Genomic DNA, 288,358 nt, shown 5'->3' on the forward strand with positions numbered 1-288,358 from the left:
TCTGTGGAACACCGATGGGCTGTTCCAGGATATACCATGTTGGCTGCGAGCTTTGGCTCACAGAGACCCTTCACCTTCAGATCTGTGAGAGGAGCAGGGTCCAGCGGGCAATGCAGGCACTGCTCACTGTCCCATCCTTGATCCTCCCGTCCAGAAGCACCTGGGTGGGTGTGTGATGGGTGAGGAGGGTGATGGGAGAGGTGCCTGTGAAGATCAATGATCTTTTCACAGCCCAATGTGTTAAGTCTGTGTGTTATAGTGAGAATTACTACACAGACCACAAGAGTAAATTCAACAGGTCTTTACTGGTTGGAGGTCGGACTATACTGAATACAATATTATTACACTGTGCTTATATACCGGTGTGGTCACCACCGGTATTATGTATACAGCAGCCAAAGAAAGTAGTACCTTTCTTAAGGTGGACCAGGCTTAAGTTCTCTTAAGGTGGAACAGGTTACATACACCACAATCCTCCCTTTTTAGCTTAACAGTCATATCCCCAAATAAACATAACATATATATAACTTCAGGTATAACAGTTCAAAGGTTCAGTCTCTCAGGAGGCTTTCTGATTCGGCTTGGATAACGCCTTTCAGTGGTCTCTGATTCTTGTTGTTGATGTGCCTCCTCTAGTTGGTTGCCAATGTATTGGGTGTCATCATCATCAAGTACATTCTCGGCCGAGGTAGATGCTTCAGGTTCATGAACGTCTTCCACAGCTGTCTCTGTCACAACCATGGGTTCGACCCTTGCTCTCGACTCTACCAGTTGATCCGCATGACGCCTTATCACATTATGACCAATATCTACGGTGTACATCAGAGGTCCTTGTCTGGCCCGGATTGTTCCGGACTGCCATTTTTCATTTCCATAGCCCCTTGCCATCACTGGTTGTCCTACGTCGAAAGTTCGAGTGGTCTTGCTGTTAATATGCCGAAACTGTTTGTTTTCCACTTCCCTCCGCACATTTGGTTTTAACAAGTCCAACTTGGACCGCAACCTCCTGTTATAAAACATCATAGCAGGACTTTGGTTAGTCACGGCATGATCGGCGTTTCTATATGACATCAGGAACTTATCGACCTTGTGTTGCAGCGGAATCTGATCATCATTCATGGCCTTAATAGCCTTTTTGAATGTCTGGACAAATCTTTCAGCCAACCCGTTTGTCGCCGGATGATATGGGGCAGAGGTATAATGTTTAACTCCATTCTTCTTTAAGAATTGTTGGAATTCTTCCGATACAAACTGTGGTCCGTTGTCCGAACAGATCTGTTCTGGCAATCCGTTCCTTGCGAATATTGTTCTTAACACCGCAATTGTCTTTTCTGAAGTAGTGGTATTCATCTTGATGACTTCTGGCCATTTGGAATGTGCGTCCACCGCGATTAGGAACATGGAGTCCATGAATGGACCAGCAAAGTCAATGTGTACGCGTTGCCATGGGGCTGAAGGCCATTCCCATGGGTGTAGCGGTGCTATCGGAGGTGCATTTTGCACTTTTTGACACCCAGCGCAGCTTTTCGTTAACTCCTCAATCTGTTGGTCAATACCCGGCCACCATACGTAAGCCCTAGCAAGACTTTTCATTTTAACTCCCCCCAGATGACCTTCATGTAGTTCTTTTAAAACTCTTTCCCTTAACTTGGGAGGAATAATCACTCTTGTCCCGTACATCAAAGTACCATGGCAGACGGACAGCTGGTCTCGCCTTGCCGAGAATGCCGGTAACAGAGGATCACCCCGTGTTGGCCATCCTTTCACTGTCACCTCGTAGACTCTGGACAGTGTCGGGTCGTTCCTGGTTTCTCTTTCAATACTTGCATTGATGACAGGTAAACACTCGATAATGGTCGAATGAAATAACTCAACAGGGTCAACTTTCGTCGTGTCTTCATCTTCAGGTAGTGGCAGGCGCGACAGGCCATCAGCATTGCCATGCTGTTTCGTACCTTTGAATTCTATCTGATATTGATGTGCCCCTAAGAAAAGAGACCATCTCTGGAGACGCTGTGCTGTCATCACCGAAACACCCTTCTTAGGGTTAAAAATGGACACCAACGGTTGATGGTCCGTCAGAAGTGTGAATTTTTGGCCCTGTAGGTAATGATTAAACTTCTTCACTCCCCATACAAGGCTAAGGGCCTCCCTATCGATCTGCGCATAGTTGCGCTCAGCGGAGGTCAATGATCTGGATGCAAACGCGACTGGCCTTTCCGTGCCATTTGGCAATTTATGTGAGAGTACTGCCCCAATACCATATGGAGAAGCATCACAAGCCAACCGAATAGGCAGTGTCGGGTTGAAGTGAGCCAACACTTCCTCTGAGGTGATCAATTCTTTGCTTGTGCGAAATGCCTTCTTACAGTTTTCGCCCCAGTCCCATGGTACCCCTTTCTGTAAAAGAGCGTTCAACGGATGCAGTACCGTGGATAGATTTGGCAGAAATTTATGGTAATAGTTAATTAATCCTAGAAACGACCTCAACTGAGAGACATTCTCCGGAGCGGGAGCCTTTACAACTGCCTCTATCTTGTCAGGAGACTTATGAAGCCCCTCCTGGTCAATGACATGACCACAGTACGAGATCCGCTTCTGGAAGAACTCACATTTCTGCCGATTTACTCTAAGTCCGTACTCTTTCAGTCTGTTGAGCACCAGTTCCAAGTTAGCGAGATGTTGTTCATCACCATCACCTGTGATCAGAATGTCGTCCAGGTAACATTGCGTGCCTGGAATTCCCTGTAATACCTGCTCCATGGCCCTCTGCCAAATTGCTGGAGCTGATGCCACTCCAAAAACCAGCCTATTGTACCGGTACAACCCTCGATGCGTGTTGATCGTGAGGTATTGGCGTGACTCTTCTTCAACCTCCATCTGCAAGTACGCCTGCGCCAGGTCTATCTTGGTGAAGTGTTTCCCGCCAGACAGTGAAGCGAAAATATCCTCAATCCATGGAAGCGGATACTGCACCGTGTGAAGCACCGGATTAACGGTGATTTTGAAATCTCCACAGATGCGAACCTTCCCTGGATCTCCTGGCTTATTGTTCGCAGGACGTTTCATAACGGGAACAATGGGCGTAGCCCACTCACTCCAATCTACTTTAGACAGTACACCTGAACGTTCTAGTGCTTCCAGCTCCGCTTCAACCGCAGGTCGTATTGCATAGGGTACCGGTCTGGCTTTAAAAAATGTTGGTTGTGCATGTTCATCAATCTTGATGTTTGCCATAATTCCTCTCAGTGTTCCCAGTCCCGGCTGGAACACCTCTTTAGCCTCATCCAATATTCTGGACAATCGTTTAGGTTTGACAGCTGTTTCCCCGGAATCTACCGTTAGTGCTTTCAAGGAGTGCCAGTCCATATTCATTTTCCTAATCCACTCCCGTCCTAGCAGTGGTGGACCTCCTTCAGGTAGCACATATAAGTCCATTACTTGGCTTCCTTCGCCCTTGTGGACCACTTCTACCTCTATTTTTCCGATGGGGTACACTCTTTGCCCCGTGTACGTTTTCAATATAATCTCCGTATCCTGTAAGGGAATATGTTGGAATAACCTTCTGTAATCTTTCTTATTCATGACCGTCAATGCCGATCCAGTGTCCAATTCCATTTTTACTTGGACTCCTGCTATCTTAAGAGTGACCCAAATTTTCTGGAGGTCTGTATCCTTACCAACGTTGTGTATTCTTAAGCTATCCAGTTCATTACTGCTAGCGTCTGAATTTGACTTCTGTTCGGTCAAACTGTTCTTTGTCACCTTGTGTACCTTTGCATATTTTCCTTGCGGTGACTTTTTGTTGCTGGTCTTCTTTCCTGACCGGCATACTTTAGCTATGTGGCCACGCCTGCCACACGTTCTGCATTCTTGGTTTTTAAACCAACACTGGTTCTGATCGTGCGTTGTCTTTCCACAACGATAACATTTGACAGAACTCAAACCCAATTTGTTTGTACCGAGTTCCGGTGGCCGTAGCTGCATTACTGCCGTGCCTCTCGCTGCGGCCTCGTGTGCTGCTGCCATAGTGACCGCCTTCTCGAGAGACAGCTCATTCTCCTCGAGCAGTCGTCTTTGTGTATTCTGTTTAAATAAACCACACACAAATCTATCTCGAAGTGCCTCTGTCAGTCCCGTTCCAAACTGACAATATTTTGCTAGCTTACGTAATTCCATCAAGTATTCAGCATTGCTTTCATTTTGCAGCTGTCTTCTATCGTAAAATTTAAATCGTTCCGCTAGCATCAGCGGCGTGGGGTTAAGATGATTTTTTAGGACAGTAACAATCTGTTCGAACGTCTTATCCGCCGGTTCATCTGGTGATAACAGGTGTTTCAATTGCCCGTATGTCTTCGCACCCATTAAGTTTAGTAATGTTAGTGCTTTATCTGCATCAGGAATTTTATTTGCCTTACAATAATTTTGTATGCGTTCTACATACATAGCCCAGTCTTCTATATCACTGTCGAAGGCATTAATGTTCCCATGTTTAGGCATCGTAGCAATTTATCGTATTTTTAATGTTATCCAAGATGGCGGCTTCCCGCTCTTGTCGTCGTCCTCCGCCCACAAAATGGCAGTTTTCCCGCGCTCGGCGGTCTTCACCCGTCCCCCGACGCTGTCTCCGCTTCACCGCGGCTCTCGCGCCTTCAGTTTCCCCAGACGCTGCGCCTTTAGCCCGAATGCGGCCCTTATCTCCGGTCGCGATCTATGTCCCGCGCTGCGCCCCTCGCTTGAAAGCGGCCCGGCCCTTATCTCTGGTCGCGATCGACCTCACCGCCCTTATTCCTCCGTCTTCCCAGCCCCGTCTGTACAGCCAACGCGGTTGACTTTCTGTCGCGTCGCTGCCCGGCTTACCCACCACGAGGTAGTAGAAGAAGCTGACAGTCGCTGATGGAGGCTTCGAGGTCAGGATGTCTTCTGCACTCCGGTTGCTCGATGCCTGCCGCTCGACGTGTCTTCCCGTAGGTGATGAGGGTGGAAACCTCTCTTCGACGTCCTGTCTGTGGACGAAGTCGCTGTGGAAATTACTGCAGCAGGGTAAGAATCGGACTCGTCGCCACTGTTAAGTCTGCGTGTTATAGTGAGAATTACTACACAGACCACAAGAGTAAATTCAACAGGTCTTTACTGGTTGGAGGTCGGACTATACTGAATACAATATTATTACACTGTGCTTATATACCGGTGTGGTCACCACCGGTATTACGTATACAGCAGCCAAAGAAAGTAGTACCTTTCTTAAGGTGGACCAGGCTTAAGTTCTCTTAAGGTGGAACAGGTTACATACACCACACAATGTGTGGCCAAAAGATGCCGCTCACAATTGGAATAGCTCCTTTCCACATCAGTGAGTATCCTGGAGGAGTAGACCACCGGCCGCAGCCGGCCGTGCCGCTCTTGGAGCAGCACAGCACTGAGGCTGTCCCCGCTGGCCACTACCTCCAGGAAGAACTCTTTCTCCCCATCTATAGCCCCTAAAGCTGGCGTGGTCTGCAAGTCCTTCTTGAGCCGGACAAATGCTGCCTGGCAACCCTCATCCCAAAGCCACTCCACTCCCTTGTGTAGGAGTCGGAGCAGAGGGGCTGCGGTGGCTGCATAATCCTCAATGAAGTCTACAGTACCCGGTCAGCCCTAGGAACGACCTCACACCCGTTACTGTGTTAGGGACCGGTAGTTCTTGTACCGCCTCCTAGCCTTATCTATGGCCCTTTCTCCAGCGCGTACGGTGAGACCGAGGAATTTCACCTCCAGCTGGCCGATCTGCGCTTTCTTGGGATTTACTTTGAAACCCTTCTGTCCTAACAGCTCCAGCAGTTCGGCCAATAGTAGGCCATGTTCCTCTTTCGAATCAGTGAACAGGAGCAGGTCATCCACATATTGAACCAACTGTCTGGGCTGGCTAAAATCCTTCAAACTGTCGGCCATGCACTGATGGAAAATGCTGGGGCTGTTGTGGAAGCCCTGTGGCAAACAGTTCCATGTGTACTGTTGCCCTTTAAACGTAAAGGCAAACTTGTACTGATCCTCCCTCTTTACAGGGATGGACCAAAACCCATTTGAAATATCCAGCACCGTGAAAGTGGTCGCGGATGCTGGAATACTCCCGATGAGGTCGGCAACTGCTGCTACTGTGGGTGCGCAGGCTGGGATGTTGCTATTGAGCACCCGATAGTCTACCGTGGCCCTCCAGGAATTGTCCGGCTTTCTGACCCGCCATAACGGAGAATTCACGTAGGTAGCTATTGGTCTCAGAACTCCCTGCTGCACTAACGAGGACATGGCTGCTTCCATGTCCGGCTCTGCTTCCCTGGGGAAGTTATACTGTTTCTGTGGTCGGGCCATGGGGTCCCCGTCTACGCTGACCTCAAACCCTGTGACCCTCCCACAGTCGTGTTTGTGAGTGGCAAATGTGGCCAGGTGGGCCTGCACAAATGCCTGGAACTCGAGTGGGGTGTTATAATCCTCTTTGGGCTTCATGGTGCAGAGGGTCCCCTTCCCTTCCTTACCCGGGATAACTACGATCTCACCGTTCTTTCCTTTTCCTGCCTCCCAAAGGCAGTGATTCCTCAAATCCACTAGGATCCCGTGACCTACGATAAAGTCGGCCCCCAGGACCCCTCTTCCATCCTCCATGTCCCATTTCATCAGGACACACGTCCACTTGGAGCAGAGCGGTCCTATCCGAATGGCGAGCGGGATGGAGACCGAGCCAGCCTGTTCCCTACCTGTGAACCCAGATAGACTGTATGGGACCCCGCTGGAGAGAGGTGAGGTGCTGGGATTAGCTGAGTAGATCACGGTGTGCGATGCCCCCATGTCCAACAGATAGGTCCCTGTCACCTTTTCCACCTCCATCTCCAAAAGGGGTCTCCACCACTCATCATATCGGAGCGAACACAGATACACAGGCTGCGCTGGCTCTAGTCACGGCTGTGGGTTGGATGGGGCTGACGGGGTGAGAACACCGGTGGCGGCTGCTACTCTCCCCTGGCCAGTCAGTAAGGACCTCACGGCGTCCAAAAGTGACTCGACCTCTGCGGAAGGGGTCCCTACCCCCGCCTTTTGGGCTGGGGCTGTGGGATGTTTTCCCTTGTTATCCTTCCGAGGGTTCTTACACTCCTCCCGCCAGTGACCATCCTTCCCACACCCGTAACAATTGGTCCTTGTGTTGGGGGGGTTACTCCCTTCCTGGTGCCATTCCTTTCTATTCTGCACTTCTGTTTTTATCTCATGCACCTTCCCCTTGGGTGGGTGTGCATCAGTTCCCCTGCCGTTTTTGTAGGCTAGGGTTAGCTGCCTAATTACTGTGAGTTATTTGGTCTGGGGATCTTTGGGGTCGAACCAGGCCTCTGCCTTGGCCCGGACCTGTGGCAAGCTGTTTGCAACCAGGCAACGGAGCCAATGCGTCAGGGAATCCCCATTCAGGAACGTCCGGCCTGGCGTCCCCGGGCAAGCTTTCCGGTACACCGGCCACAGCCGGTCCGCAAAAACCTGCGGGGTTTCCCCAGAAAGCTGGATCGTCTTCTCCACGCGGGAGAAGGGACTTCCCTCATCCATCCCCATGGCCTCCAGAACCGCATCGCTAAGCTCCTCGTACCCGCTCTGCCCCCTTTTACACTCGTCAGAGAGGGATTGGAGGAGATTACTCTCCAGGGAGAATAGCAGCATTTTGGCCTTCTCAGCGTCATCACAGTTGTTGATGCTGGCGGTCTGCTCTATTTCCCTGAAGTGGATCGAGGGGTCTCCCTTGGCGGAAAGCTTCGGGATATGGTTGACCATAACCCTGAGCTGTTTGGTGTCGAAGGGTAATATGAACTGGTTTTGGACGGGTCCCTCATTGTCGCCAATGGCGGGTGGGCCGAACCTCTGATGCCGCGCTGGGCACATCGGTCCTGGCTCCGGCCTCTGGGGCGGGGGTTGCTCTACCTCCGCCTCCACCTCTGGCTCCGCTTCGGGTTCCACCACCGGTTCCACCCCACCTTGCTGCCAAACCTCGCTGAAACTTGGCGCGATGGATGGTGGCTGTGAGGTCTCCTCCCTCTCAACCAGGTCGTCCCTAGGCACTACCGGTGACGTTGGAACTGTCCTCCCCTTGTTTCCCATAAAATCTGCCTGGCCTGCCTTTGGGCTTATGAGGCATACCATGTCTTTTGCCCTCTGGAGGGCCTGGCTCAGATTTTCTATCCTCTCTTTACAGGGGCCATGGTCTGCCTCCTCAAACCCCTGTTCATTTGCTAGCTTATAAGCGGCTTTTACCTCCTGTACTCTCTCTCTTCCTGTTCCCTGATCTGCCTTGCCAAGCGGGCGTTTTGCTCCCGCAACCTTAACTCATTTCCCTTGGCCTCGGTGACTTGGCACCGTAGGTATTCCAACTGGGCCTTGTGTTCTCCTACTAAATGTACTCTTTCTTGGTTCAAAGCCTGCAAAGCTACCAATAACTTTTCCCCTGTGAGAGCCTTATCCTGGATCTACAGGGCTGACTCCCTTAATTCGACTGCCTGTGCTGCAACGAGCCCGTCCAGGAGCTGGACCTGCTTTTTAAAGCACATCAGCCGAACTGCCTTCTCTAAGGACTTCTTGTGTTCCTTTCCCTCTGTTCACTTAGCTGCTGCATCTATCGGACGCCCAGCCCTTAACAGAGTGCTGCTTGGCATGTGCGTGCGCCCAGTCAGTTATGCCTCTGACTGTTTTGTGAGCGGTTCAAATCGTTCCCACGCCCCTGGGTTCTAGACACCGGACTTGGGTACAAGGCGGCGGTACAGAGAAGACTCGAGTAGACAGGTGGTTGGATGCAAACAGAACCAAGATTTTATTGAAGAGGAAAAACTTACTTAATACAATCTCATGGAAAAGAATTACTAGTGTAAACTTCTACAGGCAAAAATTACAAGAGAATCATAATAATACTTTTACTTATACAGGGAATGAGGAACACACGGCACATCGAGGGAAAACAAATATCTTAACAATCCCCTTATCCTTATCCCACCCCCTATACCTAACTAGATTAAGCTATGAGGGGTCAGAACTTCATGCTCACCAATCAAAAGGTTTGTTAGACTCAAAACAGCGGTTGGGTTCGGGGTTCGCTCTTGGTGCTCTCTGGAGCTTGTCGTCATCACGTGGTCTCCAGGCACTGCAAGGGCGTTGTCCGGGTTCGCCTACCCCAAAGTTAAAGTCTCTCTTTGGGTACTTTACCTTGCAGGGATGGTTCTTTGTCGACAGCGGCCAGTTTGAGTTGGTGTGCAGATATTCGAAGGTTTGCCGAGGCTGAAGGCCCGATGATTCGAAACCTCCCCTCGTTTAGTTTTCTCCAGCCGGTCTGCCCCTCGGTGGTTTTCCCTTCTCCCCTCGTCACGTCCCACCTCGCCTGGCCTGAATCTGTCCGTGTCCGCCCGACCCGGTGACGGGGCAGTTCCAGATGGAGTGGGAAAAGGGCACGGGAAAAGGCCAGGGGGTAAGCGCGGGACGGGGAAAGAGCGGCAGCCACGAGGGCGAGGGGCTGAGGAGCAGCACCAGCACACCAACCAACGAACGCACCTGACGATCTTAGACACCAACCCACCAACTTCTCTGCTACCCGAGGGGGCCTACAATTATACCTTCGTCGAAAACCCTTATCATCAGGTTAGTTCTTTGTCTTAATCTTGGCGGGCTATTTTAAATAATGGAAGCAATCCATATTAACTGGTTTTGGATGGCCGGTAATCGCATCTACCGGCCCGATAATTGACTTGTATTGTCCTGAAAGTTCCTTGATGGGCCTTGTCCGGCCTCGATGGCTCGGTTAATCTGTTTCCGATAATATATGCAGACTACTAGATGGCCTTAACTATAGGCCTAAACTGAATTTAGATTTGCCTCCAATTCGGTCTGATGCATAATTCAGAGTCCTGTCTGGTTCCAAAATACAAAGTTTCTCTTCACAGAAAGCCTGCAGCCTTAGTTTCGATTTCTCCCAAGCTGTCTGCGTTGCAGAATCCATTTTGGAATCCCACAGGCTTTCTGCCACGAGGCACGGACACCATCTTGGGTACCCCTTTTTAATTTAAAATATCCACGCAGGGTCCCGTTTATTAATAACAGCCTTCGGGGAAATGCAGAAATTTTGCGAATCTTACAAAAGGTGGTAAGGGATATGGGGCGGGTAGAGGGAGTTCAGTCACAGATCAGCCATGATCTCACTGAATGGCGGAACAGGCTTAAGGGGCGAAATGGCTTCCTCCTCTTCCTGTGTTCCGATGAACCAGAAGGGAGACGAGGAGAAATTTATGTTACTTTTCACCCACAGCTGAAATGATCATACAGAGGAGAGCATAGCCCGATAGATTAGATGTAGCAAGCCTTGCTATATTTACCATTCATTAAAATGCATGGATGATGGATCCCGATGCCTAAATTGCCAATAAGCACTCCTGGGACACAGTGCTCTCCGTGAGGAGCACAAAATAATAAAACCTTCCCTCGTGTGTTCTCCACTTGTACTCAAGAACTGAATGGACAGGCTTCTGTGAGTGCAGGACTACAGCAGAGTGTGTGGGCTATGTGCGTACCTGTGACTGTACATTGTGATGGCTCCTTTGTAAGATCGTGCGACGGAATTAATTAGTATACGGCAAGATTATATTTGACCTGCAGAGTCAGGTTTCCAACCTGTGTTTTACTTGAGAATGAAAATTGCATACAGGGTGGAGTATAAACTCCGGCATAGAGGGTGGAGTATAAACACCGGCATAGAGGGTGGAGTATAAACACCGGCATAGAGGGTGGAGTATAAACTCCGGCAGAGAGGGTGGAGTATAAACACCAGCATAGAGGGTGGAGTATAAACTCCGGCATAGAGGGTGGAGTATAAACTCCGGCATAGAGGGTGGAGTATAAACTCCAGCATAGAGGGTGGAATATAAACACTGGCATAGAGGGTGGAGTATAAACACCGGCATAGAGGGTGGAGTATAAACTCCGGCATAGAGGGTGGAGCATAAACTCCGGCATAGAGGGTGGAGTATAAACTCCGGCATAGAGGGTGGAATATAAACTCCGGCATAGAGGGTGGAATATAAACTCCGGCATAGAGGGTGGAGTATAAACACCGGCATAGAGGGTGGAATATAAACACCGGCATAGAGGGTGGAGTATAAACTCTGGCATAGAGGGTGGAGTATAAACTCTGGCATAGAGGGTGGAGTATAAACTCTGGCATAGAGGGTGGAGTGTAAACTCCAGCATAGAGGGTGGAGTATAAACTCTGGCACAGAGGGTGGAGTATAAACTCCGGCATAGAGGGTGGAGTATAAACTCCGGCATAGAGGGTGGAGTATAAACTCCGGCATAGAGGGTGGAATATAAACTCCTGCATAGAGGGTGGAGTACAAACTCCGGCATAGAGGGTGGAGTATAAACTCCGGCATAGAGGGTGGAGTATAAACTCCGGCATAGAGGGTGGAGCACAAACACCGGCATAGAGGGTGGAGTATAAACTCCGGCATAGAGGGTGGAGTATAAACTCCGGCATAGAGGGTGGAGTATAAACACCGACATAGAGGGTGGAGTATAAACACCGGCATAGAGGGTGGAGTATAAACACCGGCATAGAGGGTGGAGTATAAACTCGGGCATAGAGGGTGGAGTATAAACTCCGGCATAGAGAGTGGAGTATAAACACCGGCACAGAGGGTGGAGTATAAACACTGGCATAGAGGGTGGAGTATAAACTCCGGCATGGAGGTTCGAGTATAAACTCCGGCATAGAGGGTGGAGTATAAACACTGGCATAGAGGGTGAGTATAAACTCCAGCATAGAGGGTGGAGTATAAACACCGCCATAGAGGGTGGAGTATAAACTCCGGCATAGAGGGTGGAGTATAAACTCTGGCATAGAGGGTGGAGTATAAACACCGGCATAGAGGGTGGAGTATAAACTCCGGCATAGAGGGTGGAGTATAAACTCCGGCATAGAAGGTGGAATATAAACACCGGCATAGAGGGTGGAGTATAAACACCAGCATAGCGTGTGGAGTATAAACTCCAGCATAGAGGGTGGAGTATAAACACCGGCATAGAGGGTGGAGTATAAACTCCGGCATAGAGGGTGGAGTATAAACTCCGGCATAGAGGGTGGAGTATAAATACCGGCATAGAGGGTGGAGTATAAACTCCGGCATAGAGGGTGGAGTATAAACACCGGCATAGAGGGTGGAGTTTAAACTCCGGCATAGAGGGTGGAATATAAACTCCGGCATAGAGGGTGGAGTATAAATACCGGCATAAAGGGTGGAGTATAAACACCGGCATAGCGGGTGGAGTATAAACTCCGGCATAGAGGGTGGAGTATAAACACCGGCATAGAGGGTGGAGTATAAACACCGGCATAGAGTGTGGAGTATAAACACCGGCATAGAGGGTGGAGTATAAACTCCGGCATAGAGGGTGGAGTATAAACACCGGCATAGAGGGTGGAGTATAAACTCCGGCATAGAGGGTGGAGTATAAACTCTGGCATAGAGGGTGGAGTATAAACTCCGGCATAGAGGGTGGAGTATAAACACCGGCATAGAGGGTGGAATATAAACTCCGGCATAGAGGGTGGAATATAAACCCCGACATAGCGGGTGGAGTATAAACACTGGCATAGAGGGTGGAGTATAAACTCCGGCATAGAGCGTGGAGTATAAACACCGGCATAGAGGGTGGAGTATAAACTCCGGCATAGAGGGTGGAGTATAAACTCCGGCACAGAGGGTGGAGTATAAACTCCGGCATAGAGGGTGGAGTATAAACTCCGGCATAGAGGGTGGAGTATAAACTCTGGCATAGAGGGTGGAGTATAAATACCGGCATAGAGGGTGGAGTATAAAATCTGGCATAGAGGGTGGAGTATAAACACCGGCACAGAGGGTGGAGCATAAACTCCGGCATAGAGGGTCGAGTATAAACACCGGCATAGAGGGTGGAGTATAAACCCTGGCATAGAGGGTGGAGTATAAACTCCGGCATAGAGGGTGCAGTGTAAACTCCAGCATAGAAGGTGGAGTATAAACTCTGGCATAGAGGGTGGAGTCTAAACTCCGACATAGAGGGTGGAGTATAAACTCCGGCATAGAGGGTGGAGTATAAACTCCGGCATAGAGGGTGGAATATAAACTCCGGCATAGAGGGTGGAGTATAAACTCCGGCATAGAGGATGGAGTATAAACTCCGGCATAGAGGGTGGAGCATAAACACCGGCATAGAGGGTGGAGTATAAACTCCAGCATAGAGGGTAGAGTATAAACTCCGGCATAGAAGGTGGAGTATAAACACCGGCATAGAGGGTGGAGTATAAACTCCGGCATAGAGGGTAGAGTATAAACTCCGGCATAGAGGGTGGAGTATAAACACCGACATAGAGGGTGGAGTATAAACACCGGCATAGAGGGTGGAGTATAAACTGCGGCATAGAGGGTGGAGTATAAACTCCGGCATAGAGGGTGGAGTATAAACTCCAGCATAGAGGGTGGAGTATAAACACCGCCATAGAGGGTGGAGTATAAACTCCAGCATAGAGGGTGGAGTATAAACTCCGGCTTACAGGGTGGAGTATAAACTCCGGCATAGAGGTTGGAGTATAAACACCGGCATAGAGGGTGGAGTATAAACACCAGCATAGAGGGTGGAGTATAAACTCCGGCATAGAGGGTGGAGTATAAACTCTGGCATAGAGGGTGGAGTATAAACTCCGGCAAAGAGGGTGGAGTATAAACTCCGGCATAGAGGGTGGAGTATAAACACCGGCATATAGGGTGGAGTAGAAGCTCCGGCACAGAGGGTGGAATATAAACTCCAGCATAGAGGATGGAGTATAAACTCCGGCATAGAGGGTGGAGTATAAACACCAGCATAGAGGGTTGAGTATAAACTCCGGCATAGAGGGTGGAGTATAACCACTGGCATAGAGGGTGGAGTATAAACTCCAGCATAGAGGGTGGAGTATAAACACCGGCATAGAGGGTGGAGTATAAACTCCGGCATAGAGGGTGGAGTATAAACTCCGGCAAAGAGGGTGGAGTATAAATACCGGCATAGAGGGTGGAGTATAAACTCCGGCATAGAGGGTGGAGTATAAACACCGGCATATAGGGTGGAATAGAAACTCCGTCACAGAGGGTGGAATATAAACTCCAGCATAGAGGATGGAGTATAAGCACCGGCATAGAGGGTGGAGTATAAACACCGTCATAGCGGGTGGAATATAAACTCCGGCATAGTGGGTGGAGTATAAACTCCGGCATAGAGAATGGAATATAAACTCCGGCATAGAGGGTGGAATATAAACACCGACATAAAGGGTGGAGTATAAACTCCGGCATAGAGGGTGGAGTATAAATACCGGCATAGAGGGTGGAGTATAACCTCCGGCATAGAGGGTGGAGTATAACCTCCGGCATAGAGGGTGGAATATAAACTCCGGCATAGAGGGTGGAGTATAAACACCGGCATAGAGGGTGGATTATAAACACCGGCATAGAGGGTGGAGTATAAACGCAGGCATAGCGGGTGGAGTATAAACACTGGCATAGAGGGTGGAGTATAAACTCCGGCATAGAGGGTGGAATATAAACTCCGGCATAGAGGGTGGAATATAAACACCGACATAGAGGGTGGAGTATAAACTCCGGCATAGAGGGTGGAGTATAAACTCCGGCATAGAGGGTGGAGTATAAATACCGGCATAGAGGGTGGAGTATAAACTCCGGCATAGAGGGTGGAATATAAACACCGGCATAGAGGGTGGAGTATAAACACAGGCATAGCGGGTGGAGTATCAACTCCGGCATAGAGGGTGGAGTATAAACTCCGGCATAGAGGGTGGAGTATAAACTCTGGCATAGAGGGTGGAGTATAAACACCGGCATAGAGGGTGGAGTATAAACACCGGCATAGAGGGTGGAGTATAAACACTGGCATAGAGGGTGGAGTATAAACTCCGGCATAGAGGGGGGAGTATAAACTCCGGCATAGAGGGTGGAGTATAAACTCCGGCATAGAGGGTGGAGTATAAACACCGGCATAGAGGGTGGAGTATAAACTCCGGCATAGAGGGTGGAATATAAACTGCGGCATAGAGGGTGGAGTATAAACACTGGCATAGAGGGTGGAGTATAAACTCCGGCATAGAGGGTGGAGTATAATCACCGGCATAGAGGGTGGAGTATAAACACTGGCATAGAGGGTGGAGTATAAACTCCGGCATAGAGGGTGGAGTATAAACTCCGGCACAGAGGGTGGAGTATAAACACCGGCATAGAGGGTGGAGCATAATCACCGGCATACAGGGTGGAGTATAAACTCCGGCATAGAGGGTGGAGTATAAACTCCGGCATAGAGGGTGGAGTATAAACTCCGGAATAGAGGGTGGAGTATAAACTCCGGCATAGAGGGTGGAGTATAAACACCGGCATAGAGGGTGGAGTATAATCACCGGCATACAGGGTGGAGTATAAACTCCGGCATAGAGGGTGGAGTATAAACTCCGGCATAGAGGGTGGAGTATAAACTCCGGAATAGAGGGTGGAGTATAAACTCCGGCATAGAGGGTGGAATATAAACACCGACATAAAGGGTGGAGTATAAACTCCGGCATAGAGGGTGGAGTATAAACTCCGGCATAGAGGGTGGAGTATAAATACCGGCATAGAGGGTGGATAATAACCTCCGGCATAGAGGGTGGAGTATAAACACCGGCATAGAGGGTGGAGTATAACCTCCGGCGTAGAGGGTGGAATATAAACTCCGGCATAGAGGGTGGAGTATAAACACCGGCATAGAGGGTGGATTATAAACACCGGCATAGAGGGTGGAGTATAAACACAGGCATAGCGGGTGGAGTATAAACACCGGCATAGAGGGTGGAGTATAAACTCCGCCATAGAGGGTGGAATATAAACTCCGGCATAGAGGGTGGAATATAAACACCGACATAGAGCGTGGAGTATAAACTCCGGCATAGAGGGTGGAGTATAAACTCCGGCATAGAGGGTGGAGTATAAATACCGGCATAGAGGGTGGAGTATAAACTCCAGCATAGAGGGTGGAGTATAAACACCGGCATAGAGGATGGAGTATAACCTCCGGCATAGAGGGTGGAATATAAACACCGGCATAGAGGGTGGAGTATAAACACAGGCATAGCGGGTGGAGTATAAACTCCGGCATAGAGGGTGGAGTATAAACTCCGGCATAGAGGGTGGAGTATAAACTCTGGCATAGAGGGTGGAGTATAAACACCGGCATAGAGGGTGGAGTATAATCACCGGCATAGAGGGTGGAGTATAAACACTGGCATAGAGGGTGGAGTATAAACTCCGGCATAGAGGGTGGAGTATAAACTCCGGCATAGAGGGTGGAGTATAAACACCGGCATAGAGGGTGGAGTATAAACTCCGGCATAGAGGGTGGAATATAAACTGCGGCATAGAGGGTGGAGTATAAACACTGGCATAGAGGGTGGAGTATAAACTCCGGCATAGAGGGTGGAGTATAAACACCGGCATAGAGGATGGAGTATAAACACTGGCATAGAGGGTGGAGTATAAACTCCGGCATAGAGGGTGGAGTATAAACTCCGGCACAGAGGGTGGAGTATAAACACCGGCATAGAGGGTGGAGCATAATCACCGGCATACAGCGTGGAGTATAAACTCCGGCATAGAGGGTGGAGTATAAACTCCAGCATAGAGGGTGGAGTATAAACTCCGGAATAGAGGGTGGAGTATAAACTCCGGCATAGAGGGTGGAGTATAAACACCAGCATAGAGGGTGGAGTATAATCACCGGCATACAGGGTGGAGTATAAACTCCGGCATAGAGGGTGGAGTATAAACTCCGGCATAGAGGGTGGAGTATAAACTCCGGAATAGAGGGTGGAGTATAAACTCCGGCATAGAGGGTGGAGTATAAACACCGGCATATAGGGTGGAGTAGAAACTCCGGCACAGAGGGTGGAATATAAACTCCAGCATAGAGGATGGAGTATAAGCACCGGCATAGAGGGTGGAATATAAACACCGGCATAGAGGGTGGAGTATAAACACCGGCATAGCGGGTGGAGTATAAACTCCGGCATAGAGGGTGGAGTATAAACTCCGGCATAGAGGGTGGAATATAAACTCCGGCATAGAGTGTGGAGTATAAACTCCAGCATAGAGGGTGGAGTATAAACTCCGGCATAGAGGGTGGAATATAAACACCGACATAGAGGGTTGAGTATAAACACTGGCATAGAGGGTGGAGTATAAACTCCGGCATAGAGGGCGGAGTATAAACTCCGGCATAGAGTGTGGAGTATAAACTCCGGCATAGAGGGTGGAGTATAAACTCCGGCATAGAGGGTGGAATATAAACTCCGGCATAGAGGGTGGAGTATAAACTCCGGCATAGAGTGTGGAGTATAAACTCCGGCATAGAGTGTGGAGTATAAACTCCGGCATAGAGGGTGGAGTATAAACACCGGCATAGAGGGTGGAGTATAAACTCCGGCATAGAGGGTGGAATATAAACTCCGGCATAGAGTGTGGAGTATAAACTCCGGCATAGAGGGTGGAGTATAAACACCGGCATAGAGGGTGGAGTATAAACTCCGGCATAGAGGGTGGAATATAAACTCCGGCATAGAGGGTGGAATATAAACACCGACATAGAGGGTTGAGTATAAACTCCGGCATAGAGGGTGGAGTATAAACTCCGGCATAGAGGGTGGAGTATAAATACCGGTATAGAGGGTGTAGTATAACCTCCAGCATAGAGGGTGGAGTATAAACACCGGCATAGAGGATGGAGTATAACCTCCGGCATAGAGGGTGGAATATAAACTCCGGCATAGAGGGTGGAATATAAACACCGACATAGAGGGTTGAGTATAAACTCTGGCATAGAGGGTGGAGTATAAACACCGGCATAGAGGGTGGAGTATAACCTCCGGCATAGAGGGTGGAATATAAACTCCGGCATAGAGGGTGGAGTATAAACACCGGCATAGAGGGTGGAATATAAACACCGGCATAGAGGGTGGAGTATAAACACAGGCATAGCGGGTGGAGTATAAACACCGGCACAGAGGGTGGAGTATAAACTCCGGCATAGAGGGTGGAGTATAAACTCCGGCATAGAGGGTGGAGTATAAACACCGGCATAGAGGGTGGAGTATAAACTCCGGCATAGAGGGTGGAGTATAAACTTCGGCATAGAGGGTGGAGTATAAACTCCGGCATAGAGGGTGGAGTGTAAACTCCAGCATAGAAGGTGGAGTATAAACTCTGGCATAGAGGGTGGAGTCTAAACTCCGACATAGAGGGTGGAGTATAAACTCCGGCATAGAAGGTGGAGTATAAACTCCGGCATAGAGGGTGGAGTATAAACACCGACATAGAGGGTGGAGTATAAACACCGGCATAGAGGGTGGAGTATAAACACCGGCATAGAGGGTGGAGTATAAACTCCGGCATAGAGGGTGGAGTATAAACTCCGGCATAGGGAGTGGAGTATAAATACCGGCATAGAGGGTGGAGTATAAACTCCAGCATAGAGGGTGGAGTATAAACACCGCCATAGAGGGTGGAGTATAAACTCCAGCATAGAGGGTGGTAATAAACTCCGGCTTACAGGGTGGAGTATAAACTCCGGCATAGAGGTTGGAGTATAAACTCCAGCATAGAGGGTGGAGTATAAACTCCGGCATAGAGGGTGGAGTATAAACACTGGCATAGAGGGTGAGTATAAACTCCAGCATAGAGGGTGGAGTATAAACACCGCCATAGAGGGTGGAGTATAAACTCCGGCATAGAGGGTGGAGTATAAACTCTGGCATAGAGGGTGGAGTATAAACACCGGCATAGAGGGTGGAGTATAAACTCCGGCATAGAGGGTGGAGTATAAACTCCGGCATAGAAGGTGGAATATAAACACCGGCATAGAGGGTGGAGTATAAACACCAGCATAGCGTGTGGAGTATAAACTCCAGCATAGAGGGTGGAGTATAAACACCGGCATAGAGGGTGGAGTATAAACTCCGGCATAGAGGGTGGAGTATAAACTCCGGCATAGAGGGTGGAGTATAAATACCGGCATAGAGGGTGGAGTATAAACTCCGGCATAGAGGGTGGAGTATAAACACCGGCATAGAGGGTGGAGTTTAAACTCCGGCATAGAGGGTGGAATATAAACTCCGGCATAGAGGGTGGAGTATAAATACCGGCATAAAGGGTGGAGTATAAACACCGGCATAGCGGGTGGAGTATAAACTCCGGCATAGAGGGTGGAGTATAAACACCGGCATAGAGGGTGGAGTATAAACACCGGCATAGAGTGTGGAGTATAAACACCGGCATAGAGGGTGGAGTATAAACTCCGGCATAGAGGGTGGAGTATAAACACCGGCATAGAGGGTGGAGTATAAACTCCGGCATAGAGGGTGGAGTATAAACTCTGGCATAGAGGGTGGAGTATAAACTCCGGCATAGAGGGTGGAGTATAAACACCGGCATAGAGGGTGGAATATAAACTCCGGCATAGAGGGTGGAATATAAACCCCGACATAGCGGGTGGAGTATAAACACTGGCATAGAGGGTGGAGTATAAACTCCAGCATAGAGGGTGGAGTATAAACACCGGCATAGAGGGTGGAGTATAAACTCCGGCATAGAGGGTGGAGTATAAACTCCGGCATAGAGGGTGGAGTATAAACACTGGCATAGAGGGTGAGTATAAACTCCAGCATAGAGGGTGGAGTATAAACACCGCCATAGAGGGTGGAGTATAAACTCCGGCATAGAGGGTGGAGTATAAACTCTGGCATAGAGGGTGGAGTATAAACACCGGCATAGAGGGTGGAGTATAAACTCCGGCATAGAGGGTGGAGTATAAACTCCGGCATAGAAGGTGGAATATAAACACCGGCATAGAGGGTGGAGTATAAACACCAGCATAGCGTGTGGAGTATAAACTCCAGCATAGAGGGTGGAGTATAAACACCGGCATAGAGGGTGGAGTATAAACTCCGGCATAGAGGGTGGAGTATAAACTCCGGCATAGAGGGTGGAGTATAAATACCGGCATAGAGGGTGGAGTATAAACTCCGGCATAGAGGGTGGAGTATAAACACCGGCATAGAGGGTGGAGTTTAAACTCCGGCATAGAGGGTGGAATATAAACTCCGGCATAGAGGGTGGAGTATAAATACCGGCATAAAGGGTGGAGTATAAACACCGGCATAGCGGGTGGAGTATAAACTCCGGCATAGAGGGTGGAGTATAAACACCGGCATAGAGGGTGGAGTATAAACACCGGCATAGAGTGTGGAGTATAAACACCGGCATAGAGGGTGGAGTATAAACTCCGGCATAGAGGGTGGAGTATAAACACCGGCATAGAGGGTGGAGTATAAACTCCGGCATAGAGGGTGGAGTATAAACTCTGGCATAGAGGGTGGAGTATAAACTCCGGCATAGAGGGTGGAGTATAAACACCGGCATAGAGGGTGGAATATAAACTCCGGCATAGAGGGTGGAATATAAACCCCGACATAGCGGGTGGAGTATAAACACTGGCATAGAGGGTGGAGTATAAACTCCGGCATAGAGCGTGGAGTATAAACACCGGCATAGAGGGTGGAGTATAAACTCCGGCATAGAGGGTGGAGTATAAACTCCGGCACAGAGGGTGGAGTATAAACTCCGGCATAGAGGGTGGAGTATAAACTCCGGCATAGAGGGTGGAGTATAAACTCTGGCATAGAGGGTGGAGTATAAATACCGGCATAGAGGGTGGAGTATAAAATCTGGCATAGAGGGTGGAGTATAAACACCGGCACAGAGGGTGGAGCATAAACTCCGGCATAGAGGGTCGAGTATAAACACCGGCATAGAGGGTGGAGTATAAACCCTGGCATAGAGGGTGGAGTATAAACTCCGGCATAGAGGGTGCAGTGTAAACTCCAGCATAGAAGGTGGAGTATAAACTCTGGCATAGAGGGTGGAGTCTAAACTCCGACATAGAGGGTGGAGTATAAACTCCGGCATAGAGGGTGGAGTATAAACTCCGGCATAGAGGGTGGAATATAAACTCCGGCATAGAGGGTGGAGTATAAACTCCGGCATAGAGGATGGAGTATAAACTCCGGCATAGAGGGTGGAGCATAAACACCGGCATAGAGGGTGGAGTATAAACTCCAGCATAGAGGGTAGAGTATAAACTCCGGCATAGAAGGTGGAGTATAAACACCGGCATAGAGGGTGGAGTATAAACTCCGGCATAGAGGGTAGAGTATAAACTCCGGCATAGAGGGTGGAGTATAAACACCGACATAGAGGGTGGAGTATAAACACCGGCATAGAGGGTGGAGTATAAACTGCGGCATAGAGGGTGGAGTATAAACTCCGGCATAGAGGGTGGAGTATAAACTCCAGCATAGAGGGTGGAGTATAAACACCGCCATAGAGGGTGGAGTATAAACTCCAGCATAGAGGGTGGAGTATAAACTCCGGCTTACAGGGTGGAGTATAAACTCCGGCATAGAGGTTGGAGTATAAACACCGGCATAGAGGGTGGAGTATAAACACCAGCATAGAGGGTGGTGTATAAACTCCGGCATAGAGGGTGGAGTATAAACTCTGGCATAGAGGGTGGAGTATAAACTCCGGCAAAGAGGGTGGAGTATAAATACCGGCATAGAGGGTGGAGTATAAACTCCGGCATAGAGGGTGGAGTATAAACACCGGCATATAGGGTGGAGTAGAAGCTCCGGCACAGAGGGTGGAATATAAACTCCAGCATAGAGGATGGAGTATAAACTCCGGCATAGAGGGTGGAGTATAAACACCAGCATAGAGGGTTGAGTATAAACTCCGGCATAGAGGGTGGAGTATAACCACTGGCATAGAGGGTGGAGTATAAACTCCAGCATAGAGGGTGGAGTATAAACACCGGCATAGAGGGTGGAGTATAAACTCCGGCATAGAGGGTGGAGTATAAACTCCGGCAAAGAGGGTGGAGTATAAATACCGGCATAGAGGGTGGAGTATAAACTCCGGCATAGAGGGTGGAGTATAAACACCGGCATATAGGGTGGAATAGAAACTCCGTCACAGAGGGTGGAATATAAACTCCAGCATAGAGGATGGAGTATAAGCACCGGCATAGAGGGTGGAGTATAAACACCGTCATAGCGGGTGGAATATAAACTCCGGCATAGTGGGTGGAGTATAAACTCCGGCATAGAGAATGGAATATAAACTCCGGCATAGAGGGTGGAATATAAACACCGACATAAAGGGTGGAGTATAAACTCCGGCATAGAGGGTGGAGTATAAATACCGGCATAGAGGGTGGAGTATAACCTCCGGCATAGAGGGTGGAGTATAAACACCGGCATAGAGGGTGGAGTATAACCTCCGGCATAGAGGGTGGAATATAAACTCCGGCATAGAGGGTGGAGTATAAACACCGGCATAGAGGGTGGATTATAAACACCGGCATAGAGGGTGGAGTATAAACGCAGGCATAGCGGGTGGAGTATAAACACTGGCATAGAGGGTGGAGTATAAACTCCGGCATAGAGGGTGGAGTATAAACACCGGCATAGAGGGTGGAGTATAAACTCCGGCATAGAGGGTGGAGTATAAACTTCGGCATAGAGGGTGGAGTATAAACTCCGGCATAGAGGGTGGAGTGTAAACTCCAGCATAGAAGGTGGAGTATAAACTCTGGCATAGAGGGTGGAGTCTAAACTCCGACATAGAGGGTGGAGTATAAACTCCGGCATAGAAGGTGGAGTATAAACTCCGGCATAGAGGGTGGAGTATAAACACCGACATAGAGGGTGGAGTATAAACACCGGCATAGAGGGTGGAGTATAAACACCGGCATAGAGGGTGGAGTATAAACTCCGGCATAGAGGGTGGAGTATAAACTCCGGCATAGGGAGTGGAGTATAAATACCGGCATAGAGGGTGGAGTATAAACTCCAGCATAGAGGGTGGAGTATAAACACCGCCATAGAGGGTGGAGTATAAACTCCAGCATAGAGGGTGGTAATAAACTCCGGCTTACAGGGTGGAGTATAAACTCCGGCATAGAGGTTGGAGTATAAACTCCAGCATAGAGGGTGGAGTATAAACTCCGGCATAGAGGGTGGAGTATAAACACTGGCATAGAGGGTGAGTATAAACTCCAGCATAGAGGGTGGAGTATAAACACCGCCATAGAGGGTGGAGTATAAACTCCGGCATAGAGGGTGGAGTATAAACTCTGGCATAGAGGGTGGAGTATAAACACCGGCATAGAGGGTGGAGTATAAACTCCGGCATAGAGGGTGGAGTATAAACTCCGGCATAGAAGGTGGAATATAAACACCGGCATAGAGGGTGGAGTATAAACACCAGCATAGCGTGTGGAGTATAAACTCCAGCATAGAGGGTGGAGTATAAACACCGGCATAGAGGGTGGAGTATAAACTCCGGCATAGAGGGTGGAGTATAAACTCCGGCATAGAGGGTGGAGTATAAATACCGGCATAGAGGGTGGAGTATAAACTCCGGCATAGAGGGTGGAGTATAAACACCGGCATAGAGGGTGGAGTTTAAACTCCGGCATAGAGGGTGGAATATAAACTCCGGCATAGAGGGTGGAGTATAAATACCGGCATAAAGGGTGGAGTATAAACACCGGCATAGCGGGTGGAGTATAAACTCCGGCATAGAGGGTGGAGTATAAACACCGGCATAGAGGGTGGAGTATAAACACCGGCATAGAGTGTGGAGTATAAACACCGGCATAGAGGGTGGAGTATAAACTCCGGCATAGAGGGTGGAGTATAAACACCGGCATAGAGGGTGGAGTATAAACTCCGGCATAGAGGGTGGAGTATAAACTCTGGCATAGAGGGTGGAGTATAAACTCCGGCATAGAGGGTGGAGTATAAACACCGGCATAGAGGGTGGAATATAAACTCCGGCATAGAGGGTGGAATATAAACCCCGACATAGCGGGTGGAGTATAAACACTGGCATAGAGGGTGGAGTATAAACTCCAGCATAGAGGGTGGAGTATAAACACCGGCATAGAGGGTGGAGTATAAACTCCGGCATAGAGGGTGGAGTATAAACTCCGGCATAGAGGGTGGAGTATAAACACTGGCATAGAGGGTGAGTATAAACTCCAGCATAGAGGGTGGAGTATAAACACCGCCATAGAGGGTGGAGTATAAACTCCGGCATAGAGGGTGGAGTATAAACTCTGGCATAGAGGGTGGAGTATAAACACCGGCATAGAGGGTGGAGTATAAACTCCGGCATAGAGGGTGGAGTATAAACTCCGGCATAGAAGGTGGAATATAAACACCGGCATAGAGGGTGGAGTATAAACACCAGCATAGCGTGTGGAGTATAAACTCCAGCATAGAGGGTGGAGTATAAACACCGGCATAGAGGGTGGAGTATAAACTCCGGCATAGAGGGTGGAGTATAAACTCCGGCATAGAGGGTGGAGTATAAATACCGGCATAGAGGGTGGAGTATAAACTCCGGCATAGAGGGTGGAGTATAAACACCGGCATAGAGGGTGGAGTTTAAACTCCGGCATAGAGGGTGGAATATAAACTCCGGCATAGAGGGTGGAGTATAAATACCGGCATAAAGGGTGGAGTATAAACACCGGCATAGCGGGTGGAGTATAAACTCCGGCATAGAGGGTGGAGTATAAACACCGGCATAGAGGGTGGAGTATAAACACCGGCATAGAGTGTGGAGTATAAACACCGGCATAGAGGGTGGAGTATAAACTCCGGCATAGAGGGTGGAGTATAAACACCGGCATAGAGGGTGGAGTATAAACTCCGGCATAGAGGGTGGAGTATAAACTCTGGCATAGAGGGTGGAGTATAAACTCCGGCATAGAGGGTGGAGTATAAACACCGGCATAGAGGGTGGAATATAAACTCCGGCATAGAGGGTGGAATATAAACCCCGACATAGCGGGTGGAGTATAAACACTGGCATAGAGGGTGGAGTATAAACTCCGGCATAGAGCGTGGAGTATAAACACCGGCATAGAGGGTGGAGTATAAACTCCGGCATAGAGGGTGGAGTATAAACTCCGGCACAGAGGGTGGAGTATAAACTCCGGCATAGAGGGTGGAGTATAAACTCCGGCATAGAGGGTGGAGTATAAACTCTGGCATAGAGGGTGGAGTATAAATACCGGCATAGAGGGTGGAGTATAAAATCTGGCATAGAGGGTGGAGTATAAACACCGGCACAGAGGGTGGAGCATAAACTCCGGCATAGAGGGTCGAGTATAAACACCGGCATAGAGGGTGGAGTATAAACCCTGGCATAGAGGGTGGAGTATAAACTCCGGCATAGAGGGTGCAGTGTAAACTCCAGCATAGAAGGTGGAGTATAAACTCTGGCATAGAGGGTGGAGTCTAAACTCCGACATAGAGGGTGGAGTATAAACTCCGGCATAGAGGGTGGAGTATAAACTCCGGCATAGAGGGTGGAATATAAACTCCGGCATAGAGGGTGGAGTATAAACTCCGGCATAGAGGATGGAGTATAAACTCCGGCATAGAGGGTGGAGCATAAACACCGGCATAGAGGGTGGAGTATAAACTCCAGCATAGAGGGTAGAGTATAAACTCCGGCATAGAAGGTGGAGTATAAACACCGGCATAGAGGGTGGAGTATAAACTCCGGCATAGAGGGTAGAGTATAAACTCCGGCATAGAGGGTGGAGTATAAACACCGACATAGAGGGTGGAGTATAAACACCGGCATAGAGGGTGGAGTATAAACTGCGGCATAGAGGGTGGAGTATAAACTCCGGCATAGAGGGTGGAGTATAAACTCCAGCATAGAGGGTGGAGTATAAACACCGCCATAGAGGGTGGAGTATAAACTCCAGCATAGAGGGTGGAGTATAAACTCCGGCTTACAGGGTGGAGTATAAACTCCGGCATAGAGGTTGGAGTATAAACACCGGCATAGAGGGTGGAGTATAAACACCAGCATAGAGGGTGGTGTATAAACTCCGGCATAGAGGGTGGAGTATAAACTCTGGCATAGAGGGTGGAGTATAAACTCCGGCAAAGAGGGTGGAGTATAAATACCGGCATAGAGGGTGGAGTATAAACTCCGGCATAGAGGGTGGAGTATAAACACCGGCATATAGGGTGGAGTAGAAGCTCCGGCACAGAGGGTGGAATATAAACTCCAGCATAGAGGATGGAGTATAAACTCCGGCATAGAGGGTGGAGTATAAACACCAGCATAGAGGGTTGAGTATAAACTCCGGCATAGAGGGTGGAGTATAACCACTGGCATAGAGGGTGGAGTATAAACTCCAGCATAGAGGGTGGAGTATAAACACCGGCATAGAGGGTGGAGTATAAACTCCGGCATAGAGGGTGGAGTATAAACTCCGGCAAAGAGGGTGGAGTATAAATACCGGCATAGAGGGTGGAGTATAAACTCCGGCATAGAGGGTGGAGTATAAACACCGGCATATAGGGTGGAATAGAAACTCCGTCACAGAGGGTGGAATATAAACTCCAGCATAGAGGATGGAGTATAAGCACCGGCATAGAGGGTGGAGTATAAACACCGTCATAGCGGGTGGAATATAAACTCCGGCATAGTGGGTGGAGTATAAACTCCGGCATAGAGAATGGAATATAAACTCCGGCATAGAGGGTGGAATATAAACACCGACATAAAGGGTGGAGTATAAACTCCGGCATAGAGGGTGGAGTATAAATACCGGCATAGAGGGTGGAGTATAACCTCCGGCATAGAGGGTGGAGTATAAACACCGGCATAGAGGGTGGAGTATAACCTCCGGCATAGAGGGTGGAATATAAACTCCGGCATAGAGGGTGGAGTATAAACACCGGCATAGAGGGTGGATTATAAACACCGGCATAGAGGGTGGAGTATAAACGCAGGCATAGCGGGTGGAGTATAAACACTGGCATAGAGGGTGGAGTATAAACTCCGGCATGGAGGGTGGAATATAAACTCCGGCATAGAGGGTGGAATATAAACACCGACATAGAGGGTGGAGTATAAACTCCGGCATAGAGGGTGGAGTATAAACTCCGGCATAGAGGGTGGAGTATAAATACCGGCATAGAGGGTGGAGTATAAACTCCAGCATAGAGGGTGGAGTATAAACACCGGCATAGAGGATGGAGTATAACCTCCGGCATAGAGGGTGGAATATAAACACCGGCATAGAGGGTGGAGTATAAACACAGGCATAGCGGGTGGAGTATCAACTCCGGCATAGAGGGTGGAGTATAAACTCCGGCATAGAGGGTGGAGTATAAACTCTGGCATAGAGGGTGGAGTATAAACACCGGCATAGAGGGTGGAGTATAAACACCGGCATAGAGGGTGGAGTATAAACACTGGCATAGAGGGTGGAGTATAAACTCCGGCATAGAGGGGGGAGTATAAACTCCGGCATAGAGGGTGGAGTATAAACTCCGGCATAGAGGGTGGAGTATAAACACCGGCATAGAGGGTGGAGTATAAACTCCGGCATAGAGGGTGGAATATAAACTGCGGCATAGAGGGTGGAGTATAAACACTGGCATAGAGGGTGGAGTATAAACTCCGGCATAGAGGGTGGAGTATAATCACCGGCATAGAGGGTGGAGTATAAACACTGGCATAGAGGGTGGAGTATAAACTCCGGCATAGAGGGTGGAGTATAAACTCCGGCACAGAGGGTGGAGTATAAACACCGGCATAGAGGGTGGAGCATAATCACCGGCATACAGGGTGGAGTATAAACTCCGGCATAGAGGGTGGAGTATAAACTCCGGCATAGAGGGTGGAGTATAAACTCCGGAATAGAGGGTGGAGTATAAACTCCGGCATAGAGGGTGGAGTATAAACACCGGCATAGAGGGTGGAGTATAATCACCGGCATACAGGGTGGAGTATAAACTCCGGCATAGAGGGTGGAGTATAAACTCCGGCATAGAGGGTGGAGTATAAACTCCGGAATAGAGGGTTGAGTATAAACTCCGGCATAGAGGGTGGAATATAAACACCGACATAAAGGGTGGAGTATAAACTCCGGCATAGAGGGTGGAGTATAAACTCCGGCATAGAGGGTGGAGTATAAATACCGGCATAGAGGGTGGATAATAACCTCCGGCATAGAGGGTGGAGTATAAACACCGGCATAGAGGGTGGAGTATAACCTCCGGCGTAGAGGGTGGAATATAAACTCCGGCATAGAGGGTGGAGTATAAACACCGGCATAGAGGGTGGATTATAAACACCGGCATAGAGGGTGGAGTATAAACACAGGCATAGCGGGTGGAGTATAAACACCGGCATAGAGGGTGGAGTATAAACTCCGCCATAGAGGGTGGAATATAAACTCCGGCATAGAGGGTGGAATATAAACACCGACATAGAGCGTGGAGTATAAACTCCGGCATAGAGGGTGGAGTATAAACTCCGGCATAGAGGGTGGAGTATAAATACCGGCATAGAGGGTGGAGTATAAACTCCAGCATAGAGGGTGGAGTATAAACACCGGCATAGAGGATGGAGTATAACCTCCGGCATAGAGGGTGGAATATAAACACCGGCATAGAGGGTGGAGTATAAACACAGGCATAGCGGGTGGAGTATAAACTCCGGCATAGAGGGTGGAGTATAAACTCCGGCATAGAGGGTGGAGTATAAACTCTGGCATAGAGGGTGGAGTATAAACACCGGCATAGAGGGTGGAGTATAATCACCGGCATAGAGGGTGGAGTATAAACACTGGCATAGAGGGTGGAGTATAAACTCCGGCATAGAGGGTGGAGTATAAACTCCGGCATAGAGGGTGGAGTATAAACACCGGCATAGAGGGTGGAGTATAAACTCCGGCATAGAGGGTGGAATATAAACTGCGGCATAGAGGGTGGAGTATAAACACTGGCATAGAGGGTGGAGTATAAACTCCGGCATAGAGGGTGGAGTATAAACACCGGCATAGAGGATGGAGTATAAACACTGGCATAGAGGGTGGAGTATAAACTCCGGCATAGAGGGTGGAGTATAAACTCCGGCACAGAGGGTGGAGTATAAACACCGGCATAGAGGGTGGAGCATAATCACCGGCATACAGCGTGGAGTATAAACTCCGGCATAGAGGGTGGAGTATAAACTCCAGCATAGAGGGTGGAGTATAAACTCCGGAATAGAGGGTGGAGTATAAACTCCGGCATAGAGGGTGGAGTATAAACACCAGCATAGAGGGTGGAGTATAATCACCGGCATACAGGGTGGAGTATAAACTCCGGCATAGAGGGTGGAGTATAAACTCCGGCATAGAGGGTGGAGTATAAACTCCGGAATAGAGGGTGGAGTATAAACTCCGGCATAGAGGGTGGAGTATAAACACCGGCATATAGGGTGGAGTAGAAACTCCGGCACAGAGGGTGGAATATAAACTCCAGCATAGAGGATGGAGTATAAGCACCGGCATAGAGGGTGGAATATAAACACCGGCATAGAGGGTGGAGTATAAACACCGGCATAGCGGGTGGAGTATAAACTCCGGCATAGAGGGTGGAGTATAAACTCCGGCATAGAGGGTGGAATATAAACTCCGGCATAGAGTGTGGAGTATAAACTCCAGCATAGAGGGTGGAGTATAAACTCCGGCATAGAGGGTGGAATATAAACACCGACATAGAGGGTTGAGTATAAACACTGGCATAGAGGGTGGAGTATAAACTCCGGCATAGAGGGCGGAGTATAAACTCCGGCATAGAGTGTGGAGTATAAACTCCGGCATAGAGGGTGGAGTATAAACTCCGGCATAGAGGGTGGAATATAAACTCCGGCATAGAGGGTGGAGTATAAACTCCGGCATAGAGTGTGGAGTATAAACTCCGGCATAGAGTGTGGAGTATAAACTCCGGCATAGAGGGTGGAGTATAAACACCGGCATAGAGGGTGGAGTATAAACTCCGGCATAGAGGGTGGAATATAAACTCCGGCATAGAGTGTGGAGTATAAACTCCGGCATAGAGGGTGGAGTATAAACACCGGCATAGAGGGTGGAGTATAAACTCCGGCATAGAGGGTGGAATATAAACTCCGGCATAGAGGGTGGAATATAAACACCGACATAGAGGGTTGAGTATAAACTCCGGCATAGAGGGTGGAGTATAAACTCCGGCATAGAGGGTGGAGTATAAATACCGGTATAGAGGGTGTAGTATAACCTCCAGCATAGAGGGTGGAGTATAAACACCGGCATAGAGGATGGAGTATAACCTCCGGCATAGAGGGTGGAATATAAACTCCGGCATAGAGGGTGGAATATAAACACCGACATAGAGGGTTGAGTATAAACTCTGGCATAGAGGGTGGAGTATAAACACCGGCATAGAGGGTGGAGTATAACCTCCGGCATAGAGGGTGGAATATAAACTCCGGCATAGAGGGTGGAGTATAAACACCGGCATAGAGGGTGGAATATAAACACCGGCATAGAGGGTGGAGTATAAACACAGGCATAGCGGGTGGAGTATAACCACCGGCACAGAGGGTGGAGTATAAACTCCGGCATAGAGGGTGGAGTATAAACTCCGGCATAGAGGGTGGAGTATAAACACCGGCATAGAGGGTGGAGTATAAACTCCGGCATAGAGGGTGGAGTATAAACTTCGGCATAGAGGGTGGAGTATAAACTCCGGCATAGAGGGTGGAGTGTAAACTCCAGCATAGAAGGTGGAGTATAAACTCTGGCATAGAGGGTGGAGTCTAAACTCCGACATAGAGGGTGGAGTATAAACTCCGGCATAGAAGGTGGAGTATAAACTCCGGCATAGAGGGTGGAGTATAAACACCGACAGAGAGGGTGGAGTATAAACACCGGCATAGAGGGTGGAGTATAAACACCGGCATAGAGGGTGGAGTATAAACTCCGGCATAGAGGGTGGAGTATAAACTCCGGCATAGGGAGTGGAGTATAAATACCGGCATAGAGGGTGGAGTATAAACTCCAGCATAGAGGGTGGAGTATAAACACCGCCATAGAGGGTGGAGTATAAACTCCAGCATAGAGGGTGGTAATAAACTCCGGCTTACAGGGTGGAGTATAAACTCCGGCATAGAGGTTGGAGTATAAACTCCAGCATAGAGGGTGGAGTATAAACTCCGGCATAGAGGGTGGAGTATAAACTCTGGCATAGAGGGTGGAGTATAAACTCCGGCAAAGAGGGTGGAGTATAAATACCGGCATAGAGGGTGGAGTAGAAACTCTGGCATAGAGGGTGGAGTATAAACTCCGGCATTGAGGGTGGAGTATAAACACCGGCATATAGGGTGGAGTAGAAACTCCAGCACAGAGGGTGGAATATAAACTCCAGCATAGAGGATGGAGTATAAGCACCGGCATAGAGGGTGGAGTATAAACACCAGCATAGAGGGTGGAGTATAAACTCTGGCATAGAGGGTGGAGTATAACCACTGGCATAGAGGGTGGAGTATAAACACCGGCATAGAGGGTGGAGTATAAACTCCGGCATAGAGGGTGGAGTATAAACTCTGGCATAGAGGGTGGAGTATAAACTCCGGCAAAGAGGGTGGAGTATAAATACCGGCATAGAGGGTGGAGTATAAACTCCGGCATAGAGGGTGGAGTATAAACACCGGCATATAGGGTGGAGTAGAAACTCTGGCACAGAGGGTGGAATATAAACTCCAGCATAGAGGATGGAGTATAAGCACTGGCATAGAGGGTGGAATATAAACACCGGCATAGAGGGTGGAGTATAAACACCGGCATAGCGGGTGGAATATAAACTCCGGCATAGAGGGTGGAGTATAAACTCCGGCATAGAGAGTGGAATATAAACTCCGGCATAGAGGGTGGAATATAAACACCGACATAAAGGGTGGAGTATAAATTCCGGCATAGAGGGTGGAGTATAAACTCCGGCATAGAGGGTGGAGTATAAACACCGGCATAGAGGGTGGAGTATAACCTCCGGCATAGAGGGTGGAATATAAACTCCGGCATAGAGGGTGGAGTATAAACACCGGCATAGAGGGTGGATTATAAACACCGGCATAGAGGGTGGAGTATAAACACAGGCATAGCGGTGGAGTATAAACACAGGCATTGAGGGTGGAGTATAAACTCCGGCATAGAGGGTGGAATATAAACTCCGGCATAGAGGGCGGAATATAAACACCGACATAGAGGGTGGAGTATAAACTCCGGCATAGAGGGTGGAGTATAAACTCCGGGATAGAGGGTGGAGTATAAATACCGGCATAGAGGGTGGAGTATAAACTCTAGCATAGAGGGTGGAGTATAAACACTGGCGTAGAGGATGGAGTATAACCTCCGGCAGAGAGGGTGGAATATAAACTCCGGCATAGAGGGTGGAGTATAAACACCGGCATAGAGGGTGGAATATAAACACCGGCATAGAGGGTGGAGTTTAAACACAGGCATCGCGGGTGGAGTATAAACTCCGGCATAGAGGGTGGAGTATAAACTCCGGCATAGAGGGTGGAGTATAAACTCTGGCATAGAGGGTGGAGTATAAACACCGGCATAGAGGGCGGAGTATAAACACCGGCATAGAGGGTGGAGTATAAACACTGGCATAGAGGGTGGAGTATAAACTCCGGCATAGAGGGTGGAGTATAAACTCCGGCATAGAGGGTGGAGTATAAACTCTGGCATAGAGGGTGGAGTATAAACACCGGCATAGAGGGTGGAGTATAAACTCCGGCATAGAGGGTGGAATATAAACTGCGGCATAGAGGATGGAGTATAAACACTGGCATAGAGGGTGGAGTCTAAACTCCGGCATAGAGGGTGGAGTATAAACACCGGCATAGAGGGTGGAGTATAAACACTGGCATAGAGGGTGGAGTATAAACTCCGGCATAGAGGGTGGAGTATAAACTCCGGCATAGAGGGTGGAGTATAAACACCGGCATCGAGGGTGGAGTATAATCACCGGTATACAGGGTGGAGTATAAACTCCGGCATAGAGGGTGGAGTATAAACTCCGGCATAGAGGGTGGAGTATAAACTCCGGAATAGAGGGTGGAGTATAAACTCCGGCATAGAGGGTGGAGTATAAACACCGGCATAGAGGGTGGAGTATAATCACCGGCATACAGGGTGGAGTATAAACTCCGGCATAGAGGGTGGAGTATAAACACCGGCATATAGGGTGGAGTATAATCACCGGCATACAGGGTGGAGTATAAACTCCGGCATAGAGGGTGGAGTATAAACACCGGCATATAGGGTGGCGTAGAAACTCCGGCACAGAGGGTGGAATATAAACTCCAGCATAGGGGATGGAGTATAAGCACCGGCATAGAGGGTGGAATATAAACACCTGCATAGAGGGTGGAGTATAAACACCGGCATAGAGGGTGGAGCATAAACTCCGGCATAGAGGGTGGAGTATAAACTCCGGCATAGAGAGTGGAGTATAAACTCCGGCATAGAGGGTGGAGTATAAACTCCGGCATAGAGGGTGGAGCATAAACTCCGGCATAGAGGGTGGAGTATAAACTCCGGCATAGAGTGTGGAATATAAACACCGACATAAAGGGTGGAGTATAAACACTGGCATAGAGGGTGGAGTATAAACTCCGGCATAGAGGGTGGAGTATAAACTCCGGCATAAAGGGTGGAGTATAAACACTGGCATAGAGGGTGGAGTATAAACTCCAGCATAGAGTGTGGAGTATAAACTCTGGCATAGAGGGTGGAGTATAAACACCGGCATAGAGGGTGGAGTATAAACTCCGGCATAGAGGGTGGAATATAAACTCCGGCATAGAGGGTGGAATATAAACACCGACATAGAGGGTTGAGTATAAACTCCGGCATAGAGGGTGGAGTATAAACTCCGGCATAGAGGGTGGAGTATAAACACCGGCATAGAGGATGGAGTATAACCTCCGGCATAGAGGGTGGAATATAAACTCCGGCATCGAGGGTGGAATATAAACACCGACATAGAGGGTTGAGTATAAACTCCGGCATAGAGGGTGGAGTATAAACACCGGCATAGAGGGTGGAGTATAACCTCCGGCATAGAGGGTGGAATATAAACTCCGGCATAGAGGGTGGAGTATAAACACCGGCATAGAGGGTGGAATATAAACACCGGCATAGAGGGTGGAGTATAAACACAGGCATAGCGGGTGGAGTATAAACACCGGCATAGAGGGTGGAGTATAAACTCCGGCATAGAGGGTGGAATATAAACTCCGGCATAGAGGGTGGAATATAAACACCGACATAGAGGGTTGAGTATATATTCCGGCATAGAGGGTGGAGTATAAACTCCGGCATAGAGGGTGGAGTCTAAATACCGGCATAGAGGGTGGAGTATAACCTCCGGCATAGAGGGTGGAGTATAAACTCCGGCATAGAGGGTGGAGTATAAACACCGGCATAGAGGGTGGAGTATAAACTCCGGCATAGAGGGTGGAATATAAACTCCGGCATAGAGGGTGGAATATAAACACCGACATAGAGGGTTGAGTATAAACTCCGGCATAGAGGGTGGAGTATAAACTCCGGCATAGAGGGTGGAGTATAAACACCGGCATAGAGGGTGGAGTATAATCACCGGCATACAGGGTGGAGTATAAACTCCGGCATAGAGGGTGGAGTATAAACTCCGGCATAGAGGGTGGAGTATAAACTCCGGAATAGAGGGTGGAGTATAAACTCCAGCATAGAGGGTGGAGTATAAACACCGGCATATAGGGTGGCGTAGAAACTCCGGCACAGAGGGTGGAATATAAACTCCAGCATAGAGGATGGAGTATAAGCACCGGCATAGAGGGTGGAATATAAACACCTGCATAGAGGGTGGAGTATAAACACCGGCATAGAGGGTGGAGCATAAACTCCGGCATAGAGGGTGGAGTATAAACTCCGGCATAGAGAGTGGAGTATAAACTCCGGCATAGAGGGTGGAGTATAAACTCCGGCATAGAGGGTGGAGTATAAACTCCGGCATAGAGGGTGGAGTATAAACTCCGGCATAGAGGGTGGAATATAAACTCCGGCATAGAGTGTGGAATATAAACACCGACATAAAGGGTGGAGTATAAACACTGGCATAGAGGGTGGAGTATAAACTCCGGCATAGAGGGTGGAATATAAACTCCGGCATAGAGTGTGGAATATAAACACCGGCATAAAGGGTGGAGTATAAACACTGGCATAGAGGGTGGAGTATAAACTCCGGCATAGAGTGTGGAGTATAAACTCTGGCATAGAGGGTGGAGTATAAACACCGGCATAGAGGGTGGAGTATAAACTCTGGCATAGAGGGTGGAGTATAAACTCCGGCATAGAGGGTGGAGTATAAACACTGGCATAGAGGGTGGAGTATAAACACCGGCATAGAGGGTGGAGTATAAACTCTGGCATAGAGGGTGGAGTATAAACACCGGCATAGAGGGTGGAGTATAAACTCTGGCATAGAGGGTGGAGTATAAACTCCGGCATAGAGTGTGGAGTATAAACTCTGGCATAGAGGGTGGAGTATAAACTCCGGCATAGAGGGTGGAATATAAACTCCGGCATAGAGGGTGGAGTATAAATACCGGCATAGAGGATGGAGTATAACCTCCGGCATAGAGGGTGGAGTATAAACACCGGCATAGAGGATGGAGTATAACCTCCGGCATAGAGGGTGGAATATAAACTCCGGCATAGAGGGTGGAATATAAACACCGACATAGAGGGTTGAGTATAAACTCCGGCATAGAGGGTGGAGTATAAACACCGGCATAGAGGGTGGAGTATAACCTCCGGCATAGAGGGTGGAGTATAAACACCGGCATAGAGGGTGGAGTATAACCTCCGGCATAGAGGGTGGAATATAAACTCCGGCATAGAGGGTGGAGTATAAACACCGGCATAGAGGGTGGAATATAAACACCGGCATAGAGGGTGGAGTATAAACACAGGCATAGCGGGTGGAGTATAAACACCGGCATAGAGGGTGGAGTATAAACTCCGGCATAGAGGGTGGCATATAAACTCCGGCATAGAGGGTGGAATATAAACACCGACATAGAGGGTTGAGTATAAATTCCGGCATAGAGGGTGGAGTATAAACTCCGGCATAGAGGGTGGAGTCTAAATACCGGCATAGAGGGTGGAGTATAAACTCCGGCATAGAGGGTGGAGTATAAACACCGGCATAGAGGGTGGAGTATAAACTCCGGCATAGAGGGTGGAATATAAACTCCGGCATAGAGGGTGGAATATAAACACCGACATAGAGGGTTGAGTATAAACTCCGGCATAGAGGGTGGAGTATAAACTCCGGCATAGAGGGTGGAGTATAAATACCGGCATAGAGGGTGGAGTATAACCTCCGGCATAGAGGGTGCAATATAAACTCCGGCATAGAGGGTGGAGTATAAACACTGGCATAGAGGGTGGAGTATAAACTCCAGCATAGAGGGTGGAGTATAAACACCGGCATAGAGGATGGAGTATAACCTCCGGCATAGAGGGTGGAATATAAACACCGGCATAGAGGGTGGAGTATAAACACTGGCATAGAGGGTGGAGTATAAACACAGGCATCGCGGGTGGAGTATAAACTCTGGCATAGCGGGTGGAATATAAACTCCGGCATAGAGTGTGGAATATAAACACCGGCATAAAGGGTGGAGTATAAACACTGGCATAGAGGGTGGAGTATAAACTCCGGCATAGAGTGTGGAGTATAAACTCCGGCATAGAGGGTGGAGTATAAACACCGGCATAGAGGGTGGAGTATAAACTCCGGCATAGAGGGTGGAATATAAACTCCGGCATAGAGGGTGGAATATAAACACCGACATAGAGGGTTGAGTATAAACTCCGGCATAGAGAGTGGAGTATAAACTCCGGCATAGAGGGTGGAGTATAAACTCCGGCATGGAGGGTGGAGTATAAATACCGGCATAGAGGGTGGAGTATAACCTCCAGCATAGAGGGTGGAGTATAAACACCGGCATAGAGGATGGAGTATAACCTCCGGCATAGAGGATGGAATATAAACTCCGGCATAGAGGGTGGAATATAAACACCGACATAGAGGGTTGAGTATAAACTCCGGCATAGAGGGTGGAGTATAAACACCGGCATAGAGGGTGGAGTATAACCTCCGGCATAGAGGGTGGAATATAAACTCCGGCATAGAGGGTGGAGTATAAACACCGGCATAGAGGGTGGAATATAAACACCGGCATAGAGGGTGGAGTATAAACACAGGCATAGCGGGTGGAGTATAAACACCGGCATAGAGGGTGGAGTATAAACTCCGGCATAGAGGGTGGAATATAAACTCCGGCATAGAGGGTGGAATATAAACACCGACATAGAGGGTTGAGTATAAATTCCGGCATAGAGGGTGGAGTATAAACTCCGGCATAGAGGGTGGAGTATAAATACCGGCATAGAGGGTGGAGTATAACCTCCGGCATAGAGGGTGGAGTATAAACTCCGGCATAGAGGGTGGAGTATAAACACCGGCATAGAGGGTAGAGTATAAACACCGACATAGGGGGTTGAGTATAAACTCCGGCATAGAGGGTGGAGTATAAACTCCGGCATAGAGGGTGGAGTATAAATACCGGCATAGAGGGTGGAGTATAACCTCCGGCATAGAGGGTGCAATATAAACTCCGGCATAGAGGGTGGAGTATAAACACTGGCATAGAGGGTGGAGTATAAACTCTGGCATAGAGGGTGGAGTATAAACACCGGCATAGAGGGTGGAGTATAAACTCCGGCATAGAGGGTGGAATATAAACTCCGGCATAGAGGGTGGAATATAAACACCGACATAGAGGGTTGAGTATAAACTCCGGCATAGAGGGTGGAGTATAAACTCCGGCATAGAGGGTGGAGTATAAATACCGGCACAGAGGATGGAGTATAACCTCCGGCATAGAGGGTGGAGTATAAACACCGGCATAGAGGATGGAGTATAACCTCCGGCATAGAGGGTGGAATATAAACTCCGGCATAGAGGGTGGAATATAAACACCGACATAGAGGGTTGAGTATAAACTCCGGCATAGAGGGTGGAGTATAAACACCGGCATAGAGGGTGGAGTATAACCTCCGGCATAGAGGGTGGAATATAAGCTCCGGCATAGAGGGTGGAGTATAAACACCGGCATAGAGGGTGGAATATAAACACCGGCATAGAGGATGGAGTATAACCTCCGGCATAGAGGGTGGAATATAAACTCCGGCATAGAGGGTGGAATATAAACACCGACATAGAGGGTTGAGTATAAACTCCGGCATAGAGGGTGGAGTATAAACACCGGCATAGAGGGTGGAGTATAACCTCCGGCATAGAGGGTGGAATATAAACTCCGGCATAGAGGGTGGAGTATAAACACCGGCATAGAGGGTGGAATATAAACACCGGCATAGAGGGTGGAGTATAAACACAGGCATAGCGGGTGGAGTATAAACACCGGCATAGAGGGTGGAGTATAAACTCCGGCATAGAGGGTGGAATATAAACTCCGGCATAGAGGGTGGAATATAAACACCGACATAGAGGGTTGAGTATAAATTCCGGCATAGAGGGTGGAGTATAAACTCCGGCATAGAGGGTGGAGTATAAATACCGGCATAGAGGGTGGAGTATAACCTCCGGCATAGAGGGTGGAGTATAAACTCCGGCATAGAGGGTGGATTATAAACACCGGCATAGAGGGTAGAGTATAAACTCCGGCATAGAGGGTGGAATATAAACTCCGGCATAGAGGGTGGAATATAAACACCGACATAGGGGGTTGAGTATAAACTCCGGCATAGAGGGTGGAGTATAAACTCCGGCATAGAGGGTGGAGTATAAATACCGGCATAGAGGGTGGAGTATAACCTCCGGCATAGAGGGTGCAATATAAACTCCGGCATAGAGGGTGGAGTATAAACACTGGCATAGAGGGTGGAGTATAAACTCTGGCATAGAGGGTGGAGTATAAACACCGGCATAGAGGGTGGAGTATAAACTCCGGCATAGAGGGTGGAATATAAACTCCGGCATAGAGGGTGGAATATAAACACCGACATAGAGGGTTGAGTATAAACTCCGGCATAGAGGGTGGAGTATAAACTCCGGCATAGAGGGTGGAGTATAAATACCGGCATAGAGGATGGAGTATAACCTCCGGCATAGAGGGTGGAGTATAAACACCGGCATAGAGGATGGAGTATAACCTCCGGCATAGAGGGTGGAATATAAACTCCGGCATAGAGGGTGGAATATAAACACCGACATAGAGGGTTGAGTATAAACTCCGGCATAGAGGGTGGAGTATAAACACCGGCATAGAGGGTGGAGTATAACCTCCGGCATAGAGGGTGGAATATAAACTCCGGCATAGAGGGTGGAGTATAAACACCGGCATAGAGGGTGGAATATAAACACCGGCATAGAGGGTGGAGTATAAACACAGGCATAGCGGGTGGAGTATAAACACCGGCATAGAGGGTGGAGTATAAACTCCGGCATAGAGGGTGGAATATAAACTCCGGCATAGAGGGTGGAATATAAACACTGACATAGAGGGTTGAGTATAAATTCCGGCATAGAGGGTGGAGTATAAACTCCGGCATAGAGGGTGGAGTCTAAATACCGGCATAGAGGGTGGAGTATAACCTCCGGCATAGAGGGTGGAGTATAAACTCCGGCATAGAGGGTGGAGTATAAACACCGGCATAGAGGGTGGAGTATAAACTCCGGCATAGAGGGTGGAATATAAACTCCGGCATAGAGGGTGGAATATAAACACCGACATAGAGGGTTGAGTATAAACTCCGGCATAGAGGGTGGAGTATAAACTCCGGCATAGAGGGTGGAGTATAAATACCGGCATAGAGGGTGGAGTATAACCTCCGGCATAGAGGGTGCAATATAAACTCCGGCATAGAGGGTGGAGTATAAACACTGGCATAGAGGGTGGAGTATAAACTCCGGCATAGAGGGTGGAGTATAAACTCCAGCATAGAGGGTGGAGTATAAACACCGGCATAGAGGATGGAGTATAACCTCCGGCATAGAGGGTGGAATATAAACACCGGCATAGAGGGTGGAGTATAAACACCGGCATAGAGGGTGGAGTATAAACACAGGCATCGCGGGTGGAGTATAAACTCCGGCATAGAGGGTGGAATATAAACTCCGGCATAGAGTGTGGAATATAAACACCGGCATAAAGGGTGGAGTATAAACACTGGCATAGAGGGTGGAGTATAAACTCCGGCATAGAGTGTGGAGTATAAACTCCGGCATAGAGGGTGGAGTATAAACACCGGCATAGAGGGTGGAGTATAAACTCCGGCATAGAGGGTGGAATATAAACTCCGGCATAGAGGGTGGAATATAAACACCGACATAGAGGGTTGAGTATAAACTCCGGCATAGAGGGTGGAGTATAAACTCCGGCATAGAGGGTGGAGTATAAACTCCGGCATAGAGGGTGGAGTATAAATACCGGCATAGAGGGTGGAGTATAACCTCCAGCATAGAGGGTGGAGTATAAACACCGGCATAGAGGATGGAGTATAACCTCCGGCATAGAGGGTGGAATATAAACTCCGGCATAGAGGGTGGAATATAAACACCGACATAGAGGGTTGAGTATAAACTCCGGCATAGAGGGTGGAGTATAAACACCGGCATAGAGGGTGGAATATAAACACCGGCATAGAGGGTGGAGTATAAACACAGGGATAGCGGGTGGAGTATAAACACCGGCATAGAGGGTGGAGTATAAACTCCGGCATAGTGGGTGGATTATAAACTCCGGCATAGAGGGTGGAATATAAACACCGACATAGAGGGTTGAGTATAAATTCCGGCATAGAGGGTGGAGTATAAACTCCGGCATAGAGGGTGGAGTATAAATACCGGCATAGAGGGTGGAGTATAACCTCCGGCATAGAGGGTGGAGTATAAACTCCGGCATAGAGGGTGGAGTATAAACACCGGCATAGAGGGTAGAGTATAAACTCCGGCATAGAGGGTGGAATATAAACTCCGGCATAGAGGGTGGAATATAAACACCGACATAGGGGGTTGAGTATAAACTCCGGCATAGAGGGTGGAGTATAAACTCCGGCATAGAGGGTGGAGTATAAATACCGGCATAGAGGGTGGAGTATAACCTCCGGCATAGAGGGTGCAATATAAACTCCGGCATCGAGGGTGGAGTATAAACACTGGCATAGAGGGTGGAGTATAAACTCCAGCATAGAGGGTGGAGTATAAACACCGGCATAGAGGATGGAGTATAACCTCCGGCATAGAGGGTGGAATATAAACACCGGCATAGAGGGTGGAGTATAAACACTGGCATAGAGGGTGGAGTATAAACTCCGGCATAGAGGGTGGAGTATAAACTCCGGCATAGAGGGTGGAGTATAAACTCCGGCATAGAGGGTGGAGTATAAACTCCGGCATATAGGGTGGAGTATAAACACCGGCATAGAGGGTGGAGTATAAACTCCGGCATAGAGGGTGGAATATAAACTGCGGCATAGAGGGTGATATTAAACACCGACATAGAGGGTGGAGTATGAACACTGGCATAGAGGGTGGAGTATAAACTCCGGCATAGAGGGTGGAGTATAAACACCGGCATACAGGGTGGAGTATAAACTCCGGCATAGAGGGTGGAGTATAAACTCCGGCATAGAGGGTGGAGTATAAACTCCGGAATAGAGGATGGAGTATAAACTCCGGCATAGAGGGTGGAGTATAAACTCCGGCATAGAGGGTGGAGTATAAACTCCGGCATAGAGGGTGGAGTATAAACACTGGCATAGAGGGTGGAGTATAAACTCTGGCATAGAGGGTGGAGTATAAACTCCGGCATAGAGGGTGGAGTATAAACTCCGGCATAGAGGGTGGAGTATAAACACCGGCATAGAGGGTGGAGTATAAACACCGGCATAGAGGGTGGAATATAAACACCGACAAAGAGGGTGGAGTATAAACTCCGGCATAGAGGGTGGAGTATAAACTCCGGCATAGAGGGTGGAGTATAAACACCGGCATAGAGGGTGGAGTATAAACTCCGGCATAGAGGGTGGAGTATAAACTCCGGCATAGAGGGTGGAGTATAAACACCGGCATAGAGGGTGGAGTATAAACTCCGGCATAGAGGGTGGAGTATAAACACCGGCATAGAGGGTGGAGTATAAACTCTGGCATAGAGGGTGGAGTATAAACACCGTCATAGAGGGTGGAGTATAAACTCCGGCATAGAGGGTGGAGTGTAAACTCCGGCATAGAGGGTGGAGTATAAACACCGGCATAGAGGGTGGAGTATAAACTCCGGCATAGAGGGTGGAATATAAACTCCGGCATGGACCAATTGGGCTGAATGGCCTGTTTGTGTGCTGTACGTTCTATGTAGCCAGTAATTGTGGAAATACAACACGAAGGTCACTGCAGGAATCAACTTCAACAATGTTTACATTTCAAACACTGTCCAAAGGAAATAATTGTTCTACTTGAAGTGGCTTTTCCTTGACTTTTTTATGACTACTGCTTGTTTACTAACTTTGGTGGGCCTTCAGTATTTTTAAGCTCAGGCTCAGTGGGTAGCACTCTCGCCTCTGAGTCAGAAGGTTGTGGGATTCAAGCCACACTCCAGGGACTCGAGCACAAAAATCCAGGCTTACACTCCCAGTGCAGTGCTGAGGGAGTGCTGCACTGTCAGAGGTGCCATCTTTCAGATGAGACGTTAAACCGAGGTCCCATCTGCTCTCTCAGGTGGACATAAAAGATCCCATGGCACTATTTAGAAAGAGCAGGGGATTTCTCCCTGGTGATCTGGGCCAATATTTACCCCTCAACCTACATCACTAAAAAAACAGATGATCTGGTCCTTATCACGTTGCTGTTTGTGGGAGCTTGCTGTGCACAAATTGGCTGCCGCGTTTCCCACATTACAACAGTGACTGCATTTCAAAAAGTATTTCATTGGTTGTAAAGCATTTTGGGATGTCCTGTGAACACGAAAGGCGCTATATAAATGCAAGTCTTTCTTTAACATTACCTTTTATTAAAAGACGGTGTCATTCTGCATTCCAAAGATTTTTAAATTTAAATTACATTGGGAATAGCTTGCACCAGAGAAGCCAGACGGTACAAAGGCTATGCACACTTTCACCTCTGGGATTGGTTTAGACTTACGTGTTTCTGGAATCTCGGAAGGCTCTTTTATTTGGCAGTCAACATCTAGTCAATTCCAACAGTTAATTACAGTCATCTTACCAAGAGAGAATTCAAAGTACAATGGGCTCAGTTCAAGTCAGAGTGCAGCTGCTGCACGGGTTTATTTGCATCGAAATCAGCTAGTTTCCTCTCTCCACCCCCCACCCCACCATGAACCTTCATCAAATGTGTTTGGAAATAAATCGATTAGTGAGCACAGAAGCAATCTTGCATCAGACGTACAGTAAAACTTCACACTACTGAACTCATCCTGACCATGATCCAGTCAGTAGGGTGGAAACTCGATAGCTCAGGAGTAATGGCAGCACCTCACTGTACCAGCACTTTCACCTCTGAGTCAGAAGTGTTGAGTCTGTGTTTTCCAAATGTAGTTGTGCTGAATAACTGGACACAGACAACAGAATACTTAAACAGGTCTTTAGTAATTGAGGGTCAGGGCTGAACTGAAATACAAACTGCTCCACAGAGTTTATATACCGGTGTGGTCACCACCGGTACTACAATATACAGGAGCCATCAGAAAGTAGTTCATCACCTTAAGGTAGTCTCTTAAGGTGGTACATGTTACATACACTACAATTCCTCCCCTTTTAGTGTACACCCCAATTTAAACATAACATGGATAACATATATACAACTTTCATACAAAACTGTTCAAAGATTCAGTCTCTGAGGAGGCCTCCTGATCCGGGCTGGATAACGCCTTTCAGGGGTCTCTGGTTCTTGTTGCTGGGGTGACTCATCCATTTGATCTCTTATGGATTGAACATCATCATGTACGTTCGAGTCTGAGGTAGATGCTACAGGCTCAATAACTTCTTCAACTGGTGTCTCTGCCGTAGACATGGGGTCGACCCTTGTTCTCGATTCCACAAGTTGGTCAGCATGACGTCGTATTACGTTCTCACCAACGTCTACCGTGTACATCAAGGGTCCTTGTCGGGCACGAATTGTTCCGGATTGCCATTTATCATTCCTATAGTCCCTGGCCAACACTGGTTGTCCTATTTCGAAACTCCGAGTGCCCTTGTTATTTACGTGCTGGAATTGTTTGTTTTCGACTTCCCTACGCACATTGGGTTTTAACAAATCCAATCGGGACCGCAACCTCCTGTTATAGAACATTATGGCAGGGCTTTGATTTGTCACTGCATGCGTGGCATTTCGATATGCCATCAGGAAATTGTCCACCTTGTGTTGTAGTGGAATATGGTCTTCGCTCATGGCCTTTATCGCTTTTTTGAATGTTTGTACAAATCTCTCGGCCAACCCATTTGTAGCCGGATGATATGGGGCAGATGTATAGTGTTTCACCCCATTCTTCTTCATGAATTTCTGGAATTCTTCTGACACGAACTGTGGTCCGTTGTTTGAACATATTTGTTCCGGCAGCCCATTCCTTGCAAATATGGTTCTTAGAACTGCGATCGTCTTTTCAGAGGTAGTGGTCGACATCTTAATCACTTCTGGCCATTTAGAATGTGCGTCTACCGCTATCAAAAACATGGAATCCATGAATGGACCTGCAAAGTTGATATGCACACGTTGCCATGGGGTTGAAGGCCATTCCCACGGATGCAGCGGTGCAATTGGAGGTGCATTTTGAACTTTTTGGCACCCTGAACAGCTTTTAGTCAGATCCTCTATTTGTTTGTCGACACCTGGCCACCACACATAAGCCCTAGCAAGGCCTTTCATCTGGACTCCCCCCAGATGACCTTCATGCAGTTCCTTCAGAACTCTCTCCCTTAATTTAGGAGGAATAATCACCCTTGTTCCATACATCAATGTTCCTTGACAGACGGACAGCTGCTCTCGTCTGGCTGAGGATGCCGGTAACAGTGGTTTGCCATGTGTTGGCCATCCCTTCACCGTCAAATCGTAGACCCGAGACAGTGTCGGGTCGTTTCTGGTCTCTCTCTCAATACTCGCATTGGTGACTGGTAAGCATTCGATGATGGTCGAGTGAAATATCTCGACAGGGTCAACTGCCGGTGCCTCTTCCGCTGTAGGTAGTTGCAGGCGCGACTGCCCATCAGCATTACCATGTTGCTTTGTACCTTTGAATTCGATATCATATTGATGTGCCCCTAGGAAAAGGGACCATCTCTGAAGCCTCTGCGCCGTCATAACCGGAACACCCTTCTTAGGGTTAAAGATGGAAACCAACGGCTGGTGATCTGTCAGCAGCGTAAACCTTTGGCCTTGCAGGTAATGGTTAAATTTCTTAACTCCCCACACGAGGCTGAGAGCCTCCCTATCTATCTGAGCATAGTTGCGCTCAGCGGAGGTCAATGATCTGGATGCGAACGCGACTGGCCTTTCCAAGCCATTTGGCAACTTATGTGAGAGCACTGCCCCGATACCATATGGAGAAGCATCACAAGCTAAACAAATAGGCAGCGTTGGGTTAAAGTGAGCCAACACTTCCTTAGAGGTGATCAGTGCCTTGCTTTTTTGAAAAGCCCGCTTACAGTCCTCGCTCCACTTCCATGGTACTCCCATTTGCAAAAGAGTGTTCAGCGGGTGTAACACCGTGGATAAATTTGGAAGAAACTTGTGGTAATAGTTAATCAACCCAAGGAACGACCTCAACTGGGATACATTTTCCGGAGCAGGAGCTTTCACAACAGCTTCGATCTTGTCAGGTGACTTATGAAGCCCCTCCTGGTCAATGACGTGACCGCAGTACGAGATTCGCTTCTGAAAGAACTCACATTTCTGGCGATTAACTCTGAGTCCATATTCTTTCAATCTGGTGAGCACCTGCTCCAAATTCGCGAGGTGTTCCTTATCATCATCTCCTGTAATCAGAATGTCATCCAGGTAGCATTGTGTGCCTGGAATTCCCTGTAATACCTGCTCCATGGCCCTTTGCCAAATCGCTGGAGCCGATGCCACTCCAAAAACCAGTCTATTATACCGATATAAGCCCTTATGTGTGTTGATCGTGAGATACTGGCGTGACGCTTCATCAACTTCCATCTGTAAGTACGCCTGCGCCAGGTCTATCTTGGTGAAGTGTTTCCCGCCAGACAGCGAAGCGAAGATATCCTCAATCCGCGGAAGTGGATATTGCACCGTGTGAAGAACCGGATTAACAGTGATCTTGAAATCGCCACAGACGCGAACCTTCCCAGGTTCCCCCGGCTTGTTGCTCAACGAATGCTTCATGACGGGAACAATGGGCATGGCCCATTCGCTCCAGTCCACCTTTGACAGTACTCCTGAACGTTCTAGCCCTTCCAGCTCTGCTTCCACAGCAGGCCGTATCGCATAAGGTACCGGTCTGGCTTTGAAAAATTTTGGGTTTGCATGTTCTTCAACCTTGATGTTTGCTGTAATTCCTTTCAGTGTTCCCAGTCCCTGTTGGAACACCTCCTTAGCATCGTCCAATATTTTGGACAGTCGTTTAGGTTTGACATCGTCCTCTTTACAGGAATCTACAGTTAGTGCTTGTAAGGAATGCCAGTCCATATTTATTCTCCGGATCCATTCCCATCCCAATAGTGGTGGACCTCCCTCAGGTAACACATACAAGTCCATTCCCTGACTTTCTTTACCATTGTAGACCACCTTTACCTTTATCTTTCCGATGGGGTATACTCTTTGCCCCGTGTATGTTTTCAATACAATCTCCGTATCCCTCAGGGGAATGTGTGAGAATAACCTTTTGTACTCTTGCTTATTCATGACCGTCAATGCCGATCCAGTGTCCAATTCCATCTTCACTTGGACTCCTGCTATCTGAAGCATGACCCAGATAGTTTGGTGGTCTGCTGTGTTACCCACATTATGTATTTTTAGACAACCCAGTTCCTTACTGCTGGAGTCTGAATCCGTCTTTTGTTCATCCGAACTGTTCTCTGTCACCTTGTGTACTTTCTTGTACTTCTCCTGCGGCGACTTTTTGTTGCTGGTCTTCTTTCCTGACCGGCATACTTTCGCTATGTGACCAAGTCTGCCACATTTCCTGCATTCTTTATCTTTGAACCAGCACTGGTTCTGATCATGCGTTGTCCTTCCGCAACGATAACACTTTGCTGCACCCAATGCCATTTCATTGGTGCTGAATTCCGATGGCCTTTGCTGCATTTCCACAGTGCCTCGTGCTGCTGCCTCGTGCGATGCTGCAATGCTGAAAGCTTTGTCCAGCGTAAGATCCTTTTCCTCTAGCAGTCGCTTCTGGGTTCCTTCCTTTAGTAGCCCACACACGAACTTATCTCTCAGAGCGTCTGCTAGTCCTGTACCGAACTGACAGTACTTTGATAACTTGCGCAGTTCGATTAAGAATTCAGCGTTGCTTTCCTCTTTAAGCTGAATTCTTTTGTAAAATTTAAATCGTTCCGCTATCAGCAGCGGCGTGGGGTTTAAATGCTCTTGCAGGATAGTAACAATCTCAGCGAAACTCTTTCCTACCGGTTTATCTGGTGTTACAAGGTGCCTTAATAACCCGTACGTCTTCGCACCCATCGAGTTTAATATGGTTCGTGCTTTCTTATCCGCCGGTACCTCATTCGCTGTACAGTAAACTTCAACGCGCTCCACATAAGTGGCCCAATCTTCTACATCGCTATCAAAAGCAGTGATGTTACCCGTTTTTGGCATCTTGTTGAGTTTCCTTTATTTTATTTATTTTTCCAAAATGGCGGCTTCCCGCGCTTGGCGGCTTTTCCCGCGCTTATCTTCTTCCCCCGCCGACTAAAATGGCGATTACCGCGCTGTTGCCGTTCTCGCCTCCCAGCGGTCCTTATTTCCCCCGACGCTGCTGCTCTTGTTCCCCGTCGTTCCCGCGATCCTCGTGGACATTAACGCTTTTCTGGCTGCTGCGCATCTCTGCCCGATTGCAGTCCGGCCCTTTTCACCAGCTGCGGTCGTGTTCTCCGCCCTTTTCTTCGGTTTCCCTCCCCTTCTCCCACTGACAACTCGGCCGACTTTCTCTCCGTGTCGCTAGATCGGGCTTACCCGCCGCTGTCGTAGAAGGGATGATCACTGCCTGTTGCTGATGGTGGACTTCATGGCCAGCAAATCCAAACCGGGTTCTCGATGACTCCCGTGCGATGCGGTGCTCAGCAGGATGATGAGGGCGGATGCCCCTTTTCGACGCCCGTTCTGAGGACGAAGCTTCCTTGGATGCAAAACTGCCGCTAGGTACGATCAGACTCGTCGCCACTGTTGAGTCTGTGTTTTCCAAATGTAGTTATGCTGAATAACTGGACACAGACAACAGAATACTTAAACAGGTCTTTAGTAATTGAGGGTCAGGGCTGAACTGAAATACAAACTGCTCCACAGAGTTTATATACCGGTGTGGTCACCACCGGTACTACAATATACAGGAGCCATCAGAAAGTAGTTCACCACCTTAAGGTAGTCTCTTAAGGTGGTACAGGTTACATACACTACAAGAAGGTTGTGGGTTCACAGTCCCACTCCAGAGGCTGGAGCACAAATTCCAGGCTGACACTCCAGTGCAGTGCTGAGGGAGTGCTGCACTGTCAAAGGTGCCATCTTTTGGATGAGAGTGTGACCCACTGAGTTACAGCTGATTAAGTTTGTTCCCTCTCCTGATTAAAGCATAAAAGGCAATGTTAATACTGCACATCTCTGGAGTTTAGAAGAATGAGAGGTGATCTCATTGAAACAGGGGGGGATTGACAGGGTAGATGCTAAGAGATTATTTCCCCTGGCAGGAGAGTCTAGAGCCAGGGGGTCACAGTCTCAGGATAAGGGGTCGGCCATTTACGGCTGAGATGAGGAGGAATTTCTTCACTCAGAGGGTTGTAAATCTTTGGAATTCTCTGCCCCAAAGTGCTGTGGATGCTCAGTCGATGAGTATATTCAAGACTGAGATCGATAGATTTTTGGAATCCAGAGGACTTAAGGGATATGGGGATCAGGCAGGAAAGTGGAGTTGAGGTCGAAGATCAGCCATGATCTTATTGAATGGCGGAGCAGGCTCGAGGGGCTGTATGGCCTACTCCTGCTCCTAATTCTTATGTTCTTATGTTCTTATATCGTTCTGCATCAAGACCCATCAGACTGGCTCCTACTTTTCAAGATCCTCAAACGGTTGCATACAATTTGCAAGATTTGCAATTCTCCCTACATTTTCTCATCTTTTCTTCAATCTCGGTGGTTTCCTGCCCTTTGTTTAGGTTTGTCAATCAAAAAAAACCTAAATATATATTGTTATTGCGAAACTAATAGAATGTTGCCCATTGTACAGAACATGACCCCTTTAATTGTCAAACATTGAAAGACCCATGACTTACAAGTGATATATTTACAAGTGAGTTGTCAAAAACTTAACTCTGAAGTGAAAGGCCATTAGATAACTTTAAAATCAATATCAACACAGAGCATTCTCTGCTCGGACATTGATTTTGCAGTTTTTATTGTGTCCACTGAGAGCCTTTGCATAAATATTCAGCTCACGATCAACTGTCGGACTGTTTTAGCTTCATTTGAAAGCCAGTCGCCCTGTAGTTAGAGAGTTAGAAAGAACTTGCATTTATACAGCACCTTTCACCACCTCAGGATGTCCCAAAGTGCTCTACAGCCAATGAAGTACTTTTTTTGAAGTCATGTTATTGTTGTATTGTAGGGATACCTGACAGCCAACTTGCGCACAGCAAGCTCTCACAAACAGCACTGTGTTAATGACCAGATATTCTGGGTTTTTTAAAGTGATGTGGGTTGAGGGATAAACATTGGGCAGGATTCCCCTGCTCTTAAAAAATAGTTGATCCCCCCGAACACTCTTCAATCTGTCTTGGCATCACGCTGAGGTTATACCCCGTGCGTTGTCGGGGGTAAGTAGTGCAAGGCAGCTACTGGGAGGGAATTTCATAATGTCGGGTTCACAAGTGGAGTGTGATCTGTCTCCCAACTCAGATTGACACCCTTGCTTCAAATGGCCTGGGTTTTCATCTGGTTTCTCGCCTCGCTCAGGAGATCACGTGGTTTTAGGTGGGGTGGAGAGTGTATATATTGTGATGCACAAAGTATCAGAATTGTGTGTAACAGGCTGGATGAACCAGAGGGTCTCTACCTGTCTGTCATTGTTCGTATGAAAGTGGAAACCACTTTACAGTAACACAAAAGTGACAGTTCAACTGCAATCAACAACAACAACTTGCATTTATATAGCGCCTCTAACATAGTAAAACATGCCAAGGCGCTTCACGGGAGCGTTATCAGACAAAATTTGACACCGAGCCACATCAGGAGATACTAGGACAGGTGACCAAAAGTTTAGTCAAAGAGGTAGGTTTTAAGGATCGCCTTAAGGAAGGCCATAAACCTCTCTTCACCATTTCCCTGTGACGCTGGTACACCTTTAAACTAATTTCAACACCAACTGATCTTTACTCACAGATCACTGAATGAGGTCTAACCTCAATAATGAATAATTCAGCACATTGCTAAACGATGACACCAGCAGCATACTCCCACCTTCTTGTACGTTGCTGCTGGCATAAGTCACCAAATGTTTTGCTGGTGCGGTATTCCCTTGAATGGAAGATAATTGTGCAAGGCTATTCTGCTAATGTGGAAATCATATTGTGTTTTGCTGCAGTGAATTATTTGAAACACTTGAATGAGGTCTCACTGAGAAAAGTGGAATTAACAATATCCAGAGAATAAAAACACAAATTGGTCATATGTGCTCTCTTGCAATGACTTCAAGAATATCTGACCTTTACTCGATCCATTTTAATTGGAAACTTTGCACGTGGAAATACAATAGACTCTTTGTACTGTTCTCAGGATATCAGCAAAACAATGTGGCCCGATTGTGAACTGAATAACATTTGAATGATTGTCAGGGTACACAAAGAGTTGCTGCATAATAACATTTTAGGACTGAAAATCAATTACTCATAGAATCATACAGCACAGAAGGAGGCCATTCGGCCCATCGTGCCTGTGCCAACTCTTTGAAAGAGCTATCCAATTAGTCCCACTTCCCTGCAGTTTCCCCATAGCCCTGCAAAATGTTTCCTTTTTGAAGTTTTTATCCAATTCCCTTTTCAAAGTTATTATTGAATCTGCTTCCACCACCCTTTCAGGCAGTGCATTCCAGACCATAGCAACTTGCTGCATTAAAAAAAAGTTCTCATCTCCCCCCCCACCCCCCACCCCACTGCTTCTTTTGCAAAATAGTAAAATGTTCCACAGGAGCAATTATCAAACAAAATTTGACACCGAGCCAAATAAAGAGATATTAGGACAGATGACCTTGTGCCAAAGAGGTAGGTTTTAAGGAGCATCTTAAAGGAGGAGAGGTAGCGAGACGGAGTGGTACAGGGAGGGAATTCCAGAACTTAGGGCCTAGGCAGCTGAAGGCATGGCCGCCAATGGAGGGGCGAAGGAAATCGGAGGATGCTCAAGAGGCCAGAGTTGGAGGAACGCAGAGATCTCAGAGCGTTGTCAGGTTGTCAGGCTGGAAGGGAGGGGGTCAATGGAGGGAATTTGAAAACAAGGATGAGAATTGTTAAATCGAGGCATTGCCAGATCGGGAGCCACTGTAGGTCAGCAAGCACAGGGGGCGATGGGCGAACAGGACTTGGTGCAAGTCAGGACACAGGCAGCAGAGTTTTGGATGAGCTGAAGTTTACAGAGGGTGGAAGACGGGAGGCCAGCCAGGAGGGCGTTGGAATAGTTGAGTCTGGAGGTAACAAAAGCAGGGACGAGGTGCAATCTTGAGCTGGGTTCAGAGCACCTTTTGTCAGAAAAGAATAGAGAAGAGGTTTGCACTCAGAAATGTACATTTCTCCAGCACTGACATTCTGTATCTTGACTCCTAAACAATACATAAAATAAACTGGTAAGCAAAGAGGTAGATGGTATGTTTGAATTTCTAAGCAAATAGATGGTCCTTTAGGGATCATGTAGGAAAAGTAGAGAAACAAAAGACATTTGCACTTTGAAACAGCAGAATAAGGTGCAGAAAGTGCCCATGTTATTACTGTAATAATTGCAGTTTTAAACTAAAATAAATTCAACAGATCGTCAATGTTCCCTGTAAGCTGCACTTGGTTCTGCGCGGCCTGTTTCTTTTTACATTTCTGGGTATTTCCAATGTAAAAGCTTGTGAGCGGCCTGCGGGGGACCTGGCGGATTACCGCGCGGCCACGCAGGCACGGAGCTTAGAGGGAACATTGCAGATGGTAATAAAAAGCAATTGGTAATGCCTGATTCATGATTTGAACTCTCAACTTTCTGAATCAGTTATCTTGCTCGGTAGTTATCTCAAACAAAAACATTGAAACAGTACTACCATTGCAAAACAATGCCCTTCTTAATCAGAAGCCTGGGATGGTGGAAAAAAATGGAATATCTGAGAGTCAGTGACCATAATATGTCATAGATTCAGCCTTGGGGCATCAGCTGGCTCAAGGCATAAGAAACTGAATAAAAACTTGCATTTCTGTAGCATCTTTCACAACCTCAAGAGGTCCCAAAGCGCTTTCCAGCCAATTAAGCACTATTTGAAGTGTAGTTACTGTCGTAAGGAAGGAAACACGGCAGCCAATTTGACCACAGCAAGCTCCCACAAACACTTGACATTTTGGGTAGAGATCATTCATCAGCAATGGCAAAGCCTTTCTACCTTTAATGCTAACCAACCTTTCTGTCTCTAGATGTTTACAGACCTGCTTTGTATTTCTAGCATTTTCTTTTTTGATTCCTATGTTGTCTGATCATGGGGTCGCCCCTATCTGCTCTGTAAGGAGTGCAACCTCCACCAGCCCATGAACTGCCACACATTGCAGGAAGAGGTTTAATGACCTCACATGGTTGGCCAAGGTAAGTAAAGACAATGGGGCCTGAATTTGCTGAAAACTTGCGACACAGTAATGGCACATCTACGTCGCAAACCATTGTTGTGGTGCAGAAATTCCAGCAAATTATAGCGCAAGTGACTTATCCCATTCCCTACCCCATCATTTCCTGGGAATTTTGCACTGCTCCACAGAGAACCTCGGAGAGAAAGTTGAACAGCTAATTATCAAAGCTCCACCCCCCTCCCCCCATTAAAATCAGTGGCGGTATCGAGTTTGCTGAGTTAGGAAGAAAAAAGAAAAGACTTGCATTTATACAGCGCCTTTCATGACCTCAGGACATCCCAAAGCACTTTACAGCCAATGAAGTACTTTTTGAAGAGTAGTCAATGTTGTAATGTAGGAAACGCAGCAGCCAATTTGTGCAAAGCAAGATCCCACAAACAGCAATGAGATAAATGACCAGGTAATCTGTTTCAGTGATGTTGGTTGAGGGATAAATATTGGCCCAGGACACCAGGGAGAACTCCCCTGCTCTTTGAAATAGTGGCCATGAGATCTTTTGCGTCCACCTGAGAGAGTAGACGGGGCCTCGGTTTAATGTCTCACCCAAAAGACAGCACCTCTGACAGTGCAGCCTGAATTAAAGCCACTGTGATCGGCACAGCCACTTAGACCGTTACAGAAGAGTGCTCGGAATCAGTAAAGTATTCAATCGCTCAGCAGATTGCCTGAGGATAACATTTTTGCTGACTTGGTCTAGGAACTTAATTGAAATCTTAAACCTCAATTAAGTAATGAAGTAAGTGTTTTGACAGCCAGGCATGTTCTGATTTTCCCCGGCCTGATGTTATTTTTATATCAATATTTATTGAGCTTGCGCACTAAGCATGGATTGCAACCGGTAATGAAACATGACGAGAGATAACCAAACGCATTTGGGTCCTTCCTTAATGCCAGTTTATATATTTATACTCTTTCAGTACAAACTCATCAATCAAATTAAAGCTGACTTGGGCTCCTATTCTTGAACCTGTGGAAACAGTAAGCATCGTTAAATCTAAGCCACCATGAGAACTGCCTGTCACAGTGAATTATATTAGTCTTGAAGGCAAGGTGTTTAAATGCAGCCTTCAGTTGCAAGTCTGGTAAGAGTGGTATGCACGCAGGCATATGGGTGATAAGATGTATCCTTGCCCAGCACATTCCTTTAGCTCCGTATTCTCGTATTACAGAGGAAAAAGTAGCATGTAACTAATTACAACAAACTGCAACTGGAAGAGGGACACCAATCTTGAAAATTGCATAGAATTTACTTGTCTAGCTTGCCCTTAAATGCATCTATGCTATTCGCCTCAACCACTCCATGTGGATGAGGTTTAGGGTTGCCCATAAGCTTCATGAAAGATCGAAGCCAGGGATCGTCCGTGTCGGGTCTTTCACGGGGTGTTTGTTTGTGACTTCGTGTGAGCTCCATTCGGCTTTCCAAGCATCATCAGGTGAGCTGCTCAGACAAACAGCTAGGCTCATCGAGATTCCCAACTCTGATCCCGTCCACAACACTACCATCGTGGCCTCATGCCTGTCCCAGCGCCAGCCCGGACACATCGACCCAGGAGGAAGTAATTAGAGAGTTACTTGGGTTTTCATTGGGTGAAGCACTGAGCACTAGTGACCTGGAGAATGCCGTTCCTCCACAGAGAGTGGGGAAACAACTGCTCTCTGCATCCTGTGCTCGCTGACCTACATTGGCTTCCAGTCCAGCAACGCCTCAAATTTAATATTCTCATCCTTGTGTTCAAATCCCTCCGTGACCTCGGCTCCCCCCCCCCGCCCATCTCTGTCACCTCCTCCAGCCCTACAACCCTCCAAGAACTCTGCGCTTCTCCAACTCTGGCCTCTTGTGCGTCCCCGATTTCCTTCATCCCACCATTTGCGGCCGTGCCTACATTAGAACACAAATTTGAACATTTTAAATTTGGGGCGTTGCCGTACCAGGAGCCAATGTAGGTCAGCGAGCACAGGAAGGTGATGATTGAACGGGACTTGGTGCGAGTTGGAATACAAGCAGCCGAGTTTTGGATGAGCTGAAGATTCTGGAGGGTAGAAGATGGAAGGCCAGCCAGGAGAGCAATGGGATAGCTGGAGTCTGGCGGTAACAAAGGCAGGGATGATGGTTTCAGCTGCAAAGTAAGTGTGTTAAGTCAGTGCTTGTTTTGGGTAGGTCTACTTCAGGGGTATGCGTCTTGTTAGGACAAAATCATACATTTGCTATTCAGTCTGAAAGCAGGTTCATCGTAAGACAGCATTTGATCTTCGCCTACAGGGTACATTGTTATCAGTACATATTGAAGAACATGTGAAAAATAGTTTTCAAATTAGTCCAGTTAGCAATTAGGCAGATAAATGACATTTAATACTGAGAAATGCGAGATAGTGGCACTGAATTTCCGATCGGAGGCTTCCTGCAGGCGGATGCCTCTGATCAGGAAAAAATCTATGAACCTGCCTGCTGGTTCCGTAGATCCCGAGGCTTGCGATCCTGGGCCTCTCCTCTTCAAAATGTGCAGAGGCCCAGGTATCCCAAGAGCGCAGGCGGTTCGCAAGCGCCCCTGGGATCACATGGGCCAAGCGAACCAATCAAAGAAGAGAATCCCCCTTCACACTTTTGACAGGTCTGTAGGGACAGAACTGTCAAAAGTATGAATGGGGATCACATTTAAAAACACACTAAAACATTAACTAATTTTTTATTTAATTACTTAAATAAAATTAATTTAAATTCCATTTAAATAAATATTTAAAAAATAATTTTTTGAAAACATTTAATGTTTTTACAGGGCTAAAAATAAACTTACCTTTTTGAAGAGTATTTTTAATTTATAAATGAGTTATCAAATTTAATTTTTCTATTTTTCACACTCAAGATGGTAAAAGCAGGCCATACGCAGATCGTGACGTCAGTTGAGCGTGCAATGCCCCGGTAACGTCATGGACCGGATATTGAGTGGCGCCCCCTGCCTTTCCCCCTGCCGCTAGCAACAACAGGTTGAGGGGTGCATTTTGCAGTCGGGAAGGGACTGGGGGAGCGCTATTTAAAGGCAACCGGTTCCTGCCTTTTTTTGTCGGTGACATTTTTGCACAACGCATTCTGAGAGAGAGAGAGACTTGTAGTGTATGTGCCTTGAAGAAGGAACTATATTCTGCAGCCCCTGTATACTGCAGTACCAGTAGTGACCACCCCTGTATATAAGCCTGTATAGTAGTTCCAGTTTTGTCTCCATTCAGTAAACACCTGTTATAACCAACTTCTGCAGTCCGTGTCTCAATTACACACGGACATTACATTGGCGACGAACAGATCCGAACTTACCTACAGTTCTGCACCACCTCACGGGGATCCATCCCTGAAGCGAAGTTATTAGAGATCGAAGCCAGAAGGAAGAAATCCAAAAAGAAAAAAAAACAAACAGAAGAAACGGGCGTCGACCGTGGGCAACGGCCCTCTGATTCATCGAATTCGAAGATTTGCAGGAGAGGCTGTCGAGAGCTGGGCTTGGTTACCCAGTCTATGGTGTTCCAGCTAATCGGGCTGGTGGCAGGTAGTACACTGATCCTTCCTGGGCTGCGGCGGGCTAGAGCTCGATCGGGTGGCTTTTCAACGGGGCCGAGCAGCGTTGTCGGGAAGAGGAGAGAGAGAGAGAGGGTGGAGCATACAGGGCGCGGCCGGTGCTACGAAGCCGGGCAGCGTACAGACCCGAGAAGAGGGAGGGAAGTGTCCCATAGGGTCTGCTCTGACGACGGGAACAGTAATTAAAAGAAAAGAAAAAGAAATTAAAAGCACAGAAAGCCGCGAGGAGCTGCAGTTTGCCACGGGGTCCGCGGAGAGCGGCGTTGGCAGCAGCGCGGGGGGGAAGCGCGCGAAGACCATAAGGCGTCGCCATCAAGGCATAAAAACGCCAGCAACAGCGCTGGCAGCAGCGGAAAAGGCAGACAGCGCGGGAGGCGCCATCTTAATCCAGCGGGGAAGAAGGCAAAGCGCGGGAGGCGCCATTTTGTTCAATCGGGGAGGAAGGCAAAGCACGGGAGGCGCCATCTTAGATCTCCAAGATGCCAAAGACTGGCAATATCACTGCCTTCGATAATGCAATAGAAGACTGGACCACGTATGTGGAAAGAGTCGAAGTATATTGCAAGGCAAATGAAGTAGCCGATGAGAAAAAGGCATCGGTACTACTAAACTTAATGGGTGCAAGAACATACGGCCTATTGCGGAACCTGATCACTCCAGTCAAACCGATGGAGAAGAGTTTTAACGAAATTGTTGATATCCTACAGTGTTATGTTCATTAATAAATAGACATTCTTATTATGAACACAGCTAGCTTTTGCTAGTTACTTTTATTGAGCACATGTGGACTTGTATAGCTTCTTGTAGAGGCTTCCCTCTTGACTGCTGCCTTGTGGGTAGCCTAGCCTCATGGGTAATGTAGTCTTAATATATATACAGCTGGGTAGTGTAGTCTTAATACATACAGCTATATACAGCTCTACGGCTCCACCTAGTGTCCACTATAGAATGACATGCTATTGATCACTACATCCCCCTTTCTTTGAGGTTTAACAAAATCAATATCAATCAACTTTCAAGAAAACAATAAAGATAATATCAGTAACACTTTTGTTAGTGTTCTATAAACATAAACATTTTCAAAACAGTCAACACATTTTCAAAGCTTTACATTGTACTCAAAGATTAAGTCTATCAGGCTTTTTTACTTCACGTGTGGATCTTCTCAACACGGGTAAGTCTGATGTGTCTTCATGAGATTGTTCTGGCGGTGAATGACAAGATGCAGTTGCGGCATTGTCATCAGTCTGCTCTTGTATAGATCGAGGTCTCCTTGCGATCTTTGCTTGGAGAGGGTTTCAGTGTTTCCTTCACTGTTCATGCCATAACTCTCAATGTAGTCAATGCACTCTCGAAAAACTGCTGGCAGCTGGATCCCATCATACAGCATAGTCCTCTCAGCAGCCTCGGCTAATGGAACACCAAAGATTGGCTTGAGGGAAGAAGGAGTATCTACCGGAACTGCTTCCTGCTCTGGTGCAGGCTTCTTCTTTTTCTTTTTCTCTTTCCACTGCTTAACAACATCTGCTGCGGTTATATCTTTGGACTTTTTCTCCTTGTGTTTTTCCTCTTTGTGCTTTTCTTCCTTTGGCTTCTCTTTGATCTTGAAGTCTTTTTCTTTCTTCTTGGAGAAACTAGGCTTTTTGAAGACATGGATACCCTTTGGCCTTTTCATCCTTGATGGGCTCTCTGCTTCATCACCTGAGTCATCTGGTCTGCTTATGGCACAGTTTATACGGTAGACTCTCTTGACCAGTTCTAAGTCTTCACAAGCTTTGTCACCTAGTATCGAATCAAGTCTTTCAGCCACAACAGAAAACATGAGATGATGCACTTTGTCTTTGACTGTCACTTTAAGTCTGCATACACCTAGACTATCTATTTTCTGTCCATTATAGTCCTTCAGTAGTACTGACGTTTTCTGTATTTTGGGCTTTTCTTTCATATTGTTAATGTCACTCATACTGATTAAGTTTGCTTTTGCCCCAGTGTCCGGTTTCAATGTAACTAATGCTCCATTTATCTGCAGTGGGATCATCCCTTTGTCCTCTTTTACTGCATTAACTTTATGTTCAGCATTGTCTATTTCTGAGGGCTGCACATTTTCTGTATTTTTTTGATATCGTCACATGACACCATTCCTACAAAAAATGTCTCACTTAAATCAGTGTCCTCAATCACATTAACTCGTTGCCCTTTCGTCGTTTTTACTTTTGAAAAGCATTGTTTGGCGAAGTGATTCTTTCCATTACACTTTGTGCACATTTTTCCAAACGCTGGGCATTGTCTTAACTGGTGTTTGTAACCACAGCGTTTACAATTAAAAATGTCATCCTCCGATTGCTTTTCATTTCTGTTCTGCCCACGTTTCTTTATAGCATTATCACTCATTACAATCGCATCATTATTGATTTCACTGAAAGTCTGCGCGTGCTTTCGAGCTAGCTCGCTGGCTTGGCATATTTTCACCGCATTTTCCAAATTTAGTTCGGTTTCTCTCAACAGACGTTCCCTGACTTTTTTATCATGAATACCAAACACAATCTGGTCACGAATCATGGATGCTTTGAGCTCAGAGAAATTACATGTCTGTGCTTTCAGTTTCAGATCAGTTATAAAGCTATCAAAAGTCTCATTTTGTTGCTGTGTCCGAGAACGGAAGATGTATCTTTCATACGTCTCATTCTTTTTGGGAGAACAATGTGCATGAAATTTCTGTAGCACATCGTCTAATTTGTCTCTGTTCTCCGCTGGATTAAATACAAATGTATTAAATACCTCTATCGCCTGTGGGCCTGCAACTGTAAGCAGCAACGCTATCTTCCTTGCGTCTGGCTTCGTACCGAATCCGATGGCTGCAATGTAGAGTTCGAATTGCTGTTTAAAAGTCTGCTAATTGTAGTCGATTTTTTCTGTGAGATTCAAACACTCTGGTGGCTTCAAATTCTCCATGTCGCTTTTCACAATTTTCAGCAGATCTTCACCACCCTGGTACCATGTTATGTTCATTAATAACTAGACATTCTTATTATGAACACAGCTAGCTTTTGCTAGTTACTTTTATTGAGCACATGTGGACTTGTACAGCTTCTTGTAGAGGCTTCCATCTTGACTGCTGCCTTGTGGGTAGCCTAGCCTCATGGGTAATGTAGTCTTAATATATATACAGCTGGGTAGTGTAGTCTTAATACATACAGCTATATACAGCTCTACGGCTCCACCTAGTGTCCACTATAGAATGACATGCTATTGATCACTACACTACAGGAACACCTAAATCCTACACCGCTGCTGATAGCAGAAAGATTTAAATTCCACAAGAGAAATCAGCATAAAGATGAGAGCAATGCTGATTACCTTACGGAACTACGCAAGCTATCAAAGCACTGCCAGTTTGGAGCAGGACTGGCAGATACCCTACGGGACAAATTTGTCTGTGGACTCCTGAGTGAAGGAACCCAGAAGAGGTTACTCTCAGAGAAAGAGCTGACGCTAGATAAGGCTTTCAGCGTGGCAGTATCGTACGAAGCAGCAGCAAGGGGAGCTGCGGAAATACAGCAAAAGCCACAGGAATACGGCACCCATGAAATGACACGGGGATTTGAAAAATGTTATTGCTGCGGCAGAACAACCCATGACCAGAAGGACTGCTGGTCCAAGGACAAAACATGCAGGCAATGCGGAAAGATGGGACACATTGCATGAGTTTGCAGGTCCGGGAAGAAGACTAACGACAACAAAAAGACTACTAAGGAAAAGTACAGGAAAGTACAAAAGATGACGGACAGTAGTTCCGAAGACCAGAAGAGTGATAGTGAATCCGGGAACAAGAGACTAAGCTGTCTCAAACTACACAACATAATTGCAAAAGAGGATCACCGAACCATTTGGGTCACCTTCACGATAGCAGGGTCCCAAGTCAAAATGGAATTGGATACAGGATCAGCCCTGACCGTCATGAATTGACGAGACTACGAGCGGCTATTCTCACACATACCCTTGAAAGACACATCCATTGTCTTGAAGACATATACGGGGCAGAAAGTATACCCCAGAGGGAAAATAAGGGTGCCTGTCGAATACAACGGCAAGGAAATACAGAAATTGTATCTCTACATACTGCAAGATGGTGGACCACCGTTATTGGGACGTGAATGGATCAGAAAGGTAAGCTTAGACTGGCACTCCATTCAGGCACTGACTGTGGCTGGTAAAAAGGATGACAACGTCACACCTAGATGATTGTCAAAAATCTTAGCTAACGCTAAAGGGGTATTTCAACAAGGACTGGGAACTCTTAAAGGTGTAACCGCCTCGATAAAAATAGAAGAGAATGCAATTCCCAAGTTTTTCAAAGCAAGACCGGTACCGTATGCAATTCGCCCAGCCGTCGAGGCAGAGCTGGAGAATCTGGAGAATGCAGGCGTGTTATCTAAGGTAGACTGGAGTGAGTGGGCGACACCCATCGTTCCTGTCATGAAGAAAACGTTAAACAATAAGTCTGAGGAGCCAAGGAAGGTTCGCATCTGTGGGGACTTCAAGGTGACTGTGAACCCAGTCCTTCACACAGTACAGTATCCTCTTCCGAGGATAGAAGATATTTTCGCCTCACTATCTGGAGGGAAACGTTTTACAAAAATTGACCTAGCGCAAGCATATTTGCAGATGGAGGTTGAAGAATCCTCCAGGAAATATCTCACGATAAGCACTCACAAAGGTCTTTACCAGTATAATCGACTGGTATTCGGAGTAGCATCAGCTCCGGCTATATGGCAAAGAGTGATGGAACAAGTCCTGCAAGGGATTCCGGGGACTCAGTGTTACTTGGACGACATCCTAGTGACAGGTGAAAATGACAGTGAACACCTTGCCAACCTAGAGCAGGTGCTCACTAGACTAAGAGAACAGGGGCTACGAGCCAATCGCCCCAAGTGCGAGTTTTTTAAGAAACAAATATCGTATTGTGGCCACGTGATTGATGAAGAGGGGTTACATAAGTCCCCTGACAAAATTGAAGCGGTAGTTAAGGCTCCAGCGCCTGAAAATGTTTCGCAACAAGGTCATTCCTCGGATTGGTGAATTACTACCATAAGTTTTTGCCGAATTTGTCCACAATTCTGCACCCACTGAACGCCCTGCTACAAACTGGAGTAGCATGAAAATGGAGCGATGAATGTAAGCCGGCCTTTCAGAAGTGTAAAGGCCTGATCACTTCAAGAGAAGTATTGGCTCACTACAACCCATCACTACCGATAAGACTGGCGTGTGATGCGTCTCCCTACGGCGTTGGAGCGGTACTGTCACATAAATCCCTTGATGGTTCAGAGAGGCCGATAGCTTTTGCGTCACGCTCGTTAACTGCAGCCGAGCGTAACTACGCCCAGATTGACAGAGAGGCCCTCAGCCTGGTGTGGGGGGTGAAGAAGTTCAATCACTACCTGCACGGACAGAAATTTACTCTACTAACTGATCATCAACCTCTTGTCTCCATTTTCAACCCTAAGAAGGGCGTCCCGATAATGACAGCACAACGGCTACAGAGGTGGTCCCTTTTCCTAGGGGCACACCAATATGACATCGAGTACAAAGGAACTAAACAGCATGGGAATGCTGATGGATTGTCGCGCCTACCGTTGCCGATGGTGGAAGAAGCACCTGCAGTAGATCCTGTGGAGATATTCCACTCGACCATAGTCGAATGTCTAACTGTGACGAATGCAAACATAGAAAAGGAAACACGAAATGACCCGACACTCTCCAGGGTCTATGATTTAATGGTGAAGGGATGGCCAGCACATGGCGAACCACTGTTGCCAGTATTCTCGCCAAGAAGAGAACAGCTGTCAGTGTGCCGAGGAACCTTGATGTGTGGATCCAAAGTAGTAATTCCACCCAAATTGAAGGATAGAGTGCTCAATGAGCTTCATGAGGGTCATCTGGGAGGGGTAAAAATGAAGAACTTAGCCAGAGCGTTTGTGTGGTGGCCGGGAATCAATAGAGAAATCGAAGAGATGACCAAGAGCTGTACAGGATGCCAGAAGGTCCAAAACGCCCCACCACAAGCCCCTCTACATCCATGGGAGTGGCCCTCATCTCCATGGCAAAGGGTACACATTGATTTTGCTGGTCCATTTATGGACTCGATGTTTTTAATTGCGGTGGATGCACATTCAAAGTGGCCAGAGGTAATAAAAATGTCCTCAACCACCACAGAAAAAACTATCACAGTCTTACGAACCATATTCGCCAGAAATGGGCTGCCTGAACAGATTTGCTCCGACAATGGACCACAGTTTGTGTCTGAAGAGTTCCGGAGGTTCTTAAAGAACAATGGTGTTAAGCATTACACATCCGCCCCATATCATCCAGCCACCAATGGATTGGCTGAGAGGTTTGTTCAAACATTCAAGAAGGCTATCAAGGCAATGTGTAATGAAGACATACCCCTACAACACAAGGTGCATAACTTCTTGTTTGCCTACTGGAATGCGACACATGCGGTTACCAACCAAACTCCAGCCATGATGTTCTTCAATCGAAGACTAAGATGCCGCTTGGATTTGGTTAAGCCAAACATCAGAAGAGATGTGGAGAACAGGCAGTTTCAGAATATGAATGAAAGGCCAACCAGGAGTTTCAAGATTGGTCAACCAGTTTTGGCCCGGGACTACCGCACAGAGAAATGGCAGCCAGGAACGATCTGCACACGGCAAGGACCTCTAATGTATACCGTGGACGTTGGAGAGAGCATTGTAAGACGCCATGCTGACCAGATTCTAGAGTCACTGGAAAACGTCAAATCTACACCACGATCCTATACACCTGGTGATGAAACCGAAGTACCAATTGCATCTACCTCAGAATCGGTGATATTGGAAGCAGACGAACCAAACAACGACGTTGATCCCGAATCAACTTTGCCAGAAGAACCTGATACCCCAAAGAGGCGTTATCCGGACAGAATCAGGAAGCCTCCTCAAAGACTGAATTTATAATTGATTAACTTCAGCTAATGTATATAGCAACTGTAATTGTAAATATGTTATTTAATTATTAATCGAATGTTATGTACTGTTTAGCTAAAAGGGGAGGAATTGTAGTGTATGTACCTTGAAGAAGGAACTATATTCTGCAGCCCCTGTATACTGCAGTACCAGTAGTGACCACCCCTGTATATAAGCCTGTGCAGTAACTTTGTATAGTAGTTCCAGTTTTGTCTCCATTCAGTAAACACCTGTTATAACCAACTTCTGCAGTCCGTGTCTCAATTACACACGGACATTACAAGACTGCTGGAGAGATTCAACGCTATGTGAAGGAGTTTTAGGTACTGAGCAGCACTTTGCAGGTTCATTTTGATTTGACCTTCCTTGCATTGATTTAGAATGGACTATGGGGGCTGCACTCTGAGCTCTTTCCCTGGGTGTCTCCATTGTTCTTTCCAGCAGATTTGATGTACAGGTCTCTCCAGGCTGAGATTCAAGGCTGCAATGAGCAGGGTGTGGATGGAGAGCAAGATTGACCCTCCCCTATAAGAACTGGCCGGCATCAATGTGTCTGTGTTCCATTGCTGACTGACATCACATGAGCTTCGTCAGCGAGCGCTCTGAGGCTTCGCCTCGCTCCTCGGCATTAGCGTCTTAAGAGAGGTGTGTAGCGCCTGATTTAGCGCTCCAATCACCTCCAGGGGTGAGAGAAGCCAAGTTTGCAGTCGGAGACAATAATTAACAGCAGGTGCTAAACTTTGCCCCATACTGAATTTCTCCCCCTAGGTGTATTAGTGGGTCCCTAGGATTTACATCAAAGGAGGTCATGCTGACACTATTAAACATTGCTAAAATCACACTCTCAGGAGTTCATGACTTTGTGCAATAGTGTAAAACGAATGATAGCGAATCGGCAGCCTGTTTTACAGCTCTCCCAATTTTTATTTCCGTTGAGATCACTGAAGGGAGTGATGTAAGATGGGCTGCTGATTTGCCCGTTTTATACTAGCACACAAAGTCACTATATAGTCCTCTGGCTGTTAGGCCCCTCCTTAGTCACAGGACTTACCAAAAGGTATACAAACATTGGAAAGGATTCACAGAAGGCGAACAAGTGTTAAATCAGTGGCCTAGGAAGAGGTGCTAAAGGAGATAAATTTGTTCTCATTGGAAAAATATGACTAAATGGGACACAACCATCAGGAGAAACATCTTTACTCAGAGAGTGGTGAGAATGAGGAACTCGTTACCACAGGGAGTGGTTGAGGCGAATAGTATAGATGCATTTAAGGGGAAGCTAGGTAAACACATGAGGGAGAAAGGAATAGAAGGATATGTTGATAGGATGAGATGAAGTGGGGTGGGAGGAGGCTCGTGTGGAGCATAAACACTGGCATAGACCAGTTGGGCCGAATGGCCTGTTTCTGTGCTGTAAATTCTATGTAACAACTCATAGAAACCTGAAGAGATTCTGTAAGACACATGCAGAATCAGTGTGATAAACCAGATGAGAACTCGGCTACTAGATTATAAGACACAGAAACTATGAGCTGACCATAAATTAAATTAATGCATCAGTAGGTAGCACTCTTACCTCTGAGTCAGAAGGTAGAGGGTTCAAGTCCCAGTCCAGGCTAACACTTCCAGTGCAGTACCAAGGGTGTGTTGGAGGTGCCATCTTTCTGATGAGGCATTTAACTGAGGCCCCCTCTGCCTTCTCAGGTGGATGTCAAAGATTCTGCTGCACTATTTTGAAGAGGATGGGAGTTCTCCCCAGAGTCCTGGACAATATTTATCTTTCAACCAACATCACTAACAGATTATCTGGTCATTATCACATTGCTGTTTGTAGGAGCTTGCTGTGCCCAAATTGGCTGCTGCGTTCCCTACATTACAACCGTGACTACATTTCAAAAAGTCCTTCATTGGCTGTTAATGTGCAGATAACCTGCTTTTTTTTAGGGATGTTGGTTGAGGGATAACTTTTGTGCCAGGACACTGGGGAGAATTCCCCTGCTCTTCTTCAAGTAGTGGCATGGGAGCTTTTACGTTCACCTGAGAGGGCAGTTGGGGCCTCGGTTTAACGTCTCATCCACAAAAGAGTGCAGCACTCCCTCAGTACTGCTCCTCCTACAGTACAGCGCTCCCTCTGTATGTGATGAAATATGTCATTCATCAGACTCTGTAGTTAACTACATATATTGTATTGCCTGCTCCGGTGTCTTACCTTGTATTGTGTATAGTGCACCGCCCCCTTTGTGTGTCGGCTCCGCCCATACCTGGCCCTACTTAAGACAAGCCCAGGCTTGTCTTGCAGCAGAACAGCAGAATGCTAGGTGAAGCTAGGTGAAGACACAGGCATCTTTCTTTGCTAATAAAAGCCTTGTTTTATTCAGTTAACTTTGAGTCTTGAAGTTATTGAGGCGCATCAATTTTATTAGCAAACTTTTAACGATGGATCAACTTTTGAAACCGGAACGCTTGGATTTGGACCAACATGCTTCGGATGCATCGGCACGGTTTGGACACTGGTTCCAGTGCTTGGAATTCTTTATGGCCAACTCCGAAGCCGTCACAGCCTCTAAAGCCACCGGAGATGTGAAACTCGGGATCCTGCAGAATCGGGTAAGCCACCGGGTTTTTCCACTCATCCAAGACGCCGCCACCTACCTGGATGCCTGCAACATTCTAAAGGCCCACTATCAGCAGCCTACCAATGAGGTGTACGCCAGGCACCTGCTTGCTACCTGCACACAGCGACCCGGAGAGTCGCTAGAGGACTTTCTAGTCACCCTAAAAGTGCTTGGCAAAGACTGCAAATGCAAAGACGTGAAAGCCACGGTATACACAGACGAGCTTATTCGGGGTGCCTTTATCACAGGCCTTAGCTCTAATTACATCCGGCAGAGACTGCTAGAGAAAACGGGCCTAGATCTGACACACAGCGCGATCGCTGGATGTGGCTCAGAAGAACTCTGACTCCTACTCGTCAGGCCGCGCGGCCCACGCCGCCTCTGCTTCCCCGCCCGGTAGCCCAACACCGTCAGGGCCCTGCTCTCCCCCCAGAAGCCCTACAACTGCCGTGACGCATCGGGGCCCCAAATGCTACTTCTGCGGGCAGCCGAAGCACACCAGGAACCTGTGCCCGGCGAAAGGCACCACCTGCTGTAAGTGCGGTAAGAAGGGGCACTTTGGGAAGGTGTGCAGAGGGAACCCCGCAGGCAAAACCGCCACCACCGCGTGCGCGCCGTGGGAGCGGCCATCTTGGACGCCATCTTGTCCGACCTCGTGGGGTCCGCCATCTCGCGAGCAGACATCGTGGACGCCATCCTACCCGGCCTCGTGTGGCCCACCATCTTGTCCCGATCAGGGCCCTACAGTGGCGTCGATCACAGTGGACCAGTCCAGACCGCACCCACTATCCAAATCGATGGTGGACATCGAGGTAAATGGGTGCAAGGTTAAATGTTTAATTGACAGCGGGAGCACGGAGAGCTTCATTCACCCTGATCTGGTACAACGACTCTCTCTAACTATAGTCCCTACTCAGGGCACGATCTCTATGGCCGACAAAACCCAGATATCGACTATTGCGGGTTACTGCGCGGTACGATTGTCCGTTAAAGGCACTGTATATAATAATTTTAAACTGTTAATTATGAAGGATTTATGTGTGAGCGTGATCTTGGGCCTGGATTTTCAGTGCCATCATGCTCAATTTCGGTGGGACCCAGCTGCCCCTCACAGTGTGCAGTCTGGCTACCCTGAAGGTAAAGCCGCCTTCGCTATTCGCGAACCTTACCCCTAACTGCCGGCCAATAGCGACCAAAAGCAGGAGGTACAGCTGGGAGGATAGGCGGTTTATCACGACCGAGGTAGACAGGCTCCTGAGGGAGTGCATTATTGAACGCAGCAACAGCCCGTGGCGCGCCCAAGTGGTGGTGGTGAGGGGTAGCGAGAAGAAGCGGATGGTGATTGACTATAGTCAAACAGTCAACATCTATACCCAACTAGATGCCTACCCGCTACCCCGCATATCCGAGATGGTGAACCAAATCGCCCAATACCGGGTGTTCTCCACCATCGACCTCAAGTCAGCGTACCACCAGCTCCCTATCAGACCAGAGGACCGTTCGTACACCGCCTTCGAGGCAAACGGACGCCTCTACCAGTTCCTCAGAGTCCCCTTTGGGGTGACGAATGGGGTCTCGGTCTTTCAGAGGGAGATGGACCGCATGGTCGATGACCACCACTTGCAGGCAACCTTCCCCTATCTCGACACCGTCACCATCTGCGGCCACAACCAACAGGACCACGACTCAAACCTCGCGAGGTTTCTGAAAACCGCACAAAAACTCAACCTCACCTACAACGAGGACAAGTGCGTTTTCAACACCACGCGCCTCTGCATACTAGGCAGCGTGGTGGAGAATGGGGAAATCGGACCAGACCCCGACTGATTGCGCCCCCTACGGGAGCTGCCCCTGCCCAACACTCCCAAAGCCCTGAAAAGGTGCCTGGGGTTATTCTCGTATTATGCCCAATGGGTCCCCAACTACTCCGATAAAGCCCGCCCCCTCTTGAAAGCATCCTCTTTCCCGCTCTCTGCTGAGGCCCATGCTGCCTTCAAAAGCATTAAGCAGGATATTGAGCGGGCCACGCTACAGGCAGTGGACGAGAACACTCCCTTTCAAGTGGAAAGTGATGTGTCTGACTTTGCCTTGGCGGCCACCCTCAACCAGGCGGGGCGGCCCGTAGCTTTCTTCTCGAGGACCCTCCAGGGGCCCGAGATCAGACACTCCTCCGTGGAAAAGGAGGCCCAAGCCATCGTGGAGGCAGTGCGCCACTGGCGGCACTACCTAGCCAGCAAACACTTCACCCTACTTACCGACCAGCGGTCGGTAGCGTTTATGTTCAATAATAAACAGAGGGGGAAGATTAAAAATGATAAGATTCTTAGGTGGCGGATCGAGCTCTCCACCTTCGAGTACGACATCATATACCGGCCGGAGGCCCTTAACGAATCCCCCGACGCCCTCTCACGAGGGATGTGTGCCAACGCCACCGGGGATTGGCTACAGACCCTCCACAACGACCTCTGCCACCCAGGGGTCACACGGCTGTTCCACTTCATAAAGTCCCGCAACTTACCCTACTCGATTGAGGAAGTTCGGTCCCTGACCAGGAACTGCCGCACTTACGCTGAGTGCAAGCCTAGGTTAGACCGCCCTGATAGAGCCCACCTAATCAAAGCTACACGGCCCTTCGAGCGGCTTAGCTTAGATTTCAAGGGCCCCCTCCCGTCCGTCGACCGCAATGTTTACTTCCTGAACATTGTGGACGAATACTCCCGTTTCCCATTCGCCTTCCCCTGCCCAGACATGACCAGCGCCACGGTCATTAAATGCCTCAACAGCCTGTTCTGCCTGTTCGGTATGCCAAGCTATATCCACACGGATAGGGGGGCGTCCTTCATGAGTGAAGAGCTACGCCAGTACATGCTGTCCAAGGGGATTGCCACGAGCCGTACCACCAGCTACAACCCCCGGGGTAACGGTCAGGTGGAACGAGAGAACGGGACAGTATGGAGGGCAGTCACTCTAACTCTAAGGACCAAGGGCCTCCCTATCTCCTGCTGGCAGGAAGTCCTCCCAGATGTGCTCCACTCAATACGGTCACTATTGTGTACCGCCACTAATGCCACGCCTCATGAGCTAATGTTTGTGTTTCCCCGGAAATCCACCTCAGGCGTATCCATACTGTCATGGCTCTCCACCCCAGGTCCGGTACTTTTGCGGAAGCATGTGAGGGGCCACAAGACGGACCCTCTCGTGGAGCCAGTGCACCTGCTCCACGCCAACCCACAATATGCGTATGTCCGGCATGCCGACGGACGGGAGGACACTGTGTCCATAAAAGACCTCGCCCCAGCCGGTAACAACAGCAACAACGACAATGACTACAACAACAACAACAACAACCACAACAACTATTACCCACCCACTCCACCCACTATTCTTTCATCACCCCCGGAAGAACACCAGCCAACAGTACCCCCACCACCTACTCCTTCAACAACCCCGGTGGCGCCCCCGGCAGAGACCCAGGAGACCACCCGGGACACCCAGCCGGCACCCGCGGCACCGCAACCGTTACGTCGGTCACAGAGGACTATCACACCCCCGGACAGACTAAATCTGTAGAAGGGGTGAATGTGATGAAATATGTCATTCATCAGACTCTGTAGTTAACTACATATATTGTATTGCCTGCTCCGGTGTCTTACCTTGTATTGTGTATAGTGCACCGCCCCCTTTGTGTGTCAGCTCCGCCCATACCTGGCCCTACTTAAGACAAGCCCAGGCTTGTCTTGCAGCAGAACAGCAGCATGCTAGGTGAAGCTAGGTGAAGACACAGGCATCTTTTCTTTGCTAATAAAAGCCTTGTTTTATTCAGTTAACTTTGAGTCTTGAAGTTATTGAGGCGCATCACTGTACTGCCCCTCCGACAGTGCAGTGCTCCCTCAGTACTGCCCCATCAAAAGTGTAGCATTCCCTCCACACTGCCCCTCCAACAGTGCAGCACTCCCTCAGTACCGCCTCTCCTACAGTGCAGCATTCCCTCAGTAATGACCCTCCGACAGTGCAGCTTTCCCTCAGTACTGCCCCTCCGACAGTGCAGCGTTGCTTCAGTACTGCCCCTCCGACAGTGCAGCACTCACTCAGTACTGCCCCTCCAACAGTGCAGCCTTCCCTCAGTACTGTCCCTCTGACAGTGCAGCATTCCCTCAGTACTGCTCCTCCGACAGTGAAGCACTCCCTCAGTACTGCCCTTCTGACAGTGCAGCGCTCCCTCAGTACTGCCCCTCTGACAGTGCAGCGCTCCCTCAGTACTGCCCCTCTGACAGTGCAGCGCTCCCTCAGTACTGCCCCTCTGACAGTGCAGTGCTCCCTCAGTACTGCCCCTCTGACAGTGCAGCGCTCCCTCAGTACTGCCCCTCTGTCAGTGCAGCACTCCCTCAGCACTGCCCCTCTGACAGTGCAGCGCTCCCTCAGTACTGCCCCTCTGACAGTGCAGTGCTCCCTCAGTACTGCACTGGAGATAAACATATCTGTTCTGAACATTTTGCTGGTGCTTCCTGAAGGGGGACAATTGCAGAAGAAATTACTTACAGAAGTAGTGCCTTTATTTTAATTTTTGTCAATTACTTCTCACTAGCAGCCAGTTCAGAGCTGGTAGCTGAGAGAGTGTCAGCACTAGTGTTACACACTAATCTTCCCATTACTGAGATAGCAGCAGCACAGTTTTAGCTCTGCTTGGTGCACCAGCATCCTCTGGGCTTTTTATATAACCTCTGTGGGCATAACCCATTCTTGAAAGACAAGTGTTTGACCAAATGCCAATGTCTGTTACCTAAGACTAATAGTATGGGTAATGACTACCAGCAGGGTCATTTACTTGTGAAATTGACTTCAAAGGTTAGGTGTAGAGTTCACAGGAGGAATTGTTTAAGCCCCTCAGGGAGAGAAGTTGAGCTCCAAATGAGATCTGAGGCTGGGATGCAAATCCATAATTCTCTAATAACGCACTCACACTTGACAACCGTAGCGTCAGCCGGAAGCAGTACAGGCTTTACATTAATACGATAGCAAAATATTGCGGACACTGGAAATCTGAAATAACAACAGAAAACACTGGAAAAACTCAGCAGGCCAGGCAACATCCGTGGAGAGAGAAACAGAGTTAATGTTTCAGGTCGAAACCCTTCTTCAGAACTGAGAAAAAAACAGAAAATGAAACAGATTAAAAGGCCAGTTTGGGGGCTGGGAAATGGGGGAGGGGGTGAAAGAACAAAAGGGAAGGTCTGAGAGGTGAAGAGACATTAAGAGATATTCAAGATGAGACGAGATGGTAATAGGACAGGTAAAGAGACAAAAGATGGCTCTAGATGAAGTGTGAAATGCGCTGGCAGAATGAAAATCAGCTGCCATGTGGGAGAGAAAAAAAGGAAAAGGCACAATCCAAAGGTGTGGATAAAAAAATATATAAAAATATAATAGGGGCCGAGGTTATGATCTGAAATTGTTGAACTCGATATTGAGTCCGGAAGGCTGTAAAGTGCCTGACATGAATCTTGTCATTCATGTGGAAATGACTTATGAAATAATACTGGGCAGCCTGCTGGTGGCGCTGTCCAGGGAGAGTATAAATACTCGGGCACGGGTCCAGCTTGCTCAGGACATTCTTTAACAGGAACTAGTGAAGGACACAACTAGATCTCCATGTTGAAAAACAGTTGATTAAAGCCTTGTGTAATACTCAGACCAAGTGCCCAGTAGTTTTCTTATATCAATTTAATCAACTGCAACCCGCTCCATGCTCTGAGTGATTTGGGAACAGACAGCTACGATTCAAACTGTAGAAGGGAACTCGGACATAGTAATCAATCCATCATGGAGAAACTACTCAGACCCGTCCGTCTCGACCTGGACCCGAATTCACTTACAAACTGGCCTTTTAATCTGTTTCATTTCCTGCTTTTTTCTCAGTTCTGAAGAAGGGTTTCGACCTGAAACGTTAACTCTGTTTCTCTCTCCACGGATGTTGCCTGGCCTGCTGAGTTTTTCCAGTGTTTTCTGTTGTTATTTAGGCTTTGCATTAACACTGCAGTGATGATGTGAATACAGCCTGAATCCATCCACAGAGACACAGGAAGGAAGCTGGGCAAGACTTCCCAGAGGAACTAGTCACACTCCACTTCACTTTGGAGCTGGTTCAGAACTTGGCACTTGATTTACACTCCAAATTTAGGGCTGATGCTAAATCTGTGGGGAGCTGTTTTGCTGTGGGCAATTTCCATTATCCGTCATAATGGGGCATGATTAAAAACTGGAGAATGATTGAAAGTCCACCTGTATTTAAAGAAAGACTTGCATTTCTATCTCTCCTTTCATAACCTCAGGATGTCCCAAAGAGCCTTACAGCCAATGAAGTACTTTCGAAGTGTAATCACTGTTGTAATGTGGGAAATGTGGCAGCCAATTGGTGCACAGCCAACTCCCACAAACAGCAATGTGATAATTACCAGATCATCTGTTTTAGTAATGTTGGTTGAGGGATAAATGTTGGTCCAGGACACCAGGGAGAACTCCCCTGCTCTTCCTTGAGATAGTGACCTTGGAATCTATTACATCCACCTGAGAGGACAGACAGGCCTCAGCTTAACGTCTCATCCAAAAGGCAGCACCTCTGACAATACAGCACTTCCTCAGTACAGCACTGGAGTATCAGCCTAGATTTTGTGCTAAGTCTCGTGGAGGGGGGCTTGAACCCACAACCTTCTGACCCAGGGGCAAAAGTGCTGTTCACTGAGCCACAGCTGACATTTGGTCTAACACTGTGAGTTCTTAGCTTTAGATATAGGTTATCTTATCAAGTTGCCAGCATGTGCAGACAAACATACCATGTTCTATATTAAAAACATTTGCTGATCCCCCAGAAATATCTCCCATTGGTCTCCTGATGATACCAAAATGAACATCAGAGTTGCATGCTTAGGAAAGTCTCCCGGGTAATTGGCATCCAGATAATAAGTACTTATCCTGCTGGATCAAGAACCCAGAGTACGTGGATTGCTATTAAAATGCTCAATTGCATTTTAGTTGGTTTACGCAAGACTAGGAGCTAACACTTTTTGAAAATTCCTGTGGATAAACGAGATTGAAGGATAATGCGAGTGGGGATAATCGAGATTCCACTGCATGCAGTTGTATTGTTGTGAAAGTGGTTTTGCCTTTATAGGTACACAGCAATAAAGATTTGCTTCTGGTCTTGGGCACAAAGGGTTTTGGCATGCGTGGTACCTATAAATCTCTGAAGCTGTTCTGTAAAGAGAACTTCACCCATCATCAGATCATAAACAGCAAATCAAATTCTTCTGATCCTGGCAACTTGTTAATTTACTCATTACTCATTCACTACACTGAACAGAGACACACTCCACCAGTTTGGATGGTGTTGCAGAACTTTGATCTTCTGTTACCCCAGGGGTCAGTGTTGGGACAATTGCTCTTTTTGATATATATTCATGACCTGGACTTGGGTAAATGGGACATCATTTCAAAGTGTGCAGATGACACAGAACTCGGAAATGTAGTAAAAAGTGTGGAGACTGGTGAAATGGACAGACACATGGCAGATTAAATTTAACAAAAGAAATGTGAAGTGATGCGTTTTGGTAGGAAGAATGAGGCGAGTCAATATGAACTAAATGGTACTGTGGCGGATCGCCACCTAAACGGGCGCAATCCACTTTTCCGTCCGTGGACAATAAATCGGGCACCTTGCCTTTAAGAAGCATGCTGCCTTTAAGGCATGACAAAGGAGCGGGTGTCGCCCTCAGTGTGTACACAAAAGCGCGGGCGTCGCCCTCATTCTGTTTTCGGGTTTAGCAGAGAGAAGAGCTGGGGCAGCCATCTCTCAAGAGAATGTAATAAAAAGCCATGTGTTCCTCAGATCGGTTCGGCCTCCATTCGTGTTCCGCGGCAGCCTCAACATTGGTGACCCCGACGCTCAGAACGTATTCTGAGCACTGCAATGGCGGACACGAACGCAGTTTCCGTGAAACTGCCGGAGTTTTGGGAAAACCAGCCCGAAGCCTGGTTCCTCCAAGCTGAGTCCCGATTCCGGCTGCGACACATCACCACAGATGGGACGAAGTATGACTACCTCGTCGCATCACTCGGTAGCTCCACAGTCACGAAGGTCTGGATAGTGCTGCAGAACTCACCAGAGGAGGGCAAGTATGCACATCTTAAGGCCGCGCTCCTTAAAAAATTTACGACCTCGACATACCAGCGAAACTGCCGCCTCCTCGACCTTCCAGACCTCGGTGACGCCTCACCGTCAGACCTCCTCTCCCACATGCTCTCACTCACCGACGAGAGCCCACCCGAGTCCCTCTTCCGCATGCTGTTCATCCGCCAGCTACCTCCCAGCATCCGCCCAGCGATCGTGGCGTCCGGCCTCATGGACCTAGAAGCCCTGGCCGACGAGGCCGACAAGCTGCTGTCCACTCACTCCAGCCACGACGTCGCTCCGGACCTGGCAGCCACAGCCTGGGCGCGCCACTCACCGGCCACCACGCGGCCACAAGGCCCAGCCACGGGGCCCACGGGGCCTTCGCACCCCACAAACCCGGGCTACTGTTACTACCACGCATGGTTCGGTGCCAGGGCACAACGGTGCACACCTCCCTGCTCCTTCAAGTCCGCTCCCGTACCAGCCCCCGCGATGGCCGTGGGCCACGCGGGCTCCCTGCTGTACATCACGGATGACAAAACCAGCCGCCGGTTCCTGTGCGACACTGGAGCTCAGCACAGCATCATCCCGGCCTCCGCCCTCGACATCCAAAAGGGCGAACGAGGACAGGCGCTGGCTGCCGCTAACGGCTCGGACATCCGGACGTACGGCACCCGCACAGTCACCCTCGACCTCGCTGGTCGCCGCTACCGATGGGAGTTCATCACTGCCAAGGTACTCTCCCCTCTCATCGGTGCAGATTTCCTGTGCGCCCACGGCCTACTGGTAGACATCCCTTGACACTGCCTCGTGGACATGAACACCATGTCCCCCATCCTGGGCGCCATGGCCCCCCGTCAACCCGCCGACATGGCATCACAGTGCCACGCCCGGGCCACGGATGACTACTCGGCACTCCTGGCCGAATTCCCGGCCCTCACCAACCCGACCTTCTCCGCGGAGGTCGCCAAACACAGGGTGGAACACTTCATCCCCACCACAGGCCCCCCTGTGTACGCCCACGCCCGCAGGCTGGACCCGGCCAAACTGGAGATCGCGCGGACCGAGTTTGCCACTATGGAATAGCTCGGCATCATCCGCTGCTCCAAGAGTCCCTGGGCCTCCCCACTCCACATCGCCCCCAAACCAGGCGGGGGTTGGCGCCCCTGCGGGGATTACCGCCGCCTCAATGACGCCACCACCCCTGATCGGTACCCCGTGCCGCACATTCAGGGCTTCTCGGCTAGACTGGCCGGCCGCTCAGTCTTTTCCAAAGTCGACCTGGTGCGCGGCTACCACCAAGTCCCCATCCACCCCACGGACGTCCCCAAGACAGCCGTAATCACCCCCTTCGGGCTTTTCGAGTTCCTGCGGATGCCCTTCGGCCTCAAAAACGCAGCCCAGGCATTCCAACGGCTCATGGACTCGGTCCTTCGGGACCTGAAGTTCCTGTTCGTCTACCTGGACGACATCCTGGTAGCCAGTTCCTCCAAGCAGGAACACCTCGAACACCTTCGCATCCTGTTCGGGCGCCTCAGCGACCATGGGCTCATCCTCAGCCCAGCCAAGTGCCAGTTCGGCCTGGACAAGATCGACTTCCTCGGCCACCACATCACCCATGCTGGGGCCATTTCCCTGCCCACCAAGGTGCAGGCCGTCCAGCAATTTCCCCGCCCCACCACCATCAAAGGACTCCAGGAGTTCCTCGGGATGGTGAATTTCTACAACCGCTTCATCCCCAAAGCGGCGTCCCTCATGAGGCCCCTGTATGAAGCCCTCCGGGCAGGAGCGGCAAGATGGCGGTCGAATGGACGGCAGATGTATCGGCCGCCTTTAACTCCACCAAGACCGCGCTCGCCGACGCCACACTGCTCGCGCACCCACGGCCCAATGCCAGAGTAGCGCTCACCACGGACGCCTCCGACCACGCGGTCGGCGCCTTGTACGAGCAGTGGGTCGACGGCGCCTGGCAACCACTTGCCTTCTTCAGCCGCCAACTACGTTCCCCGGAGGTCAAGTACAGCACCTTCGACCGCGAGCTCCTCGCGCTGTACCTGGTGGTCCGCCATTTTTGGTTTTTGCTGGAGGGCCACCCCTTCACTGCGTTTGTCGACCACAAACCCCTGATATTTGCAATGGCAAAGACAACCGACCCCTGGTCCGCCAGGCAGCAGCGCCAGCTCGCGGCAGTGTCCGAGTTCACCACGGACATCCAACACGTCTCCGGCCGAGACAACGTGGTAGCCGACTGCCTCTCCCGCCCCGCCATCCATGCCGCACACCTGGCAGTCGACTACGCTCAACTCGCAGCAGACCAGCTCACGGACCCTGATCTGCTCTCCGCACCTACCAACCTACCAGGGCTACGCCTGGCCGACGTCGCCTGCAGCCTGACCGCAGTCACGGTCAAGTGCGACATATCCCTATCTCAACCTCGGCCCGTCGTCCCAGCGTCCTGGCGCTGCCGGGTATTCGAGATTCTCCACAACCTCTCCCCGCGCATCCATCAAATTGGTAGCCAGCCGCTTTGTCTGGCGCGGCCTTCGCAAGGATGTGCACACTTGGGCCAACTCCTGCCTAGCCTGCCAACAGGCCAAGGTGCAGCAACACACGAAAGCACCCCTCGAGGAGTTCACCGTCCCTTCACGTAGATTCGACCACATCCACGTGGATATCGTCGGGCCCCTGCCGCCGTCGCAAGGCCACACGCACTTGCTGACGATCGTCAACCGCACCACGCGCTGGCCCGAGGCAATTCCACTGACCTCTACCACCACCGCCGACATCGCCAGAGCCTTCGTCAGCACCTGGGTCGCACGGTTCGGCGTCCCCTCCGACATGACGTCGGACAAAGGTCCGCAATTTACCTCTGAACTCTGGACCGCCATCGCACGCAATCTCGGGGTGACTATTCACCGCACCACAGCGTACCACCCCCAAGCCAACGGACTGTGTGAGCGGTTCCACAGATCCTTGAAGGCATCTCTTCGAGCCAGCCTCCAGGACGGCGCCTGGACCGACCGACTCCCGTGGGTCCTCCTCGGCCTGCGCTCCGCGGTTAAAGAAGACCTCCACGCATCGGCAGCAGAGCTCGTGTACGGCCAGCTGCTGCGCGTACCCGGCGAGTTCCTGCCCACCGCCACGACACCCTGGTCAGCCGACCAGCAACACCACGACTTCGCCTCACCGGCGCTACAGTTCGCCCCGGTGCCCATTACCCGGCATGGCGAATCCACCTCACACGTCCCGCTAAGCCTGCACCAGGCACGGTTCGTTTTCGTCCGGCACGACGCCCACCGCGGACCCCTTCAACCCCCGTACGACGGGCCCTACAAAGTGCTACAGGCTGGGGACAAATTTTTCACCCTACAAGTGGGCGACAGGACTGAAAAAGTGTCGGTTGACCGACTCAAGCCAGCACACTTGGAGCCCGGTGAGCAGGTCCCAGTAGCTCATCCACCGCCACGCGGCTGACCTGCCCTCAAGCCAGTACACCCGGCTGCTCCACGCTCGGCCGTTCCACGTCCACCGGCGTCCTACAAGAGCCGCTCCGGCCGGCCCATCAGACCACCGCACCGTCTCGTCCACACCTCCTAAGCGGATTCTGGGGGGAGCTGTGTGGCGGATCGCCACCTAAACGGGCGCAATCCACTTTTCCGTCCGTGGACAATAAATCGGGCACCTTGCCTTTAAGAAGCATGCTGCCTTTAAGGCATGACAAAGGAGCGGGCGTCGCCCTCAGTGTGTACACAAAAGCGCGGGCGTCGCCCTCATTCTGTTTTCGGGTTTAGCAGAGAGAAGAGCTGGGGCAGCCATCTCTCAAGAGAATGTAATAAAAAGCCATGTGTTCCTCAGATCGGTTCGGCCTCCATTCGTGTTCCGCGGCAGCCTCAACAGTACAATTTTAAAGGGGGTGCAGGGACAGAGAGACCTAGGGATGTATGTACACAAATCTTTGAAGGTGGCATAACAAGTTGTGAAGGCTGTTAAAAAAGCATATGGGATCCTTGGCTTTATCAATAGAGGAATAGAGTAAAAATGCAAGGAAGTTTTGCTAAACCTTTATAAAATACTGGTTAGGCCTCAGCTGGAATATTAGGCTGGATTTTACCAACCTTGGTGGGTCCATGGCGGGCAACATCTGTGGTGGGTGCCGACCCCGCAGCTGTCTCGATCCCAGCCTCCGACATGATTTTCCATTAATAGGGCTTGTTAAACCTGCCCTGCGAGGTTCCCGGCCAATTAAAAGGAAGCGGGTCTGATGACGTCATTTGATGATGCAGTTAATCGGAGGCGGTATCAGCAGCGGGACATAAAGGAGAGAGCGGAGGAACAGCGCCGACCTAATCGGAGGCGGCATCAGCGGTGGGACATAAAGGAGAGAGCGGAGGAACAGCGCCGACCTAATCGGAGGTGGCATCAGCGGCGGGACATAAAGGAGAGAGCGGAGGAACAGCGCTGACCTAATCGGAGGCAGTATCAGCGGCGGGACATAAAGGAGAGAGCGGAGGAACAGCGCCGACCTAATCGGAGGCGGTATCAGCAACGGCCAAACCTTCCATGATTTCCAAAAAAAACAAGTTGCGACGTCACAGGACAGCAGGTAGGTGATTGGCTGGTGAGTATTAAGGTTCTTTTCTCTCCAAACTAAGGCAGTTGTTTAAACTAGGAGCGGGAAACTATAACATACTGTATTAAATTTATAGCTTAACTAGTTAAACTAATTAATATAACTATAAATAATCATTGATTGAAGACTTTAACTAATTAAATAAATAAAATAAGACTAGACTAAGATATGGCAGGGCAGGTCGTGTGTCTGGACTGCAGTATGTGGGAGTTTGTGGACGGCGAGACTGTCCCGAGCGAACACGTCTGCAGGAGATGTCTCCATCTCGAATCTCTCCGGCTCAGAGCCATTGAGCTGGAGTGCGGTTTGGAGACACTCCGACACATAAGGGAGGGGGAGGAATTTCTGGACAGTTTTATCCAGAATGCAGTCACAGCCCAGAGGAAAGCACAGGTTCAGGAAGGGGAGGGTGTGACTGTTAGGGAGCCGGGTAACGGGGATTTAGGAGAGGTTGAGAAGGAGGTCCCGCAAACACTGGTCCTGTCCAACAGGTACGATGTACTCGCTACCTGTGAGGACAAGAAGAAAGACTGTAGGGAGGACAGCCACAATGCAGACCAAGGCACCGTGGCTCAGAAGGCTGTCCAAGGGGGGGAAGAGCAGAATAGAAATGTGGTAGTGATAGGGGACTTTATAATTAGGGGATAGATATCATCCTCTGCAGCCAAGAATGAGAATCCCGAAGGGTGTGTTGCTTACCCGGTGCCAGGGTAAAGGATATTTCACGGCGGCTGGAGAGGAGCTTGGAAAGGGAGAGGGTAAGTCCAGTTGTCGTGGCCCATGTTGGAACAAACGACATAGGTAGGAACAGGGAGGAGGTACTGCTGAAAGAGTATCAGGAGTTAGGATCTAAATTAAAAAGCAGGACCTCGAGGGTAATAATCTCTGGATTATTGCCCGAGCCACGTACAAATTGGCATATCAGTGGCTAAAGAGCTGGTGTGGGAAAATAGGGTTCCTTTTCATGCAACACTGGCACCAGTTCTGGGACAGGAAGGAGCTGTACCGATGGGACGGGCTCCACCTGAACTGGGATGGGACCCATGTCCTAGCGGAAAGGATAAATAGGGAGGTAGCAAAGGTTTTAAACTAGTAAGATGGGGGGGGGGGATCTACAAGAAACATAACCAGCCTAAATATAAACAAAATAGGAAAAGAGAGCATAGGAAAGAATAAAGTAAGGGAGGACATTGATGACAAGGGAATAAATAGAGCTCTAGAACAGGAGTCTAAAAAGATGGTTAAACATAAAGTGAGAGAAAATCCTATTAAAAATGAGTTAAACTGTCCGTACAACAATGCACACAGTGTCTGTAATAAAACAGGGGAGCTGGAGGCAATCATGCGTTGTCAACTAGAGGAATGGAGAGCCATTGACAGTGTGACCTATTTACCTGACGTGATCCCTGAGCGCCGGGAACCTCATGAAAAAGCTGGTAAAATGGTAAGTACATGGTAAAATGGTGTTTAAGTACCTTTTAACAAGCTCTTAAGTATCTGAATTGGCTCACCCGTTGCTTGGTGTCGGGTCTGTAAAGCGCAGACAGACCCAACACTTGGGAAACTGACATGGAGGCAGGTTGACAGCAGGATTCTGACCCGCTGCCAATCATTTAGATTTTGACAGCGGATCCGCCTCTGAACCCGCCCTCTGAGTGCGGCAAAATTCCGGCCAATGTGTTCAATTCTGGGCTCCACACTTTAGGAAAGACATCAAGGGTGGGCGCTGAAGTGATTTACTAGAATGGTACCAAGGATGAGGGATTTCAGTTATGTGGAGAAACTAAAGAAGCTGGGGTTGTTCCCCTCAGAGCAGAGGTGGTTAAGAGGAGATTTGATAGGGGTGTTCAAAATCATGAACCGTTTTGATAGAGTAAATAAGGAGAAACTGTTTCTGTGGCAGGAGGGTCAACAACCAGAGGACACCAATTTATGGTAATTGGCAAAAGAACCAGAGGTGACATGAGAAAAAAAAATTACGCAGCAAGTTGTGATCTGGAACCACTGACTGAAAGGGCAATGGAAGCAGATTTAATAGTAACTTTGGATAAATAGTTGAAGGGAAAAAAATGTACAGGGCTACGAGGAAAAAGCAAGGGAGTGGAACTAAATGGATAGCTCTACCAAAGAGCCGGCACAGGCACAATAGGCCAAATGGCCTCCTTCTGTGCTGTATGATTCTATGAACAGGCTCAGAAATGTATCCACTCGATTGGCCCAATGTCAGCATGCATTGTTAAGGCACGATCTACCCAGAGTGAGCAGAGTCTTAGGTCATTTCCACAGCATTGCAAAGTTGCTTTCACAAATTAAGTGGCAACCGTGTTAAGGATAAGTCAGCATTTTCCTGAGGCACTTTCACTGCCGGAGGACGCAGGTCCCTCAGAACACTGGGTGCCTGTGCAGATTCTTCATACGACGGTGGGAGTTCTTCATTTGCGTGTGGTTCCCTGATGCTTTCCAAACTGTGTTCAGTGTATGAAGGTGGAGGGATGTCGAATCTTTGTCCATTCCAAATTGCTGCAAATTTCGGGTAGTTTGGCGCATCAATACTCTCCTCGTAGGATGGAGGATAAACGTCAGGTCTGTAATTCGAAAAAAAAAAGATGAAGGATTGTGGTAAACCACTGTTGTTAGTATTGTTGTACTTGTCTGTGCATGCCTCAGCTGACTCCGCCCCTGGCTCCACCCTCATGGCTGGGTATAAAGGTCGCTGCTCAGAAGCCTCCGGCCCTTTTGGATACCAGGCAACCCCAAGAGGCATGCTCTGTTCTTTGGTAATAAAAGCCTGTTTATTACTTACTCAATCTCCAGTCTTTTGTAGCAATTGATAGTGCATCAAGGATATCATTATAATTTATATGAGTCTGACTCAGAAGGGAAACAACAGTGACTCTGACAATGAGGATTCCAGCTGATGATTCAACATAGAAGGCGGACATAGAACTGGAGGGTCAGAATTACAGCAACAACTTGCATTTATATAGCACCTTTAACTTAGTAAAACATCCCAAGGCACTTCACAGGAGATTTATCAAACAAAATTTGACACAGAGTCACATAAGGAGATATTAGGACAGGAACCTGGTCAAAGAGGTAGGTTTTAAGGAGCATCTTAAAGGCGAGAGAGCTATAGAGGCGGAGAGCTTTAGGGTAGGAATTCCAGAGCTTAGGGCCTATTTGAAAGGGAGGGGGATAGTCCCTGAGGAGAGGGAACCATTAACAATATCAGCTAATATGTGGGCCAGGAAGGGAAGTTAGGTTGTCAGCAGTTTGGTGGGAATAGGGTCGAGGTTGCAGGAGGTGGGTCTCATGGACAAGATGAGCTTGGAGAGGGCATGAGGGAAGATAAGAGAGAAACTAGAGAAAGATGTGAGTTCAGGGCTAGGTGAGGGGGGTAACCTCGGGGGAGGTTTGGCACGGTGGGCTAGGGGAAGGAAGGGAAGCAGTAGAGGCAGCTAAATGGATGGTCTCAATCTTAGTGACAAAGAAGTCCATGAGCTCCTCGCACTTGTTGGAGGTGAGGGTGGAGGAGGCAAGGGAGAGGGGTTTAAGAAGACAGTTTGCAGTGGAGAAGAAAAGCCGGCTGTTACCTTTGCATTCCAGGATGATCCTGGAATAGTGAGCAGCTTTGGTTGAGGAGAGCAGGACCTGATAGTGCTTTATATGGTCCAGCCAGATCTGGCAGTGAATGGCTAAACCAGTTGTCCACGTTCAAGTCTGCATCCCTTAGACTTGAGGGAGCTGAGATGAGGGCAGTACCAGGGGTAATGACCAGGGTGAGAGAGAGCAGTAGTTTTAATGGGGACTAGGGCATCAAAGGTGGAGGTTAGGGTGTGATTGAGCAGATAGGTAGCTGTAAGTGACTTTGGAGAGAGTTTTTTCCAGGAGCAGACACCGAAGGAAGTAGGGGGGTGGTAGGGGAAGGGTGGAGAGGGATCTAAGGAAGTGATCAGAGATGGCTTTATCTGTAATTGACACGGTGGGAATAGCGAGGCCACGTGAGATAGCAAGGTCGAGTGAGTGGCCTGAATATGGGTAGGTGAGTTTATATGGAGGGAGAGATTAAAGTAGGATAGGAGGGCAGTGAACTCAGAGGATAGAAGGTAAAACATTAACAAGCCTCAAAGAAGACTTGAGAGAAGAGGAGAACTTTTATTTGACCACAGAGTGGCAAATATAAGCAATACGCTCCCAGCGAAAGCAGTCAGGACTATGTTGATTAACATGTTTAAAAAACAAATATCCAGTTCGGAATGGGATTAAGCATTAAAATGATAAATACAGCTAGATAATTCTGGAACTGCTTCAGAATGAACCTATGCAATACTGTCAATGCTTAATGTAGATACTGAATATTAAAAGTGTAAACAACTTCATTATTTAACATTAACACATGTAACGTAGATCAGCGCAATCCACAATAAATAAAAATAAATGTAAACTCACCTGCAATAAAGCGAGCTTTATAACTTGTAAAATAATTGCTAATAGAATATAAGAAACAAAGAAAAACTTGCATTTATATAGCGCTTTTCACGACGACCTGACATCCCAAAGCGCTTTACAACCAATGAAGTACTTTTTTGAAGTGTAGTTGTAGTGTATGTGCCTTTAAGTCAGAACTATTTTTTACAGCTCCTGTATACTGTAGTACCGGCAGTGACCACACCGGTATATAAGCTGTGCGCATGCCTCTGTACCCCAGGCTCGAGATTACCCTCCTCCAGTAAAGACCTGTTATTTGTTAATGTACAGCATCCGTGTGATTATTTATCCACTGAACCACGGATATAACAGTGGCGACGAGTGTCGATTCGAATCTACATGCAACATAATTTAAAAAAAAAAAATAGTCGAGTCCAGGAACACGTGCATCGACCGCGAGCAACCGCCCAGCAGTCAGGCAGAAATCCAACTTCGCTGGGGAGGCTGTGGAGAGCCGGGCTTGGTTCCCCAGTCACAACGAGCAGTAAGAGACCGACGACAGGTCCAGAGCAGACCCTTCCCGAGCAGCGGCGGCTGGAGCCGACCGACGGCAGAGAGAGAGCCGAGCAGCATCGATGGGGTAAGAAAGAGGGTGAAGAGAGCAGGGTGCAGCCGGGGGTTGATCACTGAGCGGCGTCGAGGAAAAATACTGCAAACCAGAGAGAGAGAGGGTAAGAAACAGCCGGGTTCTAGACTGAGCGGCGTCGACAAATATCAAGAGAAGAACGCGCAGAGCACAGCCAGGGATCACGGGCTGATCAGGGTCCACGGGGCGAAGCAAGGGGAGACGCCATTGAGCCGCGGAGAAGCAGGGAGAGCGCGGGAGACGCCATTGAGCCGCGGAGAAGCAGGGAGAGCGCGGGAGACGCCATTTTGCGAAGCCGCAGCGGAGAAGACGGGTGAGCGCGGGAAGGAAGGAAAGCGCGGGAGATGCCATTTTGTGCCAGCGGAGAAGAAGGGGAAGCGCGGGAGGCGCCATTGGTGATAGTTAACGCACAACCAAGGATGCCGAAGAGTGGCAGTATCTCTACGTTCGACAATGAAGTTGAAGATTGGGCGACATATGTGGAACGTATTGAGGTGTACTGCAGGGCGAATGAAGTGCCAGATGCTAATAAAGCACTGGTTCTGTTAAATTCCATGGGTGCAAAAACTTATGGGTTACTGCGAAATCTAATAACCCCAGAGAAGCCGGTAAACAAGAATTTTGAAAGCATAGTAGAAATCCTACAGGACCACTTAAACCCCACACCACTGCTGATAGCAGAACGATTTAAGTTCCATAAAAGGAACCAACACAAAGACGAAAGCAATGCTGAGTACCTAACGGAACTGCGCAAGCTATCGAAATACTGCCAGTTTGGAGCGGGACTAGCAGACACGTTAAGGGACAAGTTTGTGTGTGGGCTACAAAGTGAAGGAACCCAGAAACGGCTTCTATCAGAAAAGGACCTTACGCTGGACAAAGCTTTCAGTATGGCAGTATCACACGAAGCAGCCGCAAGGGGCGCTGCAGAGATACAACGGAGACCGCAAGAATATGGCACCAACGAAATGACCTATGGAACAGGGAAGTGCTATCGCTGCGGCAGAATAACACATGACCAGAAAGATTGTTGGTTCAAGGACCAAGTGTGCAGACAGTGTGGGAAAGCAGGACACATAGCAAGAGTCTGCAGGTCTGGGAAGAAAACCAACAGTAAGAAATCTCCACAGGAGAAGTACAAAAAGGTACACCAGGTGATGGACAGTGGTTCAGATGAACAGAAAAGTGACACAGACTCCGGAAGCAAGGAGCTGGGTTGTCTGAAATTACATAATGTAACCGAAATGGAGGATCACCAGACTATCTGGGTTACACTCAAGATAGACGGAGTCAAAGTGGAAATGGAATTGGACACAGGGTCAGCTCTAACAGTCATAAATCAAAGGGACTACAAGCGGCTATTTTCACACATACCCTTGAAAGCTACAGAGATTGTCTTGAAGACGTATATGGGGCAAAAAGTCCACCCCAAAGGGAAAATAAGGGTGAAAGTGACATATAAAGGTCAGGAAATACCTAAAATGGATATATATGTATTGCCAAATGGAGGACCACCACTGCTAGGACGTGAATGGATCCGAAAGATACAATTAGATTGGCATTCCATACAGGCACTGAAGGTTGAGGCCAAAAAGGATGACGACGTCACACCTGGGCGACTGTGAAAAATGCTAACTGACGCAAAAGAAGTGTTCCAGGAGGGACTAGGAACACTAAAAGGAATAACAGCAACAATTAAAATAGAGGAAAATGCAAGCCCAAAGTTTCTGAAGGCCAGACCAGTGCCTTATGCGATCAGACCAGCGGTTGAAGCAGAGCTGGAAGGGTTGGAACATTCAGGAGTACTGTCCAAAGTGGACTGGAGCGAGTGGGCTACACCCATCGTTCCTGTAATGAAGAGGTCGTTGAGTAATACGCCTGGGGAACCAAAGAAGGTCCACATCTGTGGGGATTTTAAGGTGACAGTGAACCCAGTCCTTCACACGGTGCAATATCCACTTCCACGAATTGAGGATATTTTCACCTCGCTATCTGGTGGTAAACGCTTCACCAAAATTGATCTAGCCCAGGCGTACTTGCAAATGGAGGTAGAAGAAGCTTCGAAACATTACCTTACGATCAACACCCATAAAGGTCTCTATCAATACAACCGGCTGGTGTTTGGAGTAGCCTCGGCTCCGGCTATCTGGCAAAGGGTGATGGATCAGGTCCTGCAAGGGATTCCAGGGACCCAGTGTTATTTGGACGACATCTTGGTCACGGGCGAAAATGACGGTGATCACCTCGCTAACTTGGAGAAGGTGCTCGCCAGATTAAAGGAATATGGGCTACGAGCTAATCGCCACAAGTGCGAGTTTTTCCAGAAACAGATCTCGTATTGCGGCCACGTCATCGATGAAGAGGGGTTACATAAATCCCCTGAAAAGATTGAGGCAGTAGTCAAGGCTCCAGCACCGGAAAATGTGTCACAACTGAGGTCGTTCCTCGGGCTGGTAAACTATTACCACAAGTTCTTACCAAATTTGTCTACGGTATTACACCCGCTGAACACCCTACTGCAAACAGGGGTACCATGGAAGTGGGATGACGAACGTAGACGAGCTTTCCAGAAGTGTAAAGAATTGATCACATCAAAAGAGATTTCAACCCAGCACTACCAATTCGTTTGGCATGTGATGCATCACCCTACGGCATTGGAGCGGTGCTGTCGCACAAATTCCCAGGCGGGTTGGAGAGGCCAGTAGCCTTTGCGTCTCGGTCACTAACCTCAGCTGAGCGCAACTACGCCCAGATTGACAGGGAGGCCCTCAGCCTAGTATGGGGAGTAAAAAAATTCAACCACTATCTGCATGGGCAGAAGTTCACCTTGCTGACTGACCACCAACCACTTGTCTCCATCTTTAATCCTAAGAAGGGCGTGCCAGTAATGACTGCACAGCGGTTACAAAGGTGGTCCCTGTTTCTAGGGGCGAATCAATATGAAATAGAATATAAAGGCACGAAACAGCATGGGAACGCTGATGGGCTATCGCGCCTGCCACCGCCTATGGTGGAGGAAGCACCAGCAGTGCACCCTATCGAGATATTTTATTCGTCGATAATTGAACGATTGCCAGTAACAAACGCGGATATAGAGAAGGAGACCCGCAATGATCCGACGCTGTCACGGGTATATGAATTGACGGTGAGGGGATGGCCAACACATGGCGACTCACTGTTGCCAGCATTCTCATCCAGAAGAGAACAGCTGTCAGTATGCCAGGGGACAGTGATGTGTGGATCCAGAGTGGTGATTCCACCCAAGTTAAGGGAGAGAGTGCTAAATGAGCTACATGAAGGTCATCTGGGGGGAGTGAAAATGAAAAGCCTTGCTAGGGCTTATGTGTGGTGGCCGGGAATCGATCAACAAATCGAAGACCTAACTAAGAGCTGCTTAGGATGCCAGAAGGTCCAAAATGCACCACCACATGCCCCTCTACACCCATGGGAGTGGCCCTCCTCTCCATGGCAACAGGTGCACATTGATTTCGCTGGTCCATTCATGGACTCAATGTTCTTAATAGCAGTGGATGCTCATTCAAAGTGGCCTGAGGTGATAAAGATGTCTTCAACCACTACAGAGAGAACGATTGCAGTCCTACGGACCATATTTGCCAGAAACGGTTTGCCAGAGCAGATCTGCTCTGATAATGGACCACAGTTTGTGTCCGACGAGTTCAAAAAATTCATGAAAAGGAATGGGGTAAGGCATTACACATCCGCCCCGTATCATCCAGCCACCAATGGATTGGCTGAGAGGTTCGTACAAACCTTTAAGAAGGCGATAAAGGCCATGTGCGACGAGGAAATTCCACTACAGCATAAGCTGGACAATTTCTTATTAGCCTACCGAAACGCGACACATGCAGTTACCAACCAGACTCCAGCCATGATGTTCTTTAACCGAAGGTTGCGATCTCATCTGGACTTGCTCAGACCAAATGTGCGAAGAAATGTTGAGGACAAACAATTCCAGCACATCAACGAGAAGCCGAGAAGGAGCTTCAATGTAGGGCAACCAATCTTGACCCGGGACTATCGAACAGAGAAGTGGCAACCCGGAACGATATGTACAAGGCAGGGGCCATTAATGTACACAGTGGATGTCGGGGAGAACATTGTGAGATGCCATGTCGATCAGATCTTAGCATCACAGGAATGTGTCAACCCCATGTCTCGAGTACCTGGGGATGAACCCGACATACCGGTAGCATCTACTTCAGACCCAGTAGCAGTGGAACCCGATGAATTACCCGATGAAAAGGGGTCAGAATCGCCTCTACACCAAGAACAAGAACCTCTGGAAAGGCGCTATCCCGAAAGGGTCAGGAAGCCGCCCCAAAGACTGAATCTATAAATGGACTTTTGCTATTGAATGTACATATAAAAATGTAATTGTTATTTGAATATTAAGGGGGTATTATTAATCTAAAAAGGGAGGAATTGTAGTGTATGTGCCTTTAAGTCAGAACTACTTTTTACAGCTCCTGTATACTGTAGTACCGGCAGTGGCCACACCGGTATATAAGCTGTGCGCATGCCTCTGTACCCCAGTCTAGAGATTACCCTCCTCCAGTAAAGACCTGTTATTTGTTAATGTACAGCATCCGTATGATTATTTATCCACTGAACCACGGATCTAACAGTAGTCACTGTTGTAATGTAGGAAACGCGGCAGCCAATTTGCACACAGCAAGATCCCACAAACAGCAATGTGTTAATGACCAGATAATGGGGGTGAAATTGGGTACCACCCCGTTTGGGGCGCTAACTTTTGAAATTTTTAAAATTTAGTGCTAGGCGCTAAGGATTCTGAACTTCTACTAAGTTGGGTGTTAGCGCCCCAGGAAGGAAGTGGGGCACCAAATCAAGCGCTAATAACTCAGTGGGGCACTACAGGGGTGTTACCAGCAGAGCGCTAATTAATTTCTGGAGCAATGCATTCAGCAATGATCCTCCACACTGGTTCCTTCCAGCTCTTAAAGGGGCGGTTGCATCATTGTGCAGATGCTCATTTTCAGCATTGCTGGCTTTGAGGTGACCTGCGAGCGAGTGCCTCCCCTGATGGCTGTTCCCACTCCCAGGGAGAGAGCTTGTCGGTTCACAGACGTGGCATTGGGGGCTGGAGTGGAGCAAAGGAGGGCAATGCTGTTCCCAGCCACTGGAAGGAGGCCATCGCCTCAGGTGTTCAGGGCAATGTGGAGGGAAGTGGCCCAGGAGGTCTGGGCCAGTAGTGTGGTGGAACGCAGCCTGACACAGTGCCACAAGAAATTCAACGGCCTCAGTCGTGTGGTCAAGGTGAGTACATGCTTCAACAGCTCCTACATACCAGCATCTGAACCTCAGTCTGTGCACAATACGCAAACAACCACACCACCACCACTCACCCACCAAACATCTTCACCTACTCAAACTCACATCCACATCTCACGCCTTGCCTACAATCACAGCTATTCAACAATGGCAGGCATATCTCCCAAACACAGCTGGACTCCAACTCAAACACATTTGTTTTTCTTGCAGGCCAAGATGGCCCACAATAGGAGAGAGCAGCAGAGAACAGGCAGGGGTGATGCGCAGCTCCAGCAGCTCTCAGACCTTGAGGAGCGAGCGCTGCGACTCATTGGGCGGTAGGTGGTGGGCGCCATGGCCGTCAGCGACATCGACCCCATTAGGGACAAAAACGGTATCTTCAGCCCCTCTCCTTCTCTCATCCCACTTTCCCCTCACACCACAAACCTTTCTCACTTTCCACCTCCTGAGAATGTCTGCATTACTTGCTCCATTCCTGCCCCTTGCCCTCACCTTAACGTGAGTGTTGTGCCTTTATACTTTCAGATAATCAGCAACCAGATGTACAGCCTGATGTGCCTCAATAATTCCGAGACTCGATGTTAGCGAAACAAAACAAGGCTTTTATTAACTTAGAAGGTAACACGCAGTGGAGAGAGGTATCTTCCATCTGGAGGTCTGCAGTACTGGATATGAGGCCAGACTGAGCTTGCTTACATAGGGGCCAGGTATGGGCGGAGCCCTACACACAATACATTACAATATACAATACAATGGTGAGGAGACGGAACTGAGGTAAGGGAACTGAAACCTGAAACCAACCACAGTCACAGGCAGTGATGAATGGAATATTTCATCACACAGCCTATCCCTGAGCCCCCCACTGAGAGTGAGGATGGAGAAGAGGAGGAGGAGCAAAGCACCGTGCCACTGCATCTTTCGCCCGTAGGCACCACCTCAGATACTGGCACTACGCGATCTTTAGAGGCAAGTTTAGTAGAGGGGTCTGCACTGGGTGATGTACCGGGGACGAGCGGGCTGCAGCAAGGCTGGAGGAAAAAGTAGCTCAGGAGCCAGCTCCCCGGAGGGCGAGTTCGCGCGCGAGTTCTGCTGATCAGGACTCAAATGAGGACCTTGATGGGGAGGCGTTCACAAGAAGGGTGATGGCCATGCACACTGAGATGATAAGTGCAATGACAAGGGTGCCCGAGAGACTCTTGGCAATGGTAAGGAGCGTGGAGGAGTCCACCTCCAACATTGTACAGAGCTCTGCGCACACTATGGAGCCCATCATTTCCACTGTGCAGAGGATAGTGGACTCCCAGAGGGACCGTGCGGATCCAGGCCTCATGCCGCATGTCATGGGCAATGTGGCAGCATCCATTGCATCACAGGCGGAAGCCATGCAACGTCTTAGTGCTGTAATGCAGTCAATGGTTGCTGCCATCGAGTTTCAGACTGCTCTCATGCAGTCTCAGCTTGTTGCCACAAAAGCTCTGACTGCTGCCATCGTCACTGGGTCCACCACAGTTCACCGGGGATCTCACGGTGTCGCAGCAGGCCAGCAATCTGTGCTCCAGCAGATTGGTAGGGACGCTGAGGTGCTGCCCCGGGGGAGTGGCAGTGGATCAGTGGAGCAGGAACCTGCTCTCCTCTCTCAGGATGACAACATTCCTGATCCCACCACTGCCACCCTGCCATTGCACTTGTCGCTGTCTGTCATCCAGCCAGGCCAGACTGCTGCCGCCCAGCTTGAGATGGCGCAGTCTACAGCCGGGTCTTCCAGGCCCAGAGCTGGTCGAGGGCGTCCTGCAAGGCCATCTGTAGTCTCCCGCACGGACACTCAGCAGCCTTCCACCTGCTGTGCTGCAGCCACTGGGGAGACACTATGTAGGAGCACTAGATTAGGAAAGGGGACTGTAAAGAGGGGAGGCAAGGGTTTGCACAAGGGTGATTAGTCAATATTGTTGTTGTATATATGTGGTTAATGGTTTTTGATAAATTTATTATTGGAATGTTGCAGATTTGGTGCTGTGTCTCACTTCAGTTCTGGGGTGTGATATGGATTCACAAAGTGATGGAATGATGGCGACGTGCTCAGCAACCGGAACGAGGACTCGAAGTCACTGGAAACAAAGTCTGATGAGGCGGTCACGGACCGACCTTGCAGAATGCCGATTGAGTGGCTGCCTCCTCCATCACTGCTGTTCATCCTCCTGTTCCTCCTGCTCCTCTTCTTCTTCCTCCTCCTTATCCTTGTCCTCCTCCTCCTCCTCCTGAGGTAGTGGAGTTATGCCTGGTGGCAATGGCTGCGCCCTCATAGTGGCCAAGTTATGCAGCATGCAGCACACCACAACGTAAAGGGACACCCGCTCAGCCAAGTACTGGAGCGCTCCTCCCGAGCGGTCAAGGCAGCGGAACCATTGCTTGAGCACTCCAATGGTCTGCTCAATGATGTCCCTGGTGGCCGCATGGCTCTCATTATATGAGAGCTGGGCAGGAGTGTAGAGGTTGCGGAGGGATGTCATGAGTCAGGTCTTGTCTCCCAGCAGCCAACCGCAAGCTTCATGTGGTGGCTGAAACAGATCTGGCACACCGGTCTGACGCAGGATGAAGGCATCGTGGCTCCTGGTCAGGATTCGCCGTGTGTGGTTGCACACCAACAGCACATTAAGTGAGTGGTAGCCTTTGTGGTTCCGGAATACCTCAGGATTGTTATGAGGTGGCCGCAAAGCGACATGGGTGCAGTCAATGGTGCCCTGCTCTATGGGGAAGCCTGCTATCCTGGCAAAGCCACATGCACACTCATGCTGCTTCTTTCTGGTCATGGGGAAGGAAATGTAGTCCCTTCTCCTTCTGTACAGAGCATCTGTGGCCTGGCAGATGGAGCAATGGACGGCAAACTGGGAGATGTTGGAGATGTCACCTGTCGCCTACTGGAATGATCCGCTGGCGTAGAAATTGAGGGCGACGGTGACCTTGACTACCACCGAGAGAGCCGTGGTGGTCCTGATCTCAGGCTCAAGATCTGGCTGCAGGAGGTAGCAGAGCTCTGTGACCACGACCTTGCTGAAGCGGCGCCTTCTAACACACTGGTCCTCTGTGATTTTAATGTAGGAGAACTGCTGCTGGAATACCCTGGGTGGGTAAGGCCTCCTGTTGAGAGCCCTGTTGGCCCTCCTACCTCTGGCCACATTTTGCACTTTCTCTGTGCCTCAGCTGCCTCCGATGTTGACGCTGGAGGGAGAGGTCCAGTGCCAGTACAGCCCCCATGAAAGGATACAAATAATGCACTTTCAAATCTCCCCTCAATGAAACTGTAGAATCTTTATGTACCAGAACACTCGTTAAAAGGCAAAATGCTCAAATCAGTCAAAAGGCCTCTTTGTCTGTGTGAAACTAACAACGCAGCATTGTTGGCCGACGGAAACTAAACCAGATGTGGTGCCTTTAAATATCGCTCCTCCAGTGGACATCCGACTGAAAGCCACCTCCTCTACCAGTTGTCGTTAACGGCAGGCACACAAGCAGGGAGCGAGAGGGAATTTTTCATCCGGGGCGCTGCGCACGGCAATAACTTCACGATCTCCGGGTGCAGGAGATCGGGGCGCAACATCTTACCGCCGCCACAAAACTCCCGGTGAATTTAGCGGGAGCTGTTGATATCGCTGCGTCCGGTCGCAAACCCATTTGCGCTTCGTTAGCACCCCCAGAGGCACTAACGGAAGGCGAACTGTTTTTTAGTGACACAATAGCAACATACTGCAGATGCTGGAAATCTGAAATAACAACAGAAAATGCTGGAAATACTCAGCAGGCCAGGCAGCATCCGTGGAGAGAGAAACAGAGTTAACGTTTCAGGTCTGGGACCCTTCATCAGAACTGGAAAAAGCTGGAGATGTAACAGGTATTAAGCAGGTGCAGAGACAGGGGTGGGGGGGTTAGGATGGGAGGAAGGAATTGAAAGAACATACTGTGCTTATGTAAGAGGCAGGAAAGATAAAATGTTGCAAATGGGAATGGCAAAATAATACAGCATGAAAAATGGGGGCAGGGGTTATTGTCTGAAATTGTTGAACTTGATGTTGAGCCCGGAAGGCTGTAAAGTACCGAATCAAAAGATGAGGTGCTGTTCCTCGAGCTTACGTTGAGCTTCATTGGAACAATGTAATAGGCCGAGGACAGAGAGATCAGAGTGGGAGTGAAGCGGAGAATTAAAGTGACAGGCGAGCGGAAGCTCAGGGTCACCCTTACGGACTGAAAGGAGGTGTTCCGCAAAGCGGTCGCCCAATCTGCGTTTGGTCTCCCCAATGTAGAGGAGACCGCATCGTGAGCAGCGAATACAGTATATTAAATTGCAAGAAGTACAAGTAAATCGCTGTTTCACCTGGAAGGGGTGTTTGGGGCCCTGGACAATGGGAAGGGTGGAGGTAAAAGGGCATTTGTTGCATCTCCTGCACTTGCACGGGAAGGTGCCAGGTGAAGGAGAAGGGCTGTTAGGGGTGATTGAGAAGTGGACCAGGGTGTCGCGGAGGGAGCGGTCCCTTCGGAATGCTGAAAGGGGAGGTGAGGGGAAGATGTGTTTGGTGGTGGGATCACGTTGGAGGTGGCAGAAATGGCGGAGGATGATCCGTTGAATGTGGAGGCTGTTGGGGTGAAAGGTGAGGGCAAGAGGAACCCTATCGTAGTTCTGGGAGGGAGGGGAAGGGGTGAGAGCAGAAGTGCGGGAAATGGAACGGGCACAATCAAGGGCCGTGTCAACCACAGCAGAGGGTAAGAGGCCAGAGGGAGGGGTCCAAGTAGAACGAGAATTTTGAAAGCGGGAGAAAGGGTCAGCTGTGCGGGGGGAAGACTCCTGGCCAAAGAAGTGGGCAGGGAGACAAAGGCGACGGAAAAAGAGCTCAGCATCGTGCCGAGCTCGAAATTCATTGAGATGGGGGCGTAAGGGGATGAAGCTCAGGCCTTTGCTGAGGACTGATCATTCGGGGTCAGAGAGAGGAAGGTTAGAGGGGATAGTGAAAACACGGCAGGGGGTGAGATTGGAAGAAGGGATGGGATCAGAGGAAAGTGACAGGGGAGGTTCCGGAGGGGCATTGGTGTCCAAGAGTTGATGAAGCTTGTGATCCTTGACATCAAAAAGGAAGAAAAAAAGTTTTTTGTTGAAGCGTTGGATGAGACGAAGGATGAAATGGAACTGTGGACCCGGCAACTCTGTTGGACGGAGTATCAATCAGGAAATAGTTGAGGCTTGTAATAAGGGAACATCTATAATTATGGGGGATTTTAACTATCATATTAATTGGACAAATCAAATTGGGCAGGGCTGCCTTGAGGATGAGTTCATTGAGTGTATTAGGGATGGGTTTCTTGAGCAGTATGTAACTGAACCGACCAGGGGGCAAGCAACCTTAGATCTGGTCCTGTGTAACGAGACAGGATTAATTAAAAATGTCCTGGTAAAGGATCCCCTTGGAATGAGTGACCATAACATGGTTGAATTCCATATTCAATTAGAGGGTGAGAAGGTTGGATCTCAAACAAGCGTGCTAAGCTTGAATAAAGGAGACTATGAAGGTATGAGCGCGGAATTGAGTAGAGTGGATTGGGAAAATAGATTAAAGGGTAAGACGATACGTGATCAGTGGTGTACATTTAAGGAGTTATTTTACAACTTCCAAAAAATATATATTCCACTGAGAAGAAAAGGGTGTAAAAGAAAAGACAGCCATCCGTGGCTAAGTAAAGAAATTAAGGATAGTATTCGACTAAAAACAAGGTAGCCAAATCTAGTGGGAGGATAGAGGATTGGGAAAAATTTAAAAGACAGCAAAATATAACTATAAGATTGATTAAGAAAGGGAAGATAGATTATGAAAGTAAATTAGCAAAAAATATAAAAACAGATAGTAAGAGTTTTTATAGTTATATAAAAAGAAAAAGGGTGGCTAAAGTAAATGTTGGTCCCTTAGAGGATGAGACCGGGAAATTAATGGTGGGAAATATGGAGATGGCAAAAACACTGAATGAATATTTTGTATCAGTCTTTACAGTAGAGGACACTAAGAATATCCCAACACTGGACAAACAGGGGGCTATAGGGGGGGAGGAGCTAAACATGATCAAAATCACTAAGGAAGTGGTACTCGGTAAAATAATGGGACTCAAGGCGGATAAATCACCTGGACCTGATGGCTTACATCCTAGGGACTTGAGGGAAGTGGCGGTAGGGATTGTGGATGCATTGGTAATCATTTTCCAAAACTCCCTGGACTCAGCAAAGGTCCCGGCAGACTGGGAAACTGCTAATGTAACACCCTTATTTAAAAAGGGCAGTAGACAGAAGGCTGGAAACTATAGACCGGTTAGCCTCACATCTGTGGTAGGTAAAATTTTGGAGTCCATTATTAAGGAGACAGTAACAGGACATTTGGATAATCATAATTTAATAGGACAAAGTCAGCATGGTTTTATGAAGGGGAAGTCATGTTTGACAAATTTGCTGGAGTTCTTTGAGGAAGTAACATATAGGGTGGATAAAGGGGAACCAGTGGACGTAGTGTATTTAGACTTCCAAAAGGCATTTGACAAGGTGCCACACAAAAGATTATTGCTTAAGATAAAAAATCACGGGATTGGGGGTAATATTCTGGCATGGATAGAGGATTGGCTATCTAACAGAAGGCAGAGAGTTGGGATAAATGGTTCATTCTCAGACTGGCAATCAGTAACTAGTGGTGTTCCGCAGGGGTCAGTGCTGGGTCCCCAACTCTTTACAATCTATATTAACGATTTGGAGGAGGGGACCGAGTGTAACATATCAAAGTTTGCAGATGATACTAAGATGGGAGGGAAGTAGTGAGTGAGGACATAAAAAACCTGCAAGGGGACATAGACAGGCTTAACAGGGGCTTAATTTCTCCCGATTTCAGGCGGTAAGAGGTCCTCTTTTCTTTTAGGTGCTGGCTGGTAGGCTTCACGACTAATCAGCATGGTCTGTGCCAGCAGTTAAACTAATGTAACGGCATGAATCCTTGAGCAATACCATGATCTTACGCAAGGATTCATGTCATCATTTACAACAAATAAATTAACCTCAATCTGATTATTTAGAAAAGTGTGACTACAAGGAAGCCCAAAATAAATGGCCACAAGATAAAGCGTCACATCAAATTTCCATATTTGAAAAGGAAATACTAACGGTGCCTAAACATCACTGACCCCCCGAACAAATTTAAATACATAGCAAGGTCCCTTTCATCCAACATTGGAAAATAGCAGAGATAACGACTGATTATTTCGCTGGGGGTCCAGAGCCAATGTTTATCCCTCAACCACCATCACTAAAATAAAACAGATGATCTGGTCATTATCATGTTGCTATTTGTGGGATCTCGCTGTGTGCAAATTGGCTGCCGCGTTTCCTACATTACAACAGTGACTACACTTCAAAAAGTACTTCATTGGCTGTGAAGCGCTTTGGGACGTCCTGAGGTCGTGAAAGGTGCTAAGGAAATGCAAGTCTTTTTCTCCCCAGAAGACATTTTAATTATGTAAACCAGCTGCTACCTGGGAAGCTTAGGTTGACGCCGATCTCCCGTCTTTGTCAAACCTGAAAACATTTGAACACATTCCTTTTTTTTAAAGATTCAATATAAATATTCTTCCCAGCTAGGTATTCTGAAAAAAATACATCATAAAATAATTTCCAATGTGATATTTTTAGTCTATTGCTCCCCCTCTGACACACATCACTGAAAGTCATACCAACTATAACCAAACTAACTTGGCTATAATTTTCCACTAAAAAAACAGGTGGGTTTTGTAAAGTCTGTGGGTTGTTTAGTTAATTAATACACAGACTCCAAGAGTAACTTAAAACAGGACTTTACTATTCGAAGGTCGGGGCGAATCTGCCCAATAACTCCTGACACAGCACTTATATACCGGTGTGGTCACCGTCAGTATTACAGTATACAGAAGCCAACAAAGTAGTGCAACACCTAAAGTAGTTCTCTTAAAGGTGGACGGTTACATACAATAATTCTCTTAAAGGTAGACGGGTACATACACTACAATCCTCCCTTTTTAGCTTACAACATACTGATTCCCCATTAAACATACATTATAACATATATACAATTTTATGCCAGACAGTTCACAGATTCAGTCTCTCTGGAGGTTTCCGGACTCTGTCCGGATAACGCCTCGGTGGTGTCGTAACTCCCGGCGGGGTAGCAGGTGCTTCTGGCAAGGTCGATTTGGCTTGAAGGACAGTGTCAGGTTCATCTGATTCCAGTATTACCAGATCGGAGGTAGGTGTTCTGGGTATCTCTGTCTCAACATTAACCGTGTAAGGTGGTGGAGTAGGTTGGCCATTTGTGGCTGACCCTATGATCTGGTCAACATGGCGCCTTATTATACTGTCCCCAATGTCCACCGTATACATCAACGGCCCTAGCCTTTTTCCAATAGTTCCAGGCTGCCATTTCTCGGTACGGTAGTCCCGGGCCAAAACTTGTTGACCTATCTGAAAAGATCTAGTTGGCCTTTCATTCATGCCCTGGAATTGCCGGTTCTCTACGTCCCTTCTGACGTTTGGCTTAAGCAAATCCAGCCGGCATCTTAGTCGTCTATTAAAAAACATCATGGCGGGAGTTTGATTTGTGACCGCATGTGTTGCATTCCTGTACGCCAACAAGAAGCTATCCACCTTATGTTGTAAGTTAATGGCTTCATTACCCATGGCCTTTATGGCCTTCTTGAAGGTCTGGACAAACCTTTCAGCCAATCCATTGGAGGCGGGATGGTATGGGGCTGACGTGTAGTGCTTAACCCCATTGCTCTTTAAGAATTTCTTGAATTCTTCGGACACAAATTGCGGTCCATTATCAGAACAGATCTGTTCCGGCAGCCCATTCCTAGCAAACATGGTCCTTAACACTGTGATGGTTTTTCCCATGGTGGTGGTGGACATCTTTATTACCTCCGGCCACTTGGAGTGTGCATCCACCGCTATTAGAAACATTGAGTCCATAAATGGACCAGCAAAGTCGATGTGTACCCTTTGCCAAGGAGATGAGGGCCACTCCCATGGATGCAGAGGAGCCTGTGGTGGCGCGTTTTGGACCTTCTGGCATCCTAGACAGCTCTTAGTGATTTCTTCGATGTCCCCATCAATGCCTGGCCACCACACGAACGCTCTTGCTAGGTCCTTCATTTTCACTCCACCCAGATGTCCCTCGTGCAGCTCCTTTAACACCTTCTGTTGAAGTTTGGGTGGAATCACCACTCTAGATCCACACATCAGGGTTCCTCGACACACTGACAGCTGTTCTTTTCTCTGCGAAAATGCTGGCAGCGTTGGTTCGCCCTGTGCTGGCCATCCCTCCACCGTTAAATCATAGACTCGTGAGAGAGTCGGGTCATTTCTGGTTTCGTTTTCGATCATCGAATTTGTTACTGGTAGACATTCCACTATGGATGAGTGGAACAGCTCTCCTGGGTCCACTGTAGCCGCTTCTTCTACTATCGGCAATGGCAAGCGCGATAACCCATCAGCATTTCCATGCTGTTTGGACCTTTTGTATTCGATGTCATATTGGTGTGCCCCAAGTAACACGGACCACCTCTGTAACCTTTGCGCTGTCATGGTGGAAACGGCCTTGTTAGGGTTGAATATGGACACCAACGGCTGGTGGTCTGTCAGTAATGTGAACTTCTTGCCCTGCAGGTAATGATTGAATTTTTTTACACCCCACACAAGGCTGAGGGCCTCCCTATCTATTTGAGCATAATTTCGCTCCGCGGAGGTCAATGATCGGGACGCGAATGCCACTGGCCTTTCCGAGCCATTTGGTAACTTGTGTAAAAGTACTGCTCCAATTCCATAGGGGGAAGCATCACAAGCTCGACGAAGAGGTAACGTTGGGTTGAAATGAGCCAACACTTCTTCAGAGGTAATCAACGCCTTGCTTCTGCGAAAGGCCTTTTTACATTCCTCACTCCACTTCCATGGTACTTCTTTCCGCAACAGAGCATTCAGCGGATGCAACACCGTGGATAGATTCGGCAGAAACTTGTGATAATAATTAATCAACCCCAAGAATGATCTTAACTGTGATACGTTTTCCGGAGCGGGGGCCTTCACGACAGCTTCTATCTTGTCAGGTGACTTGTGCAGCCCCTCTCGGTCAATGACATGACCGCAGTACGAGATCCGTTTTTGGAAGAACTCACATTTCTTGCGATTAACTCGAAGGCCATATTCCTTCAACCTAGTGAGCACCAGTTTCAAATTTGTGAGGTGTTCTTCCTCGTCCTCTCCCGTAATCAGGATATCGTCTAAGTAACACTGCGTGCTTGGAATTCCTTGTAATACCTGCTCCATGGCCCTCTGCCAAATTGCTGGAGCCGAAGCTACCCCAAAAACCAGTCTATTATAACGATACAAGCCTCTGTGTGTGTTGATGGTGAGGTACTGACGCGACTCTTCCTCGACTTCCATTTGTAAGTATGCCTGTGCCAGGTCTATCTTGGTGAAGTGTTTCCCTCCAGCCAACGAAGCAAAGATATCTTCAATCCGCGGGAGCGGGTATTGTACCATGTGAAGCACCGGATTCACTGTGATCTTGAAGTCTCCGCAGATGCGGACCTTCCCCGGTCCCCCTGGCTTGTTACTTGGTGAAGACTTCATGACGGGAACAATGGGCGTGGCCCACTCACTCCAGTCCACTTTTGACAGTACCCCTGATCGTTCAAGTTCTTCCAGTTCTGCCTCCACAGCAGGTCGTATCGCGTAAGGTACCGATCTGGCTTTGAAAAATTTTGGGCTTGCACGATCTGCAATCTTAACCTTTGCTTTAATTCCTCGCAGTGTTCCCAGTCCTTGCTGGAATACCTCTTTAGCTTCGTCTAATATTCTGGACAACCGTTCAGGTTTGACATCTTCCTTTCCGGAATCTACCGTCATGGTGTTTAGTGAATGCCAGTCTATCTTTATTTTCCTGATCCACTCCTGTCCCAGAAGTGGTGGACCTCCCTCAGGCAACACATACAGATCCATCCTTTGGTGCTCTTTGTCCTTGTATCTCACCTTGACTTCTATCTTTCCGATGGGGTATACTTTGTGCCCCGTGTAGGTCTTCAATACTAGTTCCGTATCCCGTAGGGGAATATGCTTGAATAACTTTTTATAATCATGCTTATTCATGACCGTCAATGCCGATCCGGTGTCCACTTCCATTTTCACTTGGACTTTTGCAATCTGTAGTGTGATCCAGATAGCTTGTTGGTCAGCTTCATTACTCACATTGTGAATTCTCAGACTGTCCAGTTCCTTGCAGTTGGAGTGTGAGTCCGAATTCTGTTCTTCCGGACTCTTCCTAGTCACCTCATGTACCTTTCTGTACCTCTTTTGTGGTGACTCATTATTGTTGGTCTTCTTTCCTGACCGGCATACCTTAGCTATGTGACCGAGCTTGCCACATTTCCTACATTCCTGGTTTTTAAACCAGCATTGGTTCTGGTCATGTGTTGTCTTCCCACAACGATAGCATTTCGTTGTACCCGAAGTAATTTGCTGCACCCTGAGTGCCGCTGCCTTTAGCTGCATTTCCGCCGTTCCTTTCGCTGCGGCTTCGTTCGATGCAGCAATAAGGACAGCCTTCTCAAGTGTAAGATCGTTCTCTTCGAGCAGTCGTTTTTGTGTTTCTTCCTTCGACATTCCGCACACGAATTTGTCTCGCAACGCCTCTGTCAGATTCCCTCCAAACTGGCAGTGTTTCGCTAGTCTACGCAGTTCGACCAAGTATTCTGCGTTGCTTTCGTCTTTCCTTTGCGTTCTCGCATAGAATTTGAATCGTTCCGCCAACATCAACGGTGTGGGGTTCAAGTGATCCTTCAGAACAGTCACAATATCATCGAAAGTCTGATCCGCCGGTTTAGCTGGTGCTAGTAGATGCTTCAAGAGCTCGTATGTCTTCGCGCCCATCGAGTTTAGCAAGGTTATAGCTTTGTCATCTTCTTCTATTTTATTGGCCTCACAATAGATCTCAATGCGTTCCACATACGTGGCCCAGTCTTCTACCTCGGAATTAAAATCATTGATGTTACCACGCTTAGGCATCTTCCTCTCTTCCTGATAACACCACGAATTATTTCTTTAAATTTTCTTTTTTTTTTCCAAGATGGCGGTTTCCCGCGCTTATCTTCTCTCCCCGCCCACTTCAATGGCGGTTTCCCGCTTCTGTCTTCTTCCCCTCCTAATGGCGGCTTCCCGCGTTTCTTCCCTGGCGGGAGGGGTACACTTTCCCCACGGGCGACGGCCGCTGGCTTTCAGGTTCACAGCCTGCGCGTCAGCTTCAGTGCTTTCCCTTTTCTCGGCAGGGCAACCGGCGCTGGGTACACCCCGTTGACGGCAAACAGTTTCAGCCGCTGGGCTGGCTCTCGCTCAGTTCCCCTTGCTCGGGCTCTGTCTCTCTCCCGCTCGCTCGGCTCTACCGGCGCTGGGTACACCCCGTTGACGGAGAACAGTTTCAGCCGCTGGACTGGCTCTCGCTCAGTCTCCCTTGGTCGGCTCTGCCTCTCCCGCTCGCTCGGCTCCCAATCGCGCCTCCCAGCCCTCTCGCAGTCCGGTGCTTCCCTCCCTGGCTGCGGCTGAGTTTATCTCTTCCCGCGCCTACGTTCCCGGTTGCAGCGCTTCGTGGCTTCGGTCGCTGCCCGGCCTTTTTCGCCGGTCGCGGTCTAGCTGTCTCACGACGCCGTTGCGTCCCCCAGCCTGTCTGTACCGTGGCTTCCTTGCTCCACGCTGCCCCAGTCTCAGCGCCTCTGGGCCCGACTTCTGTCCGGCTCCTTTCCCCCTCGACCGTGGTCGAGTGCACCGCCCTTATCCTCCGGTTATTCTTTTTACTTTCCCTTACTCACAGTCACCGTGGCCGCCTTGCTTCTCGTGCTGATCGGCTCACTCCTCACCGTGGCAGAAGGGACAGTCAGTGCCTGTTGCTGATGGAAGTCTTTGTCTCTAAATTCTTCCTCCTTTCTAGTTCTGCAGCCTCGAGTTTTTTTTTCCAGCAGAACGACGAGGGCGGTTGCCTCTTCTCGACGCTCGTTAACTGCTTCGGAAGTATTTGCCGCAGGGTACGATCGGACTCGTCGCCACTGTAAAGTCTGTGGGTTGTTTAGTTAATTAATACACAGACTCCAAGAGTAACTTAAAACAGGACTTTACTATTCGAAGGTCGGGGCGAATCTGCCCAATAACTCCTGACACAGCACTTATATACCGGTGTGGTCACTGTCGGTATTACAGTATACAGAAGCCAACAAAGTAGTGCAACACCTAAAGTAGTTCTCTTAAAGGTGGACGGTTACATACAATAATTCTCTTAAAGGTAGACGGGTACATACACTACAGGTTTGGAGCGTGGGGGTAGTTGAATTGTTAAAAATGGGATTTCCGGCCTGATCCCGCCTCCAACCCACCCACTTCTGGTTTTGACGGAGGTGGGACGGGGGGCAGACAACCAACCTTCCCACAGAGGGTGGAACGTCAATTTAAATATTAGAATGAGGCTGGCAGCCTCTTTTATCACCTCCATTTTGAATTTAACTGCCTGTGGATGAAGAATTCACATAATTCGTGAATCCCGGCAGTTAAACCGAGGCGGGGACTACTGGATCCAGGAGGTAAGTGGCTTTATACCAACCTCCTGGATCCAGGGTCCCTACCTAACCCACACCCTGTGATCAGAGACCCCACCACGAGGCCTCCAATCACCTTCCCAGAACTCCCACAACCCCAGGCCTCCGATCCCCACCATGAATCCTCCCCCGCACCAATCCCCACCGATGATGCTAAGGCCGGCCCCGATCCTCTCTCCCCCCCCCGCCGATCCCCCCACCTGTCAACCCCCGCGATCCCCAAACTCACCCCCGATCCCAGACCTAGCCCATGCTGATCCCCAACCCCCGCCCCCGGCCAATCCCCAATCCCTCCGATCCCCCGGTCGACCCCCCACCCACCGTCCGGATCCTCCAAGACCCTCCTGATCCCCGGTCCCCTGCTGATCCTCTAGAGGGGTAGAATTGAAAAACAGTGAAGTTTTACTAACCCTGTATCGAACCTTGGTTAGACCACACTTAGAGTACTGCGTACAGTTCTGGTCGCCATATTGTAAAAAGGATATAGAGGCTCTGGAGAGGGTGCAGAGAAGATTTACAAGAATGATACCAGAACTGTGAGAGTATACATATCAGGAAAGGATGAACAGGCTGGGTCTCTTTTCACTTGAAAACAGAAGGCTGAGGGGTGACCCAATAGAGATCTTTAAAATTATGAAAGGTTTTGATAGAGTGGATACAGAGAGAATGTTTCCACTTGTGGGGAAGAGAAAAACGAAAGGCCATCAATATAAGATAGTCACCAAGAAATCCAATAGGGAATTCAGATGAAACTTCTTTACCCAAAGAGTGGTGAGAATGTGGAACTCACTACCACAGGGAGTGGTTGAGGCGAATAGTATAGATGCATTTAAGGGGAGGCTGGACAAGCATATGAGGGAGAAGGGAATAGAGGGTTATGCTGATAGATTTAGATGAGGAAAGATGGGAGGAGGCTCGAATGGAGCATAAACGCCGGCATGGACTGGTTGGGCCGAATGGCCTGTTTCTGTGCTGCATATCCTATGTAATCCTATGTAAGCCTCCCGATCCCCGACCCCCTTCGGCCGGCCCACCCCTGGCAAGCACCCGACTCCCCGCCTGATCCCTGCCCCCCACAATCCCCGAGCCCCCGACCCCCAACCCCCCCAATCCCCGACCCCCCGACACCCGACCCCCCCGATCCCCGACCATGCCGACCCCTGACCCCCCCGATCCCCGACCCCCCGACACCCGACCCCCCCCGATCCCCGACCATGCCGAACCCCGACCCCCCGATCCCCGACCATGTCGACCCCCGAACCCCAACCATGCCGAACCCCGACCCCCGACCATGCCGACCCCCCGATCCCCAACCCCCATCCCCGACCATGCCGACCCCCAACCCCCCATCCCCGACCATGCCGACCACCAACCCCCCATCCCCGACTCCCCGACCATGCCGACCCCCCAATCCCCGACCATGCGACCCCCGATCCCCGACCATGCCGACCCCCGACCCCCCAATCCCCGACCATGCCGATCCCCGACCATGCCGACCCCTGACCCCCCAATCCCTGACCATGTCGACCCCCGACCCCCCGATCCCCAACCATGTCGACCCCCTGATCCCCGACCATGCCGACCCCCGCCCCCCGATCCCCGACCATGTCGACCCCCGACTCCCCGATCCCCGACCATGCCGACCCCTGACCCCCCGATCCCCGGCCATGCCGAGCCCTGACCCCACCGATCCCCGACTATGTCGACCCCCAACTCCCCGATCCCCGACCATGCCGACCCCTGACCCCCCGATCCCCGACCATGTCGACCCCCGACTCCCCGATTCCCGACCATGCCTACCCCACCCCGATCCCTGACCATGCCGAACCCTGACCCCCCCTGATCCCCGACCATGTCGAACCCTGACCCCCCCCGATCCCCGACCATGTCGACCCCCGACTCCCTGATCCCCGACCATGCCTAATCCACCCCGATCCCCGACCATGCCAAACCCTGACCCCCCCCGATCCCCGACCATGTCGACCCCCGACTCCCCGATCCCCGACCATGCCTACCCCACCCCGATCCCCGACCATGCCGAACCCTGACCGCCCCCCCCCCCCCCGCAATCCCCGACCATGCCGACCCCGCGATCCCTCCCCCGGACCAACCCCTCTCAATCTGGCTGGCTGCGGGCAGGAATCCGAGGCCTCACTTTCAAATCAGGCCCTGCTGTTAAAGTCGGCAGGGCCTGCGGGCAACCCGGCCTCCCAAGTTTCTTGCCCTCCTCAGAAGCCCCCCGCCCCCAACCCACTTCCCCAAAGAAATTTCAGGCCAAAATATCAGTAGATATTCAGGTAATTGGCAAAAGAACGAGGGGGAAGATGATAACTGTTTTTTACACAGCGAATTGTTATGATCTGGAATGCACTGCCTGAAAGGGAATTGGATGAATACTCGAAGGGGAGAAAATTGCAGGGCTATGGGGAAAGGGCAGGGGACAGTGGGACTAATTGGAAAGCTCTTTCAAAGAGCTGGTACAAACGCGATGGACCGAATGGCCTCCTTCTGTGCTGTAAGATTCTACGACTAGTACGGGACAATTATTGATTTATCAAATTAGGGCCAAATCATATATTTTTTTAAACTAATCACAATCAACTAATATCAACCAATTTGTATATCTTTTGATTCCGTGCTTAATGTATAACCAAATGAAAACTGCCAACTATAGTCATTTAAAAAGGCTCTTGCCTTTATCAACAAACCCAGTTGACATTATGTAAAGAATGTGCTCTAATTACCGTTCTGAATAAAATCAAGCTGGCGATAGAACCAGTCCAGTGAGATTACATAGAAACATAGAAGATAGGAGCAGGAGTAAGCCATTCGGCCCTTCGAGCCTGCTCCGCCATTCAATGAGATCATGGCTGATCATCCAAATTCAGTACCCGGTCCCTGCCTTCTCCCCATATCCCTTGATCCCTTTAGCCTTAAGAAATATATCTAACTCCTTCTTGAATATATTTAATGAACTGGCCTCCACCGCCCTCTGTGGCAGAGAATTCCACAGGTTCACCACTCTCTGGGTGAAGAAATTCCTCCTCATTTCAGTCCTAAATGGCTTACCCCTTATCCTTAGACTATGACCCCTGGTTCTGGACTCCCCGGCCATCATAAACATCCTTCCTGCATCTAGTCTGTCCAGGCCTGACAGAATTTTATAGGTTTCGATGAGATCCCCTCTCAATCTTCTAAACTCCTGTGAGTATAAGCCCAATCGACCCAATCTCTCCGCATACGTCATTCCTGCCATCCCAGGTATCAGCCTGGTGAATCTTCGCTGTACTCCTTCCATGGCAAGAACGTCTTTCCTCAGGTAAGGCGACCAAAACTGTACACAATACTCAAGGTGCGGTCTCACCAAGGCCCTGTACAGCTGTAGCAAGACATCCTTGTTCCTGTACTCGAACCCTCTTGCTGCGAAGGCCAACATACCATTTGCCTTCTTAACCGCCTGCTGCACCTGCATGCTTACCTTCAGCGACTGGTGCACAAGAACACCCAGGTCTCTTTGCACTTCCCCTTCTTCCAACCTATTGCCATTCAAATAATAATCTGCCTTCCTGTTTTTGCCACCAAAGTGGATAACCTCACATTTATCCACATTATAGTGCATTTGCCATGTTTCTGCCCAATCACCCAATCTGTCCAAATCGTACTGGAGTTTCTCGACATCCTCCTCACAGCTTTGTGTCGTCTGCAAATTTGGAGATATTACATCCAATTCCCTCGTCCAGATCATTAATATATATTGTGAACAGCTGGGGTCCTAGGACCGATCCTTGCGGTACCCCACTAGTCACTGCCTGCCACTCGGAAAACGACCCGTTTATTCCAACTCTCTGCCTTCTGTCCGCCAACCAGTTCTCTATCCAAGTCAATACCTTGCCCCCAATCCCATGTGCCTTAATTTTGCACGCTAATCTCTTATGTGGGACCTTATCGAAAGCCTTCTGAAAGTCCAAATACACCACATCCACTGGTTCTCCCTTATCTATTTTACCAGTTACATCCTCAAAAAATTCCAGTAGATTAGTCAAGCATGATTTACCTTTTGTAAATCCATGTTGACTTTGTCCGATCCTGTCACTGCTTACCAAGTGCTCTGCTATTACATCTTTTATAATAGATTCTAGCATTTTCCCCACTACCGATGTCAGGCTTACCGGTCTATAATTCCCCGCTTTTTCTCTACCACCTTTTTTGAATAGTGGGGTAACATTAGCTACCCTCCAATCCATGGGAACTGTTCCAGAGTCTATCGAGTTCTGGAAGATGACCAGCAATGCATCTACTATTTCTAGGGCCACTTCCTTAAGTACCCTAGGATGTAGATTATCAGGCCCTGGGGATTTATCGGCCTTCAGTCCCATCAATTTTCCTAACTCCATTTCCCTACAAATACTGATTTCTTTCAGTTCCTCCCTTTCATCAGGCCCTATGTTCCCCGGCATCTCTGGGAGGTTATTTGTGTCCTCCTTTGTGAAGACAGAACCAAAATATGTATTTAATTGGTCTGCCATTTCTTTGTTTCCCATTATAAATTCCCCTGATTCTGACTGCAAGGGACCTACGCTTGACTTCACCAATCTTTTTCTCTTCACATATCTATAAAAGCTTTTACAGTCAGTTTTTATGTTCCCTGTTAGCTTACTTTCATATTCTATTTTCCCTTTCTTAATTAATCCCTTTGTCCTCCTTTGTTGAATCCTAAACTGCTCCCAATCCTCAGGATTATTGCTTTTTCTGGCTAATTTATATGTCGTCTCCTTGGATCTTATGCTATCCCTAATTTCCCTTGTTAGCCACGGTTGAGTCACCTTTTTTGCTTTATTTTTATGCCAAACTGGGATGAACAAATTCTGTAGCTCATCCATTCGGTCTTTGAATGTTTGCCATTGCCTATCCACCGTCAACCCTTTGAGTGCCACTCCCCAATCAATCCTACCCAACTCGCTCCAGCCAACAACTTCACAAGAGATGGAACATGGACAATGAGATATATTGTGAGGTGCTGACAGGTGATATCAGATGGGTTTTACTGCATAAAATAATGAATCAGCAGGAGATTGCGAGTCGGCAGATAAGTGTAATGCTACTGCATGAGAAAGCTCCCTGCAATAATACTCAAATGCCCTGGTTGGCTTGTGGTGGGAGGAGAGGAGGTTACTTATTTTATGCTCCGTGTCAGTCGCGGCTCAGTGAGTAGTACTCTCACCTCTGAGTCAGAAGGTTCAAGTCCCACTCCAGAGACTTGAGCACAAAAACCTGGGCTGACACTCCAGGGAGGGACACTGTCAGAGGTGCTGTCTTTCGGACGAGACGTTAAACCAAGGTTTCAGGTGGACTTAAAAGATCCCACACCTAATATTTTGAAGAAAAGCAGGGAAGTTCACCCCGGTGTCCTGGCTAGTATTTATCCGAAATATGTAAGGTCACTGCAACCCAACTCTAAACCCTTGCGCACCCGTTTTGGGCGCACACAAATTTCTAGGCAAAAAATGTTAACAAAAGTATACTGACGTTATCAAGCATACTGATTCAAGTGATTGTTGGCAGGTGTAACCTTGGTGTCCTGGCACTTACTGGCATGTTGGCATCCAATGCAGTAAATGATTGCATGTCGGGTACAGGGAGCAGAACAAAGGTTTGTTCTAGTTACCATATATAGCAGCATCGTCCATTCGAAATTGCTGACTAGGCACAGGTGAGGCTGCGGTGACACCGTTTCAGCCACATGCACTCATTTTAGTAGAAAACGTCTCACACACAATACAGGTAAAAGTACTTCACACGTGTATATTTACTGAACAAACATTTACCAGCATTCAGTAACCATGGTGGTAAAGCCTTCACAACGATCGAAAAGACACTCGCACACTTATTGCTTTACAACTTAGCATTTTACCAACAAACACTCAAGGAGTTAAAGTTCACATGCAGGGAAACCAAGGGATATGGAGATCGGGTGGGAAAGTGGAGATGAGGTCGATGATCAGCCATGATGTTATTGAATGGCAGAGCAGGCTCGAGGCGCTGTATGGCCTACTCCGGTCCTATTTCTTATGTTCTTATATAGCGTGCGAATATGAGGGTTGAGGTCATGTGCTGAATGATCACGTCTATTAATCTGAAATGCAATTACAGTAAACTCTCTTTTAACCGGCACCTAAATTAATCGAAAATCTCTGTTAACCGGCAAAATTCAGGAGTAGGTTCAGGTAAGTTTTACTTCATATTAGTGGCAGTTCCTGGATCTGTGGCTGTGTAACTGGGGTTCGTGCACTTGTTGCTAAACAACAGGGATGCTTGGTCTGTGGCCAGATTTCCTGCACATGTTGCTAAGCAACAGGGAAGCCTGGATTTGTTGTTGTGAACGGAGCTCTCATACCTTTTAAACTATACCTCTCTGTAATCCGGACTTTTTGATAAACCGGCACCACGCCGGTCCCGTTGGTGCCGGATAATAAAGAGTTTCCTGTACCCACATTTGGATTCCCAATTAACCACATGTGGTGAGCAGTTAACCCATTGGACAATGCAGATATACATGGTCAGTAAACAGCTTACACATAAACTATGCAGTACATGATGTCCAGAAGTCCAAGATATTAATATTAACATAAGCATTTCTAATTTTATGAAGCTTATCGCATGCTGATATTGATGCTATCAGCCATGATCTCATTGAATGGCGGAACTGGGTTGAGGGGCTGAATGGCATACAATCTTTTGCTATGTCTCGGCCTTGCTTTTCGTGGCCCTTTCAATATTCTCATTTATATTGTATATGAAAGCAGTGAGAATTGATGGAAATTTAGCACAGTCAGTCTGGCAACTTGTTTTAATACTACCTCCACAATAAGCATGTGTATTTCAAATCTGGGGTATGTTAGTTACTCCCAAACTCGCACCAAGTCCTGTACACCCATCGCCCCCTGTGCTCGCTGACCTGCATTGGCTCCCGGTCTGGCAACAACTCGATTTTAAAATTCTCACCCTTGCTTTCACATCCTTCCATGGCCTCACCCCTCCCTATCTCTGTAGCCCCCTACAATCCCAGAGATCTCTGCACTCCTCCAATTCTGGCCTCTTGCGCATCCCGATTTTAACCGCTCCACCATTGGCGGCCGTGCCTTCAGCTGCCGAGGCCCTAAACTCTGGAATTCCCTCCCTAAACCTCTCCGCCTCTCTCTCCTCTTCTCTACCTCTCTCTTCTCCTTTAAGATGCTCCTTAAAAACCTATCTCTTTGACCAAGCTTTAGGTCACCTGTCCTAATATTTCCAATGTGGCTCGGTGTCAAATTTTGTTTGATAATCGCTCCTGTGAAGCACCTTGGGACAGTTTACTATGTTAAAGGTGCTATATAAATGCAAGTTGTTGTTGATGTTCAAAATCTGAGCAAATATATGAGAGTGTACCAGTAAATGAAAAAAATTCAAACACACTGTTTAATAGTAACCTCTTTACTTGATAGAAGGAGGTTTAGGCTCCAGTCTTTGGCACTCAAAGTGCGACACTAAAAATGCAATTGTAAAATTAATTTTATTTTCCTAAAATCAACACATTTACTCATTGTTGATATTTGTTTTCCAGTTAACAGTTTGTTGCAAGAATGAAGTTAACAACCATTTTAAACACATCTAGCAAATACTTTGTAATGATCACGTAACAAAATCAAAAAAACAAATTTATTGTTTAAAAAAACAGTTGGTGTCTATAGTGATACAGGCTTTAAGCAAATAGCCAATTATTTCTCACAGTGTGGCCTAATTGAGTAATCTAAGTATTTTGCACTGACTTCTCTTCATTGTCCAGGCTGGGAAGTTGGCTTAATAAGGGAATAATCCATGGCTTTCACCAGGCATTCCCGAGCCACATTGATAATATCTTGGCGTTTTATGTTATCTTCTAGCTTGCTAATGACCGTCAGGATTTCCAGCAATTCGCTCTCGATGAGCTTTTTGGCGATCTCCTTGTCCGTCTCTATCAAGTTCAAAGCGATGACCAGGCCTCTGTGTTGAACTTCCATGTTGTCATGGAGACAGAGTTGCTGCAGGATTTCCAGCCACTGAGTGGTCTGTGCTCAAAGAGAGGAAACAAAAGCCGATCAAGTTTCTTTGAAAAACCCACTCCAATCTATTCACTGCAAACTGCTGAGAGGACCATAATGGCTGGAACTGAGAGAATCCGGGTGAAACAAAATGGTGGCATGGCCATATATGAGCAATAGAGGTTCTAGTGGCACTGATTGGTTGAGGAGTGGATTATGTCATTGGATGCTGCATGGAGCTGGGTGTAAATAAAGAACGGCTTTAATGGGGATGGGATGAGGGAGAGGAGGACGGTTGAGATGGAGGGGGAGATAGTGAGGGATAGATGAGTAGGAGGGGAGGGATGAGGAGGAAGAGATAAGGAGAGGGGGGAGGGCCCAGGGGGGGGGGGGGGAGGCCCAGAGGGGGGGGGAGGCCCAGAGGGGGGGAGGCCAGAGGGGGAAGGATAAGGGGAAGGGGAGGAATGAGGGTAAGGGGTAGGGATGAATGAGGGAGAGGGGAGAGGTGAGAGGGAGGGGTGAGGGGGAAGGGCGAGAGGAGGGCTTTGGGACGTCCTGAGGTTGTGAAAGACACTATATAAATGCAAGTTAGAGAGGTCCCTCTGTCCTAGTGTATTAATCGAAGATGGAGTCTGCACCATCCACATCTTCCCTAAAAATGTGTCTTGGGATGTGAGTGATGTTGACAAGGCCACATTTATTGCCAAGGCCTAGTTGCCCACAGGCCATTAAGAGTCAATATTCTTTTCTTTGACCATTTTTTGTGCCTCCTGACCTTTCTCCATCTGCTCAGTGACCTCTCGCTATCCATCATCCTATAAATCACCCTCGAAGATATTTCTCTGTACATAATGAGCACTGTAGGAATGCAAGTTGTTAATACCACATACAAGAGTGGCTAGAGGATTCATCCACCATCCTACACTATTTAAAACTTTCCAATTCTCTTGTTGAATACTATTTAAAATATTCACTGCATTGTGCATTGATAAAATTATTGAACATGGGGGAAAAAATGCTGTTTGGCTGACAGTCAAAAATCATCCAATCGGGTGGCAAAGAGTCTGTTCACTCTCCAATTGGCTGTGAGAAGGCGGGTCACCCCGATGATGAACATGTTGGGCGACCAATGGCGGGAGTGTGGGGGTGGGGAAGTTGGAGGTAGTGGGTCATGTGATGAAACCTCCAGGAATGCGTCCAACCAGAATTGGTAACCCTAATAGCCAATCAGGATCCAACGATGTCAATAGGACCCCGAAGCAACTTTGTGCCCCCCCACGCCCCCCACAGTCTGTCCAATGGTACTTGGCGTTGAGCAGCCCTTGAAGGGACCGCTGCATTCCGCTGAAAAAAAATAATTTTTGACTGTTTTTGTGGGGTTAGGACAGCAGGGAGAACTCCCCTACTCTTGTTCAAAATAGTGCCGTGGGATCTTTTACATCCAATTATGTTCTGTAACTCTGAAATGGTTTTCAGTCTGTTTGCGTATTATACGTATTTACCGAGGGAATACGGCACTGTCTGAGGTGTTGTCTTTCAGATGAGGCATTAAACCAAGGCCCTGTCTGCCCTCCCCCCAAGTTCTCCCCGGTATCCTGGCCAACATTTATCCCTCTACCAACATCACAAAAACAGATGGTCATGATCACATTGATGTTTGTGGGATCTTGCTGTGCGCAAATTGGCTGCTACATTTCCTACATTGCAACAGTGACTACACTTCAGAAAGTACTTCATTGGCTGTAAAGCGCTTTGGGATGTCCTGAGGTCTTGAAAGGCGCTATAGAAATGCAAGTTCTTTCTTTTCTTATGAGGTGCAGGGTCGAGCTAATAGTGCAATGTTTCAATTGGTGACAACTCAATTCAATTCAATTCGCTTTATTGGCATGATAAGGTACATCTTATGTTGCCAAAGCATCAAAATACATTTATGGTTGAACACATAAACGCGGTTCTAGTCATACAGTGTATAAACAGGTATATCCCTGAGTTTATAAATATACATTCGCCTTGTTTATATATACTCTTGTCTTAGTTTACTGGTTGTCCCTCTGTTCATGGCAAGCTGTAACGTAGTGTGCCGCCAGTGTTACACAGCTTCTCTCCTCCCCCAGTAGGAATGGGAGTTTTTGGTTGTCATTCAGATTTCTGAATTCAGGGCATATTTGTGAGAATTTTTGGTAGAAATTCTCCCTGATGCCCTGATATTTTCCACAGGCTGTGAGGAAGTGCATCTCTGTCTCAACTACTCCCTGACTGCAATGAGAGCATATCCTGTCTTCTCTTGGCAGCCTGGTCTGCCTGTGTCTGCCTTTTTCGATCGCTAGGCTATGTTCGCTAAGTCTGTACCTTGTCAAGGTGCTTCTCAGTCTGTTATCCTTTACCATGGTCAGGTAATCAGCTATGTTGTATTGTCTGTTTAGGGCCAACTCACCACTGTGGTCATCTTGTGGCAGAGTTCCTTACGGCTAGCAGTAAGCATGGCAACGGCTCCTGCGGCCGCCCGCTGGACCTTCACGTCATCTTCACCACAGAGCAGCACCATTAGTTTCATTCTGTCATTGCCTTCAGCCACAAATCGTTCTTGAACCTTAGCAAAAAACAAAAAGATTTCCAGGCTCCAAGAATTGCTGCTGAAGTACTTTACTCGAAAGTAAGAGAGTCCCCTTGTTGTACACTAGTTATAATATTCATTACCTTGATAACATAGTGGACCAAAGCTTGCTGGAACAATAACGGTGCGCTAACGACGCATGCCACTATTAATGCGTAAGCTGGTCAGCTAGTTCAGGGGATGAAGAGATACGATGTGGGTTGCGAATCTTCAGAACTTACTCCATTTACACCGCTCCACTGTTTGCTTCACACAAATGGCATCTCGCCCTTAGCCTCCCTGTTATTTATAACAACTTGCTGGATTTGCACATTAATTGCCCATTAAACTCGCCGCAGAAAGTTAGGCATGGTAATTAACAGCACAAGTACACTTTTAACAATGTGATGATTGTTAATGCAATGCCAATCAAACTCTCCAGCCCAGAAAGGGAACAATTTAAACTGTGGCGTTTCATTCCTGCATGTAGTAAATTATTGGAAATTTAATAAACGTCAAATGTTATTTTTTGTTACTACTTTTCCTATCTGTCTCTTTTTTCCTCTCTCTTAATCCAACCTTTCTTGCCCCCTCTATTTCTCTTTCTGTACCTGATTTGACTCTCATTCACTCAATTTCCTTCTCCATCATTCCTGTTTCTTTAACAATCCTTATATCTCATTGGTCCCATCGTTAACCGAGATCCCAGATGCCCCGTTGCCCTCGCCACGCAGTCATCAGCTCGCACTCCCAGCAAGTTACGGCACACAACATTTTGAGCTGAGGGGTGCGGGAAAAAGTCTAACTAACGGGATTCGCCGCGAGATGCCCCACTCCAGCAAAATCTGGGCCATTGTTGCAAGAGGGACTTGCATTGCCTTGCGGCTGCGTGATAAGTAGTCCAGTTTGATTTTAAGTCCCGTATTCACCAGTCTCCATTGAACAGAGGAAGTTTAAAGTGCATCCCCACCCCCCTTATACTTCTATTTCTAAAATTGTTCACAGTTGAAAAAGATAATAATTCATTTCATCCCCAAATCTTTAATAAAAATTTTTTTTTTAATGTTTCTGTTGATTTTCACTTACTTCTTTGCAGATGACCATGTTGCACATACACTCAGTGGCTGCTTGTCGAATTTGGTCATGTTCCTCAAACATATAACATTCAATTTCAGGCAATGCCTTCTCCTTGATTATTTTTTGCCTAAAAATAGAAAGAAAGAACTTGCATTTATACAGCACCTTTCACAAACTCAGGATGTCCCAAAGCGCTTTACAGCCAATGAAGAACTTTTGAAGTGTGGTCACTGTTGTAATGTAGGAAACATGGCAGCCAATTTGCGCACAGCAAGCTCCCAAAAACAGCAATGTGATAATGACCAGATATTGGTTGAGGGATAAATGTTGGCCACAAGACACCAAGGAGAACTCCCCTGCTCTTCTTCGAAATAGTGCCATGGGATCTTTTACCTGGCCTGGGTTGAATGTCTCATGCGAAAGATGGTATCTCCGACAGTGCAGCACTCCCTCAGTACTGCACTGGGACTGTCAGCCTGGATTATGTGCTCAAGTCTCTGGAGTGGGGCTCGAACTCACAATATTCGGACTCAGAGGTGAGAGTGTTACCCACTGAGTCACAGGTGACACAAAAATATGCCATAAAAAGGGAAAGTATAATTAATTGGATGACAGAAAGAAACACAAAGATACAAACAGTTATATAGTTGGGGTGGGGATCCCCTATCGATACATGGCTGGTGGGGTGGCCCGTGTACCTGGGGTTTCCCCACCTTTCTCCACCACATTCCCGGGCCACGGTAGCATTCTTCTCTTTAACAGATTTGCCATGCTTACCTTCCTCTCTGCTATTCTGCTGTAACCATTTACATCTCCTCTGGACCCATCTTTTGTTTCTTTACTTGTCCCATTATCACTCCCTTTTGCCTTGCACCATCATCCCTTTTGTCATTTAATCACTCCTTCCTTCCACCCTATCACAGACCTTCCCTTTTGTTCTTTCCCTGCCCCCCTTTTCCCTGTATTTGCTTAAAATCTGTTAAAATCTCTAACATCTTCTAGTTCTGACGAAGGGTCATCGACCTGAAACATTAACTCTGTTTCTCTCTCCATGGATGCTGCCTGACCTGCTGAGTGTTTCCAGCATTTTCTGTTTTTATTTCAGATTTCCAGCATCTGCAGTATATTGCTTTTGTCGAACTTGGGTGGGAAATCTGACAAAAGCCAACCTATTTTTCTTTCAGTTTGCTCTCAACTATAAATGGAATTTTCTGCAACAGCATACCTTATTTTTCTTTCAGTATCCCTAATTGACCCATTAATACCAAACATTATGTTACTTGTACACAAATCAATCAATGTCTTGGAAGATACTCTTAACATGCCGAAACTCTATGGCTTACACATTCATCCTTGCCTTCTCTTGACAATCTCACTAAGTGCAAATAAATTTGGCATTTGAAAGCAGCTATATTCCTTTGCAATAAAAAATCCTATTTATTTGTTTATTAAAAACCTCTTTCTGCTTCATTCCATTAATTAGTTGTTCGAATAAAATCTAATCAAGAATTGAAACTGTGCACAGTTCTGGTCTCTCTGTTGTATAAAGGATATAGAGACACTGAGGAAGGTGCAAAAAGATTTACGAGGAATATACCAGAACTGAGAGGTTCTTCTTCTTATCGTGTCCACGGACAGTCTATACATAGCCCAGCCAGAACTGGACACATTTTTGCGCCTTGTTGTTGGATTCGGCAAGATCTGCAACAGTGCAGGGTTCCTCTAACGATGGGCATTGCAGGAGGTGTTGCATAGTCTGTGCCTCAGTTCCACATTCACAAGTTGTCGGGCTGGTTGAATATCCCCATTTGCTTAGTGACACCTTTGAACAACCTACACCGGTCCTAAGCCTGTTAAGGCACTTCCAGATTGCTCAGTTGCAATTAGCTCCTGGGGGAAGGCTTTCATCAGGTAAAATTTCCATCGCTGGGGGTTGTTCAAGACTGGCGAGCCGGTCTTTCCACAAGGCGATGCGGGCTTCAGATGAGGTTGATTGTAATGGAACAACACTGTTCGAGAAGCTCTTCCTTGACTTTAGGCGGCTGGGTGTAGGTGTATGACAATGCAGAGGGTGCCTCTCATCTGATGTTTGACGGAGTCGCTCTTTCTTGCTGGCTACCGTTCTTCTTATATCAGGGGGAGCGATACCCGCCAGGATATATAGGCTGTTCGTGTTTGTTGGTTTTAAGCAGTTTTAAGAGGTTATACCTATCAGGAAAGGCTGAACAAGCTGGGGCTCTTTTCTCTAGAAAAGAGAAGACTGAGGGGTGACCTGATAGAGGTCTTCAAAATTATGAACAGGTTCGATAGGGTAGACGTAGAGAAGATGTTTCCATTTGTGGAAGAGTCCAAAACTGAGGCCATCAATATAAGATAGTCACTAATAAATCCAATAGGGAATTCAGGAGAAACTTCTTTACTCAGAGTTGTGAGAATGTGGAACTCGCTACCACCGGGTGTGGTTGAGGCAAATATCATGCATTTAAGGGGAAGCTAAATAAACATATGAGGGAGAAAGGAATAGAAGGATATGTTGATGGGGTGAGATGAAGAGGGGTGGGAGGAGGCTCGTGTGGAGCATAAACACCGGCACGGACCAGTTGGGCTGAATGGCCTGTCTCTGTGCTGTAAATTCTGTGTCACTGAAACTGATCTTCCAGTCAGTTAACCTCCACTTAGCTCCGTCAGCGAACATGTGCAGCTGTCAGTTTCACGGGGAGATCTAGTAACACACTAACCCTTTGAGAAATGTAAGGGGAGCAGTGGGGGTGGGGGGTAATTTAATCCCCATATCAAAAGTATGACAATGGTTTTTAATAGTTCAGTCAAAACATTGAAAATGGGCATGCTCTTCCTTATATTTTTCTGGAGCTGCACTCGGATAATTCCGGTGAGAAAGAAATAAAAAATAGTTCTTGCAAATTTCATGTACAAGAACTGTCTACATTTTGAAAGCTAAAAAGGCATTTTAGACCTTAAAGGGTTGAAAATGTTCCACAGTTGGTGGCACTAAGCAGTCCAGTGTTACAATATATCAGAGCTTCAAATCAGGAATCAGTGAAAGATTAAAATTCAGGTGGATGTCTGCAAATTTCAGAGTTTCTTTCACACAAGAGCTGAAAACAAACACTAACTTGTACTTATACAGTGCCTTTCACGTAGTACAACGTCCCAAGGCGCTTCACAGGAGTGTTATCAAACAAAATTTGACACCGAGCCACATATTAGGGCAGGTGGCCTAAAGCTTGGTCAAAGAGGTAGGTTTTAAGGTGCATCTTAAAGGAGGAGAGAGGTGGAGAGGTTTAGGGAGGGAATTACAGAGCTTAGGGTCCAGGCAGCTGAAGGCACGGCCGCCACTGGTGGAGTGATTAAAATCGGGGATGCGCAAGAGGCCAGAATTGGAGGAGTGCAGAGATTTTGGAGGGTTGTAGGGCTGGAGGAGGTTACAGAGATAGGGAGGGGCTAGGCCATGGAGGGATTTGAACATGAGGATGGGAATTTTAAATTAGAAAAACACGAAATAGTGAACTGCTGCAGGTGCACCAGCATTGATCAATCTGGGAAAATAGGAGGAATTCAGTTCTTACTAGATCGCCAAAGTGGCTCCATAAATACTGGAGTTTTAGAGCAGTAGAATCTGAATAATTAATATGGATAATGGCCTTAGCAGTTCTACTTTTTTTGCAATTTTTTCCCCTTGAATCTGGCTGATGTACAGCTGCACAGGCTTCAACAGTCCTCTAGTACCTTGCCTAATTGGCAATTCTTCATATGCAAATACAGACAGTGCGTGTTCACAGGCTATTGATCATGAGGGAACTTGGGAGCTTCGCATCCAAAATGTACTTCAGTTATGTGGAGAGACCAAAGAAGCTGGGATTGATCTCCTTAGAGCAGAGAGGATTAAGGGGAGATTGAATAGAGGTGTGTTCAAAATCATGAAGGGTTTTGATCGAGTAAATAGGAAGAAACTGTTTCCACTGGTGGGTGGGTCGGTAACCAGAGGACACAATTTAAGATAATTGGCAAAAGAACCAGAGGGGAGATGAGAAGAATTTGTTTCTTTTACACAGCGAGTTTTTATGATCTGGAAAGCACTGCCTGAAAGGGCGGTGGAAGCAGATTCAATAGGAGCTTTCAAAAGGGAATCGGATAAATACTTGAAAAGGAAAAATTTGCAGGGCTATGGGAAAAGAGCTGGGGAGTGGGATTAATTGGATAGCTCTTTCAAAGAGCCGGCACAGGCACGATGGGCCAAACAGCCTCCTTCTGTGCTGTACGATTCTATGATACCCAGATACATACACACACTTCCAGAAAAGATTCCAAAACAGCAATCGGCAAAACACTGATGTGCTTAATTAAAAAAAATGAACTTGCCTTAGTTTCTCACTTTTTGCCGAAAGATTTGTGAGACTCAGCAGGGCTTCATAGTTTTGTAGACCATCTAGCTCTGTGTTTAACAGGCTGACAAGTGGCCTCACCACTTCGTAGATCTGAAAGGAAAGCACCAAAAAGATACATTTTTCTGAAACAAATTGACAGTCAAGAAATTTTTTTTTAAGACGGTTAAATTATATTTTTTAAATGACCTAATTTCACGGATATCTTTAAAATACCTGCACATACCATAGGAAATAAAACAAACATTTGGGACTGTACTCTTGCACCAAGATAATTTACTCAGAATGGCTCCTATTCATAACATTCTCCTTTCTGGGCATATCAGGCCAGATTTTGGAACAAATGACTCATTCTACTTGCAATTTGCCATAGACTTTCTATGGGGTTTTGCATGGCAAGTTGCTGTCAGCCAACTAAATGGCGTGGCGTCCTCTACAGGGCATCTGGGACATGTGTGAACAGAGCAAGCAACTGTGTATCTCCTTAACAACAACAACAACAACAACTTGTGTTTATAAAGCGCCTTTAACATAGTAAAATGTCCCATGGCACTGCACAGGAGTATTTTAAGACAAAAAAAATTGACACCGATCCACATAAGGATAAATTAGGGCAGGTGACCAAAAGCTTGGTCAAAGAGGTAGGTTTTAAGGAGGGTCTTAAAGGAGGAAAGAGAGGTAGCGAGGTGGACAGGTTTAGGCAGGGAATTCCAGAGCTTAGGGCCTAGGCAACAGAAGGCACGGCCACCAATGGTTGAGCAATTATAATCAGGGATCCTCAAGAGAATAGAATTAGAGGAGCGCAGATAGCTCAGGGTGTGTGGGGCTGAAGGAGATTATAGAGATAGGAAGGGCTGAGGCCATGAGGGATTTGAAAACAAGGATGAGAATTTTGAAATCAAGGCGCTGCTTAACCGGGAGCCGATGTAGGTCAGCGAGCACAGGGGTGAGGGGCAAATGGGACTTGGTGCGAGTTAGGACACGGGCAGCCTGGTTTTGGATGACCTCAAGTTTACGTAGGGTGGAATGTGGGAGGCCAGCCAGGAGTGCGTTGGAATAGTCAAGTCTAGAGGTAACAAAGGCATGGATGAGGGATTCAATCATATTGAAGAATCATTAATGAGCAGTGCAGTCTGAACCAGGAAGTGTCAGTTAGAATAATTAATTCAATGTTAAATCAGGTACAGAAAGCAAAATAGAGAGGGAAAGAAAGATGGGATTAAGAGAGTGAGAAAAAAGCGACAGAAAGAAAAGGTTAAAAAAATTCGCATTTTTTATTTTTTTAAATCTCCAACAATAATTAAAAGCTGAAGGAATGAGACTCCACACTTGTTAAAGTTAATTTTTAATGCCAGAGAGGTTGTTTGGTAGTAATTAAGACTTACCACACCGTTAAAGATTTACTTGCACTGGAATGGGCAAGCCCTAACATTTTCTGGCAAGTTTAATGGGAATCTATCACGTAAGTCCCACAACTTCATGCCATTTCCATGTGTTTCAATGAAGATTCATCCACGGTCTCTAAATTGTCAAACTGCTTGTCCTCTGAGCAGAAATTTTCTCCAATGAAATATTGGGAAGACCGAAGCCATTGTTTTCGGTCCCCGCTACAAACTCCATTCCCTAGCCAGTGACTCCATCTCTCTCCCTAATATCTGTCTGAGGCTGAACCACACAGTTCGCAACCTAGGTGTCATTTTTGACCCTGAAGTGATCTTCTGCCACATATCCGCGGCATTACTATTCCCACCTCCGTAACATCGCCCGTCTCCGCCCTTGCCTCGGCTCATCCGCTGCTGAAACCCTCATCCATGCCTTTGTTACCTCTAGACTTGACTATTCCAACGCACTCCTGGCTGGCCTCCCACATTCTACCCTACATAAACTTGAGGTCATCCAAAACTCGTCTGCCCGTGTCCTAACTCGCACCAAGTCCCGTTCGCCCATCACCCCTGTGTTCGCTGACCTACATTGGCTCCCAGTTAAGCAACGCCTCGATTTCAAAATTTTCATCTTTGTTTTCAAATCCCTCCATGGCCTCGGCCCTTCCTATCCCTACATCTGTAATCTCCTCCAGCCCCATAACCCCCCGCGATATCTGCGCTCCTCTAATTCTGCCCTCTTGAGCATCCCTGACTATAATCGCTCAACCATTGGTGGCCGTGCCTTTTGTTGACTCGGCCCCAAGCTCTGGAATTCCCTGCCTAAACCTGTCCACCTCGCCACCTCTCGTTCCTCCTTTAAGACGCTCCTTAAAACCTACCTCTTTGACCAAACGTTTGGTCACCTGCCCTAATTTCTCTTTATGTGGCTCACTGTCAAATTTTTTGTCTTATAATACTCCTGTGAAGTGCCTTGGGACGTTTTACTTCGTTAAAGGCACTATATAAATACAATTTTTTGTTGTTGTTGAGTCTCTCAGCAAGATACGGGTGGAGCAAAGCTTGTGGAGGAGCAGGGTAACTTGGACAGCAACTTCCTGATTTCAGCATTTGACTGCGCATGTGCGGATGCCAGAAGTTGCTGTCCGATTTATTCTTTAATAATGGTGAGTGCTGATAGCCTCACCTTAATCCTACTGCAAAATTGGGACCATTGTTTTGGTAATACAGTCTGCACCCTTTGTAGTGGCCAGGTTCGTGCAAGCGTGATTTGCCCACTATTCATGATGGTCAGTATAACATTGCCAGGTTACTATAGCGGGGCCTAAGGACAGTATCTTTCTATGCAGACTCAGAGTTACTGATTTGTTTATTTTAAGAGAATCAAATGGTTAAAGACTGCTATTTCAGAATATGTGTATTTTAGATCAAGCCAACACTGTCTGTACGGAGAGAACTTCATCCTCCATCTCAGCACTTCCTGCTCTGTCTAAATGCCATAGTAATGATCGAAACAGGAGAGCGAGAGAGAGAGAGAGAGAGATAGCAGTCTGCTCAGATTCACCTGTGCTGTTGCAGTGGCACTTTAACCAGATGCAAATAGCTGCTTGAGCTGCCCGAAATAGCCGGACCGCTTAATACGGTTTAAGCGTTGCCTTTGTAATTGACGCCTATGGTAATGGAAAATGGTCAGCGCCATTTATCAGATATAAGCAGCTGCCTGGGATAGGCAGGGATGGTGCACGTGGTGGATGCTGCATGTATTAAATTGATTACATGTTGGCCTAGTTTCTCTCCTGAAGTCCCCTATATTTTTGCCCCAACTAATATTTGTGCAGGCTACTTTCCAGAATGACACACTGGGACATTGAACTTACTTCAACTCATCCCTGATTTTATTTGAATGTGGAAACTAATCTTCTCAGAGTTACACAGCTGATTAAATGTGCCCCGAGCCTTGGTGGCAAATTAATCCTTTTGTGTTAATTGTGATCATCTCAGAAAGGAGCCCCTCTGTGCCGGGGAAGTTGAAGAAAGCAGAGGATTAATTTGTTAAAAACTAGCATCAAGCTGGGAACATATTGTGACAAAAGACTTTCAAAAGGACACATGTTAAAGCTTGTATTCTTTTCTAATTTTGTTCAGTTTAAAAATACTTCTATTAAGCCCAAATAATTTCTGGCACTACCAGGTTCTGGAGAATACCAATGAGAATATTTTTCCACAGAGCCTTTGCCAGGCACATAACGTGTAAAAAAAATTCTTTAAGATCAACTTAGTTGCATCTTTAAGAACATAAGAACATAAGAAATAGGAGTAGGAGTAGGCCAATCGGCCCCTCGAGCCTGCTCCGCCATTCAATAAGATCATGGCTGATCTGATCCTAACCACCAATCCACTATCACAGAACCATCTCCTGAATCTAACAGAATTAGACACACAAAATAGGAGCAGGATCAGGCTACACGGCCCCTGGGCCCGCTCCGCCACCCACAGGGCCATGACCGATCCGAACCTAGACTCATGTCCAAATTCCTGCCCGCTCCCCGTAACCCTTAATTCCCTTTGCTTCTAGGAAACTGTCTATTTCTATTTTAAATTTATGTAATTATGTAGCTTCTACAGCTTTTTGGGGCAGCATATTCCATGGACCTACCACCCTCTAAGTGAAGTAGTTCCTCCTCATCTCAGTTTTGAAAGAGCAGCCCCTTATTCTAAGACTATGCCCCCTAGTTCTAGTTTCACCCATCATCGGGAACATCCTCCCCGCATCCACCCGATCCAACCCCTTCACAATCTTATATGTTTCAATAAGATCGCCTCTCATTCTTCTGAACTCCAATGAGTAGAGTCCCAATCTACTCAACCTCTCCTCATATGTCCATCCCCTCATCCCCGGGATTAACCGAGTGAACCTTCTTTGTACTGACTCGAGAGCAAGTATGTCCTTTCTTAAGTATGGACACCAAAACTGTACACAGTATTCCAGGTGCGGTCTCACCAATACCTTGTACAACTGAAGCAATACCTCCCTATTTTTATATTCTATCCCCCTAGCAATGAAAGCCAACATTCGGGCTTTCAACTGACTAATAACCAGACCCATAGAGCCAGTTTGCAGCCAATGAACGTACAGTGGGTTGCCAGTAAGATGAAACAAGATAAGTAAAAAAGATTTAAAGTGAAGAAATTTCTCCTCATCTCAGTCCTAAATGTCCGACCCCTTATCCTCAGACTGTGACCCCTAGTTCTAGACTCTCCAACCAGAGGAAACAACTTCTCAGCATCTACCCTCTCAAGCCCTCTAAGAATTTTATACGTTTCAATGAGATCACCTCTCATTCTTCTAACCTCCGGAGAGTATAGGCCCATTCTACTCAATCTCTCCTCATAGGACCACCCTCTCATCCCAGGAATCAATCTCGTGAACCTTCATTGCAAGTAAATCCTTCCTTAGCTAAGGAGACAAAAACTGTACACAGTATTCCAGGTGTGGTCTCACCAAAACCCTGTACAATTGCAGCAAGACTTCCTTACTCTTGCACTCCAACCCTCTTGCAATAAAGGCTAACATACCATTTGCCTTCCTTTTGTCAAAAGTTAAGGGGTTAATATGGCTGGAAGAAAAATCACATTTTCTGCAGTTATATTTCATAAACATTTGTAAGGACAAAAGTAATGTCAACAACTGGCTGACTTCGCTCAAGATCTTCAGGATGCCTCAGTTTCTTGTTAATTAATTTTTCTTTTCAAAAAACTTATTTCGAATGTTTTTATACATCATTTACTATAAGACAGCAGAATGTAAGAATGGGGAGTGGTCACTCAGTCCATCCTATCACCTCATTATTTAGGTTCAAGTCAGTGCATTCCTTTATCTCATTCCTACCCAAATTCCTCTATTAGTTCTTCAAGGTGAAGAGTGCAAACGTGCTGTATTCTCCAGATTATTCATCTTAAAACTGAATGATCTATGAAAAGTGTTATTACCATTTAAAAATCTTGTATCATTATTAATAATGGAAAGGTCAATTCCAAATAATGATTGTTAAATATTCTTCATTAGGGTTCTGATAAAGGGTCACAGCTGAAATGTTAATCTCTTTCTCGAGCAGAGGCACCCTACCCTGCTGTGTATTCCCAGCACTATTTACTCATATTCAAAGTTCATTTTTTTCAGAAGAATGAACTGTATTTTGAATTATGTTAGGAACTGTCTGCTGATGACACAGGCAAAAACAAACAATCTTGCAGGACTCTGCTTATCTCAATGCCATGCGGTGATCTAAATAATCACTGCGGTTTGTGGGAAAATGAGAAGAGCAATCAAGGTTGTGTAAAATTCCCTTCGGGTGATCTATCTGAACCACAGCACGCCTCTAATCAAAATCATTATGGGATTATTCCCCTTCATGTATTATTGACTTTATTTTCCATGCAGTCAGTTATCTGACTGAGAAGCGAGAAGAACAACTAGCATTTATATAGCGCCTTTAACGTAGTAAAACATCCTATAACAATAATTACAAAGCTCATATGTTACTCAAAATTATGAAGTGACTGAATCAACTGCATAGTTCTGGGATCGAAGGTCAAATCCATACAGGCTTGTCCAATTTGTTTGGAAAGTAACCAGAATTCCTTTAAAGCGAGTCCTCTCTAAGTTCATCAAGAAATTTGAATCAAGGCTAGTGCACTCGTCCCTGACCATTTCCCATGAATCACTCACATCTGCTTCGCTCAGTTACTGTAAAGTAGAATTTCACTTACCCTTTCGCCAGGGAAGCCTATTTCTGGGTCAGAGACGGCAGCAATCTTAGCAAGAGCATGGGATGCCTTAACTTTGCCAATGTCAGTGCCGTGTAGGGCGAGAGGCAATAAAGTCTGAATAAGAGAGTGAACAAATGAGAGAACGAGGTATAAGAACATAAGAACATAAGAAATAGGAGCAGGAACAAGCCATTCAGCCCTTCGAGCCTGCTCCGCCATTCAATAAGATCATGGCTGATCTTCAACCTCAACTCCACCTTCCCGCCAAATCCCCATATCCCTTGATTCCCTTAGTATCCAAAAATCTATCGATCTCTGTCTTGAATATACTCAATGACTGAGCCTCCACAGCCCTCTGGGGTAGAGAATTCCAAAGATTCACCACCCTCTGAGTGAAGAAATTTCTCCTCATCCCAGTCCTAAATGGCCGACCTCTTATTCTGAGACTGTGACCCCTAGTTCTAGACTCCCCAGCCAGGGGAAACATCCTTTATGTAATTCTATGTAAATACCTTTCCACCGCCTTGTGCCACAATTTTGCCACGATCTCTAACATCCTCAACCAAAGCAAGGAACACCCTAAAGAACCAGAAAGAAATAGATTTAGAAGCGGTTTAGAAAAAAGTATAACATTGCGTTATTTTTTAACTGAAAATGGTATTCAGTTACACTATAATATCATGCAGTGCTTTGATGATGCACAGTACACAAGATACAGTGTGATAGGTAGTGTGTCTTTAAGATGTCACCCATGGCTTAGTGGGTAGCACTCACACCTCTGAGTCAGAAGGTTGTGAGTTCAAGTCTCTGGAGTGGGACTTCAATGCCAGGGACTGGAGCACAAAATCCAGGCCGGCACTCATAGAGTCATAGAGTTATACAGCACAGAAAGAGGCCCTTCGGCCCATCGTGTCCGCGCTGGCCATCAAGCCCTGTCTATTCTAATCCCATTTTCCAGCACTTGGTCCATAGCCTTGTATGCTATGGCATTTCAAGTGCTCATCTAAATGCTTCTTGAAAGTTGTGAGGGTTCCTGCCTCTACCACCCTTTCAGGCAATGAGTTCCAGATTCCAACCACCCTCTGGGTGAAAAGATTTTTCCTCAAATCCCCTCTAAACCTCCTGCCCCTTACCTTGAAACTATGGCCCCTGGTTATTGACCCCTCTACTAAGGGGAAAAGTTCCTTTCTATCTACCCTATCTATGCCCCTCATAATTTTGTACACCTCAATCAGGTCCCCCCTCAGCCTTCTCTGCTCTAAGGAAAACAACCCCAGCCCGTCCAGTTTCTCTTCATAGCTGAAGCGCTCCAGCCCAGGTAACATCCTGGTGAATCTCCTCTGCACCCTCTCTAATGCAATCACATCCTTCCTATAGTGTGGCGACCAGAACTGCACACAGTATTCCAGCTGTGGCCTAACTTGCATTTTGTACAGCTCCGTCATAACCTCCCTGCTCTTATATTCTATGTCTCGGTTAATGAAGGCAAGTATCCCATATGCCTTTTTAACCACCTTATCTACCTGTCCTGCTGCGTTCAGGGATCTATGTACATGCACACCAAGGTCCCTCTGATCCTCTGTCCTTCCTAGGGTCCTACCATTCATGTACTGAGTTCTGCACTGTCAGAGATACCGTCTTTTGGATGAGACATTAAACCGAGGCCCCATCTGCCTTCTCAGGTGTACGTAAAAGATCCCACGGCACTATTTCGAAGAAGAGCCCCAGTGTCCTGGCCAATATTTATCCCTCAACTAATATCTCTGAAGCACTTTGGGATGTCCTGAGGTCATGAAAGGCGCTGTATAAATGCAAGTCCTTCTTTAAGAGAATGACCCTGGTAGCTAGCTATGAGAAATGGTGGTTGTACCTGGGTGTAGTGCTACATTGGTTTATAGTATTGGTGTGCCAGCCTGGTTCAGTGACAGCACTCTTGCCCCTGTGTCAGGAGGTTGTGGGTTCATGCCTCACTGCAGTATTAGAGCACATAATCTAACCTGATGCTTCAGTGCTGTACTGAGGGAGTGCTGCACTGTCAGAGGTGCCATCTTTCGTTCGACAGGTTAAATTGTGGCTTAATCGGCCTGTTCAGGTGTAATTGTGTATCTGATTCCTTTTAAAAATTTGGCCAAATAGAGAAAGTATACCATACCTAGCCATAAGCTCCTTGGTCTGGTCTGTCAGAATAGCACTGTCTGCCTTCAGCATGACAGCAAGGGCTGAGACAATACCAACCTTGATCAACCGCTTCACACGCTGCAGCACAAAGTCTTTTTTATCCTGTAAAAGCACCAGAGATGATCAGTTTACATTTACAATGATCTCACATTTTCTTATTTCCTTCTTACTTTCAACCCATTATGTGTAAAAAAAAACAAAGTGTGTGTGTGAGTGTGGGGAGGTAGAATCAAAGCTGATTAGCTGTATATACCAGGGCTCAGTGGGCAGCACTCTGGTCTGAGTCAGAAGGTCGTGGGTTCAAGTCGCACTCCAGTGACTTGAGCTCCATAATCTAGGCTGAAAGTCCCAGCACCAGTACTGAGGGAGTGCTGCACTGACAGAGGTGCCGTCTTTCAGATGGGACGTTAAACCGAGGCCCCATCTGCCCTCTCAGGTGGACGTAAAAGATCCCATGGCCATTATTTCAAAGAGTTCTCCCTGGTGTCCAGGCCAATGTTTATCCATCAACCAACATCACTAAGAGAAATATTATCTGTTGCTGTTTGTGGGAGCTTGCTGTGTGCAAATAGGCTGCTGCGTTTCCTCCATTACAACAGTGACTACACTTCAAAATTGGCTGTAAAGCGCTTTGGGACGTCCTGATCATGAAAAGTGCGATAGAAATACAAGTCTTTCTTTTCTTTTACCTTTGGGTGGTCTTCAGGTACATGCTGTTTCGCTAACTTTGCCAACTCAACCAGCTCTGGTAATTTTTCTTTTACATCGTAACTGTTTGTGCAGTTCACCAGGATCGATGCTACGGCATAAAGGATTGTCTTGTCAGCAGACTGTCGGAAAGAAAGAACAGATGTAAGCAAAATGCTCCATAAATCATAACCCTATTTAAAGGCTGCATAATTCAATATGATTTTTTTTAAAGTGAGGAAGATATTTATTAAAATAAATATCATCCCCTAATGGTGGAAATCTATTAAGAATGTGAAGGAATTGCATCACGTATTGATTTTTTCTGGACAAATCAAATCGATAATTCAGTTACTTTAATCTCTTTTTAACCATATTTCAACAATGAATGTTGATGTCCCGTTGGACATGATCATTATTAGGAACAAGGATGTCTTGCTGCAGTTGTACAGGGCCTTGGTGAGACCACATCTTGAGTATTGTGTGCAATTTTAGTCGCCTTATCTGAGGAAAGATGTTCTTGCCATGGAAGGAGTGCAGCGAAGATTCACCAGGCTGATACCTGGGATGGCAGGAATGACGTATGAGGAGAGATTGGGTCGATTGGGCTTGTACTCGCTGGAGTTTAGAAGAATGAGAGGGGATCTCATTGAAACTTATAAAATTCTAACAGGACTAGACAGACTAGATGCAGGAAGGATGTTCCCGATGGTCGGGGAGCCCAGAACCAGGGGTCATAGTCTAAGGATAAGGGGTAAGCCATTTAGGACTGAGATAAGGAGGAATTTCTTCACCCAGAGAGTGGTGAACCTGTGGAATTCTCTACCACAGAAGGCAGTGGAGGCCAATTCATTAAATATATTCAAGAAGAAGTTGGATATATTTCTTAAGGCTAAAGGGATCAAGGGATATGGGGAGAAAGCAGGGACAGGGTACTGAGTTTGGATGATCAGCCATGATCGTATTGAATGGCGGAGCAGGCTCGAGGGGCCGAATGGCCTACTCCTGCTCCTATCTTCTATGTTTCTATGTTAGCGAGTAGCCCCACCCCATCCAAGAGAGGCAAACCCATTCTTAGAGGGCTTGACAGGGTAGATGTTGAGAGGCTGTTTCCCCTGGCTGGGGAGTCCAGAACCAGGGGTCACAGTCTCAGAATAAGGGGTCGGCCATTTCGGACTGAGATGAGGAGAAATTTCTTCACTCAGAGGGTTGTGAATCTTTGGAGTTCTCTACCCCAGAGGGCTGTGGATGCTCAGTTGTTGAGTATATTCAAGACAGAGATTGATAGATTTTTGGGCACTAAGAGAATCAAGGCATATGGGGATAGTGCGGGAATGTGAAGTTGAGGTCGAAGATCAGCCATGAACTTATTGAATGGTGGAGCAGGCTCGAGAGCCGTATGGCCTACTCCGGCTCCTAGTTATTATTATATTACATCAGTTCTGCTAGCTCAATAAATATTGTATCCAGTTGAACCCCAAGGAGTCGCCAGAATGAGATAAAAGAGAGATTCAAGATTATAAGTGAATATTTTAAAGTCTATTCTCTTGAATTTCGTGTATTTTGAAGAGATCGCAAAGTCTCTGTTTGAAAAATGGACTCAGTTGAGAATATTTTGTGGACTTTATGGGCTGAGGGTGTTTTACCTGTGGTGGGATCGCCCTTGTGCAAATGCGTGGGGGACTGGTTTGTTAAAACTCCAGAGAACGCATGGCAGTTGGCTGTGACAAAAGAACTGTCAGTCATCCGGAATGTACGGGTTCGCCCGACAGTCCTGGAAAAAGGAAGGGGGCCATTGAACTTGAACTTATTAAAAGGCCACTCTAATATTCAAAAGCACTTCTCACCTCCATCTCAGAAGAGAAGCAGAACAATGAACCCACAGGCCTCAGCCAGCCGAAGAGGAGCCAGTTTTTTTCCCAACACAAAGACCGAAAGATATGTCCCAGACTTAGGGCCATTAATCCAATCACGGAATACTCATGGGTCCGAGGACGACCCATCTCTGATTAAGCACTGGAGTGCTTAGAAACAAAAGGATTTTAAAGATTGGCGGGAAAGATAGGGGTAGCCAGACTCCTATTCTTTTCCACCATTCTTTCTCTCTCTCTCGCTCCCGCTCCAACAAGATCGACCTAACAAGAAGTACCAGAGAAGCCGCCGAGCGGAGCGATCGATACCGATCACGTGTGGGGGTAAGCACAGTCTCGAGTATCCCAAGCCAGTAACCCGTGAGCTCTAAGGGCTCACAGTTTTCTCAGAAATGAAGTTTTTGGGCTATTCCAAGGGTGGGAGCTTCGTTTGGTTCAGCCAGGCGAAGGGGTTTATGTGACTGGGTAATTCGTTGGTAGGGGTGGAATTAGAGTCCACCATAGCAACAAGGGAATTACTGCTTGTTATAGTCCCCAGTTTTGTACTGTATGTATATTGTTTGTAACTTGGATTTTATTCTCCACAGAGACAGTGATTTCGTTTAGTAGTGCATGTTTTAGCCAGTGTATGTTAGGCCAAATAAATACAAGTTTGATTTTTCACCGAAGCATTCCTGTCCGTGACTTATTTCATTTACACTCTGAATAATAATTCCCGGGTATAGAACTTTCGTAAGGCGGGGACGATTCGAACCGTCCATCTAGCAATTGGGCTAGGATCAAAAACCGCTTACATCTCTTGGCGACCAGCGGCAGAACCTAGGTTAAAGGTGTGTAAATCAGTCATGGACAGCGCTTCTGGCGAAAGATCCCAAATGGAGGAAAGGATTTCTTCATACGTGTTTAAGAGGGTTAACGTCGCTAAGAAGTGGGTGCTAGGCTTGTTGCGTGCTGAGCGTCCGGTGAACGCAGCGGCAGAATGGACGGAGGGCAAGGAGCATAGGCGCAGCATTGAAAAGGCGATATGGCTTGTCTGTCTACAAAGACAAGTGCAACTGCTAGATAAGCAGGTTGCGAAGTTAGAGGCAGAGCTCAGGGATTCCGAGGCACAGTCAGACACAAGGGCTGTAGTAGGGAGCAGATTATGCACGGAGCTAAGGGATGAGAAGTAGGGAAGAATAAGCCAGGAGGAAACCTTCCGTAACCATAAGGAGTTCTTGCAATGCCAGGTAACTGAGGCAAAGGGGAACGAGAGGGTGGTTGGGGAGGAGAACGCTCGCTTGACGAGTGAGGTAAAGTTGCTGGGAGAGCAGTTGAAGGATATTCAGGTGGCATACAGAGTCGCCAGCACTGGAGGGTTTGATATGGGTAATCATGGTCCTTGCCAGGAGCAGATCCGGAATTTGACCGATGCTCTATCTAAGGCCAAAGGGATGGTCTGCTTGGTAGCTCCGGGTGTGGCCCGGGTAGATGAGGAAGAGCAGGAGGGAGATAAGGAGGACTGTGAGGCAGAGGAGGACGCTCGAACACTGTCCGAAGTGTCGGGACCAGGACCCATGTGCCCTGTCCGGCAGCGGAAATATGGTGCGCCCGTAGACGGTCAAGAGCAAGGAGCACTGCAGAGTGACTTCCTGGTCCCGTATACGACACCCCAGCTGCAGGCAATGGTCTCTAACCTGACCAAACTGACCAGCACAGGGGACCCATCTGTCCATTTTACGGATGTGGAGCAGGTGGGGGGGATCAATAATTGTAACGAAGCTGAGACAGCCAAATTACTTTTATTTTCCCTGGATAGTAGGTTGTACCAGTCGCTCTCAGTGGGTAGCAAGAGGGGGCAGGGTACTTTAGAGGGGATGACATCGTAGAGGCTATGGGCCTCAATGATGGAAGTCCCTTCTCCCGAGTGGAAAGGACACTACAGTCAGCTGGGGAGGCACCGCAGGCTTTCGCGGACAGGCTTTGGCCCATCTACTGGAGTGCCTGTGCGGGGGTGCCCGACCGGGCGTAGCTGCAGGGGGAGCCTAGGGCTCATTGGCTGAGGACCCTGGTGGCGAACAGCCTGCCCAGGATCAAGGCCAAAGTAGAGGGATGGTTCAATTCCAGGGATCCCCAGACCACAGAAGAAAGTGTGATCCGGCAGTTAACTCTCTCTTTTAAGAATGGTAGGGGTGAGGATGACAAACCAAAGGGCAGAGTACACAAGTTAAAGCCTAGTGGAGGCAACGTTAGAAGAGAGTGGCACCAGGAAGGGGGTAGCTCAGAGAAGAAGCAGGGTTGTTATAGGTGTGGGAGTAAAGGGCACTGGAGGAAAGACTGCCCAGTCTCTGACAAAAGGAGCGGGAAAGAGGATCCTCCAGTGCCAGTGCAGAAAGCCGCAGCTGTGACAGGAAGCAGCACTGATCCGTTCACGGTATTAGTGGCTGCTCTCCGCGCAGTCTTTATGGCAGGGCAGGGTAGGGTGGACGTGGCAGCGGGCAGCGTACTCCCATCCGCCCCGAACAATCCCGACCATGACTAGGGGCTTCTCAGCCCGTTTACCTGTGCCCACTAACTTATGATGCTTGGAAGAGACAGTGCGTGAAGATGGGGGTGGGGAAGGTGCAAGGGACCTATCTGCTGGACATTGGAGCTTCAAGCACCATTGTTTATGCGGATAACCCGACCACATCACCTCTATTGAGCGGGGTTCCATATAACTTAGTAGGGTTCACCGGGAACGAACAGGCTGGGTCTTTCTCCATCCTGCTAGCCATCAATCTGGGCACACTCCATACGGAATGGAAATGTGTCCTGATGTGGTGGGAGTGGGAGGGAATAGGCATTTTGGGGGCAGATTTCATACTGGCCCACAAGGTATTGGTGGATTTCTGGAATCACTGTCTTTGGGGGGCAGTATGCACGGGAAAGGAGAAGGAGGTGGTAGATATACCAGGGAAGCAAGGCAAGGAAACCGTGTGTACGATGAAGCCCAAGGGTAGTTATGACCTTGAACTTTTGGTCACTTGTACCCCGGCGAAGTACATAGTGGATGTGCGAGCCAACTTCGCGGCATTCACTACACACAAGCACGACTGTGGGAGGGTAATATGGGTGGAGGTCAGAGTAGAAGGAGATCCCATGGCCCGACCACAGAAACAGTACAACTTCCCCAGAGAGGCAGAGACGGATTTAGAGATGGCAGTGGGATCACTGGTTGAGCAGGGTGTGTTGTGACCTATAGCGACCCATGTGAACTCTCCGATTTGGCCGGTTAGGAAACCGGACAATTCGTGGAGAGCCACTGTGGACTATCGGGTTCTTACCAAGAACATCTCAGCCTGTGCCCCCACCGTCTCAGCCGTAGCCGACCTAACCGGGAGTATCCCAGCATCCGCGAAAACATTCACGGCTATTATGTCCGTGTATAATTGAGACACGGACTGCAGGAGTTGGTTATAACAGGTCTTTACTGAATGGAGGCAACCTGGAACTACTATGCAAATGTTACTACACAGGCTTATATACAGGGGTGGTCACTACTGGTACTGCAGTATACAGGGGCTGCAGAATATAGTTCCTTCTGCAAAGTACATACACTACAACGGCGCTGGACATTTCGAATGGATTCTGGCCTATTCCTCTCAAAAGGGAGGACCAGTATAAGTTCACATTCACTTTCAAGGGTCAGCAGTACACATGGACCTGCCTTCCCCAGGGGTTTCATAACAGTCCTTCTATTTTCCACCAATGTATGGCCAACTGTTTAAAAAGGTTCAGCAGACCGCAGCAGCTTGTGCAGTACGTGGACTGTAGTGTATGTACCTTTAAGAGGAGAACTACTTTTACAGCTCCTGTATACTGTAGTACCGGCAGTGACCACACCTGTATATAAACCCTGAGTAGGGATCTGTACTGTTAGTTTTTAGAATACCCTCATCCAGTAAACACCTGTTGATTGTTCATCTGCAGTCTCCGTCTATTTATTGAAGAACACCATACCTTAAGATTCACGGATTTAACAGTGGCGACGAGACAGATTCGAACCTACCTGCAACTCTGCATTTCCTCCCAGGGATTCGCTCCTGGAGGACAGTGGAAGAAAGTCGAGGCCAGAAGCACGGGCGTCAACCACGAGCAACCGCCCAGTCATCCAGCAGATAGTGAGCATCGCAGGGGAGGCTGTTGAGAGCTGGGCTTGGTTCTCCAGTCACGACGACCCAGTGCAACAGGCTGGTAACAGGTACGGTGCAGACCCTTCCCGGACAGCGGCGGCTGGAGCCGACCGACAGCACAGAAAAGGCCGAGCAGCGTCGACGGGGTAAGAGAGAGGGTAAAGCGCACAGGGCGCAGCCGGGGGTTGAAGACCGAGCGGCGTCGACGGAGAACAAAAAGAGAGAGAGGGTAAAGCACAGCCGGGGTTCAGGACCGAGCGGTGGCAACGAGAGAGGCACGCAGGAAAACGCGCAGAGCGCAGCCAGTGCTCAAGGGCTGAGCAGCGTCCGCGGGGGAAGAAAGGAAGCGCGGGAGACGCCATTTGAGCCGCAGCGGAGAAGAAGGGAGAGCGCGGGAGACGCCATTTTTGAAGCCGCAGCGGAGAAGAAGGGCGAGCGTGGGAAGAAAGGGAAGTGCGGGAGACGCCATTTTGAGCCAGCGGAGAAGAAGGGAGAGCGCGGGAGATGCCATTTTAGCCAGTCTAACCACACCCAGGGATGCCGAAGAGTGGCAGTGTCACAGCGTTCGACAATGAAGTCGAAGATTGGGCGACATATGTGGAACGCATTGAAGTGTACTGCAAGGCAAATGAAGTGCCAGATGCCAGGAAAGCACTGGTATTGTTGAATTCCATGGGTGCAAAAATGTATGGCTTACTGCGAAACCTAGTAACCCCGGAGAAGCCAGTGGATAAGGATTTTGAAAGCATAGTGGCAATCCTACAGGACCACTTATACCCCACACCACTGCTGATAGCAGAAAGATTTAAGTTTCACAAAAGGAACCAGCATAAAGACGAAAGTTGTAGTGTATGTGCCTTTAAGAGAGAACTACTTTTACAGCTCCTGTATACTGTAGTACCGGCAGTGACCACACCTGTATATAAGCCTTGAGCATGTCTCTTTACTGCCAGCCTTGAGACTACCCTACTCCAGTAAACACCTGTTGATTGTTAAGTTACAGCCTCCGTGTAGTTATTGGAAAACATCATACTCTAAGAATCACGGATCCAACAGTGGCGATGAGGTCGATTCGAACCTACCTGCAACTCTGCATTTCCCTTCAAGGATTCGCTCTGGGAGGGCGGTGGAAGAAAGTCGAGGCCAGAAGCACGGGCGTCGACCACGAGCAACCGCCCAGTCATCCGGCAGAGAGTGAACATCGCAGGGGAGGCTGTTGAGAGCCGGGCTTGGTTCCCCAGCCACGATGATCCAGCAACAGACTGGCAACAGGTACAGCGCAGACCCTTCGCGGACAGCGGCGGCTGGAGCCGACCGACGGCAGAGAAAAAGCCGAGCAGCGTCGACGAGGTAGAGAGAGGGTGAAGCGCACAGGGCGCAGCCGGGGGTTGAAAACCGAGCGGCGTCGAGGAAAAACAAAACAGACAGAGAGAGGGTAAAGCAGCAGCCGGGTTCAGGACCGAGCGGCGGAAACGGGAAAGGTGCACAGGAAAACGCACAGAGCACAGCCAGGGCTCAAGGGCTGAACAGTGTCCACGGGGAGAAGAAGGGAGAGCGCGGGAGGCGCCATTTAGCCATGGAGAAGAAGGGAGAGCGCGGGAGACGCCATTTTTAGAAGCCGCAGCGGAGAAGAAGGGCGAGCGCGGGAAGAAAGGAAAGCGCGGGAGATGCCATTTTGTGCCAGCGGAGAAGAAGGGAGAGCGCGGGAGATGCCATTTTTGACAGTTAAATCACACCCAGGGATGCCGAAGAGTGGCAGTATCTCTACGTTCGACAATGAAGTCGAAGATTGGGCGACATACGTGGAACGCATTGAGGTGTACTGCAGGGCGAATAAAGTGCCAGATGCTAGGAAAGCACTGGTTTTGTTTAATTCCATGGGTGCAAAAACTTATGGCTTACTGCGAAACCTAATAAACCCAGAGAAGCCCGTGGATAAGAATTTCGAAAGCATAGTAGAAATCCTACAGGACCACTTAAACCTCACACCGCTGTTGATAGCAGAAAGATTTAAGTTCCACAAAAGGAACCAGCATAAAGACGAAAGTAATGCTGAGTACTTAACGGAACTGTGCAAGCTATCGAAACACTACCGGTTTGGAGTGGGACTAGCAGATACGTTAAGGGACAAGTTTGTATGTGGGCTTCAAAGTGAAGGAACCCAGAAACGGCTTCTATCAGAAAAGGATCTTATGCTGGACAAGGCTTTCAGCATGGCAGTATCACACGAAGCAGCCGCAAGGGGCACTGCAGAGATACAACGGAGACCACAAGAATATGGCACCAATGAAATGTCATATGGAGCAAGGAAGTGTTATCGCTGCGGCAGAACAACACACGACCAGAAGGATTGTTGGTTCAAGGACCGAGTGTGCAGACAGTGTGGAAAAGCAGGACACATAGCAAGAGTCTGCAGGTCAGGGAAGAAAACCAACAGCAAGAAATCTCCACAGGAGAAGTACAAAAAGGTACATAAGGTGATGGACAGTAGTTCAGACGAACAGAAAAGTGATACAGACTCCGGAAGCAAGGAGCTGTGTTGTCTGAAACTACATAAGGTAAACAAAATGGAGGATCACCAGACTATCTGGGTCACACTCAAGATAGACGGAGTCCAAGTGAAAATGGAATTGGACACAGGATCAGCCCTAACAGTCATAAACCAAAGGGACTACAAGCGGCTATTTTCACACATACCCTTGAAAGCTACAGAGATTGTCTTGAAGACGTTAACGGGGCAAAAAGTCTACCCCAAAGGAAAAATAAGGGTGAAAGTGATATACAAAGGCCAGGAAATACCTAAAATGGACCTATATGTATTGCCAGATGGAGGACCACCACTGCTAGGACGTGAATGGATCCGGAAGATACAATTAGATTGGCATTCCATACAGGCACTGACGGTAGAGGCCAAAAAGGATGACGACGTCACACCTGGACGACTGTCAAAAATGCTAACTGACGCACAAGAAGTGTTCCAGGAGGGACTCGGAACACTAAAAGGCATAACAGCAACGATTAAAATAGAGGAAAATGTTAAGCCTAAAGTTTCTTAAGGCCAGACCAGTGCCTTATGCGATCCGACCAGCCGTCGAAGCAGAGCTGGAAGGGTTGGAACATTCAGGAGTACTGTCCAAAGTGGACTGGAGCGAGTGGGCTACACCCATCGTTCCTGTAATGAAGAGGTCATTAAGTAATATGCCTGGGGAACCAAAGAAGATCCGCATCTGTGGGGATTTTAAGGTGACAGTGAACCCAGTCCTTCACACGGTACAATATCCGCTTCCACGGATTGAGGATATTTTCGCCTCGCTATCTGGAGGTAAATGCTTCACCAAAATTGATCTAGCCCAGGCATACTTGCAAATGGAGGTAGAAGAAGCCTCGAAACAATACCTCACGATCAACACTCATAAAGGTCTCTACCAATACAACTGGCTGGTGTTCGGGGTAGCATCGGCTCCGGCTATTTGGCAAATGGCGATGGATCAAGTCCTGCAAGGGATTCCAGGGAGCCAGTGTTATTTGGACGACATCCTGGTCACGGGCGAAAATGACAGTGATCACCTCGCCAGCCTGGAGAAGGTGCTTACTAGATTAAAGGAATATGGGCTACGAGCTAATCGCCACAAGTGCGAGTTTTTCCAGAAGCAGATCTCGTATTGTGGCCACGTTATTGATGAAGAGGGGTTACATAAGTCCCCTGAAAAGATTGAGGCAGTGGTCAAGGCTCCAGCACCGGAAAATGTGTCACAACTGAGGTCGTTCCTCGGGCTGGTGAACTACTACCATAAGTTCTTACCAAATTTGTCTACAGTATTACACCGACTCAGCACCCTGCTGCAAACGGGGGTACCATGGAAGTGGAATGACGAATGTTAACGAGCTTTCCAGAAGTGCAAAGAATTGATCACATCAAAAGAGGTGTTGGCCCATTTCAACGCAGCACTACCAATTCGGTTAGCATGTGATGCATCACCCTATGGTATTGGAGCGGTGCTGTCACACAAATTTCCAGACGGGTTGGAGAGGCCAGTAGCCTTTGCGTCTCGGTCACTAACCTCAGCCGAGCGCAACTACGCCCAGATTGACAGGGAGGCCCTCAGCCTAGTATGGGGAGTAAAAAAATTCAACCACTATCTGCATGGGCAGAAGTTCACCTTGCTGACTGACCACTAACCACTTGTCTCCATCTTTAATCCAAAGAAGGGCGTTCCGGTGATGACTGCACAACGGTTACAAAGATGGTCCCTTTTTCTAGGGGCGAACCAATATGAAATAGAATATAAAGGCACAAAACAGCATGGAAACGCTGATGGGCTATCACGCCTGCCACTGCCTACTGTGGAGGAAGCACCAGCAGTGGACCCGATCGAGATATTTTATTCGTCAATAATTGAACGATTGCCAGTAACTAACGCGGATATAGAGAAGGAGACCCAAAATGATCCGACACTGTCTCGGGTATATGATTTGACGGTGAAGGGATGGCCAACACATGGCGACTCACTGTTGCCAGCATTCTCATCCAGAAGAGAACAGCTGTCAGTATGCAAGGGGACAGTGATGTGTGGATCCCAAGTGGTAATTCCACCCAAGTTAAGGGAGAGAGTGCTCAATGAGCTTCACGAAGGTCATCTGGGAGGGGTGAAAATGAAAAGCCGTGCTAGGGCTTATGTGTGGTGGCCGGGAATCGATCAACAAATCGAGGACCTAACCAAGAGCTGCTCAGGATGCCAGAAGGTCCAAAATGCACCACCACATGCCCCTCTACACCCATGGGAGTGGCCCTCATCTCAATGGCAACGGGTGCATATTGATTTTGCTGGTCCATTTAAGGACTCAATGTTCTTAATAGCAGTGGATGCTCACTCGAAATGGCCTGAGGTGATCAAAATGTCCTCAACCACTGCAGAGAAAACGATTGCAGTCCTACGGACCATATTTGCCAGGAACGGCTTGCCAGAGCAGATTTGCCCTGATAATGGACCACAGTTTGTGTCCGAAGAGTTTCGGAAATTTATGAGAATGAATGGGGTAAGGCATTACACATCCGCCCCGTATCATCTAGCCACAAATGGATTGGCTGAGAGGTTCGTACAAACCTTTAAAAAGGCGATAAAGGCCATGTGCGATGATGAAATTCCACTACAGCATAAGGTGGACAATTTCCTGTTAGCCTACAGAAATGCGACACATGCAGTTACCAACCAGACCCCGGCCATGATGTTCTTTAACCGAAGGTTGAGATCTCGTCTGGATTTGCTCAGACCAAATGTGCGAAGAAATGTTGAGGATAAACAATTCCAGCACATCAATGAGAAGCCGACAAGGAGCTTCAATGTAGGACAACCAGTCTTGGCCCGTGACTACCGCACAGAGAAATGGCAACCCGGAACGATATGCACATGGCAGGGGCCATTAATGTACACAGTGGATGTCGGGGAGAACATTGTGAGACGCCACGTCGACCAGATCTTAGCGTCACAGGACCGAGTCAACCCCATGTCTCGCGTACCTGGGGATGAACCCGACATACCGGTAGCATCTACCTCAGAAACAGTAGCAGTGGAAACTGATGAACTAACCGACGAAAGGGGGCCAGAATCGCCTCCGCACCAAGAACAAGAACCTCAGGAAAGGCACTATCCAGAAAGGATCAGGAAGCTGCCCCAAAGACTGAATCTATAAATGGACTATTTCTGTTTAATGTGCATGTTAAAGTGTTAATTGTTATTTGAATATTATGGGTACTGCTAATCTAAAAGGGGAGGAATTGTAGTGTATGTACCTTTAAGAGAGAACTACTTTTACAGCTCCTGTATACTGTAGTACCGGCAGTGACCACACCTGTCTATAAGCCTTGAGCATGCCTCTGTACTGCCAGTCTTGAGACTACCCTACTCCAGTAAACACCTGTTGATTGTTAAGTTACAGTCTCCGTGTAGTTATTGGAAAACATCATACACTAAGAATCACGGATCCAATAAAAGTAATGCCGCGTATTTAACGGAACTGCGCAAGCTATCGAAACACTGCCAGTTTGGAGCGGGACTAGCAGATACGTTAAGGGACAAGTTTGTGTGTGGGCTTCAAAGTGAAGGAACCCAGAAACGGCTTCTATCAGAAAAGGATCTTACGCTGGATAAGGCTTTCAGCATGGCAGTATCACACGAAGCAGCTGCACGGGGCGCTGCAGAGATACAATGGAGACCGCAAGAATAAGGCACCAATGAAATGTCATACGGAGCAGTGAAGTGTTATCGCTGCGGCAGAACAACACACGACCAGAAGGATTGTTGGTTCAAGGACCGAGTGTGCAGACAGTGTGGAAAAGCAGGACACATAGCAAGAGTCTGCAGGTCGGGAAAGAAAACTAGCAGCAAGAAATCTCCACAGGAGAAGTACAAAAAGGTACATAAGGTGATGGAGAGTAGTTCAGACGAACAGAAAAGTGATACAGACTCCGGAAGCAAGGAGCTGGGTTGTCTGAAACTACATAATGTAATCAAAATGGAGGATCACCAAACTATCTGGGTCACGCTCAAGATAGACGGAGTCCAAGTGAAAATGGAATTGGACACAGGATCAGCCCTAACAGTTATAAACCGAAGGGACTACAAGCGGCTATTTTCACATATACCCTTGAGAGATACAGAGATTGTCTTGAAGACGTACACGGGGCAAGAAGTCTACCCCAAAGGAAAAATAAGGGTGATCGTGACATACAACAGCAAGGAAACACCAAAAATGGACCTATATGTATTGCCAGATGGAGGACCACCACTACTAGGACGTGAATGGATCCGGAAGATACAGTTAGATTGGCATTCCATACAGGCACTGACGGTAGAGGCCAAAAAGGATGACGACGTCACACCTGGACGACTGTCAAAAATGCTAACTGACGCACAAGAAGTGTTCCAGGAGGGACTCGGAACACTAAAAGGCATAACAGCGACGATCAAAATCGAGGAAAATGCAAGCCCAAAGCTTTTAAGGCCAGACCGGTGCCTTATGCGATCCGCCCAGCCGTCGAAGCAGAGCTGGAAGGTTTGCAACGTTCAGGAGTACTGTCCAAAGTGGACTGGAGCGAGTGGGCTACACCCATCGTTCCTGTAATGAAGAGGTCGTTGAGTAATACGCCTGGGGAACCAAAGAAGGTTCACATCTGTGTGGACTTTAAGGTGATAGTGAACCCAGTCCTTCACACGGTACAATATCCACTTCCGCGGATTGAAGATATTTTCGCCTCGCTATCTGGAGGAAAACGCTTCACTAAGATTGATCTGGCCCAGGCGTACCTGCAAATGGAGGTAGAAGAAGCCTCGAAACAATACCTCACGATCAACACTCACAAAGGTCTCTACCACAACCGGCTGGTGTTCGGGGTAGCATCAGCTCCGGCTATTTGGCAAAGGGCAATGGATCAAGTCCTGCAAGGGATTCCAGGGACCCAGTGTTATTTGGACGACATCCTGGTCACGGGCGAAAATGACAGTGGTCACCTCGCCAACCTGGAGCAGGTGCTCACTAGATTGAAGGAATATGGGCTACGAGCTAATCGCCAAAAATGCGAGTTTTTCCAGAAGCAAATCTCGTATTTTGGCCACGTTATTGATGAAGAGGGGTTACATAAGTCCCCTGAAAAGATTGAGGCAGTAGTCAAGGCTCCAGCACCGGAAAATGTGTCACAACTGAGGTCGTTCCTTGGGCTGGTGAACTACTACCATAAGTTCTTACCAAATTTGTCTACAGTATTACACCCACTGAACACCCTACTGCAAACGGGGGTACCATGGAAGTGGAATGACGAATGTAAACGAGCTTTCCAGAAGTGCAAAGAATTGATCACATCAAAAGAGGTGTTGGCTCATTTCAACCCAGCACTACCAATTCGGTTGGCGTGTGAAGCATCACCCTATGATATTGGAGCGGTGCTGTCGCACAAATTCCCGGACGGGTTGGAGAGGCCAGTAGCCTTTGCGTCTCGGTCACTAACCTCAGCCGAGCGCAACTACACCCAGATTGACAGGGAGGCCCTCAGCCTAGCATGGGGAGTGAAAAAGTTCAACCACTATCTGCACGGGCAGAAGTTCACCTTGCTGACTGACCACTAACCACTTGTCTCCATCTTTAATCCAAAGAAGGGCGTTCCGGTGATGACTGCGCAACGGTTACAAAGATGGTCCCTTTTTCTAGGGGTGAACCAATATGAAATAGAGTATAAGGGCACGAAACAGCATGGAAACGCTGATGGGCTATCACGTCTGCCACTGCCTACTGCAGAGGAAGTACCAGCAGTGGACCCTGTCGAAATATTTTATTCGTCAATAATTGAACGATTGCCAGTAACTAACGCGGATATAGAGAAGGAGACCCAAAATGATCCGACACTGTCTCGGGTATATGATTTGACGGTGAAGGGATGGCCAACACATGGCGACTCACTGTTGCCAGCATTCTCATCCAGAAGAGAACAGCTGTCAGTATGCCAGGGGACATTGATGTGTGGATCCCGAGTGATAATTCCACCCAAGTTAAGGGAGAGAGTGCTCAATGAGCTTCACGAAGGCCATCTGGGAGGGGTGAAAATGAAAAGCCTTGCTAGGGCTTATGTGTGGTGGCCAGGGATCGAACAACAAATCGAGGACCTAACAAAGAGCTGCTCAGGATGCCAGAAGGTCCAAAATGCACCACCACATGCCCCTCTACACCCATGGGAGTGGCCCTCCTCTCCATGGCAACGGGTGCATATTGATTTTGCTGGTCCATTCATGGACTCAGTGTTCTTAATAGCAGTCATGGTGTGGAGATGCCGGAGTTGGACTGGGGTGGACAAATGTAAGAAGTCACACAACACCAGGTTATAGTCCAACAGCTTTATTTGAAATCACAAGCTTTCGGAGCGCTGCTCCTTCTTCAGGTGAAGTGGAGAAATGCATAAAGACACAGCTTATATAGTCAGAGAATCATGTCAGATGTTTACAGGTAACCTTTCCAACTGCCATTTATCACACCTCGGCAGAGAGACAATCACAGCAGTCAAAGGTGTGAATGGTGTCCAAACAGGTCAGTCAGGGAAACATTACATCAAAGAACAATGAGGTGGGGTCACAAGGGGTCAAATATTGCAGATGCTGGGGTCTGTATGAAAAACAAAAAAAGACAAAAAACATTTTTTTTGGCTGGAAATCACAGCAGGTCCGGCCGCATCTGCGTCGAGAGAACAAGCCAATGTCGACTCGAGTCTGGATGACCCTGCGTCAGGTGGGGTTACATGTAGCGTGACATGAACCCAAGATCTCGGTTGAGGCCGTCCTCATGGGTGCGGAACTTGGCTATCAGTTTCTGCTCGACGATTTTGCGTTGTCATGTGTCTCGAAGGCTGCCTTGGAGAATGCTTACCCGAATATCGGAGGCTGAATGTCCTTGACTGCTGAAGTGTTCCCCGACTGGGAGGGAACACTCCTGCCTGGTGATTGTTGCGCGGTGTCCGTTCATCCGTTGTCGCAGTGTCTGCATGGTCTCGCCGATGTACCATGCTCCGGGGCATCCTTTCCTGCAACGTATGAGGTAGACAACGTTGGCTGAGTCACATGAGTATGTACCATGTACCTGGTGGGTGGTGTCCTCATGTGTGATGATGGTATCTGTGTTGATGATCTGGCATGTCTTGCAGAGGTTGCTGTGGCAGGGTTGTGTGGTGTCGTGGTCGCTGTTCTCCTGAAAGCTGGGTAATTTGCTGCAAACGATGGTCTGTTTGAGGTTAGGCGGCTGTTTGAAAGCGAGTAGTGGAGGCGTGGGGATGGCCTTAGCGAGGTGTTCGTCGTCATCAATGACATGTTGAAGGCTGCGAAGAACATGGCGTAGTTTCTCCGCTCCGGGGAAGTACTGGACGACGAAGGGTACTCTGTTGGTTGTGTCCCGTGTTTGTCTTCTGAGGAGGTCTATGCGATTTTTCGCTGTGGCCCGTCGGAACTGTCGATCGACGAGTCGAGCGTCATATCCCGTTCTTACAAGTGGATGCACACTCGAAATGGCCTGAGGTGTTCAAAATGTCCTCCACCACTACGGAGAAAACGATTGCAGTCCTACAGACCATATTTGGTCCGGAACGGCATGCCAGAACAAATTTGCTCTGATAACGGACCACAGTTTGTGTCCGACGAGTTTTGGAAATTTATGAGAAGGAATGGGGTAAGGCATTACACATCCGCCCCGTATCATCCAGCAACAAATGGATTGGCTGAGAGGTTCGTACAAACCTTTAAAAAGGCAGTAAGGGCCATGTGCGATGACGACATTCCACTGCAGCATAAGGTGGACAATTTCCTGTTAGCCTACAGAAATGCGACACATGCAGTTACCAACCAGACCCCGGCCATGATGCTCTTTAACCGAAGGTTGAGATCTCGTCTGGATTTGCTCAGACCAAATGTACGAAGAAATGTTGAGAATAAGCAATTCCAGCACATCAATGAGAAGCCGACAAGGAGCTTCAATGTAGGACAACCAGTCTTGGCCCGCGACTACCGAACAGAGAAATGGCAACCAGGAACGATATGCACACGGCAGGGGCCACTAATGTACACAGTGGATGTCGGGGAGAACATTGTGAGACGCTATGTCGACCAGATCCTAGCGTCACAGGAACGAGTCAACCCTCGCGTACCTGGTGATGAACCCGACATACCGGTAGCATCTACCCCAGAAACAGTAGCATCGGAAGCTGATGAACTAACCGACGACAGGGGACCAGAATCGCCTCCGCACCAAGAGCAAGACACTCAGGAAAGGCGCTATCCAGAAAGGATCAGGAAGCCGCCCCAAAGACTGAATCTATAAATGGACTATTTCAGTTAATGTGCATGTTAAAAGTGTTAACTGTTAATTGAATGTTATGGTACTGTTAATCTAAAAGGGGAGGAATTGTAATGTATGTACCTTTAAGAGGAGAACTACCTTTACAGCTCCTGTATACTGTAGTACCGGCAGTGACCACACCTGTATATAAACCCTGAGTAGGGACCTGTACTGTTAGTTTTTAGAATACCCTCATCCAGTAAACACCTGTTGATTGTTCATCTGCAGTCTCCGTCTATTTATTGAAGAACACCATACCTTAAGATTCATAGATTTAACATGGACGACCTGCTTTTGTTCTCCAACGAGGGGGAGGAGCATGGCCCACTGCTGGCTGAACTGCTGAGTCTGTTAAAGGAAGCTGGGTTCAAGGTTAATCCCAGGAAAGCACAGATCGGCCAGCAGGAAGTAAAATTCCTTGGGCTGACCGTGCGTGCTGGGGAGAGGGCCATCGATGAGGTGAGGAGGAAGGCGGTACAGGAGCTACCTGCCCCGACCACGGTAACGGGGGTAAGATCCTTCCTGGGACTCACAGGGTACTGCAGGGATTTCATCGAGGACTATGCCGCTATGGCAACTCCTCTACTCCGGCTCCTCCACAAGGGAGTGGGCTGGGAGTGGGATAAGGACTACATGACAGCTTTTAGTCATCTGAAGGGAGATCTGCAGACTGCACCGGCTTTAGGAGCGATTGATGGGGGAAAGGAGTTCTTTTCAGAGGTAGCTGCCACAGGGGACAGTTTGAGCGCAGTGCTGCTCCAGGAGCGGCATGGCAAGCTGAGGCCTGTGGTATACTCATCAAGAATCCTCACAGATGTAGAGAGGGGGTACTCCAATTGTGAGAGGCACCTGCTTGCCACACATTGGGCCATGAGGAGATCACAAATCTTCACGGGGGCGTCCCCGGTAACTCTCTTAACCCATCATATGCCCACTCAGATGCTTTTGGATGGCGGGATAAAAGACGGCATGGTGAGCAGTGCACGCATTGCTTGCTGGACTTTATTGCTCTCTCAGATGAATTGAGTGTGAAAGGCCTCTGTGAGCCCAAGCTCACCGCAAATTTGATCTACCCAGGGGTGGCCCACAAATGTTCTGTTGAAGAAGTATGGGACGTAGACATAGGGTTTCGGGCTGGGATCCATCCCACGGGCTGCAAGTTCTATGTAGACAGGTCCAGTACAGTGATGGCCGGGGAGCGACTCACTGGATGCGGGATTTTTGGCCCGAGCACCATGAGCACCCAGCACGCTGAACTGTCGGCGGTAATGTATGTGGTTACCCACCCCGAAGAGTTCCCTACACACTACACGATTTGCTCGGACAGCATGTTCACTTGCAATTCGTGTACAGAATATTTAGCCATTTGGTTCACACCTGCAGACGGGAAACCCCTAGCAACCAAGCCATTGTTGCAACAGGTCCTAACCCAGGGGGATTTCTATATCCACAAAGTCAAGGCCCATTCTAAGCCAGAACCCCATGCGGAGGGCAATCAGCAGGCCGACGTGCTGGCCAAAGAGGGTGCTCGAACGGGCACGTTTTGGGATCCATATGGGTCGAGTCTGGTAGCAGCGATCAGAGACAGAGGTGGGACCCAAGGGAATGCAGGGGTAGCATTGACCCTGGACCTAAAGATGGTCCAGGCATGGGATCCCACCCTAAAGACTGTTCTGGAGACGCTGGCTAAGGGAGATAAGGTAGAGGGTCCATGCGGAGTGGCAGGTATTACGGTAAAGTAAGAAGCCTTCCCATGCCGAACAGCCACAGCTTTGGGGACCGCAAGGATTCTAGTGAGAGAAGTGTTCTCTAGGTGGGGGCTACCATAGTATGTGGAGTCCGATCAGGGGAGTCACTTCACCGGGGCAGTCATGCAGGCAACTCTGAAGATGCTAGGTGTAGAGGGTAAACGGCACGTCGCACACAACCCGCAGTCATCGGGGATTGTGGAGCGAATGAATAGGACCATCAAGGAAAGGTTACGAAAGGAGACGGGAGACTCGCCTAGAAAATGGGCCAAAGTCTTGCCGTTAGTTCTGATGGGGGTCCGAGCCAGCCCGTCTAGAAGCACAGGGTATTCCCCACATGAGCTTGTGACTGGCAGGGTCATGACATGGGGAAGCAACATCGTAGAAATCGTTTATTGCTTGAGCCTCAGAGGCACCACGAGTGGGAGGTCGGAGATCAAGTAATGGTTAGAAACTTCGCCAGGGTAGGGACTTTTGAACCACTATATGTAGGACCACACAGTATCGTGGATAGGGCAAGTCTGATGGTATATGCGGTCAAAATGCCCCGATGTACTAAGTGGTTCAATATCAATCAGTGCAAGCTTTTCAACCCTGGGGAAAGAGCTGATAAGAGGAGGAAACAGCAGGGAGTGGTGAGCTGCGCTACAGGTGTGGGTCTCCAGCCCCTAATCTGGGGCTGTGAGGAGCCCACAGAGGGACTAGTTGTTCCGCCTGTGGGGACAGGAGTGAGAAGGAGTGCCAGGATCCCACGGCCGAGGGTGCCGTGGGTGCCTCCTTACACACCGGTGAATGAAGGAAGCCGGAGTGGTTAGAGGCCCAGGGTCGAGGAGACCTAGTGTGGCCACCCGGAGACAGGTGGTGCTGTACATAACTTCTTTCTCTCCTGTCTGTTGCCTTAGCTTGTCTGTATAGTTTAATCGTGTGTAGCTGCGTCTGGAAAGGTGAGGCATCACCCAAGGACAACATTGCATTCTAAATGCCTAAGAACAAGATGAAGCCAGCCATGGTAGTCCTGATCGTCATGATTGAAGCCAGCACGAGTCACAGGGGCGACACCGAGAAATCGGTTATCTTCGGCTGCACCGGCGGAGACGGACCGATCGTGACCACAGGAGGTGGCTCGAAGGATGGGGCGAGTGTCTATCTCCGCGAGGGAAGATGGCCTGGATGGCTGGGGTCCAATTCCACCCAGTATTCCAGCCATGACGAGTTCACCTATGGTGAAGCGTCCATCTCATGCCCGAGAATAGGGGTTACCACCTCTCGGGTTAGGGTAACAGAGGGTAAACGGGTGTGCCTTAGCTGTAGGGGACACATTCCACTGGGAAGGTGGTGGTGGCTCAGGAAACTGAGCACGGATACAGGGGACCAGACAGCTGACTGGGAAAGACTAAGTAATGACACATACCGGACGATCACGGGTTCTCAGGGAGGAGTGAATGTGTGTTGGGATAAGTGGTGGGAATCCGAGGAAGGGATTTATGTGTGTATGTGGGGTTTGGAAAAGATCTGCCCAGCGGGTGTGTCGGTCGCATTTAGCAGGCGATGGCAGGACGCCGGGGGTGGGATCGGTTGGGATCGGAGTGTGGACTCCTGTGTGATCCCAAAACCCCCGAACACCATCAACGCCACAGAGCTCATCTCATACACCAGGAAGCCCCCGCCCAGAGCCCTGGCGGTACAGACGACTGTAGATGGGTGTCCCACCACAACCAGGGGTCCAGGGAATGGGTTGGTGTTAATCCCTACAGACAAAGTGTTGTTTCAGAACGTGCACTACGCCGTGGCATCCGTGATCCTGAACCTGACTGAAGTCCATCTGCCTGTGTGGTGTCCAAGGAAGACGGAGAAGCTTTATGAAGCTCTGTTCTACTTGTTATACAACCGCTGCAGGCGACGGAGCCAGATGCTCCAAGCGCGGTGGCAAGGGGTGTTAGATCGATCTGGAAAGTTGTAATTGATTTGTGTTGATGACGGTTTCTCACTGCCAAAACTTGTAATGTACCAAAGTTCTGTAAGCAAGTGCATTATATTCTGGTTATAGTTTTACACTCTGTATTGCGCGATGTGCGCTGTTGCATTTTTGTAATGTGTTACCACCTGTCAATGCTGTGCTGTGTGATGTGCACGGTGACTTTTTGGTAACGTCCTGTGGATCTTATTAATGTTCTGTATTTTGACTTGAAGTTTGTCGGTGGGAATTGGAACCCAGCCGTTTGAATGTGTTAAGAAGCCGTTTCACTGATGTTTTGACTCGGTAGAAGGGAACTATGACACACAGTAAGGGGTACAGTTCTGGGGTTTTAAAATGTAAAATCAGGGAAACAGCTTCACTTGTGGGAGACTTTGGCCTTTGCTCTCTCGTCGAGTGATGCTTTGTGGAAAGAAAAGCATCAAACGGGGGACTGAAGAGATCGCAAAGTCTCTGTTTGAAGAATGGACTCAGTCGAGAATATTTTTGTGGACTTTATGGGCTGAGAGTGTTTTCCCTGTGGTGGGATCACCCTGTGCAGATGCGTGGGGGACTGGTTTGTTAAAACTCCAGAGAATGCATGGCAGTTGGCTGTGACAAAAGAACTGTCAGTCATCCAGAATGTATGGGTTCGCCCGACAGCCCTGGAAAAAGGAAGGGGGCCATTGAACTTGAACTTATTAAAAGGCCACTCTAATATGCAAAAGCACTTCTCACCTCCATCTCAGAAGAGAAGCAGAACAATGAACCCACTAGCCTCAGCCAGCCGAAGAGGAGCCAGTTTTTTTCCCAACACAAAGTCCGAAAGATATGTCCCAGACTTAGGGCCATTAATCCAATCACGGAATACTCATGGGTCCGATGATAACCAATCACTGATTAAGCACCGGAGTGCTTAGAAACAAAAGGATTTTAAAGATTGGCGGGAAAGATAGGGTTAGCCAGACTCCTATAAAAGATAGATCCTTTTCCACCATTCTCTCTCTCTCTCGCTCCCGCTCCAGCAAGATCGACCTAACAAGAAGTACCAGAGAAGCCGCCGAGCGGAGCGACCGAAACCAACCGCGTGTGGGGGTAAGCACAGTCTCGAGTATCCCAAGCCGGTAACCCGTGAGCCGTAAGGGCTCAGAGTTTTCTCAGAAGTGAAGTTTTTGGGCTATTCCGAGGGTGGGAGCTTCGTTTGGTTCAGCCAGGCGAAGGGGTTTATGCGACAGGGTAATTCGTTGGTAGGGGTGGAATTAGAGTCCACCATAGCAACAAGGGAATTACTGCTTGTTATAGTCCCCAGTTGTGTACTGTATGTATTTTGTTTGTAACTTGGCTTTTATTCTCCACAGTGACAGTGATTTTGTTTAGTATTCCATATTTTAGCCAGTTTATGCTAGACCAAATAAATATAAGTTTGATTTTTCACTGAAGTATTCCTGTCCATGACTTATTTCATTTACACTCTGAATAATAATTCCCGGGTATAGAACTTTCGTAAGGCGGGGACGATTCGAACCGTCCATCTAGCAATTGGGCTAGGATCAAAAACCGCTTACAATTTTTAGTGCAGTGACTCTGAATTTGCTTCCTAAATTGAATACAAACAAATTTTAACAGGGTCTCCCTACTTGGAAAATTGAAATTTATCAAATTGACCATTCAGCCTTAATAGCTGACTGGTAATCAAACTTCCTCTAACACCCCTTTAATGTAATCTGTTTACTGCATAATTTTGAGTACTGTTGGGCACTGACTATCCTTCAGAACTTGCAACATACACACAGCTGAAAAGATGATATTCTGTCATGCAATCTGATAAAAACATAAGAAATAGGGGCAGGAGTGGGACATTCGGTCCTCGAGCCTGCTCCGCCATACAATAAGATCATGGCTGATCTTTTACCTCATCTCCACTTTCCTGCACTATCCCCATATCCCTTGATTCCCTTAGTATCCAAAAATCTATCGATCTCTGTCTTGAATATACTCAACGACTGAGCATCCACAGCCCTCTGGGGTAGAGAATTCCAAAGATTCACCACCCTCTGAGTGAAGAAATTTCTTCAGTCTTATATGGCCAACTCATTATTCTGAGACTGTGACCCCTAGTTCTAGACTCTCCAGCCAGGGGAAACAGCCTCTCAGCATCAACCCTGTCAAGCCCTCTAAGAATTTTATATGATAGAATGAAAGAAAAAAACACCATAAAAATATTTTTTTTTCTGTTTTCATGCAACAAATTAAAAACGTAATGCTGCTATACTCCTCAAAGGATTCATCTTTCTTTTATATGGAGGAGAGTGTAACACTGTATAATACATGGAAATTAAAAGGATTGAGAGTGCCTACCTTTGACAAATCAAACATTGCCTGCATTGCTGGCTCATCCTGTACAAAGTCATCTTTCACATCTGCGTCCAGTGTCAGGTAAGCCATGCCCTCAATCGCCCACTTTCTTGTGCGAATGTCAATCTTCTGGTTGCATAACCACCTAAATAAGCAATTCAATTTGTTTAGTGGTTAAAACATTTCATCCCATTTATTGAGGGATAAATATTGGCCAGGACTGGGGAGAACTCCCCAGCTCTTCTTCAAAATAGTTTCATGGGATCTTTTGCGTCTACCTGAGAGAGCAAATGGGGCCTCGGTTTAACGTCTCATCTGAAAGACAGCACCTCCGACAGTGCAGTACTCCCTCAGTACTGCACTGGGAGCATCAGCCTAGTTTTTTGGGTTTTCTGGAGTGCAACTTGAACCCACAACCGTCTGATTCAGAGGCAAGAGTGTTACCCACTGAGACACAGCTGACACATTATATGTACATATATAAAGAAAATATTCTAAAGTGCTTTTATTTATCCCAGCCTTCATGATATAGCCTAATTCCTGAGAATTTTTTTTAAAGTCATAGGGGTAAAAATTAAATAACGTCCCCTTTGTGATGCTACCTTCACCGGGGCGCTAATTTTAGCGTCTCGAAAAAGTTAGTGCCCCCACGGCCGATTTTCCCAGGTAGCACCCCAAGAGGGAGGAGGGGGGCTACTGGAAGCGCCCCACGTCCCTCTTGGGGCGCTGCGAGCCAATATCGCAATGCTACGTGCCGCACGTCGTGCCACGGTACTGCAGGCCTTCCTCCCCTTATTAAAGGGGAGGGGCCTGGTGCAGTGCATCCTGGCGCCCAGCTGGGCCGCCAGGGATCGGGAGTGCCAGCAAATGAGCCCAGCACTCAAGAGGAATGCCGGGCTCATGGAGAGCAGCCGGCACTCCGCGGGGAGGCTTCACGGGGGCCAGGGACAACAACAGGGGCAGGTGCTGGCAGGCGGCCAACAATAAAAATGGCCACCCGCCACCTTCCGTTTAACTAGCGCCGTCCCGGCCGCAGGTAGGCCCCACTGACCCCGGCGGACATAGCTTCTGGCAGTAAGTCGGGGGACGCCACCCAATATTACAGCCGGGGCGCGAGCGGGGCGCCGCGCACGGCAATGACTTCATCGCCGGCGGTGCAGCGCCACGTGGCGCTAACGGTTAGCCTCCTGCTGAATTTCATGGGAGGTGTTAGCGGCACCGCGCCCAAGCGCCAGTTGGTTTGCGTCCCGTTAGCGCCCTCTTAGGGTGCTAACGGGAGGCGCAAATCAACTGAATTTAGCCCCCAAAGAATATAAACTGAAAAATAACAGCTGTTTTATACTTATTTCATCCACAAATTCATATGTTACCACATCAAAAACTGAAAGTAACCTTCGATGTCTTATATACAACACAAAGTTTTTAATTTTGTTAAATATTTGGTTAGTTGATTAATTGGAAACACTTTTAACTGCAAGAAATTTATAAAAGAAGGAGATAAGATTTTTTCAAAATATCTTGAAACCATTTTTAACAAAGCTTCCAACAAGGTTTGCAAATTATAAACAATTCGATATCCAACAAACCAATATATCATGGAAAGCGGGAGTTAGTAAAAAAACAATCTTGTGATGTTCCAGCAGAGAAAGGTGAACTATGGAAGCCTATTCGCTGACCTACATTGGCTCCCGGTCCAGCAACACCTCAAATTTAAAATTCTCACCCTTGTGTTCAAATCCCTCCATCTCATCCTCACCCCCTCCCTATCTCTGTACCCTCCTCCACCCCTGCATCCCTCCAAGATCTCAGCTCTTCTCCAATTCTGGATCTTGCGCAGCCCCGATTTTAATCGCTGATTTCCTTCACTCCACCATTGGCGGCCGTGCCGCCAGCTGCCTAGGCCCTCAGCTCTGGAATTCCCTCCCTAAACCTCTCCGCCTCTCTCTCCTCCTTTAAGGCGCTCCTTAAAACCTACCTCTTTGGTCAAGCTTTTGGTCACCTTTCCTAATAGCTCCTTACGTGGCTCGCCGTCAAATTTTGTCTGATAATCACTCCTGTGAAGTGCCTTGGATTCGTTTCACTACATTAAAGACGCTATTAAGACAGAGTTGAGGAGAAATTTTTTCTCACAGAGGGTCGTGAGTCTTTGGAACTCTCTTCCTCAGAGGGCGGTGAAAGAAGAGCCTTTGAATATTTTTAAGGCAGAGGTAGATAGCTTCTTGATAAGCAAGGGGGTGAAAGGTTATCGGGGGTAGGCGGGAATGTGGAGTAATCAGATCAGCCATGATCTTATTGAATGGTGGAGCAGGCTCAAGGGGCAGAGTGGTCTACTCCTGCTCCTAATTCGTATGTTCGTATGTATATAAATGCAAATTGTTGCTGTTATAATACTCGATGTACTTACTTTCTGCACTGTTTCGCAAGCTTTTCAGTGGATCCTTCAGAGAACTGCCTCAGAGCATAGTCAGTCCCTCCCGCTGATCCAAGCTTGCACAGTCCCTGTAGGGAATACAAACAGAACTTTAAATATATTTAAATAGCAACTCTTCAAACAGGTAACCAGGAAACACCTGTCACTGAAAATTACAATCAGCCCTTTTATCTACAGATCAATAAAGTTGATTTCAGGAGACGTAATAAACTATGTTCTGGGAAGAGGCTCTCGTTTTCATTTTATCCCACAACAGAACGACGGAAGCAGTTGGCAAATTAACTTTGCATAAAAAGAGCGAGCGTTAAAATATTCCTTCATTTGTGAAAATATGTGAATAAAAAGCACCAATGGTACGTGCAAATAATCTAATTGTTGTAAATTTTAATTAAATCTGTTTTATAATTTTTTTTTTACAGAAGAGCAGCAATATTTGTTAATAAAGTTAAATTCAGCATATACCAACTGAGGTTAAGGAGATTTAAAGGGCATGACCATCATTAAAATTGTTTGTAAGCAAATTGAAAAAGGTTGGCCAAGTATGGTATGCAAGGAATCGTATGACTGTGACACATGTGCTTGGTGTCCTAGTCACAAAATGATGCATGGGCTTCTCCATCTCCAAAGTGTTCACTGCCCCTTTAAGGGAGGCAACAACTTGCATTTATATAGCGCCTTTAACGTCGTAAAATGCCCCAAGCTGCTTCACAGGAGCTCATTAAACAAAATTTGACACCGAGTCCAATAAGGGGATATTAGGACAGGGCTTGGTCAAAGAGCAAGGTTTTAAGGAGCGTCTTAAAGGAGGAAAGAGTGAAGTAGAGAAGCCGAGAGCTTTAGGCAGGGAATTCAAGCACTTAGGGCCCAGGCACTGAAGGCACAGCCGCCAATGGCGGAGCGATGGAAATCGGGGATGCACAAGAGGCCAGAATTGGAGGAGTGCAGAGATCTCAGAGAGTTGTAGGGCTGGAGGAAGTAGCTTTGATAGACAGGAAGTAGTTCTGGTCATCTGAGAAGCACAAATAAACAAAAAGAACTGAGTTACAAGAATCACAACTCGTGGACTTCAAGAGATATAGCTGGTCAACTTAGATTATTATCTGATTATTTGCCCAAGATTTTTATTGCAAGGTGTTGAATGCATTGATACAAAGAAATGCTGCTGAATAAAAAGATTCTCAGCTGTCACAAAACGCATAGGACGGGCTCGCAGGTTTTGAATGGTTTCACAAGTGAGGTGCCAGAGGGCTACTAGTATCCACATAGCTGCACCTCAGTATGAGTCAATGCCTCAGGAAAAGCGAGGGAAATCTGGCAACAAAAGAAATAAAATCATTCCATGGTAGGAACATAGGAACAGGAGCAGGCCATTCGGCCCATTATGCCTGTGCCGGCTACCCTTTCCCCATAGCCCTGCAATTTTCTCCCCTTCGAGTATTTATCCAATTCCCTTTTGAAAGTTACTATTGAATCTGCTTCCACCGCCCTTTCAGGCAGTGCATCCCAGATCACTACAACTCGCTGCGTAAAAAAATTCTCCTCATCTCCCCTCTGGTCCTTTTGCCAATTATCTTAAATCAGTGTCCTCTGGTTACCGACCCTCCTGCCACTGCAAACAGTTTCTCCTTATTTACTTCATGATTTTGAACACCTCTATCAGATCTGTGGGGAGAGAAAGGATGTCTTTTTGTGCACAATGGGTTAGTAACGTAGCAGTTTACAACTTCAATGCAGAATCATTTGTCTAGCGTACCGTAATCCTCAACACACTGAGGTACTGATCTTAGTCTTGTCCTTGAGAAGAGGTGCCAATCAAGGAACAGGCATTTTCCCCCAAGTTACAACAATCAGAGAGCATATTGAATCCATGCAAATATACATGGGCTGAACTGATGGAATACAGTATGGCAGGGCAGGAGGGTAATGTAGATAAGATAGGACTAAATGCAAAAACATATTGATCATTTTAGGTTAAAGTACACCTGGAGTACTCCTGGTCTCCATATTACAAAAAGGATATAGAGGCACTGGCAAAGGTGCAAAAAAGATTTACGAGGGTGATACCAGAACTGAGAGGTTATAACTATCAGGAAAGACTGCACAGGCTGGGGCTCTTTTCTCTAGAAAAGAGAAGACTGAGGGGTGACCTGATGGAGATCCTTAAAATTATGAAGGGTTTGATAGGGTAGACGTAGAGAAGTTGTTTCACTTGCGGGCAAGACCTGAACTAGGGGCCAAAAATATAAGACAGTCACTAATAAATCCAATAAAAATTTCAGTAGAAACTTCTTTACCCAGAGAGTGGTGAGAATGTGGAACTCGCCACCACAGGGAGTGGTTGAGGCAAATAGTATAGATGCATTTAAGGGGAAGTTGGATAAGTACATGAGGGAGAAAGGAATAGAAGGATATGCTGGTAGGGTGAGATGAAGAGGGGTGGGAGGAGGCTCATGTGGAGCAGTTGGGCCGAATGGCCTGTTTCGGTAAATTCTATGTAATTTGTAAAATGAGCTTAGTAAGATACAGGAGTGCTTTGAATGGTGTAAAACAGAATGTGTTATATGGAAAGCCAAAACGTGATTTGGAAAGCATGAAGAGACTCAGACAGTGTTGGCAGATATTAAGGGGCCGATTTTCAAAAACCACTCAAAGCCATATTAAAATTGCAGGTCTAAGAAATTTGACTTTCTGCATACCTTTTCCAAGCTCTTGCATTGTTGATACCAGGATGACTTACAAGAATGTGAATGTCACCTGGTTAATTTGAAGTACATATCTCTTTCGTAAATGGCTTTATGACATTGTAAAATAAAATTGTCTGTTACGTGCTCCTAACATTGGACAAACCTGTTTGGCCATTCCCTCATGGGCTAAACAAGAAGAAAAAAATAATGGCATTCACATTTTTCACTTTAAGAGGGTTGTCATTTCAATATAACGTGAGCATTATTCTATTTAACTACTTGCCAAGGAAAGAGAGAATATTGGTAATTTTTTGGCAATAATGGGGTTTCACTCTAACCGAGTTCAGAATAAGTTGATTTTACAAAACAACGCGCTGCACAAAACATAAAGGGGTAGAGTTTCTGATTTGGGCGCATCTGACGAGCCGGGCGCAAACTGTGCCCAAATTGGCACCCGTTTTGAGAAGTGGCTTTTTTTTGCCCGAGTTTTTGCTCAAACTCATTTGCATATCGCTGAACGCAAAATCTGCCATGAACCAGCCAAATCAGGCAGCATTTTAAAACGTCATTTAAAAATAAAAAATTTGCTTTAGAAAATATTGCTGGATGTATTTTAAAATGGTAACCTGGAGCAGTTTGATTAATAGAGCTGGAAATGGGCCTATCACAAAAAATAAGCTTTTCTAATCAGAGAGTCCAGTCCACCACCTGTGAGTAACCCCATTTTAAACAACTGAAAATGACATTTAAAAAACTATACAGAACCATTTACTAGTTACATTGGGGTACAGTAGTCAGTTTCTTAGTATATTAAAATAAATTACATTCCAAAAGCTTTTAAAACGTGCCCATCAGTGTTCCTGCACCCAAAAGAACCAGCTTAATTTTAAGAGCCTCCTGGAAGGCCCACAAACAAGCGCAATTAGCAGAAACTCGCAATGGTGATCCGGGGGCGTGGCCAGGGCCAGCTTCTCATGTGATGTTTTCTAAACTAGCGCAGAAGATCGTGGAAACTCAGTTTATGCTCAACATAATTAGTGCTTGAAGTCCCGCGATCTTTTGTGTTGGTTACGCCAATTTTGGGCAAATTGCGCTGAAAAAACCAGTGCAACCGAGCAGAAACTCTACCCCAATCTCCTTAAAGTTGGCAAAAAGACAGCAAAGCTCTTCAATGAAACTTACCACCAAAGCTCTGATTTTGATCTTCTCATTGGTTGACTTTTTATATATGTCCTTCAGTAAGGTGATTCCATTAGCAATAATGAAATTTGCTCTGCTGGCTTTGCTTGCTGCATGGATAATGGCCTCTACTGCCACCATTTGGTCAATCTCCCTCTCTGAACCACACAATGCGACCATCATCTCCATGACACCTTGCAGGGCCAGAATGCCATTACCAACATCAAAGGGTCCCTGAAGGAGTGCAGACACGCACTGGATCGCATGCAGGTTCTTTTCCATGATCTTAGGATCAAACTTGCTCCTGTAGTGTCATTAAGCAGACGTACGGAAACATTAGTGTTCATTTCTTCCTGGTCCCACCTTCCACCCCTCGGTAAACTTGAGCTCATTCAAGCCTCTGCTGCCCATGTCCTAACTCGCACCAAGTCCCATTCACCCGTCACCCCTGTGCTTGCTGACCTATATTGACTCCCATCCGGCAGCCTCCTCCAGCCTTACAACCCTCTGAGATCTCTGCGCTCCTCCAATTCTGACCTCTTGCGCATCCCCGATTTCCTTCGCTTGACCATTGGTGGCCTTGCCTTCAGCTGTCTGGGCCCTAAGCTCCGGAATTCCCTCCCTAAACCTCTCCCCCTCTCTACCTTTCTCTCCTCTTTTAGGACGCTCCTCGAAACCTACCTCTTTCACCAAGCCTTTGGTTACCTGTCCTAATAACGTCTTAGGTGGTTCGATGTCAAATTTTGTTTGATAACACTCCTGTGACGCGCCTTGGGACGTTTTAGTATGTTAAATGTGCGATATAAATGCAAGTTGTTGTTTTGGTACTAGTGTTTTGTGATGTTATGTGGCTCTTTCCATTACTCTTTTGAGGTTTAAAATAAATGAAAAGAAGTTAACAGACAATTTATGTTCAGGCAAGCTACCTCTTCCTTCCCCACAACTGTCCCTTCAACCTTGAAGGACCAAACCCATGATAGCTACAGTGAGGTCTGGTACAAATAGCTCAGGCCCACTCATGTTTCACAAATCGTATTGCTCTGAACACTTTCGAAGCAGAATTTCATATTTTTATTAAAATCTTGCTTTTCAAACTTTCAATGCTTATTGCAAAATCTTCAGAGCTGCAATCAACTCATTGGGGTCGATTTTGTGGATCCTGTCGGGAAGAAGGCAGGACTTCCCCTTTCGGGTTTCTGACCCGCCTACTTCGACATCCGGCCAATCCGCGTGATTTTCCCTTGATTGACCTTGTTAAGCCCGCCCAGCGGGCTCAGCAGGCCAATTAAGGGCCACCCGGCAACAGGTGACGTCACAGACTGCAATTTCATCTGACAAGACTTCTAACAGATGAAATATCATTGTTTTACAGCTGTTTGGAGCTGTCAAACACTGACACTCTGATTTCTAAGCTGAGTCCTTCTACACAGACTCAGTTAGAAATCTCAGCAGCACTCAAAGCTGCAGGCTGTCACTTTTCACAGATCGCAGCCATTCAGCTTTAAGTTCCGGGTGAGTGATGCGCTCCCGACGCCTAGAGGAAGAAAGGCTGTGAAGGTAAGTAAAGTAAGTAAAAGTTCTTTACACACTTTAGACACACCAAACACACTTACCTTTACACTCATGCACCCATCACTCACCTGATCGCCAACATCGCGACCCCTCCAACTCATCAACCCGACGGCCCGCCTGCTCTAACCTGGCGTGGTTTGGAGCCGTCGGGAAACCCACACGAAACCCCTCAAAATAGGGATTAGGCTAAAAACTGCCTGTTAACTACCTGTTAACAGGCAGTTAATTGGCACTAATCCCTTCCCGCCTGGTTTCGGCGGGTCCCAGTGCGGGGCGGGTACCCGCCGCCCCTGAAACTTACGTGGGGCGGGGTTTTGGGCAGGATGGTGTCGGGAACCCCAAAGTCGGGATTTCCCCCCCCCCCCCACACGCCTGAAACCCCGCCTGACGGCTCCCTGAAAATCTAGCCCATTGACTTTGTAATTAGTAAACAGGCTCTCCAATCAACCAGCTCCTTACACTCTCCCTGATCTGCCAGTAGGAATTTCATAACTACAAACACAAACTACTCTGCTGTAATCTGAACGTCCCAAATATACTTCCTGATATAAATCTCGTGGAAAAAAAGTCTAAAAAGTAAAACAGGTCAACTTTTGTTCAGCTACTAAGGTTTATCGAATCATAGGGCAGGATTTTCATTGGGCCGTGGAGGCGGGATTGGAGGCGTGTGGGGGGTTAAAATCCCGAAATCGGGGGGCACGAACCCATCCCACCCCCAACCCGCCTCCATGCCAGTTTCAAAGGAGGCGGATACCCGACCCGCACTGGGACCTGCCTCCCCGAGGCGGGAAAGGAATTAGTGCCAATTAACTACCTGTTAACAGGTAGTTAATAGGCAGTTTTTAGCCTAATCCCTATTTTCATTCTTGAAGTGTGGGATTCTCGACAGCTCCAAACCATGCCAAGTTAGCAAGGCGGGCCGTCGGGCTGAAGGGCTTGGAGGGGTCGAGATGTTTGATATTCAGGTGAGTGTTGGGTGCATGAGTGCAGAGGTAAGTGTGTTTGGTGTGTTTAAAGTGTTTAAAGAAGTTTTACTTACCTTTACAGTCTTCAGGTCTCGGGAGTCCCTCATCTCACCAGCACAGAAAGCAGAATGGCCGCGATCTGTCAAAAATTGCGGGATTCAGCTTTCTGTTCCGGAGAGATCTCTAAATCATCCTGAGAGGAAGGAATTAACTTGGAGTACAGATTGTTAGTGTTTGACAGCTTCAAACAGCTGTCGACCGCTAATATTTCATCTGTTAAAAGGTCTTGACAGATGAAATATCAATCTGTGACGTCACCTGTTGCCGGGTGGCCCTTAATTGGCCTGCTGAGCCTGCTGGGTGGGCTCAACAAGGTCAATCAAGTTAAAATCACGTGGGTTGGCTACAACTCGATGGAGGCGGGACTACAACCCCGAAAGTTGTAGTCCCACCTCCTACCCGCCTCCTCAATGAAAATCCAGCCCATAGAATGGTTACAGCGCAGAAGGAGGCCATTTGGTCCGTCGAGCCCATGCCTCTGCAAGAGCACTTCAGCTAGTCGCACTCCCCAACCCTTTCCCCATAACCCTGCAAATATTTTTCCTTCAGATACTTATCCAACTCCCTTTTGAAAGCCACGATTGAATCTGCCTCCACCACCCTCTCAGGCAGTGCATTCCAGATCATAACCACTCACTGCATAAAAAAGTTTTTCCTCATGTCACCTTTGGTTCTTCTGCCAATCACCTTAAATCTGTGTCCTCTGGTTCTCGACCCTTCCGCCAATGGGAACAATTTCTCTCCATCTACTCTGTCCAGACCCCTCATGATTTTGAACACCTCTATCAAATCTCCTCTCAACCTTCTCTGCTCTAAGGAGAACAACCCCAGCTTCTCTAGTCTATCCACGTAACTGAAGTCCCTCATCACTGGAACCATTCTCGTAAATCTTTTCTGCACCCTCTCTAAGGCCTTCACATCCTTCCTAAAATACAGTGCCCAGAATTGGACACAACACTCCAGTTGAGGCCGAACCAGTGTTTTATAAAGGTTCATCATAACTTCCTTGCTTTTGTATTCTATGCCTCTATTTATGAAGCCCAGGATCCCGTATGCATTTTTAACCGCCTTCTCAACCTGCCCTGCCACCTTCAACAAATAGTTTGTTGAGTTCAAAGTGTGCTGTTTACTGCAACAACACCTCTGTGTACTTCGTTGGCTGTCATTGGAATATGAACAACGTAACTTCACCTTACTGCTGGTGCAAACTGTTTGTGCCATTCCACGACCATGAAAATTCCAACCTTTGGCTATGTTTTATAAGAGCTTTCTGTTTATTGTCATCTCCTGTACAGTGAATACTCTCTTAGTGCGTGAATGAATCATTTTTGCATCTTCGGAAAGACTCAATCCAAATCCCACGGGTACAGAGATATGGCACGCAACCGCCCATAAACTGCGCAAATTGGCTGCTGCGTTTCCTACATTATAACAGTGACTACACTTCAAAATGTACTACATTGGCTGTAAAGCGCTTTGGATCATCCTGAGGATGTGAAGGGCGCTGTATCAATGCAAGTTCTTTCTTTCTCTCCCCAAAAGACAAAAATTTAATTTTCTAACCTGCTGCTACCTGGGAAACTTAAGTTGACGCCAATCCCCCATCTCTGTCAATGGCATACCTGAAAACATTTTAACACATTTCTTTTTTTTTAAAGTAAACTTTCAATATAAATACTCCTCCCAGCTAGGTATTCTGAAAAAATAACTCATGCAATAATTTCCTATGTGATATTTATAATCTATTGCTCCCCCTCCCCTGAAGAGACTCCATTTAACACAAATCACTAGCAGTCAGTCTTTATAATTTGGCACAAAATCTAAAAGATCTCAAGAACGCTAAGTATAGAACATGGGAAAAATGTAGTCTAGTACAGTAGACTAAACGTTCTGAAATTGGGCATGAAGCATGTTGCTAGGATAGAGTAAGGTGGCATCTGCTCTGCACCTGCCTAAAATACACCTGACCTGAAAGTGCTTGAGCCTAACACTGGCGTTCAAAGTTGCTTCCCTCACCCAAGATAATACTCATCATAATAAGCATATATTTTTAAAAAAAACATATTTTAGGTCCTACAGTGTGTGGCCAAAGACAAAAAGATGATTTACAGCACAGAAACAGGCCATTTGGCCCATGCCGGTGTTTCTGTTCCACACGAGCCTCCTCCCACCCCTACTTCATCTCGCCCCATCACCATATCCTTCTATTCCTTTCACCCTCATGTGTTTATCTATCTTTCCCTTAAATGCATCTACGCTATTCGCCTCAACCACTCCCTCTGGTAGTGTGTTCCACATTCTAACCACACTCTGAGTAAAGAAGTTTCTCCTGAATTCCCTATTGGATTTATTAGTGACTCCCTTATATTTCTGGCCCCTAGTTTTGATCTCCCCCACAAATGGAAACACTTCTCTATTTCTACGCCTTCCCTATCGAACCCTTTCATAATTTTAAAGCCCTCTATCAAGAAAAAGAGAAGAAAGAACTTGTATTTATACAGCGCCTTTCTAGACCTCAGGATGTCCCAAAGCGCTTTACAGCCAATGAAGCACTGTGACTGTTGTAATGAAGGAAACACAGCAACCAATTTGTGCATAGCAAGATCCCGCAAACAGCACTGAAATAACGACCAGGTAATCAGTGTTGGTTGAGGGATAAACATTGGCTAGGGCACCAGGGTTAACTCGCCTGCACTTCTTCATCAATCCCATGGGTATGTTTTATATCCGCCTGAGAGGGCAGACGGGGTCTCGGTTTAATGTCTTCTCCGAAAGACGTCACCTCCGACAGTGCGGCACTCCCTCAGCACTGCACTGGGAGTGTCAGCCTAGATTTTTGTGCTCAAGTCTCTGGAGTGGAACTTAAACCAACAACTAGTACGATAGCAAAATACTGCCGATGTTGGAAATCCGAAATAACAACAGAAAATGCTGGAAAAACTCAGCAGGTCAGGCAACATCAGATCATAAGCTCGGCCCCCATTTCATTTTCTCTTGTAATTGTTCCACTCCTTTCCCCCCCCCCCCCTTTCCTTTTGTTTCTCTCTCACACCTGGCAGCTATCTTTTGCCCTGCCAGTACACTTTACACCTAATCCCAGCCTATTACCATCTCGTCTAGCTTCTAATCTCTTTTACTTCTTTTGTTTCTTTTATTCTTTTGTCCGATCGCAGCCCTGCCTCCGATCTAGTTTCTTTTCTTTCCAGTTTTGAAGAAGGGTCCAACCTGAAACGTCAACTCAAATTTCTCTCCACGGATGTTGCCTGACCTGCTGAGTTTTTCCAGCATTTTCTGTTGTTAAACCAACAACCTTCTGACTCAGAGGCAAGAGTGCTACCCACTGAGCCACCGCTGACATTACACAGTATAGAACTAAAGCATACAGATCAGAAAGTCCTAGGGTTGATTTCTCTTGTTGATCTTCCTATAGTGCCAATCATTATCTTACCCGAGGTAGTACTTGGAATGCTGTAATTGCCCTCAACACTACCGGCCTAGCGAAGGTCAAACTAGCCAGGCTCCTGGTCGCTATCTGATGATTCATGCTAGAAACTGCGGATGTTAGCTGAGAATAAGATCATGCGGTGAGGTCTCCCCCAGTCAAGTAGCCTGCTGATGCCCACTACCTTGTGAATTAGATAGGGTACCAGGGGGCTGACAGCACCTATGAATCTGTAACCACGCAAAAGCCTTAAAGGGCTGAAATAAATGCGTATAAAAGAAATACAAACAGAATAGCTCTTCTGACTCATTATGCCACTTACGTTATATAACCTTCACAGATTTTGCGATAAGTTTCTCTTTCACCATCGCCTCGAAGGTCACAGTAAAGGTTGTTGAGTAAGATGGAAGCAGTAAGGCAGGTATTCTCGGTCAGTGGCAGGCAATCTGGTAGTTCAGGGAACTGCCCTGCTACTTTCAAGATCTTCTTCAAACCTGGAGGGAAAATATTATTTTGGATTTGGATACAGAACAAAATTAATCGATATGGATGACTCAAAGCTGTCTTCTATATATTATGCTGCTAAAAACCACAAAAAATGATAACTGAAATTATACAGAAGCAAACTGTTTTGTGTTTCTTTTGGATAGTATTTGAGATCTCTACGCTCCTCCAATTCTGGCCTCTTTCGCATCCCTGATTTCCATCGCTCCACCAATGGCGGCCGTGCCTTCAGCTCACCAGTTTGGGTCAGGCATCCAATTTGCATCCCGCCCAATATTTCAACGAAATGTAAATCGGGCACAGCATAAATGGACTATCCGACCTGAACAATCCCAGTTCTAAAAGTGTGCTAAAAGGGTTAAATTAGGAGGACAGGCTGCATAGACTTGGCTTGTATTATCTTGAGTATAGAAGATTATTGGGTGATCTAATTAAGGTGTTTAAGATGATTAAAGAAGTTGATATGGTGGATAGATTCATAAGGGCAATTAGAGATGGGCAATAAATACTGGCCTTGCCAGCAACGCCCACATCCCATAAACGAATTTTAAAAAATAGAGAGAAACTGTTTCCTCTAGTGAAGGAGTCCAGAACAATGGGACATAACCTTAAAATTAGAGCTAGGCCTTTCAGGGGTGATGTCAGGAAGCACTTCTTCACACTAAGGGTGGTGGAAATCTGGAACTCTCTCCCCCAAAATACTGTTGAGGCTGGGGGTCAATTGAAAACTTCAAAACTGAGATTGATAGATTTGTGTTAGGCAAGGGTATTAAGGGTTATGGAACCAAGGCATGTAGATGGAATTAAGATACAGATCAGCCATGCTCTCACTGAATGGGGGAACAGGCTTGAGGGGCTGAATGGCCTCCTCCTGTTCCAATGTTCATATGTTCTCGCCAAGCAGGTTTAGCTAAAATCGGGCTTTAATTTCATTTTTTTTATTTGTAATTAACTGTATGTTGTAGAACTTGGCTTTGATATATCCAGGGAAAGTTGCATAGCCAGACATGATGTCCTATTTTGGATTGGCACAGGTCCTCTGGAAAGCTGTGGTACTAACCTCTTAGCATTGGCATAAGGAGAGGAATTTTCTTCAACAATGTTCTGGTGGCACAGAAGCTCTGGCTGCGAATTTAATTGAGGAGGCGGGATGGGGCGGGACAGCTGGTTTCCAGGTTCCGGTCCCACCCCCAGCTACCTCCGCTCTGCAGACGTGATTTTACCTTGATTGGCCTTGTTACCGGACAATTAACAGGAAGTGGGTCTGATGATGTCATTTGATGACGCATCATCAGCCAGTTTCCTCAAAGGGGCCATGTCCAAATGGTGTTTGACAGTTGTTCTGTCAGTGTTCTACAGCATTGAGGTGCTGCAAACACTGACAATCACTGCACAGAGGTGCAGGGCTGCACCCAGGCTCTTCAATGACTCCCTCCATATGCTTATGGAGGAAGTCAAAGCACGCAGGGAGGATCTCTTCCCTTCCAAGGGTGGAAGAGACCTCCCCAGGACAGCAACTTACCTTGCACCTCCACCCAACCCTCTATCTACTTTATCACTTCCTCATCTCACTAGCCACCCCTCACACTCACCCTCATCCTACTGCAAGCATACCAACTAACAACACACAAGGGTAGGCACTTGAGAGGTTTAGCCAATGTCCATGTGAAGTTTCTGGTAATGTGTTGTCATACAGTGAAATCTCTTTTTCAAAAAGTGCCCCTTATTGGATAGACCTGAGCGCACCTTGAGAAGTGTCTTACTGAGTTCCAGTGATTGTTCAGTCATAACTTCTCCCACCCACCACCCCCCCCCCAACCCCTGTCCCGGCTATAGTGATATGTGTGCATGGAATGGCTTGGGTATTAAAGATTTGCTTCACGGTGCTGGTGTGGGTTGGTGTCAACCTGGCGTATCATGTGGCAGCCAGGATTTACAGCATCAAGTGAAGAAAATCTGGCCATGGTGATGCCTCCCGGCCAGCAATTTTGTCAGGGGCTGATGCCCTGTGTCCTGCGCAGCATCAGATGATGGCAGAGAAGGTTGGTGATGAAGTTGGTGATGTTGGTGTTGGGGCTGATTGTGGAAGGATTCGGAGGACCAAGATCTGATTGTTTTATTGGCTCCGATGTTGCTGGAATAGATGGTAGCTGCAGGTGAGATGACAGAAGTGATCTGTCAATGGTGAGAGATGTTCTCCCAGTGAGGTGGCACTGGACATACAGATGGATTTAAAAACATGTAAGCTAAAGAAATCTCTATATGTATTAAAAATGCAGTAACCAACATTTTCTGTGCTCTGAAACTCACCATCTGCAACATGGCATCCTTGACACCACTTCTGAAGCTGTCAGCTTTTCACAAACATCAGAGCAGACTCACAACATGCCAGGTTGAGCTGGCATGTTCCATGAACAGCGGGTAACCAGTGGGGGAGAAGGTAAAATTACAAGTAAGCCTCAAAATCCCCTTAAATTGGCTGTTAACAAGCCAGTTAAGTAGCTGAATTGTCTCCCCTGCCGCTTGGTGTCGGGTCAGTTCTGCGCTGGCAGACCCAACACCTGGGAGACTCGCGTCTTTGCAATTTTGACAGCGGACCCACCTCCAAACCTGCCTCCTCAGTGCGATTAAATTTGCGGCCTCTGTGCCCAAGTTGTAGAGACAGAGAAGTTCCAAAGTTCAAAATTATGAAGGGTCTACTCACCTATATCAATGGTATCCAGGCTTCTGGTGTTATCTTTAATAGCCAGGTCCTTTCGAGGTACATTTCTGATCAGCAGATTCAGTGCCTGATCCCGTCCATGACCTGAGACACTCTTGTGAATCAGCATTTCTAAGAGGCGTGTAATAATCATCTTCACATCCTTAGAGGTATCTGCAGAAAAAAACAGATTTACAGCAACTAGATGTCATCAAAAATCTCTCCTTGTCACCTGTACAGTCAAAAATTCTAATATTTAGAGAGGGTGAAGAGATTTACTAGAATGGTACCAGGGCTGAGGGACTTCTGTTATGTGGTTGTTCTCCTTAGAGCAGAGAAAGTTAACAGGAGATTTGATAGAGTTGTTCAAAATTATAAAGGGTTTTGATAGAGTAAATAGGGAGAAATTGTTTCCACTGGCAAGAGGGTCAGTAACCAAAGGACACAGATTTAAGGAAATTGGCAAAAGAACCAGAGGCAACATGAGGAAAGAAAATGTTTACGCTAGGAATCGTTATGATCTGGAATGCACTGCCTGAAAGGGGATGGAAGCAGATTCAATAGTAACTTTCAAAAGGGGAATTGGATAAATACTTGAAAGGGAAAAGTTTGCAGGGCTATGGGGAAAGAGCAGAGGAGTGGGACTAATTGGAGAGCTCTTTCAAAGAGCCGAGACAGGCACGATGGGCTGAATGGCCTCCTTCTGTGCTGTATGAATCTATATGACACTAGCTCTCTCACTCAAGGGTTCAGCAAACCCAAATCTTAAATAAAAGAGCTGAATATTTTTTATTCATTTAAATATGCAGCTTACAATATAAGCATAATTTCTTTTTATTCATTCATGGGGTGTGGCCGTCGCTGGCAAGGCCAGCATTTATTGCCCTTCCCTAATTGCCCTTGAGAAAGTGGCGGTGAGCCGCCTTCTTGAACCGCTGCAGTCCGTGCGGTGAAGGTACTCCCACAGTGCTGTTAGCGAGGGAGTGCCAGGATTTTGACCCAACGACGATGAAGGAAAGAAAGAAAGAAAGACTTGCATTTATATAGCACCGTTCACGACCACCGGACGTCTCAAAGCGCTTTACAGCCAATGAAGTACTTTTGAAGTGGCGTTGCTGTTGTAATGTGGGAAACGCAGCAGCCAATTTGCGCACAGCAAGGTCCCACAAACAGCAATGTGATAATGACCAGATAATCAGTTTTTGTTATGTTGGTTGAGGGATAAATATTAGCCAGGACACCGGGGATAACTCCCTTACTCTTCTTCGAAATAGTGCCATTTGATCTTTTACATCCACCTGAGAGAGCAGATGGGGCCTCGGTTTAACAACTCATCCGAAAGACGGCACCTCCGACAGGGCAGCACTGCACTGGAGTGTCAGCCTAGCTTTTTTTTTTGTGTGCTCAAGTCCCTGGAGTGGACCTTGAATTCACAACCTTCTGACTCAGAGGTGAGTGTGCTACCAACTGAGCCACAGCTGACACTCGATAAATAGGGAAAGGCGATATATTTCCAAGTCAGGATGGTGTGTGACTAGGAGGGGAACTTGGAGGTGTTCCCATGCACCTGCTGCCCTTGTCCTTCTAGGTGGTAGAGGTCGAGGGTTTGGGAGTTGCTGCCGGAGAAGCCTTGGCGAGTTGCTGCAGTGCATCTTGTAGACGGTACACACTGCAACCATGGTATGCTGGTGGTGGAGGGAGTGAATGTTTAAGGTGGTGGATGGGGTGCCAATCAAGTGGGCTACTTTGTCCTGGATGGTGTCTGTAACATTTGCATATTGATTTATCATTGGCCCGCAGGCATCTGTAAGGAATACCTATTATATTCACATGTGATCACATGCTGAGTTGTCATTGGCCTGCAGGCATCTGTAAGGACTGCTATTGTTTAGAAGACCCAGGGGCCCTGACTCCATCTTGTCCACACGGTGCTGTACTGTGGTGAGTCAGACAGACCTGATGCTTCATTAAAAGAGTTTAAACTGTAATACTCCGTTGTCCTGCAATTTATTATTTTTGTACAAAGTGTGCAAAACAAGGCAGTGTCGAGCTTCTTAAGTATTTTTGGAGCTGCACTCATCCAGGCAAGTGGAGAGTATTCCATCATACTCCTTACTTGTGCCTTGTAGATGGTGGAAATGCTTTGGGGAGTCAGGAGGTGAGATACTCGCTGCAGAATACCTCGCCTCTGACCTGCTCTTGTTGCCACAGTATTTATGTGGCTGGTCCAGTTAAGTTTCTGGTCAATGGTGATGGTGGGGGATTCGGCAATGGTAATGCCGGTGAATGTCAAGGAGCAGTGGTTAGACTCTCGCTTGTTGGCGATAGTCATTGCCTGGCACTTGTGCGGCGCGAATGTTACCTGCCACTTATGAGCCCAAGCCTGAATGTCATCCAGGTCTTGCTGCATGCGGGCATGGACTGCTTCATTATCTGAGGAGTTGAGAATGGCACTGAGCACTGTGCAGTCATCAGCGAACATCCCCATTTTTGACCTTATGATGGAGGGAAGGTCATTGATGAAGCAGCTGAAGATGGTTGAGCCTCAGACACTGCCCTGAGGAACTCCTGCAGCGATGTCCTGGAGCTGTGATGATTGACCACCAACCACCACAACCATCTTCCTTTGTGCTAGGTATTAATCCAGCCAGTGGAGAGTTTACCCCCCCCCCCACCAATTCCCATTGACTTCAGTTGGTTAGAGAGATACAGGTACAGGAAGGTGAATGTGTCACAGAGAGACATGTACAGTAAGAGGTGTGTATGACTGACAATCGGCAGGGGAGGGAGGGAAGGATTTGGTCCTGTAAGATGTGCTTCCTAGCTGTGGCAATAAGGAAGAAGGCTGCTGGGAGGATGGCCAGAATGCTGGAGGACTACCTTCATGGAGGGGGTAGTCCAGGGAGGGGGGTGGGTGGGAGCAGCAGAATTGAAAGATTGTAGTTATAGGGATTCGATAATTAGGAGGGTAGAGGGGATCCTCTGCAGTTGGACCTACAGTCCAAGAGGTTGTATTTCAATGCCAGGATAAGGGACATCTCGAAGTAGCTGGGAAGGAACTTGGAAAGAAAGAAAGGAAAACCAGTTTTTGTGATCCACGTTGGAACCAATGAAATGGGAAGGAACTAGGAGGATGTCCTGCTGAGGGAATATCAGGAGCTAGTCTCTAAATTAAAAAGCAGGATGTCAGGGGTGATCATCTCCAGATTACAACCCAAGCCATGTGCTAATTGGTGTAGGGATACATGGATCAGGAAAGTAAATGGTGGTTGATAGATTGGTGTGGGAAGGAGGAATTCTAGTTCATGGCTATACAGTGGCACCAGTACTGGGACAGGTGGGAGCTGTGCCGCTGAGACGGGCTGCACCTAAACCGGGCTGGGACCAAGGTCCTAGCAGAAAGGATAAATAGGACGATAGACAGGACTTTAAACCAATAAATGGAAGGGAGGGAAGGGTCTCAGTGGAAATAACAATAACCTAAAGATAAGGAAAAGAGAGGATTAGAAAATGTCAGTGTACAAAAAGAGATAAAGATATATATATTCAGGGAACAGAAAAGGTTGTAGGAAGATATAGTAGAAGTTATAAAGATTATAGCAAAACTAGAAGCCATCAATATCAGATAGTCACCAAGAAATCAAATAGAAGAAACTTCTTGACCCAGAGAGTGGTGAGAATGTGGAATGGTTGAGGCGAATACAGGTAGACTATCCTTTATCCGAAAACCTCGGGACCAGCCGTGTTTCGGTTTTCGGAAAATTTCGGATTTCGGAAGGTATTTTATAAGACTGGGAAATTTGTCAGGGGTGGGTCGGCGGGGGTCCGCGGGGGGGTCGGGGGTGGGGGTCGGCGGGAGTCGGGGTCGGCGGGGGGGTCGGCGGGGGTCGGGGTCGGCGGGGGTCCGCGGCGGGGGTCGGGGTCGTGCGCACGACTTACGCTGACCCTCTGCTCAGCGTAAGTCGTGCGCCACTCTGGTCATGTCGTGCGCACGACTTACGCTGAACGAAAAAACCGTCGGTTTTTAGAGGGTTTCGGTTTTCGGAAGTTCGGATAAAAGGTAGTCTACCTGTAGTATAGATGCATTTAAGGGGGAGCTAGATAAGCACATGAGGGAGAAGGGAATAGAGGGTTATAGTGATAGGGTGAGATGAGGGATGGGTGGGAGGAGGCTCAAGTGGAGCATAAACACCGGCATGGACTGGATGGGCCGAATGGCCTGTTTCTGTGCCGTACACTCTATGTAATTCCACAAAGTAATAATAAAATACCTGTTAAAAAATGAAACAGGCATGGTGAAAAATAAAAAATATATAACATTTTCTGTATAGCAATGTACAGAGCAACAAAAAATGAGATAGGTCAAAAAGTGTGAGAAATACACCATCAGGGCATCTGGGCAGGGTGACGACAGTTCTGTATATGAATATACGTAGCACAAGAAATGTTCTCCTTTAACAATTTCCCTGTCCTTTCTAAAGATCCTATAGCCTGGCTATAACCCAGGAATGATTGTGACCTAAATATTCCAGGCTATAGGATCTTTAGAAAGGACAGGGAATTTGGTAAAGGAGAACATTGCTGAGGTTTCCGCCGTAAGCCTTTTTCTGTAAAACCTGTAGGGGGCGATGTTGAGTTGCCCCAGTGTCACCAGGTGGGAACAGAAACCATTAAGGCAAGTGCCCTAGGGCAGCACAAATATAACCAGCCAATAACTAATCACGTACCGTACAGCAACATTACACAAATAATAATAAAATCATAATGCGATTATGAGTGCCAATGATCGTCTCTGTGCCCATTGTCTAACATGCTTTGAAACTGGTAATCTTCTTTTGTTGTGTCTATGGGCTAGATTTTCGGGGAGCCGTCAGGCGGGGTTTCAGGCGTGTGGGGGGGGAAAATCCCGAATTTGGGGGTCCCGACACCCAAAACCCCGCCCCACGTAAGTTTCAGGGGCGGCGGGTACCCGCCCCGCACTGGGACCCGCCGAAACCAGGCGGGAAGGGATTAGTGCCAATTAACTGCCTGTTAACAGGCAGTTTTTAGCCTAATCCCTATTTTGAGGGGTTTCATGTGGGTTTCCCGACGGCTCCAAACCACGCCAGGTAGAGCATTCGGGCCGTCGGGTTGAAGGAGTTGGAGGGGTCGCGATGTCGGTGTTCAGGTGAGTGATGGGTGCATGAGTGCAAAGGTAAGTGTGTTTGGTGTGTCCAAAGTGTGTAAAGAACTTTTACTTACCTGTACTTACCTTAACAGCCTTTCTTCCTGTAGCCATCGGGAGCGCATCACTCAGCCGGAACTTAAAGCTGAACGGCTGCAATCTGTGAAAAGTGACAGCCTTCAGCTTTGAGTGCCGGTGAGAGTTCTAACTGAGTCTGTGGAGAAGGACTCAGGTTAGAAGTCAGACTGTCAGTGTTTGACAGCTTTAAACAGCTGTGAAACACTGATATTTCATCTGTCAAGTACTCTTGAGAGATGAAATTGCAGTCTGTGACGTCACCTGTTGCCGGGTGGCCCTTAATTGGCCTGCTGAGCCCGCTGGGCTGGCTCAACAAGGTCAATCAAGGGAAAATCGCGTGGATTGGCCGGACGTCGAAGTAGGCGGGTCAAAAACCTGAAAGGGGAAGTCCTGCCTTCTTCCCGACAGGTTCGGCAAAATCTACCCCTATGTCTCTGTGGCCACCATTTTCAATATAATCCCAACACACTGATACATACCCAGCACCAGAGCTTCATCCTTCCCACGATGTTCCTTACTGTCTTCTCCTCCAAAGTTATCTAAGATCGCCTGAAAGAGGCTAGAGGTGGCCAACGCAATCTCCTCATTGTCCAGGGCCATGATACTGCAAATCTTGTCCAAGCCCACAAAATGCAATACAGCAAGTGCCTACAAACATAAAATTACGATAATCTTAGTGTCCAACCCTCCCAATAACGCCACGGAACACACATAGACATGAATGGAACATAGGAACAGGGGGCCATTCAGCCCCTCCAGCCTGTTCCACCATTCAATGAGATCATGGCTGATCTGTATCTCAACTCCATCCACCTGCCTTGTCTCCATATCTCTTAACACCCTTGGCTAGCAAAAAAATGTAGCGATCTCAGATTTTAAATTAATTGATCTAGCATCTACTGCTTTTTGTGGGAGAGAGTTCATTGCTTCTACCACCCTTTGAGTGAAGAAATGTTTCCCAACTTCTCTCCTGAATGGCCTGGCTCTGATTTTAAGGTTATGCCCCTTGTACAAGACACCCCCACCAGCGGAAAAAGTTTTTCCCTCTCTACCCTAGCAATTCCTTTCAAAACCCTAAAAACCTCAATCAAATCATCCCTTAACCTTTTATATTCCAGGGAATACAAGCCTAGTTTATGTAATCTCTCCTCATAATCTCATCCTTGGAGCCCTAGTAACATTCTGGTGAATTTGCGCTGCTCCCCTTCCAAGGCCAATATATCCTCTCTAATGTGCGATGCCCAAAACTGTACACAGTGCTCCAGATGTGGTCTAACCAGGACTTTGTATATCTGTAGCTAAACTTCCTCCCCTTTATATTCTTGCTCTCTAGATATAAAAGCTAACATTCTATTCGCCTCTTTGATTTTTTTTGTACCTGACTACCACATTTTAGTCATTCGTGTACATGGACCTCTAAATCTATTTGGCCCTCCCCGGTTCCTAGCTTTTCACCATTTAGATAATACTCTGATCTATCCTTTTTTGGTCCAAAATGGATGACCTCACACTACATGCATTGAAATCTATCTGCCACAGTTTCACTCACTCAATGAATCTATTAACATCTCTTTGTAATTTTATGCTCCCGTCTACACTACTTACTATACTTTCCTGCTTTTTTCCAGTTCTGACGAAAGGTCATCGACCTGAAACGTTAACTCTGTTTCTCTCTTCACAGATGCTGCCTGACCTGCTGAATATCTCCAGTATTTTCTGTTTTTAGTTCAAAATTATGAAGGGTTTCGATAGATTAAATGGGGAGAAACTGTTTCCAGTGGCAGGAGGGTCGGTAACCAGAGGACACAGATTTAAGGTAATTGGCAAAAAACAGAGGCGACATCAGGAGAATTTTTGTACGCAGCCAGTTGTTATAAAATGGAATGCGCTGCCTGAAAGGGCAGTGGAAGCAGATTCAATAGTAACTTTCAAAAGGGAATTGGATAAATACTTGAAGGGACAAATTTGCAGAGCAATGGGGAAAGAGCAGGGGTCTTTAAGGTGTTTGATAGGATAGACTTGTGGGGGAGTCCAAAACTAGGTGCCATAAATATAAGATAGTCACTAATAAATCCAATAGAGAATTCAGGAGATACTGCTTTACCCAGAGAGTGGTGAGAATGTGGAACTCGCTACCACAGGGAGTGATTGAGGCGAATAGTATAGATGCATTTAAGGGGAAGCTAGAGAAGCATATGAGGGTGAAAGGAATAGAAGGATATGCTGATAGGGTGAGATGAAGTAGGTTGGGAGGAGGCTCATGTGGAGCATAATCACCGACAGAGACCAGTTGGGCCGAATGGCCTGTTTCTGTGCTGTAAAATTCTATCTAATTCTATGTAATTTGGCATTGGTCGATACTCACCCGTGACTTGTGGCGACTGCATATGCCTGAAAGTGTTCTTATTGCAGCAAGCATCATTTCTGGCTTTTTGGCATCAATAAGCTGCAGCAACAGATTAAGACCATTGTTTCTGAAAATCCGTTCGGCTCCTGCATCTTCTCTTGCGAGTACAATCAAGTTATTTGCAGCCTGGTAAAAGTAATCCCATTTAAGGGAGAAAATTTTAGGTTATATCACAAAAAATTGTGTAAACTAGTTGTTTCAACACAATTGACATCAAACATGTTGGCCGGAATTTTCCGGGGAGTTAGCAGGCGGGATCAGTGGCGGGTCGGGTGGGAAATTTGATTTTTTTTGGACAGCGGTCGGGACCCCGCTGTCAAGTCGCCACAACACGCCTTTCCCAATGGTGCATGTGTAATCTCTGATCTGACCCGACCTGACCTGCAGAGGTGGGCGACCCAATTAAACCAATTATTGGGTTGTTGACAGACCCTTAATAATGCTTTTAACCTTACCTTTTAGCTTTAACTGCTCGCCCACGGAGTCCTCGCTGCTCGGGGACCACGTCTGTGAACCTGAGGCGGGAGCTCAATGGCCATTGCTCCAGCTGATTACTTGACAGCTTCAAATATACAGGAGAAGCTCCCACCTGACAGATCTTCACTTTCCTCAGCCACAAGCTGTTCCTCAGTCCATTTCCAGCACAGATTCTGCAGGCTTTCCACTTTCCATTCGCCATCCACTCTCACCTCATTGGAAGAACTCTCCCACCATTGACAGATCGCTTCTGTCATCTCTACTTCACCTGCCATCTATTCTATCAACATGGGTGCGGGTTATACTGTCTCACCTTGGTCCTCAGAATCCCACCATGATCAGCCCCAACACCAGGCACACCAGCAGCACCAACAACATCAACCTTCTCCGCAATCACCTGATGGTGCACAGGACAGAGGGCATCAGCACCCGACCAAATTGCTGCAGGCCCGGGTCACCAGGGATGGCATCACCATGGCCAGATTTACTTCACTTGACACTGTACACCCTGGCTGCCACATGATGCGCCAGGTTGGCACCACCCCACACCACCACCATAAAGCATCCCTACAATGCCCAAGCCATTCCTTTCACACTCATCACCATTGCGGGAGGTACCGTTATGCCTCACCATTCACTGCAACTCACTAAGCCACTTCCAAAGTTGCACACAAATCTGTCCAAGATCGCAAAGTGTTGAAAATAAAGGTTTCAATTTTGACAGCACATTAACAGAAACTTTACATGAACATTGCATAAAACACCCAAGTGGCTACTCTTGTGTGTTGTTAGTTGAGGGTGAATGTGAGGGGTGGCTAGTGAGATGGGGAAGTGATAATGTAGATAGAGAGGGATGAGTGGAGGTGCAAGGTATGTTGGTGTGAGTAAGGATGTGCAGGAGTAGGGTAGGGAAGGCAAAGTGATGGGGATGTGATGAGTGGCACAGCAGGATAAAGGTGAGTGTGGCTTTGTACTAATGTTTCGTGATCTAATGAGATCACTGAAAAGTTTGCGCCACTGAATCCAGGTCCTTCTGACGACATCCCTGCTTGTGGCCTCCTCTGTAAGGTGCAACCAGGCTGTGTTGGTTTCCTGGGGAGAACTTCTCCGCCCATGGGAAGGGAAGAGGACCTCCCTGAGTGCTGTGACTCCCTCCATAATCGTATGGAGGGAGTCATGGGAGAGCCTGGGTGCAGCCCTGCACCTCTGTGCAGTCATTGTCCCAGAAATTTGGGTCGGGGGCTTCCCGCGGGTGCAAGCCCCCGATCTGCACTTACCTTGCGCGCCGGCCGTTGAGCTGTAGGACCCCGTGGAATTCCGATCCGGGGCCTGGTCCAGCTGCCGGCGCGCAGTGCTTGCGTATCCCAGGGGCGCAGTTAGTTCGATGCGTCCCCTGGGATCACGTGGGCCATGGGCAGCCAATCGGAGCAGGGAATGCTCCATTCATACGTCTGACAGGAAGTGCTGTCAAGACTTAAAAATACTACGGCCCCAAAATAGCACTAAACCTTCATATAAATTTTTAAAAATCAAATTTTTTAAATAAACTATAAATTACATGAAATAACTATTTTAAACAATAATTTAAATTTTTGAAAAAAATAATTTTATATTCTAACGGGGCTAAAAATAAACTTACCTTGCTTTAAAGTATTTAAAAATAATAAACCAGTGGAAAAAATGTTTTAATTTTAATTAATTCCCCACTTACCTTGTAAAAAGCAGGCCTTATGCCTGCTTTTTATATTTCTAAATTCTGCAGACTTACGTTCCCGGAGAAGCCTGTAAAAAAAAAAACAAGTTCAATGCGCATGCGCAGCCTCCCCCGCACACGCATTCGACCTCTGAACCCCTTCGTTCAGAGGAACGGAAGTGCTGGTTTCCCGCGCATGCGCAGTGCATGCAGCAAACCGGCACTTCCATTGGGCCTACGGGTGAGTACCCCGTGCGTACTCACCCGTGGAGACCCGAAGTTCTGGGCCATTGTCTGTGTTTGCAGCACTTCAATGCTGTAGAACACTGACAGCACTCATGAATGACATCAATGGACTGGGAAACGCCATGGGCAGGCTTAACAAGCCCTATCAACATAAGTTCATTTTAGGCAGCGGGATGGAGCCAGCAGCGGGGCCGCGACCTGCCACTGACACTGCCCGCCACCTGTTGAGGTGAGCAAATTCCCGGCCATTATAATTGGTTGAGAATTTCCCTTGTTGAGGAATGACAAATTGTAAAAGACATTTTTTCCTTTGAGCTGGAAAGTGGAGGAAGGTTTAAAAAGGAAGGGTTGGGAAAAAAAGGTTGGTAGGAAGGAAGGAAGGAAGGAAAAGGGAAAGGGGAAGGGGAAGGAAGGAAGGAAGGAAGGAAGGTGCTGCATTTATATAGCGCCTTTCACGACCTCGGGATGTCCCAAAGCACTTTACAGCCAATGAAGTACTTTTGAAGTGTGGTCACTGTTGTAATGTCGGAAACGCAGCAGCCAATTTGCGCACAGCAAGCTCCCACAAACAGTAATGTGATAATGACCAGATAATCTGTTTTAGGGATAAACATTGGCCAGGACACCGGGGAGAACTTCCCTGCTCTTCTTCAAAATAGTGGCCGTGGGATCTTTTACGTTCACCTGAGCAGACGAGGCCTCGGTTTAACATCTCATCCGAAAGATGGCACCTCCGACAATGCAGCACTCCCTTGGTTTTGCACTGAGTGTGTCAGCCTAGATTTTGTGCTCACGTCTCTGGAGTGGGGCTTGAATCTACAACCTTCCAACTCAGGCGAGAGTGCTACCCACTGAGCCACAGCGAACAGTCCTGGAAATAACCTTAACCCGCTAATACACCAAAGCAGATATTGCGAGTCACTTAGAAAAAGGGCTTGAAAGAAATTACGCCAGTTGACAATAATAGAGATATTTTTAACTAAATGAACATGGATTTTCTTACCTTTGTTTAATGGAAATGATAAGGATTAGCTCTGCAGTTTTTTGTTTAAATTGTTCTGAGTCAGCACATTATAACTCAATTTAGGATTATTTTATAAAATATGTCACAATGCCTTATGTATACCAATACCTCTTCCAGATAATTGGGGTTTAGGCCTAGTTCCACTTAAAGTAGATTCTGCAGATGCCCAATGATCTCAGGTTTGTGTGAATGTGCAAAGTTGGTTGCCTTGTCATTTGGAAGCCATTTGCCTTGAAAATGGGAGGTGCTCTAAGTTTATAAGCAAACATTAGTTAACGGACAAGCTAGTGGGCTTGTCATAAAATTGATCTACATTCTGACATCCTCTCAGTAGATCACTTACACATTATAAAGTCGCATCTTTGTTGTGTCTGGGGTCAAACAAGGATGATGTGGAGAAGTCCAATTAGAGGAGATTTACTAGACTGGTGCCAGGGATGAAGGACTTCCATTATGTGCAGAGACTGGAGAAGCTGGGGTTGTTCTCTGCAGAGAAGGTTAAAATGAGATTTGATAGAGGTATTCAAAATTATGAAGGTTTTTGATAGAGAAAATAAGGAGAAACTGTCTCTGTAGTGTATGTACCTTTAAGAGGAGAACTACTTTTACAGCTCCTGTATACTGTGGTACCGGCAGTGACCACACCTGTATATAAACCCTGAGTAGGGATCTGTACTGTTAGTTTTTAGAATACCCTCATCCAGTAAACACCTGTTGATTGTTCATCTACAGTCTCCGTCTATTTATTGAAGAACACCGTACCTCAAGATTCACGGATTTAACAGTGGCGACGAGGCAGATTCGAACCTACCTGCAACTCTGCATTTCCTCCCAGGGATTCGCTCCTGGAGGACAGTGGAAGAAAGTCGAGGCCAGAAGCACGGGCGTTGACCACGAGCAACCGCCCAGTCATCCAGCAGAGATTGAGCATCGCAGGGGAGGCTGTTGAGAGCTGGGCTTGGTTCTCCAGTCACGACAATCCAGCGCAACAGGCTGGCAAGAGGTACAGCGCAGACCCTTCCCGGACAGCGGCGGCTGGAGCCGACCGACGGCACAGAAAAGGCCGAGCAGCGTCGACGGGGTAAGAGAGAGGGCAAAGCGAACAGGGCGCAGCCGGGGTATAAAGACCGAGCGGCGTCGACGGAAAACAAAAAGAGAGAGAGGGTAAAGCACAGCTGGGGTTCAGGACCGAGCGGCGTCAACGAGAGAGGCGCGCAGGAAAACGCGCAGAGCGCAGCCAGTGCTCAAGGGCTGAGCAGCGTCCACGGGGGAAGAAAGGAAGCGCGGGAGACGCCATTTGAGCCACAGCGGAGAAGAAGGGAGAGCGCAGGAGACGCCATTTTTGAAGCCACAGCGGAGAAGAAGGGCGAGCGCAGGAAGAAAGGGAAGCGCGGGAGACGCCATTTTGAGCCAGCGGAGAAGAAGGGAGAGCGCGGGAGACACCATTTTAGCCAGTCTAACCACACCCAGGGATGCCGAAGAGTGGCAGTGTCACAGCATTCGACAATGAAGTCGAAGATTGGGCGACATATGTTGAACGCATTGAAGTGTACTGCAAGGCGAATGAAGTGCCAGATGCCAGGAAAGCACTGGTATTGTTGAATTCCATGGGTGCAAAAACGTATGGCTTACTGCGAAACCTAGTAACCCCAGAGAAGCCAGTGGATAAGGATTTTGAAAGCATAGTGGCAATCACAGATCACAGAAAGCCCACAGTGCAGATAGAGGCCATTTCGGCCCATCGAGCCTGCACCGACACATATCCCACCCGATCCCCGTAACCCCTACACCAACACATATCCCACCCTATCCCCGTAACTCCACGTATTTAATCCCCCTAACACTAAGGGTCAATTTTTATCATAGCCAATCATCCTAACCCACACATCTTTGGACTGTGGGAGGAAACCGTAGCACCCGGAGGAAACCCACGCAAACACGGGGAGAATGTGCAAACTCCACACAGACAGTCACCCGAGGCTGGATTCGAACCCGGGTCCCTGGTGCTGTGAGGCAACATTGCTAACCACTATGCCACCGTGCTACAGGACCACTTAAACCCCACACCGCTGCTGATAGCAGAAAGATTTAAGTTTCACAAAAGGAACCAGCATAAAGACGAAAGTAATGCTGAGTATTTAACGGAACTGCGCAAGCTATCGAAACACTGCCAGTTTGGAATGGGACTAGCAGATACGTTAAGGGACAAGTTTGTGTGTGGGCTTCAAAGTGAAGGAACCCAGAAACGGCTTCTATCAGAAAAGGATCTTACGCTGGACAAGGCTTTCAGCATGGCAGTATCACACGAAGCAGCCGCACGGGGCGCTGCAGAGATACAACGGAGACCACAAGAATATGGCACCAATGAAATGTCATATGGAGCAGTGAAGTGTTATCGCTGCGGCAGAACAACACACGACCAGAAGGTTTGTTGGTTCAAGAACCAAGTGTGCAGACAGTGTGGAAAAGCAGGACACATAGCAAGAGTCTGCAGGTCGGGAAAGAAAACCAGCAGCAAGAAATCTCCACAGGAGAAGTACAAAAAGGTACATAAGGTGACGGAGAGTAGTTCAGACGAACAGAAAAGTGATACAGACTCCGGAAGCAAGGAGCTGGGTTGTCTGAAACTACATAATGTAATCAAAATGGAGGATCACCAAACTATCTGGGTCACGCTCAGGATAGACGGAGTCCAAGTGAAAATGGAATTGGACACAGGATCAGCCCTAACAGTCATAAACCGAAGGGACTACAAGCGGCTATTCTCAAATATACCCTTGAGAGATACAGAGATTGTCTTGAAGACGTACACGGGGTAAAAAGTCTACCCCGAAGGAAATATAAGGGTGAACGTGATATACAACGGCAAGGAAACACCAAAAATGGACCTATATGTATTGCCAGATGGAGGACCACCACTACTAGGACGTGAATGGATCCGGAAGATACAGCTAGATTGGCATTCCATACAAGCACTGACGGTAGAGGCCAAAAAGGATGACGACGTCACACCTGGACGACTGTCAAAAATGCTAACTGACGCACAAGAAGTGTTCCAGGAGGGACTCGGAACACTAAAAGGCATAACAGCGATGATCAAAATAGAGGAAAATGCAAGCCCAAAGTTTTTTAAGGCCAGACCGGTGCCTTATGCGATCCGCCCAGCTGTCGAAGCAGAGCTGGAAGGTTTGGAACGTTCAGGAGTACTGTCCAAAGTGGACTGGAGCGAGTGGGCTACACCCATCGTTCCTGTAATGAAGAGGTCGTTGAGTAATACGCCTGGGGAACCAAAGAAGGTTCGCATCTGTGGGGACTTTAAGGTGACAGTGAACCCAGTCCTTCACACGGTACAATATCCGCTTCCGTGGATTGAAGATATTTTCGCCTCGCTATCTGGAGGAAAACGCTTCACTAAGATTGATCTGGCCCAGGCGTACCTGCAAATGGAGGTAGAAGAAGCCTCGAAACAATACCTCACAATCAACACTCACAAAGGTCTCTACCAATACAACCGGCTGGTGTTCGGGGTAGCATCAGCTCCGGCTATTTGGCAAAGGGCAATGGATCAAGTCCTGCAAGGGATTCCAGGGACCCAGTGTTATTTGGACGACATCCTGGTCATGGACGAAAATGACAGTGATCACCTCGCCAACCTGGAGCAGGTGCTCACTAGATTGAAGGAATATGGGCTCCGAGCTAATCGCCACAAATGCAAGTTTTTCCAGAAGCAAATCTCGTATTGTGGCCACGTTATTGATGAAGAGGGGTTACATAAGTCCCCTGAAAAGATTGAGGCAGTAGTCAAGGCTCCAGCACCGGAAAATGTGTCACAACTGAGGTCATTCCTCAGGCTGGTGAACTACTACCATAAGTTCTTACCAAATTTGTCTACAGTATTACACCCACTGAACACCCTACTGCAAACGGGGGTACCATGGAATTTGAATGACGAATGTAAACGAGCTTTCCAGAAGTGCAAAGAATTGATCACATCAAAAGAGGTGTTGGCTCATTTCAACCCAGCACTACCAATTCGGTTGGCGTGTGATGCATCACCCTATGGTATTGGAGCGGTGCTGTTGCACAAATTCCCGGACGGTTTGGAGAGGCCAGTAGCTTTTGCGTCTCGGTCACTAACCTCAGCCGAGCGCAACTACGCCCAGATTGACAGGGAGGCCCTCAGCCTAGTGTGGGGAGTGAAAAAGTTCAACCACTATCTGCACGGGCAGAAGTTCACCTTGCTGACTGATCACCAACCACTTGTCTCCATCTTTAATCCAAAGAAGGGCGTTCCGGTGATGACTGCGCAACGGCTACAAAGATGGTCCTTTTTTCTAGGGGCGAACCAATATGAAATAGAGTATAAGGGCACGAAACAGCATGGAAACTGTAGTGTATGTGCCTTTAAGAACCCCCTGTATACTGTAATGCCGGTAATGGCCACTCGGGCTATATAAGCCTGTATATTGTGTTGTATCAGTTAGTTCCCCTCCAGACTTTGTTCAGTAAACACCTGTGAAACCTACTCCTGTCTTCAGTGTCTCTATTAACACACGGACACAACAGTGGCGACGAATTGGAAACGGACTTACCTGCAATTCGGCAGCACCTCAAGGACATCGATTCCTCTGGCGTCCAAAGTTGAAGAAAATCAAGAGAAAGAAAAAGCTGTGGTTTCACCAGCTAGCCAAGCTGGTGGCAGGTACTGCAATAATCCTTCCTGGGCGTCGGGCTGGGGCTCCAGCGGCTGGCTCTGCAGCTAGGCCAAGCAGCGAAGGCGGAGGCAAGCAGTAACAGACGGGGAGGGAGCACTCGGGAGACGGCCGGCGCTGCGAGCAGGTCGGCGTTCAGACCTAGAGATAGAGTCCGGCGGGAACGAGTCTCCAACGGAACAAAAGAACGGAAACCCGCAGGAAACAGCGTTGTCATCGGCAGCAGCGGCGGGGAAGCGCGGGAAGCGCCATATCTTTTCTGCAGAAAAGAAAGAAAAGCACGGGAAGCGCCATTTTTTTCCTAGGATGCCTAAGTCTGGCAATGTTGATGCTTTTGATAATGAGATAGAGGATTGGACCACATATGTGGAAAGAGTGGAGGTATATTGCACCGCAAATGGAATAGAAAATGAAAAAAAAGCGTCAATACTTCTAAATCTAATGGGCGCAAAGACATACGGGCTGTTACGAAACTTAATCACTCCAGCCAAACCAAAGGACAAGAATTTTAAAGAAATTGTTGATACCCTACAGGAGCACTTAAACCCAACACCGCTGCTGATAGCGGAATGATTCAAATTCTTCAAGAGGAATCAACACAAGAATGAAAGTAACGCTGATTACCTCACCGAATTAAGAAAGCTATCAAAGCACTGCCAATTCGGGGCAGGACTAGCAGATTATCTTCGAGACAAATTCGTCTGCGGTCTCCTAAGTGAAGGGACACAGAAAAGACTGCTTTCTGAAAAAGATTTAACACTGGACAAGGCTTTCAGTATGGCTGTATCATACGAAGCAGCCGCAAGAGGAGCTGCAGAGATACAACCAAAGACACAGGACTTTGGCACCCATGAAATGACACAGGGTTTCGAGAGATGTTATCGCTGCGGCAGATCCACCCATGACCAGAGGGACTGCTGGTTCAAGGACAAAGCATGCAGGCAATGCGGAAAGATTGGACACATTGCACGGGTATGCCGATCTGGACAAAAAAAACCATGGACAGGAAAAAAAAAATCAATAAAGAAAAGTACAGAAAGGTACAAATGATGACGGACAGTAGCTCCGAAGACCAGAAGAGCGACAGCGACTCCGAAAACAAGAGACTAAGCTGTCTCAAATTACATAATGTAATTGCCAAAGAAGATTACCAGACCATTTGGGTTACCCTCACGATAGCAGGGTCCCCAGTTAAAATGGAGCTAGATACAGGATCAGCTCTGACCGTCATAAATCGACGGGATTACGAGCGGCTATTTCCGCATATACCTTTAAAAGACACATCCATTATCTTGAAAACATATACGGGGCAGAAAGTATACCCCAAAGGAAAAATAAGGGTGCCTGTTGTATAGAAACATAGAAACATAGAGATAGGAACAGGAGTAGGCCATTCGGCCCTTCGAGCCTGCTCCGCCATTCAATGAGATCATGGCTGATCTTCGTCTGAGATCATAGCTGATCTTACCAGTTCAGTACCCCGTCCCCGCCTTTTCTCCGTAACCCTTAATCCCCTTAGCCTTCAGAAATATATCCAATTCTCTCTTGAAAATATTTATTGAATTAGCCTTCGCAGCCCTCTGTGGCAGGGAATTCCACAGGCTCACCACTCTTTGAGTGAAGAAATTCTTCCTCATCTCTGTTTTAAATGATTTGCCCGCTATTTTTAGACTGTGGCCCCTGGTTCTGTGCTCCCCGGCCATTGGAAACATTCTCTCTGAATTCAGCCTGTCCAGGCCTGCCATAATTTTATATGTTTCGATGAGATCCCCTCTCAATCTTCTAAACTCCAGTGAGTACAAGCCCAAACTATTTAATCTCTCTTCGTAGGTCATTCCCGCCATTCCAGGTATCAGCCTGGTGAATCGCCGTTGCACTCTTTCCATGGCAAGAACATCCTTCCGCAGATGGGGCGACCAAAACTGTACACAATACTCCAGATGCGGTCTCACCAGCACCTTGTACAGCTGTAGTAAGGTATCCCTATTCCTATACTCGAACCCCCTTGATATGAAGGCCAACATACCATTTGCCTTCTTAATCGCCTGTTGCACCTGCATGCTCTCCTTCAGTGACTGGTGCACAAGAACACCCAGGTCCCTCTGCACTTCCCCATCTCCCAATCTATTGCCATTTAGATAATAATCTACCCTCCTGTTTTTACCCCCAAAGTGGATAACCTCGCATTTATCCACATTATAGTGCATCTGCCACGTATCCGCCCATTCCCCCAACCTGTCCAAATTGCACTGTAGCCTCCTGACATCCTCATCAGAGCCCACCCCTCCTCCTAGTTTAGTGTCGTCAGCGAATTTGGAAATATTGCATCCAATTCCCTGATCCAGATCATTTATATATATTGTGAACAGCTGGGGTCCCAGGACAGATCCTTGCGGCACCCCGCTGGTCACTGCCTGCCACTCCGAAAACGAGCCGTTTATTCCAACTCTCTGTTTTCTATCCGCCAGCCAGTTCTCTATCCACGTTAATACTTTGCCCCCAATCCCATGAGCCTTAATTTTGCATGATAATCTTTTGTGTGGAACCTTATCGAAGGCTTTCTGGAAGTCAAGGTACACCACATCCACTGGCTCTCCCCCATCTATTTTACCAGTTACTTCCTCAAAAAATTCCAGCAGATTAGTCAAACACGATTTACCCTTTGTAAATCCATGTTGACTCTGTCCGATCCTTTCCCCATTTGTCAAGTGCTCCGCTATTTTATCCTTAATAATGGACTCTAGCATTCTGCCCACAACCGATGTAAGGCTTACTGGTCTATAATTCCCTGCTTTCTCTCTACCCCCCTTTTTAAATATTGGGGTAACATTAGCTACCCTCCAATCCACGGGTACTGTTCCCGAGTCAATGGAGTTCCGGAAGATGATCCTTAGAGCATCTGCTATCTCCAGGGCCACCTCCTTAAGTACCCTAGGATGTAGTTTATCAGGCCCCGGGGATTTGTCGGCCTTCAGTCCCCTCAACTTACCCAACACCATATCCCTAGAGATACTAATTTCTGTCAGCTCCTCCCTCTCATTAGTCCCTATGTTTGCCGATATTCCTGGGAGGTTATTTGTGTCCTCCTTTGTGAATACAGAACCAAAGTATGAGTTTAATTGGTCTGCCATTTCCTTATTCTCCATTATATATTCTCCCGAATCGGACTGCAAGGGACCGACTTGGGATTTTACCAGTCTTTTCCTCCTGATATACCGATAAAAGCTTTTGCAGTCTGTCTTTATGTTTGCTGCAAGTTTACTTTCGTATTCTATTTTCCCCTTCCTGATTAATCCCTTTGTCCTCTTTTGCTGTATCCTGTACTGCCCCCAATCTTCCGGTCTGGTGCTTTTTTTTGCCAGTTGATATGCCCTTTTTTTTGATTTTATGCTGTCCCTAATTTCCCTCGTTATCCACGGTTGAGTCACCTTTTTAGGTTTATTTTTATGCCAAACCGGTATAAACATGTTCTGGAATTCTTCCATTCTATCTTTGAATGCTTGCCATTGTCTATCCACTGTCAATCCCCCCAGAAACACCACCCAATCAATCTTACCCAATTCCCGTCTCATACCCTCGTAATTCCCTTTATTTAAGTTCTGGACCTTAGTCTCTGATTCAATTTCCTCACTCTCCATCTCGACTGAGAGCTCGATCATATTATGATCGCTCTGACCCAAGGGGCCTCGTACAAGAAGATTGCTGATAAGTCCCTTCTCATTGCACAATACCCAGTCTAAAATGGCCTGATCTCGAGTCGGCTCCTCGACATATTGGTCCAGATAACCGTCCCGAAAACATTCCAGGAATTCCTCCTCCTCAGAATTTTTACTAATTTGGGTAGTCCAATCAATATGTAAATTAAAGTCACCCATGATGACAGCTGTGCTCTTATCGCACGCTTCTCTAATTTCCCTTTTTATGCCTTCCCTCACCTCCATATTACTATTTGGAGGCCTATATATCACACCCACTAACGTTTTCCTCCCCTTGCTATTTCTCATTTCTACCCATACAGATTCCGTTTCATCCGAGTTAATATCCTTCCTTTCCATTGCATTAATCCCCTCCTTTACCAGCAATGCTACCCCACCTCCCCTACCTTTTTGCCGATCCTTCCTAAATATTGTATATCCCTGGATGTTAAGTTCCCAGCCTTGCCCACCCTGCAGCCACGTTTCTGTAATCCCAATCAAATCATACTTGTTTACCTCTATTTCCACAACTAATTCATCCACCTTGTTCCTAATGCTTCTAGCATTAAGATACAAAGCCTTCAGGCTTGCTTTTTTCACACTCTCATTATGAATTAGTTTGGCCCTTTGTGTTTCTCTCCTTTGCTTATTGCTTCTCACCTTTCTACCATCTATTTCTGACTTCATATGACTTCCCTCTTTTCCACTACCTAGGTTCCCATCCCCCTGCCAAATTAGTTTAAATCCTCCCGAACCGCCCTAGAAAATATTATCCCGAGGACATCGGCTCCCTCACAGTTCAGGTGTAGACCGTCCCCTTGGTACAGGTCACTCCTCCCCAAGAACTGGTTCCAATGCCTCAAGAATTTAAATCCCTCTCCCTTGCACCACTGCTCAAGCCACGTATTTAGCTTATCTATCTTACTCTCTCTAAACTTATTAGCTCGTGGCACTGGTAGCAATCCAGAGATTACTACCTTTGAGGTCCTACTTTTCAATTTAGCTCCTAACTCCCTAAATTCAGCTTGTAGGACCTCCTCCCTCTTTTTACCTACATCGTTGGTACCTACATGTACCACGACAACTGGCTGATCCCCCTCCCCCTTCAGAATGCTCTGCACCCGCTCCGAGACATCCTTGACCCTTGCACCAGGGAGGCAACATACCATCTTGGAGTCTCGGTCTCGGCCACAGAAACTCCTATCTATCCCCCTTACAATTGAATCCCCTATCACTATAGCCCTATCCCTCTTTTTCCCGCCCTTCTGTGCAGCAGAGCCAGTCATGGTGCCCTGAACCTGGCTGCTGGTGCCTTCCCCTGATAAGTCATCTCCCCCAACAGTACCCAAAACGGTAAACCTGTTTTGGAGGGAGATGACCGCAGGTGACTCCTGCACTACCTTCCTGCCTTTACCCTGCCTTTTGGTCACCCATTTACTGTCTGAGCTAGCCTTTACCTGCGGTGTGACCAACTCACTGAATGTGCTAGCCACAAGATCCTCAGCATCGCGTATGCTCCAGAGTGAGTCCATTCGCAGCTCCAGCACCGCCATGCGGTCCGCTAGGAGCTGCAGCTGGACACACTTCCTGCACACATAGTTGTCAGGGACAGTGTCCCTGATTTCCCACATGGCACAGGAGGAGCATGACACAGGTCCGAGCTGCCCTTCCATGACTTAACCCTTACAATACCCTTTTATTTACTACGATTTAGCTTAATTATTGAATTCTACTTAGAATAAGTTTGTGAAAGTACTCACCAACCAGTCACCTACCTGTTTTCTGGTGTTGTATTTTCACTGCCGCCTCCTGTCCTGGAACCTTTTCCACCTAGGTTAGGCTCCTGAAATAAAATAAATTGAACCTACCTTTTCAACTTCCCCTAACCCCTAAAAGGTTAGAGGAGGTGGAAGGGTGGGAGACACTACACTGTAGTGTTTCGGGTTTAGCAACAGCTCCACCTATATAAGAGTTACTGGCCTCCTGCTCTCCTGACTGCACCAGCTGTGAAAGAAAAAGCCCGCGAAAGGTGAGCTTTTAAACTCACCAGTTACTGGCCTCCTGCTCTCCCGACTGCCCCAGCAGTTACTGGCCTCCTGCTCTCCCGACTGCACCAGCTCTCTCCTGGAACCTGGATTGGTCGGTGCCTCTGACTGCTCCCTCTCAAGCCTTTAAGCTCTCCCGCCTCGGGCTGCTCCCGCGCAGGTCCGCTGCTTCTCCGGTCTCGGGGCTGTGGGCCTCGGTGCCTCTGACTGCTCCCTCTCAAGCCTTTAAGCTCTCCCGCCTCGGGCTGCTCCCGCGCAGGTCCGCTGCTTCTCCGGTCTCGGGGCTGTGGGCCTCGGTGCCTCTGACTGCTCCCTCTCAAGCCTTTAAGCTCTCCCGCCTCGGGCTGCTCCCGCGCAGGTCTGCTGCTTCTCCGGTCTCGGCAAGGAAATACAAAAGTTGTATTTATACGTTCTACAAGATGGTGGTCCACCGCTGTTGGGACGTGAATGGATCAGGAAAATACATTTAGACTGGCACTCCATCCAGGCACTGACGGTGACCAGTAAAGAAAAAAACGATGATGACGTCATACCTGAACGATTAAAAGACATCTTGGCCAACGCCAAAGAAGTGTTTCAAGAGAAACTAGGAACCTTGAAAGGCATCACCGCCTCAATAAAAGTGGAAGATGCAGCAATTCCCAAGTTTTTTAAGGCAAGACCGGTGCCATACGCAATTCGTCCAGCAGTCGAGGCAGAGCTGGAGAATTTGGAAAAGGCAGGCGTATTATCCAAAATAGATTGGAGCGAGTGGGCAACACCCATCGTCCCAGTCATGAAGAAAGCATTGAATAATGATAAATCTGAAGAACAGAGAAAAATTCGCATCTGTGGAGACTTCAAGGTGACTGTAAACCTGGTCCTTCACACGGTACAATATCCTCTTCCGAGGATAGAAGATATTTTCGCCTCACTATCCGGAGGGAAACGTTTCACCAAAATTGACTTGGCACAGGCATATCTACAGATGGAGGTTGAAGAGGCCTCTAAAAAGTATCTCATGATAAATACACACAAAGGTCTGTACCAGTACAATCGACTGGTTTTCGGAGTAGCAGCCGCTCCAGCTATCTGGCAAAGAGCTATGGAGCAAGTCCTCCAAGGGATTCCGGGGACTCAATGCTACCTAGACGACATCCTTGTAACAGGAGAAAACGACAACGAGCACCTTGCCAATTTGGAGCAGGTGCTCACTAGGCTGAGAGAACGGGGCCTACGAGCAAATCGCCCCAAGTGCGAATTTTTCCAGAATCAAATATCATATTGTGGCCACATAATTAATAAGGAAGGGTTGCATAAGTCACCTGAAAAAATTGAAGCGGTCATAAAAGCCCCAGCACCTGAAAATGTCTCACAATTAAGGTCGTTCCTGGGATTGATAAATTACTATCATAAATTTTTACCAAACTTGTCAACTGTTCTGCACCCTCTTAACGAACTGCTACAAACGGGAGTAATTTGGAAATGGAGCGAAGACTGTAAACGTGCCTGCCATAAATGCAAAGGCTTAATCACGTCCAAGGAAGTTTTGGCTCATTACAACCCATCACTGCCAATCAGACTGGCGTGCGATGCATCCCCTTACGGCGTAGGAGCGGTATTATCGCATAAATTCCCTGATGACTCGGAACGGCCGATAGCTTTTGCGTCACGCTCATTGAACTCAGCTGAGCGTAACTATGCCCAAATCGACAGGGAAGCACTCAGCCTGGTATGGGGAGTAAAGAAATTCAACCATTACCTACACGGACAAAAATTTACCTTGTTGACTGACCATCAACCCCTCATCTCCACATTCAATCCTAAAAAGGGTGTTCCCATTATGACAGCGCAAAGGCTACAGAGGTGGTCGCTTTTTCTAGGGGCACACCAATACAACATAGAATACAAAGGATCAAAACAGCATGGGAATGCTGATGGGTTATCGCGACTACCGTTGCCAACGGTAGAAGAAGCACCTACCGTAGACCCAGTGGAGATTTTCCACTCTACCATAGTCGAATGTCTACCAGTAACAAATTCTACCATTGAAAGGGAAACTAGAAATGACCCGACTCTCTCACGAGTCTACGATTTAACAGTGAAGGGATGGCCAGCACATGGCGAACCACTGTTGCCAGCATTCTCGCAAAGAAGAGAACAGCTGTCAGTGTGCCGAGGAACCTTGATGTGTGGATCCAGAGTGGTGATTCCACCCAAACTCCAGGATAAAGTTCTAAAGGAGCTTCACGAGGGGCATCTGGGTGGAGTGAAAATGAAGAACCTAGCTAGGGCGTTTGTATGGTGGCCAGGTATCGATGGAGACATCAAAGAAATGACCAAGAGCTGCGTAGGATGCCAGAAGGTCCAAAACGCTCCACCACAAGCCCCTCTACATCCATGGGAGTGGCCCTCATCTCCCTGGCAAAGGGTACACATCGACTTTGCTGGTCCATTTATGGACTCAATGTTCTTAATCGCAGTTGATGCACACTCCAAGTGGCCGGAGGTAATAAAGATGTCCTCCACCACCACGGAAAAAACCATCACAGTATTAAGGACCATATTTGCCAGGAATGGACTGCCTGAATAGATCTGTTCTGATAATGGACCGCAATTTGTGTCCGAAGAATTCAGGAAGTTCTTAAAAAACAATGGGGTTAAGCACTACACGTCCACCCCATACCATCCCACCACCAATGGATTGGCTGAAAGGTTTGTCCAGACCTTCAAGAAGGCCATAAAGGCCATGGGTAATGAAGACATAAAACTTCAGCACAAGGTGGATAACTTCTTGTTCGCATACAGGAATGCAACACATATGGTTACAAACCAAACTCCCACCATGATGTTCTTCAATAGAAGCCTAAGATGCCGGCTGGATTTGATCAAGCCAAACATCAGAAAGGACGTGGAGAACCGGCAATTTCAAGGCATGAATGAAAGGCCAACTAGAACCTTCCAGATAGGTCAACAAGTTTTGGCCCGGGACTACCGTACCGAGAAATGGCAGCCTGGAACTATCTGCACACGACTAGGACCGTTGATGTATACCGTGGACATCGGAGAAAGCATAATAAGGCGCCATGCTGACCAAATCATAGAGTCATCCAAAAAGGGACAACCTACACCACAACTCTATACGCCTAATGATGAAGTAGAGATACCCATATCTACCTCCGATCTGGTGATACTGGAACCCGATGAACCCGACACTGGCATTCAAGCCGAATCAGCCTTGCCAAAAGAACCTACTACACCACCAGAAACTACTACACCACCGAGGCGTTATCCGGACCGAGTCAGGAAGCCTCCAGAGAGACTGACTTATAATTAATTAACTGCAGCAATGTGTAGATTATTTTTCTTATAACATGTAATTAATGATTACTTAAAATATTATGTACTGGTTGGCTAAAAGGGGAGGAATTGTAGTGTATGTGCCTTTAAGAACCCCCTGTGTACTGTAAAGCCGGTAATGGCCACTCGGGCTATATAAGCCTGTATATTGTGTTGTATCAGTTAGTTCCCCTCCAGACTTTGTTCAGTAAACACCTGTGAAACCTACTCCTGTCTTCAGTGTCTCTATTAACACACGGACACAACAGAAACGCTGATGGGCTATCACGCCTGCCACTGCCTACTGCGGAGGAAGTACCAGCAGTGGACCCTGTCGAAATATTTTATTCAACTATAATTGAACGCTTGCCAGTAACTAAAACGGATATAGAGAAGGAGACCCGAAATGATCCGACACTGTCTCGGGTATATGATTTGACGGTGAAGGGATGGCCAACACATGGCGACTCACTGTTGCCAGCATTCTCATCCAGAAGAGAACAGCTGTCAGTATGCCAGGGGACATTGATGTGTGGATCCCGAGTGGTAATTCCACCCAAGTTAAGGGAGAGAGTGCTCAATGAGCTTCATGAAGGCCATCTGGGAGGGGTGAAAATGAAAAGCCTTGCTAGGGCTTATGTGTGGTGGCCGGGGATCGATCAACAAATCGAGGACCTAACAAAGAGCTGCTCAGGATGCCAGAAGGTCCAAAATGCAGCACCACATGCCCCTCTACACCCATGGGAGTGGCCCTCCTCTCCATGTCAACGGGTGCATATTGATTTTGCTGGTCCATTCATGGACTCAATGTTCTTAATAGCAGTGGATGCGCACTCGAAATGGCCTGAGGTGATCAAAATGTCCTCCACCACTACGGAGAAAACGATTGCAGTCCTACGGACCATATTTGCCAGGAACGGCTTGCCAGAGCAGATTTGCTCTGATAACGGACCACAGTTTGTGTCCGAAGATTTTTGGAAATTTATGAGAAGGAATGGGGTAAGGCATTACACATCCGCCCCGTATCATCCAGCCATAAATGGATTGGCTGAGAGGTTCGTACAAACCTTTAAAAAGGCAGTAAGGGTCATGTGCGATGACGACATTCCACTGCAGCATAAGGTGGACAATTTCCTGTTAGCCTACAGAAATGCGACACATGCAGTTACCAACCAGACCCCGGCCATGATGTTCTTTAACCGAAGATTGAGATCTCGTCTGGATTTGCTCAGACCAAATGTACGAAGAAATGTTGAGAATAAGCAATTCCAGCACATCAATGAGAAGCCGACAAGGAGCTTCAATGTAGGACAACCAGTCTTGGCCTGCGACTACCGAACAGAGAAATGGCAACCAGGAACGATATGCATACGGCAGAGGCCACTAATGTACACAGTGGATGTTGGGGAGAACATTGTGAGACGCCATGTCGACCAGATCCTAGCGTCACATGTCTCGCGTACCTGGTGATGAACCCGACATACCGGTAGCATCTACCCCAGAAACAGTAGCATCGGAAGCTGATGAACTAACCGACGACAGGGGGCCAGAATCGCCTCCGCACCAAGAGCAAGACACTCAGGAAAGGCGCTATCCAGAAAGGATCAGGAAGCCGCCCCAAAGACTGAATTTATAAATGGACTATTTCAGTTAATGTGCATGTTAAAAGTGTTAACTGTTAAATGAATGTTATGGTACTGTTAATCTAAAAGGGGCGGAATTGTAGTGTATGTACCTTTAAGAGGAGAACTACTTTTACAGCTCCTGTATACTGTAGTACCGGCAGTGACCACACCTGTATATAAACCCTGAGTAGGGATCTGTACTGTTAGTTTTTAGAATACCCTCATCCAGTAAACACCTGTTGATTGTTCATCTACAGTCTCCGTCTATTTATTGAAGAACACCATACCTCAAGATTCACGGATTTAACAGTATCCAGTGGCAGGGAGTCAGTAACCAGAGGGCACAGATTTAAGGTAATTGGCAAAAGAACCAGTGGCAACGTGAAGAGAATTTTTTTAACACAGGTGAAGCAGGTTCAATAGTAACTTTAAAGAGGGAATTGTGTATATACTTGAAAAGGATTAATTTGCAGGGCTATGGGGAAAGAGCAGGAAAGTAAGACTAATTGGATAGCTCTTTCAAAGAGCCGGCACAGGCACGATGGGCCGAATGGGCTCCTTCTGTGCTGTGTGATTCTATGATTTTATGAAATTGGTCTTGGGCAGTTGTGCAAAGTGGGCGATAGTGAATCGGCCACCTGTTTTACACGGTACCCGATTTTCTTCTCCATTGAAGTCTTGATGATGTGAAAGGTACCACATAAATGTAAGTCTTACTTTATTTCCTAGCAACTGGATTTATAACAGCTGTGGCTGAAGTTTGGGACTACTTTCTCATCCATGGATGGTGTGGAATGTGGGAAGACCAAGAAAGAAGAGGAGGCAAACACCTTAAAAAGTGTAAATCCCACCCTCAGCCAAAGCAAAGAGAATTGATAAGTGGACAAACCCTCTCCTTCCTTTCTTTGTCAACATTCTCGTCAAGTAAGACCTCAAACATCTGTTCCACTCTGGAGCCTGTGGAGAACTGAATTTTTAGCTGTTGGAAGAGAACAATATATAGTCAGCACTCGGAACATAGCAAATAAAATGTTTTATTTGATAAATGAGGCAAAAAGTAAAGAAATTAGCCTATGTGAATGAACTATCCCGCAAGATCTGAAAATATATAAAAGGTATAGTTTAGGGATTGGCTCCCCATTATATATATGAGCCAAGCTCCCACGCATTCAGCGGGTTGCCTCAGAGTTTCCATGCACAGATGTGGTACTGCTGCGTCAATTCACATAGAAACACAGTAACAGGCCATTCGGCCCAACTGGTCCATGCTGGTGTTTATGCTCCACATGAGCCTCCTCCCACCCTACTTCATCTCACCCTATCAGCATATCCTTCTATTCCTTTCTCCCTTGTATACTTATCTAGCTTCCCCTTAAATGCATCTAGGCTATTCAGCTCAACAACTCCATGTGGTAGCGAGATCCACATTTCTCCTGAATTCCTTATTGGATTTATTAGTGACTATCTTATATCGATGGCCTCAGTTTTGGACTCTCCCACAAGTGGAAACATCTTCTCTGCACCTACCCTATCAAACACCTTCATAATATTAAAGCCCTCTATCAGGTCACCCCTCAGCCTTCTCTTTTCTAGAGAAAAGAGCCCCAGCCTGTTCAGCCTTTCCTGATAGGTATAGCCTCTCAGTTCCGGTATCATCCTTGTAAATCTTCTCTGCACCTTCTCCAGTGCCTCTATATCCTTTTAACAATATGAAGACCAGATCTGTGCACAGTGCTCCAAATGTGGTCTAACCAAGGTTCGATACAAGTTTAACATAACTTCTCTGCTTTTCAATTCTATCCCTCTAGAAATGAACCCCAGTGCTTGGTGTTCTGTCAGCACAGCACTTTTTAAATGGCTGCAACAATGTTAGAATGTTTACTTTTGCCATTTCGCAATCGGGGATAATTCAGGGCTAGAAAATCCCCTCGAGCCCCGTTTGGGGCGCTAAATCAGAAAAGCTAGAAAAGTTAGCACCAGGCTCTAACCTCTTCCACCTTTCTAAAACTCCCACTTTTTGCTCCAAGAGGGAAGTGGAGTGCCATATCAAGCGCTCCACTTCCTTCTTGGAGTGCAAGAGGGGGTTGGAGGGGAAGTTCGCGACCCGGGGCGCACGGCTCAGTAGCGCCACGCACTGGGCCGTGTGGCGTTGACGCGTTGCAGGGGCTGTTCCCTGAATTAAAGGGAAGGGCCCCGCGCTGCGAACGCTGCAGTTTTTTTCTTAACTGACCTGCAGCACTGGGGAGCATGGGTTCCGTGCGATCAGCCCGGCACTCAAGCAGAGTGCCGGGCCGACCAATCGCAGCACGGACCCCGCGTCAAGAGCACAAAAAAAAATGTTTTCAAAAAACCCGACATTTTTTACAGGGCGGCCAGCCACCTCATCTTTAACTTCTGCCGCGCTAGTGGCCGGCCGTCCTGCTCGCCTCCCCTGCAGCAGTCGCTGCCATTGCCCGGCGCTGCTGCAGGGGGCGAAGGGGAACTTTTCTGCCGGGGCACTACCGGGGCGATGCACCCGGAGATGATATCATGATCTCCGGGCGCATGAGATCGGGGTGCAACCCGGTAGCGCTGCCGCTAACCTTCCACGGAATTTGGTGGGAGACGCAGTCAGCGCCATGGCCGCGTAAAAAGGCCCTTGCGTCCCGTTAGCGCAAAGGAGGGGAATTTCCCCCCTATGTCTTTTGAAGTAAAAATTAAATGATAGCTGTCAGAACATAGGATAAAGATTTGGGCAAACAAAGAAAGTGAGGCCACTGTTCCAGCTGTATTAAAAAGTGACAATTTAAAAAAGTTGCAAACCATTTTGTATTGTAATGATGCAGTATGTTCAAAATCTTCAAAATGACTTTGAGCCACTTGTTTCCATGTTACTTTTCAAAGCAGAATCTGTTTAGGTCTGAAATTTGTAAAGCCGTCAGATTGCCTTAAAAAGGAACCTCAATGGGTTTTCCAGAGGGTTTGGGTGCATCTCAGTCTGATAATAAAGGGTATTGCCATCAAATTATTGGCCCCAGTATTCATTTTTCAATGTGTAGCGTTAAAGCTATATAGTGTAAAAAAAATTATGAATTCTGTGACCCTCACCTTATCCTGAATGTCGTTATTCAGGCGGCGCAAAGTTTCTTGAAAGGTTTTGTTGCTGGGCTCCATAGTCGCACATCTCTGGACATCTTTGAAAGCTTGATCCAGCTTCCCCAGCTTCTCCAGCGCCTGACTACGCCTGAAGAGAGCTTTGATGTCCGACGCATCTACATCAATAGCTGGCGAAAGGAGCAATTTGTTATTTATTCATATAAATGTCTTAGTGTATCACCTTTCATTGCACTACAGCAAGAATAATGTGCATTTATATTGTGCCTTTACAGTATGTAGTAGAAACGTCCCAAGGTACTTCACAGCAGACAAAAATTGACACCGAGCCACTTAAGGAGATATTAGGACAGGCGACCAAAAGTTTGGTCAAAGAGGTAGGTTTCAGGAGAATCTTAAAGGAGGAGAGAGAGGGAAAGAGGCGGAGAGATTTAGAGAGGGAATTCCAGAGCTTAGGACCTTGACAGATGAAGGCACGGCCGCCAATGGTGGAGCGATGGAAAATCGGGGATGCTCAAGAGGCCAGAATTGGAGGAGCGCAGAGATCGTGGAGGGTTGTAGGGCTGGAGGAGATTACAGAGATAGGGAGGGGTGAGGCCATGGAGGGATTTGAAAACAAGGATGAGAATTTTAAAATCGAGGCATTGCCGGAACACAACACAAAAAGTCACTTTACCTCTTGACGCATCTGATGCAGCTGGCACGTAATTTTCCTTGAAGGAAGAAAGAAAGAAAGAGTAAGGTGATGACCAGGTTTTATTATATTTGTGACTCATCTTTTGTACAATTCACTGTAATAGAGTAGCAACATAGACTGAATAAACAGTGAACACCTCATGGCCTACTGAAAATAATCCCTATATTGTATATGCCACAATATAGAAGAACAGATCATAAATGCTGTGGCTAATCTAGCAGATCAGAGGCTAGGTATCCTGCAGCGAGTGGTTCACCTCCTGACACCCCAAAGCCTTTCCACCATCTACAAGGCACAAGTCAGGACTGTGAGGGAATACTCTCCATTTGCCTGGATGAGTGCAGCTCCAACAACACTCAAGAAGCTCGACACCATCCAGGACAAAGCAGTTTGCTTGATCGGCACCCCATCCATCTCCTTAAACGTTCACTCCCTCCGCCACCAGCGCACCGTGGTTGCAGTGTGTACCATCTTCATCGTAATAACAACTGAAAATGCTGGGAAAACTCAGCAGGCCAGGCAACATCCGTGGAGAGAAATTAGAGTCGACGTTTCGGGTCTAACCCTTTTTCAAAACTGGAAAGGAAATGAAATAGATCGAAAGGCAGGGGTGGGACAGAACAAAAGAAGTGAAGAGACATTAAGAGGTATTCAAAACGAGACGAGATGGTGATAGGACTAGTGGAGACAAAAGATGGCTCAGATTAGGTGTGAAATGTTCTGGCAGAATGGGAGACAGCTGCCATGTGGGAGAGAGAAAAAAAAAGGAAAGGGGGGGGAGGGAAAAACCAAAACAAAGGGGTGGATAAAAGATCTAAGTAAAAATGTAATAGGGGCTGAGGTTATGATCTGAAATTGTTGAACTCAATATTGAGTCCGGAAGGCTGCAAAGTGCCTAATCGGAAGAGGAGGTGCTGTTCCTCGAGTTTACGTTGAGCTTCCGTGGAACAATGCAAGAGGCCAAGGACGGTGAGGTCAGAGTGGGAATGGTTTGTTTCCCACCCCTGCCTTTCGATCTATTTCATTTCCTTTCCAGTTTTGAAAAAGGGTTAGACCCGAAACGTCGACTTTAATTTCTCTCCATGGATGTTGCCTGGCCTGCTGAGTTTTTCCAGCATTTTCTGTTGCTATTTCGGATTTCCAGCATCTGCAGTATTTTGCTATCATACCATCTTCATCGTCACTGGGTCAAAATCCTGGAACTCCCTACCAGTGTCCCCTGTAAGCTGCGCTTTGTTCTGCACGGCCTGTTTCTTGTAATGCGCGGTCCCTTTAAATTTCAGCACATGCACGATATGTACAGTGTAAAAGCCGGCGAGCGGCCTGCGCGGGTCCTTTCAAATTACTGCGCTGCCGCACACCTTAGCGGGAACATTGCTTCCTGCCTAACAGCACTCTGGGAATATCTTCACCACACGGCTGCAGCGGCTCACCACCACCTTCTCAAGGGCAACTAGGGGTGGGCAATAAGTGCTGGCCTTGCCAGCAACACCCACATCCCGAGAATTCATTCAAAAAATGATCCCCTGTGGTGATGTTCGCATGAGTCAGAGGATAGGCTGTTTCCTTACAAAACAGATTATCTGGTCATTATCACATTGCATGTTGTGGGATCTCACTGTGCGCAAATTGGTTGCCGCATTTCCTACATTGCACCAGTGACTACACTTCAAAAGTTCTTCATTGGCTGTAAAGCGCTTTGGGACCTCCTGAGGTCATGAAATGCACTGTATAAATGCAAGCTCCTTTCTTTCTTTATATAAATCGAATAGCTCTGCTAATCCCCAAGGCTATGGTAAGTTGCGAATCTTTAGGTTGTAATTGCATATTGTTCATGAGAGATGGTGAACTGAAGAACACCCTGTTTGTGGCATCTTCTAAACACAGCTACACAATGAGGATGTGCAGCTAGTCACAAACTGGCACTGTCATTATGCTGCAATTTTCACCTGCCTCCTCAATGCACTACCAATGCAGACATGCTCAACAACCAGATAGCCACGGCACAGAACTAAGATTATGAAAGGACTTTAACATTATGAAAGGGTTTGATAGGGTAAATGTTGAGAAGATGTTTCCACTTGTGGAGGAGACCAAAACTAAAGGTCATAAATATAAGATAGTCACTAATAAATTCAATAAGGATTACAACTGTGACTACACTTGAAAAGCACTTCATTGGCTGTAAAACACTCTGAGGCATCATGTAATGCACAAGGTTTGATTAGGGCCACTGATTTTTCTAGCTTCTTACCTTGCTTATGATTTATACGTTTCCTCCCTTTTCAAATCTGATTTGCTGCTGCCAACACTCTCTCCCTCCTAACCTCTCCCTCTTTGACACACCATTGATTTTCCCTACGACCCTGTGAAGCGCCTTGGGATGTTTTTCTACATTAAAGGCATTGTATAAAAGTATGTTGTTGCTGTTGAAAATACCATTGACACTCTTACAATACTCTGCCATAAACCACAATTTAATAATATATTGGGCCAAATCTTGCGAGCGTGTGCCGTTAGTTAGACTTTATCCCGCACCCTTTAGCTCGAACATGTTTTGCGCCATAACTTGTTGGAAGTGCAAGCTGATAACAACAGGCCGAAGGTAACGGGGCATCTGGGACCCTAGTGAACAACGGGACCAACAGTCTATCTCCTTAACCAATGAGATTTAAGGCTTCAGAAAGACACAGAAGCCCTTGCTCTTGTCCAACAGGTTTGAGGCTCTTACTCCCTGTGAGGATGGGAACGGGAACTGCGGGGAGGATGAGCAACCTGGCCACAGCACCGTGGAGCGGGGGGCCATTCAAGTGGGGGGAGTTAAAAGAAATGTTGTAGTGGTAGGGGATAGTATCGTTAGGGGGATAGATAGGGTTCTTTGCAGCCGAGAGCGAGAGCCCCGAAGGCTGTGTTGCCTGCCCGGTGCCAGGGTTAAGGACATCTCCTATGGGCTGGAGAGAAACTTGGAGTGTGAGGGGGAGGATCCAGTTGTCATGGTCCATGTTGGTACCAACGACATAGATAGGACAAGGAAAGAGGTTCTGCTGAGGGAGTTTGAGCAGCTAGGGGCCAAATTAAAAAGCAAAACCACAAGGGTAATAATCTCTGGCTTACTACCTGAGCCACGTGCAAATTTGGCTAGGTAAATAAAATTAGAGAGTTAAATGCGTGGCTCAAAGACTGCTGTGGGAGAAATGGGTTTTGCTTCCTGGGACACTGGCATCAGTACTGGGACAGGAGAGAGCTGTTCCGTTGGGACGGACTTCACTTGGCCAGTGCTGGGACTAGAATCCTGGCGAATCGAATAACTAGGGCTGTAGAGAGGGCTTTAAACTAATTAGTGGGGGGGAGGTTTTAAGAGAGCGAAAAATAAAAATGACAGCGGAGAAGGCAATAGAGCAAGGTAGCAGTGGGGGAATTAAAAACCAGAGCGTGTCAGGAGGGGACAGAATGTATAATGATAAAGGTAAAGTAGTAAAAGGGGTAAAAGCAGGAATAAATTGTCAGAAAACATATTTGAAAGTTCTTTATCTGAATGCACGCAGCATTCGTAACAAAATAGACGAGTTGACGGTACAAATAACTACACATGGGTATGATCTGGTGGCCATTACGGAAACATGGCTGCAAGATGATCATGACTGGGAACTAAACATACAAGGGTATTTGACAATTAGGAAGGACAGACAGGAAGGAAAGGGAGGTGGGGTTGCTATGTTAATCAAGGATGGAATCACTGCAATAGTCAGAAATGATATTGGGTCAAAGGATTAGGATAGTGAAACAGTTTGGGTGGAGATAAGGAATAATAAGGGGGAAAAGTCACTAGTGGGCGTAGTCTTTAGGCCTTCTAACAGTTGCAACTCTGTTGGTCGGAGTATAAATCAGGAAATAGTTGGGGCTTGTAATAAGGGAACAGCTATAATCATGGGGGATTTTAACTTTCATATTGACTGGACTAATCAAATTGGGCATGGCAGCCTTGAGGAAGAGTCCATAGAGTGTATTAGGGACGGGTTCCTTGAGCAGTATGTAACTGAACCAACCAGGGGGCAGGCAATCTTAGATCTGGTCCTGTGTAATGAGACAGGATTAATAAAAAATGTCCTAGTAAAGGATCCCCTTGGAATGAGTGACCATAATATGGTTGACTTCCAAATTCAGTTTGAGGGTGAGAGAGTTGGATCTCAAACCAGCGTACTGAGCTTAAATAAAGGAGACTATGAAGGTATGAGAGTAGAATTGACTAAAGTGGACTGGGAAAACAGATTAAGGTGTAAGACGGTACAAGAGCAGTGGTCTACATTCAAGGAGATATTTCACATCTTTCAAGATAAATATATTCCACTGAGGAAAAAGGGGAGTAAAAGAAAAGACAGCCATCCGTGGCTAAGTAAAGTAATAAAGGATAGTATCCGACTGAAAACAAGGGCATATAAAGTAGCCAAATCTAGTGGGAGGATAGAAACATAGAAACATAGAAACATAGAAGATAGGAGCAGGAGTAGGCCATTCGGCCCTTCAAGCCTGCTCCGCCATTCAACGAGATCATGGCTGATCATCCAAACCCTAGCACCCGGTCCCTACACCGACAGCCATCCCACACAAGCCCTATCCCCGTAACCCCGTAACCCCACGTATTTAATCCCCCCCTAACACCAAGAAGATTGGGAAGCATTTAAAAGCCAGCAAACAATAACTAAAAGATTAATTAAGAAAGGGAAGATAGATTATGAAAGTAAACCAGCAAAAAATATAAAAACAGATAGCAAGAGTTTCTACAGCTATATAAAAAGAAAAAGGGTGGCTAAAGTGAACGTTGGTCCCTTAGAGGATGAGACCGGGAAACTAGTGGTGGGGAACATGGAGATGGCAAAGACGCTGAACAAATATTTTGTATCAGTCTTTACAGTAGAGGACACTAAAAATATCCCAACACTGGACAAACAGGGGGCAATGGGGGGGGGGGGGGAGGAGCTAAACACGATTAAAATCACTAAGGAGATGGTACTCGGTAAAATAATGGGACTTAAGGCGGATAAATCCCCCGGACCTGATGGCCTACATCCTAGGGTCTTGAGAGAAGTGGCGGTAGGAATTGTGGATGCATTGGTGATTATTTTCCAAAACTCCCTGGACTCAGGAAAGGTCCCGGCAGATTGGAAAACTGCTAATGTAACACCCTTATTTAAGAAGGGAAGTAGACAAAAAGCTGGAAACTATAGACCAGTTAGCCTAACATCTGTGGTTGGCAAAATGTTGGGGTCCATTATGAAGGAAACAGTAACAGAGCATTTGGATAAACATAATTTAATAGGACAGAGTCAGCATGGTTTTATGAAGGGGAAGTCATGTTTGACAAATTTGCTCGAATTCTTTGAGGACGTAGCATACAGGGTGGATAAAGGGGAACCAGTGGATGTAGTGTATTTGGACTTCCAAAAGGCATTTGACAAGGTTCCACACAAATGATTACTGATCAAGATAAAAAATCACAGGATTGGGGGTAATATACTGGCATGGGTGGAAGATTGGCTATCTAACAGAAAACAGAGAGTTGGGATAAATGGTTCGTTCTCGGGCTGGCAATCAGTAACTAGTGGTGTTCCGCAGGGGTCAGTGCTGGGACCCCAACTCTTTACAATCTAGATTAACAATTTGGAGAAGGGGACCAAGTGCAACGTATCCAAGTTTGCCGACAATACAAAGATGGGAGGGAAAGCAGTGAGTGAGGAGGACATAAAAAACCTGCAAAAGGACATAGACAGGCTAAGTGAGTGGGCAGAGATTTGGCAGATGGAATATAATATTGGAAAGTGTGAGGTTGTGCACTTTGGCAGAAAAAATCAAAGAGCAAGCTGTTATCTAAATGGAGAGAAACTGCAAAGTGCTACAGTACAAAGGGAGCTGGGGGTCCTGGTGCATGAAACACAAAAAGTTAGTATGCAGGTGCAGCAGGTGATCAGGAAGGCCACTGGAATCTTGGCTTTTATTGCAAGGGGGGTGGAGTATAAAAACAGGGAAGTCTTGCTGCAGTTATACAGGGTATTGGTGAGGCCACACCTGGAATACTGCGTGCAGTTTTGGTTTCCATATTTAAGAAAAGATATACTTGCTCTCGAGGCGGTTCAGAGAAGGTTCACTCAGTTGATTCCGGAGATGAGGGGGTCGACGTATGAGGAAAGGTTGAGTAGGTTGGGCCTCTACTCATTGGAGTTCAGAAGAACGAGAGGCGATCTTATCGAAACATATAAGATTGTGAGGGGGCTTGATCGGGTGGATGTGGTGAGGATGTTTGCACTGATGGGTGAGACTAGAACTAGGGGGAATAATCTTAGAATAAGGGGCTGCCCTTTCAAAACTGAGATGAGGAGAAACTTCTTCACTCAGAGGGTAGTGAATCTATGGAATTTGCTACCCCAGAGAGCTGTGGAAGCTGCGACATTAAATAAATTTAAAACAGAGATAGACAGTTTCCTAGCAGATAAGGGAATTAGGGGTTACGGGGAGAGGGCAGGGAAGTGGACGTGAGTCTAGATTCGGATCAGCCATGATCCTATTGAATGGCGGAGCAGGCCCGAGGGGCCGTATGGCCTACTCCTGCTCCTACTTCTTATGTTCTTATTTAGAAGGAAATAGGGTGAATTAGAGTCAAATCAGGTACAGATAGTGAAATAAAGAGAGGGAAAGATAGATTGGATTAAGAGAGCGAGAGAAAAAAGAGCCAGAAAGGAAAAGTAAGAAAAAAAATGTTTTCTTTAATTTCAAATATTTAAAATCTTTAAGAAGAATTTACTACAAGCAGGAATGAGGTTGAACAGTTTAAATTGTTCCCTTAAATTGCCGTGATAGCCACAGCTCAATGGATAGCACCCACGCCTGTGAGTCAGAAGGTCGTAGGTTCAAGTCCCACGCTAGAGACTTGAGCACAAAAGTCTAGGCTGACATTCCAGCACAGTACTGAGGGAGTGCTGCACTGTTGGAGGTGCTGTCTTTCAGATGACACGTTAAACCGAGGCCCCATCTGCTCTCTCAGGTAGACGTAAATGATCCCATGGCACAATTTCAAAGAGCAGGAGAGTTACCTCTCAATCAACATCACTAAATAACAGATTTTCTGGCCATTATCTCATTGCTGTTTGAAGGACCTGGCTGTCCTGCCGCATTTCCTACATTGCAACAGTGACTACACTTCAAAAGTACGTCATTGTAAAGCGCATTGGGACATCCTAAGGCTGTGAAAGACACTATGGGCTAAAAATTGAGTAGCGCCCCAATCGAGGTGCTCACTTCGCCGGGGCGCTAAAAGCCCCGGAAAAATTAGCGCCCCCGCGCCAGAAATTGAGTGGCTGCGCCCCAAGAGGGAAGCGGGGCACTACTGGAAGCGCCCCGCCTCCCTCTTGGGGCGCTGCGAGTGAATATCATGGCGCTATGTGCCGCACGTCGCGCCGCAGTATTGCAGGCCTTCCTCCCCTTCTTAAAGGGGAGGGGCCTTGTGCAGTGCAACCTGGGGCCCAGCTGGGCCCCCAGGATCGGGAGTGCAGGCAAAAGAGCCCGGCACCCAAGAGAAATGCTGGGGACGGGAGCGCAGGCGGCCAGCAACAAAAATGGCCACCCCGCACCTTGCCTTTAAATTGCGCCTCCCCGGCCGCAGGTACGCCCCCCTGACCCCGTCGGACATAGCGTCCGGCGGTAAATCAGGGGGTGCTCCCGAAGATCATGGCCGGGGCAGGAGCAGGGCGCTGTGCACACCAATGACATCATCGCCAGCGGTGCAGCACCGCAGGGCACTATCAGTTTGTGCCACCACTAACCTCCCGCTGAATTTTGCGGGGGGCGCGGGCAATGCTGTGCCCAGGCGTTAGTTGGTTTGCGCCCTCTTAAGGCGTTAACGGGAGGCGCTACCAACTGAATTTTTCCCCCTATGTAAATGCAAGTCTTTCTTTTTTCATATGGGAATAAATATATTCTGTTTGTTACACGTAATGAAATTGTAAAGATATATAAGCATCATGTTTATGATTTCAGTACAAATGATGAACAGAAAAAATCGCCCCCGCCCACCCTCCAAACGTTATACTCTTCCTGGAAACTAAAGTTCAGTTAAAAGATTGATATGCGTGGCCTTCAATTTCATCCTGCAATCAGCCATTTTACTCTCAGGTTAGTTTGACCACCCACATGCATGTCAATTACTCCCTAATTGCTAATATCATTGTGTAAATGTCACTTCCATTACATCGAAATGACAAAAGCACACAGAATGGGGAGATGCCTCCACAGAATGAACCAGCATTTGCCAGTAATGATTGCAATCATTTGTTTTTTAAGAGTTGAGATTGGGTCCTTACCTTTTTCAAATGGCACGCTGCTCGATTCCTGTAAAGTGTAGCTAGAACTTTCTTCTCTTTGGTCAGTTGAATTGCTTTTGTGTAGCATTCAATCGCTTTGTCATAGTCCTTGTTCTGAAAGCATTCATTGCCGTTCTCCTTTAACTGAACTGGATCTTCCATCTGAAACCAACGTAAAGCAGCAAGGTTGGCGTTACAAGAAAATATAACTAACTGTTGTGTGAAAACGCAGCATAGAAATATAGTCCAAGGACATCCACCCATTTGTTCAGTCCCATTTTGTTCTTTGTCATATGTTAAATGGAACAGAGTCGACACAGAGAGGGAGCTACCTGCAAGTACATCGGATTAAAACATTCGCACTCTGTACACGTTGCAACTCTCGCGATAAGCCATAATGACTCAGAGGATGGGGAATTATCTTATGTGCCTTAACCTAATCGTTGAATTCTCTCACCAGTGTGGGTGTTCATTACTGGGTATATACAGCATACTCATAGAATCGTAGAATGATACAGCACAGATGGAGGCCATTCGGCCCATCGTGCCTGTGCTGGCTCTTTGAGAGAGCTATCCAATCAGTCCCACTCCCACTTTGTTTCCAATCCACCTGGGCCAGATCCATTTTCAGCTCACTGAAATTAGCTTGATTTCAATCAATCTCATTCCAGGAGGTCAAGGGCAGCAGGCGCATGGGAACACAATCGCTTCCAAGTTCCCCTCCAAGTCAGATACCATCCCAACCTGGACATATATCGCTGTTCCTTCATCGCCTCTGGGTAAAAATCCTGGAACTGCCTCCCTACAGCACTGTGGGAGTACCTTCACCACATGGACTGCAGCAGTTCAAGAAGAAGGCCCACCACCAACTTCTCAAGGGGCAACTAGGGATGGGCAATGAATGCCAGCTTTGCCAGCGATGCCCTCATCCTGTAAATGATTATTTTAAAAATGTGTTTGTTTTTTGTGAACTTCATGACTTTTTCCATGTTGGTCGTATGACTAAGTGCTTTGCTAAGTGAAGAGGTAGCAATGTTGGACTGGCTACGTAACCAACTGGCGAGCTGCAAAGGAGTACAAAGGCCCTGCTACCTGTATCTGAGACTAACCCTGATGCAACTTTATCAGCACCAGTGGTCTCCTTTACTGGCGCCGCCTGCAAACTTGATGCTTTCAAGGTTGTATCTACAGTTACTTATGCAGGGCTACATGGTGGAACTGACCTGCAGCTGATGTGAGTGGCAACTGGTTGTTCCTGCATGACAGCAGGTGTGCTACCACTGGAGGATATCTCCTCATGAAGCCTACTAGTCTGTTTAATCATAGAATAGTGGGAATTCAGGAAGTCTCCGAATTCCTCCCTCATGGTTTCTTATCACCACACTCCAAGCAAGTTGAGGCCAACCATGACATGCATCTTGGATTTTGAATTCCAAAAAGTGTCTACGGCAGCATGAAAGTGTTTATGAGAGATGCTTCTGTTATAGAATGATACAGCACAGAAGGAGGCCATTCGGCCCATCATGACTGTGCCAGCTCTTTGAAAGAGCTATCCAATTAGTCCCACACCCCTGCCCTTTCCCCATAGCTCTGCAAATTTTTCCCCTTCAAGTATTTATCCAATTTTCTTATGAAAGTTACTATTGAATCTGCTTCCACCACCCTTTCAGGCAGCGTATTCCAGATCACAATTCGCTGCATGAAAAAAAATCCTCATGTCGCCTCTGGTTCTTTTGGCCAATCACCTTAAATCGATGTCCTCTGATACACCTTATTTACTCTATCAAAACCCTTCATAATTTTGAATCCCTCTATCAAATCTCTTCTTAACCTTCTCTGTTCTAAGGAGAACAACCCCAGCTTCTCTAGTCTCTCCACATAACAGAAGACCCTTATCCCTGGTACCATTCTGGTAAATCTCTTCTGCACCCTCTCTAAGGCCTTGACATCCTTCCTAAAGTGTGGTTCCCAGAGTTGAACACAAATTGTTGGGGGAAAAATTTGTGTTTGCCAGCAAAGATGCCGGTGTTACTTTCTGGCCTCCAGGCCCCTGTGGGCAGAGGCCGCTCTTGCAGTGTTGTAATTTAGCTTTAACAGCTGAATATTCACATTTGTTACCGGCAACTGCAGATAACAGCCGCTGGAAATGACCGCAAAGCTAAGCGAGTGAAATTGGTCTGGGGGGCATGGAGATAGGCAGCGCAGCGTTCACCTTCCGTGCATTGCCGTCCTGGTGGCGTCGCTGGAGGGATCCGGGATGAAGTTCCTGTCCAAGTTTGGCATTGCAGCTTCGCTCAGCCTCTGTGAGCGAAGCTGTGGAGCTTGCAGGGAATTGTGGGCAATGAAGAAGTCTGAGATTTAAAGGGACCATACACGCTGAAGCAATACAAAATAAAATGCAGTGAAAGCAATCATTTTTCAGCCCTTTCTACCTTTTAAGAAATATTCAATATTTAAAAGAAGTTCCAAATGTGAGTATTCAGCTGTTTAAGCTAAATTACCTTCCTATCCTCAACAAATGGGAAAAGTGCTTCAGCACTAACACAAATGGCTCAGCAAGCCAGGGAAAGGGCTCCGAGGGTCTCACACGCAGCACTCCAGCTTTGTGCAGGGGGTCAACAGCGCAAGAGCGGCTCTCTACCCACAGGGGCCAGGAGGGCCCCAGAAAGAACGATGTGGGAGTACATCACTTTAGCTTCCTCCTCTTCTGCATCTTCCTCTTCTGCATTTTCCTCTTCCCTCTACAAGCAGATGCTGTAAATGTGAAATGACAGCATAAAATGCTGGAAATACTCAGTTGGTCAGGCAGCATGTCGACCTGAGATGTGAACTCTGTTTTTTTCTCCACGGATGTTGCCTGACCTGCTGAGTGTTCGCAGCATGTTCTGTCTTCGCAAAGGCCTTCATTTACCTTCCGAGCCCTTGCAAGCATCCAGCAGCACACCCTACACACTTAAAAAACTTTTCATATCTAATGCAGCAAGCCACCACTTCAATAAAATCAAAAACACAGTCCAAACCCTTAAATTCAAACTTACCTGAATGATGTGTGTGCCCATTTAAGAGCTGCAGACATTGCCACTGTCAGCCTGCTTAGGACCCAGCACTGAATATAGCACTAGGGTCGAAGTTCACGTTGGTGACGTTAATATTGACGTCATCAAGCTGCCATTTTTTTTCCAGGGTGCTGCCAGTTACTGGCATCACAAAGGGGGAGAGCAATATGATGGCTGCCGCGGGACCTGCCACTAGCTGGCGAAAGAGCGGCAGCTGCCATTTTATCGCCATTTCCTGGCGCTACAGAGTGTCGGTAAGGAGATGAATTTCTAGCCTGTTGCGTCTATAAATTGCAGAACTAAGGTTGCTATTACTGATGTTGACAAATGCTCAATTGGTAAACTCTATTGCTTCAGTCATTCAAGACAGAGATCGATAGATTATTGGGCACTAAGGGAATCAAGGGATATGGGAATAGTGGAGATGAGGTGGAAGATCAGCCATGATCTTATTGAACGGCGGAGCAGACTCAAGGGGCTGAATGGCCTACTCCTGCTCCTATTTCTTATGTTCATATCATCACTTAAGTGGGAGATAGCAGTACATAAATGGATGCTGGGAGTCCTCCAAACATCTCATACTGCACCCCACTGTCATGAAATAAAGTGAACTACTGAATACAATCCTGGTGCTGTAGTAGGTCTGGTGTAAATCCCCATAAAATTAAGCAGGAGCTTGCAGTGTGTTAGGCCTCCAACCCTGTTCAGCTGGCTCTCAACAACCACTACCACTATTACCCTCTTCTTTCCATGTTTTTTCCTGACAATTGCCATCTGCGTGTGTCTGCATGTATCTGTGCTGCTGTCTGATAGAAGTTTTGCCTTCCAAGTTTCCCCCTCACCAATAATTAAGCAATACTTTCCTTAAAAGTTGTGAGTAGCTTCCGTGTAATGCAGTCCACCATTTTTCTGTGTTACTTATAAACACCAACAACTTGCAGTTATACAACACCTTTAATGTAGTAAAACGTCCCAAGGCACTTCTCAGGAGAGATTATCAACGCGCACAGCAAGGTCCCACAAAGAGTGTAGTGTCCGAGTATAAATAATACACGGACTGCAGGAGAACAATAATAACAGGTATTTACTGAACAGACGGTAACTTAAGACTGATGTACAGAAGCCTGCTATGGCTTTATATACAGGGGTGGTCACTGCCAGTACTGCAGCATAGAATCAGTTCTTCTCTTAAAGGTACATACACAACAATTCCTCCCCTTTTAGATAAACAGTACATAACATTCATTTAACAACTAAATAATAACTAATTACAATTACAATTTTCTCTGTACTATATACATCAACTGAAATAATCATTTATAAGTTCAGTCCTTGAGGAGGCTTCCTGATCCTGACTGGATAGCGCCTTTCTCGAGTATCCTGTTCTTGCGGCGGAGTTGATTCTGGTTCATTGTCATTGGTTGGTTCGTCAGCTTCCAATACCACTGCTTCTGAGGTAGACGCAATCTGTACTTCGGGTTGATTACCAGGTGCACCTGCTCGTGGTATGGGTTTGGCTTGTTCCTGTGACTCTAGAATCTGGTCAGCATGGCGTCTCACGATGCTCTCTCCAACGTCCACTGTGTACATTAATGGTCCCTGCTGTGTGCATGTCGTTCCTGGCTGCCATTTTTCTGTTCGGTAGTCGCGGGCCAAGACTGGTTGCCCTATCTTGAAGCTCCTGGTTGGCTTCTCATTTATGTGCTGGAATTGCTTATCCTCAACATCTCGTCTTATGTTTGGTTTGAGCAAATCCAGGCGACATCTTAGCCTTCGGTTGAAGAACATTATGGCTGGAGCTTGGTTGGTGACTGCATGTGTCGCATTCCGGTAAGCAAACAAGAAATTATCCACCTTGTGTTGTAGTGGTATGTCGTCATTATTCATTGCCTTTATTGCCTTTTTAAAGGTCTGAACAAACCTCTCAGCCAATCCATTTGTGGCTGGATGATATGGGGCAGATGTGTAATGTTTCAACCCATTATTCCTCAGAAACCTCCGGAAATCCTCGGACACAAACTGTGGCCCATTGTCGGAGCAAATCTGTTCTGGCAAGCCATTCCTGGCGAAGATGGTCCGTAGGACTGCAATAGTTTTCTCTGTGGTGGTGGAGGACATTTTGATGACCTCTGGCCATTTCGAATGGGCGTCCACAGCGATTAGGAACATTGAGTCCATAAATGGACCAGCAAAATCAATGTGTACCCGTTGCCATGGAGATGAGGGCCACTCCCATGGATGTAGCGGGGCCTGTGGTGGAGCGTTTTGGACCTTCTGGCATCCTGTGCATCTCTTGCTCATATCCTCGATTTCTTTATTGATTCCCAGCCACCACACAAACGCCCTGGCTAGGCTCTTCATTTTTACCCCTCCCAGATGACCCTCATGAAACTCATTGAGCACTCTATCTCTCAACTTGGGTGGAATTACCACTCGGGATCCACACATCAAGGTCCCCCGGCACACTGACAGCTGTTCTCTCCTTGGCGGGAATGCTAGCAACAGTGAGTCGCTATGTGCTGGCCATCCCTTCACCGTCAAATCATTTCGGGATTCCTTCTCTATACTTGAGTTTGTAACAGGTAGACATTCGACTATGGTCGCATGGAATATCTCAACAGGGTCCACTGCAGGTGCTTCCTCTACCGTAGGCAACGGTAGGCGCGACAGCCCATCAGCATTTCCATGCTGTTTCGTACCCTTGTACTCTATGTCGTACTGATGTGCCCCTAGAAAAAGTGACCATCTTTGCAGCCGTTGCGCCGTCATCACTGGAACGCCCTTCTTTGGGTTAAAAATGGAGACCAGGGGCTGATGATCAGCCACTAGGGTGAATTTCTGCCCGTGCAGATAGTGATTGAACTTCTTCACCCCCCACACCAGGCTGAGGGCCTCCCTGTCAATCTGGGTGTAGTTACGCTCAGCTGAGGTTAACGAGCACGACGCAAAGGCTATTGGCCTCTCTGAACCGTCAAGGAATTTGTGTGACAGCACCGCTCCGATGCCATAGGGAGATGCATCACATGCTAACCGAATCGGTAGTGTTGGATTGTAGTGGGCCAATACTTCTTTTGAAGTGATTAGGCATTTACATTTCTGAAAGGCACGCTTACACTCATCACTCCATTTCCATGTTACTCCAGTTTGCAGTAGGGCGTTCAGTGGGTGCAGAATTGTAGATAAATTCGGCAAGAACTTATGGTAGTAGTTCACCAACCCGAGGAACGACCTCAGTTGCGACACATTTTCCGGTGCTGGAGCCTTGACTACAGCCTCAATCTTGTCCGGCGACTTATGCAACCCTTCCTCATCAATCATGTGGCCACAATACGAGATTTGTCTCCTGAAGAACTCGCATTTGGGGCGGTTGGCTCGTAGCCCATATTCCTGTAATCTCGTGAGCACCTGCTCCAGGTTGGCAAGATGTTCACTGTCATTTTCGCCCGTAACCAGGATGTCGTCCAAATAACACTGGGTCCCCGGGATCCCTTGCAGGACTTGTTCCATCGCCCTCTGCCAAATAGCCGGGGCTGATGCTACCCCGAATACCAGCCGGTTGTACTGGTAAAGGCCTTTGTGAGTGTTTATCGTGAGGTATTTCCTAGATGCTTCTTCCACCTCCATTTGTAGATACGCTTGGGCCAGATCAATCTTTGTAAAGCGTTTCCCTCCAGATAGTGAGGCGAAAATATCTTCTATCCGTGGAAGTGGATATTGTACTGTGTGCAGGACTGGGTTCACAGTTACCTTGAAGTCCCCACAGATGCGAACCTTCTTCGGTTCCCCAGGCGTGCTGCTCAATGATTTCTTCATTACAGGAACGATGGGTGTGGCCCACTCGCTCCAGTCCACCTTGGACAACACACCCGAATGCTCCAGACCCTCCAGCTCTGCTTCAACGGCTGGGCGGATCGCCTTAAAAAATTTTGGGTTTGCGTTATCTTCGATTTTTATCGTTGCCGTTATTCCTTTTAGAGTCCCAAGTCCTTGTTGGAACACCTCTTTCGCGTCAGTTAGAATCTTTGACAGTCGTCCAGGTGTGACATCATCATCCTTTTTATCAGTCACAGTTAGCGCCTGAATGGAATGCCAATCCAATTGTATTTTTCGGATCCATTCACGTCCCAATAATGGTGGTCCTCCATCTGGTAGTATATATAGATACAGTTTCTGTGTTTCCTTGCCGTTGTATTCAACTGGCACCCTTATTTTTCCTCTGGGGTAGACTTTTTGCCCCGTGTATGTCTTCAATACAATGGACGTGTCCTTCAAGGATATGTGTGGGAATAGCCGCTCATAGTCTCGTTGATTCATGACAGTTAGGGCTGATCCTGTGTCCAATTCCATCTTTACTGGGGACCCTGCTATCATGAGGGTGACCCAAATGGTTCAGTGATCCTCCTTTGCGATCACGTTGTGTAACTTTAGACAACTTAGTCTCCTGCTCCCGGAGTCCTTATCACTCTCCTGATCTTCCGAACTACTGTCTGTCAATTTCTTTACTTTCTTGTACTTTTCCTTAGTAGTTCTTGTAGTGTTGGTTTTCTTTCCCGACCTGCAGACTCTTGCTATGTGTCCCATTTTCCCACATTGCCTGCATACTTTGTCCTTAAACCAGCAGTCCTTCTGATCATGGGTTGTTCTGCCGCAGCGATAGCACTTTTCTGCTCCATACACCATTTCGTTAGTGCTGTATTCTTGTGGTTTCTGTTGTATTTCCGCAGCTCCCCGTGCTGCTGCTTCGTAGGATACTGCCACGCTGAAAGCCTGTTCTAGCGTCAGGTCCATTTCCAAAAGTAGTCGTTTCTGGGTTCCTTCACTCTGGAGCCCGCAGACAAACTTATCCCGTAAGGTGTCTGCCAGTCCTGCTCCAAACTGGCAGTGCTTCGATAACTTGCGTAGTTCCGTAAGATAGTCAGCATTGCTCTCATCTTTGTGCTGGTTTCTTTTATGGAACTTGAATCTTTCTGCTATCAGTAGCGGTGTAGGGTTTAGGTGTCCCTGTAAGATATTAACAATTTCTTCAAAACTTTTCTCCATTGGTTTAGCTGGGGTAATTAAATTCCGCAATAGGCCGTACGTTCTCGCGCCCATCAAATTTAATAATACCGACGCCTTCTTTCCATCGGCCACCTCATTTGCCTTGCAGTACACTTCAATTCTTTCCACATACGTGGTCCAGTCTTCTACCTTGTTGTCGAAAGCAGTGATACTGCCACTTTTCAGCATCTTGGGTGATTTAAAATGGCGCCTCCCGCGCTTTTCCTTCTTCACCAATGGATTAAAATGGCACCCCCCGCGCTTTTCCTTCTTCCCCAATGGAATAAAATGGTGCCTCCCGTGCTTTTCCTTCTTCCCCTTGCTGCCTTGCTGCTCCTAGCGTTCTGCAGGGTAATGGCAGCGACCCGCGGCTTCGGCGCGTCTCACTTTTCCTTCCCCTTGTTTTATTTTCACTACGCTGCCCTGTTCTTGAGCACCGACCGCGCCCTGTGCGCTCCACCCTCTCTCTCTTTCTTTTCCTCCTGACGGCGCTGCACGGCCCCTTTGCAGAGCCGCTCGATCGAGCTCGAGCCCGCCGCAGTCCGGAAGGGTCAGCGCACTACCTGCTACCAGCACGATTTGCTGGAACACCTTGACTGGGGAGCCAAGCCCAGCTCTCCACAGCCTCTCCTGCAACTCTCCGAACTCCGATGGATCCTTGGGCGGTTGCCCGCGGTCGACGCCTGTTGTTCTGACTTCGACCTCCAAAAGCTTCTTCTCAGGGAAAGATCCCCGTGAGGTGATGCAGTACTGCAGGTGAGTTCGAACCTGTTCGTCGCCAATGTAGTGTCCGAGTATAAATAATACACGGACTGCAGGAGAACAATAATAACAGGTATTTACTGAACAGAGGGTAACTTAAGACTGACGTACAGAAACCTGCTATGGCTTTTTATACAGGGGTGGTCACTGCCGGTACTGCAGTATAGAATCAGTTCTTCTCTTAAAGGTACATACACAACAAAGAGCAATGTAGTAATGACCAGATTATCTGTTTTTTAATGCTGTCGGTTGAGGGCTAAATATTGGTCCAGGACATTAAGGATAACTCCCCTGCTCTTCTAAATAGTGCCATGGGATCTTTTACATCCACTTAAGAAAGCAGACAGAGCCTTGGTTTAACATCTCATCCGAAAGATGGCACCTCTGACAGTGCAGCACTCCCTCAGCACTGCACTAGGAGTATCAGCCTAGATTTCTGTGCTCAAGTCTCTGGAGTGGGACTTAGAACCAGAACCTTCTGATTCAGAGGCGAAAGTGCTACCAATTGAGCCACGGCTGACTCAGAGGACTGTATAGGACTGGAAAAGGCTACTTTCATCTATCAGGCCAGTCCCAAAGATCACAAATTTCCTCCTCCACTTTGTTGTTCACACCCTAAAATAAATAGCCTTGTCTGCCAAAAAATCTATCATAACCCTCTTCAGATTTACAAATGTCCAGTTTGTTTGCCTTTACAACATTACAACAGTGACTACACTCCAAAAGTACTTCATTGGCTGTAAAGCGCTTTGAGATGTCCGGTGGTCATGAAAGGCGCTATATAAATGCAAGTCTTTCTTTAAGTAAGGGCTGATGGATACAGGATAAATTCGCACATGGAAATTTCTCAGCACCAAGAAGTTATAACTATCAGGAAAGCCTGAACAGGCTGGGGCTTAAAAGAGAAGACTGAGGGTGGCCTGCTAGAGGTCTTTAAAATTATGAAGGGGTTTGATAGAGTAGAGGTAGAGAAGATGTTTTCACTTGTGGGGCAGACCAAAACTCGAGGTCATGAATATAAGATAGTCAATAATAAATCCAATAAGGAATTCAGGAGAAACTTCTTTGACCAAAGAGTGGTGAGAATGTGGGACTCGCTACCACAGGGAGTGGTTGAGACGAATAGCATCGATGCATTTAAGGGGAAGCTAAATAAACACATGAGGGAGAAAGGAACTGAAGGACATCTTGATAGGGTGAGTTGAAGTAGGGTGAGAGGAAGCTCATTTGGAGCATAAGCGTTGGCATATCCAGTTGGGCCGAATGGCCTGTTTCTGTGCTTTAGACTCCATATAACTCTCTGCAGTGCAATCCCTTTCCCCATCCTAGCATGTAAAAAGTGATCTGCTCAGCCCTGCTATTTTCAGTTACATTGCCTTATTTGGTACATCCTTGCTATCATTGTTCTGCGTCAGTATAGCATTTCTTCCATCTTCTTTAACAACCGCTATTGTGTTTCGCGAGTATAGGCATCCTGTGCTGTTACTTCACAGTAATTTTCACACCCTGCCTTTGAATTGTGCAGTCTCTCCCAGAACTCTGACGCAGGTTCGTCACTGAAACTGCATTAACTCTTTCTCAGTGACAAATTGCTGCAGTGAATTTTCCCTCCTTTGTGTAGGTGGGAGCCATCCTTCTTAGGGTTGCCAACTCTGGTTGGACGCCTTCCTGGAGGTCTCATCACATGATGTCTCGCCTCTATCACCCTGCCCGCACCGCTCCCACCATTGGTCGCCCAACATGTCCATTCTTGCCTTTCTACACCAAGTGTAAAGCGAACAGACTCTTTGGCCGCGATTTCCCCTACCTCGGCGGGTCCGTGGCGGGCGACGTCAGTGCAGGGTCCCAACCCCGCTGCTGGCTCCAGCCTGCTGTGTAGAATGATATTCCCCTGATTGGGCTTGTTAAGCCCGCCAAGCGCATTTGCTGGCCAATTGAAGGAAGCAGGCCTGATGGCGTCACTTGATGATGTGTCATCAGCCGGTTTCCTTAAAGGGACCATGCGCAAATTGATTTTGACAGTTGTGCTGTCAGTGTTCTACAGCATTCAGGTGCTGCAAACACTGACAAGTGCTGCACAGGGGCACACAGCTGAACCCAGGCTCTCCCATGACTCCCTCCATATGCTTATATGCTTATGAATGGAGTCACAACACGCAGGGAGATTCTCTTCACTTCCCATGGGTGGAAGAGACCTCCCCAGGAGACCAATGCAGCCTGGTTGCACATTGCACAGGAGGACACAAGCAGGGATGTCGTTAGGAGGAGGAGGACCTGGCTGCAGTGGCGCAAACCTTGCAATGATCACAGTAGATCACGAAAAGTTTGTACAAAGCCACACTCAATCTCATCCTGCTGTGCCTCTCATCACATTCCCATCACTCTGCCTTCCCTACCCTACTCCTACACATCCTTACTCACAACAACTTACCTTGCACCTTCACCCATCCCTCTCTATCTACATTATCACTTCCCCATCTCACTAGCCACTCCTAACACTCACCCTCATCCTAGTCCAATCACACCAACTAACAACACACAAGGGCAAGCACTTGAAAGGTTTATGCAATGTTCATGTAAAGTTTCTGTTGATGTGCTGTCAAACATTGAAACCTTTATTTTCAACACTTTGCGTTCTTGGACAGATCTGTGTGCACCTTTGGATGTGGCTTAGTGAGTTGCAATGAATGGTGAGTCATAACTGTACCACCACCCCACCGCCCCACCCCGCAATAGTGATGAGTATGAAAGGAATGGCTTGGGCATTGTAAGGCTGCTTTATGGTTGTAAGATTCTCAAAATTCACAGATCCCCAAAGCTAGAAGAAAACCCTAAGGAAAATGACTTTGGACTCTTTCTAACAAGCTTCAGGATGATTAAATACGCATTGGGCCTAACAGAGGGAGATTCAAGGTCGGAAACCAAGATTTGGCATTTTAAAAGGCATGTTGGGCCTGTAAAGGGAGAAAAGGCTGCAACAGGGAATGGGATCAACCTCTGTAAAGACAGTTTGGGTATTGGAGTAAATCAAATTGTCTGGGGAACTGTGTAACCTCACTCAGCCCCTATCAGACACTAACATCCTAACAATCGACCGACGGAGGAGCAGTCCCCACCCAAAACACAGGACCCATCCAAAACATGCATAATGCAAATCACCTCGCCAACCTACATAGAAATCTCGGACTCAGACAGGAGACTCAAAACCTGAGTATAGCTATGACAATTAACTAGGAGCTCAACAGCTCATTGAATAATCAGTACAGCATCCCGAAACCATTTTACACATTTCTAATCAAGTTACCATTAACGAGCCTGCCCAAATCAAACAATAAACTGGGACTGATTTGGTGCGCAGATTAGAAGGCCCCTCAAAGTATAATTGAAGGTCTGTTTTCTCAAGAAGGCAGTTCTCTCTAGAAGCAACACACAAGAAGAAACCGGAGCATCGAGACGGGGCAGCATTCTACCGTACACCCAAGTTCAACAGCTTCAGTGACCCAGGACATCATTGGACACATCGCAGCAACAAGAGCCTTACGAAACTACCAACAAAATATTACCACCAACCAACCTGGTAATATCGAGCCACCACGACCAAAGAAAAGCAACTCAGGAGAAAACCGAAGATTAGAAAGTTTTCCACTCTACGATCTATTCCTGACTTACCCCCGGGTAAGATTTTTACTTAAAAGGAACTCCAAATCCTATCTCTACAGAAGAAAAGTGGGTACTCACCCCATAAATCCAAAATGCACCCTACTGCATCAGCGGACTCGTGAAGACTGACCAGCAGTCGAAGTCCTCTACTGCGTCCAGGGTACGCCAGACACCGACCAACACATCCAGCGAACCCCAAAACCATGAACCAGCTCTGGTGTGGAGATGCCGGAGTTGGACTGGGGTGGACAAATGTAAGAAGTCACACAACACCATATAGTCCAACAGCTTTATTTGAAATCACAAGCTTTCGGAGTGCTGCTCCTTCATCAGGTGAAGTGGAGAAATGCATAAAGACACAGCTTATATAGTCAGAGAATAATGTCAGATGGTTACAGGTAATCTTTCCAACTGCCATTTATCTCACCTCGGCAGAGAGATAATCACAGCAATCAAAGGTGTGAATGGTGTCCAAACAGGTCAGTCAGGAAAACATTACATCAAAGAACAATGAGGTGGGGTCACAAGGGGTCAAATATTGCAGATGTCGATCGACAGTTCTGACGGGCCACAGCGAAAAATCGCATAGACCTCCTCAGAAGACAAACACGGGACACAACCAACAGAGTACCCTTCGTCGTCCAGTACTTCCCCGGAGCGGAGAAACTACGCCATGTTCTTCGCAGCCTTCAACATGTCATCGATGACGACGAACACCTCGCTAAGGCCATCCCCACGCCTCCACTACTCGCTTTCAAACAGCCGCCTAACCTCAAACAGACCATCGGTCGCAGCAAATTACCCAGCTTTCAGGAGAACAGTGACCACGACACCACACAACCCTGCCACAGCAACCTCTGCAAGATATGCCAGGTCATCAACACAGATACCATTATCACACGTGAGGACACCACCCACCAGGTACATGGTACATACTCATGTGACTCGGCCAACGTTGTCTACCTCATACGTTGCAGGAAAGGATGCCCCGGAGCATGGTACATCGGCGAGACCATGCAGACACTGCGACAACGGATGAACAGACACCACGCAACAATCACCAGGCAGGAGTGTTCCCTCCCAGTCGGGGAACATTTCAGCAGTCAAGGACATTCAGCCTCCGATCTTCGGGTAAGCATTCTCCAAGGCGGCCTTCGAGACACACGACAACGCAAAATCGTCGAGCAGAAACTGATAGCCAAGTTCCGCACCCATGAGGACGGCCTCAACCGAGATCTTGGGTTCATGTCACGCTACATGTAACCCCACCTGACGGAGGGTCATCCAGACTCGAGTCGACATTGGCTTGTTCTCTCTACACAGATGCGGCCGGACCTGCTGTGATTTCCAGCAAAAAAAATGTTTTTTGTCTGTTTTTTTGTTTTTCATACAGACCCCAGCATCTGCAATATTTGACCCCTTGTGACCCCACCTCATTGTTCTTTGATGTAATGTTTTCCTGACTGACCTGTTTGGACACCATTCACACCTTTGATTGCTGTGATTATCTCTCTGCCGAGGTGTGATAAATGACAGTTGGAAAGATTACCTGTAACCATCTGACATTATTCTCTGACTATATAAGCTGTGTCTTTATGCATTTCTCCACTTCACCTGACGAAGGAGCAGTGCTCTGAAAGCTTGTGATTTCAAATAAAGCTGTTGGACTATAACCTGGTGTTGTGTGACTTCTTACATGAACCAGCTCAACTGTCAAGGATTCGTTTGGAGAGCATTATCCCTGGTCCTCTAGAGTTCAACTTAGCTGGGAAGTGGGATTGGGAGGGGTGAGGTATTTTCTACTGTATTTCCCTTGTATGTATTAAAATGTTCCCCATTTTTATTAGAGTATAAGATTGTTATGTTGTATTTTCTTTCTTGAATAAAGATCAAAGTTTCTTGCACCAAAACCAGTTGTCTGCTGCACTTTTGTCACCCCCGCCCCTCCAAATAAGCCCAAGGTCTAGAATCAAGGGAGTGGTAGCGATTCGAACCGCTCATAAGTCTGTGGTGAGGCTGACCCACACACCACCCCCTACATGGTGTTTGTGTGGGGTGGTGCCAACCTGGTGCATCATGTGGCAGCCAGGGTGTCTAGCGTCAAGTGAAGTAAATCTGGCCATGGTGAGGCCATCCTTGGTGTCCCGGGCAGCAATGCGATCAGGTGCTGATGCCCTCTGTCCTGTGCAGCATCAGTTAATTGCGGAGAAGGTTGGTGTTGTTGTTGGTACTGCTGGTGTGCCTGCTGCTGCTGCTGTTACGGCTGATCGTGGTGGGATTCTGAGGACCAAGGTGAGATAGTTTCAAGGGCACCGATGCTGATGGAATAGATGGCAGGTAAACTTGAGATGACAGAAGCGATCTGTCAATGGTGAGAGAGATTGTTCCAATGAGGTGACACTGGATAGAGAGTTTACTCCAAATACTTCCAACCTGCATAAAGCTCAATCTGTCTTCCAAATGCAGTAAGCAACATCTTATGAGCTTGGCAAGTGAACAGATGTGAGATGGGAGCTTTTATAGTACATTTGCAGCTGTCAATTAAAGAGACGATTCCATGGTCATACAACTCCCGACCTGCTTACCCAACGTGATCCCTGAGCAGCGTGGACCCGTGGGAGACCTCATTAAATGTAAAGATGAGCTCAAAATGCTTCTTAACGGGCTGTTAACAAGGTCATAATGACCTGACTTGCCTCCCCCACCGCTGCGTGTCAGGTCTGTTCCGCGCTGACAGACCTGACATCTTGGAAAGGCGCGTGGCAGCGGGTTGAGAGCAGGGTCCCGACTCGCTGTCAAAAAAATAAATTTTCCCACCTGACCTGCCACCGAATACGCCCACTGAACCCCCCAAAAAATTCCCCTCTTTGTTACTCAAATGAATAATTGTTGACTGTCAGTCAAACAGCCAATTTTCCCATCTCCAATATTTTTGCAACTAATAAATGAAAGTGTTCAAAGAAAATGAAAGCCACGTATAATTTATGATTTTTCTCGCAGTTGCAGCAGTGCCCTGAAGATTAATCTTCAATTCCTGGAGACTCCAGGCCAATCCTGGAGGGTTGGCAACCCTAGTCCAACCTCACCAGAAATGTGCTCCTGTGACCTCTCGGGTCTGGTCTGAAAACCGGATCTTGCAAATTTATCATTGAGCCCTTCTAAACAAATTTCCTGAGGTGGATTAATGAAATTTCAGGTAAGTTCTGACACACCTCCGAGTCAGTAGGTTGTGAGTTCAAGTCCCAATCCAGAGACTTGAGCACATAATCTCGCCTGACACTCCAGTGCAATGCTGAGGGAGTGCTGCACTGTCAGAGATGCAGTTTTTCAAATGAGATGTTAATCTGAGACCCTGCCTGTAGTGTATGTACCTTTAAGGGGAGAACTACTTTTTACAGCTCCTGTATACTGTAGTACCGGCAGTGACCACACCTGTATATAAACCCTGAGTAGGGATCTGTACGTTTAGTTTTAGAGTAACCCTCATCCAGTTGATTGTTCCTGCAGTCTTGTGTCTAGTTATTGAAGGACACACAACATCAAAAATACACGGATCTAACAGTGGCAACGAGGCAGATTCGAACATACCTGCAACTCCGCATTACCTCCCAGGGATTCGCTCCTGGAGAACAGTGGAAGAAAGTTGAGGCCAGAAGCACGGGCATCGACCACGAGCAACCGCCCAGTCATCCAGCAGAGATTGAGCATCGCAGGGGAGGCTGTTGAGAGCTGGGCTTGGTTCTCCAGTCACGGTGGTCCAGCGAAACAGGCTGGCAACAGGTACGGCGCAGACCCTTCCCGGACAGCGGCAGCTAGAGCCGACCGACGGCACAGAAAAGGCCGAGCAGCGTCAACGGGAGAAGAGAGAGGGTAAAGTGCACAGGGCACAGCCGGTGTTCAGGACCGAGCGGCGTCGACGCGAGAAGAGAGAGGGTAGAGCGCACAGGGCGCAGCCGGTGTTCAGGTCCGAATGGCGTCGACGGGAGAAGAGAGAGGGTAGAGCGCACAGGGTGCAGCCAGTGTTCAGGACCGAACGGCATCGACGGGAGAAGAGAGAGGCGCGAAAGAAAACGCGCAGAGCGCAGCCGGTGTTCAAGGGACGAGCAGCGTCAGCGGGGAAGAAAGGGAAACGCGCAGAGCGCAGCCAGTGTTCAAGGGCCGAGCAGCCGCAGCGGAGAAGAAGGGAGAGCGCGGGAAACGCCATTTTGAGCCGCAGCGGAGAAGAAGGGAGAGCGCGGGAAAACGCCATTTTGAGCCGCAGCAGAGAAGAAGGGAGAGCGCAGGAAAACGCCATTTTGAGCCGCAGCAGAGAAGTGAAGCGTGGGAAAATGCCATTTTGAGCCAGTCTAACCACACCCAGGGATGCCGAAGAGTGGCAGTATCACAGCGTTTGACAATGAAGTCGAAGATTGGACGACATATGTCAAACGCATAGAAGTATACTGCAAGGCGAATGAAGTGCCAGATGAGAGGAAAGCGCTGGTATTGTTGAATTCCATGGGTGCAAAAACGTATGGCTTACTGCGAAACCTAGTAACCCCAGAGAAGCCAGTGGACAAGGATTTTGGAAACATAGTGTCAATCCTACAGAACCACTTAAACCCCACACCACTGCTGATAGCAGAAAGATTTAAGTTTCACAAAAGGAACCAGCATAAAGATGAAAGTAATGCTGAGTATTTAACAGAACTGCGCAAGCTATCGAAACACTGCCAGTTTGGAACGGGACTAGCAGATACTTTAAGGGACAAGTTTGTGTGTGGGCTTCAAAGTGAAGGAACCCAGAAACGGCTTCTATCAGAAAAGGATCTTACGCTGGACAAGGCTTTCAGCATGGCAGTATCACACGAAGCAGCCGCACGGGGCGCTGCAGAGATACAACGGAGACCGCAAGAATATGGCACAAATGAAATGTCATACGGAACAGTGAAGTGCTATCGCTGTGGCAGAACAACACACGACCATAATGATTGCTGGTTTAAGGACAAAGTGTGCAGACAGTGTGGAAAAGTAGGACACATAGCAAGAATCTGCAGGTCGGGAAAGAAAACCAGCAGCAAGAAATCTCCACAGGAGAAGTACAAGGAGGTACATAAGGTGACGGAGAGTAGTTCAGATGAACAGAAAAGTGGTACAGACTCCGGAAGCAAGGAGCTGGGTTGTCTGAAACTACATAAGGTGATCCAAACGGAGGATCATCAAACTATCTGGGTCACGCTCAAGATAGCTGGAGTCCAAGTGAAAATGGAATTGGACACAGGATCAGCCCTAACAGTCATAAACCGAAGGGACTACAAGCGGCTATTCTCACATATACCCTTGAGAGATACAGAGATTGTCTTGAAGACGTACACGGGGCAAAAAGTCTACCCCAAAGGAAAAATAAGGGTGAACGTTGTATATAACGGTAAGGAAACACCAAAAATGGACCTATATGTATTGCCAGATGGAGGACCACCACTACTAGGACGTGAATGGATCCGGAAGATACAGCTAGATTGGCATTCCATACAAGCACTGACTGTAGATGCCAAAAAGGATGAAGACGCCACACCTGGACGACTGTCAAAAATGCTAACTGATGCACAAGAAGTGTTCCAGGAGGGACTTGGAACACTAAAAGGCATAACAGCGACGATCAAAATAGAGGAAAATGCAAGCCCAAAGTTTTTTAAGGCCAGACCGGTGCCTTATGCGATCCGCCCAGCTGTCGAAGCAGAGCTGGAAGGTTTGGAACGTTCAGGAGTACTGTCCAAAGTGGACTGGAGTGAGTGGGCCACACCCATCGTTCCTGTAATGAAGAGGTCGTTGAGTAATACGCCTGGGGAACCAAAGAAAGTTCGCATCTGTGGGGACTTTAAGGTGACAGTGAACCCAATCCTTCACACGGTACAATATCCGCTTCCGCAGATTGAAGATATTTTCGCCTCGCTATCTGGAGGGAAACGCTTCACTAAGACTGATCTGGCCCAGGCGTACCTGCAAATGGAGGTAGAAGAAGCCTCGAAACAGTACCTCATGATCAACACTCATAAAGGTCTCTACCAATACAACGGGCTGGTGTTCGGGGTAGCATCAGCTCCGGCTATTTGGCAAAGGGCAATGGATCAAGTCCTGCAAGGGATTCCAGGGACCCAGTGTTATTTGGACGACATCCTGGTCACGGGCGAAAATGACAGTGCTCACCTTGCCAACCTGGAGCAGGTGCTCACTAGATTGAAGGAATATGGGCTCCGAGCAAATCGCCACAAATGCGAGTTTTTCCAGTCACGTTATTGATGAAGAGGGGTTACATAAGTCCCCTGAAAAGATTGAGGCAGTAGTCAAGGCTCCAGCACCGGAAAATGTGTCACAACTGAGGTTGTTCCTCGGGCTGGTGAACTACTACCATAGGTTCTTGCCGAATTTGTCTACAGTACTACACCCACTGAACGCCCTACTGCAAACGGGGGTACCATGGAAGTCGAATGACTAATGTAAACGAGCTTTCCAGAAGTGCAAAGAATTGATCACATCAAAAGAGGTGTTGGCTCATTTCAACCCAGCGCTACCCATTCGGTTGGCGTGTGATGCATCACCCTATGGCATTGGAGCGGTGCTGTCGCACAAGTTCCCGGGCGGCTCGGAGAGGCCGGTAGCCTTTGCGTCTCGGTCACTAACCTCAACCGAGCGTAACTACGCCCAGATTGACAGGGAGGCCCTCAGCCTAGTGTGGGGAGTGAAAAAGTTCAACCACTATCTGCACGGGCAGAAGTTCACCTTGCTGACGGACCACCAACCACTTGTCTCCATCTTTAATCCAAAGAAGGGCGTGCCGGTGATGACTGCGCAACGGCTACAAAGATGGTCGCTTTTTCTAGGGGCGAACCAATATGAAATTGAGTATAAGGGCACGAAACAGCATGGAAACGCTGGTGGGCTATCACGCCTGCCACTGCCTACTGCGGAGGAAGCACCAGCAGTGGACCCTGTCGAAATATTTCATTCGACTGTAATTGAACGCTTGCCAGTAACTAACGCTGATATAGAGAAGGAGACCCGAAATGACCCGACACTGTCTCGGGTATATGACTTGACGGTGAAGGGATGGCCAACACATGGCGACTCACTGTTGCCAGCATTCTCATCCAGAAGAGAACAGCTGTCAGTATGCCAGGGGACCTTGATGTGTGGATCCCGAGTGGTAATTCCACCCAAGTTAAGGGAGAGAGTGCTCAATGAGCTTCACGAAGGCCATCTGGGAGGGGTGAAAATGAAAATGGCCGGGGATCGATCAGCAAATCGAGGACCTGACAAAGAGCTGCTCAGGATGCCAGAAGGTCCAAAATGCACCACCACATGCCCCTCTACACCCATGGGAGTAGCACTCATCTCCATGGCAACGGGTGCATATTGATTTTGCTGGTCCATTCATGGACTCAATGTTTCTAATAGCTGTGGATGCGCACTCAAAATGGCCTGAGGTGATCAAAATGTCGTCCACCACCACGGAGAAAACTATTGCAGTCCTACGGACCATATTTGCCAAGAACGGCTTGCCAGAGCAGATTTGCTCTGATAACGGACCACAGTTTGTGTCCGAAGAGTTTCGAAGATTCATGAAAAGGAATGGGGTAAGGCATTACACATCCGCCCCGTATCATCCAGCCACAAATGGATTGGCTGAGAGGTTCGTACAAACCTTTCAGAAAGCAGTAAGGGCCATGTGCGATGACGACATTCCACTGCAGCATAAGGTGGACAATTTCCTGTTAGCCTACAGAAATGCGACACATGCAGTCACCAACCAGGCCCCGGCCATGATGTCCTTTAACCGAAGGTTGAGATCTCGTCTGGATTTGCTCAGACCAAATGTACGAAGAGATGTTGAGAATAAGCAATTCGAGCACATCGATGAGAAGCCGACAAGGAGCTTCAATGTAGGGCAACCAGTCTTGGCCCACGACTACCGAACAGAGAAATGGCAACCAGGAACGATATGCACACGGCAGGGGCCACTAATGTACACAGTGGATGTTGGGGAGAACATGGTGAGACGCCATGTCGACCAGATCCTAGAGTCACAGGAACGAGTCAACCCCATGTCTCGCGCACCTGGTGATGAACCCGACATACAGGTAACATCTACCCCAGAAACAGTAGCATCGGAAGCTGATGAACCAACTGACGACAAGGGGCCTCCGCACCAAGAACAAGACACTCAGGAAAGGCGCTATCCAGAAAGGATCAGGAAGCCGCCCCAAGACTGAATTTATAAATGGACTATTTTCAGTTAATGTGCATGTTAGAAGTGTTAATTGTTAAATGAATGTTATGGTACTGTCAATCTGTAAGGGGAGGAATTGTAGTGTATGTACCTTTAAGGGGAGAACTACTTTTTACAGCTCCTGTATACTGTAGTACCGGCAGTGACCACACCTGTATATAAACCCTGAGTAGGGATCTGTAAGTTTAGTTTTAGAGTAACCCTCATCCAGTAAATACCTGTTGATTGTTCCTGCAGTCTCGTGTCTAGTCATTGAAGGACACACAACATCAAAAATACACGGATCTAACACTGCCCTCCCCTTCATAAACCAGCACTCTTTCAAAAAAAGATCAGGTAGTTCTTGGGTCCCTGTCAAATTCGTCCCTCAGCAAACCAAAATAAATTAACTGGATAGTCATCTCATTGCCCTTTGTAAAGAAATAACTTGCATTTATATAGCACCTTTCACAACCTCAGGATGTCCCAAAGCACTTTGCAGCCAATGAAGTACTTTTTGAAGTGTAGTCACTGTTGTAATAGAGGAAACATGGCAGCCAATTTGCAAACAGCAAGATCCCACAAACATCCATGTGATAATGACCAGATTATCTGTTTATAGTGATGTTGGTTGAGGGATAAAAGGACACCAGGAAGAACACCCCTACTCTTCTTTGAATAGCACGTGGGATCCTTTACACCCACCTGAGAGAACAGACAGGGCTCTCAATTTAACACAGCATCCGAAAAACAGCACCTCCCTCAATACTGCACTGGGAGTGTCAGCCTAGGTTTTGTGCTCGAGTCCCTGGAATGGGATTTGAACCCACAACCTTCTGACTCAGAGGCGTGAGTGCTATCCACTGAGCCACAGCTGACACTTTGCAAAATACCTACCAACAAAATCACATTCTCAAGAATCACACATTACAAATTGGCATTTCTCCTGGGTTTTTTTCTCAAATGGAGAAAAATATAGTCCCTGACGTCAAAATCACAAAGCAATGCTTTGAAAATAGAGGAATATCTTTATAAAGCTGTTCGAACACTCATATTAAAGTGTTCCGCTGTCAAATTGCTACAGTTTGTACGTCATTTTGTTCTGTAATGTTTTGCTCCTCAGAGGGGAATCAGATTTCTCCATCCCTTCCCACCTCATCGATTCTGTGACACACAAATAACAAACTCCACCCATTTCCCAAATCCGAAGTCTCTTCTTCACTTAGCCATTTCTCCCTGATAAAAAAATGTTCCGCCTTATTTAGCAATGAATTTATCTGAGGGCCTTATCGAATGAATTATAGCTTCAAATTCACGCGTATCAGCAAATCTCAAGCATCACGTTTGTAGCAGTACAGCTCTGATAGTTCCATTTCATTAGCACATTAATGGATTGCGTTAATTTCATTTAATTCAGTGGAATGAATCTGGATTAATCAAAGGTGATGAAAAAAAACAGTGGGGATAAAACTGAATCTTAGCTTTATATCCAAGATGTGAACTTAAAGGTTGCTTCTTGCAAGCTAAATTAAACACACACATACACTGTAGACTGTATTTTTGCAAATGACTTGCTTTGTTAGATTAAATACATGACGAAAGCACCAAATAGACTGCCCCAGAAGCATCAAATATTCTTCCCTAGTTCAGATCCTTTTAAAGTTATTTACGTTTCAGCAAGACTTTGATTAGAAAATGAAACAAAAACATTTCCCAAACTGTCTTCATTGAAGGTCAGCTAGCTGAGCTTACACTGCAGACAGGAATGCTGCTATCACGAGTCCTTTTAGTTCCATGACAATTTGTGTCAAAACCAAACCACTTCAAGAAACCGTGAGTAACCAACCTCAACACTGCCAACATAAATCAACAAAGACAGCCAAACTGAAATAGTTTGAAGAGTTACCATCACTGCCCAGCTTACCATCTTGAAACTGTTCCACAGCAAGAGTTAAATGCACCAAAGGAAGGCCCCTACTTTTAAAATTCACAACAGCAATTGGCTGATGCTATCTTGCCAGCTTAATGCCTCTTAACCTACCATATTTGGGCAGCATTTGCTGAGAGTATGCCCTCACTAACAGTTGCCCAAGCAGACATTTAATTATGAGTTCAGTTCCCTACATTCAAAACTTCAATTAACTTTTGTAACTTTAAGGAATTAAAAATGGAAAATACTTGAAATGCACAAGCCAAGGCCATCAAATTGTAAAAGGAGATTAAAACAGGTTAATGATTCAGGTGTAGACCCTGTACCAGAACTGATAAAGGATCTATACCCTAAGCAATAACCCTTCCATCCCCCACCCATTATCCTGCTGTGCATTTGAAGCGTTTTCTGTTTTTATTTCAGATCTGCAGGATTTTACTTTTTTTATGTTATTTTTAAGATGTTTGTCTTAAATTATTGGGAAAAAGTACAAAATATCTCAACACAGTTCCCAAAGGTTGCTTACGTACCCTGCAATGGACTTGCTGAAGGGGGAGCGCCAACTTGTTCGTATATTATGTGCTGCGTCACACTTCTTTGCACACTTCTGCTAATCTGACCTGTTCAGTCCATATATATCTCAATGAAATGGTCCAAGGCCGGAGTAATGATAGTGGTGTCAGTGGGGAAATTCATTGCCCGCACAGAGTTACTATTTTAACAGCTGCTTTGCAATCACCATTAGCAGTAACTAATAGCTACAATCTGAAAATAATAATGCCATATGATACTGACCACAAGTCCATTTGGATTGAATTCTCTCTGCATTGTTTATTTGTAATGTTTACCAGACCCCTCCTGAATGAAGTTAGCACTGTCCATTTCTATTTAGAGAACAGAGAGACAGCTGAGCATTGGGAACAAATGGTGTGACTGACACAACCCAGGGAGACAACTATTAGCAGCTGCTCCATCCAGAAAGTTCTGGCAACTTCCAGAAAAGTGTTTTTTTTCCCTGTTGTTAAGTTTAATACATGCGCTGACACCCTAGGTTTCATACTGCAGCACCTCCAGATTCTCCTGAATTTTCTGCAGGATGCGAAACTCAACAGGCAAACAGCTAAAGGCGCTATATAAATGCAAGTTGCTGTTGTTGTTAAAAGGGGTACAGCAACAGGTTTAAAAGACTGGTAAACCTTTCATCACAATTAACATGGATCTAGCTGTTTGATTGATACAGGTAGATTTTCTGACCAGTTACAGTGATCATTGGGCGTAACGTAGGCATCACTAATTGGAAAATTGGGCACAGAGATGTCACTAGGGTTGCCAGCCCTCCAGGATTGCCCTGGAGTCTCCAGGAATTAGAGACTAAACTCTAGTTTAGCAACACCCAGGAGAAAAATGTTTTCTAATTTCCTTTGAGCACTTTTGTTTATTAGTGTGATGAAGCTTACATAGAATTAAAGCACGGAAACAGTCCGTGCTGGTGTTGGTCCTCAACATGTTTCCTAGCCCTGTGTGCGCGCCCTGTTCCCCTATCACTTTATTAGCCTTATCAACCACAACAACAACAACTTGCATTTATACAGCACCTTTAACATAGTAAAACATCCCAAGGTGCTTCACAGGAGCGATTATCAAACAAAATTTGACACCGAGCCACATAAGGAAATATTGGGACAGGTGACCAAAAGCTTGGTCAAAGAGGTAGGTTTTGAGGAATGTCTTAAATTAGAAAAGGTAGAGAGGCGGAGAGGTTTAGGGAGGGATTTCCAGAGCTGAGGGCTTAGACAGCTGAGGGCACAGTTGCCAATGGTGGTGCGATGAAAACTGGGGATGCGCAAGAGGCTACAATTGGAGGGCGGAGGATGTTAGAGGTAGGGAGGGGTGACGCCATGGAGGGATTTGAAGTCCAGGATGAGAATTTTTAAATCGAGGCATTGCTAGATTGGGGGCCAATGTAGGTCAGTGAGTAAAAGGGTGATGGGTGAAAGGGATTTGGATAAGCGTGGATTAATTAAGGAAAGCCAGCATGGATTTGTTAAAGGCAAATCATGTTTAACTAACTTGATTGAGGTTCTGGATGAGGTAACAGAGAGGGTTGATGAGGGCAATGCGGTTGACGTGGTGTACATGGAATTCCAAAAAGCATTTGATAAAGTTCCGCATAATAGGCTTGCCAGCAAAGTTGAAGCCCATGGAATAAAAGGGACAGTGGCAGCATGGATACAAAATTGGCTAAGTGACAGGAAACAGAGAGTAGTGGTGAACGGTTGTATTTCAGACTGGAGGAAGGTACACAGTGGTGTTCCCCAGGGGTCGGTGCTAGGACCACTGCTTTTCTTGATGTATATTAATGACTTGGACTTGGGTGTACAGGACACAATTTCAAAATTTGCAGATGACACAAAACTTGGAAGTATAGTGAACAGTGAGGAGGATAGTGATAGACTTCAAGAGGACACAGACAGGCTGGTGGAATGGGGGACATGTAGCAGATGAAGTTTAACGCAGAAAAGTGTGAAGTGGTACATTTGGTGGGAAGAATGAGGAGAGGCAATATAAACCAAAGGATACAATTCTAAAGGGGGTGCATGAACGGAGAGACCTGGGGGTATATATGCACAAATCATTGAAGGTGGCAGGGCAGGTTGAGAAAGCAGTTAAAAAAGCATACGGGATCCTGGGCTTCATAAATAGAGGTATAGAGTACAAAAGCAAGGAAGTTATGATGAACCTGTATAAAACACTGGTTTGGCCTCAACTGGAGTATTGTGTTCAATTCTGGGCACTGCACTTTAGGAAGGATGTGAAAACCTTGAGAGGGTGCAGAAAAGATTTACAAGAATGGATGAGCTGGTCATTATCACATTGCTGTTTGTGGGAGCTTGCCACGTTTCCTACATTACAACAGTGACTACGCTTCAAAAGTATGTCATTGACTGTATGTTGTTTTGAGAAGTCCTGAGGTCATGAAAGGTGCTGTATAAATGCAAATCTTTCTTGGTGCTCTAGAATTCACCATTGAATTTTCTTTCAAAGCTGTCCATTTTAACATCTATGAAAGTAAAGGTATTGCTAAAAGATGAAAGCAGTTTTGATTCTTTTCTTCCAAGTGCATAGTCAACTATTGTGTCCTACCTGCAACACTGATTGAATGTTGCATCTGGTAAAAGCAGAACACTTCTCTGTGACGCATGCTTGATATTTTGTTATTGATGTTAGTTACTTAATGCCACACTTCTATTGAAAGGAAATAAGAGTTCACAAACTACTTTTGAAAATGCCAGAAATAGTTTTCCCCAGTGCTGTAAGCTATCTTCTAAATACTAGGAAAAGAATACAGTCATTCTTGCTTACCCTTTGCACTCGCCAGAAGGCATTTGTGTCATCACACTCTTATTTTGTTTTAATGTGATGAGAAGATTAAATAGGTAATTATACTCCAAGATCATGCTCAAATACCAGCGCCTTTCATGACCTCAGGACATCCCAAAGGGCTTTACAGCCAATGAAATACTTTTTGAAGTGTAGTCACTGTTGTAATGTAGGAAACGCGGCAACCAATTTGGGCACAGCAAGGTCCCACAAACAGCAATGTGATAATCACCAGATAATCTGTTTTTGTTATATTGATTGAGGGATAAATATTGGCCAGGACACTGGTGTGAGCTGCCCTGCTCTTCTTCAAAATAGTACCATGGGATCTTTTACATCCACCTCAGAGGGAAAACGGGACCTTGGTTTAACATCTCAACCGAAAGACGGCACCTCCGACAGTGCCTTCTCCTTCTTAGGTAGTCCCTCGGAACCGAGGATGACTTGCTTCCACATTACAAATGAGTTCGCAGGTGACTGATGAGTCCAATGCGGGACCTACAGTCTCTGTCACAGGTGGGGCAGACAGTGGTTGAAGGGGCGTGTGGGTGGGGTGCTTGGGTTGACGTGCGCTCCTTGCGCTGCCTGCACTTGGCTTCCGCTTGCTCCTTGCGAATAGACTCGAGGTGTTCGGCGCCTTCCCGGGTGCTTCTCCTCCACTTTGTGCAGTCTTGAGCCAGGGATTCCCAGGTGTCGGTGGGGATGTTACACTTTTTCAAGGAGGCTTTGAGGGTGTCCTTGAAGCGTTTCCTCAGCCCACCTGGGGCTCTCTTGCCATGCCGGAGCTCCGAGTAGAGCACTTGTTTTGGGAGTCTCGTATTGGGCATGCGGACAATGTGACCCGTCCATCGGAGCTGATCGAGCGTAGTCAAAGCTTCGATGCTGGGGATGTTGGCCTGAGCCAGAACACTGATGTTGGTGCGCCTATCCTGCCAATGGATTTGCAGGATCTTGCCAAGGCAGCATTGGTGGTACCTCTCCAGTGCTTTGAGGTGCCTGCTGTACATGGTCCATGTCTCTGAGGCATACAGCAGGGCGGGTATCACTGCTGCTCTGTAGACCATGAGCTTAGTGCCGGGTTTGAGGTCCTGGTCTTCAAACACTCTCTTCCTCAGGCGACCGAAGGCTGCACTGGCACACTGAAGGCAGTGTTGGACTTCGTTGTCGACGTCTGCCCTTGTTGACAATAGGCTCCTGAGGTATGGAAATTGCAGCGCTTCCTCAGCACTGCAACTGGGTATCGTCTTCCAAAGTACAATTTCTCACTTTACTTTTAACTTTTTTTTAATGTTTACAAACTACTAACAGATCCCTTGTGGTGTTGCTCACAGTGAGACAAAGATCGCATTGTTACAAGGGGGGGTCACGGAGGTGGGGTAAATGGGGAAAGAAATGGGGGGAAGGGTGAGCACACCCACTGACAAAAATTGAAAAGGAGTTTGGAAAAGATCTCTGGTGCAGTTAAGTGTTTCTTGATCGGTTCTTAGAAAGTAAGTAACTTCTGTTTTCCTTACCTATTGCAGGTAGATAAATTAATATTTTGGTTATATGAATATGTGTCTATAATATTTGACGCAGCTTAATTTTAAGGGACAGAAAAACAGAAGAACATTCACCTAAATTCTTGATAGGTACATTGGCAAGTGAAGCTATTATCCCGATAATATATTCCATTTCTGCTTTAATGTTAGTTCAGGAGATTTTAAGAAGCGAAAATAAGGGGCATACAACAACAACTTGCATTTATATAGCGCCTTTAATGTAATAAAACGTCCCGAGGCGCTTCACAGAAGTAATTATCAAACAAAATTTGACAGCAAGCAATATAAAGCGATATGAGGACAGGTGACCAAAAGCTTGGTCAAAGAGGTAGTTTTTAAGGAGCATCTTAAAGAAGGAGTGAGAGGTAGAGAGGCGGAGAGGTTTAGGGAAGGAATTCCAGAGTTTAGGGCCTAGGCAACTGAAAGCATGGCCACTAATGGTGGAGCGATACAAATCGAGGATGCGCAAGAGGCCAAAATTGGAGGAGTGCAGAGATCTCGGAGGGTTGTGGGGCTGGAGGAGGTTACAGAGATAGGAAGGGACGAGGCCATGGAGGGATTTGAAGACAAGGATGAGAACTTTAAAATTGAAGCATTGTCAGACCGGTAGGTCAGCGAGCACAGGGGTGATGGGTGAACGGGTCTTGGTGCGAGTTAGGACACGGGCAGCAGAGTTTTGGATGAGCTCAAGTTTACAGAGGGTGGAAGGTTGGAGATCGACCAGGAGTGCGTTGGAAAAGTCAAATCTAGAGGTAACAAAGACACGGATGAGGGCTTCAGCAACAGATGGGCTGTGGCAGGGTGGAGACGGGCATGGTTACGGTCTTGGTGATGGAGAGGATATGGGGTCGGAAGCTCAGCTCAGGGTCAAACAGGACGACATGGTTGCGAACAGTCTGGTTCAGCCTCAGACAGTGGCCAGGGAGGGGGAAATGACCAGGATGGCAAGAGAATAAGGGTTTTACTGGGGACAAGGGCATCAAAACACTGCAAACAGAAGTCCTAGGAGGTATACAGTTAGGCGCTCCGAATGAATCACTGATGAGATGCTCGACCTAGTTGAGCACTGTAGGAAGGCAAAAGCCAACCAGGATCAACAGCTCAGGGAGCTGTAGTAACAGAAAAAGACAGCCATCAAGAGAGGCAAGAGGCCTACCCGACACGACTATCAGAACAGGCAGAAACAGCAGCACAGCACAATGAATCCCAAAACCAATATGCGATAGTGAAGAGACTGCAAGGGGAAAAGATGCTCAGCCCTCAAGTGGCCCCATAGCAACTGCCAAGGGAGACCTGTTGATCAATTATAATGACCAAAGGTTTGAATTCCTCTGGCTAGGTGCCACGTAAGCCATTAATAATATCTAGTAAATGCCTTAGAATCCAATTTTCAGTGCTGACAGTGATCGGGATGATACTAATACTGCAAATAGCTGAAATAAATGGCCGCACCCTCAACTTATAATTAAAAACAATCAGAACATGCTTTAATAGGCTGGCACTGGTTTCTTCAACTATGGCACTACATTTTACAGTGCAAGTGCACTGGAAAAAGTGAAAAGAGCATTTGCAAGAATGATACCAAAGGTATTAAGGGATATGGGACAAGGGCGGTGTAATAGCGGCACCTGGTGACTACTGATGTATATAATAATAACACACATGGGCAGTGTTGTGTATATACCTTTAAGGGAATAACTGGTCTCAGACTGCAGTACCAGCAGTGACCACCCCTGTATAAAAGGCCCTAGCAGGCTTCTGTAGTTTCAGTTTGCAGGTTGTCTCCATTCAGTAAAGACTTGTTATAATCAACTCCTGCAGTCCGTGTCTCAATTATACACGGACATAATACTGGCGACGAGTAAGAAACGAACTTACCTGCAACTCGGCAGCACCTCAGATAACGTTATTGAAGGTCGAAGCCAGAAGAAAAAAAAAAAAATAATCCAAAGAAACTCGAGAAACGGGCGTCGACCGTGGGCAACCGCCCTCCAAATCATCGAATTGAAAAGTGCAGGAGAGACTGTCGAGAGCCAGGCTTGGTCTCCAGTCTGTGAAAGTTTCCCAGCTAATCGGGCTGGTGGCAGGTAGTGCACTGATCCTTCCTGGGCTGCGGCGGGCTAGAGCTCGATCGGGTGGCTCTGCAATGGGGCCGGGCAGCGAGTCGGGAAGCAAAGAGAGAGAGAGAGGGTGGAGCACACAGGGCGCGGCCGGTGCTTCGCAGCCGGGCAGCGTTCGGACCTAAGAAGAGGGAGGGAAGTGTCCCAGAGGGTCCGCTCCACGACGGGAACAGTTCTTCAATTAACGGAGCAAATATTGAAGCGCGATGGAAAAATAAAAATACCGCGGAGAGCGGCGTTGGCAGCAGCGATCGGGGAGGCGCGAAGACCATAGGGCGTCGCCATTACAGGATAGTAAAATAAATATAATCGCCAGCAACAGCGTTGGCAGCAGTGGCAGCGGCGGGAAAGCGCGGGAGGCGCCATCTTAACTCGGCAGGGAAGAAGGAAAAGCGCGGGAGGCGCCATTTTGATCCATCGGGGACGAAGGCAAAGCGTGGGAGGCGCCATCTTAGATTTTCAAGATGCCAAAGACTGGCGATATCACTGCCTTCGATAATGCAATAGAAGACTGGACCACGTATGTGGAAAGAGTCGAGGTATATTGCGAGGCAAGCAAAATAGCCGATGAGAAAAAGGCATCGGTATTGCTAAATTTAATGGGCGCAAGAACGTACGGCCTATTGCGGGACCTGATTACTCCAGCCAAACCGAAGGCGAAGAGTTTTAACAAAATTGTTGCTATCCTACAGGAACACCTAAATCCTACACCGCTGCTGATAGCAGAAAGATTAAAATTCCACAGGAGAAATCAGCATAAAAATGAGAGCAATGCTGATTACCTTACGGAACTACACAAGCTATCAAAGCACTGCCAGTTCGGAGCAGGACTGGCAGATACCTTACGGGACAATTTGTCTGTGGACTCCTGAGTGAAGGAACCCAGAAGAGGTTACTCTCAGAGAAAGAGCTGACGCTAGATAAGGCTTTCAGCGTGGCAGTATTGTACGAAGCAGCAGCAAGGGGAGCTGCGGAAATACAACAAAAGCCACAGGAATACGGCACCCACGAAATGACACGGGGATTTGCAAAATGTTATCGCTGCGGCAGAACAAACCATGACCAGAAGGATTGCTGGTCCAAGGACAAAATATGCAGGCAATGCGGAAAGATGGGACACATTGCACGAGTTTGCAGGTCTGGGAAGAAGACCAATGACAACAAAAAGGCTACTAAGGAACCGTACAGGAAAGTACAAAAGATGACGGACAGTAGTTCCGAAGACCAGATGAGCGATAGTGAATCCGGGAACAAGAGACTAAGCTGTCTCAAACTTCACAACGTAATCGCAAAAGAGTATCACCGAACCATTTGGGTCACCCTCACGATAGCAGGGTCCCAAGTCAAAATGGAATTGGATACAGGATCAGCTCTAACCGTCATGAATCGACGAGACTACGAGCAGCTATTCTCACACATACCCTTGAGAGAGACATCCATTGTCTTGAGGACGTATACGGGGCAAAAAGTATACCCCAGAGGAAAAATAAGGGTGCCTGTCGAATACAACGGCAAGAAAATACGGAAATTGTATCTCTACATTCTGCAAGATGGTGGACCACCATTATTGGGACGTGAATGGATCAGAAAGATAAGTTTAGACTGGCACTCCATTCAGGCACTGACGGTGGCTGGTAAAAAGGATGATGACATCACTCATGGACGATTGTCAACAATCTTAGCTGACGCCAAAGAGGTATTTCAACAAGAACTGGGCACTCTTAAAGGCGTAACCACCTCGATAAAAATAGAGGAGAATGCAATTCCCAAGTTTTTCAAAGCAAGACCGGTACCATATGCAATTCGCCCAGCCGTCGAGGCAGAGCTGGAGAATCTGGAGAAGGCAGGCGTGTTATCTAAGGTAGACTGGAGCGAGTGGGCGACACCCATCGTTCCTGTCATGAAGAAAACGTTAAACAATAAGTCTGAGGAGCCAAGGAAGGTTCGCATCTGTGGGGACTTCAAGGTGACGGTGAATCCAGTCCTTCACACAGTACAATATCCTCTTCCAAGGATAGAAGATATCTTCGCCTCACTATCTGGAGGGAAGCGTTTTACAAAAATTGACCTAGCACAAGCATATTTGCAGATGGAGGTTGAAGAATCCTCTAGGAAGTATCTCACGATAAACACTCACAAAGGTCTTTACCAGTATAATCGACTGGTATTCAGAGTAGCATCAGCTCCGGCGATATGGCAAAGAGCGATGGAACAAGTCCTGCAAGGGATTCCGGGGACTCAGTGTTACTTGGACGACATCCTAGTGACAGGTGAAGATGACAGTGAACACCTTGCCAACCTAGAGCAGGTGCTCACTAGACTATGTGAACATGGGCTATGAGCCAATCGCCCTAAGTGCGAGTTTTTTAAGAAACAGATATCGTATTGTGGCCACGTGATTGATGAAGAGGGTTTGTAAAAGTCCCCTGACAAAATTGAAGCAGTAGTTAAGGCTCCAGCGCCTGAAAATGTGTCGCAACTGAGGTCATTCCTCGGATTGGTGAATTACTACCATAAGTTTTTGCCGAATTTGTCCACAATTCTGCATCCACTGAACGCCCTACTACGAACGGGAGTAGCATGGAAATGGAGCTATGAATGTAAGCAGGCCTTTCAGAAGAGTAAGGACCTAATCACTTCAAGAGAAGTATTGGCTCACTACAACCCATCACTACCGATAAGACTGGCGTGTGATGCGTCTCCCTACGGTGTTGGGGCGGTATTGTCACATAAATTCCTTGATGGTTCAGAGAGGCCGATAGCTTTTGCGTCACGCTCGTTAACTTCAGCCGAGCGTAACTACGCCCAGATTGACAGAGAGGCCCTCAGTCTGGTGTGGGGGGTGAAGAAGTTCAATCACTACCTGCACGGTCAGAAATTTACTCTACTAACTGATCATCAAACTCTCGTCTCCATTTTCAACCCTCAGAAGGGCGTACCGATAATGACGGCACAACGGCTACAGAGGTGGTCCCTTTTCCTAGGGGCACACCAATATGACATCGAGTACAAAGGAACTAAACAGCATGGGAATGCTGATGGATTGTCGCGCCTACCGTTGCCGACGGTGGAAGAAGAACCGGCAGTGGATCCAGTGGAGTTATTCCACTCGACTATAGTTGAATGTTTCCCTGTGACGAATGCAAACATAGAAAAGGAAACACGAAATGACCCGACACTCTCCTGGGTCTATGATTTAACGGTGATTTAACGGCCAGCACATGGCGAACCACTGCTGCCAGCATTCTCGCCGAGAAGAGAACAGCTGTCAGTGTGCAGAGGAACCTTGATGTGTGGATCCAGAGTAGTAATTCCACCCAAATTGAAGGATAGAGTGCTCAATGAGCTTCATGAGGGTCATCTGGGAGGGGTAAAAATGAAGAACTTAGCCAGAGCGTTTGTGTGGTGGCCGGGAATCGATAGAGAAATCGAAGAGATGACCAAGAGCTGTACAGGATGCCAGAAGGTCCAAAACGCCCCACCACAAGCCCCTCTACATCCATGGGAGTGGCCCTCATCTCCATGGCAAAGGGTGCACATTGATTTTGCTGGTCCCTTTATGGACTCGATGTTTTTAATTGCAGTGGATGCACATTCAAAGTGGCCAGAGGTAATAAAAATGTCCTCAACCACCACAGAAAAAACTATCACAGTCTTACGAACCATATTCGCCAGGAATGGGCTGCCTGAACAGATTTGCTCTGACAATGGACCACAGTTTGTGTCTGAAGAGTTCCGGAGGTTCTTAAAGAACAATGGTGTTAAGCATTACACATCCGCCCCATATCATCCAGCCACTAATGGACTGGCCGAGAGGTTTGTTCAAACATTCAAGAAGGCTATCAAGGCAATGTGTAATGAAGATATACCCCTACAGCACAAGGTGGATAACTTCTTGTTTGCCTACCGGAATGCGACACATGCAGTTACCAACCAAATTCCAGCCATGATGTTCTTCAATCGAAGACTACGATGCCGCTTGGATTTGGTTAAGCCAAACGTCAGAACAGATGTGGAGAACAGGCAGTTTCAGAATATGAATGAAAGGCCGACCAGGAGTTTTAAGATAGGTCAACCAGTTTTGGCCCGGGACTATCGCACAGAGAAATGGCAGCCAGGAACCATCTGTACAAGGCAAGGACCTCTAATGTATACCATGGACATTGGAGAGAGCATTGTAAGACGCCATGCTGACCAGATTCTAGAGTCACTGGAAAACGTCAACTCCACACCACGATCTGATACACCTGGCGATGAAACCGAAGTACCAATTGCATCTACCGCAGAATCGGTGATATTGGAAGCCGACGAACCAAACAACGACATTGATCCCGACTCAACCTTGCCAGAAGAACCTGATATCCCAAAGAGGCGTTATCCAGACAGAATCAGGAAGCCTCCTCAAAGACTGAACTTATAATTGCTTAACTTCAACCAATGTATCTAGCAACCGTAATTGTAATTAGTTATTATTTAGTTGTTAAATGAATGTTATGTACTGTTTATCTAAAAGGGGAGGAATTGTTGTGTATGTACCTTTAAGGGAATAACTGGTCTCAGGCTGCAGTACCGGCAGTGACCACCCCTGTATAAAAGGCCCTAGCAGGCTTCTGTAGTTTCAGTTTCCAGGTTGTCTCCATTCAGTAAAGACTTGTTATAATCAACTCCTGCAGTCCGTGTCTCAATTATACACGGACATAATAGGCAGTACAGTTCTTACCATGTTGTGCAGTTGTATATATATGCTGTGTCCCAAGATATCACAGAATTGGCGATGAGGATGCGATTGCGGATTCCCTAGCTGAAATTTTTGTTGGAGGATAATCCTGCCAACCGACGGAAGGACTGTTAGAGGTTCTTCGTTTTGCAGAAAAAACTTAAAAATCTGAGCTAATTTCGAGCACACATGGTTGAACTGTCGACGTTGCCAGAGTCCAGATGGCCGCATCTAGGGGAATATTAGGGCGCTTGGGTGAGTTTGATCACAACCAAGAGACTTTCAGAGCATATGTGGAGTGGCTAGAAACGTTTTTCACAGTGAATAGTATCGTTGAGGTCCCCGATGATGTAAACCGTAACCAGACAGCTTTAGAAAGGAAACGGGCTTTTTTTTGACTAAAGCTGGCCCCGAGGTGTACAAAACCCGGAAAAATGTTCTTGCTCCCATCAAGCCAAAGGACATGCCAGTAGGGTTGCAAAATTCCAGGAATTTTTAAAAGAGGAAACTTTCCATGGGAATTTTCGGGAATTTGGGGAATTTTGGGAATTTATGGGAATTTATGGGAATTTTGAGTTTTTTTGCACACTGATGGTTTTTGTCTCTGACCCTTATATTATCTTTGTCATCAAAATAGACATACTGTTCCATACAAATAAAAACAGGCTTTCAAAACTTTAGGTTATAATTTTGAACTTTATTGAACTCCCACAAAAAAGACCCATCTAAAATAAAATAAAAAGAGCGTCAGCTTATTTAGCCTGTAATTTGTCCTTATTTTGTCCCTTTGAGTCTTCTACTCATGAGTCTCCTGAGTCTTCTACTCACCATTGCTCCTCCTGATTCTCTGACTCTGGCTCTGACGTGTCCATTTCCTTCTCTGTGTCACTGTCTAGCTGTGTGGTGGACACTTCTGTATCTGGCTCAATAAGTTGTAGGTTCGCCCGGATAGCCACCAGTTTCTCCACTCTCTTGTTAGTCAGCCTGTTGCGCACCTTTCTATGTGTATTCCCAAAAAGTGACCAGTTTCATTCAGAGGCCGCTGATGAAGGTGGGATTTGGAGTATTACCGATGCAATGGGTGACAGGGCCTCAGATGCACAAAGTCCCTTCCACCAGGTATGTGCACTGATATGTTTGCATGATTCCCATATCCCGTCCCCATTCCAAAGACCTTGCTTGGTAGAGAACTTTGCCAGACTTCCCAGAACTTTGTCCACGTCCAGATTGAGGTGGCGTGAGAGGGTAGAAATCACACTGTAAGCTCTGTTGATCAGTTCTCCAGAAAGTATTGGTCTCCCAACATGCTTTGGGTCCAGCATGAATGCTGCAGCATGAATCGGCTTGACACAAAATTCTTGACGCGTCTGTATGAATTGAACAATTGCCTTCTCCTCTGCTTTGAGCAGCAGGGATGCGGGTAGGGCAATGCTGATTTGTTCTTTTAAATCAGCAAAAAGTCTGAGAACGTCTGACAAGACAGCGTCATGTCCTTCAATCTGAGCAATTGCAGATGCTACTGGTGAGAGTAGTTTAAGGCTACTAACCACTCTCTCCCAAAACACACCATCCAGCAGTATTTTCTTGATGGTGGTTTCCACATCCCCAGACTGGGATATTGCCATTTCTTGCAGCGACTCCTTACCCTCCAAAAGGCTGTTGTACATTATGACAACGCCACCCCATCTAGTGTTGCTGGGCAGCTTCAGTGTGGTGTTCTTGTTCTTTGTCATTTGCTTGGAGTTGTAGGTTGCTGCAACTACCTGTTTTCCCCTGACATACTTAACAACTTGCTTGGCTCTCTTGTACAGTGTTTCCATGGTTCTCAAACCCATGATGTCCTTGAGGAGCAGGTTGAGCCCATGAGCTGCGCACCCAATAGACGTAATATGAGGGTAGGCCTCCTCCACTTGAGCCCAAGCAGCCTTCATATTCGCAGCATTGTCAGTAACTACTGCAAAGACCTTTTGTGATCCAAGATCATTGATGACCGCTTTCAGCTCATCAGCAATGTATGTGCCTGTGTGTCTGTTGTCCTTCGTGTATGTTCTCTTGAAGAACACTGGGAGGGGAGTGGAGACGATGTAGTTTATGATGCCCTCCCCTCGTACATTTGACCACCCAACTGAGATAACTGCAACACAGTCTGCCATCTCTATCATTTCTTTGCGCTTTCCTTGGACTCTGTTATACTCAGCCTCCAGCAAATAAGTAGACAAAGCATGTCTGGTGGGAGGACAGTATGCAGGGTGAATAACACTGAAAAATCTCTTCCAGTACACATTGGCTGTGAGCATGAAGGGTGAGCCTGTCGCATATACAGCTCGAGTAAGACACTCATCTGCATTCTTCTGGCTATGGTTATCCATTGTATCAAAGAACCTTCCAAGTGGGCCAGGAGTTGCTGATGATACTGATGCTGAATGTGAACCATCATCTTCTTGAATGGAAGCAGAGGAAACCTGGGCTGACTGCTGTGAGCTTTGAGTGAAGTTGTTGCATTTGGATAAATGCTGCTGCATCTTTGTGGCATTCTTTACATATGGCTTTGTACAGAGTTTGCACATGTACACAGTCTTTCCATCTTTAATGCCTGGGGTAAAATGCTTCCACACATCCAATGGTAAATGTGGCATTGTTCTATGCAGAGAAATAAAGGGCATTCGTCTCTGTGTCGAATTGCGGTCGATCAGCATGATTGTAACAGGGTGAGTAAATTTTTTCTGATGCTCCATGTAATGGAAGCATGACCTGTGCATGCATGTGCTACATCACCAATAGAGGGAGCTAATCGCTCATCCAACCAATCAGGACACATTTGTTCACACACAAAACTTGTAATTATTAAAACAAGCCAAGTAAGAAGATAAACATATATTGATTAAGAAATTCCTTAATAATTAAGATTCCATCTCTGTTAGTAATTTTAAGAGAGGACATGTGAAAAAAATGAAACAAATACCAAAAAAAACAATATTATGCTAGCATGTGCCTTTTTGGGCAAAATTCCCAAAATTCCCAAGCTAAACTTCCCGTGGAAAATTTCCGGAAATTTACCATGCAACCCTACACGCCACTGAAGGAGATTCTGCACTACAGTCCTGAGCCCCTGGAAATTGCTGAAAGCTATCATTTTGGAAAACAAAATCAATTAAATGATGAGGACATCAGTGAGTACATTGTAGCTTTAAAAAAGCTATCCATTCACTGTCATTTCGGACACTTTCAGGACCTAGCTTTGCGTGACCGCTTTATTTGTAGGTTGAAAAATGAACATATCAAAAGTAAATAGTTGACAACCCCTAACTTGACTTTTGACTTAGCTTGTCAGACAGCTATATCGATGGATATAGCCGACTGATACTCCAGAGAGTCTCACGCCATTTCCAGTCATCAGACAACTGAGGTGAATTGGCTGCAGGCTAAAAATAAAAGGCAGTTGGGCCCTAAAGTCTCAGCAACTGGCCATGGTAACAGTGCACTGAAGTCGTGCTATCAGCGCCTGAGACAACTCATCGCTCAAAGCTGTCCATATGTGAAGGCAGACTGCAAGAAAACTGGGCATCTTGCGAAGGCATGCCAACAGAAGAGTTAATCGACTGGCAATGCTAGAAGTAGGAATCGCCAGACACCACATACCATTGCAGTGCAGCAGCGGGACGAGGAGTTTCTGGAGATTCACGTCATCAGGAGCATGAAGGTATCGAACAGCAATTCGCGAGGTATCGTCATCCAAGTGGATGTCACAGGAACCAGGATACCATAGAAATCGACACTTCCATGAGCGTAGTACTGGAATCGCTATATCACGACAAGTTGTGTGATTATCGACTAGAGAAATCGAATGTAGAGCTGCGAGGCTACTCAGGTGAGCAAATCCCTGTAGTAGGAAATGTCACCATACCAGTGAAATACAAGGATCAGTGTCAGAGCTTGTCTCTCATAGTAGTGGCAGGCGACAAGCCTGCCTTGATAGGTAGAAATTGGTTACGATCACTGAAGCTGGGTTGGAATGAGATTTTTCATGTGGAAGCGAAATTTGCATCAAAAGATGATGTCACCAAGCAGTGTCTGAAGGTGTTCAGTGAAACAGGCAGTCCGATCCAAGAAATCAAGGCGAGTGTCAGAGTGCAGAAGGACACAAGACCAGTTTACTGCAAGCCATGTCCCGTACCATACGCACTCAAGGAGAAAGTTGAGCAAGAACTCAAAAGCCTAGAAATGGAGAACTTTATCTCTAAGGTAGATCTGAGTAATTGGGCTACACCCATTGTTGTTGTACCTAAGTCAGATGGTAAGGTAAGGTTGTGTGGTGATTATAAAGTAACCGTAAACCAGGTTCTAGAGTGTAATCTACCCAATACATTGCCAAATGCGGAAGATTTGTTCACAACGCTGACAGGTGGCCAGATCTTTTCGAAGTTAGATCTAAACGCCTACCTACAACTTGAGTTAGATGAAGAGTCCAAGCCATGCTTGACTATAAATACTCACCTAGGCCTATATCAGTTCAATAGGCTACCATTTGGAGTGTCTTCAGCCCCTGATATATTCCAGGGGGTGATGAACCAAATTTTGCAAGGGATTGAAGGGGTAGTGTGTTATTTGGATAACATACTCTTTTCAGCACCAAACAGGCAAATCCATGATGAGGTGTTGAATGAAGTGCTCAAACGGCTAGAGAAGCACGGAGTATGAGTGTCAGCTCACAAGTGTGAGTTGTTTCAAAACTCAGTGGAGTACTTAGGGCAGAGAGTAGACAAAGATGGTTTACATCTAACCAAGGGAAAGCTGGCTGCAATCAGAAATGCACCCACTCCCAAGAATATCTCTGAACTTTGATCATTTTTGGGTCTTTTGAATTATTATGGAAAGTTCCTCCCAAAGTTGGCTACATTGTTACATCCACTGAATAAGCTGTTGAGAAAACAGGTCCCTTGGAAGTGGTCAAAAGAATGCGACACAGCATTCAAAGAGTGTAAAAGCCAGTTAGTAGATAGTACCATATTAGTTCACTGTGATGTATCTAAGGAGATCAAGCTATCATGTTATGCCTCTCCGTACGGAGTTGGGGTAGTGATCTCTTATGTACTAGATAGTGGGGAGGAGAGACCAATTACTTTTGCTTCACACACTCTCAGTGTCAGTGAACAGAATTATGCGCAGATCGAAAGGGAAGCTTTGTCATTGATTTTTGGGGTCAAGAAGTTTCACAAATACTTGTTTGGTCATAAGTTTACCATAGTTACTGACCATAAGCCCCTGACAGCAATCCTCCATCCAAAGTCCCCAGATCCAACCTTAGCTGCAGCCCAAATGCAGAGAAGGGCTTTGATTTTGTCAGTGTATACGTATAACATTGAGTATAGACGATCAGCTGATCACAGTAATGCTGATGCTATGTCCAGGTTGCCATCCCTATCACAAGTTACACCCAATAGGGAAGAAGTGTTTTATTTCTCATACATTGATGAGCTACCAGTCACAGCTGAAGAGATTGGTAGGGCAACCAAATGTGACACAATTATGTCAAAGGTGTATGATTATATAGCAAATGGATGGCCAAACCAGGTATCAGAGGAAGATATCCATCCATACTTTGTTCATAGGAATGAATTGTCAGTGGATAAAGATTGTATCATGTGGGGAGCAAGAGTGGTTATCCAAATAGGTTCAGGTCTAAATTGTTAGATCTTCATGACTAACACCTGGGAATGTGCTTGACCAAGAGTTTTGCACGCAGTTACTTATGGTGGCCAGGTTTAGATAAAGAGATAGAGTACATAGTCAGACAGTATACAACATGTCAATCAGTGAGCAAGAAACCACCATCTGTACCATTACAGTCATGGAAATGGCCTCCAAGAGTGTGGCAAAGGTTACAGGCAGATTTTGCTGAGCTAGAAGGACAGCAATTGTTCATAGTGATAGATAGTCACTCGAAGTGGGTAGAGATGTTTCTGCTGCGGATAAAAACAACAAGCAAAACACTAGACAATTTGCGAAGATTATTTTCTTCATATGGCCTCCCAGAAGAAATTGTGTCTGATAATGGGCTACAATTTTGTTCAGAAGAGTTCACACAGTTCGTGAACAGAAATGGTGTGAAACATACCAAAGTTCCACTGTACCACCCTGTTTCAAATGGTGCAGCAGAGCGCACAGTATTGTCAAACGTGCCCTCATCAAGCAGATGTTGGATCCAAATCCAAAGAAACGTCAGTTGTTGTTGGACCACAAACTGGCAAATTTTCTTGATTACCTATCGGAATACTCCTCATACCACTACTGGTGGAAAAACAGCAGAGTTGTTTCTTAAACGACAGCCACGAACCAGGTTCTTGTTGTTAAAGCCAAACTTGGCACAGTCCGTAGAAGAGAAACAATCAAGGCAGAAAGAGAGTCATGATAAAGGTAGAGTTAGAGAGAGAAGTGTGAAGTTGAACCAGAAGGTTAGAGTGAAGAACCATCACCATAAATGGTTAAAGTGGTTACCAGGAAGAGTAGTGAAGATATGTGGTCCTCGTGCATATTTGGTCAAGATGTTTGATCATGGAAAGGTTAGGTTTGTTCACATTGATCATATCTTACCTACAGATGTGGAAGGAGTTGAAAGCTGGGATGATTCAATTTATTCTGTTGAGTCAGATAGCCTTGATACAAGTAGAGTACCAGTAGCAAATCCTACATCAGATGTACCAGAAACAAGTCCAAAACAAAGTCAGAATTTAAGTCTGAGCCCGAATCAGGCAGACAAACAGTCCAAATGTAGATCAAGGTCAGCCCATGGAGAAAAATTCTCTGCAGGCTCAGCCTAGAATGAGTCAAAGTCCTACAACAAGATCTGAAAGTTCTGTTCAAGAAAGAAGATATCCTCTTCGAAACAGAAAACCAGTGGGGTAAAGTTTAATTTGTAAAGATGGGAAATAAGTTTGTATTTTTTGTTTGTGTTACAGAATTCTATAATAGAATTTGGAAACATAAAATGGGTTCCATTTGAGAAATGTATACTAAGAGTTGTGTATACCATGCAAGTCATGTACAATGATTATTTGTTATGATTAACTGTGACGTGCCTGAACGACTATCGACCTGTCGCACTCACACCCATCATAATGAAGTGTTTCGAGAGACTGGTCCTGGCTCACATCAAAGCCAGTGTTCCCGCCTCTCTTGACCAACACCAGTTTGCCTATCGTGCAAACAGATCAACGGAGGATGCAATCACAACTGCTCTACACTCGGCACTGAATCACTTAGATGGTAAGGAGACCTACATCAGAATGCTGTTCATAGACTACAGCTCAGCATTCAACACTATCGTCCCCAACAAGCTGGCCACCAAACTCCAAATCTTGGCCTGAACACTTCCCTCTGCAACTGGACCCTGGACTTCCTAACAAACAGACCCCAGTCTGTCAAATTAGGTAACCACACCTCCCCCCCCCGACCCTGAACACGGGGGCCCCACAAGGATGTGAGCCCCCTCCTCTACTCCCTCTTCACCCACGACTGTGTGGCTGTTCATGGTTCCAACACCATCATCAAGTTTGCGGATGACACCACGGTAGTAGGCCAGATCACCAACAACAATGAGTCAGCCTACAGGGAGGAGGTCCAGCATCTCGTGAAGTGGTGCGCCGATAACAACCTGGCCCTTAACATCAAGAAAACCAAAGAAATCATTGTGGACTTCAGGAAGTCTAAAGGCGGAAGTCACACCCCCATCCACATCAATGGGGCTGTGGTGGAAAGGGTGGACAGCTTTAAGTTCCTCGGAGTCCACATCACGGAAGACCTCTCCTGGTTCCTCAATACCTCCTCTCTGGTGAAGAAGGCCCAGCAGCGCCTATATTTCCTAAGGAGGCTGAAGGGATGTAACCTGTCACCCCTGATCCTCTCTAACTTTTACCGCTGCACAATAGAGAGCATCCTGACAAACTGTATCACAGTATGGTATGGCAGCTGTAACTACTATGACCGGAAAGCCCTGCAGCGGGTAGTCAAAACTGCCCAACGCATTACCGGCACCCGGCTACCGACCATAGAGCACATATACCAGAAACGCTGTTTACGGAGGTCACGGTCCATCATCAAAGACCCTACCCACCCCAGCCACAGTCTGTTCGCCCTCCTGCCATCTGGGAGACGCTACAGATGCATTCGCACCCGTACGACCAGATTTAGGAACAGCTTCTTTTCCCAGGGCTGTCATCCTACTGAACTCCACAAATAAACTCTAAAGCCTGCACATCTGCCAATGCACTTTATTATGGTTATGTTTATGTTAATGTATTACAAGCCAAATGTATGTTGAATGTTTAAATGTCTTAATCTAAATGTACACTCTCGGGAGCCGCAAGCCTACATTTCGTTGTACTGCACTTGTGCACTAACAATGACAATAAAAGTTGATTTGATTTTGATTTGATTTAACTTCTTCAATAAGGAGGGAGAAGTGTAATAGCGCCACCTAGTGACTACTGATGTATATAATAATAAAGCACATGGGTAGTACAGTTCTTACTGGAAGCCATGTTGTGCAGTTGTATATATATGCTGTGTCCCAAGATATCACAGGTGGGTATATGGAGTTAGGTCACAGATCAGCCATGATCTCATTGAATGGCGGAACAGGCTCAAGGGGTTAAATGGCCTACCCCTATTCCTACACCAGAACTGAGAGGTTATAACTATCAAGAAAGACTGAACAGGCTGGGGCTCTTTTCTCTAGAAAAGAGAAGGCTGAGGGGTGACCCGATAGAGGTCTTTAAGATTATGACAGGATTTGATAGGGTAGACGTAGAGAAGATGTTTCCACTTGTGAGGGAGATCAAAACTAGGAGTCATCAATATAAAATAGTCACTAATAAATCCAAGAAAGAATTCAGGAAAAACTTCTTTACATAGAGAGTGGTGAGCATGTGGAACTCGCTACCACAGGGAATGGTTGAGGCAAATAGCATAGATGCATTTAAGGGGAAGCTAGATAAGCACATGAGGGAGAAAGGAATAGAAGGATATGCTGATAGGGTGGGATGAATTAAGGTGAGAGGAGGCTTGTGTGGAGCATAAACACCGGCATAGGCCAGTTCGGCCAAATGGCCTGTTTCTGTGCTGTAGAATTCTATGTAAATCTATGTAAATTATGATTTGATGATGTATCTTTCTTATTCCATAATTCCATAATTCCAATGTGGTAGCAGCTACCTCAAAAGAATATTTTGCTTATTAACATATATCTGAACGCCGTGTGAAATGTAGTATTAAATACGAATTGAATTTTTCATCTCTCGAATGTTGATTACCAGATTACAATACTATAGAGCCTGTTTCCATAATTAGATTATCACTTTACTTGTCAGCTCCAATTGATTAAAGTCATGGCTCCTTGGGATATTTTAAGTATTTATTCAAAAAATAGAAATCAGCATAACATCCTTTTGTGAATGGGACTCTACTTTGTTCCACATCATACTGCTTGACCTCAATATTTAATGGCTAAAGAACATAAGAAATAGGAGTAGGAGTAGGCCATTCGGCCCCTCGAGCCTGCTGCGCCATTTAGTAAGATCATGGCTGATCTTCTACCTCAACTCCACCTTCCCATATTATCCCCATATCCCTTGGTTCCCTTAGTATCCAAAAATCTATCAATCTTTGTCTTGAATATACTCAACGACTGAGCATCCACAGCCCTCTGGGGTAGAGAATTCCAAAGATTCACCACCCTTTGAGTGAGGAAATGTCTCCTCATCTCAGTCTTAAATGGCCGACCCCTTATTCTGAGACGGTGACCCCTGGTTCTAGACTCCCCAGCCAGGGGAAACATCCTCCCTGCATCTATTCTGTCAAGGCCCTTAAGAATGTTATACATTTTAATGAGATCGCCTCTCATTCTTCTAAACTCTAGGGAATATAGGCCTAGTCTACTCAATCTCTCCTCATAGGACAATCCCCCCATTACTACTAAAGCTGTAGTAAGAATGGCTATTTATCATTTTGCTTCCATTAAGAGCAGCGTTTTATTATAGTTTTAACAGTTTCAACAGCAAAAACACTGTCATAAAACATTCCTTGAATTCGCTACTTTTTTGAACATCCTGTATTAAAGCATCTTAAGAAGGGAAAAGCAGCACAGAGATTCACTTCAATGAGGTTGGTAAATAAGAGCGCGTTCTTACATTCCATCAAGGAAATAACATAAAATGACATACAACTTACAGCGCAGAAACAAGTCTGTGCCGGTGTTTATGCTCCACATGAGCCTCCTCCCACCCTACTTCACCTCACCCTATCAACATATCCTACTATTCCTTTCTCCCTCATGTCTTTATCTAGCTTCCCCTTAAATGCATCTATACATAGAAACATAGAAAAATAGGAGCAGGAGTAAGCCATTCGGCCCTTCGAGCCTGTTCCACCATTCAATATGATCATGGCTGATCCTCTATCTCAATACGATATTCCCGCTCTCTCCCCATACCCCTTGATGCCTTTTGTGTCTAGAAATCTATCTATCTCCTTCTTAAATATATTCAGTAACTTGGCCTCCACAGCCTTCTGTGGTAGAGAATTCCACAGGTTCACCACCCTCTGAGTGAAGAAATTTCTCCTCCTCTCAGTCCTAAATGTCCTACCCCGTATCCTGAGACTGTGATCCCTCGTTCTAGACCCCCCAGCCAGGGGAAACATCCTCCCTGCATCCAGTCTGTCTAGCCCTGTCAGAAGTTTATACGTTTCAATGAGATCCACTCTCATTCTTCTAAACTCTAGTGAATACAGGCCTAGTCGACCCACTCTCTCTTCATACGACAGTCCTGCTATCCCAGGAATCAGTCTGGTGAACCTTTGCTGCACTCCCTCTGATGTAAGAAAAAGGAGGCTTACCATCAAGTAACTTTAAAGTAAGCTTTAAGTAACTTATAAACACACTATATACAAGAGAGGTCTTTACCATGCCTCTGGTAGAAGCCTCTTACAATACTGAACAGACCAGTATTTATACCAGTCCAACAGGAAGTGACATGACAGGAAGTGAGGTATGTACACAGTTCATAGTTCATAGTTCACAGTTCACAGTTCACAGGAAGTGATGACATAACTTCCCGGAAGTTATTATTTTTATCACATTCTTCCCTCCTGCAGGTTTAGGAGGCTGTGGTCTACCTTTTGGTCCGCAGCCGCCGAACAAGGAAGAGTCGCACCCGTTTGGATTCCCGTCGTAGAGGGTCGCTGGTCCGCTTACATGCGGTTGGCCATTGGCCAGAGTCCGTGTGGCCTGGATTGCCCTGTGAAGGGTCGGGGAGATCATGGCTTCGAGTACGAGCCCCAATAGGTTCAAAGTCAGACTGCCTCTGTTCAGAGGGAGGTGCAGAGCTGGTCTGTGGCAGACCAGTACTTTCATGCGTGGTACTGGGAGGGTCGCAACCTTGAGCACGGGGTTCTACCGGCACCAAGCTAGTTGGTGTCCGATCAGGATCCTGGAGAGGGGTACCCGATAGGTCCCAAGAGTTTCCTGGTGAAATGCCATCACCCGATGTCCCACTAGGTCCTGGTGGGCAGGGAGCCAGATCCCGTAATGATACGGTAGATTCTCGGCCGTCGGAATATCGTATGTTTGCATAGGTGGGGTTGGCATCGGTTAGTTCGACCTCGTCTACAAGAGGGTCATTTTTAGACGTCCGAACGTATCTTCGGAGTAATACAGGTCCAGGAGTAGTTAGCCATGACGGGAGTGATGTCCCATGAGATGAGCGACGCTGGAATCCAAAGAACCGCTCATGAGGTGTAGTATTTGTGGCTGTAGAAAGCAGGGACCGTATAGAGTGCAATGCATCCGGAAGCACTGTTTCCCATTGCTGGTCTGGTAGGCCCCGAGATCTTAAAGCGAGACGTACGGAATTCCAGATGATACCGTTATACCTCTCTATCTGCCCATTTCCGATGGGATGGTATGGTGTTGTTTTGCTTGTAGCAATTCCCCGTTCTGAGAGGTAGTCCTTGAGTTCCCTCGACATAAAGGATGGACCCCGATCTGAGTGAATATAAGCCGGCATGCCACAGAGAGAAAATACCTGCTCAAGGCAGGAGATTACTGTGGACGCCAGCATATTGGAGCAGGGGAAGGCAAACGGAAAACGTGAATATTCGTCGATCATGGCGAGCAAATATGTGTTCCGAGTTGAAGAGGGCACTGGGCCCTTAAAATCGATGCTAAGTCGTTGCATCGGTTGGGTTGCATGTATGAGTATACCATCTGAGGGGCGGAAGAACTGAGGTTTTAATTCCGCACAAAGCCGGCATTCTGAGCATATTTTCTTTACATCTCCAGTGGAAAAAGGGAGATTCCGTGATCGTACGAAATGTAGCATGCGCGTAACGCCAGGATGGCACAAACCATTGTGGACATCCATGAGGGTGGAGGATGACATAGTGGAGCAGAATGCCCGTGTGAGGGTGTCCGGGGCCACATTCTCCTTGCCAGGCCGATAGAGAATGGTATAACCAAAAGAGGCCAGTTCCATCCTCCAAAGTTGTATTTTATTATTCTTAATTTTGGTTCGTTTTCGATTATCGAGCATGAAGGCGACTGATCGTTGGTCCGTGATCAATGTAAAGTGCTGGCGAGCTAGAAAATGGTTCCACTTCCGTACTGCCTCTATGATGGCTGTGGCTTCTTTCTCAACCGGAGGATAATGTAGCTCGGCACCTTGTAAGGTCCTGGACATAAATGCTACAGGACGACCTTCCTGATTCAGAGTAGCCGAGATCGCCACCTCCGAGGCATCACATTCAACCACGAAAGGGAGATTCTCATCAATGGAGTGAAGAGCCGCTTTCTCCAACTGTTTTTTGAGAAGGTTAAAGGCTGCAACAGCCGCTGTTCCCAGTGGAAATGATCTAGCATGCAGCAAGGATTGGATTTTGTCCGAAAAATGAGGAATCCATTTAGCGTAGTATGCAAACAGACCGAGAGCCCGACGTAAAGAAGCCGGATTCTTAGGTGACGGGAGCTCTTGGAGCGGGCGAAGTCTTTCTGGGTCTGGCTTAATGATACCATTGCCTACGCAGTAGCCAAGGATGTTGATGGTCGGTTGCGACTCAACAGATTTGGATTCATTCAGGGTCAAATTACGGCGATGGAGGGCATCCCGAAATTTTTGGAGGTTGGAGTCGTGCTCCTGTTGATCGTGACCTGCAATGGTAATGTTATCAAGATAGGGAAAAGTGTCCCTTAGGTTTTCCTGCTTAACCAGGCCATCCATTGCCCGTTGAAAGACAGCCACTCCATTAGTAACCCCGAATGGGAGGCGACGAAATTGGTACAGCCGTCCATTAGCCTCAAAGGCTGTGTACTGCTTATCTGAGACCTTCAAGGGTAACTGATGATAGGCACTTTTTAAATCGTAAGTTGAGAACACTTTGTATTCGGCCAGTTTATTAACCATATCATCAATGCGTGGCAATGGGTAGGCGTCCAAGTCGGTATATTGATTGATGGTTTGCGAATAATCGATGCATAGTCGCTGTTTGTGAGGTTTTAGAGGGTTCTTGACAATGACGACTTGAGCCCGCCAGGGCGACGAACATGGTTCAATGATATCCTCTGCTAGAAGTCGAGAGATTTCAGCCGCAATAAAAGATTGGTCTTCCTGATTAAAGCGCCGCGATTTCGTTATTATCGGTTGGCATTGAGGCGGAATACTGGCAAATAATGAGGGTTCATCAAGTGAAGCTGCTGATAATGCACAAAATGGTAATTTAGACGGTATATTAGAAATAGTAAGTCCGGGTTTGGATCCACCAAACTCAATGGTGAGTTTCTTATGCTGTTTTTGGAAGTCCAGTCCTAAGAGGAGATCACTACATAAGTCCTTGAGCACCGAAAGTCGGGTGGAGGGATACATACGACCATGAAGTGTCATATCAACAACACAAAAGCCGGAGATTCTGGTATTAAGTGATGACTGGGCCATCGCAATTGCCTGGTCCGATGGGAAGACATGTAGTTTCAATTTCGCAACAATCTGTTCCTTAATGAAACTATCAGTATTTCCTGAGTCAATTAAGGCATCTAAGGTATGCCCTTTAATTGAAATTTTTGTGGCAGCATGAGACAGGTTCTGTGGGCAAGCAGCTGTAATTGGTGTCGTTGCACAGAGAGTGGCTAAAACTCTCGGTGTGCTTCTTCGGGAGAGAGCTCGAGAGGAAGCTTGATAGGTCCTAGCTGGAGCATCTTGATAGGCCCTAATTGGAGCAGTTCGGTAGGCCTTAGCTGGATTGGCCCTCGTAGAGGCCCTTGATAGGCAAACTTTAGCAAAGTGTCCTTTTTTCCCGCAATAACTGCAGATTGCATTGCGAGCAGTGCAGGTTTTCCTAGGGTGAAAAGCATCTCCACAAAAGAAGCATTCCTTCCTAGATTGCCAAGAGGCTGCTAAAGTGGGGTCGTCCTCCTCTTCTTCATCAGAATTATCAGAATTAGATTCCCCCATGATAGGGTTCACCTGAGACCGCTTGAATTGTCTGGTTGCAGCTACAGCAGCAGATCGAGATCTGGGCAGCTGATAGAGGTCTGCATTTCTCTTTGCCAAATCCAGTGAACAAGCTAGGTCAAAAGCTTTTTGTAGCTCAAGTGTTTTACTTTCTAGTAGACGCTGGCGTATAAATGGAGAGGCAATCCCGCAGATGAAAGCATCACGAATCATTTCTTGGCGGTACAGCTCAGCTGAGGCTGCCTGAAAGTTACAATCTACGCTGAGCCTGCGAAGTTCTTGCAGGAATTCGTCAATTGATTCCCCTGGCCCTTGTCGGGCTGTGGCCAGTAGATGTCTAGCATAGACCTCATTTGGGGTCTTGGCATACAGTTTCTTAAGTGCCCGAATCACCTCATCGTAATTATCCCATTCATCAACATATTCGAACACTTTTGGGGTCACATAATTGATAAGTATCTTCAATCTAGCAGGAGCATCCGCTTCACATTCATCCAGAAAATTCTCAAAAGTACGGTACCAATGCTTCCATACCCTGCCAGCTGCTGGTGCATTCGGGTCCAAGTCCAGACGAATAGGTCTAAGGATTTTCTCCATGATGGGTGGTTCCCTGGATCCTTAATTCCGAGTTTGTCCGAAGGTCTAGTATTTGTGAGTGTAAATACTAAGTTACTTAAATTGATGTAAGAAAAAGGAGGCTTACCATCAAGTAACTTTAAAGTAAGCTTTAAGTAACTTATAAACACACTATATACAAGAGAGGTCTTTACCATGCCTCTGGTAGAAGCCTCTTACAATACTGAACAGACCAGTATTTATACCAGTCCAACAGGAAGTGACATGACAGGAAGTGAGGTATGTACACAGTTCATAGTTCATAGTTCACAGTTCACAGTTCACAGGAAGTGATGACATAACTTCCCGGAAGTTATTATTTTTATCACACCCTCTATGGCAAGTATATCCTTTCTTAGGTAAGGAGACCAAAACTGCACACCATACTCCAGGTGTGGTCTCACCAAGGCCCTGTATGAATGCAGTAAGACATCCTTGCTCCTGTACTCAAATCCTCTTGCAATGAAGACCAACATACCATTTGCCTTCCTAACTGCTTGCTGCACCTGCATGTTTGCTTTCAGTGACTGGTGTACAAGGACACCCCAGGTCGCTTTGTACATCAACATTTCCCAATCTATCACCGTTTAAATAATACTCTACCTTTCTGTTTTTCCTACCAAAGTGGATAACTTCACATTTATCCACTTTATACTGCATCTGCCATGTATTTGCCCACTCACTCAACTTGTCTAAATCACCTTGAAGCCACTTTGCATCCTCCTCACAACTCACAATCCCACCTAGTTTCATGTCATCAGCAAACTTGGAAACATTACATTTGGTTCCCTCATCCAAATCATTGATATATATTGTGAAAAGCTGGGGCCCAAGCACCGATCCCTGCGGTACCCAACCAGTCACCGCCTGCCACCCCGAAAAAGACCCATTTAATCCTACTCTCTGTTTCCTGTCTGTTAACCAATTTTCAATCCATGTCAGTATATTACCCCCAATCCCATGTGCTTTAATTTTGCACACTAACCTCTTATGTGGGACTTTATCAAAGGCCTTCTGAAAATCCAAATACACCACATCCACTGGTTCTCCCTTATCTATTCTACCAGGTACATCCTCAAAAAACTCCAGTAGGTTTGTCAAACATGATTTCCCTTTCATAAATCCATGTTGACTTTGTCTAAACCCATTGATATTTTCTATGTGTCCTGTTATCACATCCTTTATAATACTCTAGCATTTTCCCTACTACTGATTTCAGGCTAACCGGTCTGTAGTTCCCTGTTTTCTCTCTCCCTCCTTTTTTAAATAGTGGGGTTACATTTGCCACCCTCCAATCTGCACAAACTGTTCCATAATCTATAGAATTTTGGAAGATGATAACCAATGCATCCACTATTTCCATGGCTACCTCTTTTAGTACTCTGGGACGCCGATTATCAGGCCCTGGGGATTTATTAGCTTTCAGTCCCATTAATTTCTCCAGCACTATTTTTTTACTAATACTAATTTCCTTTAATTCCTCCTTCTCACTAGACCCTTGGTTCCCTAGCATTTCTGGAAAGTTATTTGTGTCCTCTTCCGGGAAGACAGAACCAAAGTATTTGTTTAATTGCTCTGCCATTTCCTTGTTCCCCATTATAAATTCTCCCTTTTCTGACTGTAGGGGACCTACATTTGTCTTCACTAATCTTTTTCTTTTTATATACTTGTGGAAGCTTTTACAATCCGCTTTTATGTTCCTTGCTAGTTTACTCTCGTACTCTATTTTTCCCCTCTTAGTCAATCTCTTGGTCCTTTTTTGCTGAACTCTAAACTGTTCCCAATCCTCAGGCTTGCTACTTTTTCTGGCAACTTTATATGACTCCTCTTTGGATCTAATACTATCCTTAATTTCTTTTGTTAGCCATGGTTGGGCCGCTTTTCCTTTTGTGTTTTTGCGCCAGAAAGGAATGTATAACTGTTGCACTTCATGCATTCCTTTCTTAAATGTTAGCCATTACCTATCCACTGTCATGCCTTTTAATGAAGCTCCCCAATCTATCATAGCCAACTCACTCCTCATACCTTTGTAGTTTCCTTTGTTTAGATTTAGGACCTTAGTTTCGAATTGGACTTCTTGACTTTCCATTTTAATGAAGAATTCTATCATGTTATGGTCACTCTTCCCTAAAGGACCCTGCACAACAAGATTATTAATTAACCCCTTCTCATTGCACAATCTAGGATAGCCTGTTCCCTAGTTGGCTCCTCAATGTACAGGTCTAAAAAACCTTCTCATAAACACTCCAGGTATTCATCCTCCACAATATTACTGCTAATTTGGTTTGGCCAGTCTATATGTAGATTAAAGTCACTCATGATTTTTGTAGTACCCTTGTTACATGCATCTCTAATTTCCTGTTTGATGCCATCCCCTTCATTACCACTACTGTTTGGAGGCCTATAGACAACTCCCAACAATGTTTTCTGCCCCTTGGTGCTTCTTAGCTCCACCCAGACTGATTCTACATCTTAATTTTCTGAGCCAATATCCTTTCTCACTATTGCTCTGATTTCATCCTTTACTAACAAGGCCACCCCACCTCCTTTTCCTTTTTGCCTGTCCTTCCTAAATATCGAATATCCTTGGATATTCAGCTCCCAGCCTTGGTCACCCTGCAGCCATGTCTCCGTAATCGCAATTATATCGTATCCGTTTATATCTATTTGCGCTGTTAATTCGTCTACCTTATTACGAATGTTTTGTGCATTCAGATACAATGCCTTTAGATTTGTCTTTTTAACATTTTTAGACATCTTATCATTTTTTTGTACTATGGCCCTATTTGTCTTATTACCATTTTTTCTTACCCGGACCCTATTTGTTAGTGCACTCCTTTGTTTGTACGCTCTGTCCGTTCCTGACACAATATGGTTATCCTTACCCCAATCACTTTCCTGCACTGCTTCCTTGTCTTTTCTCTTTAACATACTAGATTTCTCTCCATCAGGACCCTCCACCCCCCCTTATTTAGTTTAAAGCCCTATCGCCTATTCACCCCAACCACTCCTTGTGGTAGCGAACTCCACATTTTCACCACTCTTTGGGTAAAAAAGTTTCTCCTGAATTCCCTATTGAATTTATTAGTGACTATCTTATATTTCTGGTCCCTAGTTCTGGTCTTCCCCCACAAGTGGAAACATCTTCTCTACGTCTACCCTATTGAAACCCTTCATAATTTTAAGGACCTCTATCAGGTCACTTCTCAGTCTTCTCTTTTCTCGAGAAAAGAGGCCCAGCCCGTTAGTTGTTACCTTTCAGTCTGGCATCATCCTTGTAAATCTTTTTTGCATGTTCTCCAGTGCTTCTGTATCTTTCTTGGAATATGTAAACTTGTAAACAGCCTCAATACAAGTTATCCTTAGTTTCAGGAATGCCCTGCTTCCATTGGGAAATTAGGAGTACTTAAGAAATGCATTTTTAAAACCAATTTGTTTTCCTATGAAATATCTCTACACTCTATCTCTGTCTGCAGTCATCACCAGTCAAGAATGCAGACTCCTCCACTGTCACTGCTAATCATCCCAGATGGAAGATGCCAAGTTGCCAGCGAAAGTAAGATATGATGGACCATTCCAGTTATTTTTTGTTCCATTCCTACATGGTACGATCCACTTTGAGAAAGCAAGCCACAAAGCAGCTATGGCAACATCTAATAACACTCCTTGCAGCTGGGGGAGTGAAAAGCAGTCTTCAGACTTCATTCCTATCACTATCAGGTTGGAATGCCAATGCTATGCAACCCTAGGCTACCTCGTATCTCTAAACATGGGCTAGAATAATCAGTAGTCTGGAACTGTGAAAGACGTAAAAAAAAAAATTGTAGATAGTTTCAGTGTTTTCCCACACAGTTCTCAGCTTAAAAAAGCAAAAGCAATAAGGGGATGGAGTTCCCACTTGTTACTTGTTATATTAGCGCAATCTGGCCGGAATCGGCCAAACCGGCGCAAAAGATCGGGGAATTTAAAACGTAGGTGAGTTACGCCCAAAACCACTTACACTTGTGTTTTCCGCCATCTTTATCGCTGCTTTCAAGATTCAATTAGCCAGGATCAGGCCCCGCCCACAAAACCAACCACATCCCCAGGTCATTATTGTGAGATTCCACCGATGGCGCAGGTTCGTGGAGGCTCTTCAAATTGCGCTCAGTTTCTTACAGGCACACAGGCACTAATAGGAACTTTTTAAAAGTCTTTTCATGTCAAAAAATATTTAATTTACTAAGAAACTGACTGGTGTAGCCTATAATTTCTTTCCCCTGTGTGGGCCCTTTAAGTTTGCTGCGCGGCCACTGTCGTATCTCTTCCAGCGGCAGCGGCTGGTGAGCAGCCTGAGCGGGACCTCGCGATTGGTGAGCAGGCTGTGTGGGACCTCACGATTGGTGAGCGGGCTGTCTGGGACCTCGTGATTGGTGAGCAGCCTGAGTGGGACCTCACGATAATGGTGAGCAGGCTGTGTGAGACCTCACGATTGGTGAGCGGGCTGAGTGGGTCCTCACGATTGGTGAGCAGGCTGTGTGGGACCTCACGATTGGTGAGCGGGCTGTGTGGGACCTCACGATTGGCGAGCAGGCTGTGTGGGACCTCACAATTGGTGATCGGGCTGTGTGGGACCTCACGATAATGGTGAGCAGGCTGTGTGAGACCTCACGATTGGTGAGCGGGCTGAGTGGGTCCTCACGATTGGTGAGCGGGCTGTGTGGGTCCTCACGATTGGTGAGCAGGCTGTGTGAGACCTCGTGATTGGTGAGCGGGCTGTGTGAGACCTCACGATTGGTGAGCGGGCTGAGTGGGTCCTCATGATTGGTGAGCGGGCTGTGTGGGTCCTCACGATTGGTGAGCAGCCTGTGTGAGACGTCACGATTGGTGAGCGGGCTCTGTAGGTCCTCACGATTGGTGAGCAGGCTGTGTGAGACCTCACGATTGGTGAGCGTGCTGTGTGAGACCTCACGATTGGTGAGCGGGCTGTGTGAGACGTCACGATTGGTGAGCAGGCTGTGTGAGACCTCGTGATTGGTGAGCGGGCTGTGTGAGACCTCGTGATTGGTGAGCGGGCTGAGTGGGTCCTCACGATTGGTGAGTGGGCTGAGTGGGTCCTCACGATTGGTGAACGGGCTGAGTGGGTCCTCACGATTGGCGAGCAGGCTGAGTGGGTCCTCACGATTGGTGAGCAGGCTGTGTGAGACCTCACGATTGGTGAGCGGGCTGTGTGAGACCTCACGATTGGTGAGCGGGCTGTGTGAGACCTCACAATGGGTGAGCAGCCTGAGTGGGTCCTCACGATTGGTGAGCGGGCTGTGTGAGACCTCACGATTGGTGAGCAGGCTGTGTGAGACCTCACGATTGGTGAGCGGGCTGTGTGAGACCTCACGATTGGTGAGCGGGCTGTGTGAGACCTCACGATTGGTGAGCGGGCTGTGTGAGACCTCGCGATTGGTGAGCGGGCTGTGTGAGACCTTGCGATTGGTGAGCGGGCTGTGTGAGACCTCGCGATTGGTGAGCAGGCTGTATGAGACCTCACGATTGGTGAGCAGCCTGAGTGGGTCCTCACCATTGGTGAGCAGGCTGTGTGAGACCTCACGATTGGTGAGCGGACTGTGTGGGACCTCACGATTGGTGAGCGGGCTGAGTGGGTCCTCACGATTGGTGAGCGGGCTGTGTGAGACCTCACGATTGGTGAGCGGGCTGTGTGGGACCTCACGATTGGTGAGCGGGCTGTGTGAGACCTCGCAATTGGTGAGCGGGCTGTGTGAGACCTCACGATTGGTGAGCGGGCTGTGTGAGACCTCGCGATTGGTGAGCGTGCTGTGTGAGACCTCACGATTGGTGAGCAGGCTGTGTGAGACCTCGCGATTGGTGAGCGGGCTGTGTGAGACCTCACGATTGGTGAGCAGCCTGTGTGAGACCTCACGATTGGTGAGCAGCCTGTGTGAGACCTCGCGATTGGTGAGCGGGCTGAGTGGGTCCTCGCGATTGGTGAGCGGGCTGTGTGGGACCTCACGATTGGTGAGCGGGCTGTGTGAGACCTCACGATTGGTGAGCGGGCTGTGTGAGACCTTGCGATTGGTGAGCAGGCTGTGTGGGACCTCACGATTGGTGAGCGGGCTGTGTGGGTCCTCACGATTGGTGAGCAGCCTGTGTGAGACCTCGCGATTGGTGAGCGGGCTGTGTGGGTCCTCACGATTGGTGAGCAGCCTGTGTGAGACCTCGCGATTGGTGAGCGGGCTGAGTGGGTCCTCACGATTGGTGAGCGGGCTGTGTGAGACCTCACGATTGGTGAGCAGGCTGTGTGAGACCTCGCGATTGGTGAGCGGGCTGTGTGGGACCTCGCGATTGGTGAGCGGGCTGTGTGGGACCTCGCGATTGGTGAGCGGGCTGTGTGAGACCTCGCGATTGGTGAGCGGGCTGTGTGAGACCTCACGATTGGTGAGCGGGCTGTGTGAGACCTCACGATTGGTGAGCAGGCTGTATGAGACCTCACGATTGGTGAGCAGCCTGAGTGGGTCCTCACCATTGGTGAGCAGGCTGTGTGAGACCTCACGATTGGTGAGCAGACTGTGTGGGACCTCACGATTGGTGAGCGGGCTGAGTGGGTCCTCACGATTGGTGAGCGGGCTGTGTGAGACCTCACGATTGGTGAGCGGGCTGTGTGGGACCTCACGATTGGTGAGCGGGCTGTGTGAGACCTCGCAATTGGTGAGCGGGCTGTGTGAGACCTCACGATTGGTGAGCGGGCTGTGTGAGACCTCGCGATTGGTGAGCGTGCTGTGTGAGACCTCACGATTGGTGAGCAGGCTGTGTGAGACCTCGCGATTGGTGAGCGGGCTGAGTGGGTCCTCGCGATTGGTGAGCGGGCTGTGTGGGACCTCACGATTGGTGAGCGGGCTGTGTGAGACCTCACGATTGGTGAGCGGGCTGTGTGAGACCTTGCGATTGGTGAGCAGGCTGTGTGGGACCTCACGATTGGTGAGCGGGCTGTGTGGGTCCTCACGATTGGTGAGCAGCCTGTGTGAGACCTCGCGATTGGTGAGCGGGCTGTGTGGGTCCTCACGATTGGTGAGCAGCCTGTGTGAGACCTCGCGATTGGTGAGCGGGCTGAGTGGGTCCTCACGATTGGTGAGCGGGCTGTGTGAGACCTCACGATTGGTGAGCAGGCTGTGTGAGACCTCGCGATTGGTGAGCGGGCTGTGTGGGACCTCGCGATTGGTGAGCGGGCTGTGTGGGACCTCGCGATTGGTGAGCGGGCTGTGTGAGACCTCGCGATTGGTGAGCGGGCTGTGTGAGACCTCGCGATTGGTGAGTGGGCTGTGTGAGACCTCAGGATTGGTGAGCGGGCTGTGTGAGACCTCGCGATTGGTGAGCGGGCTGTGTGGGACCTCGCGATTGGTGAGCGGGCTGTGTGGGACCTCGCGATTGGTGAGCAGGCTGTGTGAGACCTCGCGATTGGTGAGCGGGCTGTGTGGGACCTCGCGATTGGTGAGCGGGCTGTGTGGGACCTCGCGATTGGTGAGCGTGCTGTGTGAGACCTCACCATTGGTGAGCAGGCTGTGTGAGACCTCGCGATTGGTGAGCGGGCTGTGTGGGACCTCACGATTGGTGAGCGGGCTGTGTGAGACCTCACGATTGGTGAGCAGGCTGTGTGAGACCTCGCGATTGGTGAGCGGGCTGTGTGAGACCTCACGATTGGTGAGCAGGCTGTGTGAGACCTCACGATTGGTGAGCGGGCTGAGTGGGTCCTTGCGATTGGTGAGCAGCCTGAGTGGGTCCTCACGATTGGTGAGCGTGCTGTGTGAGACCTCGTGATTGGTGAGCAGCCTGTGTGAGACCTCACGATTGGTGAGCGGGCTGTGTGAGACCTCGTGATTGGTGAGCGGGCTGTGTGAAACCTCGCGATTGGTGAGCAGCCTGAGTGAGACCTCACGATTGGTGAGCGGGCTGTGTGAGACCTCGTGATTGGTGAGTAGGCTGTGTGAGACCTCGTGATTGGTGAGCAGGCTGTGTGAGACCTCACGATTGGTGAGCGGGCTGTGTGAGACCTCGCGATTGGTGAGCAGCCTGAGTGGGTCCTCACGATTGGTGAGCGTGCTGTGTGAGACCTCGTGATTGGTGAGCAGCCTGTGTGAGACCTCACGATTGGTGAGCGGGCTGTGTGTGACCTCACGATTGGTGAGCGGGCTGAGTGAGACCTCACGATTGGTGAGCAGGCTGTGTGGGACCTCACGATTGGTGAGCGGGCTGAGTGGGTCCTCGCGATTGGTGAGCAGCCTGTGTGAGACCTCGCGATTGGTGAGCGGGCTGAGTGAGACCTCACGATTGGTGAGCGGGCTGTGTGGGTCCTCATGATTGGTGAGCGGGCTGAGTGAGACCTCACGATTGGTGAGCGGGCTGTGTGGGACCTCGCGATCAGTGAGCGTGCTGTGTGAGACCTCACGATTGGTGAGCGGGCTGTGTGGGTCCTCATGATTGGTGAGCGGGCTGAGTGAGACCTCACGATTGGTGAGCGGGCTGTGTGAGACCTCCCGATTGGTGAGCAGGCTGTGTGGGTCCTCATGATTGGTGAGCGGGCTGAGTGAGACCTCGCGATTGGTGAGCAGGCTGTGTGGGACCTCACGATTGGTGAGCGGGCTGTGTGAGACCTCGCGATTGGTGAGCGGGCTGTGTGAGACCTCACGATTGGTGAGCGGGCTGTGTGGGACCTCACGATTGGTGAGCAGCCTGTGTGAGACCTCAGGATTGGTGAGCGGGCTGTGTGAGACCTCACGATTGGTGAGCGGGCTGTGTGAGACCTCACGATTGGTGAGCGGGCTGTGTGAGACCTCACGATTGGTGAGCGGGCTGTGTGAGACCTCACGATTGGTGAGCGGGCTGTGTGAGACCTCACGATTGGTGAGCGGGCTGTGTGAGACCTCACGATTGGTGAGCGGGCTGTGTGAGACCTCACGATTGGTGAGCGGGCTGTGTGAGACCTCACGATTGGTGAGCGGGCTGTGTGAGACCTCACGATTGGTGAGCGGGCTGAGTGGGACCTCGCGATTGGTGCGCGGGCTGTGTGGGACCTCGCGATTGGTGAGCGGGCTGTGCAGCCGTGCACCTTATGGGGGAACACTGGTCTACACTGCTTAAACTATGAAATGGTTCAGCATAGTTTTTTTAATCATTTTCAGGGATTTTAAATCTGTGACATCACCTGTTGGCGGGTGGCCCTTAATTGGCCTGCTGAGCCCGCTGGGTGGGCTCAACAAGGTCAATCAAGTCAAAATCACGTGGGTTGGCCACAACTCGATGGAGGCGGGACTACAACCCCGAAAGTTGTAGTCCCGCCTCCTACCCGCCTCCTCAATGAAAATCCAGCCCAATCTATCTGAACTACAGCACACCGCCAATCAAGATCATTATGGGATAATTCTCCTTCATGTATTATTGACTTCATTTATCCATACAGTCAGTAATCTGACTGAGAAGTGATAACAACAACAACTTACATTTACATAGCGCCTTTAACGTAGTAAAATGTTCCAAGGCACTATAATAATAACAATGCTCATATGATACACAAAATTATGAAGTGACTGAAGCTACTGCATGGTTCTGGGGTCAAAGGTCAAATCCCATCTATCTATCTCCAGAGACTTGAGCACAAAAATCCAGGCTAAAGGAGTGCTGCACTGTCGGAGGTGTCGTCTTTCAGGTGAAACATTAAACTGAGGCCCTCTCAGTTGGAGTTATTCCTGGTGTCCTGGGCCAATATTTATCCTTCACCCAACATCACTAAAAGTCATTTATCACACTGCTGCTTGTGGGATCTTGCTGTGCACAAATTGGCTGCCGCGTTTCCTACATTACAACAGTGACTACACTTCAAAAGTACTTCATTGGCTGTGAAGCAGTTTGGGACATCCTGAGGTCATGAATGCAACTTCTTTTTATATTTATACAGCTAGGATAAAAATGTTCTTATTATCATACCCCTCCTATAACACAATCTAGCGCTAAGAAAGACTTGCATTTATAATAGCGTTTTCACAACCTCAGGACGTCCCAAAGCGCTTTGCAGCATACCTTTAGAAGTGTAGTCACTGAGGTAGGTTTTAAGAAGTGTGTTAAAGGAGGAAAGAGAGGTAGAGAGGCGGAGGGGTGGAGAGGTTTAGGAAGGAAATTCCAGAGCTTAGGGCCTTGGCAGCTGAAGAGTTGGCCACCAATAGTTGAGTGATTAAAATCAGGGATGTCATGTTGGCAGTTGCTCAGAGATTTTTTTTTCAGCTGCATCCCAAACCCTCGACCTCTACCACCTAGAAGGACAAGGGCAGCAGGCACATGGGAACACCACCACCTCCAAGTTCCCCTCCAAGTCGCACACCATCCTGACTTGGAAATATATTGGCCGCTCCTTCATCGTCGCTGGGTCAAAATCCTGGAACTCCCAACCGAACAGCACTGTGGGAGCTCCTTCACCACATGGACTGCAGCGGTTCAAGAAGGCAGCCAACCGCCACTTTCTCAAGGGCAATTAAGGATGGGCAATAAATGCTGGCCTTGCCAGCGACGCCCACATTCCATGAATGAATTTTTTTTTAAATTGGGGGAAAAAAAGCTTTGTGAAAAATGATCAGGGTATAACAAAAGAAAATAACAAAGGAGAAAAGTATAAAGACTTAACCAATGAATGAGAAAATTGACAGGTTCTGACAGAAACAAAGCTTATCACAAATCTGTAGTATTGTTGTACTGTAAATAGAGTTGTAAAAAGCTAACTTCTTAAAAGTATATTGTTCCCCCCTTCACCTCGTCAATTTTTTGGGTCTGTAACACATGAAGGGTTTTGATAGAGTAACTAAGGAGAAACTGTCTCCAGCGGCAGGAGGGTCAGTAACCAGAGGGCACAGATTTAAGGTAGTTGTCAAAAGAACTAGAGGGGAGATGAGGAGAATTGCTTTTACGCAGCGAGTTGTTATGATCTGGAACGCACTGTCTGAAAGGCTGGTGGAAGCAGATTCAATAGTAACTTTCAAAAGGAAATTTGATATACAAGCAAGAAAGAACTTGCATTTATGTAGCACCTTTCACGACCTCAAGACGCCCCAACGCACTTTACAGCCAATGAAGTACATTTTTGAAGTGTAGTTACTGTTGTAAAGTAGGGAATATATTTGAGAAGGAAAAAAATTCCAGGGCTCTGGGGAAAGAGCAGGGGGAGTGGGACTAATTGGATAGCTCTTTCAAAGAGCCGGCACACGATTGGCCGAATGGCCTTCTTCTGTGCTGTAGCAATCTATGATTTTCTGGCTGAGGTAAACTGCAGCTGGGCTATGGCGTTCTGAAACGAGCCACTAGGCGGTGTCCTGAGCGGCCAAATTGCTCACATTCATTCCCTTATTGCGGCGAAGAGTCTTTCTTGTGTGTCCGGTTAGTAGCTCAATGAAAAATAGAACTTCTGAGCGAAGCAGAGGACGCGAATCCCCTTTCAATTTTAAAGTGAGTCTTCAACCTTGCAAGAGAGAAAAAACATTCTGGAGATGTGAAACAGACCTCTCAGAAAGAAACGTGGCATCCCCTGATTTAAAAAATGTGACCTATTTTAATGCATGTTTCTTTAAAAATAATAACTACAGCTCTGCATATGTTTAAATGCATTTGCAAATTTCTGTCACGCTGACATTATAAATCAATGTCCCTCTTATGTCCACATCTAGTCATGGAAGGGGGCGGGTGGAGGGAAGAGGAAATCATCCTGGCTAAAATATAATTAAAATGCATTCATGGTACAAAATGAATATTAAGGGTGGGTTAACTTATTATAATCAGGATTTATTCCACAGAGGAGGAAAGGAGATGTACAAATGAAATTGCATTGCTAAATCCGGCAACTGACATATACTAGCCTTGCATTAATGAAGGGAGGCGGGGGAATCACTGCAATCTCAAGGAGTATCCACTGGGGAGACCTCTTCTAATTTAGCCCATATTCCCTAGGGAACCGAACAAGGAGGGGAAATAAAATAAATAAACAAACAAACAAACCAGCTTTAAGATTCCAGACAAGTGCAATATCATCAATGCAGCAAGATACATGCAACCCTCAGTCTTACTTGTGTTAAGTTTTATTTTTAGTGGTTTAGCAACAAGGATAAAGAGGGAAGGGGAAGCCGCTGCGGGATTTGTGGGCTCTTCCTGTGCACGGGGGGGAGGATGCAGATTGGAGCAAACAACAATAGCGGTGCGCGGGTTCGAGGGGGCGTGCACGTGCACGAGATAGAGAGAGCGGGAGAGGGGACGTGCGCACGCTGCTTGGGTACAGGCGGCGGGAGGGCGCGCCCCCGCTGACTGCTACATTCCGGCAGACTGAGACAAGCGGGCAGTGCGCGGCCAATGGGAGCGATCCGCTCGCCTCACCTGCTGCACCCGGCTCAGTGAGAGCGGCCGGAGCCCCACACAAACACACACCTGGCACACAGACACTGCACTGCAGGTAAGCACTGGCTTCATCAACAGGGCCCGGGGAGAGGGAGAGGGAGAGAGAGAGAGAGAGAGAGAGAGAGAAAGAAAGAAAGAAAATAGAGAAGGGAGTGATATATATATATATATAGAGAGGGCAGAGATAGAGAGGGGAGTGAAATAGTGGGAGAGAAGGAGAGGGGAGAGAAATAGAGGGAGATCTAGAAAGGAGATATAGAGGGAGATAAATAGAGGAGAATTAGAAAGAAAGGGAAATAGTGGGAAAGAGGGGAGGGAAATAGAGGAAAGTGAGAGAAATGGAGAAGGAGGGAGATTTATTTGTACCTTGTCAAGTGTGTGCAGATGAAATATGCTGTTTATGTGCTCTGTTAGATCATGACTAAGGCTGTACTTCCTCTTACAGGTGCACTGAGCAAAGCTTTGCTTTAAAAAAAAACTTCTGCTGTTGGGAAAGGTCCAGTTTTTGTGCACCGGTGTCTGAAAATATCACATAATAAAAATGAACATGCACACACCTGGGTATAGGGTCTTGTAAACAGAGGCAGTGTTCAATGATGCATGGGTTTGTGTGCCAGGCTCTTGAACGGGGTTTGTTTTTGAAGTTGACCTGTTGGGGACAGTGTTTGGTTTTATGCTCTGCTATCAGGGCCAATAGTTTGGAAGCCCGAAGGGGGAGGAAAAGTCGTCCAATGTTGCCTGAATGCCAGGGAATAGTGGGTGTCCTTTGAGAAGAAAAAACCAAAGGCCTTCGGTACTAATTCTTCATTTATCGCGTTCACCAAAGATTTATTTTTGTATTAAATACTTGGTTTCATAACAAAACAAGGTCGCATTGTCAGAGTTTTAATGTACTGGACACAGTTGAAATGATTGCCTGAGTTTGTTTTGATCATGTGTATGTGTATGTGTTTGTATATAATGTATATAAATGTGCATGTGCATATATAAATAAAAGGGGTCAGTTTTGATTGAAGTTATTCTTATTATAATATAACTTAGTTTAAATGTGTCTAATCAAGATGAATATTTTTAAATGTTCATATTTTTTATTCCCCTTTTCACTCCTCCAAACTTTTGATGCCATTTGCCTTTTAAGCTTTGTCCCATCCCCCTGTTTCTAAATGGCAGCAAAGTTTAGAGAGCGGCGATTCCCTCTTTTTTTTTCGTGGTTAGTTATTGCTAAAGAATAGTGTCCTCAACAGTAACATCTTTTTAAATTATACCGTTTACTTGTTGCATTTTGTGGAGCTGGTTATTAATCAAGCATATGTGTTTATCCAGTCTTCACAGTGGGCATGTTTAATCTGAAATTCTGAGCTTTTCTTTAAATGTAACTTTAAAATGAATTGTTGCTGTAGAATTCTTTCATTGAGAGTCACGCTTTTTTTTTTAAAAGCAATCTCTTTCTTCAGATTTGCTCGTTTGACTTTATTTTTATTTTGACAAGGTGGGAGCATTTATCTTATCAACAGATTTGAGCACGCAAATGTTACAAAACAGACCTGGAGGTGACTTACACTTTCTCATTCCACACTCCTGGATATTTGTGCCAAATAAGCTATTAAAGGTACATTATCACCAAGAGCTTCAGTCCAGCAAAGCAGGGTTTTTTTTGCAATAAATGCAGCCATTATTTGGCTACATCTGAGGCAGGAGTGGATGTGCAAATCCAATGCCTTTTTATAAAATAGGCAATCTTTTACAAGTTTCAAAAGTACAGCCTTTAATGTTTTTTTAGTAGGAGCTGTGCATGTTTGAAAACAGCTGGCTGGTGTTTGTATACAGAACTGCTCCACCTATCTCAGTTTGCAATATGGTGCAAACAGATCCTCATACTGGTCCCAGAATTAAATTAGTTTATGTTCTGTAGTGGGTCTTTTTCATAATTAAGTTTTTAAAAAAAATACTGAACAAAAATGATTTGATATATCTTTTGTATTTGTAAAGTCATAAGATGGGTGATGTAGAGGTAGAGAACTAGTCTCCCAAGATGGCTACTTCATTGCCAATCAACAACAACAACTTGCATTTATATAGCATGTTTAACATAGTAAAACATTCCAAGATGTTTCACAGGAGACAAAATTTGACACCGAGCCACATAAGGAGATATTAGGACAGCTTGGTCAAAGAGTTGATTTTAAGAAGCATCTTCAAGGAGGAGAGAGAGGCGGAGAAGTATTGGTAAGAAATTCCAGAGTTTGGGACCTAGGCAGCTGAAGGCACGGGCGCCAATGAGGGATGCGCAAGAGGCCAGAATTAGGGGAGCACAGAGATCTCGGAGAGTTCTAGGGCAGGAGGAGGTTATAGAAAATAAGTTGAGGGCGAGGCTATGGAGGGATATGAAAACAAGGATGAGAATTTTAAAATTGAGGTGTTGCCGGACCGGGAGCCAGGTCAGGGCTGAGTTTTGCTAACTCTTGGCTGGGTTACTGAATAGAACTCTGTGGACAGAAAAACTACCAGGACCAATGCTGCCCTGTAATGATACCCTCGCTTACAGGCGGCTAAGGGAGTAGCATTACGGAACAATGATTGGGTAATGGTAAGGGGAAAGAAGTGGTTGGAGGTGAACTTCACAGGTACGGAATAAATATTATCTAACGAAGCACGTGCTTGTGGCTGGTGGCAAAAGTAGGTTAATGTTTGCATGCTTTGCCAGTTGTATCATGTGACTTCTAATCCTGTCACCTTCACGAGGTATGCATGTAGCCAGTTAAAGTCAGAGGTAGCCTATAGGCATAGTCAAGTAAAATTGCTTACATTTGCTTAGACACCTTTCCATGCGTGTTGTACAGTAACGGAACCATATATAGATCTCGCTATACTATCAGATACTTTTGTTATTTAAACTTGAACCACAGGGAGTCTTTTTTTCCTGTGTGGAAATTATAGTCTGTTAAATTTTGCTTATTTACTGAACTTGTAACCTGTAAATGCAGCACCTGGTGTTGTAATCATACTGACTCCCAAATGCAGGTATCGATCCAGTAGAATGTTTGTTTAAATTTGTCACTAAGGTTGCATGCAAGTTATAGTTAGATTTGAATTGATTTAAATATAACTTTTAATAGCTTCAAATAATGTCACAGGCACCTTTTTAACTCCTTCAGAGCTGGACTGGCATTGCACTTTGGTAGCATTTTGTCAAGTTGGATCTACTTTTTAAAAACATAAGCTGTAGTGCTCTATAATATAACTTCATGGATAGAGCAGAACTGTAGCAGCTGAAGTCTTGGGGTGGGAGGGAAAGGAGACATTTTGTCAGGAAGGGGAAGAATCCAGTTTCAACTGTGATTAATTTTGAAGATACTGCATTTTATTAGCAGATTCTGAGAATCATAGAATAGAAACATAGAAGATAGGAGCAGGAGTAGGCCATTCAGCCCCTCGAGCCTGCTCCACCATTCAATGCGATCATGGCTGATCATCCAAATTCAGTACCCTGTCCCTGCTTTCTCCCCATATCCCTTGATCCCCTTAGCCTTAAGAAATATATCTAACTCCTTCTTGAATATATTTAATGAATTGGCCTCTACTGCCTTCTGTGGTAGAGAATTCCACAGGTTCACCACTCTCTGGGTGAAGAAATTCTTCCTCATCTCAGTCCTAAATGGCCTACCCCTTATCCTTAGACTGTGACCCCTGGTTCTGAACTCCCTGACCATCAGGAACATCCTTCCTGCATCTAGTCTGTCTAGTCTTGTTAGAATTTTATAAGTTTCAATGAGATCCCCTCTCATTCTTCTAAACTCTAGCGAATATAAGCCCAATCGACCCAATCTCTCCTCATACATCATTCCTGCCATCCAGGTATCAGTCTGGTGAATCTTTACTGCACTCCCTCCATGGCAAGAACATCCTTCCTCAGATAAGGTGTCCAAAACTGCGCACAATACTCCAGATGTGGTCTCGCCAAGGCCCTGTACAACTGCAGCAGGATATCCTTGCTCCTGTACTCTAATCCTCTCGCTATGAAAACCAGCATACCATTTGCCCTCTTAACCGCCTGCTGCACCTGCATGCTTACCTTCAGCGACTGGCGCACAAGGACACCCAGGTCTCGTTGCACTTTCCCCTTTTCCCAATCTATTGCCATTCAGATAATAATCTGCCTTCCTGTTTTTGCCACCAAAGTGGATAACCTCACATTTATCCACATTATACTGCATCTGCCCTGCATCTGCCCAATCGCCCAACCTGTCCAAATCCTACTGGAGTTTCTCTGCATCCTCCTCACAGCACACACGCCCACCCAGCTTTGTGTCGTCTGCAAACCTGGAGATATTACATCTAGTTCCCTCGTCTAGATCATTAATATATATTGTGAATAACTGGGGTCCTAGCACCGATCCCTGCGGTACCCCACTAGTCACTGCCTTCCACTCAGAAAAAGACCCGTTTATTCCAACTCTTTGCTTTCTGTCTGCCAACCAGTTTTCTATCCAAGTCAGTACGTTACCCCCAATCCCCTGTGCTTTAACTTTGCACGCTAGTCTCTTATGCGGGACCTCATCGAAAGCCTTCTGAAAGTCCAAATACACCACATCCATTGGTTCTCCCTTATCTATTCTACCAGTTACATCCTCAAAAAATTCCAGTAGATTAGTCAAGCATGAGTTACCTTTTGTACATCCATGTTGACTTTGTCTGATCCTGTCACTGTTTTCCAAGTGCTCTGCTATTACATCTTTTATAATAGACTCTAGCATTTTCCCCACTATCGATGTCAGGCTATAATTCCCCGTTTTTTCTCTACCACCTTTTTTAAATAGTGGGGTTACATTAGCTACCCTCCAATCCATGGGAACTGTTCCAGAGTCTATAGAATTTTGGAAGATGACCAGCAATGCATCTATTATTTCTGGGGCCACTTCCTTAAGTATCCTAGGATGTAGATTATCGGCCTTCAATCCCATCAATTTCCCTAACACCATTTCACTACAAATACTGATTTCTTTCAGTTCCTCCCTTTCATCAGATCCTATGTTTCCTGACATATCTGGGAGTTTATTTGTGTCCTCCTTTGTGAAGACAGAACCAAAGTATGTATTTAATTGGTCTGCCATGTTTTGTTCCCCATTATAAATTCCCCTGATTCTGACTGCAAGGGACCTACGCTTGACTTTACCAATCTTTTTCTCTTCACATATCTATAGAAGCTTTTACAGTCAGCTTTTATGTTCCCTGAAAGCTTACTCTCATACTCTCTTTTCCCCCTCTTAATTAATCCCTTTGTCCTCCTTTGCTGAATCCTAAACTGCTCCCAATCCTCAGGTTTGCTACTTTTTCTGGCCAATTTATATGTCTTCTCCTTGGATCTTATGCTATCCCTAATTTCCCTTGTTAGCCAATGTTGAGTCACCTTTTTTGTTTTATTTTTATGCCAAACAGGGATGAACAAATTCTGTAGTTCATCCATGCGACCTTTAAACGTTTGCCATTGCCTATTCACCGTCAACCCTTTAAGTAACATTCCCCAATCCATCCTAGCCAACTCGTGCCTCATACCATCGTATTTTCCTTTATTTAAATTCAGTACCCAAGTCTCTGAATCAACTACTTCACTCCATCTTAATGATTTTGATCATATTATGATCGCTCCTCCCCAAAGGGCCTCGCACAACAAAATTGCTATTTAATCCTTTCTCATTACATAATACCCAGTCTAAGATGGCCTGATCTCTAGTTGGTTTCTCGACATATTGGTCCAGGAAACCACCCCGTATACACTCTAGGAATTCCTCTTCCACAGTATTGTTACTAATTTGGTTAGACCAATCTATATGTAGATTAAAGTCACCCATGATAACTGCCGTGCCCTTATTGCACGCATCTCTAATTTCCCATTTAATGCCATCCCCAACCTCAGCATTACTGTTTGGGGGTCTGTATAGAACTCCCACTAACGTTTTCTGCCCCTTGGTATTTCTCAGCTCTACCCATACAGATTCCACATCATCAGAGCTAATATCCTTCCTTACTTTTGTATTAATCTCTTTAACCAGCAATGCTACCCCACCGCCTTTTCCTTTCTGCCTGTCCTTCCTAAATATTAAATACCCCTGGATGTTGAATTCCCAGCCTTGGTGACCTTGGAGCCATGTCTCCGTGATCCCAATTATATCATATCCGTTTACATCTATTTGCGCAGCTAGTTCATCCACCTTATTACGAATGCTCCTCGCATTAAGACACAAAGCCTTCAGGCTTGTTTTTTTAACACTTAGACCTTTTAGAATTATTGTTTACTGCAGCCTTGCTTGATTTACACCCTTGATTTCTCTGCCTTCCACTTTTGCTTTTCTCCTTCCTGTCTTTTGCTTCTATCCTTGCTTCCCTTTCCTCTGTCTCCCTGCACAGGTTCCCAACCCCCTGCCATTTTAGTTTAAACCGTCCCCAACAGCACTAGCAAACACTCCCCCTAGGATATCGGTCCCGGTCCTGCCCAGGTGCAAACCATCCAGTTTGTACTGGTCCCACCTCCCCCAGAACCGGTTCCAATGTCCCAGGAATTTGAATCCCTCCCCCTTGCACCATTCTTCTAGCCATGTATTCATCTGAAATATCCTTTTATTTCTACTCTGACTAACCTGTGGCACTGGTAGCAATCCTGAGATTACTACCTTTTGAGGTCCTATTTTTTAATTTACCTCCTAACTCCCTATATTCAGCTTTTAGGACCTCATCCCATTTTTTACCTATATCGGTACCTATATGCACCACGACAACTGGCTGTTCACCCTCCCCCTCCAGAATGCCCTGCAGCCGCTCCGAGACATCCTTGACCCTTGCACCAGGGAGGCAACATACCATCCTGGAGTCTCGTTTGCGGACGCAGAAACGCCTATCCCCCTTACAATCGAATCCCCTATCACTATAGCTCTCCCGATCTTTTTCCTCCTGTCCCGTGCAGCAGAACCACCCATGGTGCCAGGAAGTTGGTTGCTGCTGCCGTTCCCCGATATGCCATCCTCCCCAACAATATCCAAAGCGGTATATCTGTTTGAGAGGGGGATGGCCACAGGGGACCCCTGCACTACCTGCCTGCGCCTACTACTCTGCCTGGTGGTCACCCATTCCCTTCCTGCCTGTGCAGCCTTTACCTGCGGTGTGACCAACTGATTAAACGTGATATCCACGACGTCCTCAGCATCGCAAATGTTCCAGTATGTATACATTCGCAGTTCCTGTGCCGTAATGCGGTCTGCCAGTAGCTGCAGCTGGATACACTTCCCGCACACATGGTCGTCGGGGACACAGGAAGTGTCCCTGATTTCCCACATAGTGCAGGAGGAGCATCCCACGGGGCCAAGCTGTCCTGCCATGACTTACGCTTTAATTAATTTAAGTTAAACCAATACCACCAATTATACTACAATTAAATGATATACTCAAGGGCCCTTGTTTACTACCACTCCCCACTGCACAACAGAGACCTTAGAGACTATAACCACAAAATTAAGACCTTCTAAACTTTATAAACCTTAACTGTCAAACTATAGAGTAGTATAAGTACTCACCTGGCCGTACTCACCCAATCAGCTGCTCCCTCCTGCCCGTGTCACGTTTTGAATCGTGACATGGCTCTGGAACGTCGCCGCCAGTCTGAGAGATTGGTAAGCCTCTGAAAAAGCCCGCGAAAGTGAGTTTAAATACTCACTGAACCTCCACTCTCGCCACTCCCGATACCAGCCGGTGAAAGAAAGCCCGCGAAAGTGAGTTTAAATACTCACTGAACCTCCGCTCTCACCGCTTCCGACAATGGCCTGTCATAGAAATTTACAGCACAGAAAGAGGCAGTTCAGTCCACCATGTCTGTGCTGGCCGAAATAAAGCTATCCAGCGCAATCCCACTTTCCAGCTCTTGGTCTGTAGCCTTGTAGGTTATGGCACTTCAAGTGCATATCCAAGTACTTTTTAAATGCGATGAGGGTTCCTGCCTCTACCACCCTTTCAGGCAATGAGTTCCAGACTCCTACTACCCTCTGGGTGAAAAAAGTTCTCCTCAACTCCCCTCTAATCCTTCTAGCAATTACTTTAAATTTATGCTCCCTGGTTATTGACCTCTCTGCTAAGGAAAATAGATCCTTTCTAGCTACTCTATCTGGGCCCCTCATAATTTTATACACCTCAATTAAATCTCCCCTCAGCCTCCTCTGTTCCCAAGAAAAGAACCCCAGCCTATCCAATCTTTCCTCATAGCTAAAACTCTCCAGTTCTGGCAACATCCTCATAAATCTCCTCTGTACCCTCGTGCAATCACATCCTTCCTGTAATGTGGTGCCAGAACTGTACACAGTATTTTAGCTGTGGCCTAACTAGTGTTTTATACAGTTCAAGCATAACCTCCCTGCTTTTATAGTCTATGCCTCAGCTAATAATGGAAGTGTGTATCTTTTTTGTATATTTCATTTGGCCCTGACATCTGTTTCTTTTTCTGGATTCGGATCAATGATTAGAAGGAAATAAGGGTGAAAAATTGACGTGTGCATGTGTGTACCAAACCCACATTTCTTATTGCTAATTTCATTATTGGATACCATCCAAATGAGCATTATTTTTCCTTCATGGAATAAACTTACTTGCACACATAATAGCCCCAATTATGCTATTAAAGGCTAACATAGTTACGTTCTGCATGTTCCTTGAGTTCCAATTTACTATGCTAAATTACTTTTAAATTGAGATAATAAGAACACAATAGGTGATTTGCTTAAATCACCTCCCACTGTTGTGTATGACGTTCTTGGATTGACTATTAAGAGTTCTCCGTTGTGATAGGGTGGTGGAAGGTTAAAACTAAGATACTGGCTAATGACTTACTCCAAATTGGCTGACAGCTGATGAAAACAGATGTGGAAGAGTCTCTGGTCCATTAAGTGCAGCCTGCCCTCTCCGTGGCGTATGACTAGATTGAACACTATCGCTTCACAGCAAAAGTAAGATTAATTTTTTTCCCCTCAGGGTGGGGTCGGGGCAGAAGGGGTGTGGAGAAGGCCTGAATGTTCTTGGTGACTTTTTTAGTGCGCAGTACAGATTGTGTCTTTTATTCAGTGGCATTGATGTAGAATATTTGAAGATTTGGGCCCCAGCACACTCAAGTTGCCAGGCAACGTTATGTGCGTGCAACATTCTGTTTTTCCCTCATTGGTGGGGGACATCAGGTAACTGTAAACCACTGGGGTCAGGAGTGTTGGCTTCTCCAGCCTCATGCAGTTTAATCACGGGATCCCAAAAGCAAAGTGCATAACATTCCGTGTAGAGTGACTACTTTTAGTACCATTCCTACTGCAAGAGATGGCATGAAAATTCATTAGCATCAAGTCACCCTTTATTCAACGCTACTTGTTTTGGCTAGACTAAACTAGAATACAAAAATTCGACATGTATAGCAGGATAAAGAATGAAAGAACTTAAATTTTTATATAGCGCCTTTCATGACCTCGTGATGTCCCAGAGCGCTTCACAGATAATTTTTGAAAGTGTCGTCACTGTTGTATTGTAGGAAATGTGGCAGCTAAATTTGCGCACAGCATGCTCCCAAAAATAGTGAGTCATAGTCATAATGGCACAGAAGGAGGCCATTTGACCCATCGAGTTCATGCTGGCTCTCTGCAGAGCAATCCAGTCAGTCCCATTCCCCCGCTCTATCCCTGGGGCCTAGCAAGTTTATTTCCTTCAAGTGCCAATCCAGTCTCCCTGTGAAAACATCGAGTGTGTCTGCTTCCGCCGCTTCCATCGGCAGCGAGTTCCAGGTCCTCGCCACTTGCTGCGTAAAAAAGTTTTCCCTCACGTCTCCCCTGTATCTCTTGCCCAAAACCTTAAATCTGTGTCCCCTAGTCCTTGTACCATCAATTAGTGGGAACAGCCTTTCCCTGTCTAGCCTATCCAAACCACACCTCTATCAAATCACCCCTCAACCTCTTTTGCCCTAATGAAAACAATTCCAGCTTTTCCAACCTGTCCTTGTAGCTAAGATCCCCCCATCCCCAGACCCATTCTGGTAAATCTCCTCTGCACTTCTGAAGGACTTTCACATCCTTCCTAAAGTGTGGTGACCAGAACTGGATGCAATACTCCAGTTGTGGCCTAACCAGCGCTTTATAAAGGGGCTAGTGGACTGATGATCTGTTTTTCGTGTCAGTGGTTGAGGGATAACTATTGGCCTAGGACACCGGGAAGAACTCCCCTACTCTCTGAATAGTGGCCATTGGGTTCTTTTACGTCCACCTGAGAGGGCAGTCGGGGCCTCTGTTTAACATCTCATCTCATCTGAAAGACAGCGCCTCTGAAAGGAAGCCCTGTTTGGTTATGGTCAGGAACGATATAAACCCTCAGGATGCTGGTTGGTGTCAAATTTTGTCTGATAACGCTGCTGTGAAGCACCTTGGGACATTTTACCATGTTAAAGGCACTATATGAATGCAAGTTGTTGTATATCTATTGCAGAACTCCAACGGTCGAAACTCATGCAGTCTGTTGGGGAGGGTACACCCACTCCATTGTTGACTGGAGCAGCAGAAGTCTGATTTGGGGGCATCGAGCAGTCCACATGAACTGTATAATCTTCTGATCCAAAATGTTAACTTTGCCCAAGGGGGAAGATGAGTTCGTGTCCCGATTCATTATCCCAAGGACCTGGATAGCTGATGTTAATGAGCCTGGGTCTGCTGCAGATACCTAGTTCAGTGGCATCAGTTGCTTTTTTAAACGGTCTGAGCTCCTTGCTTTAATGGGAGTTGATGAATGCAGCCAGACAAGGGTTCGGTACAAAAGGCCAAAGCTCCGGAGGGAACTCTTGCCCATGTTGTTCGGAGCAATTCAAATGAAGATCTCCATGTTTTCACGTAGCCATACTAGTAACCAGAACACGCACCCTTTTCCAATCCCGAGGTAGTTCTGTAGAACCTAATTTGACTCTACTTCTGTGAACTGAGTTTGAGAAGGAAATTAGTTCTTGTGCATGAATAAATTAGGGAAATTTGATGTATTGACGAAGAGAAAAGTACTCAAATGGCCTGCATTCTCAAAATGTTCACCTGCCCCTCCACAGCCCTGTACTTTGGACTGGATGTTGGTGAATATTGAAAGGATGTATAATTAGGTGCTGCAACTGGGGAGTATAATTAGGTGCTGTAACTGGGGAGTGCATCATTCATTATTTACATGGCCACATGATCCATTTCTGTTTCCAACTGGATGCCAATTGCAGCTCCTTTAAACTTGGTATATAATGCAGCTAGTTGGCCAGGACACCGGGGATAACTCCCCTGCTCTTCAAAATAGAGGCCATGGGATTTTTATGTCCACCTGAGAGAGCAGACGGGGCCTCGGTTTAACGGCACCTCCGACAGTGCCGCACTCCCTCAGTACTGGACTGGGAGTGTCGGCCTGGAATATGTGCTCAAGTCTCTGGAGTGGGACTTGAACCCACAACCTTCTGAGGCGAGAGTGCTACCCACTGAGCCACGGCTGACACGGTGGGAAAGGTTTGCATTGATTCAGGTAACTAAATGGTGAGGGAGGTTAGATTGTGGGGAGTGTTTCAGTCTATCACTGAAACCTATTACAAATGGCTGTGGTCCATTAGACTTATGACAGACAGCAAAAGATCCTCTGAACCACCCAGCCTGTTCCACACAATTGTGATGCCTTGTGAATCAGTGTAAATACACTCCCCCCCCCCCCCCCCCTCCCCCCAACTAAAAGCCATGTGATCTCCTGGGAGAGGCGAAAAAACAGCTTAAAAAAAACTCAGGCCAGACTTGGAGATGAAGATTTTTTTTTTCTTTGGGTCGGGGCTGGGTGGGGGGAGAGGTTAAAACAACTTATTTTAAACCATGCATCCTATGGTTTGCTTTTAGGTTGAGTTTAGCGAAGAAATCTCTTTTCAAATCATGTTTCAGTTTTTATTTGTTTGTAATCAGCCGCTGTAATTTTCTCTTCGCTGTGTCAGTTGTGTTTTCACAACATTTCAAGAATGTAGTCAGTTCTTCATTCAAACCACACCATTTTTAATATACATAGAAAGTGTTGCTTGTTTTTCTTGCTCCTCCTGAATCGGAGAATCGTACAGCACAGGAGGCGGCCATTCGGCCTATCGAGTCTGCGCCGGCTCTTTCAAAGAGCAATCCAGTTAGTCCCACTCCCCCGCTCTTTCCCCATAGCCCTAAAAAAAAATTCTCCTTCAAGTATTTATCAATTTCCCTTCTGAAGGTTACTATTGACTCTATCCACCAACCTATCAAGCAGTGCATTCCAAATTCTAACCACTCGTTGTGTAACAAAAGTTTTTCCTCCTGTCGCCTCTGGTCCTTTTGCCAATCACCTTAAATCTGTGCCCTCGTTATCGACACTTAAGCCATTGAAAACAATTTTTCTTTATTTACTCTATCTAAACCCTTCATGATTTTAAACAACTCCTATAACTGTAACCTTTTTGGTTATGTTCTTTTTTCACCCTTTTAGTCTGCCATTTCTGATTCTCTCCAATTCCACTCATTTTTGCTTTCATGTTCTTCTTTACAGCTTGTGTGTCTGATTCTGTGTTTCCCTCTTTTCCTTATGCCCCAAATGAGTCCTCTTTGCTGTTTTGACGACTTCTAATTGCTTTTTTAAAATTGAATTTTCTCTGATTTGGTTTCATCCCACAAGCTTTTTATATAAAATCATTTTATCATGCCATAAAACCTTATTTCTGCTCTGATCACTGGTGCCTAAGTCTGTTATGCCAATATTCCTTCTCCTGACCCAATGTTTTGGCAGGTCAGATGTATGTGTCAGGCCTTTATCTTTTTAAGTTGTAGCATATTCTACTCTGATTACTGTCTTTCAGATGAGAGGTTAAACCGAGGCCCCATCTGCTCTCTTGGGGCGATGTAAAAGATCCCAGGGCACTAGTTCAAAGAAGAACAGGGGAGTTCTCCCTGGGGTCCTGGCCAATATTTATCCCTCAATCAACATCATTTAAAAAAAAAAAACCCAGATTATCTGGTCATTATCACATTGCTGTTTGTGGGATTTCGCTGTGCGCAAATTGGCTGCCACGTTTCCTACATTACAACAGTGACTTCACTTCAAAAATACTTAATTCGCTGTGAAGCACTTTGGGACGTCCTGAGGTGGTGAAAGGTGCTGTTTGAATGCAAGACTTTCACATTCTCCACAAGGGTGGGTGGAAAAACATAACCTCAATAGATTATAATTTTAATATTGTTAATTCCCAGTATTTACTCGCTCTTTGTTTCTCTTCTTCCCTTCCTTTAGAAATAACAACAGTGCCAGACTATCCTGTATGTTTGCCGGACTATCCGGTATGTTGACCATTAAGTCTGGGGGATCAGGACAAGTAGATAGTGGTTCTGGACAAGTAATGCTGAAAATGATCTATTTGAACCTGTTTGTATTGGAAACTTTATCCAGCACACACTGCTTCTTAACCCAAGATACAAATTCCAGTGGCAAACACTGCCAAGCGCCACATTGACAGATGGCGAGGGTTAGTCTGCTTCAGAAATGTTTAGTGCACATGAACCTTCAAATATTTCCTGTGCAAATGAATTTTTTTAAAAAGCAAACAAACCAACTGACTTGTTTTTCAAATGTGGGAGCTTTCTGTTGCCTAGGAAAGCTTGTTGTATTATTCTCCATGGAGAGTAATTTTAAGTGATTTTTTTTGCTGTGGTGCAAAACTGTAATCATTACCTAATTAGGATGAAAACTTGGCTCAAGAAATGACTAAAGAAATGGTGGTTATAATGTACCTTTGGCATCCACACTAAGACTTTGGCCCTGCCTCTAAACAGAGGAATTATGGGCAAGTTGAGGACAACTTCTGCTCATGTCCTTCCCAATGTATATATGAATGGGCTGGCCTCGGCTAGGCTGGGCTGGCCTCTACTGGCCTGGCCTCTCCTGGGCTGGGCTGGGCTGGGCTGGCCTGGCCTCTCCTGGGCTGGCCTGGCCTGGCCTCTGCTGGGCTGGCCTGGCCTGGCCTCTGCTGGGCTGGCCTGGCCTGGCCTCTGCTGGGCTGGCCTGGCCTGGCCTCTGCTGGGCTGGGCTGGCCTGGCCTGGCCTCTGCTGGGCTGGCCTGGCCTGGCCTCTGCTGGGCTGGCCTGGCCTGGCCTCTGCTGGGCTGGCCTGGCCTGGCCTCTGCTGGGCTGGCCTGGCCTGGCCTCTGCTGGGCTGGCCTGGCCTGGCCTCTGCTGGGCTGGCCTGGCCTGGCCTCTGCTGGGCTGGCCTGGCCTGGCCTCTGCTGGGCTGGCCTGGCCTGGCCTCTGCTGGGCTGGCCTGGCCTGGCCTCTGCTGGGCTGGCCTGGCCTGGGCTCTGCTGGGCTGGCCTGGCCTGGCCTCTGCTGGGCTGGCCTGGCCTGGGCTGGCCTGGCCTGGCCTGGCCTCTGCTGGGCTGGCCTGGCCTGGCCTCTGCTGGGCTGGCTTGGCCTGGCCTCTGCTGGGCTGGCTTGGCCTGGCCTCTGCTGGGCTGGCTTGGCCTGGCCTGGCCTCTGCTGGGCTGGCTTGGCCTGGCCTGGCCTCTGCTGGGCTGGCTTGGCCTGGCCTGGCCTCTGCTGGGCTGGCTTGGCCTGGCCTCTGCTGGGCTGGCTTGGCCTGGCCTCTGCTGGGCTGGCTTGGCCTGGCCTGGCCTCTGCTGGGCTGGCTTGGCCTGGCCTGGCCTCTGCTGGGCTGGCCTGGCCTCTGCTGGGCTGGCCTGGCCTGGCCTCTGCTGGGCTGGCCTCTGCTGGGCTGGGCTGGCCTGGCCTCTGCTGGCCTGGCCTGGCCTGGCCTCTGCTGGCCTGGCCTGGCCTCTGCTGGCCTGGCCTGGCCTGGCCTCTGCTGGCCTGGCCTGGCCTGGCCTGGCCTCTGCTGGCCTGGCCTGGCCTGGCCTGGCCTCTGCTGGCCTGGCCTGGCCTCTGCTGGCCTGGCCTGGCCTGGCCTCTGCTGGCCTGGCCTGGCCTGGCCTCTGCTGGCCTGGCCTGGCCTGGCCTCTGCTGGCCTGGCCTGGCCTCTGCTGGCCTGGCCTGGCCTGGCCTCGCCTGGCCTGGCCTGGCCTCTGCTGGACAATGCTGTGAGCAAAAACCCAGAAGAAAAATCATAGGGCCATTTAAAAAAAAAATGTTTTTCATTTTCTTTGAACACTTCTGTTTATTAGTTATTTAAAAAAATATTGGAGATGGAGGTAGATGGGCTGTCATGAATCATTCAGTCGGGTAACCAAGAGCCTCTGCTGGCCTGGCCTGGCCTCTGCTGGCCTGGCCTGGCCTCTGCTGGCCTGGCCTGGCCTGGCCTCTGCTGGCCTGGCCTGGCCTCTGCTGGCCTGGCCTGGCCTCTGCTGGCCTGGCCTGGCCTGGCCTCTGCTGGCCTGGCCTCGCCTGGCCTGGCCTGGCCTCTGCTGGACAATGCTGTGAGCAAAAACCCAGAAGAAAAATCATAGGGCCATTTAAAAAAAAATGTTTTTCATTTTCTTTGAACACTTCTGTTTATTAGTTATTTAAAAAAATATTGGAGATGGAGGTAGATGGGCTGTCATGAATCATTCAGTCGGGTAACCAAGAGTCTGTTCACTTTCCAATCGGTCGTGGGAAGACGGCTCCGCGAAGATGGACGTGTCGGGCGACCAATGGCGAGTGTGGGTGGCGGGGTAGTTGGAAGCAGGAGGTCATGTGATGGAACCTCCAGGAATACGTCCAACCAGAGTTGGCAACCCTCGATGTATGTTTATTTTTCAGCTGTTGTAACAAGCTGTTAACACTGACATATTTTGAGTGGGACAATTAGTGCACAATGCCTGCAACAATGTATTTCTTTTCTGTATATATAACCTTGCAAAATCAAAACTTGTGAAAAACACCAAGGCAATGACTGCTGGTTTTAGCAGCGAAGGTTAAGGGGAGATTTAATCGAGGTGCTCAAAATTATGAGGGGTTTTGATGGGGAGAGGCTGTTTCCACTGGCAGGAGCGTTGGTAGCCAGAGGACACGGAATTAAGATAATTGTCAAAAAAAAAAAGATGAGGAGAAATGTTTTTATGCAGCAAGTTATGATTTGGAATGCGTTACCTGAAAGGGCAGTGGAAGCCAATTCAATAACTTTCAAAAGGGGATTGAATATATACTTGAAAAGGAATAATTTGAAGGGCTATGGGGAAAGAGCAGGGGGGAGTGGGACTAATTGGACAGCTCTTTGTGCCTGTGCCAGCTCTTTGAATGGGCTGAATGGCCTGTGCTGTATGATTCTATGATTAAAGCGAGTATGTATTTTTCCTGATGCTTGGCATGATAAATCATGCCCTTGGCGCAGCTTAATTGCGACCCCCTTGCCTTTTATGTGGAATGTAAACTCAGTGATGAAACTTTACACAGCAAAACAGTTTTGCGAGATATTGCACATTGGAAGAAAAAGCGGGGGGGTGGGGAGACCTAATCAATGGTGTCACACTGGCTAGAGGAAAGACAGAAATAAATCTGGGAGTGATAGCAAGCTGCTATATCCAGTCATTGCATAGCAACAATCAAAGGAAAAAGAATGTTGCGCTGTACTGCCAGGTCAGCACAGTGCAGGTCTGAAGGCATCAAGGAGCTGCAGTAGTCTGGTAAGGCTGCACCCTTTGAATCACTTGAGGTTCAAGGGGACCATCCAAGTCTTGAAAGTGTTGCAGGCAAGGGCTGTAAATGCATCCCAAGTGTCTGAAGACTTGAGTTATAAGAAAAATTCCAACTTTACAGCCTTGAAAAGAGGTGAATTAAAGGGAGGGGGGCTTTATAGGGACATAAGAACATAAGTAGGAGCAGGACATACGGCCCCTCGGGCCTGCTCCGCCATTCAATAGGATCATGGCTGATCCGAATCTAGACTCACGTCCACTTCCCTGCCCTCTCCCCGTAACCCCTAATTCCCTTATCTGCTAGGAAACTGTCTATCTCTGTTTTAAATGTATTTAATGTTGCAGCTTCCACAGCTCTCTGGGGTAGCAAATGCCATAGATTTACTACCCTCTGAGTGAAGAAGTTTCTCCTCATCTCAGTTTTGAAAGGGCAGCCCCTTATTCTAAGATTATGCCCCCTAGTTCTAGTCTCACCCATCAGTGGAAACATCCTCACCGCATCCACCCGATCAAGCCCCCTCACAATTGTATATGTTTCGATAAGATCGCCTCTCATTCTTCTGAATTCCAATGAGTAGAGGCCCAACCTACTCAACCTTTCCTCATAAGTCAACCCCCTCATCTCCGGAATCAACCGAGTGAACCTTCTCTGAACTGCCTCGAGAGCAAGTATATCTTTTCTTAAATATGGAAACCAAAACTGTACGCAGTATTCCAGGTGTGGCCTCACCAGTACCCTGTATAACTGAAGCAAGACTTCCCTGTTTTTATACTCCATCCCCCTTGCAATAAAAGCCAAGATTCCATTGGCCTTCCTGATCACCTGCATACTAACTTTTTGTGTTTCATGCACCAGGACCCCCAGATCCCTTTGTACTGTAGCACTTTGCAGTTTCTCTCCATTTTAGATAATGTAGTGTATGTGCTTTAAGTCAGAACTACTTTTTACAGCTCCTGTATACTGTAGTACCGGCAGTAACCACACCGGTATATAAGCTATGCGCATGCCTCTGTACCCCAGTCTAGAGATTGCCCTCCTCCAGTAAAGACCTGTTATTTGTTTATGTACAGCATCCGTGTAATTATTTATCCACTGAACCACGGATCTAACAGTGGCGACGAGTGTTGATGTGAATCTACCTGCAACATTAAAAGAAGTCGAGTTCAGGAACACGGGCGTCGACCGCGAGCAACCGCCCAGCAGTCAGGCAGAGATCCAACTTCACTGGGGAGGCTGTGGAGAGCCAGGCTTAGTTCCCCAGCCACAACGAGCAGTAAGAGACCGACGACAGGTCCAGAGCAGACCCTTCCCGAGCAGCGGCGGCTGGAGCCAACCGATGGCAGAGAGAAGAGGGCAGGGCGCAGCCGGGGGTTGATCAACGAGCGGCGTCGAGGAAAAATACTGCAAAACCGGAGAGAGAGGGTAAGAAACAGCCGGGTTCTAGACTGAGCGGCGTCGACAGATATCAAGAGAAGAACGCACAGAGCACAGCCAGGGATCACGGGCTGATCAGGGTCCGCGGGGCAAAGCAAGGGGAGATGCCATTGAGCCGCGGAGAAGAAGGAAGAGCGCGGGAGACGCCATTTTGTGCCAGCGGAGAAGAAGGGGAAGCACGGGAGGAGCCATTGGTGATAGTTAACGCACAACCAAGGATGCCGAAGAGTGGCAGTATCTCTACGTTCGACAATGAAGTTGAAGATTGGGCGACATATGTGGAACGTATTGAGGTGTACTGCAGGGCGAATGAAGTGCCAGATGCTAATAAAGCACTGGTTCTGTTAAATTCCATGGGTGCAAAAACTTATGGGTTACTGCGAAATCTAATAACCCCAGAGAAGCCGGTAAACAAGAATTATGAAAGCATAGTAGAAATCCTACAGGACCACTTAAACCCCACACCGCTGCTGATAAGGAACCTAAATCGTTCTGCTAAGTTCCATAAAAGGAACCAACACAAAGACGAAAGCAATGCTGAGTACCTAACGGAACTGCGCAAGCTATCGAAATACTGCCAGTTTGGAGCGGGACTAGCAAACACGTTAAGGGACAAGTTTGTGTGTGGGCTACAAAGTGAAGGAACCCAGAAACGGCTTCTATCAGAAAAGGACCTTACGCTGGACAAAGCTTTCAGTATGGCAGTATCACACGAAGCAGCCGCAAGGGGCGCTGCAGAGATACAACGGAGACCGCAAGAATATGGCACCAACGAAATGACCTATGGAACAGGGAAGTGCTATCGCTGCGGCAGAACAACACATGACCAGAAAGATTGTTGGTTCAAGGACCAAGTGTGCAGACAGTGTGGGAAAGCAGGACACACAGCAAGAGTCTGCATGCCTGGGAAGAAAACCAACAGTAAGAAATCTCCACAGGAGAAGTACAAAAAGGTACACCAGGTGATGGACAGTGGTTCAGACGAACAGAAAAGTGACACAGACTCCAGAAGCAAGGAGCTGGGTTGTCTGAAACTACATAATGTAACCGAAGTGGAGGATCACCAGATTATCTGGGTTACACTCAAGATAGACGGAGGCCAAGTGGAATTGGACACAGGGTCAGCTCTAACAGTCATAAATCAAAGAGACTACAAGCGGCTATTTTCACACATACCCTTGAAAGCTACAGAGATTGTCTTGAAGACGTATACGGGGCAAAAAGTCTACCCCAAAGGAAAAATAAGGGTGAAAGTGACATATAAAGGCCAGGAAATACCTAAAATGGATATATATGTATTGCCAAATGGAGGACCACCACTGCTAGGACGTGAATGGATCCGGAAGATACATTTAGATTGGCATTCCATACAGGCACTGAAGGTGGAGGCCAAAAAGGACGACGACGTCACACCTGGACGACTGTCAAAAATGCTAACTGACGCAAAAGAAGTGTTCCAGGAGGGACCAGGAACACTAAAAGGAATAACCGCAACAATTAAAATAGAGGATAATGCAAGCCCAAAGTTTCTGAAGGCCAGACCAGTGCCTTATGCGATCAGACCAGCGGTTGAAGCAGAGCTGGAAGGGTTGGAACATTCAGGAGTACTGTCCAAAGTGGACTGGAGCGAGTGGGCTACACCCATCGTTCCTGTAATGAAGAGGTCATTGAGTAATACGCCTGGGGAACCAAAGAAGGTCCACATCTGTGGGGATTTTAAGGTGACAGTGAACCCAGTCCTTCACACGGTGCAATATCCGCTTCCACGAATTGAGGATATTTTCGCCTCGCTATCTGGTGGTAAACGCTTCACAAAAATGGATCTAGCCCAGGCGTACTTGCAAATGGAGGTAGAAGAAGCTTCGAAACATTACCTTACGATCAACACCTCTAAAGGTCTTTATCAATACAATCGGTTGGTGTTTGGAGTAGCCTCGGCTCCGGCTATCTGGCAAAGGGCGATGGATCAGGTCCTGCAAGGGATTCCAGGGACCCAGTGTTATTTGGACGACATCTTGGTCACGGGCGAAAATGACGGTGATCACCTCGCTAACTTGGAGAAGGTGCTCGCCAGATTAAAGGAATATGGGCTACGAGCTAATCGCCACAAGTGCGAGTTTTTCCAGAAACAGATCTCGTATTGCGGCCACGTCATCGATGAAGAGGGGTTACATCAGTCCCCTGACAAGATAGAGGCAGTAGTCAAGGCTCCAGCACCGGAAAATGTGTCACAACTGAGGTCGTTCCTCGGGCTGGTAAAATATTAGCACAAGTTCTTACCAAATTTGTCTACGGTATTACACCCGCTGAACACCCTACTGCAAACGGGTACCATGGAAGTGGGATGACGAACGTAGACGAGCTTTCCAGAAGTGTAAAGAATTGATCACATCAAAAGAGGTGTTGGCCCATTTCAACCCAGCACTACCAATTCGTTTGGCATGTGATGCATCACCCTACGGCATTGGAGCGGTGCTGCCGCACAAATTCCCAGACGGGTTGGAGAGGCCAGTAGCCTTTGCGTCTCGGTCACTAACCTCAGCCGAGCGCAACTACGCCCAGATTGACGGAGGCCCTCAGCCTAGTATGGGGAGTAAAAAAATTCAACCACTATCTGCATGGACAGAAGTTCACCTTGCTGACTGACCACCAACCACTTGTCTCCATCTTTAATCCTAAGAAGGGCGTGCCAGTAATGACTGCACAGCGGTTACAAAGATGGTCCCTGTTTCTAGGGGCGAATCAATATGAAATAGAATATAAAGGCACGAGGCAGCATGGGAACGCTGATGGGCTATCGCACCTGCCACTGCCTACTGTGGAG

The 288,358-nt window shown here is 47.2% G+C and overlaps 2 protein-coding genes across 11 annotated transcripts in view; one reads left to right on the forward strand and one right to left on the reverse strand.

Annotated features, from left to right (window-relative positions):
* Window positions 1-110,680: 110,680 nt before the first annotated feature.
* unc45b (unc-45 myosin chaperone B) lies at window positions 110,681-228,816 on the reverse strand. Of its 3 annotated transcripts, none has more exons than XM_085992117.1 (20): window positions 228,708-228,816; window positions 205,485-205,646; window positions 197,113-197,149; window positions 196,431-196,606; window positions 194,233-194,322; window positions 174,467-174,634; window positions 172,581-172,749; window positions 166,863-167,033; window positions 163,977-164,148; window positions 157,619-157,919; window positions 153,726-153,820; window positions 151,325-151,466; window positions 128,376-128,516; window positions 127,661-127,788; window positions 126,021-126,087; window positions 125,509-125,622; window positions 119,334-119,449; window positions 114,963-115,080; window positions 113,718-113,873; window positions 110,681-111,310 (listed from the first exon to the last, which is right to left on the reverse strand). In XM_085992117.1, exons 2-20 carry the CDS (start codon window positions 205,644-205,646, stop codon window positions 111,038-111,040), a joined length of 2,796 nt encoding a protein of 931 aa, XP_085848243.1. In that variant the 5' UTR covers window positions 228,708-228,816; the 3' UTR covers window positions 110,681-111,037. The 3 variants fall into 3 exon arrangements, with proteins under 3 accessions (XP_085848243.1, XP_085848238.1, XP_085848248.1); XM_085992112.1 differs by lacking the exon at window positions 228,708-228,816 and adding an exon at window positions 228,172-228,240; XM_085992122.1 differs by lacking the exons at window positions 110,681-111,310; window positions 113,718-113,873; window positions 228,708-228,816 and adding an exon at window positions 228,172-228,245 and having other exon boundaries at window positions 114,965-115,077; window positions 119,330-119,449.
* A 38,477-nt stretch (window positions 228,817-267,293) lies between these two features.
* Window positions 267,294-288,358, forward strand: part of pip5k1ba (phosphatidylinositol-4-phosphate 5-kinase, type I, beta a) — a 224,633-nt gene continuing 203,568 nt past the window's right edge. For 2 of the 8 annotated variants that reach the window (XM_085992146.1, XM_085992136.1), the window contains exon 1: window positions 267,300-267,512. The gene's annotated coding sequence lies outside the window, so the exon portion shown is untranslated. Of the gene's footprint in view, window positions 267,513-276,341; window positions 276,442-288,358 lie in introns of those variants that run through there. The other 6 variants (XM_085992151.1, XM_085992165.1, XM_085992127.1 and 3 more) reach the window with 6 other exon arrangements.

This window comes from Somniosus microcephalus, chromosome 1 (genome assembly GCF_052327205.1).
Source record: "Somniosus microcephalus isolate GS21.2 chromosome 1, FLI_Smic_1.0, whole genome shotgun sequence".
NCBI lineage: Eukaryota > Metazoa > Chordata > Chondrichthyes > Squaliformes > Somniosidae > Somniosus > Somniosus microcephalus.

Coding starts and splice junctions, on each gene's coding strand:
- unc45b (XM_085992112.1), bottom strand. Junction 167,034..172,580: donor GGATGAAGCTCTGGTGCTGG/GTATGTATCAGT, acceptor TTTTTTCTGCAG/ATACCTCTAAGGATGTGAAG. Junction 125,623..126,020: donor TGGCACAAGGCGGTGGAAAG/GTATTTACATAG, acceptor TCTCTTATTCAG/ACTTTATTGCCTCTCGCCCT.